The following is a 235,859-nucleotide window of genomic DNA, read 5'->3' on the forward strand; positions in this document are numbered from 1 at the left end:
AATATACAACCCATGTCCCTCGACTCCAAAGCACATGTTCCTACCCCTTGTGCTACAGGGCTTAACTGTTGGATGAGCTAAACCAGGAACTATAAAGATTGAAATCTAATCAGTCATATCATTTTGAGTCTAAGGTTTTTCAAATATTTCTAAACCATACAGCAAAAGGTATGCATAATTTTTACATATGCCTCATAGTTTTGTGAATTTTGAAAGGATGTGGTTATGGGCTTTGACATCAGAAGAGAAGCTCTGCGATGTTGACTGAACGTTGATAGAGAGATAACATTGGAGGCAAGTTGCCTTTGAACAGCTCTCAGAAGATCAACTGCCTCCCCATCGCATTCCTTGCCCTGAAGCTGTTTCCTCTGGTTGTGCTGAGGGGTGATGCGTAAGGTGCATCACTTTTCAAGAATTGGATCATGAACAACTTTATCCTCCTGGAAGAGCAGCTCATCAAGAAATCCCAACAAAAGAGAAGAACTTCTCCTTCAAACTTTAAAGTCCGATTCTTTGTTTTAACCAAAACCAGCTTGGCGTACTTTGAGGACCGTCATGGGGTATGTGATCGCTCTATTTTGTCTATTTTTAAAATAGCATTTTATAGTTAGATTGGGCTGAATCATGAAGATATACATACAATAAAATAAGAACACAGAAAACACAGATGTGCTTATTATAACCACCTAAAATGTATAGTAAGAGTAATTGGGAGAGAACATGGAGAGTAGTCAAGAAAGGGTAATTATATCAGGTGATTTCAGTAAAAGAGTAAGTTTATTGCTTATTAGCTTGTCTTTCCTCTATAAGGTTAAGTTTAACTTTTAAATTTACTTTACTTGGCAAACGAAATGGTTAAGTGATGGGTCCCATTCAACATTTTTATGGATTCAATTTTATTTGTCTCAATGTCATCACTCACCTGACATTTAAAATAATAGTCTCTGGGCATTTAACTGTCTAAAATTTACAAAGCCCAGTGGTAAACCTCTTCATCCCTTGGAGAACTTCCCAGGAGACTAGGGTTATCACATACAAAATACAATGCAGTACAGACCAGCAGTTCTTACCAGAAGACTACAGCTGCTTAGCTAAGTCAGTCTTTATATTTCTAAAGATATTCTTATATACCATAACATCAGTAATAAAAAGAGCAACACAAATAATCATAACAATGCAGTTTGGTACAAAAAGCACTGGAAGAGGCATCAGGGGACCAAACTCCACTTTTCTCTAGGTGAGTTAGCCTCAGCAAATGTCTGCGTCAAGTTCTTTCTTGATAAAATGAAAGGACTGGAAACACCGCCTACAACATTCCTTTCTTCTTTAAAATCCTTTGTTTCTATGAAGTAGCACTTGTACAGCCCACCTCAGCAATTTTTTGAAGCATGTTTGCCTTCTTGCTATATCACTGATTTATTTTTCTGTCATCAGAAAGGTAGCAAAAACAGCATTAGGTGCTTGATGGTCACTTAGAGACAAAGGCACTCTGATTCTTGGCAGGACCAAACTTAGTAGGTGTAGGCATGAGTTTGGGTCTTTTGAGAGCTGGGATTTGAAGTGTTCAATGATATGGGGTCTTGAAAGAGGCCAGGCCAGGTATGGAGCCTACAAATGCCCAAACTTCTAAGCTGCTGGTGAAATAATACTGCCTGTTTTTTACAGGTGAAAAGACATGCTTGTCTTAAGTAGATTCTTACTGATAATAATCCACCAGTCAAGAAGAATATGGAATTACTTACGTGCAAGGCCCCTTTAGTAGGTATTCAATATGTATTCTTTGACTAAATTAACAGAGGGCCAACAGCCAAGTTTTCAACCTGGAGGATTCATCATTTAGAGCTGATTAATCATATGACCTTGGTCAAATTGTTTCCAACTGTGAATGGGACATTAGAAGCTCATGTTTCATGTTTAAAGAGTTTTCATTTACATTTAAATATTTTTTCAAAGTCCATTTTGTGGTTTTTACCAGTTTTTTTCCCTGACTCAACATTCAACATGGTGTCATCTCATGTAGTTAGTATTGATTGTTTCTGAGCACAATTATTGCTTGTGAACTGTTTGGTTGTGAGTTCTGTACAATGGTATTTGCACACAGTCCTACAAAGATAATCTTGATTCAGAATTTTGTTGGTTATAATTTGCATGTAGAAAAGGTTGTAAAAAAACTCAGTTTCTTCATTTGAGCATTATGAAAATTCTAGAACAATTAATTCATCCTTGGGAGCCCTGAGCTACAGTTTTTAACATTTCCATATGGGATACAGCAGATATATGTTTCACAAACGTCAAATTTCTTATTTTGTAATGCCTATGCTTTATATTCATAAATAACATTTTAAAAAGCATTTCTCTAAATATTATAAGAATTTACTGATTGTAAAATTTTTCAGTTACTGAAAAAGACAAGATATATTCGTTATTATTATTTTTTCTCTATGTGACATTCCATTGCTTACAGCCATCAATTTGCACACAGGAGTGCATTGTTCATTGCCCATAAACGATAATAGTATTACACCTGTGGGAAGAAAAGGTTTTAAACATGTGTTTAATTTATTTTTTTAAATGAAAACTCAGTTCTGCCATTTGCAAAATGGGTGTTATAATAGTATTCACTTCATGGGGGAAAAAATGGTAAAAATTAAGAGAGGATGTATTTAAATAGACCTATCTGAAAATTTCCATTTTGGTAGATCCAAAAAAAGGGTCATATATTGGCAATTTCATATAGTTCAACTTAATTTATAAAGAACTGAGCTTAATAAGTCCTGTCACCTAGTAAACACCTAATAAAATTTAGCTACTATTTGTATCATCATTATATCTGTGAAGGAGAATGAAGGGTGGTATAACATAATCATTTCAAATGAAGGGAAGTATTAAGGATTCTTCCAAGTCAGGCTAACATCAGGGTCTTGGGTTCCCTCTCTTCCATGACTAAATACATGTGTGTGGGGCAAGATATACCTGCAGCATGAGATGTATGATTTTGGGTCAACATTTCCCCTCTCTAGGTCTCAGCTTCTTTTTCTTTTTTCTTATTTATAAAATTCTGTTCATTGCAGCTCTAAAATTCTGTGGATTTATGACATATGAAAACAATTCTTCCACATATTCAGGAACGAATACTGTAGTTCTGCAAAATAAATATATTTTTTCCTAACTTCAAATCGCCATGCCCATTGTCATTATATTACATCCTGATTGAGCATTTTGTTTTAACATGGATTTAGATCTTTTATCATATGCCTGTTTGCCATACTGAGATGTGCAAGTGTTTTCAGTGGGGCCAGGAAGCCCCTTCATCATGCTGGAGTAGTGGGCCAAAAAGAAGCAGAGAGTTGGCAGGTGGTGGCTTTCTGGCAGCCGTGATTTCAGACACTCCCCTGTGCCTGCCAATATCTTAGCAAAGTGGTCCCTGTAGTTGGACACTCTTTAACAGAGGACAAGGAAAAATGAGGGTCTATCTGCTAAATGCCAGACAATCATTGTAATGGCAGTTGCAGTAGAGAATATGGGAGAGACTTTGTAGTGTTTGCCAATTTCTGTAGTGTAAATACTCCCATCAAGATCAATTTCAAACTACTAATGTAAGTCTACCAGCTAACAGAATTCCTGAAAATTTAGCTATCGGCTCTCATGGGCCAACACAAGCAGGCTCCAGCACATCACAGGCAGGCTAAAATAAAAATAAACTCCTGGGAGGTAGCTACCTGAACAATGTGCTTAGTTGCACAAGACTGATATCAGACCCTTTTGGGGGGTTAAAGAGAGAAATGGTGGGCTTCAGGCACTCTGAGTAAGCACAGGATAAGAGGGGTAACACACATAGGAGACAAGTGTCACAGAATGGTGAGGCTAGAATAGTCAGCTAGTGGTGGGTTCAAATGGTGCTTCTTTCACTTTCTAGATGTGGGATCTCAGGCAACACATTTAACCTCTTTAAGTCTCTGTTTCCTATTTATAAAGTAATGACCCCAGCACTACCTACTTCAACCAGTGTTGAGTATTTCATTAGAAAAGTATGCTGTAAGCTTGGTACTAATAGGATCATCTTGATATTCTGAAATGCCCTTGGGAGAAAAGGAAAGGTTTCCCTATTTTAATGACTCGCTGTACCTTAGGAATCAAGTTTGCTGTGGTTACTGTGGCACAGGCGCCATTACCATTTATATTAGACAGGAAAAATAGTCAAAATCCCCATTCTAGTCAGTGTGTGGATAGGCTGACTACTCCTCAAGGATACTTCCCTTTAGCCTACTGATCTAGTGGCAGAAACATCTTTGTAACATGCATCCTTCCTAAACTAAAGATGGCAGGTAGGGAGAGTGTCCACTTTCCTTGCTTCTGGCAGCAGTATTGCACAGTGGTCAAAAACACAGCTCCTGGTGTCAGATTTGGGTCAAAGAGCAGCTTTACCACTTAAGAGCCGTGTGGCTTTGCAAAGGTTGCTTAATGCTGTGTGACCCTCTTTAACGTTATTTACCTGTTATAAAATGATCACTCCTCAATTTTTTTAAATGAGATGAATGTCATCATTATTTTAATAATAACAGCAACTAATACTTACTATTTACTATTGTCAGTCACTATGCTAAATGAATTATTTCACCTAATTCTTATACCTACCTTGTAAGTTAGGAACTACCATTACCCCAATTAACAGAGCATATAACTGAGGCAAAGAGAATTTAAATAACTCACTTATGTCTCCAGAGGCAACACAGCCTCCTGATGAACAGTTCTTATCACTATGAACAGTTGTTGCTGTTAAGCAGTTGGGGTCACCACTGGGTTATTACAAAATATGTAATGCCTTCTTGCTCTAGAGTCCTCCCTGTAAAGGCAGTCTTGAAAATCAGCAACCACACTACACAGGTCTTCTGCAATGAAATATGTGATGAGCTCTATCATTTCCACATACAGTCCAGGAGAAATCTTTGTCTTCTTCCACTTCTGGGAGCTTCTACCATGTCTCCAAACTTTGGTGCTAAAAGTTCCTCGAGGATCTGTCCGTTTCTCTCCATTTCCTAGGAAGCTGCCAGCATCTCTCAGCTGGGATTGTTGCCGCCTCCTAATGGTCTCCATGCACCCGCTACACCTTCTCCCTGCACCCTAGTTCCCTATCCCCACACCCATTGTACCCTCCCCACCGCCACTCCATTCCCCACAAGGAAGCCAGGGTAAGCTTTTCACGTGGTGACTGTGGACTGTGATCATGTCCTGATGACCCTCATCAGAAGATGGCATGTCCCTTCAGTGGTTGTCCCTTTACCCTGAGAGTGGACACAAGAATCTATCACACTTTCTCCTCCATCCCAGTTCATGCTCCTCGGATCCTCTCTCACTGAGTGCCAACCATGTGAAATTTTCTTCAACTTTAAGACCTCCATTTTCAATGTCGATTGCTTGAAGAAGCCTTCCTTCATTTCCCTAGCCTAGGTCATCTATCTTATGCTTTGCCCCAGCAGCAAACATCTTTCTTTCAGCATGCATGCCAAAGTTACAATTATCTATTTATTACTGTGATTATTGTGTTAACGTCATTCCCCTACCCTACCCTCCATTAGACTATAAGCTTTACAAGGGCTGGTGCCCAATTTGCCAAAGATGGCATCACCAGTGTCTACCACAGTGCCTAATACCTAGTATTCACTCCTTCAAAATTTGTGAAAGAAAGAAAGAAAGGTGGGAACCAAGGAGGAAGGAAGGGTACGAGGTATAGACACAGTTGCAGAGGTTAAAGTTATACACATGGTCCCTTAACAGAACAAGGCTCAGCACCAAAAGAGTTGAGAACAAAACTAGCGATACAAGATTTCAAACAGGCAATTCCTGGGTGCAGGGGTAAATAAACAGAACTCCCTGGAGGTAGCAGTTCATGACTAGCCTTGAAAGATAAAGAGGAGGATTCAGGAGGTTGGAGTTTTAAGATCTGGGTCAGAGACACAAGTAAAAACCAACAGGTGGCCAGTCACCCCTCCCACCTCCTTTTAGAAAGAAACACTGCTTTCTTTCTCCCTCTACCCTGTCTTACCCTTCCATTCTTCCCTTTTACAGCTAAATTCTTTGTAGACAAGATTCTCAGAGCTACCCCAGGATTTTTGCTTGAGACGTTCACCACTCATGGTCTCTCTTCACTTCATTCCTATGTGACTGAATTATCTTCTGGCTCGGCTCCCACTGACACTCAAGACTCTGTACAATCTACTCTCCACACACCTAGAATAGACTTTTGAAATGAGAAATCAGATACAGTGCCCTGCTTTAAATCCTGCTGTGACTGTTTAGACGACTGTTAAAATTAATTCTCAACCATGGCCTACAAGACTCTTCATCCATGGCCCCTACCAGCCTCTTAGATTCATTTCTTCTGGTCCCTTCATCCATCATGCTTCTATCATATCTGCCATCTTTCTACACCTTGAGCACCCTAAGCTGTGCCTCCTGATAGGGCCTTTGTGCTGAGGCAGGACTATGGTGAGATACACTCAAGGGGGCGCTCACTTTTAGGTCCTGCAAGGGCAAGGTCATTGCACTAGCTACTCTCACTGGAACACTCAAGATTTTTGTAGGATTGGTTCTTTATTATTTTTCATCTCTTCCAGTATTTTCCCAGAATCTTGTTTCTTTTTTTCTTTTCTTTTACAATCCATGGATACTTCAATACCTCAGTATCTGTACTTTTGATTGGATTTATTGATGTGCTGCTCTGTTTATTTTCTGTCTCTACATCCACTAGAAGGTCACTTTCATGACAGACTGCCTCACTCATCCCTGTATCACCAGCATCTAGTAATGTGCTGAGCACGTAGTAGGTGCTCAATAAATATCCAGGGAATCAATGAAGGTCACATAACTCACACTGATTTCAGAAGAGCATCTTGGAGCTAGAAATGTGGGTCTGGCCAAGTCAGGCAAAGAAAAGTTAAATTCCAAAGCAAAATACTTTGTAATTCAGGCCACTCAAAGTGAGGGATGTGTGGTTTTGATGTCTGCATTAGCAGAGTTTCTTTGAGAATTGATTTTTGTGTGTGATGGGATGTTGATGTCTTATGAGATAGCCATTGGATAGAGAATTCTTGTTTTACAGGAAGATACTCACAGGTTAAAATAAGATTCTATTCTGACTGCGCAGAGACTGGTGCATCCATTAATCAGTTTCTGCAGTAAAAATAGAGCACAGGGCAAGACTGTACATGTGAGGGCTTTGTTCCTGACTCAGTCTGGAAAAAAGGTTTAGAAGGAACGCCCAAGGGTTCAATTTCTTGAACCATGAGATCTGTATAATGATGTGATGTCTTTATCTCAAACTCAGAAATGAACCCTACAGAAAACAATTTTAAAGCTTTTCTCAAATTTTAAGGGTCAAATAAAATAGTAATCTTCAGCTAGCAATAAATTCTTCCACTCTTCAATGAGTTTTAGGCCTACTGAAAAAAGTAGGTCTTCCAGAACCTAATTTTCATCCAAAGATTAGTTTGAATTTGCCTTCAAATATTTGTGGGTCTCACTTCAAGTGATCCGGAGGAAGAAACAGAAGCTCTGACATGGTTTCCCATACATATAAAATTCAGCTCCTTGAAAGTCAATAAAGTTGTAGGTATTTTAATAAAATAAGAATCTGATCCAAACTCTTATTTTGCCATATAATTCCCATTAACCTAAAGTCATTTGTAAGTAGATTTATCAATATAGTTTCCTTTTTGTATATTTAAAAGTCACAGAAATTATACCTGCTTATTACAAAATACTCAAATATGAGACTTTCCTCTCTAAAATGACATATATTTGTGCCAAAGTTTTATTATTATTATTAACTTAACACTGGATCAAGGAAATGTTTCTATTTTGATATATGTAGATTTATTCATTTGTTCAGCACACACTTCCTGTGTACCTGCTCTGTGCTGGGTGCCTTGCTAGAGACTAGGAATACAGTGGTAAGTAAAAGAGACAAGGTGCTTGACCTCATGTTTAAACTCTAGTGGAGGAAACAGACAACAAGCAAGTATACAAATACGGAGAGCAGATATAGACCGTTTTAGATTCTATGGAAAGATTAAGTGGTTTCTGGGACCAGGTGGGAAGAGTGGTCAAAGAAGAAACTTCTGTCTAGGCTGAAGCTTGAAGAATGAGAAAGAGTCAGCCAAGTGAAGAAATGGAAAAGGTCATTCCAGACAGCATGAAGTCTCATGATAGGAAAAGACCTGGTCTGTTGAACACATAGAGTTACAGCACCCTTCTTCCAGGGATACTTGGTCTAGAATCATCCTACTCCATATTTTGGTGGAAAAGTGCCTGATGTACCAACACTGAGAACCTCAGACTAACACTGAGCTTGGGTGGTGTTTAACAGCAAAGACTGAAAACAAGTTAGAATCAGGTTAAATCCACTTCAGTTAATCTCCTGAGACAGAGCAGCAAATCTTCACATCTCCATACTGTTAAAAACACAAAAAGATGAAACAATTATACTCAATCATTCTCCAAAGCTCTTTTGTCTAAAGACATGAATTTACTGCCTCTGTGAGGATGATCTTTATTCTCAAGCAGATATAAATTTCATGTAGTTATAATGCATGAAAATATTTATTCTTCATTTTTTCTTTTTCTATTATCCTTTTTAGATACATTTCCGTTTGTGGACTCCAAAGTAATAATTTTTCTCAAATATATGTTTTTTTTAAAATAATCAAGTTGTTCATGTCAGAGATATACTTATCTATTTTCTGTACCAAACACATTGACAAACTTATCTATCATCTGCTATGGGACTGTCAGGTTGTTTTCAGATGCAGTGAAAATGCTTAAAAATAATAATATACCTAATATAGAATAGCCTGCTTTTTAAAATGCCTCCTTACAATAGAGTTATGTGGGATGCATCAGGGGATAGCATTTTCTGATCTCTACCATTCATTGTTACATAATCTTCCAAAGAGACTGAAGCAATGCTTGGGACCACCAATATTTACCAGTACCACTGGAGAAGATTACGTTTCTAGGAAGAAACTAATAAAAACAAAAGAATCCCACTGTTGTGGTGATCTTCAAATACACTATTTTTATAGGTTTTGAATGTTATAGTGAGAGAGAGGGAAAAATATAATATTCTATGCATGAGTAAGTTTATTTGATTTAAAGTAAGTCCATGTGTATGTAGATGAACCCACTCCCTACATAGTAGGAATGAAGGAGTGGCCAAAACCTCCTACTCTGCAAGATATTAGTCTCCCTAATTGATGATCTTAGGGCATCTGAAAGGTTTACATGAATGAGCTCTTTGGGTTAGATCATCAAACGTCTGTATCAAGAAGTAAAAGAAATACAGGGGCGTATAACATAAGCCATTTTTGACTGCTCTGTAGAGGTCAACTCTAATTTTAGATAGGGCCTCAGGAACTGAAACTCTCAAGCAGACCATAATTCTGGAATTCTAGAAAAGTGGAATGAGGAGAGAAAGCAACAACACAGCAACTTAATGGGGATCTGGTTCTGATTAACCTGGGTTACTTTGTTCAAGTGCTTCTTCTATCTGGGATTTGGTTATCTTGCCCATAGTGCCAAGGGACTGGACTAGATCAAAGTTTTAAAATGTTTCTAAGCATGAAGCCCCTTTTTAGTACAGAATTATCTGTTCTATTCCCATTCGTATACATGAAGCAGAAGAGAAAGTATTCTAGTTGAAGCAAGAACAAGGTAGGCTGTCCCTACCCTCTTGGCCTTACCCTTGACCAGCAAATATCACCTAGGTGCTTCCAATTCTATGATTTCAGTCTCCCAAGGCTATAAATTGAATAGTAGAAATGAAAAGATAAAAGCTAGTTGAGAAAGTCATTTCACCTTGAAGCCTCATCTCTAACATAAAAAGTCGGACTGAATGATCTCTAAAGACCCTTCCAGCTCAAAAGAAGTAGAAACTATGTGATTGTATCTCACTGCCAGTGATATTAGGAATTCACAAATAGACATGGAGATTAGGTAAATATGGAAATCTTTCCAGGAAGTAATACATCTAAGAGATGATTAATAACTGTCAGTTAGTTCAGTCGCTCAGTCGTGTCCGACTCTTTGCGACCCCATGAATCGCAGCACGCCAGGCCTCCCTGTCCATCACCATCTCCCAGAGTTCACTCAGACCTGCGTCCATCGAGTCCGTGATGCCATCCAGCCATCTCATCCTCTGTCATCCCCTTCTCCTCCTGTCTCCAATCCCTCCCAGCATCAGAGTCTTTTCCAATGAGTCAACTCTTCGCATGAGGTGGCCAAAGTACTGGAGTTTCAGCTTTAGCATCATTCCTTCCAAAGAAATCCCAGGGTTGATCTCCTTCAGAATGGACTGGTTGGATCTCCTTGCAGTCCAAGGGACTCTCAAGAGTCTTCTCCAACACCACAGTTCAAAAGCATCAATTCTTCAGTGCTCAGCCTTCTTCACAGTCCAACTCTCACATCCATACATGACCGCAGGAAAAACCATAGCCTTGACTAGACGGACCTTAGTTGGCAAAGTAATGTCTCTGCTTTTGAATATGCTGTCTAGGTTGGTCATAACTTTTCTTCCAAGGAGTAAGCATCTTTTAATTTCATGGCTGCAGTCACCATCTGCGGTGATTTTGGAGCCCAAAAAAATAAAGTCTCTCACTGTTTCCTCATCTATTTCCCATGAAGTGATGGGACCCGATGCCATGAACTTCATTTTCTGAATGTTGAGCTTTAAGCCAACTTTTTCGCTCTCCTCTTTCACTTTCATCAAGAGGCGTTTTAGCTCCTCTTCACTTTCTGCCATAAGGGTGGTGTCATCTGCATATCTGAGGTTATTGATATTTCTCCCGGCAATCTTGATTCCAGCTTGTGTTTCTTCCAGTCCAGTATTTCTTATGAATAACTGTATGACTGATAAAAAGGCATGTTATCAAAATCCAAGCATGAATCCAAGAATGCATCCTAAAAAAGAAGGCCATCATTTCAAAATGTAACCAATGTAAAATTCAGAACAATATGAGCCAATATCTAATGAGTCCTTGCTGAGTGCCAGGGCACCAAATTGAGTGCTTTAAATGTATCATATCAGAAATATTCACAATAACCATATGCAGTAGACCCAATTTTTATCCCCATTGTATTAAAGAGGAAACAAAGGCTTGAAGAAGCTAAGTATCTATTCTTAGGTCAGACATCTGGGACAAATATTAAAATTGGATTAAGAGTTCTACAATGGGTATTCTCAGATGTAGACTTGTTTGGGTCTGAGAAGTCGTGTAATAGAAGCTATGGTGGCTGAGAAGGGAAACTTGGGACAAGGACTCACTGGTGAGTTTCCAGCACTGTTTAATGGAGTTCCTGAGCAGGGACCAGTAGGACCGCTCCTGTTACCCTAGCAGGAATGTTGTGTGAATGACACACAAGAGCAGCCAAACAACCACAAGGAGAGGACTGAACTTGCTCCTCTGGATTTTTCTAGTTTATCTTCACAATTCTTTAAAGGAGATAAAAGCCAAGTTCTGTTTTAGAGAGGAAGCAGTCAAGACACAGGGAAGTGAAACCATTTGCCCAAGGTCACAATAGTGGCCATGAGAACAAAAGCAACAACTTCCCTTGGGATCAGTGATTCCTAGTAGTTGATCCCACACTGCTTTCTTGCCTGAAAACAACCATCAGAAGAATTTATCAGTTCTTCCAATGATACTTTACTTTTAATTTAATTTAATTAATTTATTTTTGGCTGCCCTGGGTCTTTGTTGCTTTGTATGGGCTTTCTCTAGTTGTGGTGAGCAGTAGTTACTCTCTAGATGCAGTGCACAGATTTCTCATTGAGGTGGCTTCTTGTGGGAGTGTCCAGGCTCTGGAGCACAGGCTCCAGTAGGGTGGCGTGTGGTCTCCAGGAGTGTGGTGTGTGGGATTAGGTGCTCCACGGCATATGGAATCTTCCTGGACCAAGGGTGGAACCCATGTCCCCTATGCTGGGAGGCAGATTCTTATCCACTGTGCCATCAGGGAAGTCCTACAATGATACTTTATGTATACATATGTAAATACAAGTAAGCTTTCTTTCCTCCCCCCCACTTCTTATACAATGGTAGCACATTCTACCTGGGCTTCCCTGGTGGCTCAGATGGTAAAGAATCTACCTGTAATACAGGAGACCCAGGTTCGATCCCTGGGTCGGGAAGATTCTCTGGAGAAGGGAACGGCTACCCGATTCAGTATTCTTGCCTGGAGAATTCCATGGACAGAGGAGCCTACATATGCCTCCTAGGTTTTCTTTTGGTTGGTTAGCAATACCTCTTAGAGATCAATCTATACTGTATGCAAGGGGCTTCTTTGTTCTTTTTTTTTTTCCTTTGATTGCATAATTTTTTTTTTGTACAGATAAAAAAATCATCTTGATGGACTTTTAGTCCATTTCCATTTGTTTTGTCATTACAAACAGTGAGAAATGAATAACCTCATAGGTATCTCACTCTCAACATGTATAAGTATGTCTACATAGGGGTTCTTAACCAGGGGTGATTTTGCCCATCATTGGCAATGTCTGGAGGAAGTTTTGGTTGTCATACCTGGGGAAGGAAGTGCCACTGGCTTTGGTGAGTGGAGCTAGGGATGCTAAGTATCCTACAAGACACAGAACAAACTCACAGCAAAGAATAATCCAGCCCAAAATGTGATTAAATGATAATGCCAAGATTGAGTAGCCCCTGGTCTACAGAAAACATTTCTAAAAATGGGATTGCTGTGTCAAAAGATATTTGCATCTCTTTTTTTGCTGAACATAACCAAATTAATCTCCAAGGAAGTTGTACTAGTCAACATTCTTCAGGGTCATGTGTGAAATGCTTGTTTTCTCAAAAACCTCACCAACAGTGTTATCATATGTGTTGATCTTTGCAAGTCTAATAGTCTTAAAAATGGTATCTCAGTAAAATTTATTTGTACTTCCATTACTATAGTGAATGAGCATCTTTTCATATATTTAAGAGTAATTTATATCCCTTTTACCCATCTTTCTATAATTTGTTAGTGTCTTCCATAATAATTTGGAGGAGCTCTTTATTAGCTAAAACCTTTGGGCAGACTAGTTTTCACTTTCCTTTTCATTGTCAAGAAATTGTTATCCACTTGCCAATCATTCTAGATAACTTATTCAAATCATTTCTGTTAAGAGTTTGTCATAGGGTCCACAAATTTTACTTTCTGCTGCACATTTAGTCTTACCTGCTGTTCCCTCCATCAACCAAGTAACAAATGTTAATTGAACATCACCTATATAGATTTCCTAAAATCTAATGACATTGTTATCCATCTATATACTTTTGCTACTAACTCTCCAGTGCTTGAAAAAGATACAGAAATATATTCTTTAAAGCTCTTTAAAAAGCTGACATACCCTATTCTGAAAAGAAAGAAGGCTTTGAAAGAGCAAAGACCAGAGGTGCTGAGAAACAAAATATGCAGGACATCATCAGGATCTACTCTGTACCACTTAGTTCTTGCTCTTAATTTCTACGTTAAGTCCTTTTCTCTCTACCCACTTGTTTCAGGAAATTTAAACAAACCTGCTTTTTTTAAGGCTAACATCACTGCTTTCATTGCTAAAAAGAATGAGGTTTAGGATCATTCTTGAATTATTCTAGAATTCTCAAAGACAGATATACCATATAAAAGCACACAGAGCTGCTTTATAAATCTATGAAGAAAGTGGCTATTACTCAAGAACAACATGAGAGGAAATATCATGAACTTGAACCTCTATGGATACAAGTGGCAGGTGCTGCCTGGATGCCGCTGACTGTTAATGGGGGCATGAAGAGCTTCATCATTTTGCACACCCAGCATGTGATGTGTACCTCTTGGCCTTCTCCTACAGTCATCTGTCAAAATTGTGTTACAGGGTAGTGTTTGTAAAATCTGTGACTGCTTTAAAATAGTACTTTTATTTTCCTGCTTAATAAATTTATATGCTCACTGCAAAAACTTGAAATATAGTAATATATAACTTATACTGCAAAAATCTGCCATGATGTCACCCACAAAGGAGAACCAGGATAGCAGCATTCCTACCTGTGCTATTTCTTTGATTATTGAACATATTATTATATATTTTATTATCTCTTTTCCTAAACATGAGATGCTGCTCCATCTATTGCTCTAAACCAGCTTTTTACATTTTAATATATGTATTTTCCCTTCTGTATAGACTAACTTTATTCTTTGTTGATGGCTACAGAATGGTCACATTGAGAAGGGAATGACATCCCACTCTAGTATTCTTGCCTGGAGAATTCCATGGACAGATGAGCCTGGCGGGCTACAGTCCTTGGGGTCGCAAAGAGTCAGATACGACTGAGCGACTAACATACACACACACACACACACACACACACACACAAAATGGTCACAAGATAGATGAACTATGACTAACGTGACCATTTGTCTATTGGTAGATATTTAGGTTTCTCTAACTTTTTAGTGTAATAAATAATGCCACAGGGAACATCCTTTTTACTGTGTCTTTATGTATCTTGAATAAATGTTTCCTTAGGATAGATCTTATAAGGCAAATATATTCATTTATTTTAGATAACTGCTTTTAAACACAATAAAAGAAATACATGTTTATGGTAAAACAGTGAAACTGTATAGAAGGACAGGAGGTGAAAAGAAAGGCTCTCTTTCTACTTTCTACTCTCAAACCCCAGAACCCCTCCCAGGAGTATCTGCTTTTAATAGTTTCTTGTGAGAAAATGCATTCATAATTTTAATAGAGGGTCTCAAAGTGCATCTGGAAACTAGAAGAGAGTATAGTCCTGTTTCCTTCTTTTTTCTTTTTCTTCTTTTTTTTTTTTTAAACGGGGGGAGCGGGTAGGTAAAATCCTTTTATTTTCAGGTAGTCAGGGTGCTACTGCTAACAAGATGGAAGACTTTAAGGGAAGCTTGAGAATTTTCCCCACAGCACAACCAGCCTCATCATAAACCACAGTGTGAAAAGCCGAGTTGAGGAAAGCCACAACTAAAAGGTCTTGTGGAAAAAAGGAAAGACAAGAGGGCAGGTGTGGGGTGGATCATAGTTTCCTGGCTTTAAGTCAGTCCAGAAGCCTCAAAATCTGCTACCTTAGCTCCAGACGCTCCCAGAACTTTGAAGGTTAGTGGGAGTAAAGAGGTAGGTCCAAGGGAAGATAGGCTGGGAGAGGAGAAGAACCAGCAGCAGCTAGTTATAAATTACACTGGTATTCTAGAAGATGCTGCTGTATACCTGAGTTGCAACTGTCAGCATCTCCATGACTCCCCAAGAACTAAATGATTTTTTTTTTTTTTTTGGTTTTATTTTATTTTATTTTTTATTTTTTTAATTTTAGTTTTTTATTTTTTAAATTTTAAAATCTTTAATTCTTACATGCATTCCCAAACATGAACCCCCCTCCCACCTCCCTCCCCATAACAACTTTCTGGGTCATCCCCATGCACCAGCCCCAAGCATGCTGCATCCTGCGTCAGACATAGACTGGCGATTCAATTCACATGATAGTATACATGTTAGAATGTCATTCTCCCAAATCATCCCACCCTCTCCCTCTCCCTCTGAGTCCAAAAGTCCGTTATACACATCTGTGTCTCTTTCCCTGTCTTGCATACAGGGTCGTCATTGCCATCTTCCTAAATTCCATATATATGTGTTAGTATACTGTATTGGTGTTTTTAAGAACTAAATGATTAACAAGACCTAAGAGAACTAAGACCAGAGAACTGAGACAACTTACTCGTTCTTACAGGGATTCAAACCATGACTTTTCCAAGTTCCAAATCTCTTCTTTTCTTTCCTGCAATGTGAGGGTTCCCCCTGTTGTAAAAGACCAAAAGCTGCATTGGGAGACTGGGAATGAACGCATGGGTTACCTCCAGCATGCTTTGCAGAGATGAAACTAGAATCCAGGAAAGCCCCTAAAACCAATCTTAGAACTGATAGCCTGCATTCTGATTGGGGTAGGGGAGAGCAAGCTCCAAGTTTCACCTCACATGACATCAGTTTCCATTTCAATTGCATCATTGTGCCATTTCAGATAGGGGCAATGGTTGTACTACACCCCAGAAGAAGCAGTGAGTGAAATATTCAAAGTGCCTGGTTAACATCATCATCAGAAAGACTTCCTCATTTCAAAGTGTGTTAGTTGCTCAGTCACGTCCGACTTTTTGTGACCCCATGGACTCTAGCCTGCCAGGCTCTTCTGTCCATAGAATTCTCCAGGCAAGAATACTGGAGCGGATTGCTACTTCCTTCTCCAAGGTCATTTCAAGGAAACTCTGATAAAGGTAGCACGTGGCTTCTTTTACAGTGTGATCCAAGAAAGTCTTAAAACCATCCCTCCCCTTTGAAAAACAGTTGGTTCCCTTTGAACAACACTTTCTCAGATGATGCCTGAAATTTGATTGTCAAATCTCCCTCTGGGCTTAAGTCTCTAATATTTGTCCTAACCCAAACTTTTGTGAAACAAGCCATGTCTTAAACTATCATGAAGTTAAACATTAGGTGAATGACTATCTGGGGAAGGTTTTGACAGCCCAGGGAAAGGGTAAGAAGAGAACTAAAGTCATCACATTTGCTAACATGTGAGCAAATGTGACGTAGCGGGGAAAACCAAGCAACTGGCCCCTTTTAAAGTTTTGTCCTGATTTTACAAATAATTGGCAAACAAATAACTCCAGAATGTCAAAATCACCAGGATCATCAGTTAAATATTAATGTTGCTCTCCCAAATGGTGGTTCCCATTACATATTTGCCTGAAAGAAAATCCCCAAAGGAAAGGTGAACACATAACGACAAGAGGGTGAAATCTTGTTCTGTGGGCACCATTTGGAGAAGGAAAGGAGAGAAAGTAACACTTTGGTGGTTGATTTATGTTTTGAATGTAGGCTTACATAGTTCTTTCAAATCCTGTAATTTAACCCAATGATTCAAGGACTGTTATTATTTCCGCTTAAAAACAAACAAACCAACAAAAAGTAAGGCAACCAAAAAATTGAGACACTTGCCTGAGGTTGCACAGATAATTTGGCAGAAAGGGTCGGCCTGATGTGAAAATTCTGTTTCTGTCCCACTCGGCCTCATCAGAGGAGAAAGTTGAAGTTCTGCTGTTTTCCGAAGGGTAGAGATGTCCTTTCATGGATAAAAGAAACGTAGCTTCTTACTGATGTATCTGCTGGACTAGCTGAGCAGCTAAGGAGCCAATATTACACCAGCAAAGAGGGAGTTCTGTGCTCCCACTTTGAAATCCAGCATAAGCACTGCACAACCAAACAGGGCAGAAACAAATCTCTGCTGGGTCATGGCTTGGAGGAATCAACCACACAACTGATTGTTCAGCATTAGGTTCATGGAATAAAAGTCTCCTACATTAAATCAGGGCAGGTACAAAGCCATGAAGCAGTCATTAAGCACTCAGGTTCTTCAGTCATAGAATTGAGTTTGTACGCTCACTTATAAAGAGACTTGGCCCCTCTGAACCTCAACGTCCTCACCTAAAAAATGGGGGAATCATAGAATTGAATTTGTATGCCCACTTATAAAGAGACTTGGCCCCTCTGAACCTCAATGTCCTCACCTAAAAAATGGGGGGAATCATAAGATCATGGCCAAATAAGATGCCCTTTGAATGCCTGAAGTATAGGAAATGCTCCCAAAATCTTTTGTTTTTCCTGCCTCTCTTTGAAAGAAAGTCACAATCCAAAATTCCATTTCATATATTAATATAAAAAGAAAGAAGATATCAAAGACATTTGCACCAGCTCGACTTTGTACAACTACACGGGCATCAAGCATCTTCTTGGATAGTGTTTGATACATGTCAGATGTCTGGGATGAAACTCTGGAATAGGAGGACAGCTTTGAATGTGGCCAAGAAAAGAGACAAGGTCAAGTGAAGTTCTGTGATCTTTCACCCAGAGGGGTGCCTGTTTTACTTGGTGTCTCTCTTTCTCTGGTGGCTTTTGTGTGGTTTCCTTGGAAGGTTTTAGGCTGGCATTTTTCAGAAATAGCACAGCTGTTTGGGATGATTACAGGCCATCACCATTTCCCAGAGATGAAGTGGTGTTTAGCTTGCTGACTGGCTGTCCCCTGTGCCTGGCTCAGGGAAGGCACAGATTACCCTGCTGTTTACCACTTAGCAGATCTGAGGAGACCTCAGGAATTGGAGAGACTGACCAAGCAGGAGAGACTGTGACGGGGGAGCCTGATCATTCCTTTGGGAATGAGACTGAGCTTTGATGACAGAACATGACATCCATTTCAACAGAAGGCTCACCTGACAGTCTCTAAATATCTATGTTGGAACTCAGCAAACGTTAAGAAGTCAAAGAGATCATCTGAGTTTGGAGAAATCTTCCTTGGAAATCTCGAAGACACACTGCCCAATAAGGTAGCTTCCAGGCATGTGTGGCAACTGATCACTTGTTGTGTGGAGAATCCAAATTGAGATGTCTTGTGAAATATATGATTTCAAAGACTTAGTCCTTAAATGTAATAGGTTTCAATTTTTTATGTCAGTGATGTGTAGAAATGATAATACTGAGAAACACGGGGTTAAACAAAGTACTGTGTTCTTAAAATTAATTATACGTTTTCTTTTTGCTAGTTTTTAGTGTGGCTAATAGAAAATTTTAAATTCCCTATGTAGCTCTCACTATGTTTCTGAGGGTTAACGCTGCTTTAGAACTTCACATAGAATTTGGATCCCAATTTATCACTCCAGTTATTATTTATGTCTACTTGATGCCTTGACTATGACGATCCCAGGCTATTAACAACTCAAACTTATCCAGAAGGTTTCTACCCCAGGGCTTTTTGCTCTTGCTGTTTATTCTACTTTGTGCTCAGTCTCCTATATCTTCTCACATCCGGCCCCCTTTTCGATTTTCTGGTCTCTTTTCAAATGCCCTCTCTCCGGTAAGGCCTGTGTAACTACCAAATGATCATATCAGCCTATCCTATTCTCCATAGAACACTTTATATTGTCTACCTTCCTGGCTAGACTAGACCTCCATGAGAAAGTCTTCTCTTTTCATCTCTCTGCTTCCCGCACTAAGAATAGCCCTGGTTCAGAGCTGGCAAGAAATATTCCTGAATAGCTAAACGCATGAGCCTTAAGTCTGATTGAGACTGTTTAAGCTGTGTTCCAACACGGCACCCTTTGTATCATCCTAATTGTGCACCTGTTGTGGACTAGCCACTCTGACAGACTTGAGGGATACTATAACTGATGTCTTGGTCTCTGCCCTCAGAAATCCAGGGCTCAGTAGGTTCCAGGGAGCGAAATGTCTGTAGACAGAGTTGTCATGTTACGGCCATGAGCCTCCTGTTGCATTTCGCTATGTAAACTACTAAGGAAATAACCCCAAAGAGGTTAAAAACCAAGATAACCTCAAAGCTCAGACTCCCTGTTTACCACCTGTAGCTGCAGATGGTTGTTGAAAAGGCAGCTCTCTTGTGCTCTTCTGCTTTTGAAAACAGATTAACCATTCTGAAGACTATAATTATGGGCAGGATCAGGACATGTATTTAGCTGTGGAAGACTCTAAAGTTTGGGAAGTTTGAGAAGATAGCTTGGCTCCAAGGGGCATATGTTTTCAAAAGTTTTTCAGGGAAGACTGATCTCTTAATACATCCTGAGATTACTAAAGCACATTGAAGACCACTATGTAGAGGAGATGTCATTTTTGTTTATTTATATTCCATAAATATGTGTGGGAAAGACATATACATTCCAAATGGTTAACCTTGGCTACCTCAGAGTTGTGGAGAAGGGTAGAATGCTAAGACACTAGAAATAATTTTATCACATGCCTCCATATTGCTTTATTTGTTACAATCTACATGGGTAGATTTTGTACTTTCAAAAATAAAGTTTCCAGAAAGAAAACTTTTTAGAAAGAAACTCCATAAAACTTCCCTGTATTTGATAGGGGGTGCTTCTCACACCTTGACTTTTTTCATCTCAGTTCTGTGCCTCAGCTACTAAAGCAAAGGCTAGTCACCAAGCTTGGTACCAAAAAGTGGTAAGTAAAGTCTGAGCTCATTTCTGGAGAATCTGCTGGTGTCCTAGCTCCCCTAAATACCCAGTAAGTGCCCTCATATATCACCGCTCTTTTGCCATAGTTAGGATTTCTTTAGCCTCTCTCACCGGGAGGGTATCCTTTATTGAGAGCATCCATGATAAGCCAGGTAATTAGCTTACCTGTTCCTATTTCAGTCTGCCATCATTACTTCAAGGGTAGGCATAATTATCTTCACTTCTCAGATGTGGAAACTGAAGTTCAGAAAAGTTTGATGCATGTCCCAAGGTCACAGAGATGGTTGGAGGCAGAGCCTGACTTTGTTCCTAGCCCTTTCCAATCTTGTGCCCAATTCACCACTATTCATGATACCTCTTTCTTAAGGATAAGCTATAATGAAGTGTTTTGCCACTTGTTCCATAACTGAACTAAACTCTATTCTCAACAGAAGCCTAATTCCAGGCACCTGTGAAGGGCTCCTGCTCTCCAGGAGCTTTCCCCTAACTAGCCTTCCATGGAGCCTGCTGGTCTACCAATCTAACATCTCCTGGGATCCAAGGACAAGGGCCTTTAGAAATTGGTAACACGCAAGATTGTTACAAGCCACAAAGACCATTATGTGAATTAGTTATCAAGGAATACATCCAGTAAGCTTCCAAGGAGATGAAACCTGGGGCCAGTATAACTGGATGAGATAGTAACAGAGCAGAGTCAGGAATGTCCTACAGGGGTGCCATTGTGGGACCGTGGATAACCAAGGGGACCCAGAAAAGGCAGATGTAGAAAAGAAAGGTGCCATTAAAAGTATTTGTCACCAAGCAGGAAAGGCCTGAGCTCACTTGCTATGCTAATAAGGCCATGCTGCTGCTGCTGCTAAGTCGCTTCAGTAGTGTCCGACTCTGTGTAACCCCATAGACAGCAGCCCACCAGGCTCCCCCGTCCCTGGGATTCTCCAGGCTAGAACACTGGAGTGGGTTGCCACTTCCTTCTCCAATGCATGAAAGTGAAAAGTGAAAGTGAAGTCACTCAGTCATGTCCGACTCTTCGCGACCCCATGGACTACAGCCCACCAGACTCCTCTGTCCGTGGGATTTTCCAGGCAAGAGTGCTGGAGTAGGGTGCCATTGCCTTCTCCAATAAGGCCATGGATAGGCACAAAACAGAAAAAACTGGCACATGTGGGGTCTGCACTACCTATTCTAGCCAAAAGTTCTGCAAATGCTCCTATTTGTCACAAGTTCACTGAGATATAAGACCCAGCAGCTCAATGAACGGAGGTCCGTCACTTCATCAAGATGATTCAAATAACATGTTCTCCCAGGAGTCTGCTTCAGAGTGTCCTTTTAAGGCACCAAGGGCCAAGAAGGAGCTTCTGGATATTTGCAGGGTTGGTTTACGATGGATCTTATCTAGTAATGGATTTCTAGAAGCCACCTGGACAAAAATATTGTCTTCCTTCTTCCTCAAATGGAATGTGTTTTTCCTCCCCACAGAAAAAGCGCACTTTGAAGGGTTCCATCGAACTCTCCCGAATCAAATGTGTCGAGATTGTGAAAAGTGACATTATCATCCCATGTCACTATAAATATCCATTTCAGGTAAGTCCATCAGGCCAGTGGTCTAGTTCTCCATTCCTTGGATGATAGTTGAAATGCTCAGTCACTGAATGAGAAGGTGGCACAGAGATGACTTAGACCATGCCCAGAAGAAATCTGCTGTGTTCTTTCAATGACACATTCATTCAACAAAGATTAATTACAAAATTTTGAAAAAGATGTCATCCCTTATTTCCCTTTCCCTCATGTCTTCCTTACCTCAAGGAAAGTCCTAATTACTCTATTTCTAGGGGGAAGAAAGAAAAATAATCAAGAGCCCCAAGTCTAACATTCTGCAAGCACAGTTTACTTATAATTTCGGACAATAGATTACATTCCTTGGTTATAAATTGATTGGAAGCTCTAGAATAAAAAGACTCAGATTTTATAATCTGAGAATTATCTGGAGTTGTGCTGTCCAATACAGTAGCCAGTAGCCACAGGTGAATGCTTACATTTAAATGTAAATTAATTCAAATTTCACAACATTAGTAAGCTCTGAGTCATACTAAGCTACAGTGAATGAATAAATATTTCACATCTTCAATAGCCACGGGCTAGTGGCTAATTTATTGGACAGCCAAGATTTTAAATTTCCATCACTGCAGAAAGTTCTATTGCGCAGAGCTGATGGAGAGTATCTTTAGTCTTTAGGTTATGACATTGTCTAAATCTTGTTACCACTCTTGATATTTATGGTTCTGAAAGAGTGGATATCTTCTTGCACATCCTGGGGTACCATTCATGTTTGTCAATCTGAGGAGTTAATATTTCATTTTCAATGTGGCATAGGAAAGAACTTTTTTCCTACTAGAAAAGTGACCTCCGCAAGTTGGAATTTTTAGTACTGAAAGTAAAAGGAGTAACACGTATTTTTCCCATCATTGAAACTCCAATTACTAATGCATGCATGAAAAAACAACCTGGTGAAATCCAAAGATCTGTTGTATAGTTAATGGTACTGGACCAATGTCAATTTCCTGGCTTTAAAGACGTATTCTGTTTCGTTAAGATACTGTCATTGAAGAAATGTGCGTGAAAAGTATGTAGGAACTCTGTACTATCTTTGGAAATTCCTGAATCACTTGTTTCAAAATAAGTTTAAAGAAATCTTAGTTATATATTTATCATCTAATATCTTACTCTTCTTTTTTTAATTTATTTTTTAAATATAAATTTATTTATTTTAATTGGAGGCTAATTACTTCACAATATTGTATTGGTTTTGCCATACATCCACAATGATTCTTTTTTTTTTTTTTTTTACTTTACAATACTGTATTGGTTTTGCCATACATTGACATGAATCTGCCATGGGTGTACATGAGTTCCCAACCCTGAACCCCCCTCCCACCACTCTCCCCATATCATCTCTCTGGGTCATCCCAGTGCACCAATATGCCAGAATTTTTTAATTATTGAAAAATTAATGTGAGAAATATGCTGCCTAGTTAAGTGGGGAACTCTTTTCTCTAGCTGTTTTAATGTAGTGATGGCTTATCTGCACAGCATTCAGACATCTAGCTAAAAAGGGCACTAGTCCCCAGATCACCCAGATGTTTGGTTTTTTGACAACAGCCTGAGACCCCACTCTCAGCGCAGTAACCCAGAGGGGCTGCTGTCAGCCATTCAGCTCCAATTTCACTGCTCACCCTGAACTCTCTGTGCGTCTCCAGGTTGTTCATGACAACTACCTCCTGTATGTGTTTGCTCCAGACCGGGAGAGCCGGCAGCGCTGGGTGCTGGCCCTCAAAGAAGGTAATTAACCTCCTGTGTGACCGAATCTCTGAGATCTCCAGATCCGCAAGAATGCTTGAGTTCGATGATCAAATAAAGAGCGGCTGATGGTCAAATATTTCTTCATTTTGGTGTTGGTGGGGACTCCCAAAGTTTCAGCTTGGGCAATAACCAGTACAGTGCAGGATCAGGCAAATCCTGCTAGGCACCTGTTTTTGTAAGGCTCTTAGATAAGGATGTTTTTAATATTTTTTAATGGTTCTATTTTAAACGGTTATGTAAGTACCTCCACAATGTATCTGTTGTGTCTCCTGGTAAGCAAAACCAAACTATTTACTATTGGACCCATTCAGAAAATGTCTACTGACTCCTTGTATTGAATGAAGAACAAGAGCATGGGCCCTCAAGCTAGAGGACCTGGGCTTGAATCCTGGCTCTGCCACTCACTAGCCATGTGTGTTCAAGCAACTCAACTGCTCTGTGCTTCAGTTTCCCCATCTATTTTTAACAAGGAGAGGAGGAGGGAATAATAAAAATAGTTTCTCCTTCCCTGTGTTATGCAAAGTAAAATAAGTCAGGGAAAGGAAAATCCTATATGTTCTCATTTACATGAGTAATCTAAAACATAAAACAAATGAATATCACAAAACAGAAACAGACTCACAGATACCGAGAGCAAACTAGCAGTTTCCAAAGGAGAGAGAGGTGGCAGGAGGGGCAAAATAGATGAAGGGGATGAAAAGGTACAAAATACCAGTCATAAAAGAAGTAAGTCACAGGAATGTAATGTACAGCACAAGGAATATAGTCACTATTTTATAATAAGTTTGTGTGTATGTAATCTGTACATACATGAGTCTGTACAATTCATAAAAATATTGAATCACTGTGTTGTGTATCTGAAACTAATATTGTAAGTCAGCTACACTTTAATAAATATTTTTTTTTAAAAAAGGACCTGCCTCCAGAGCTGCTAAGAGTAAGTCTCTTGGAACTGACCAGGTCCATAGTCAGCACCCAACAAATGTCAACTAGTCTTAAAGGTTTTCAGATCATTGTAAGGGTACTTCTTAGGGCTCACCTTCTCGACAGCATAATCAGAACCAGCACAGTATTTACATACATAAGAGGTGGAACCAGGCTGCTAAGGAAAAAGCTCTAGCTCTGCCAATAATTAGTGTGTGACCTTGGGCAAATTCCTTGACTTTTCAGTATCTCCATTTCCTTACCTGACTAGCAACAGATAGTCATAAGGTTATTGTGAGAATTAAAAGAGTTTGTTGTTGTCCAGTTGCTAAGTTGTCTCCAACTCTTTGCAACCCCATGGACTGCACCTCGCCAGCTTCCTCTGTCCTCCAGTATCTCCTGGAGTTTGCTAAAATTCATGTCCATTGAGTCAGTGATGCTAGGATGTGGCAGACACTTGGAATCATACCCAAAGAAAGCATTTTGTCTGTATTACTATCATTGCCATTTAGCCTGAAGGCCCAGCTTTTCAGGAAAAAATAGGTTCAAATATTAATCTAAGTAGCTACAGAGACTGACAGTAGGCAAGCCATCTGAAATCATGGGACCCAAGATGCCCTTCTCTGAAAAATGAGAATAAATATACAAGTCTTATCTTCTTCCAAGATTGTTGTGAGTCTCAAATGGAAAGTGCCAGATAAATTGAGAAGGGCTCTCAAGTTTAACATTCACAGGCACAAAACAAACACTAACATACAAAGTAATCAAAAGGGCCCCAACTACTCTCACTGGCCGCTCTCCCTCAGTGAAGGGATTTTACTCACAGGATGTTAGAGCTGAAAGAGGCATTTGAGATAACCTGTCAGTTTTTTATACTTTTTTTTTCCCCCCCCAATCAGGAGAGCCTCTCTTCTCCTGTACCAAAATTTAACTTTAAAGCCCCAAATCTAGAAAGGATAAAAGCAAAGTTGCTATGGGTAGAGATGGGAGAGATAGAGTGGTGAGAATCACACCCACTCAGTCTTCCCTGAGTTCCTAAGGCATTTTTGTGGGGCCCAGAGACCCCATCTATCAATCCCGTGGCACAGTGGGAACTGGGAATCAAATGAGGATTTTGCTCAACCCAAAGACATACAACTAACCAAAGGCACAGCTGGATAAGAATCCAGATCTGCTGATGCCTAAATTCAATATACATGCTTCTGTGTGCCCAGGAAAAAAGACCATTTTTTCTGACTACTCTAGGTAATACTCATGCAAGTTCACACAGCAGGGTCCAGTCTCAAGGAATTGTAAAGTTGGTGGCTCTTGAGTGACTGACCTGGAAATAACTCTTCTGCTGGTGCCAACTCCTTTCAGAAACCAGGAATAACAACAGTTTGGTGCCCAAGTATCACCCTAATTTCTGGATGGATGGGAGATGGCGGTGCTGTGATCAGATGGAGAAGCTTGCAGTGGGCTGTGCCCAGTACGATCCCACCAAAAATGGTGAGCAATTATGAATTCCTTTTCTTCTTTGTATAATGACTGACCGCTCTGCTAGTAGAAAGGAAATGTTCTTTGCTTCCCATCACCAGGGGTGTCCAGGATTGAATGCAAAATTTCACATTTTCAAAATTTTCAGAAGATAGTCATCTGCCTCTAACACCAGTATGTTTGTGGTTTTGTTTTTCATCTCGAGTGTGTGTGTGTGTGCACTCAGACATGTCCAACTCTTCGCAACCCCAAGGACTGTAGCCCACCAGGCTCCTCTGTCCTTGGGATTTTCCAGGCAAGGATACTGGAGGGGGTTGCCATTTCCTTCTCCAGGGGATCTTCCTGACCCAGGGATCAAACCTGTGTCTCCTACTAATCTGCATTGGCAGGCAGATACTTTGTCACTGAGCCACTGGGGAAGCCTACATCTTGAGGCTGATGTCTTTATAACTCCTTGCTACTCAAAGTGTGGTTCTTAGACCAGCAGCATCATCAGGGCCTGGAAGCTGATTAGAATGCAAATTCTAGGGCCCCTCGTAGGTCTGTTGGATCAGAATTTGTATTTTAACACTATCTGGTTGCATGGTTAAGTTTGAGAAGCATTGCTATACCCTCAAGTTAGGAAATTTGAAAGGCACAGTCTACTTAAATCTGAAGTTGTAGAGACAGCCTATAGATATATAGAGATACACAATATTATCTATTAGAGTGGCATCATATCACACATGTGTTTATAACACAAGTTGAATTCTACACACTTGGAGGGGGAAGAAAATAAAACCAAAAATCTGCTTATTTTACAATGTGGTTTCTCCCCACCTCTACTTGCCCTTGAACTCCACAGTCTCAGAGAGAAGGAGGCCTCAGCCTAAATGCAAAGTGGAAACAAAAGATCCTGTTCTTTGGCCTTTGAAGTCAAAGACTTAGGTCCTAGGGATTGGTGTTTGAATCATTTTTAATTTATGTAATGAATTTGGAGGGGGCACGTCCCAGATAGCTCGGTGGTAAAGAATCCGCTTACCAATGCAGGAGATGCGGGTTCAGTCCCTGGGTCGGGAAGACCCCATGAAGACGGGAATAGCAGCCCACTCCAGCATTCCTGCCTGGAAGATCCCGTGGATAGAGGAGCCTGGCGGGTCACAAAGAGCTGGACGTGACTGAGTGACTGAGCATGCATGTACAATGACTTTGGGCCCAGAGGCCCTGGTGAAGGGCAACTCCACTCTGATGCACACTTACATATATAACACTCCCACTTCTCACAACCATCTAGGGTAGATGGTGTGATGCTGAAGAAAGAGGAGGCTCGAGCACTTCAGCACCCTCGAGGTTACACAGTGAGGAAGCGCGCTGCGGAGACACGGTTGACTAGGAACGATGGATCCTATGGATTGTTTTCTTCCATCGCCCTTTCCTCTCAGCCTCTCTTACCCTACTTAACTTTTCTCATCTGTCAGTTTCTTTTTTGCACTAAAACCCAGTACCTCAGATTGACAGCCCAAGGCGGATGTGCTAAATGTAACACGTGGCTGGGTTTTCTGTGGCTTCCTGAGTTGCAGCCCCTTTTAGTGCCACTTTAAAAACCACTACTTCTCACCCTCCACCTTGGGAGAGAAAGTTCAGAGTTACCAGTTCCTTGACCCAGAAAAGTATTTGCCCAGTTTTAGAGGTCAGTGATTCCCTACATTAGCTCTGTGGACCATACAAAAGCCAATATCTCATGAAAAAGAAATAGGTTTTATGTGGGTGGAATCAACCACAAGGACAGGATGGCATGGGCTTGCCAATGACTGAAAGCTCTTTCCAAAGTCAAAGCTGTCTCCAAATTCCTGTCGGAACCTTGCTGTAGGCCCTTGGATGTGTCACTTGGCTAACGAGGACTGTGATGTCCTCATCACTAAAATGGAAGGGGAAATTTTAGGGGTCTTAAGATGAAATGTTCTCTAAACCCCTTTCCAATTCTGAAATCCTTTGAATCTGTTTCCATTGTGCAATTTTCTCCATGCGTGTAGTGGTTATTCCTAGGGACACAGTATTTCCCTCCACTGGGTGGCACACACATGATAGAGGTGTGAGGAACATCTGAATGGCTCACCAGGACAGGGCTGGTCATGCTAAGCTCCTCCCCAAATGAAGCCAGGGTCTAACCACTGCACAGTCACTCTGCTGATGGTCCTGCTTTTGCAGGACCTACTGCCATCTCCTCATCTGAGTCTGTTCTTATTCTCCCTTCTTCTGGTTTGGTTTAACTAATCTCATGCACCATAGCTTTGACACACTTGAGAGCAGTTTTCAAGAAGCAAGGCTTGTAGAATTCCCAGTGTTGGGCACAAATACAATGAGGGCCTAAGAGGACAGGGCTTTGGGATTTAAAAAAAAAACAAAACAAAACCAGCTGGTGTGAGTTCCAGCCCCTTAGTATCCTTGCTCTGTGATTTCTTATTTGTTACTTAACTTTCTGAGTCTTTTAGCCAGTTTTCTCATCTATAAAGTAGGAATGATGATAATTAGTTACTTTCTGGGGTTGTTGGGAGGTTCAGTGGGGTTGGGGAAAGCTCTTAGCACAGCTTCTGGCACTTGGTGGGCTCTCTGTAAATGGTAACCGTGTCTGCTGAGACAGTATGTGTGTGTCTGCCTGGGAATAACAGAGGTCACTGAATTTAAAATGGGCTCTGTTATGTCAACCCTCAGGCTTCCCAGGTGACTCAGTGGATAAAGAATCTGCCTGCAATGAAAGAGATGAAGGAGATGCAGGTTTGATTGCTGGGTCAGGAAAATCCCCTGGAGGAGGGAATGGCTACTCAGTCCAGTATTCTTCTGGAGAATCCCATAGACAGAGGGGTCACAACAGAGTAGGACATGACTGAAGCAACTTAGCAAATACTCAACCAACAGCAGCGTCCACTCATGTAGCCAGAACTAACCCCACGTACAAGTTTTACCACATACAAACTTCACACAGAGAGGGAGGAAGAAAGGTAAGAGCAAGGCCAGAGGAAGAAGAGATCAAGCACCGATATTCAGGGCTGGACAGTGCTCAAGACAGCCCAGCTTGTATGTGGTGGAGCTGGGGTTAATGTAACTGGCTCTTGGCACCAAGTGGAGTGCTGTAATGGAAGCAAGTTTTCTAAGTTAATTGCACACCTAATACCCCAGCCTGCCCTTGATTATGGAGAAGGCAATGGCAACCCACTCCAGTACTCTTGCCTGGTGAATCCTATGGACGGAGGAGCCTGGTAGGCTGCAGTCCATGGGGTCGCTAAGGGTTGGACACGACTGAGCAACTTCACTTTCACTTTTCACTTTCATGCATTGGAGAAGGAAATGGCAACCCACTCCAGTGTTCTTGCCTGGAGAATCCCAGGGACGGGGGAGCCTGGTGGGCTGCCATCTCTGGGGTCGCACAGAGTCGGACACAACTGAAGCGACTTAGTAGCAGCAGCAGCAGCAGCAGCCCTTGATTAAGGTGTCAGCACAGAGTCTGGGCTCCAGTGTCAATGTATGAATCTCTTCTCGCCACATCCCAGACACAGCTGCCCAGTTCCAAGTCAACCCCCTGCAGAGATACCATGCTCACCACCTGTTGATGCCACCCACCCCCCGCTTATCTCTAACTGTTCAAGAAGTCTGAACCACACAGAAGCCTAGGCACTGCGTCCCCGTAACCACACAGACACACAGCTTCAGTCCACTGATTCCACACTGGGCCTTTTTAGTGCCTTAAACCAGGGGTTCCTAACCTCTGAGATCTAATGCCTGATGATCTGGAGCTGATGTAATAATAATAGAAATACAATGCAAAATAAATATAATGAAGTTGAATCATCCGGAAGCCACCCCTTCCGCCACCCCACCCCCTGGATTCATGGAAAAATTGTCATCCACAAAACAAATCTCTAGTGCCAATAAAGGCTGGGGACTTCTGCCTTAAAGAAGAAATCCTGAGAGACACGGATAAAGAGAAAAAGGAGAGAGAGAGGGAAAGGGAGAGAAAGAAGAGAGGGGAAAGGAGGGAGAAGGAAGAGACTGCAGAGAAAGTGAGACATGGAGACACAAAGACATAAACACAGAGAGGTGCTGGGGTGTTGTCTGGAGGAATCGGCAAGAACAAATACTCAGAGCCTTAAGATAACAGCCCTCTCACAAAGCAGCACGAAGACCTCTCACCTCATCCACCCTCTCTCCAAGCCTGCAGGGGCATCAGGAAGGCAGTGAGTCATGGTGTCCCTGAGTCACCAATTCCAAGTCCTGGTTCAGCAGGTGGAGGTGCCTTTGTGGAGGCTCCATGCCTCTGGGGAAGGACATACACTGAGACGTGGGGAACCCCTCTGCACTAGGCTTTTCCTGGGGTACAGGAAGAGGGGCTTCTGGAAGTCTCTGGTGTCTCCTGGAAAACGAGATCAGGAACACACAGGCTGAAAGAGATAAAGCCCAGGCCCCGTGTCTCATCCTTTCCTCCTGCTGTTCTCTTTGGGGCCCCTTTTCTCTGAAAAGCCCCCAGCCGTTCATCTCCAGCTGGGCACATTTGGTTTCAGGCTCATCTTTTTCTGTTTTTCTTGTTTCAGCTTCAAAGAAGCCTCTTCCTCCTACTCCCGAAGACAACAGGGTGAGCAAAAGCACGAGGTCTGGGCGGGGGAGGTGGGGGCCCAGGGCACCTCAAGCTGCTGCTCTGATGTCGTCCTGCTTGGGTTTCCCATCTGCTCAGGTTTCTCAACCATGACCTCGTTGTGATGCAGCTCAATTCAACACTGTGGGTTTCTTGGGCCCAGCTTGTCTCCTGGGTGGGTTCAGGTAAAATGACCACTCAGCTGCCAAAATCTTCACTCCACCGCCTTCACTCAACAAACACTTCTCAGTATCATACTGTGCATCCAAGTACCTTGACTAGGTTGGGGCCTAATAACAGCTCACAGTCACATAAAATGGTGTATTTACTCCACCCTTTGACAGACAAGCATTTTGGAAACATACACCTAAGAACACTTCAAATTCTTCAAAGCAGGTCCACGCTTTTACTAGTTATTTCAAAACTCACTATCTGTTCTGGCCACTTCAGAGGGTTATAGTTTTATTCTCATGTGAAAGCTTGGGAAAGCAAGTCCCACGAGAGGTTATCCCAAGGCCATTCGGTAACTCAGTAGTCAAGTTAGTAGGCTAGAGGGTTCCTGGTGTGGTGGTCTTTAACTCAAGTGGTCGTTCCCAAAATTGTGGTCTCTGGACCAGCAGCATCAGCATCACTGGGGAGCTGGTTAGAAATGCAAATTCTCAGAACTCCTTCCCCACCCCACCCCAAACCTCACCACCCCATCAGACCTTTGACTCACAAAACTTTAGGGAAAGGCACCAGTAATCTGCACCTTAATGAACCTCACAATGATTCTAAGGCATGCTGGAGTTTAAGAAACACTGGTCTAGTATACTGACTTGCAAGACTTAAGTGATATCAAGTCAATCCTCGGGAAGCTATTTAGTCAAAAAGACAAAACAAAACAAACCAAAGAATAGGAGAAAAAGCAATCTTAGCCCTCACTTTATGGTAATACCAATGCCGATATCCACATTTGAGTAGCTGGTCTTTATTCTAGAACATACTGATTCTGCTCCCGCATGCTCTCCTGAAGGATGAGCCTTGCTTTTTTTCCAGCCGATATGGTGACATTTCAAACACTGGCCGCTTCCCCATAAGAGAAGTTCTACGTTGCTCAAAACTGGACTGACCCTTAGATTTGTTGTCAGCCCTCTCTCACACAACAAGAAAGAAATGTATTTAAATTGCAGCAGAAAATGGGCTCTTTTCTATTTTACTTCATTCATCTTCTAAAGACCATTTCACCATCACCCTTGGAAACATGGTTTGGAATCCCACTGCCCTGGCTCGTGGGTGGTTCCAATAGTCCCACCTAAACCCACATCTCTGCACCTTAGGCTGGCTTGCTCCTTCTGGTTTTTCACTATTAGTCAAGGTGAAAGTCAGAAAACAGGGCCTATCCACCGCCCCTTGGACACCACCACTTGGCTTCTCAGACTTCTTGGAGGAGCAGCTTTAGGGCACCAACCACAGGGCTGTTGGAATCACAGTTGCAGTTTCAATCACACATCTAAATCCACAGCAACATTTACCTTGAATTACTTGAAATCACTTCTCCCATCACCTTCATGTTCTGTTCTGGACTAAGTGATGGCATCTTGAGTTGGCATCCATAGAGGCTATACTTTTAATCTGATCTGAGCAACCGGCCTAATGCTTAGTGTGAGAGAGACTATGGACTGGGAACAGTTCTCCAGAGGGTGGAGGGTGGCTATTATTGGTCAGGATAGAAACCATCCATGATCAGAGTCATTGAGAACTCCAGGCCTCTCTAGCCTATGGGTGCAGATGAGGTTATGTTTCACTCTTGGTCCCCCCACGTACACAAGAACTCAGCCCTTCTTCGAGGCCCATCCCCATCAACCCAGAAGGATTTCCTGAGGGGCCACCCAGACACATGTCTGCCTACACCCTGGCTTCCTTGTTAAGGCACACTACCCCTTCCACTCCCAACTGGGAGGGCCCAGTCTCAGCTGGGTTGAGCTCTCCCCAGCCGGGGTCAGGAGCTCTCAGAAGTCAGGGCCGTTCTGAGACCAGCAGTAGAGTGGCCAGGAGACAGGACTAGTCCCCCATTCCATGACTCACCTCATCTCCTGGGCTCCCAAATAGCCCTTCTGGAGCCCAGAGTCTCAGTTTCTCCAAATGCCATCCCTTCATTTTCTCAGAATAATCTCATGGTTCTCAATCCTTTCAGACCCAGTATTCCCTTTTTCAGACAAATATTTTATAAAGCCCCCTTTATTATAACAAAAAGAAAGTAAATAGATAATACCACTTATGTAAACACATACTTTCTAAAAGAACCAATAAATGTTCTAACTGTAATGTTTAAAAAGGAAAATAAAATAACTTATATAAATCCATACATGTTTCTATATATAAATATTGGGCATGACTATACTGGACAACATAATAAAACGCACCTGTATTTGAATCCTGTTAAATTTGGCAGCTCAAATGCAACTGTTCCAGTAACATATTTTCAGTGACTCAAAGACAGTACTACCATCTGTGATACACTTTCCAAAAGAGCAAACAACTCTTGGTCAAGTTCTTAACTAAACAAATTATAATCCACCCTCCACGTAAAGCGTGGCTGCCTCCTAGGAAACCAAGTGCTTCATATAAGGTGGAGGTAGGATCTAGGTCAGAGTGTTATTGTACGTTATTACTGTAAGCGGCCTTCTCTGGAATATCTGACAGGACATTCAAAAGTCATGGGATGCTGCATGTGGGATGCTGCAGGGTGTTTTGCATCCTTGACCCTCTCCCATTCAATGCTAGTAGCCACCTCAACCTTTGTGACATTCAAAACACCGCCACAGATGTCCAAAATACTCCCTATGGAAAGGTTTCACATGGTTTGAGAAACCTGCTTTGATCTTTGTCTCCAGTTCAGTTCAGTTCAGTTCAGTCGCTCAGTCGTGTCCGACTCTGCCATCCCATGAACTTTAATCAACCAGTTGGATCTATAATGAGATGAATACCTTACTATATTTTTCCTTTATCCCCCTGCCCTTGAACACAATTCCTTCCTTCATTAGTTCTTAGGGTAACAGCCTCAAGCCCAACAACTCTCATCTGTAGTACTCAGTATATCATCTCACAAGCTCCACAAATAATCTAGGCTTCAAATCCAAACTGTATCAGTATGACAACATTTTATTTTTTAATCTCCGATATTTTTATGCCACCAAATACTTCACTGCACTCAGAGAACTTCTGATTTCCCATCACTGACGCTCACTCTAGCCAGTGATCTCAGTCTCTTCCCACATTTTCTGTCTCACAAAGCCTGCTAACCTGTAGCAGATGTGCCCACCCTGAACACTGGTGACTCCTTTACATGAGGACCACTTCCGTCTTTAATATCTCATCCTAAGAAAGATACTGAAAAACAGTGATACAAGCAAGAGAGCCCACCAGAGGAACAAGAGATCCCATGGGATATAGTAGAGAAAGCATAAGAATAATTCAATTGCTAAACTTGCCCCATCTGGGTCTCAGTTTCCCTATTCTAAACAAAAGAATGGACTAAATGATCTCTCAGAGGCATTCCAGCTCCAACAGTCCATAATTCTATGGATCTGGATAAGCCCAAAAATAAAAGTAGGAAAGCATGAACTAAATGATATAGTGTTGACTTCATCACCTTTGCAAGGACGTGATGCTTCTAGCAGACAGTCTGTGAATTATGACATGGCTTAAGTAGAGAAACAAGCAGATTTCTGTGATGAGCATGGCTGCCTGGAGTTCACTGGGAGTCAGAGTTTACCACTTGAAATGGGAGAGGCGATGAATTCCAGGTATTGTGTGTCTTTGTGTCCTATTCCATATCACGAGCCTGATAATGAGCAAGCCAACTAGAGGAAGGTGAATGGCCTCAGCGAGTGTACCCACAGTGGATCTGGTGTCTGACTGGCATAGGTCCAAGAGCAAGTTACAGCTCAGGGACTTGCTGACTTTTTCCACAGGCTACCTCCTTTCTCACATCTCTGCTTGATTTTGTCTCCCTCCTCCAGCGGTCATTTCGGGAACTTGAAGAAACCGTGGTCATTGCCCTGTATGACTACCAAACGAATGATCCCCAGGGGTTCACCCTACAGTGCAACGAGGAGTACTACCTGCTCGACAGCTCGGAGATTCACTGGTGGAGGGTTCAGGACAGGAACGGGTAAGGCGCCCGGTGGCTGCTGTCCCAGCTTTCGAGGGGAGGTGGGAACAAAGACTGCCCTGCCTCTCTCAGAGTGACCATGGCATTGAGTTAGGAGAGGAGAGCAGAGGCAGGAGGAGGAAGGAAGACGTTGCTGAAAAGGCTCTTCCCCTTCTCAGAAGAGCCTGGGAGGCAGTCACTCGCCATACTTACTCCCTGGACCTGATCATGCCCTCCCAACCTCCAAACTCATCTAAAAATCTTCTGGGTTTTTCCACTGTTATCCACAGTTTGGGAGAATGGCAACTTGTTCCACAAAGCACCATTGTTTTTGAGTGCTTAAATGAGGCTGAAGGTGTTTATCCCATTGTGAGGGTCTTATTGTTGGTGGAAGCAAAAGGCATGTACAGATGGTGCAGATTGGTGGTTACATTAAGAAGCATCAGGGGAAAAGTACTAAAGATTTAGTTAAGCCAAGAGCAGTGAACTAGCCATCCACATGATTCATGGAGAAAATAAAGTTGTACAAATACAATTTACCCTCAATGGGACTTCTGAATGAAAAAAAAATCTTATGACCCCTTATCTGAACTGAACTACAAGAAAATTACTGTTACTGAACTTTAGAATGCTCTGGGATGTATGTGAGTTTCATACCAGTGGTTAGTTTAAAGTTATCAGATTTATACTGCTTTATAAGGCTGTACATTTTCCTTTAAAGATCAGAGATATTTACCTATGTCCCAGAATATCCTCCAGAATCACCTCCAGAAGATGATTTCAATAACTGCATAAATCCAACATAAAAATGTACCAGAATTTAGCAAATTTCCTTCTTGGGTGCTTAGGCGGTTTCTAATATTTTGAAAATATTAACAATGCTACAATGAACATCTTTAAATATTAAGGTTTAAAAGTTTTCAAAGTATGAGATTATTATTAATTTTAACATAGTTATTAAAAGAAAATGAAAACACTCCATTAGTGCAATATCTGGATAGACAATGTCAATGTTTTATATTACAAAAACTAACAACAGAGAGAAATATACATAAAAATAAGCCACCCTCTATTTGTCTAAACATCAGTTCTAAAGGTATTCATTGTTAAGTTACTTGTGCATCCTAGGCAAAAGAGTTAGACATATAGAAATGCACCCTATTTTTCATTTGCATTAAGGTGATTCATTCTGATCTTCACCTTGCTTTTAACTTTTAATGATATATCTTAAAGATATTTTCATATCAGTGCATATAAATCTACCTTATTTTTTAAGTAAACATATAGTTTTAGAATGTATGCTTGCATTATAAATATTTAAACAATATGTTATAGTGGGACATTTAGTTTCCAGGTTCCTTTCTTTGTTGTTTCAAACAAGGCTGCAATGAAGATCTTGAATTGCCCATGCTCATATAACTTAGAAATCTTTTGAAATACATATACTTTTGAAAAAATATTTTTTTCTTTGGGAAAAAATACATAACTCATATTTCTAACTATGGAACTGGTGAGTCAGATTATGTGACATCTTAATTTTAAAAGATAAATACCTCAAAAAGCTTGCCAAATTTTACATTTCCCCACCAACAGGGTATTGGAGTGCCAACACTGAAGTGAAAGTGTTAGTTGCTCAAGCGTGTCCAACTCTTTGTGACACCATGGACTGCAGCCCACTAGGCCCCTCTGTCCATAGAATTCTCCAAGCAAGAATACTGGAGAGGGTAGCCATTGCCTTCTCTGGGGGATCTTCTGGACCCAGGAGTCAAACCTGGGTCTCCCACATTGCAGGCAGATTCTTTTCTATCTAAACCACCAGCAAAGCCCAACATTGGGTATCATTAAACTTTAAAAAGGGGGGCCAAAAAAATAAAATAAAATAAAAAGGGGGACCAATCTGATGAGTAGAAAAAGAAGTACACAAACATTTTTAGGGTAAAGAGTTTACTTTTTACATATATCATTACTTACATTTTCAAGGCACCTTCTCTTTAAGTAGCCTTATCAATTCCATTGCAAGGGAAGTAAAGGAGGGTTAGATCAAAAACTGTGGTCTCAGAGGTAGTATCACTTGCTTGCTGAGAACAGACCCAAAAGCCCCCTCACCTGGAACCTTCCTCTTTAGTTAACTCAGGGAAACAAACAAGACCAGTCACATCACCTTCTCTTTGCCTATTACGGGGAGCCTCATTTCAGAAATAGGTTCAAGACTGCCTGGCTCCACAAACGCCAGAGGAACTTACTAAGAAATTCATCCCTTCAACCAACTGACATTTCTTTAGTACAACTTATGTGCCAGGAAATTTCTTCTCCTAGGTTTCACTTCCCCCAAATGACAGTTTACCCTTTATTCAATGGCCCATGGAAGGGCTCAGCTCTGTACTTCAAAGGGCATCACAGAAGACACCCAGAGGCCAATCAGGGTGTATGGGAATTTCCCTAGAGTGCTTTGTAACAGTGTGGTACAGCGGAAAGTACACAAGATGCAAACACAGAAGACTCAGACTTGAGTATCAGCTGCTTTTGTTACACAGGGCCTTTGGAAAAGTCACTTACCTTCTGTGAATCCATTTCCTTCCCTGTAAAATGCAGATGATAATATCAGCTTTCCATCTCAGAGTGTTGAGAAAATCATTGAGATAAAGAAAGTGAAAGGACTTTGTAAACTCTGTATCCACACACAAGAGAACTATCATCATTTTGTAGATAATCCAGTTTTGGTTAGGATATTAAAACTGTCATTTTCATGGAAGCAAAAATAGTATTTGACCTAGTAATAGAATTGTAAACATACGGTGTGGCAAAAACAGACATAACTAAAAGGAAATCCAAAAGAAAGCGATAAAAGACAGCATATCTGAGAACAAGTTGACTCCTATCTGTTGTAATTGGCTACCTTGAGTGCTGACTTCAGGAGGATTCTGAGGCTGGATGTTCAGTTCTCCAAAGGAAGCATAATACCATGACTGACTAGCCATGGGTATAAGATACAAGATATCCTGTATTTGACATCACCACTCTTCATTTCTTCACTCCTCCAAACAATTCTGTGAAATAGATTACACATTTCCCATTAAACTAGATTGAAAAAGATTCAAACACTTAATGGAGTAAAGAGCAGGAAGTTATGAGACATCTTTTCACAGAATGCACAGTCTGGTGGGATTTTATGTTTAAACTAGTTTAGGCCCTTCATTTTACAGGTACAGAATCAGAGGCCTAGAAAGTGGAGACACTGCTTTCACCTTGTAGTATTGAATGTGACAGTGAATGAGACAGTGTTGTGAAAAGCACCTACACAAGGGTAAAGGATGTTCTTACCAGTCTCTTGATCCATATGTCTTTGTTTATACACAATTTATTCCTGCTCAAAAGAAACTCCTCACCCCAAATCCAGCATAGTTTTATTTTGTTTTTCTCATGTTTTATCATTTATGTTTGAAGGAGCACAAATAACAAAAAATATTAGGGAGGCCTTGAATTAAAAGTTTACATGGTTGACTGACAGTATCTTTTGGGACCTGTGGTTGGAAAGTAATTCTTTATATTTTAATTATTTTGGTTTCCTAACCATAAAATGCTAGCACTAAAGTGGAAAAATACTGATTATAACACACACACACACATACACACAGATGTTTCCTATTAGAAAATAAAGACTGAACATTGATATTTTTTCCAATAGAGGAAATTTTCACAATGAAGAGATTAGCAAGCAGAGCTAATAAAGTAACTATTTCTTATTTATCATGGCTCAAAGTTTAGTAATAAGATCTATATAGCCTTTAACAGATAGCAGGTTGTTATGTTTAGTAATTTTTTATTTGAATATTTTAAAATGTCTTATCCTGAATGCTAAACAAGACTTCTTCATCTTTAAATGGCATCTAGTTGATTAAATCTATGAAATGGAGATGTAAAAATTAGTTTTATATTAATATAAACACTAATTTCCCTTTAAACAGGCATGAAGGATATGTTCCAAGCAGTTATCTGGTGGAAAAGTCTCCAAATAACCTGGAAATCTATGAGTAAGATTTTTTTTTTTTCAAAAATTGGTGCTAATTGGTCTTCTTAGATTAAGAGTGAATCATTGGTTAATTATTAAAATACCAGGCATTTTCTCTTCTTGACTTGCTTCCATACTCAGAACCCTAAATAAGCAGCTGGGGGTCACTTTAAATAGGAGAAGGGGAAGGAAATGTGTTCTCATCTCCCCTTTTACCAAACTAATGTTTTCAGATGTCTGCACACATTGTAGTCAAAGGAAAAGTTGAATTGCCAGTCTATGTCTGACGCAGGATACAGCATGCTTGGGGCTGGTGCATGGGGATGACCCACAGAGATGTTATGGGGAGGGAGGTGGGAGGGAGGTTCATGTTTGGGAACGCATGTAAGAATTAAAGATTTTAAAATTAAAAAAATAAAAAACTAAAAATTAATTAATTAATTAATTAATTTTTTTAAAAAAGTTTCTCCTGGAAATTCCAGGAATATTGATCTTACACTATGAACATTGGATCTAATACAGACTGATTTAAAACATGGTTTAATTAAATAATTCGAATACCAGCAGACAAACAGATAGGTATTAAATATCTGCTTAGTTTGTGTTGTTTGTTTCAGACTTATTTAAAAGGAGAGTTCACAAACAGTTTTAGTGAAATTATTCAATGTTTAATAAAATCCAAATGTAGAGAACAGCATACTTACCATGTGCATATATTTACCAGCTCCGTTGCTAGAAGGCCCAGAAGCAATAATACTAGAGTCTCAATGTGCACACTCAGGTTCTGGTTTTTAAATAACACTTCCCACTAAAAACAACTAGGACTTCCTGGAGAAATGGCTTGGAGACTCGGAGTTAGGGCAAGGAAAGAACAAAGATGAAATTGGAACATTTTGATGCACCAAAAAATTAAAGAAGTACCCCCTAATTTTTTGTTGTTAAGTAAGGTAAACACATTGAGTGAGCACAGAAGTCTGATTAAAAATGCCTCTTCTGACAAAATCTGGATAATCTGAGTATCAAAATAAATAATGACAGTAATGAACTACAGTCACTGAATAAAACAAGAATCCATCATAAATAAATACTTTGATAACTAAATAAATAAAGGGACAAGAAGACAAAAACTCCTTCTCACTGTAAAATGCCAAATAATGGAGGCAGAAGGAATTTTAATGTGAAAAACCATCTTTTTATAGCTTGAAGTACCAACTGATTTGGGCAAGAATCATCAATGAAAGTTATAAGTAGGTGGTAAAAGTTTGATATTTACATAGTTTCAAAGTATCTTCCTACAAATCACTTACTAAAAAGAGGAAATAGCTGACAGACCCCATCTTAACTAAACAATCCAAGGTCACATCAATAAGGGGGCAGGCAGACATCGTGCATCTCCTGACGTGATACACTGAGAAGGACACAGCATCAGTTCGGTGATATTCCCACCCAAACATGCGTAAACCTGAATTAGCCATGAAGATATAACAGACAAATCCAAACTGAGGCATAGTCTACAAAATAACTGCCCTGGGCTCTTCAAAAATGTTAATATTATCAAAGACATGAAAGACTAAGAAATTAGTTCACATAAAAGGAAACGGAAGAGATGTAGTAACTAAATGCACCAATAATCCTGGGTCAATCTTGAACCATAAAAAGCAAACCAAAAAAATAGTAATACAAAGCATATTATTGGGATAACCGATGAAATCTGAATAAAGTCTAAAATTAGATGACAGCATTGTGTCAGTGTTAAATTTCATGATTTTGGTAATTGTACTATGGTTATATAAGTGTATATTTTATTTCTTAGAAATACATACTGAAGTACCTATTAAAATAATGTTCCAGTTTGGACACACTGCAGTTTGAAGAACTCTATTTTAGAAGATACAGGGGTGAGAGTAGTTAAAGAATATTAATTATTTTGGTCCATTTCATTTCTCCTTCAAACTTATATGTATTTCATTTTTATATTGAAACATAGATAAGGAAAGAAGGAGCCATGTGAGAACATGCACATGACAAATAATGCCGTGATTATGTTCCTTAGGAGTTAACAGATTGTAAGAACGGTATCTGGCAGGTGTAACTCCTGAAAGATGTGAAGTTGGGGGCTATAGCGTAGCAAACTAGGCTTTTCAGGGGGGAGGCAGGGAGCCTTTAATGCTTTTTCCTCAAGTCCTTGGTACATGATAATTACAGGCTCTATATGGTGGTGATAAGAGCATGGGTTCTGGAGCCCCACTGCCCAGGTTCACATGCTGGCTACTCCAGACCAGTTCACTGACCTTAGGCAAGTCTCATAACCTGCTGATAACACTTCCTGACACTGATAGATGAGCTCTACATTAGCTAATTATTCTCTGCAGTCCTGAAGTTCTCATCAGGATATGGCTGGAGCTATCCCCAAGCAAACTTGGATGGAGTCCACTCCGACTCAACTGGACATGAGTTTGAGCAAGCTCTGAGAGTTGGTGATGGACAGGGAGGCCTGGTGTGCTGCTGTCCACGGGGTGGCGAAGAGTCAGACATGACTGAGCAACTGAACTGAACTGAACTAGTCAGAGATGTGATTTCAGCCTAGTTAACAACCAATGCAAAAGAGAGTAATCAGGGCATACCCAGGAGGCCAACGTTCATACTAAGGCTGTTTTAACAGAAACTTTTTTAAAAAAGTCAGTTAGTGTCCTTTCATAAACCTGTATAATACTAGCTTAGAATCATCAGTCATGAAATTCCAAAGATGATACCACATTGCATTTATCTGTTACATGGTATCTGTTGCTGCTTGCTTGAGTACAATGTTTCACACGTCCAAATTACTGGCCAGCCAGGCACAGAGCTGGGCTACTAGTTTCAAATGCTCTGAGATGTTTGAAGAAGCGCTTTTAGCGCTATTTATGTTGATGAACCCAAACTACAAAAATGACATTGAATCCATAATATACTTAGATTTGCTTTCCCCCACTGTCCAAATCATTCCATCACAGTGCATTGGTTCATAAAACTGTCTGACATGAATTATTTCATGGTAAGATCTATTCCTTGGTAGCAATAAATCTAAAAGTTATCTTTCTTTTCTTTTTTGCCCCATTTATATATTTAATCTATTATTCAAATTGCTCATAGAAAATTTGATTTTAAAACATCTTTGGAAAAGAGATGAGCCACTTATCCTGAGAAAATTAGCCTGAAATCTTAAGAAATTAAAACAGTTGTATGATAAAGTCAGAAACACAAAATTAAACAATATTGTGTTATAACATGAACCCTGTGACACATTTTCCTTTTAAACTAAATTTGAAGTTCAATATCAGGTTCATTTTGTAAAAGTAGAAAATATGTTAATATTTACCTTATTTTTAGCAGAATACATCCATTAAAATTTTTTAGTTTATTCAACAAATAAATCTGGCACTCATTTCACAAGGAATGTAGCAATACCTAAGGTTTTTCTACCTTTGCATTTTTTACAAAGATAAACTAGCCTTTTGGGACACTGTCAATGCTATTTGTTCAGGAGCTTTTCTGCAGCTAGGAAAAATATAATTATTTTGCAGAAGATCTTGAAAACCAGTCTTACAGAAGAAAATGCTACAATCATTTTAAAAGGATATTTGCTACACTTTCAAATTTATATTCAACTTTTATAGCTGTCCTAGCATCACTCTACTTATAACCATCCACTGAGTTACAAAACAGAGCAGAAGATAAACGTTTTCAAAAATTTTAATAAGGAGAATTTCCAATATGCACAAAAGTGGAAAGAAAAATATAATGAACCTTCATGTACTCAAAGCCCCCCAGCTTCAACAATTATCAACATTTTACCACTTCTGATTCATTTGTTCCCTTCCAGTTAAACATTGTATTACCTGGAAATGGTTTGTGCTTTTGCCTTTGAGTTTGAAAGTATTGGTAGAAACAAAAAGAACAAAAAATTCTCTAGTATTAATTATCTTTCATAAGTAAATAATAAAATTTTTAAATCTCATTTTTCTATGACTTTTTCCTGCTTTCAGGTGGTACAATAAGAATATCAGTCGAGACAAAGCTGAAAAACTTCTTTTGGATACAGTAAGTCTCTTTAACCTATCTTTTGGCTTCAAATAAAATGAACTGTGCTACTTTTTTTCAGCCAGGCTGTGGTTTGTGCTAACGCAGTGAGTTGATGTGTTGGATTAAGGTGGTATTCATGTCTGGTACAAGTATAAAAGTATTTTGGAGTTTACAGGCTTAGCATACATCAGTCTAAGAAACCTGGAGAGGATCAAAGGTCTTGGTATTAACATGTGAACATGGCCACCGCTTCAGGAGGCGGTCTTTCCCGCCATGATGGCTGGCCCTGGAGAGCTTGGGGCTGGTCTTCCCTGCCTGCCTCTCTGGTTAGGTCAGGGATGGCTGTGATTCAGATTCCTCCTGGCTGAGCTGTGTGTGGAACTAGAAGAAATACAGCACTTGTTTTTAACTCATTTTTCAAACAACTGTTCTTCTCCAGAGCCATACACTGTGAGGACCAGGACTGATCTCACCCAGGGGTGTCAGGATTGAGGGAGAGAGGGAAGTGAAGAAAGAAGGCATGGTGTGGTGGGGAAAGTCCAGCCCCCGCTCTGGCTCCAACTCAGTGTGTGACTTTGGGGACATCTCTTCTTCCTTCTGGACCTCAGTTTCTCAATGACTTCAAGGGAGGCATTGGGCTAAATCAGAGATGACAACTACCTAGGATCATACTGCCACCCTCTAGTCTTGGTCCTGTGGCCAACCCTGTTGATCAGAGCTCATGGCTTTGGGATCCTTCTCAAAACAGCACTCAAGGAAGCTGCCATCAGTTGACTGGCATGCAAGGGAACCCCTCTCTTCCTGGATCAGAAGATCATTTGTTACTCTAAAGCTGTGCCTCTCAAAGTATCTGTGGTAATGGATTACTTTCTGTGGTTGGTTTTTAATTTCCATTTGTCACAGACTTATGTAAATTCAATAAAAAATGAATTCATAGGGGAAAAAAGCAAAAATAAGAAGCAAAGACATACAAAATAATGCAAGTCCAATTTTTTATTAGTATTAGGTCGCTATAAAAAGATTCTAAATGCTTCCTCTCAATTTCTTTTTTTGTCTGGTGGTGGAGCAGTAACAGTTTGCCAACTGGCACCCATCCACAGACCACACTTAGAGTAGCCCTGAAAATTGCACGTTGGGGCTCTTGCAGAGAAACCAAATGCATGGAGGTACTGAGAGAAAGCTTTCTATAGAGAAATCAATGTATCAGCTTATTTGCTTAGAGCAGTGGTTCACAAGCCTGTCTGCACATTAAAATCACCTGGGAAACATTTTAGAAATACCAATGACAAGGTCCTACCTCAGACTCATTAAATCATAATCTCTAGTGGATAGGGTACAGGCATTAGTAGTCCAGAGAAAAATATCTCGGAGTGAGCCTAAATTCAGATGATGTTAATAATCCAGGCTCAACACAGCCTCACCAGTGAGACCAGTAAACAGTAGGCATGGGCTGATGGAGGCATTAGTCTCCCTATGCTGAAATGTCAACCGTGTTCCTGCCATTTCACCAGATATTATTTTCCAGTTATAGTTTGAAGGTATTTCATATCTTTAAGAATCTTAAACTGCAAACCTCTCTTGGATGGAATGAAGCTGGAGTGACCAATGTATCCTGGTTTGCCTGGAACAGTTTGTTTTAAAACTGCGAGTCCGATGGTCCCAGAACCACCCCCACCACCAACCGCAGTCCCGGACAAACCAGGACAGTTGATTACCCCAACAGGCAACCATTACCAGTTTGGAGAGTGACTAGGTGTGAGATTAGGGAAGGGGACCTGGGAAGATTTCAGGTAGAGAATGAAGGGCTGTGATGAGAAGGTGGAAGGATGATGAATACTGTCAAAAAATAATCTAAAGGTATAGAGTTGATTATTAATGTGCTATTTACTTTTGCACAAGGGAAACTTGAAATGATAATAAATTCATTCTGTCAAAGGCAAAAATAAAATTTCTGTATGAGGAAACTGGGAAGGGAGGGGAGCTCACAGTTGTATTTGAAGCAGCGAACTTCTTCTCCCTTGATTCAGTTGCCAGGAGGCAGGCAAAGAGGACAAGTTCAGTTGTTTGTGTGTTTACCAGTGACAGGTGTATAGCAGGCAGTCTGTATGATGCTGGCCGTCTCAATTAGCACCTGTCATGATTATGACATGTCTGTGCCACTTCCTTTATTAGGATTTCTCAGTATAAACTCACAAACCTTACCATTTTGCTGAGCACAGAACTAAGCACATAAAGATACTTGAGACAGGATCTTTGACCTCAATAGGGACTCTCATAGACACTATCGGGAAACAAGAAAAACTCTGAAGAAAAAGAGAAGAATCTAAGATAAACTGAGCATATACAGGAGGCTTTCAGTACTCTCAGAATTTTGAGAAGATTCTAGAAGGAATTAGAAAGATTTCATGGAGTAAGAGGAATTAAGGTGAGTCATTACTAGGCTCTGGTTTCCCCTTGGTTCCACCCCAACTCAGCACTTAATTATTCCCTATGGTTCCCAATAGAGACTACATTAGAATCACTAGGGAATTTTTAAAAATAAAGATTCCCAGGCCCCAGCCCAGACCTACAGAATTAGACTCTCCAGGGTTAGCTTCTGGAAACCTGTATTTTTTCAAGTCACCTTGTGATATATATGCGGCCTACTCAGCACCTATGTTGTTGGATAATATAATAAATTGTTAAATTAACCAATAAGATCCTATAATAAGAGTTATACTGAATTTAAACAAGTACAGTTATGTTATTTTTAATCACATACTGGTTAATGAAGTATGCCCATAGGGCATCTAAAAAAGCTCACAGCAATGATTAGCAAAAGATGATTTCTATTTTACAGCAGTTCTTTGGAGGCACTTAAATACATTCTGCTTGCTAGAGCAGTTGAAACATTCTTCCTTATTAATATTCTAAACTACTTCACCAAATCCTCTTTGCTTCCTTAGGTCATATACAGGCAAACTTCAGTGGATCCCTGTATTGTACGATGTTTAAAATATCAACAGAACTTTTTCAGGGGTATATTTAGTGTCTCCTTTTCTAACAATTATAGAACCCTTAAAAGATGTATTAGTTCACTTTTATTGACCAAAATTTGATTTATTTCATTTTTATTAACTAAATCTCTCAAGGTACTGTCCCAAACATATTTCACCATTAGAATATAAACACTTTATCTTGTTCCTGCTTTACACAGGACCCCAGAACTGTACCTATGACATAGTAGTTGCTTATTGAACATTTGTTGAGTGAATGAATACAGCAAATGCTTAAGAAGTATTTGAAATTAACAACTATATTTTGGGAGAAGCTGGCCAGTCAAGCATTGTTTGGAGCTTTTAAAAAATACAAATTCTAGGATGTCAGCCCTCACCAGTCAGAACCTTGGAAATTGGTACTCAGGTGATTCTGGGACTTAGCCAAATTTCAGAACCACAGAAAACAACTCTTAGTGTGTATTGTCAGTTCTTCAGATAGCACCTCCTCTAAGAACGTCCTCATGCTCTCCCTCTCACAAACTGTGGAATGTGGTTTTTCTCCACCTTTGAACTCTTATGTTGCAATGTCATGACATCTCCAGTAGCTCTCATGGACCTCAGCAGTCTGTCTTCTGTGTAACCCATTTAGGTAGAGGGCGAATTCCTTGCAAGCAGGTACTTGATACCTTACAGTATGGCACATATTGAGTGACCTGAATTTGGGGAAGGAGCGTTTCCTAAGACATTGTTAATGATATTTCCATGATTCTAAGGTGTCACTAGTTAAAAATGCAATATTGAGTCCACAGAAGAATTGTTTTAAGGGAAGAAATTAACCACCTCCAAAACAAAGAGCAGTTATATATCAGAGACACTCAAATTATAATGCAGCATAACAAAGACATGTTATCAGTCTATATTTTTCATAATAACCTACCCTGCATGTCAAGACTATCTTCTGTAAGGTCCCCTTCAAATCATATGGACAGAAGGAAAGAAGGACAGTCACAGTCAACATATCTCAGAAGAAAGCAGACAATGGTATTAATACCTCTAATGGATGGCATACCATGGCATGTGATAACGGCTGATGATAGTCATAGTAGTCCTTGTTCTGGTATTATACTCCAGGAACTGTTCTATGCACTTTAATTCTCCCAACCATCTTGCAAAAGTCATTTTACAACAGAAAACTGAAGCCCATACATTGACTCTGGAAGCATCTGTAATTCACAGAATTATAAATTGTTAGAGCTAGAATTCCTTTTAAAGACTATCTGATCCATCCCCTTTGTGCTACAGGGGAGTAAACTGGGCCAAATTTAGACAGTAAATTAGTGTCTGTCTGGACTAGGGCAGGGACGCTTCTTCATACACACACACACACACACGCACACACACACATATACACACATACACACACATAGTTAATAAGGGAATATATGAGTTAAGGTCTATTTTCCCATCTGCACATTTCCCATCCTTAGCATTTTTTTCCTATTGTTGCATCTTTATTTTTCTAGATAAAATAGTAAAAGATGACCTGAGACCTTGACTATATCCCATAGGAACAAGCCCACTCCCCAACCCACTCTGGCTACACTGCACAGATCAGTGCCCCATGCATAGCAGTGATAGGAGCAAAGACCCTTTAGACTTCCCTGTTCTTGGTGGTTGTAACTTCCTCTGAGCCCCTTACAGGAAGTAGGTGATAATGTACATGCCGGATGCCTCATTTTCCCCACACCCGGGACTGCCTCAGCCCCAAACCAGAGTTTCCTGTTACCAGAGCTGAATGCCACCTAGAGCAACTATGATGGAGGAAGAGCTCTGCCAGTCTCCTGTCCTTGGCAGAGCTGACTGCAAACCTTACTTCTCTTTTGTCTGATGTCTATGGATCAGTTTACTCTTAACAGTTAAACCCCTCTCTCATCACAAATTTATAAAAAATAATAATGGTTTCTTTTAAAGAATAACAATAACAAAAAAATCTTAATTAAATAGAAGAGATATTCCCACTCCTTTCTTCACAGATAGCTGATAAACTTCAGGCCTTTTTGGTCTTTGTTTCTTCCCTTTAAAATACGTTACAGATGCAGATAATGTCTGCTTTGGCTAAAGCTTGATTTCTTCCTGCCCTGAATTTGATCCATCACATTTCAATGAGGCAAGAGCAAAAGCTTCAGTATTTAGCAAAAGGGGAAAACTTTTGAAGACAAGTGATGCTATGTAATATATGGATGAATATCATAAACATGACATTGAGTTGGAGAAGGAAATGGCAACCCACTTCAGTATTCTTGCCTGGAGAATCCTGTGGACAGAGAAGCCTGGTGGGCTGCTGTCCATGGGGTCACAGAGAGTCGGACACGACTGAAATGACTTAGCATCCGTGCATGCATTGGAGAAGGAAATGGCAACCCAATCCAGTGTTCTTGCCTGGAGAATCCCAGGGATTGGGGAGCCTGGTGGGCTGCCGTCTATGGGGTCGCACAGAGTTGGACACGACTGAAGCGACGCAGCAGCAGCAGAAGAAGGAGAAGCCAGACACAGATTCACTATTCATAATATCAAAGGTTAAAACAGCCCAAATGCTCAGCAACTGATGCACAGATAAACAAAATGTGGTGTTATCCATACAAAAGAATATTATGCAACCATAAAAAAGAATGAAGTATTGATATATGTTAAAAGTTGATGAACCTTATAAACAATATGCTAAGAGTAAGAATCCAGTCAAAAGAAACCACATATTATACAATTTCATTTATATGGAATTTCTAAAGTAGGCAAATCTATAAATAAGGCAAATTAATGTGCTGGGGTGCAAATGATACTGAGGTGTCTTTAGGGAAAGATTAAAATATTCTAAAGTTAGATCATGGTGATGGTGGCATAACTCTTTGATTTTGATAAAAATCATTGAATTGTACACTTCAACAAGGATCATTTCATTGTATCTAAATTAGGCTTCAAAAGCTATTTTAAAATCTAATTAATTAATCTGGGATTTTTTTTTTTTTTGGTGTCATATAGCTCAGCTTTACTTCAGAAATTGAATTCACTACTGATCTCAATGTGGGGGAAGTCAAGTTTTTTAAAAGAATGATTTGCAAGCAAGTTAGAAGGGTCTTTCCTATTGCACTGGATAAACAGTTTACATTCATATCTGAGAAAAAGAAACTAAGAATCTGGTTAGTTCTCCTCTGGCCTAACCATGTCCAAGGTCATGCACAGCACATTGTGGGCAATGTGGAAGGCTACAAGGGGTGTATACGGTTACTCTATTGGTCCAGAAAGATTTACAACTCATTTCCTTACATTTTAAAAAAATTCATGAAGTACAGAATCATTAAAGTAAATTCTGTGTGTACAAAGACAGAATACTAGTACTGTCCTCAAATACTATGACATCTCAAGAAAAGAAATGTAGTAGCTTTCTATATTTTCATCAATTCTTCCCCTGCTTTTAGGTAACATAGGGCAGCCCTACCCCACAACCTTGAGAAAGGAAGGTCAAGGGTAAAACTGAGACCTGAAGAGTCAGGTGTCAGCTTCAAATTTCTTTCTTTTTCTAGTTTTAGTGAGATAATAATTGACAAATGACATAAGTTAAAGGTATACAACTTAATGATTTGATTTATGTATATATTGCAAAATGATTAGTACAATAAGTGTAGTTAACATTAATCTCCACACATAGCTACATTTTTTTTCTTGTGATGAGAACGTTTAAGGTCTTAAACAACTTTCAAATATACAATGCAGTATTGTTAACTACAGTCACCATATTGTACATGATGTCCCCCAAATTTCTATTATAACTAGAAGTTTGTACCTTTTGACCACTTTCATCCAACTCCCCTACCTTCCACCACCCTCAAATTTCAAAATAGACTCTTGAAACTCCCAGCAGAGAGAAGAAGAGTTTGGGGAAATTCAGAGAGTTTATGGGGTAAAACTCTAGGTTTGGGGAACGCACAATGATGTAAGGGCCAACTGTCCCCTCCACACGCTCTTCTGCAGGTTCAGGGCCAAGTCAAAGGAAGTAGGTTACATTTCTGTGTGAGGATGAGCTTTCCAACTATGAGTGCTCTTTCAAAAGACAGAGACTACTCATCAGGATGGTTAAAGTAAGAAATGCATATTTGGTTGAGTCAGTAGAGACCAAATCTGAATGTCCATAAACCTTTTAAAAGTTCAAGCCCCAGGGTCCCAGTCCTGGAGATTCTAAGTGTGTAGGTATCAAGGGGAGCATGGTCACCTGCTTGTGGTCATTGTTTTTCTTTGTCTTGTTTTGTGCTTTAGATTCTTCACTTGATTTTGTGATCATCAATAAAGTTTGGGGCACAGGGGGATAGGCCAGATCAGTGATTTTCAACCAAGGGTGACTTTGTCCCCAAGGGAACATGTGACAATGTCTGGCATCCAGTTGATAGAGGCCAGGGATGCTGCTACACATGCATAATGCACAGGATAGGCCCAACAAAGAAATACTAGGCCCCAAATGTCCATAGTACTGAGGCTGGGATAATTTGGGGGTAGAAAACCTTTCTGGGATCTTCTCTAACCCTGAGATTATAGGATTCAAACAATTAGTATAACAACCTATGTGTATTATTTTTATGTGTAGATGACTCACCTTTGGGATTAGGGCCTAATATTGTTCAAACTGTACATACTTTGCTCCATGTATATCAAGCATATGCCTGCCTCACAAGGCTTCTGTCTCTCTCTGGCCTTCACTCACGGCCCTCACTATGTCTAAGTTAAGTGAACCACCCCCAGAAATAAGTTTTGCAAATGTCACAGCACAGATTGACAGCTGGCTAGGAACAGAGCGTCAGACACAAAGTACTCAAAATCAGAGTTAAGATTTTTAAAGGTCCTACCAGGATGGAATAAACTGGTGTCTCCATTTGTTTGTACTTATTTCATCAGCACTGGCAAAACTGTCAGTGGGGCAGAAGGCATATTTTGGAGAATTCCCCCTTCTCTGCACTTCCCTCTTGCAACCACCAGTTTCATGTTCTTTCTCCTTTTGCCCTGCAGCAAAATCAGCACTTGAAAAAGGGTCTACAATATATATTTCCACTAAGGAACAGATGGATCTTCCTAGACAGAAATTTTGTGCCCTCGTGGGGAATGGACAGGTGGCTTCTAACATTTGTTGAATGGAGGCACCATGGACTAGTAGAATGAGCAAGGGTTTTGCTCACCCACCACATTCAAGGTTCAAACTCCAGGTCTGCCCCCTACATTTGTAGGTCATGAGAAAATCACTTCAGCTCTGCAGCACTCAGCATCTTCATCAGGAAATTGAGGATAACAACATCTAATTTGCAATGTTGTGGTCAGGGTTAGATAATATCTGTAATGAGCCCCAGGAAGGCAGAATTTGTATCTGTTTGCCTCTGTTTACTGTTTCTGTCATCACTAGAATAGTCTTGGACCCACAGCAGGAGCTCAAAAAAATGTCTCTTGAATGAATATGTGAAACGGTAGCCATTACTGCTGAGAGGCTGCTTTGTGCCAAGCTGGCCTATGGTATTTCCTCCTTTCAAGGGCAAGAAAGTGGAGCTAGATACACAAGCCTGATTTCCTGGGATCACTGATTTTTCATCCTTGTTAACCATTCCAGGGCAAAGAAGGAGCCTTTATGGTGCGAGATTCCAGGACTCCAGGGACGTACACCGTGTCTGTTTTCACCAAGGCCAACGTAAGGTATGGTACTAACTCAGCAAAGTGGGGAGAGATGGTACTGAGGTGATCACCAAGCCACACACAGCAATGTCAGACAGTGGATGAGGTAGAGGGGTCCTTAGAAATAGTGCATTGTCCCTGATCCCTCTGAGAAAACCAAGGCCAGGGAGATTAACAACATAACTGAACTCACTTAACTGGAAAATGACAGAGCTGGGCCTGAATGCCAGGTTCTTGCCCCAGTTAGCATCCTTGAGTGCAGAGCTCTAATGAAATGAAATAGCTAGTCCTGTATTTAATACAAGTTTATAATTTCACCGAAAGAATAACAAAAAAGATACTTTGCAAGCAAGAGAAAATGAATTCTAGTTCTGGCTCTGCTGATAAAACTGCCCCACATTTATTGAGTCCTTACTATGTGAAAGAACCTTATAGGTCATTTCCAACAATAATAAGCCCCAAAGGCAGGTATTACTATGCTCCTTTCACACACACAGAGCTGAAGGCTCCTTCTGAGGCAACACCAGAGGTCAAGCTGCCCTCATGTTCCAGCTGGCTGACTGCAAGACCCTCACTGCTGGTCTATGTTCCTCAGACCTCAGTCTCCTCTGTAAAACTGTATAGAAGCCTAGCCAGGTCACAAATTCTTTTCTATCTAGAAAGTCAGTAAGAACTAAGCAGTGTGGCAATGACCAAAGTCCAGCAAGAGGAAAGTAATTTTTAAGGTGTCCTCAGGGAACAAACACTTTGGAGAAGGAAATGGCAACCCACTCCAATATTCTTGCCTGGGAAATCCTACAGACAGAGGAGCCTGCAGGCTATAGACCATGGGGTCGCAGAGTCGGACATGGTTGAGCATCACACACAATGCAGGGAATACTTGCTGGAGGATGAAGGACCTCAGCAAGACTTGAAGCAAGAGCAGGGTGTAGCCAGGTGGTGAAGAGGAAGGGTCTGTCCAAGGTTGAGAAAGAAGGCAATGCCCATCTCCAAGGGGCCATGCCTCTGCCATAGCTGGGGGACCGGGGACTCCAAAAGGATGATGGGAGAAGAATGAGAAATGAAGTCTGTGCTGGGAGTCCCTCAGCCCATCCCAGATTCAGCGATTCATTAGGAAGGCTCAGGACTCAGGATAGGGTGGTACTCAAGGCTAAGACTTTTTACAGTGAAAGCATACAAAGCAAAAGCAGCACAAGGGAAAGGCACGTGGGGCAAAACCCAAAGAAAGCCAAATGCACACTTTCAAGAGTCCTCTCCTAGTGGACTACACAGGATGTGCTTAAATCCTCCAGCGACAAGTGCCATAACAGTGTGAAATGGTGTCACCAGGGAAGCTCACGAGAGACTCAGCACTCAAAGTTTTCACTGGTGGCTGGTCATGTAGGTACCCTCTGCCTGGCACGTAGCAAAATTCCAGACTCCCAGAAGAAAAGCAAACGTTGAGCATAAACCTCATTATTTATGTAAACAATTTAGACACATCCTTACCAGTGAGAGAATGGTGGAAGCCCTTTTGAAACCCAAGTTCTCGGAAGCCAACCTGGCAAGCAGATCTTTTATGAATGGCAGTCAAGGCAGCTATGTTAGCTCTGCTATGCAGTCAAATAAGTACAAAGGGGCTGAGATGCTTTCTGAACATATGCTGATGATTAGTTAAATCCACACAGCAGAGAAGGCAAACATGCCATCCCATGGGGGATGGATACAAGACCTTCCTCTATTTTGTGGTTTGAGGAGAAACATCACCAGTCCATCATGGGACCAATCATAACGGTCCAGACACACCCTCAGAATCTTCCTTCATACACCACTCAGGGCCAACCTGTCAAGACTGACATAAAAGTTAAAAGATATCTGCCATGCTTGTGAGAGGGTAAAAGGCTAAGCTACTAGGATGCTGCTACCAACAGATGTTTCTGTGTCCAAACATTGCTTCTTAGTAATCACTGCATGTCTCATTTGTTTAAGTGAGAACAACCCCTGTATAAAGCATTATCACATCAAAGAAACAAATGACAACCCCAAGCGATATTACGTGGCTGAAAAGTATGTGTTTGATTCCATCCCTATCCTCATCAATTATCACCAGCACAACGGAGGAGGTGAGTTCTCAGGACAAGGCCAGAGGGGGGCCCTTGCAGGGGAACATGGAGAAAAGTGACAAACACCCATCATTCCAGACAAACCAACTATAAACAGTAATGATTTATACCAATACCAAAGGATGCCAAATATTTGATTACATATTTTCCATTAGCAAATTTTGCTGCTGGAATCATGAGATTTCACCAACCACCTACCCACCTGCGATATTACAGGTCCTCTCAGGGAAGGTGTAATATCAGTGATTGTGGCCTTGGAATTTTTTTTCCAGAATAAAAATAGCTCTTGCATTGGATTACACTTATTTCTTCCTGATGATTTGACTCAGATGGTTGCTTCAGTAAAGTTCTAACAACTGTCTTTCACTTTTTAATCAACCCAGGCCTGGTCACTAGACTCCGGTATCCAGTTTGCTCCTGGAGGCAGAAAGCCCCAGTCACCGCAGGGCTGAGATATGGTAAGAGTGCATTTGGGAATGATATTCATTTGCACTCACACCCCTAAAGGTCTGGGGCAAATTGTGAGTGGACTTCCCCAGACTTAAAATGATCATTAAACAAGCACATTATATATCTGGAGATGGTATACACAAATGAACATTTACAATGTGTGTAAGATAGATAGATAGACAGATGCACATTTATCTAGGTCATATCAATGAAGTGTTCGCTGACCACCTGCTCTGTACAGAGCATTCCACTCAGTGCTGTGAGAAACCAATGCTACACCACTGTGTTCCTGCCTATCTTCTAGAACTTCTGTATCATCTGGTTTATTGGCTATCAGTCCCTTGCAGGTGCTATAAGCTAGCAGCATCCAGAAGTGTGTGTCCACATAGCACTGTGTTAAAATTTTTTGAATGCTTTTAGACAGGGCATACATCTCCAGGGCCATGGGCCTTACTTTTCCTTCCTTCCCTATGAAACCACTTCACCCCCTTGTACTTTCTGCCTGGAACCTGAAGGCATTTGGGGATGCAAACATACCCTGATCCCAACTGTGCTGGCCGAGGAGAAGGCTGATGTAACTTTCATGTTGTAACTTTTATGTTGGTGGTCCTCAAACTTCGGTGGGCATTCAAGTTATCTAGGATGCTTATGAAAAGTATTGACTCCCGGCCCCAACCCAGCACTTACCAAAACGCAATCCCTGACAGTTGGGTCCTAGAGCTGCATTTTCAGCAAGTGCCCTGGGTGATTCTGACACCAGGGGTTAGAGGGTGATACTTTGAGAAATGTCGCTGTGGGCTCCTCATCTGTAACCAGCGCCATGTCTGCACACTGTGGGTTCTTGGTACTGCTTCCTATTGAGTCTCTGCCTCAGAGAGGTAGAAACTGAACTGTTTATGGTACTAGACCAAGCGCCAGGAGAGGATAGTGCCCCTCAGCCTCCTGACAAAAACAAAGTAACTCCAATACCTGTAGAATCCTAATGTGTTCATGCTGGGTGGAAGCCCAGAGAGTATTTTATGAACCCATTCATTTCTGTCAGTATGGAGGTTGAGACTCAGATCCCTTTTATTCACTTGCTGAGCATTTGTTGAGAGCCTGCCTTGTGCTAGACCGTGTGCTGGCCTGCACCTCTGTACCACTCCACCTGGAATCCACTGCCTTACCTCCGCTAAGGCCTAACAAGTGCTGTCTACAAAATGGATGCTCTTGATGGATAAATGCATGAATGAATGACCAATTCAAATAAAACTTGCTCTACATGAAAAATGGCAAGAACAATTTTCGATTAGGTATAGGAGATGATTGGGACCTTAGAACCCTTTCATTGACTTTAATATCTCAACTAATGCCGTCCTCCGTCCTCTTTCCATGTGATCGTCCCCACACACATTTTTTCATGGTTTTCAGTGCACATTCTATGTTATTATTTGGGAAAAAGATAATTTTACCTATCTATAGTTCTAAGTATGAGGGCTTATACCATTTGCCATCTTTGAGCTACATTAACGATAGTCTAACATTCTATATAGAGCAGTATAGTTTCCTGGTAGTCCTATACCTCATATCTACTGCTTGCCAACTCTGGAAAACCCTCTCTTTCTGTTCCAGGGAAATGGGTGATTGATCCCTCAGAGCTCACTTTTGTGCAGGAGATTGGCAGTGGGCAGTTTGGGTTGGTGCATCTTGGCTACTGGCTCAACAAGGACAAGGTGGCCATCAAAACCATTCAAGAAGGGGCTATGTCAGAAGAGGACTTCATTGAGGAGGCTGAAGTCATGATGTGAGTGGCCACACAGAGAGCACTGTGATCTTTCAATACCATTCTAATGTCGTCTTATGCCACCTCCCTGCCCAAGTCCAGCGATGGCTTCCTATGGCATGGAGAATAACACCAAGCTCCTCACTGTGGTCTAGAAGGCCTGCCATGGTCTGGCCCTGCCCACTCCTTAACTTCATCTCCTACCCATCTCTCCTCTGGTTCCATGCATGCCAGTCACACTGACCTTCGTTGTCCTCACACACACCAGCTGAGTCCGCGCCATTCTTCAGCTCAATGAGACATTTTTGTTTGAGGGAGGGAGTGTATTTTGGGAAACTGAATTTAGACCATCTCAACTCTTGCCATTGTTCTCCAGGAAACTCTCTCACCCCAAACTAGTCCAGCTCTATGGAGTATGCCTGGAACAGGCCCCCATCTGCCTGGTGTTTGAGTTCATGGAACACGGCTGCCTGTCAGATTACCTGCGTAGCCAGAGGGGGCTCTTTGCCGCGGAGACCCTGCTGGGCATGTGTCTGGATGTATGTGAGGGCATGGCCTACCTGGAAGAGAAGTGTGTCATCCACAGAGACTTGGTAAGAGGATGCAGGGCAAAACCCTACAAGTCCAGGGTAAAGGGGCATGTCCCACTGAAATGCAGAACTACCAAGACTGGGAACGGCACGAATCAATAAAAAGGCACAAGCTTTCTTCCTCCCCGTTGCAACTTCTTCCTTCCTCCACCCACGTGGGAGAGCCTCATGGGACTCAGTTCTGGGCTCTATTCCCAGCCCCACCTCTAACTTCCACTCTCTAAGTTGGAGTTTACATTCTTCCAAAATGAAGCTAACAGCGGCTCCTCCTTAACCTCTCTATGTCTCCACATCCTCTTGGTAAAATGAGAGAAGTTGACAAGTACATGCTTTCTTAAAATGTTATCCAAGGATCTATCAGGATCGCATTGGGGTGATCCTAGAACCAACCTCAGAATTTCTGGTGGTTGAGGCGCAGGAATATTCATTTTAACATGTCTACCCCATGGAATTTGCAGGCACAATAGAATTTAAGACTCACTGGATCTTTTATCAGTAAGGGATCTTCAAATCCAAGACTCTGTGATGCGAGTTAGGGACCATGTCATCTCCCCATTGAGGAATAGTTTTAAGAGAATTAGCAACCTCAATACATTCTCACTTTAGTCAAATGGATGACAGCTTCTCCATACCATCCCTAAGATTCACATCAGGTTGCACTGGAGCTTATAATTGGTTACACAACACCATGGATTTCTTTTTTGATTAGGATCCCAGGAATGAAGATGAAAGATGAGATTTACTCACCCTGATAAAAAGACCTTACGCATTCAGTTTCCATCGCGCACTAGTGATGCTTAATTAACATTTGTGAAGCTCCTTATTGCTCCCATATAAGCAAAGCACTGTGATTATAGGAGACTCCTTAATTACTGATTACTCACCAAGTTTTCTTTTCCCTTTTGTTTGCCTGTCTCTGCTCCAGGCTGCCCGGAATTGTTTAGTTGGGGAAAACCAAGTCATCAAGGTGTCCGACTTTGGGATGACAAGGTAACATGGGGATGTGGTACCAGCAAAGTCTCAGGAATGGGACGCAGGCCCCCAGGACACTCGGACCATCTCTCTCCTCTCTCTTCCCAGGTTCGTCCTTGATGACCAATACACCAGTTCCACAGGCACCAAATTCCCAGTGAAGTGGGCATCTCCAGAAGTCTTCTCCTTCAGTCGCTACAGCAGCAAGTCAGATGTGTGGTCATTTGGTAAGTGTCATTCTGGCCCCACACCCACACATCCTGGGACTGTGTGCCAGCTGTTTCATTTGTCCAATTGCTGGGATGGTGAGGGCATCCCAGTGAGGGTCTGCAGACTCATTGTTGTATTTATTCTTGGTTATTTTTGAAATTGGGGTAAAAATAAAAATGAAAACAGGATGCTGATGACAGCTGCTGTGAGATCAAGAGATGGAGGAGTCAGAAGATTAGAATATGAGTCCCTGGAGGGCAGGAACCATGTTTTTTTGCAACATTATGTTTATTCCCACATTTAACCCTCAGTGAGTTTATTTCCCTTTCATTCAACAATGATTTTTTTAGCATCTACTACATGCCAGGGGCTAATTTGGGTGCTCACAAAGCATTGTTACATAGGATAGAAAAGACTCCTGTTTTCTTGGAGCCAAGTTTTAAGGAGAGATAACAGTCACGTAAACAAGCTAGTAAATATGTGTGTAAAGTCAAGTCAGGGAGTAGTAAGCAAGTGCTATGTAAAAAACAAAGCAGTAATGGGGCAAAGAGAGACTATAATGGAGGGAGGATCTGTATTAAATAGCAGGATCCATCCAGGAAGGCCTCTCCAAGATTCTCTGTGACTGTTGAGCAGAGAGCTGAATGATGAGAGGAAGATGTCTCCATTTGAAGATCCAGGAAAGAGTGTCCCTAACAAAGGCAGCAGCAAGTGCCAAAGTTTGGTGTGTCCAAAGAAAAGGGAGTACTGACTTAGCAGGAGAAATGTAGGCCATGAAATTGATTGGCCATGGTAAAGAATTCGATTTCTCATAAGTGCAGATGGGCATGAATGAAAGAATGAATGATGCCCATGTGACAAGAAGCACTAAATGTTCTTGCTGGAAGTGTCATGTCTTTGTAAATCATAGCCTGTGCATATTAAAGTGTGCACAAAACTGTACTGGACAACCTCTTTGATCTGGAGTGTAAGGATTCTACTTTGGACAGGAATGGTTTGGAGTTTGATGTTGTCATTCTGTATGAAGGGAAGATTTGCCAAGTATATTGACTAGTAGTAGAAACCAGGGAGAAGACTAAATCCCTTAGGAAAAGAACTAATTAGTCTTCTTCAGTACTTTAGAATATCCATTACCAGCCAAGTGGTATGTTTATTTTGAGTCCTTCTAAATTGTTCCTTGGACCTCTCAGGTGGCTCAGTGGTAAAGAATACACCTGTCAACGCAGAAGACCAAGGTTTGAGCCCTGGGTCAGTAAGATCTCCTGGAGAAGGGAATGGCAACCCACTGCAGTATTCTTGCCTGGGAAATCCCATGGACAGAGGGATTTAATGTCCCATAGCCTGGCAGGATACAGTCCACAGGGTCACAAAAGAGACAGATACGACTTAGCTACGAAACCACCACAACAACAAAAATTGTTCCTTAAAGTAGTTCCTCTGTTCAACAGGCCTAGTTATGACTTTGATAATCAAACTGAAGGTACAGAATGAACTCAGAAGAAATAAAACTGCACTAGAGCAACCTCAGATCCTCTTTGCCCCAGTGCATACAACTAGGAAAGGTGTGGCCACTCTCCCTGGGTACAGCTGGTTATGTTGCACCAAGCCAGTTGTTCCATAAAGAAACGCTTGCAGCCATGGCCACTTTGTCACACTGACCCACTGACTCGGAATGGTGTTTATTCTGCCACAGGTTGTCAGCCTAGGACTTTGCTGCTGCATTTTATAATTAGAGGATTGAGCTTAGAGTCTGTCCCTTCCTAGGATGCGTCATCTGAAGTGTCCAAAGATGAGGCTGACTGATGGAAGCAGAGTAGGAAGGGTGAGAAAACTGGGGTGACAACCCTGAGAAACAGAAATGTGGAGGGAGGAGAGCTCGCTGCCTGCCTCAAGGCCATTGGCCTTTGTCACGCATTTTAAGGCTTTTGCCCTAATGAACTACGCTATTTTAAAGAAGTCAACTATCCTCTTTGGGGCCGTACTTAGTTCCTCAGTGCATTACAAGGTTTGCATAAAAGCAATTGTTTTCCAGCCAGCTTTGAGCAGCAAACCCCCATTTTCCAAAGAAAGCTCACTAGAAATCCTGGCATCTTGGGGTGTTAAATAGCCTTATTTACTGAATCTCCCCAAACTCCCGAGGCACTTTTGAGGCTCCCTCAGAAATTCTCATCCAATTGTCAGGACTGGGCCCCAGGATCTGCCACTGGGACAAATTTCTGACATGATTTTTCAAGACTTCAGACACTTGAGGGATCATATTTTGAATCAAATGGAAGAATCAAAATTCTTCCCTTGAGTTCTCAGGACTCTGTTTTGAAAACTACTGGATTAGGTGACCTGCAAGCTCTGTTCCCACTCTGACATCCAATGAATAGATTTAAGTACATAGTAAAGTTGGGTGTAATTTCTACTGAAGGCAGAAAAGGAAAAGTGATTAAATCAGAGGTCAAAAATAGACAACTTGAAGAGTTTTGCTCAGTTAACACAGTATTTTTTTAATCAAATTGAGTTTGCATTTTAAAACTACCAATTTATGATTTATCTTTTAAAGTAAATCAGACAAATGTGGCAATCCTGAACCCCCATTCCCAACTGCCCTACTCTTGTTGGAGCTAAATCACAGCTGTCCCTTTGGGGACAGAACTTTTAACTTCTGGTTTTCCACAGTCCTCACTAGTCCCTGTTATGCAGACTTTATTTACTCCATCCATCTACATCATGTGTAGACATTTGAGCTTACATCCCCTGCAAACTTTAGTTGTAGCATTTGAGTTAGATATAACTAAGGGCTGAGCTTGAACATTCTTCATTTGGGAAATCTCTGTTCTTCAGAAATAGTACAGGGCTTTGGCAACCCATTCCAGTACTCTTGCCTGGAAAATCCCATGGATTGAGGAGCTGGTAGGCTACAGTCCATGGGGTCGCAAAGAGTCGAACATGACTGAGCGACCTCACTTTCACTTTTCACTTTTTATGCATTGGAGAAGGAAATGGCAACCCACTCCAGTGTTCTTGCCTGGAGAATCCCAGGTAATGGGGAGCCTGGTGGGCTGCCATCTCTGGGGTCGCACAGAGTCGGACACGACTGAAGTGACTTAGCAGCAGCAGCAGCAGTAAGGCTTAGGTGGTTTGACATTGCACTTTCTGGTGGTAGAGACTCAAATTTTAATTTCAAAGGGTCTGTGATTTCTAGATGTGAGTTTGTTGTTATTTATGAACTTTATCACTACCTGTTTTGATTCCCTATTTCTCATAGGTGTGCTGATGTGGGAAGTCTTCAGTGAAGGCAAAATCCCATATGAAAACCGAAGTAACTCAGAGGTGGTAGAAGACATCACCACTGGATTTCGGTTATACAAGCCCCGACTGGCCTCCCAGCATGTCTACCAGATCATGAATCATTGCTGGAAAGAGGTCAGTAAAGGAAGTGGTTCCCCCTTCTCCGTCCCTCACATTATAATCTGTAACTTCAGGGTCTGCCTCCATCCCCCAAAGAAGGAGCCCTCTCAGAGGATGAGGCAGTAGGGGTGACAAAACAGATTAGCAAGAAAATGACGTTGAGCACCTATTACCTGAAGAAGGAGTTCCCTATCTCTAGAAGAGCTGGCAGAGATCTTATATATTATTTGATTTGCAATATAATGGTACAAGCCATCAACACACTGTCAGAGAGGAAGAAGGGGTAGATTTGATTACATTTGTGTAGGCCTATTTCTGGGATCCTAACTCTACTCCATTTATCTGTCTATTCTTTCACCAACATCACAGCCTCTTGATTACTAAAGCTTTATAGTAAGTCTTAAAGTCGAGGAGTATCAGTCTTTTAACCTTGTTCACCTTGCTCAGTGTTGTGTTGGCTATTTTGAGTCTTTTACCTTTCCATATAAACCTTAGGAGTTTCCCTGATGGCTCAGACAGTAAAGAATCCACCTGTAATGTGGGAGACCTGGGTTTGATCCCTGGGTTGGGAAGATCCCCTGGAGGAGGGCCTGGCAACCCACTCCGTATTCTTACCTGGAGAATCCCCATGGACAGAGGAGCCCGGTGGGCTACAGTCCATGGGGTCCCAAAGAATTGGACATGACTGAGTAACTAAGCACAGCACAGTACATAAACCTTAGAGTCATTTTGTCAGTATCTACAAAATAAGTTGCTCGGTTCTTACTGTAATTGTGTTGAATCTATAGATCAAGTTGAAAACAAATGTCATCTTAACAATATAAAGTCTTCCTATACACAAAGATGGAATATTTTCCCATTTACTTAGATCTTCTTTGATATCTTGTTTTAGAATTTCATATTTTTCCTAGTATAGATCCTATACACATTTTATGAGATTTATACCCAAATATTTACTTTTTTTGATGCTATTTAGCGCTTATTTATGTTACATTTTATATATGACTTTATTTCATCCTCTCAACAATCTTATGAGATAGATAATATTATTATCCTCATTTTACAGATAAAAAACTGAGGTTCAGAGACGTTAAATAACCTATTCAAGGTCACACAGCTAAATGGAAAAGCTGAAATTCAAAAGCAGGCCATATTTTGATTCCAAAATGCCTGCTGTTAACAACTAAGACACAATGCTGTCAAATACAACATATACAGAAGCATATTTAAAAATCAGTAAAAAGTATTGCAGTTTAATTCTGGTTTGCTTTGGAATTAGCTATGACACACAAGTACAAGGAAATCACCGAATAACCTTTCTTTCTCTTCCTAGAAACCAGAAGACCGGCCACCTTTCTCCAGACTCTTGAGTCAACTGGCTGAAATTGCAGAACTGGGGCTTTAAAAGAGACTCAGTGCTGGGCCACGGGCTACAGATCCTGAGTAGGGGAAGGAGGTCTTCCCTCCACAGAGCATTAAAAGCTGCCACCAGCCCAGGACTCCCCAGAGGCAACTGGCCTGTCGCGCCAGTCCCTAAGCTGCCACGGAGGCAGCAGCCTGCTAGAGGCTGGCGCCAGGCCACAGGCGGAAGGCTCAGCCACTGCACTGGGGGCGGGGCCAGAGCAGCAGTGATGTCCCTACCCTTCCTCCAGCCTCTTCTGCGTAATGCACAAACCTCAATCAACAGCTTTAAGGCAACACTTCTTGCATTTCTTAGAGAAGGGAGAGATGGTGTAGGACCCTGGATTATTACCTTCATTATTTTTTTAAACATGCACCTAAAGTTCATGGTCAAGGGATTCTTTGTTTGACCCAGCAATACAGAATCCCAGAATATGGGGCGAGATGATCAAGGAGCATGACAATTTCTCAAGGAGAACTAATGAGTTAATTAAAGTCACAAAGAGTAAGCTCTGCCTCTGTGATGCTGTCAGCCACAGTTTCCTGCCTCAGAAGATGATGGAACAATTGCTTACCTCAGAGACCGGATATGCTGAGAAGCAGCTTTGTGAGGTTTTACTCATAGAGTACACTGCTACCCTCTCCTTGAAGAGAGCATGATGGACTGGGGTGAACAATTCTGATCTCACTGCTGGAGCATTGGATATCTGGCGTCTGGGCAGAAAGAGGGCATCAGATGATGGAACTACCTGGTACAAGAAAAGGCCTTAGGCTGTTACCACATGGATGCTCATCTTTAGTACCAAGTCAAGCAGGTGACTCTGCCTCCCCTTTCATGCTGAATGCTTCCGCAGCATCCTGGGTTGGGGGGCAGTGGTGGGGGTGGAACCATGGCTTCTGTAAACAATCAGACCCCTCTCTGCATTCTTCCATCCTCACCAACAGAGTGCAGACTTGTGCCAGGCACTGTGGCCTGGTAGAGAAACTGAAGCTTGTTTCGGCCCTAGAGATTTGCAACTTCAAGGTTGAGACTTCAAGTCTCCCTAAATTCTAAGGGAGGAACAAGAGGTCTGTTCTTGCTCAAACCACCTGGATGGAAACTGAGTCAGGTACTGAGTCGGGGACTTCCAAGATGCACAAAGATGCCTCTTGTTATTGAGCACCTGAATATGCAAAGTGAAAATGTACAGAGCTACAGGCCTTATCTGCAGAATCTCAGTTCACCCTGAGTTCACACCAACACTGTGAGGTATTATTATCATTCCCATTTTACAGATAATGGAACTTTGGCTTTGAAAAGCTTGGACACCTGCCCGAAGTGACAGAGCTAGGAAGTGTTAATATAGAGCCCACCTCTGTCTGACGCCAATGCAGTTTCTCTATTTTTATTCAATACTGCCTCCTACTGAGGGTCAAAGAGATTGCAGAAGAGATAAGCACAGTAGAGGGGAAAAGCCCACACGGCACCATTAGCAAGTAAAGTTGATCCTGTATAGAGCAGTGTGGTTGTCGATGTAGCCCTCCAACTTGGAATAGGATCTTTATTTCCTCATCTATATCCTCACCTTCATTAGAGTTAATGACTTTGGAGTTATTAAAGGAGTAATTAACCCTTTCATTCACCCAACCCACCAGAGTAATACTGCAAGAAGCCCTTTATAGATGGGCTTCAAAGTGGCTTTAAAAGATTCTCCTGCAGAAGTATAAATACTTCCTTTAATTATCACTTCAACTTTGAACTGGCTGCGGTCTTCTTGGACACTTTCTGGGAAAGGGTATTCCCTGATGTGAGAGAGATTTAATTTTCCTACGGTGTTCAGATAAAACTCTCAGAGCGATTGCTGGATGGTGTTGAAGTCAACGCTTTCTGAATCATGTGATATTTTGACTGCCTGGTGATGCAGATGCACAGCTTTTAACTATAACTACTGTGACACTGGTAGCTTCAAAATAAAACTATTGTTCAGAAGATGACATTCCGCAACTTATCCAAAATCATCCCTGTTTACTTTTTTGGCATTTTGTACATTCTTTTTCGGAACCTTTAATTAGAGGTGATTTCTGGAACATCAAGCCTAGAAGGAAAACATCAGAATTGACTGATTTTCTGTGGTATGGTTTAGAATGATTCTCCCTTGCGTGGTATTATCTTGTTCAAGCTCAGATTCATTGAGGCTTTAACTCGACACGTGTCAAAAGTTTACCTCTCAGTGTTCTGAAAAATGGACTTCCTGCCTGTTTGGCTTTCCCCCCCCCCCACCCCCCACTCTCACATTTTGATAATGGTGCCGTGTGTTTACAGGGAATTCCCCTATGCAAAGTTTTGGTTGTAGATGCATTTGATAGATTCTGCATTGTGTCCTTTTGAGACTATGTATTTATATTTTACTAGAGTGAATATTTATTACTGTACAGTCATTCACAATTAAAATGTTACAAATATCTCCTATGCTTTGTAAAGCACACCAAGTTAAAGGCTGGGTCTAGCAAATAAAGTTGTGCATTTTAGTGAATATGGTATGTATAGCCTGGGCCCATATTTAGCCAAATGTCAGACAACCAAAAGTTTTCCTTAAATAATAATGGTTACATAGTTTCACATTACACAGACAAGTAAAGACTATATATCACTTAACATTTTTTTCATCAAGTAAATATCAAATGCTTCCTATGTTCCTTTGTTTGTTCCTTCCTATGTTTTGTCTTTGCAGAAACAAAAATGAAAAAGACACAGTCTTTACATTCCAGGTATGGTTGAGAAGGCAGACATACACACAAGTAAAATTATAATATGGGAATTAGAGCAACAACAGGAATAAGGTCAAAGTAGAGAAGAGCTCAGAAAAAGAGATGGAATCTCTCAGACAAAGGGCAATGTCAGTAGAAACTTTCTAGAATCTTGCTACTCAAATTGTGGTCCCTGGACCAGCAACAGCAGCATTACTAGCCTGTAAGAAACCCAAATTCTCTGCCTCCACCTGAGATCTACTGAATGAGAATTTACATTTTAACATGATCTGATCATATGTACATTAAAATTTTGGAAGCACTACCATAGAAGACATCACATCTAACTCAGTTTCAAAGATGAATTATGGGATTTTTAGGCAAGCCAATGGGCAGAAATAAGACAAATATTTTCCAGGTAGAAGGATAGAGGAAACAAAACATATTGAGAAGCTATTATCTGTTTATCATTGCTGGAGCATAAGGAGTGTGTGTGTGTGTATGTGTGTGTGTGTGTGGTCTCAGTAAAGGTGAGGATAGTAAAAGGAGTAGACAAATTGAAATTAAGGCTATAAATCTATAGACAAGGACCTAGATTTTAAAACACACAAACACCAAAAAAAAAAAATACTGGAATTCTAGTTGTAGAGGAAAAAAATGTCTTTGAACAAGGAGAGAAGGTCAAATTAGCATTTAAAAATATATTCTGGCACCAGTGTGGTGAGTGGATTTGAGAGAGGCAAAGCTGGTGGAAGAAAAACCAATCTGGAAAAGATTTCTGCCTTGTTCCTAGTACCAGATTATGGTTCATACTCATTCACTGTCATCTCCTGTGTGGGTGACATGTGGAAATGTAATTTGGAGTCTATAAGCCACAGTTCAACAGCAAGGCCCATCTATTCTCCTTCTTAAAATCCCAGTGGAATAAAAGCTGGGTTATTATAATTCTGGTATACTGAGCTCTCCCTGTACCTTTCATTTCACCAAATGCCCACGTCTACTGCAGGAACCAGCTTGTGCACCAGAGGACCATTAGAGACCAGTGAGAAAGCCTTTGGCTTCCACACTGTCCTTTGTGGAACTCACCTCTGGGCTTGACTCCTACTGGCAAATGACCCAGAGAGGAAACTTATAGAGCAGGTTGGATGAGCAGATCTGCTTCTCAGAGAACATTTATCCTGCAGACTCTACTCTGCCTGGGATCTCCCAACACACAAGACCACCACACTCGGGAAAAGGCAGAATATATGCCATTCAGCAAGAGGGCCAGGGTGTGTGTGTGTGTGTGTGTTTGTGTGTGTGTGTGTGTGTGTGTGCAGAAGAAGCCATAGATTTTTTTGAGGGGCTCAGAAAGGTGCTCTGATCAGGAAGAGGAGGATAGAGTTGAAGCTGCATTCAGAGAACATATATTTTCACTTAGAGTAGATATTTATTTGCAGTGACTTTGAGGAAAGTGCTAGAAATTTGGTGCACCAAACTCACTCCCCAGAACCACCTCCTTGGTGGCAATACTGTGGGGGTGGTGGTGGTGGTATCTTCTATGACTGTGATTCTTCTCAAGTTACCATGAGCAACTGGCTTCTGGGATAACAGAATCATACAGATACTGTTAGAAGGAGTTTTAGAGATCATTTGTTACCATTCACCTGCTACTTCTTGGCACTGTGTCAGGCATATATGATGAATAAGAAACCTTATCAGTTGAGGACCAAACACACCACAGTCAAATTAAGATAACTCAAGGAGGACCTATTACAAAAGAACTGCTTAACACAATGTGGGTTTAGATGAACCTCAGGAAGTAGCAAGAAGGAAAAGAGCTGCCAAGGAGCAGTTACTATCCCCAGGCCCCAAAAAGATGAGGAACTGGAGCAGTCATTTGACTGTGGAAGCAGAATCACCTGGAGAAAGTGGCCTTGAGAGGACAGGACCTTTAGTGAGGGACAGCAGAAGCCCAAGGCAACATCACAAGGAGGAAACTGCAGAATAGATATGCTGGCCCCACTCTCTTCCTTCCCCCATCATCTGCTGGGGCTGACTGTTGGCCAATCCCTCTGTCCTCTGGAAGTCAGAGGACAAGGAAATTCTAGTGCAGTTGTCTACAGGCCAGTCTTCAGGGAAGAAGGCAGGGTGAGAAGAGTGAGAAATAGGACTGGAGGAGCAAGAGAAGATATCCAGTACAGAGGCCAACCTTCCTGAAAGAAGCCTCAGCTAGTAAAGGAAAAAAAGAGTCCAACGCATAAATAAATGCAGTTGATCCTCCTTATTTGCAGAGTCTATACTTACAAACTGCCTACTCACCAAGATTTATTTGTAACCCCAAATCAATTCTTGCAGCCTTTCCACACATGTCATTCATGACATGCCCATGCTCAGAACCATGAAAAATTTGAGTCACTCTACAAGCACATTCCCAGCTGAGGCTGAACAAGGCAAGGCCTCTGCCTTCTCACTTCAGCTCATACCATAAACTAGTGTCTTTTTTGAGGTCTGTTTGGTGTCACAGTTTTTGCACTTGTGTACACTTTATTGGTCATTTTGCTGTTTAAAATGACCCTTAAGCATGGAACTGAGGTACTACCTTACATAAGTGAAAAAACACTGTGATGTCTGTTACAAGGTAAACATGGGTTAGGTGAATTTCACTCAGCATGACTTATGATGCTGCTGACTGTGGATTCAATGTAAATACATCCACAATACATACTAAACAAGGCGTTTTTGAACAGAAATATGCATAAAACAAGATTATGTGTAAATCAGGTGACTTTATAAAACATAAACACAAAATAATGAAAATCAACTGTGACCCCAAAAGGCTGCTGGAGGTCATATGATGGAACAGAGATCACAGTACAGTGAGTACTGAGAAAGAGTGAAAACACACAAAGGATCAGGGAGGGCTTCACAGAGGAAGTGATATGTGAGCTGTGTCCTAAAGGGTAAATGGGAGTTCCTAAGAGAAGAAGGACCTAGAAGAACATGTCAGACCAGAGAAACTAACATGCATAAAAACACATCTTATTCCACCTTCTTTCCCAGCATTATTTCTATGTTAGCACTGGGAACCTCGGGGCCCAAAGCCAGCAGATGCTGGAGAATCAGTTAAAGGAACTTAGTGGCTTCTGGTTCCTCACCATCCAGATTCACATCTACTCATTCCCCTCTCCACCCATCTAGAGCTACCAAGGAGTTCCTGGTCCCTTTTCATTTTCTCAGGTTCGTTTTGAGTACAAATGTCTATAAGCTGAGACAAGCTACACATTTATTTGCTTTTCTGGTGTGTATATCTCAAAGCACTTTCCCATCTATGATGATGTTTGATCTCTCCAGCAGCGTTGAGATGAAAGAGTGGGTGAAGAGGGGGTCTCACTTGACAGAAAAGGGAAGTGACACACAGCATGCGTGATGTTGTAGAGCTACTCAACACAAGCGAGATTAGAACTCAGATCTTATTCCAAATCCTGCAGTCTTCCTAGAGATCATGTCAGAATTTGAACCATGGTGATAATAAAAACAACAAAAGCTCCCATTTTTGAGCACATATGATGGCTCTGCTGAGTGTGACACTGATTGTTTCATTTAACCTTCCAAGAACCTAAGGGAGAGAAACAATCATGATCATCTCAATTTTATAGATGCGGAGTACGGGGCTCCCTGGTGGTGCAGACAGTAGAGTCCCTGCCGGCAATGTGGGAGACCTGGGTTCCATCCCTGGCTTGGGAAGATGCCCTGGAGGAAGCATGGCAACCCTCTCCATTCTTGCCTGAAGAATCCCCATGGGCAGAGGAGCCCGGCGGGCTTCAGCCCATGGGGTCGCAAAGAGTCAGACACAACCAAGCGACTAAGCACAGCACATGGGGCTCAGTAAACCAGGAAAACCATTCATGGTTTCCATAATTAGCAAGAGGCAGAATGCAGGCCTGAAGCCAGACCTGTCTGTCCCCAAATTCCATGCTCCCAACCATTTGGTGGGGCTGATTATAGGGCCACGATGCCAGCCCCTAAGAATACAGCAGCACCAGACTCACTGTACCTCAGCTACACTGTTGCATTCCAAATCTGGAATACGCTCGAGGTCTCCTTATCAGTTCTTATCCAAAATTATTGTAAATAGTATTTGTTTAAATAATGATGAAAGTTTCTTTGCTGTCAAGTTATACATAAAATGCATGACCTTCAGGGGAGACCAGTTCTCTAGAAGTTGTGAGATGTGAGCAGTGAGAAAAAGAGAGCAAAGAAGAGAGGGGATGCCCCCAATATTTCACCTGTAAAATAACAGGATTCTGAAGGTTTTGTGAGGATAAAATTTGCCCATCCATACACAGTACTTGGCATAGAGACTGATTCTAAATAAACATCCAATAACTGTTTAAAAACTCTGCTTTAACAAATTATTTCAGATTCAAGAAAGGAAATAGGCAACCCAGTTTCCTATGAAAAGCCCTGGTTCTGAGTCCAGCTGACCTTGGGCAACCCTTCCCCTCTCTGGGCCCCTGTTCTTTCAAGTGTAAAATGAGGCAATTTTAACCAAGTGGTCAGGCTTTATCTAATGGACAATGTAAATTGAGCAACTGACCATCAAGTTTCTCTTTTCCTGCTAACTACATGAATCAATCTATAGCAAGCTCATTGCACATGGAGATTTTTTTTTTGTATTTATTCACATTTTTTCTCCATCTCAGATCCTTTTTCCTTTGTTAAAAACATTATTACTGATTTAGAAACATTTTAATACCATATGTCACTAAAACTTGTATTAAATATGTTTTTCGAATAAGATGACACAGTAATGAATACATGGATTCTGTTTGGGAGGAGGGAAATAAGACTATATATAATTTGGTTAAAAGTTAAAAGCATGAGCTTTGGTCTCACTATCTTGAGCAAGTTATCTAGCCTGCCTTAGTTACCTCAATTATAATATGGGACTAATGGTTACAGTTTCCTCATAGGATAATTTTAAATATTAAATGAGATAATGCACTTGATAAATGTTAGTCATTATTAACATTTATGTTTCCTTTCTTTTGTTGTTGTTGTTGCTGGAATGTGTCTTTTTTATTTAAACTTTTTGTTTTATACTGGAGTATAGCCGATCAGCAATGTTGTGATAGTTTCAGGCGCACAAAAGAGCGACTCAGCCACATATATATGCGTATTCATTCTCTCCCAAACTCCCCTCCCACCCAGGCTGCCACATGACATTGGGCACAGTTTCCTGCGCTATACAGTAGGTCTGTGTTGGTTTAGCCACTGTAAATATCACAATGTGTACATGTCTATCCCAAACTCCCTAACTATCCTTTTGTGCCATTCTGTCCCCACCGGTAACCACAAGTTCATTCTCTAGGTCTATGGGTCTGTCCTATTTTCATAACTAATTCTTACGCCCACTCCAGATGCTCCACTATTGGTTTCCATGAAGCAAGGTCTGCCAATGGATTTTAAACGGAGACCTAGGTGTCCTAATTGACTTAGGGCTTTTCTAAAAACAAGGCAATGTTGCCACACACAGAACCACAATACGTGGCCCACAGCTTTGCAAGCAGCGAAGCAATTCTCACCTCATAACTGTGGTCCTCTCACTGTTGATGGTGCAGCCTGGGTTGAATAGGAAGTATATCTATCTGAAGACAATAGACAGAGAGCTACAAGTTTTAAGCAACATGTAAGCTAAGATTTTACTTTCAATTATTTATTCAATCCACTGCTATTATTATTTCTATTATTTTACATAATAGAACACCTGTTATGTACCGGGCCCTGAACATGCAATAGAGAGTAAGATACCATCTCTGCTCTCTTAGATTTTATATTCAAATGGTGGTATACAGGTAAGTATATCAATAATTACAACACAGCATAATAAGTAGTAAGGTAGAGGAAGCCCAAGGAGTATGAATGCTGACCCTAACCCAATTCAAACAGGGAGGGGTCATGGAGGAAGTGACAGCTGAGCAGATATCAGAAGGATGACTGGAAGTTAGCCAGCATTGTGGGGGAAAGTGTAGAAAGCGCAGCAAATAGAGAGATCATGCCAAGCGAAAAAGCCCAGCCTGCGCAAAGCCTAAATGCAAGAGAGACTACATCAAGTTTGGAAAGTGTAAAGATTCCTCTTAGCTGAAGCACAGCAAGCTTTTTCACAGCAGAAGAGACTGGAGAGGTATGGAGACGGATCATGCAGACACTTGTGGGCCCTGGGAAGGAGTTCTGGCTCCATCCTGAGAGCAGTGAGAGCTAGTGTACTTTAAGCCTGGCCTGGGCATGTCCTTTGTTTTAACTTACGCAGAATCCCACATGCAGCGGGACCTTGGAGTACATCTAACCTACTTCATTGAACAGATGAGGAAATAGGCAAAATTACTTATCTCAGGTAAATTAGTTGCAAAATCAGGACCAAAAGGCAAGCTTCTGTATTTCCAAAGCAGCAGTTTCAATAAGACCATGTTGCTTCCCCTTATAAGCAAACAGAATTCAGGGCTCCGGGAATTATTTTTGCCCAAGATCTAACCAAATATAGACATAATCATCTTTTTTTTTTGTTTGTTTTTAAGCAACATGTTCCTGCAAGGTGAAAAGACAGGGAAGGGACCATAGGGAGAAATAAGTTTTCCAGAAATTTACAGCATCTAAAATAATATGCCATTTAGAATGAAAATCCAGTCTCTCACTGTTACATAGTTGTCATCACTGACACCCAAAATCCCAAGGATCACAGTAGAAAATTAAAAATTTTAAAAAAAGAAAAGAAGGAAACTTCACTTCTGGTTTTCAAAGCCATCCTCCACAAACACCCCCACAGCTTTCTCACATGGCACCAGTGAGAATGTATATATATTAATATATATGACATACATATATATATATGTCATCCTTTCTGAAATAGCGATCTAAATTAGAATGAGTGATGTAACATCAAACCACAAAGGATTATGAATGTGTGTGCTAGGGAAATGATGTGAGATCAGTGAGGGCAAAGACGTTCACAAGTTCTTTGCTGAGTGTTGAGTAATGGGGCTCCTCTATAAATAGCCCTGATAGGAATAGCTGAGTGATTAACTACAAATTTGTGAGCCCTTCAGAAATGTTTCAGAAAGGTTCCCCTGTAGCAAAACTTTACCCCTTAACTTTAAAATGTCTCAAGTGTTTCAAATTATTTACCTTGTAAAGTAGGAAAAGCAATGCATCTCCCCACACTGAGATGCCTGAGGGTGGCATCTCAGGCACAGAGTGGTGAAGCAACTTGTTCAGGGATCCCAAGGATGGAATTCGGTGCTGCCTGACTTCCCCTGGCTTGAGGGCCCACCAGGCAGCTTAAAGAGACCTGTTCCTGCGGAGAGCGCTAAATGAGGTAAGTCGTGAAGAGAAAGGTGCCTGTCCTCTCAATTCTTTCCCAGGTGTTGCCAGAAAATACTTCCTGTTACCATGTACCCGCCTTTTTGTCCATTGGGCAATTAATTCTTCCTGAATGAATTAAAGAGCCTCTTGAGGAAAGTGAAAGAGGAGAGTGAAAAAGTTGGCTTAAAACTCAACATTCAGAAAACTAAGATCATGGCATCTGGTCCCATCACTTCATGGCAAATAGATGGGGAAACAATGGGAACAGTGACAGACTTTATCTTGGGGGGCTCCAAATCACTGCAAATTGGTGATTGCAGCTGTGTAATTAAAAGACGCTTGCTCCTCGGAAGAAAAGCTATGACCAACCTGCTGCTGCCGCTGCTGCTGCTAAGTCGCTTCAGTTATGTCCGACTCTGTGCGACCCCAGAGACGGCAGCCCATCAGGGTCCACGCCCCTGGGATTCTCCAGGCAAGAACACTGCAGTGGGTTGCCATTTCCTTCTCCAATGCATGAAAGTGAAATGTGAAAGTGAAGTCGCTCAGTTGTGTCCGACTCTTAGCGACCCCATGGACGGCAGCCCACCAGGCTCCTCCATCCATGGGATTTGCCAGGCAAGAGTACTGGAGTGGGGTGCCATTGCCTTCTCCAACCTAGACAGCATATTACAAAGCAGAGACATTACTTTGTCACCAAAGGTCTGTCTAGTCAAAGCTATGGTTTTTCCAGTAGTCATGTATGGATGTGAGTTGGGCCATAAAGAAAGCTGAGTGCCAAATAATTGATGCTTTTAAACTGTGGTGTTGGAGAAGACTCTTGAGAGTTCCTTGGACTGCAAGGAGATCCAACCAGTCCATCCTAAAGGAAATCAGTCCTGAATATTCATTGGAAGGATTGATGCTGAAGCTGAAACTCCAATACTTTGGCCACCTAATGTGAAGAACTGACTCATTGAAGGTGAGAGGAAAAGGGGACGACAGTGGATGAAATGGTTGGATGGCATCACTGACTTGAAGGACATGAGTTTGCATAAGCTCCAGGAGCTCATGGACAGGGAAACCTCACGTGTTGCAGTCCATGGGGCCACAAAGAGTCGGACATGATTAAGGAACTGAACTGAACTGAATGAAGTTGAGGGAGGTCCCTGCTTAAGAGACGGTAGCTTCGGGGCTTTGCCCCCAAGGAAGTGAAAGGGAGGGTGAGAATGTATTTCTGAACAAGAGGAGCAGTATTGGGGATAAGATTCTGTTGGTGGAAGGCCCTTCTCCCCAACTCTCAGATTTATTTTCTGCCCCTTCACCCTGTTCTTTTTCTTCACAGAATGCCTCTCAGTTGAAACTGGACATTTGCCAGGTAAATTCATCTGGTCTCTCCGATGATAAGCTCCAAAAGGACAGGGAGCCTGTCTTTTGTACCCCAGTGCCTACTCTGCTCCTGGCACGGTACTTGGAGAGAAACAGGTGCTCGATAAATATTAGGCAGATAAATGAGCACTTGGAAATAATGCGAGGTCTATGAGATACCAAAGGAGCCCAAAGCTTCAGTCCTCCCACAGCGGCAGGTGTGGCTCCCAGGCCTGGGAGCTCTTGGGGAACAAGTCCACCCTAAGCGGCGCTGCTGGCTCTCCTTGCGGGTGCAGTCCGAGGTGCAGGCCAGGATGCGCGGGCCGCCCTAACGGGCGCACCGGGAGCCCCGGGCCGCAGCCATTTTCGGCTCTTTGTGTGACAGCCGCGGCGGCGAAGGGGCGGGATCTCGGGGACAGAGGCGGGGCCGCGGCGGGTGGAGGGGCGGGGCCGAGGGCGGGGCCCAGCGCGGCGGCCGCCAAGCGGAGCCGGGCAGAGCATCCTGCGCCCCGGCGCGGGGCCCCGCGGTAGCCCAGCCGCTCGCCTAGACCTGCCGCAGACACAGGTAAGACCCAGGCTCGCAGGCCTCGGAGCCGGCGTGGGGATCGGGATGCTGCTGGGCATGACGACGCGGCCGTAAGGATGCGCGAGGGGTCTGCACTCCTTCTCCGAGCCCCGCGAGGGTGCTTGGCTCGGCGGCTGGACTAGCGCGGCCTGGGAACCCTGAAACCCTCCGAAGGCTGGGCCTCAGGTCTGGAACAGTCCCCTACCCCCTCCTGCCCACCCTGGGCCCCGCGCTGCGTACCCCCTACGGGGAGGCGCCAATGCACAGCGGAGCTGGGGTGCGGCGGTGGTGGCAGCAGCAGCAGGTGCGCGGCCTGGGCCGGAGCCACCGGCCCGGGAGGACGCGGCGCTCATCCCAAGCACCGGTGACACCTGCAGCGGCCGCGAACCTGGCGGCGGCGGTGGTCTCCCCGCACCCAGGTACTGCAGAGCGCCGGCCACCGCCTCGGCGGCCGCGGCCACCATCACCTCCTCCAGGGCCAGCGAGGGCCGCCTGGGCCCGCCTGGCAGCCTCCCTGGGCTCACAGCGCCCTGCAGTGAACGTGAGATGGGTGGGGCGAGGGACGAAGAGGCGATGTTTAGGGGTGTGGGCTTTAATGAGAGAGGAGACACGCCTGACCCGGTTTGAAGCCTTCCGGCCTAGCATCGCTCTCCCTCCCGGCTGTCTGGGGACGGGAGAGGAGGTGGGGGAAGCGGGGAAGTGGGCTGACTCCTGGGGTAAAGGTTGGGTTTTCCTGAGCTCTTAAGACTCGGGAAGATGCCTACCTGTCTGTAGTGGCATCTGCTTCTCAGGACAGCCCTCCCCCTCCAAGGGTACACGGTATGAAAAGGAAGAGAAGGGCGTGCTCTTCGTGTGCAGTGGGGGTGGGGGTGGGAAGCATGGTCCGACAGGAGTATGGTTCTCTGTATGGAGAACCTGGCAGAGCAGGACCCTAGGACTGCCCAGGTGCCCTCCCCAGCCCAGCGAATTTGACTTTGACCTCTGCTTGCCTGGTTTCCGCAGCACATCAGAAAGACTGGCCAAGGGTTGATAGGCCCTTACAGACAGACCAAGAAGAGGCCAAGGATCTTTTCCTGCCCGCTCGCTTGTGCCTTCACGGCTTAACCGGGAGCCTGGGGAGCCTGGGGCAGTCCTAAGGGCTTGTGGAGAAAATCAGGAGAGTGCTGGTTCCCACACTCCCCCTTTCCACCTTCTGCCTGTGTCCCCAGCGCAGAGGGTGTCTTACCTTACTCCTGGGCACAGGCCCTGTTGCAAGCCGTGCTGGCAGCGGTGGAGATCACAAATGCTGGAGAGTGAAACATCTCAGTTTATCTTGCTGGCAAGATGGTAAAGGACCTAAAAGTTGTTTCCTTCACCATCAGACCCCTAAGACTGCCCACCTCCAGTTCCAGATACTGCCCTGAAGATCCACCATCCCCACTGGCTAATTGCCTGTGTCAAAAATTGTTTTCAAGAAAGGAGCCAGTGAACACATTAATCCTCAAGAGCTAAATACACAAGAATCTCCCATTAGACACAGAGCAGGTGCTTCAGAAGTCATTTGACCAGAAAGGAAACAGAGACTTGGAGGTATTTTAATGGAAAATAAAGCTTTAAGTAAATAATATTTGATATCTCTAGTGGTGGAATTTCAGGCAGTAGGCTGGAGGTGGGGTGGGGGACTGGGTAGCAGTTTGGGGGAACAGCTTGCTGAAATTACAACAGCTAGCAGCTGTCAGCTCTGTTTGCTTGCTGCAAGGGCAACTTTGGCCCTGAGGACAAAAATACCATAAGAGTTGTGTGTGTGTGTATTTGTGTATAACTGGTCAGGGATACTGTCAGTGGAGGGTATTATTGAGCCCAGTGACCACTTGGAGGAGGTGAGACTTTCCCATAGAGAGTTACTTGTTGGCATTGGCTGCCATCTGCCAGGGCAGCTCCAAGGCCACAAGGAGAGTGTGTTACTGCTCACAAAGCCAGTTCCTCTGGCTAGTTCTGCAGAATGAGCCTCTGGCTGGGGGCATTAGAGCTCTGCTCACTAAGCTGCTTTATTATATTTTCTGGCCAGTTCTGACTGGTTCCGTAAGCACCCAAGCCTACTTTGTTCAGTCCCTGCTGGAAATGGAAAGGGAAAAAGTCATTTTACACATTAGGCCAGGAGGAAGGTGTAAAATCCACCAGGATCAGAGAGTTTTACTCCAATCAAATCAGAGGCTGGCCCACAGAAGACAGTAGACAAGAAAATTTAAAAAGTGGAAAAAGGTCTTGAGGGGATAGTGCATGTCCCCTCTGATATATTACGCCCTCTTGGGCATTCAGTAGGCCTCGGCAGCTGTCATTGACCAGAAAGCTGAATTAGATGATGAATAAGCAACAAGCTAATTAACATTGGGAACAGCATTCCTGGAAAACAGTACTGAGCTCCTCCAGCCTCCACGTTTGAGGATCAGCCTACCCTCTCAAAGAGGTTTCTTTTGGCTGTTGTTGGCCCCAGGGTTCCACCAAGGGCTGCACAAAATGGCCTTTTATAGCCTCCATGTGGCTACCATAACAATGAGTCTATTTCTTTACTGGCAAGTATTAATTATTCACTTGTAGTTGACGAAACCAGACATCAGTCATCTCATTGGAGCTTTTGTAAAAGGCCTTTGGTCTTATTGTTCTAAGGAGCAAAGCTGAGTCTGGGGTCTAGAGGATGGACCCTGCATTAGTAGTAGAGGTGGGGCAAGAGGGTGGAGGATGCTGCCGCCCCCGGAAGTGACACAGTGTGCCAGCTGTGGTGGGCAAAGAGCTGGTACTTCATTGGATGCTCTCATTAGACAAGGGCTGCATGAAAATGCTATGTAAACTATCTAACACGTAGTAAATACTATTTTATGTGTGCGTCTATTGTTGTATTAATGACATAATCATTAAGAATGTGACTCATGCTACATTATATAGTGTGTCAATTTAAGATGACAAATTTTTTTATTGTTGTCATGGTTGATTCTGCTAAAGAATTCCATGGCCTTAGAGGGCCTCCCACCAGGAAAGTTCCATCCTGGTCACTCAGCTGACACTTCATTGCTGGTAGCCATGTCCAAGAACAGCCCTTCTGTGAGTTGGCCAGTTAAGTCTTCACTGCGGGGAGGATGAGGAGCGACAGGAGTTCCTTGACGTGCTAAGAGGAGTCCCAGTTTGGGAGAAGGAAGTGTCATCCACACAGAGTTCTTATCAACCCTTGTACCTCCAGAACCTTCCTGGATTTTGCTTTTCCCAGGGGAGTTGGTCTCTGTGACCATGAAACCCAGTCCCAGGTTGAGCTGCAAAAGGTAGCCAAAGGAAAGCCTGATAAGCAGGGGTGTCAGTAAGGGCTTCAGCTGGGACATGCTCCTGAGTAGGGCGCTGAAGGTAGATGTAGCTGGAGTAGGCAGAGAGAAGAGGGAAGGAATTTACTGAGAAGACACCCGGAGGTAGTTCTCACATTTCAACACATAGATCAGGAAGGACCTCTTCCTCTGTGTACATTCAGCATTTTGCAACCCCACCAAAACTGTTAAGGGCATGCAGGCAGAGAGAGAGCAGTATACCGTGGTCTTCAGACACAGGATTATCCCTGCCTTGCTGTTTGCCTTTCAATCAGCCACTACCTCTCTGACTTTGAAAACTGGTGAACTGAAAGCAGCCTGCCCAGCTCGTTACCTACCTGTTGCCACAGGAGCCCACGGATGAGATAATGTCTGTAAACCCCAGTCTGAGAAGAAGAAAAGGCCCTTGAAACAGGAGAGAAGGAGGTTCCTGAGTGTGTGGCCCCTTTAGATGGCTGCCCTCCATTCCTAAAGGGACAATTTATTAATTATATATTGTGTATCAATTGAAGAAGACGAATCTGTGGTCTCTCTGTACCCCTGGGCCAACGGAAGGGGAAACTGAAAGGCACTTTGTGATTCACGGATTCTATCAAGGCCCCTGGAAGGCCTTGTCTGTACAAAGACACTTCAGAATGTGGTCAGTGGGTGCGGGATGCCTCCCAGGATACAAAGAGGTTGGGTACCGGCTACCGCGCCCTGGCCACTATGCTGAGGACTGTGTGCGATGTGCCTCAGAGGACCACCAATCAGGTCATACTTCTTGCACCCTGGCAGCAGAGGTGAAAACAATGTGGGTGCCAATTCTTGAAAGAAAGTGTTTTGTAAAGGCAGCTTGGGTTCAGGCAGAATTTCTTGCAGGGATCGTTCTGGCTAAGTGGCATTTTGATAGACTTGCGGCAACTCAGAAACAGTATAAGGAAAGGAGAAAGTAAACATGACCTGGAGAGCTGCCCAAGAAAGACTCAATGATGACTTCATCAATAGGTCTTTTGATTTCATGTTTGCGTCATCCTTAGGCCATTGTAGAGCAGTGGTTATCGGGCATTTATCTCTATGGAATAGGGAGATATTTAGTGTGTCCATGGTGTGTGGTCTCTGCCTTCTAAATAATGCAGGAGATGAGGTCCTCTGCAGCAAGTAAAGGTGGTGGACTGGTAAGGAGAGTGCGGGAGGTGTCTGGAGGTTTGGAACAGCTGCCTTTGTGGGTGGAATAAGAAATCAGATGGGAATGAATGAGAGCATTGTCTAACTTTACCAAAGGCCCAGTTGAGATCAAAGAGACTCTTCAGGGCTGACCCTCATAGCAGACACTCAGTAGCTCAGTGTTAAGTGAAGGGATACCTGAGAATGATATTCTGTTTGTGTTTTTCAGTTGTGATGCTTTAAGACCAATTCATGCAAGGTATGAATGATGAGATAAGAATCCAAAACTCAGGGTCAGCCATCAACCTCCAAGTATGCTATACGTTCATAGGGGAAAGAGAAATGAAGTTCTGCTTTTTATTTTTTTGAGGTGGAAACAATGACAGAAGAAACTTCTAAATATATCCCCTTACATTCTTATTACAATAAGACTGACTTAGATATGGTGCCTTAGGGGACCATGATGTTTAAAATTTTGTGGGTTTCTTTTTTTTTTTTTAAAGAAGACTTGATTGTTGACCATTGGTTCTTGCATTCAGCAAATTGTTCATGAAGTGTTAGTTAAGCAAGTAATACCTAGGATGTGCCCAGCTCTGTGCTAGTTGCTATGGGTCAGCCCCCGCAAAAGATGACAGTTAATCCTTGTCTTGTCATTTTTGGTGATTCAAAGAATTAGTAAAATATAAAGCAGTTTATAATGCAATAGGAAATTATGGACTCCAGACTGTGAGTGCTATGGGAATCCAAGAAGTGAAGCTTGTGGTGGTTCAGTTGATCAGACCTTCATGGAGGAGCCTTTCTTGAATTGGGTCTTGACACTGATCAAGGGTAGGATATGAGGAGAGAAGACAGTTCACTAGGGAGTGGAGAGAGCTTGACAAAGGCACGAGGCAAGAATGTCCACGGGCCGGTTTATGGCACCCTACATACTCAGGCCACAAGAGGATAGGCCGTGTTGGGAAGCATGGTCTTGAAGGAGTCCCTTTGGATGGAGTGTCCTATTTATAGTCACGGTCGTTTGCTTTTGAGTTGGAATGACCCTGAGAGACGTTCAAGTTCAGTGATTCCTATCTAATTGTTTTGGGGTTTGCTTTCATTTTTTCCTCAGTGCATTTGATGAACAGCGTCAACATACAGTACGTCACACCCAGCAGCCCATCCCCCTCCCAGCTCTAGCACGATTTTCTTCCACTCAAGAAAAAAGATGAACATTTAAGCAATGATTCCATGGGAGGACTTTGACCCCTCCCTTACATATCATAAAAAGCACCTTGTTTGCCAGCCTCATTTCTTAAACTGTTATTAGGACAAGTTGCCACAATAACCTTCACAACAGAGGTTTTGCCATCGTGCCATTTTACAGGCAGGGAAATTGCCCTTTCAGAGTGAGGCAAAGGTTCAGGGGTCAATGTCAGTCTTCAGGCTGGGCTGCATTCAAGCTGCAGCTTCACATCCACGAAACTGAGGTTTCTGTGCTCCAAGCTGGTGACTGAACAAAAGTCTCACTCTTTGTTTCCGCAGCAGATGTGGTGGCTTCCCTTTCTGAGTTTTAGCAGGTGCCTCTGAGAGGCAGCTCCCCTCTCCTCAGATACAAGTCACACTGGTGCCCCACCCCCACCCCCACCATGGTGTCCTGTCCCAGCAGGAGCAAATCAGCAAGCTGTTTTTGGTGGCAAGACCGCCCCTCCCAAGAGGGTGAGATCTGCCTGGGTGGGTTGTCAACAAAAAGGCCTTCTCACCCCTGGCAACACAGGAAGAAACTGAGTGAAACGGCAAATACAGTGACAAGCCCTGTAGCCGCACCGGCATGTTTTCCTTTGCTATAAACAGAGAAGGGGGTAGGCCTTCTCCAGAGACCCAAGTCGAGGCTGACCTGGACTTCTCTGCTCTGAGCTCAGGTGCCCTGTGTGAGAGAAGCTGCAGGGGATGGGGCTTCTGAGCCCCGAAGTCCACAGGGAGAGACTTGCTTAGCAGAGGCTGCCTGAGACAGCGCTGTGGACTGGACCAGCTGTCTGACTGCCAGCAAGGAAGCCTTGGGTTGTTGTCTTTTAAATAAATTTTTAAATTTTGATCAAAGCCATACATAGACATGCTTGAAAGAATCAAATAGTATTGAAAGACTCACAGTGAAAAACAAGCATCCTGTGCCCACCTCCCCTAGAGGCTGCTGCCTTTAACTCACCGTTTCTTCCAGTACTTGCCTCCAGATCTCTAGATGATATGCTTGTGCTGCCGTTTCTTGATTTATCTGTGCTATGCACCGTCTCTTCACTTCCTGCTGTGATGGATGAAGAGTTCACTTTCTGACACCATCCTCTTCCCTCTCCTGCCCACATCTTACAATATAGTAACAGCTCTGTATTAACCTAAATTATGTTTAAAGCATCTGCATTATGAAGGCTAGTAAATAATGACCCCTGGAGAGCCAAGGTATGTCCTTTGATTGTATTTCCTTTCTTACATAGAGTTTTCTTTTATTGCAGAATTAGAATTCTTCCTCCCTGGTTCTCTCCCTCCCTTCCTGCCTTCTGTCTAATATTCCTTTTTTTCATTTATAGCACTGTCACATCAGGTTCCCCTCAGTCTCCCAGAAAGTTGCAACGTTAGCCTAGCTCAACCCCTAACACAATGTTAGCCCAGCTCAACCCCTAACACAATGTTAGCCCAGCTCAACCCCTAACACAATGTTAGCCCAGCTCAACCCCTAACACAAGGGACCCTGCCCAAGTCCTCTCATCTCTTGACCTCAGTGTCCTCATAGTAGAAAGAGAGCTCTTTCTAGGAGCTCTGGTAGGAGACTGGAGACCCAGCTTGTCCTCATTCTAAATCTCAAAGCCTGTCACCCCACGCAGAGACTTTTGTGTCTGAGGAGTCTCTCCTTCTGGGCAGGACAGTCCCAGGCCCTGGCCATAGAAACAGGCAGCGGAGGGCCTGGTTTGGGCCCTGCCTCATGGTATTCCGCTCACCCTGCAGTCTAGGGGCTCCCTCTGGGGCGGTGTGGCTGTGTCTCTTGCTGTCCTTTTCTCTCCTGTTCATTTTCATTCATGCTTGTAAGGTCAGCATACTCTCCAGACACCCCAAGCTCCTGCTCCAGCTCTCTTTGTCCCACTCCTGCTTATATTATATATACCCTAAGGTCTCCAAAAGTGGTCATACAAATTCTAACATTTTTTGGTAACAGCTTTATTGAGTTATGGTTCACATACTATACAATTCACTCATTTAGAGCATACAGTTCAGTGGTTTTAGTAAATTCACAAAGTTGTGCAACCATCATCAGGATGAATTTTTATAACATTTTCATCACCCCAGAAAGAAACATCATACCCTTTAGCAATGCCACCTATTTTCCCCAGTATCTACCCCAAATCTAGGCAATTGCTAATCTACCTTATTTCTCTGTAGATTTACCTATTCTGGATATTTCCTTTAAAAAGCATATTGCGCTTCTTTCAGTATAATATTTTCAAAGTTCATCTATGATGTAGCATGTATCCATCATTCATTACTTTTTGTGGCTGAATAATATTCCATAGTATGAATGTTCCATATTTTATTTATTCATTCATCATTTGATGGACATTTGAGTTGTCTCCACTTTTAGGCTATTATGAATAATGCTACTATGAACATTCATGTACAAGTTTTTTTGTGAATATATATTTCCATTTCTCTTAGGAATATACCTAGAAGTGCAGCTGCTGGGTCTTGTGGTAACTCTGAGTTTTAAACTGTGAGGAACTGCCTCGCAGTTTTCCAAAGGGGCTGCACTCTTTTACATTCCTACCAGCAATGATTGGGGGCTCCAATCTCACACCTTCACCAACACTTGTACTTACAGTCTTTTTCATTATAGCTATTCTAATGGATATGAAGTGATATCTCATTGTGATTTTGATTTGCATATCCCTGATGACTAACAATAATAATTATCTTTTTATGTGATTATTGCCCATTTGTATATCTTCTTTGGAGAAAAGATCTTTTTAGATCTTTTGCCCATTTAAAAATTGGATTGTCTTTTTATTTATTGAATTTTAAGAGTTCTTTATATATTCTACATGCCTAGCAGAGATATGATTTCCAAATATTTTCTGCCATTTTGTGGATTGTCTTTTCACTTTCTTGATAATGTGATAATGTCCTCTGAAGTACAAGTTTTAATTTAATTTCAATGATGCATAGTTTTACCTATTTTCTATTTCATTGCTTATGCTTTTGATGTCATTACATATTTCATGGTTCCAAAGGTTTATTTCTTTTTTTCTGTAAAAGTTTTAGCTGTCACGTTCATGTCTTTGATCCATTTTGAGTTAATCTGTTATATGGTGTGAGACAGAGGTTAAACTTCATTCTTTTGAATATGGTGTCCAGCCATACCAGAACCATTTGCTGAAAAGAGAATTTTTTCCCCATTGCATTGCCTTGTCAAAAATCAACTGAATATAAATGTGATACTTTATCTTTGGATTTTCAGTTCTTTCCATTGATCTATATGTCTGTCCTTATTCTACATTGTTTGATTACTGTAGCTTTGTAGTAAGTTTTTAAATCAAGAAGCGTATATCCTCCAATTCTGTTCTCTTTTGAGATTTTTTTGGCTATTCTAAACAGCCCCTTGAATTTCCATGTGAATTTTAGGAACAGCTTGTCAATTTCTGCACAGCAGCCAGCTGGGATTTGGGTAGAGATTGTGTTAGATCTGCACCCATTTGGGAAGTATTGCCATTTTAACAATAAGTCTTGCAGCCTATGAAAATGCATCTCATGTGTGTGTGCACGTGCCTTGTGCTCAGTCGTGTCTGACCCTTCATGACCCCATGGACTGTAGCCCTCCAGGCTCCTCTGTCCATGGAATTCCCCAGGCAACAATACTGGAGTGGGCTGCCATTTTCCTACTCCAGGGATCTTCCCAAACCAGGGATTGAACCGATGTCTCTTGCATCTTCTGCACTGGCAGGCAGATTCTTTACCACTGTGCCACCTGGGAAGCCCCTCATTTATGTGACTTTTCTTTAGTTTTTCCTACAGTGTTTTATAGTTTTCAGAGCATAGATTTTATCATTCTTTTTACTCAATGTATTCCTAAATGTCTTATTACTTTTGATACTATTGTAAATAGAGCTGTTTTCCTAATTTCATTTTTACATTGAGCATTGCTAATATATAGAGATACAATTGATTTCCATATGTTAATCTCAGATCCTGCAATCTTGCTGGACATGTTTATTCATTCTAATAATTTCCTAGTGGGCTTTTAAAGGATTTTCTGCATACACAATCATGTCATAGAGATGGTTTTATGTCTTCCTTTCTAATGTGGGTATCACTTATTTCATTGTCTTTCTTAATGGTTCTAATATCCAGGCTAGAACCTCCAGCACAATGTTGAATAGACATGGAGAAAGCAAATCTCTGCCTTCTTCCTAATCCTAGGGAGAAAGCATTTAGTCTTTCATCATTGAGTCTGATGTTGGCTGTGGGTGTTTCTGTAGCTTCCCTTTCTTAGGCTGAAAAATTTCTCTTCTGTTTGTAGTTGGTTCAGTGTTTTTACCATGAAGCAGTGTGAATTTTGTGAAATGCTTTTTCTGCATGTGTTGAGATGATCCTGTGGGATTTATCCTTTATTCCATTGAGATGGCTTATCACATTCATTGATTTCCGGATGTTAATGGCAAACCAATCTTAGATTCTGCCGTAAATTTCATTTGGTCTTGGTGTATAACCCTTTTTATATGTTGCTAGATTTCGTTTTGTTGAGGGACTAACTTTTATGGTACACTTTCTACCTACTGAGCTGTTCACATGGATTAACTTATTTAGTTTTCAAAGTATATGAAGTAGGAACTACTCATATTATTCGTCATGTCAAAAATGAGGCAAGTGAGGCTCAGAACCATTATGCCATTTTCCTAAGGCCACACAGTCAGGGAGTGGTAGAGTCAGGACTCTGGGTCACCACCACACTAAACCACCTCTAGTGATCATATCAACGGGGGTCCAGTTCAGTTTGTCACTCAGTCTTGTCTGACTCTTTGCTACCCCATGGACTGCAGCACGCCAGGCCTCCCTGTCCATCACCAACTCAAACTCAAACTCAAACTCATGTCCATCGAGTCCGTGATGCCATCCAACCACCTCATCCTCTGTCGTCCCCTTCTCCTCCCACCTTCAATCTTTCCCAGCATCAGGGTCTTTTCCAATGAGTCGGTTCTTAGCATCAGGTGGCCAAAGTATTGAAGTTTCAGCTTCAGCATCAGTCCTTCCAATGAATATTCAGGACTGATTTCCTTTAGGATGGACTAGTTGGATCTCCTTGCAGTCCAAGGGACTCACAAGACTCTTCTCCAACACCACAGTTCAAAAGCATCAATTCTCTGGCACTCAGCTTTCTTTGTAGTCCCACTCTCACATCCATACAGGACTACTGGAAAAACCATAGCTTTCAATACATGGACCTTTGTCGGGAATGTCTCTGCTTTTAAATATGCTGTCTAGGTTGGTCATAACTTTTCTTCCAAGAAGCAAGCGTCTTTTAATTTCATGGCTGCAATAACCATTTGCAGTGATTTTGGAGCCCCCAAAAATAAAGTCTGTCACTGTTTCCATTGTTTCCCCATTTATTTGCCATGAAGTGATGGGACCGGATACCATGACCTTAGTTTTCTGAATGTTGAATTTTAAGCCAACTTTTTCACTGTCCTCTTCCACTTTGATCAAGAGGCTCTTTAGTTCTTCACTTTCTGCCATAAAGGTGGTGTTATCTGCATATCTGAGGTTATTGATATTTCTCCCAACAATTTTGATTCCAGCTTGTGCTTCATCCAGCCCAACATTTCACATTATGTACTCTGCATGTAAGTTAAATAAGCAGGGTGACAATATACAGCCTTGATATACTCCTTTCCCAGTCTGGAACCAGTCTGTTGTTCCATGTCCAGATCTAACTGTTGCTTCTTGACCTACATACAGAGTTTTCAGGATGGAGGTCAGGTGGTCTGGTATTCCCATCTCGTTAAGAATTTTCCAGAGTTTGTTATGATCCACACAGTCAAAGGCTTTGGCATAGTCAGTAAAGCAGAAATAGTTGTTTTTTCTGGAACTCTTTTGCTTTTTCGATGATCCAGCGGATGTTGGCCATCTGATCTCTGGTTCCTCTGCCTTTTCTAAATCCAGCTTGAACATCTGGAAGTTCACAGTTCACATACTGTTGAAGCCTGGCTTGGAGAATTTTGAGCATTACTTTACTAGCGTGTGCTGCTGCTGCTAAGTCACTTCAGTCGTGTCCAACTCTGTGCGACCACATAGACGGCAGCCCACCAGGGTCCCCCGTCCCTGGGATTCTCCAGGCAAGAATACTGGAGTTGGTTGCCATTTCCTTCTCCAATGCATGAAAGTGAAAGGTGAAAGTGAAGTCACTCAACCTTGTCAGACTCTCAGCGACCCCATGGACTGCAGCCTTCCAGGCTCCTCCGTCCATGGGATTTTCCAGGCAAGAGTACTGGAGTGGGGTGCCATTGCCTTCTCCATACTAGCGTGTGCTGCTGCTGCTGCTAAGTCACTTCAGTCGTGTCCGACCCTGTGCGACCCCATAGACGGCAGCCCACCAGGCTCCCCTGTCCCTGGGATTCTCCAGGCAAGAACACTGGAGTGGGTTGCCATTTCCTTCTCCCAGTGCATGAAAGTGAAAAGTGAAAGTGAAGTCACTCAGTTGTGTCCGACTCTTAGCAACCCCATGGACTGCAGTGCACCAGGCTCCTCTGTCCATATGAGTGCAATTGTGCAGTAGTTTGAGCATTCTTTGGCATTGCCTTTCTTTGGGATTGGAATGAAAACTGAAATGAAAACTTTTCCAGTCCTGTGGCCACTGCTGAGTTTTCCAAATTTGCTGGTATGTGGAGTGCAGCACTTTCACAGCATCATCTTTCAGGATTTGAAATAGCTCAACTGAAATTCCATTGCCTCCACTAGCTTTGTTCATAGTGATGCTTCCTAAGGCCCACTTGACTTTGCATTTCAGGATGTCTGGTTCTAAGTGAGTGATCACACCATTATGATTATCTAGGTCATGAAGATCTTTTTTATATAGTTCTTCTGTGTATTCTTGCCACCTCTTCTTAATATCTTCTGCTCTGTTAGGTCCATACCATTTCTGTCCTTTATTGTGCCCATCTTTGCATGAAATATCCCCTTGGTATCTCTAATATTCTTGAAGAGACCTCTAGTCCTTCCCATTCTTTTGTTTTCCTCTATTTCTTTGCACTGATCACTGAGGAAGGTGTGCTTATCTCTCCTAGCTATATTTTGGAACTCTGCATTCAAATGGGTATATCAATGGTGGGGATGAGATGATTTTCACGTGATACTCAGACCTGTGTTTGTTTTCAGTGTTCTTTATTTTCTATTTTATTTTTGTTTGTTTTAAAATTTATTTATTTTTAATTGGAGGATAATTGCTTTACAGTATTGTATTGTTTTATGCAATACATCAACATGAATCAGCCATAGGTATACATATGTCCCCTCCCTCTGTTTATGGCAGGTGATACTAGTTCTCTATCAGTGATCATGATATAATGTTTCCTTCTAAAATATATTTATGAAATTGAAACAAAAAGCCTTTTTAGAAAAAAACTGCTAAGTAAATAGGATATGATTGCATATTCCATGTAGATGTAAATTATGTTATTAATAGCGAAGGAGAAGGGATGGGAAAGCTAGAAATAAAGACATCACATTCCTTCTGTGTTGTTGGGGAATTCATGCGTATTCACGCCTTCTTTCATCCAGTATGTCCTCCATGCCTCCTATCCTGTTGCCATCCTGCTAAGGTCTCTGAGATTTTCAGTGATATGTGAGAAGTCGTCTCTGGCCGCAGGGAGCTTGAACATGTAAGCGTCATTTTGCTCTGGGGTGGAGGGCACACATGTTTTACTTAACAGACAAACTCAGATTGAGCGCTAGTTGTCACTTGGAGGTTTGTCTTTCATGAGAAGTATATGGAGGCTTCCTGTGAACTCACTGAGAAATAAAGCTGTAGTCAATGAGCAACATTTGCCCTGGCATGGGAAGAGGAAGTACTAGTACTCGGAAACCTTCTGAGGCAGAAAGTGTGGGAAGAGAGGTAGGTACTACTAATATACCTAGGACTGGGTCATATGGTCACTCTGTATTTTAAAATTCCAGGAACTGCCAAACTGTATTCCAAGGTGGCTGCACTATTTTATATTCCTACCAGCTTTGCATGAGGGTTCCTTCTGATTTCATATCCTCCCCAACTTTGTGCTGATAAGCTTTGGGAGTCCCAGGGGAAAAGCCATCATGTCATAGAGGCGAGAGATCTTGAAGGATAAATAAAATCAGAACCTGTGGTAATAGAGGAAGTAGATTTCATTTCATAGATAACTGTTCACAGAATATTGCAAATTATCACTTTACTTGCTCAGGTATTAAATATGTGAATAATTTCAATGAAGTTCTTTTTGAAATACAAAGGGCTTTCTTGCTACTTATATTCCTTGTCACCTGCCCCACTTTTAAAAACCTGGTATCTTGGACATCGTAATGCCTCTGTTGATGTTTTGGGACATCCATTCATTGAAAAAAATCTTGATTTCTACCTGCAGTTGTGTGCATGGCACTGTACTAGTTCGTGGGCATGAGACACAGGTCCTGTCCTCAAGGAGTGTATCATTTAGGGCTGGAGAAAACACATGGTAAGTTGTGAAATAGAGCGTTAAAGAAGGAGCACATTGGGACTTCCCTGGTGGTCCAGTGGCTAAGACTGTGTGCTCCCAATACAGAGTGCCCACGTTCGATCCCTGGTCAGGGAACTAGATCCCACATGCCACGACTAAAGAACCTGCATGCCGCAGCAAAGATTGACGACCCTGCATGGCACAACTAAGACCCAGTGCAGGCAAATAAATAGATTTTTAATAATATCTTTTTTAATTTTAAAAAATATAGAAGGAACACGCTGGGTTCTGTAAGGACCACGAGAGAGAGTAGATTCAGGTAGGGTGGCCGGGGAGTCAGAAATTCTTCTTAAGGAGGTAACCATTTCCTTAGGTCTCTTCCAGCTCCACGCTCATTCTGGCAGTGTGTAAGGTATTTGTTGAGTACTCTTGGGTGCCATGATATTGGTGGTACTTTTGCAGGCTGCTGAAATGTGTGGAGTTTTTCCCCTTACACTCCATGGCCAGGACCACTGTGCCTGTGTGGTTCCTCTGTCCCCCCTGTATAGCTCTGTCTGCCCTCTTTCCCCTCCACTGTGTGGCTGGCTCCTTACCTGTGGCTGCATGTTGTGGATTGGACCAAGTCATGCTCTGAAGGTAGCACCGAGTCACATTGTGGGGTTTGGAGCCACAAGATCTGACCAATAAGTGGACTGTTCCTGTAAAACTCTTCATTTCCAGTCCGCTCAGAATCAGCTCCCTGGTCCATCTGGGCACACCCTATGGAAGTCCTGTAAGATGTGCCCAAGTTATGTGTCCCTGCATGGCACCCACACCTGAAAAGAAGCTGCCTTTAATGTGTGAGAGGGTATCAGCTGCTGGGAGAACCCTGTGACCTGTGGAGCCATGTCCTGTCACAGCAAACGTGTGTCCCTCACAATCTCCAGACATACTACCCCATACACATGATGGAAAAGCAGGTCACCTTCAGAATTAACTTCTTTTGATTTTTTTCCCTTGATCAATCAATTGCTACTCAGTCTCAGCCTGACTTTTAGTTATTTTTATATGTTTATTTATGTATTTTTTATTTGCAGAAAAAATAATACATGTGGATTTATTTTTTAACTTTTTTTAAAAAGTTTGTTTATTTTAGTTGCTTTCTAGCTGGGGAGATTTACACATAGAGAAAATGTTTCTTGGCCTGTCATGAAACCCAAAAGTGACAGTTACCTAATCTTTCTAGTTTGGCAGAGCCTTGTTCTTCTTGAAAAAGGAGAAGGCAGTCAGATTAAAAAAATAATAATAAAGTGCTTCAGTTCAGTTCAGTTCAGTTCAGTCACTCAGTCGTGTCTGACTCTTTGCGACCCCATGAACCGCAGCGCACCAGGCCTCCCTGTCCATCACCAACTCCCGAAGTTCACTCAGACTCACATCCATCGAGTCAGTGATGCCATCCAGCCATCTCATCCTCTGTCGTCCCCTTCTCCTCCTGCCCCTAATCCCTCCCAGCATCAGAGTCTTTTCCAATGAGTCAACTCTTCACATGAGGTGGCCAAAGTACTGGAGTTTCAGCTTTAGCATCAGTCCTTCCAAAGAACACCCAGGACTGATCTCCTTCAGAATGGACTGGTTGGATCTCCTTGCAGTCCAACGGACTCTCAAGAGTCTTCTCCAAAACCACACTTCCAAAGCATCAATTCTTCAGCGCTCAGCTTTCTTCACAGTCCAACTCTCACATCCATACATGACCACTGGAAAAACCATAGCCTTGACTAGACGGACATTTCTTGGCAAAGTAATGTCTCTGCTTTTCAATATGCTATCTAGGTTGGTCATAACGTTCCTTCCAAGGAACAAGTGTCTTTTAATTTCATAGCTGCAATCACCATCAGCAGTGATTTTGGAGCCCAAAATAATAAAGTCTGTCACTGTTTCCATTGTTTCCTCATCTATTTCCCATGAAGTGATGGGACCAGATGCCATGATCTTCGTTTTCTGAATGTTGAGCTTTAAGCCAACTTTTTCACTCTCCACTTTCACTTTCATCAAGAGGTTCTTTAGTTCCTCTTCACTTTCTGCCGTAAGGGTGGTGTCATCTGCATATCTGAGGTAATTGATATTTCTCCCAGCAATTTTGATTCCAGCTTGTGCTTCTTCCAGCCCAGTGTTTCTCATTGATGTACTCTGCATATAAGTTAAAGAAGAAGGGTGACAATATACAGCCTTGCCGTATTCCTTTTCCTATTTGGAAGCAGTCTGTTGTTCCATGTCCAGTTCTAACTGTTGCTTCCTGACCTGCATATAGGTTTCTCAAGAGGCAGGTCAGGTGGTCTGGTATTCCCATCTCTTTCAGAATTTTCCACAGTTTATTGTGATCCACACAGTCAAAGGCTTTGGCATAGTCAATAAGGCAGAAATAGATGTTTTTCTGGAACTTTCTTGCTTTTTCGATAAAGTGCTTAGTACGTTTTAAAAAAAATTCAAAAGTAGGAGTGGTCTAGAAGAAAGGGCATGGGCTCAAGATATCCTGTTTCTTCCCTGACTCAGCCACTAGTGACCATGTGACCACGAATGAATGTTTTTACTTCTCAGCAACATTGTGTCCTCCCTAGAAAAACAGCAGAAATAACACCTGTCCCCTGGAACTTGCAGAGGAGTTGTGCCTGACGAAATCAACATGGAAGATCTAAAGAGTTGAGAATTAGTGATAATTATAATGTCTTCTTTTTTTGTAGGAGTGTTTTTGCAATGCTTAATTCATCCATTAGCTCTCTTAAAAAGAGGCCATTCAACTAACTGACATTTCTCCAGTGCTTGCTGTGTGCCTGCTGTTGGGCTGAGCATTCCACGTGCTCTGATGTTATATAATGCTCACAATAAGTCACTGAGGACCAGGAATATTATTAATCATCACCCTTTTTCAGATAAGGAAAGGGAGGTTTGGAGAGGTTATGTAACATACTTAATGGTTATGCAGCTAGGAAGTGACAGATGACAGATTTTGAATCCAGAGCTTGAGCTTACCCACCATACTTAGCCTAGTTTTCCACGTCATTAAAAATTATGACTTTTTTGCTTTTCCTTCTAGAAAGTCAGACAGAAAATGACAATGCAGATCTTTTGTTTAGCATGTATCAACCTGTAGTCCCAAAGCCAGGCTCTCTTGGTGCCCATCCTGCATTTGTGGTGTGCGCCCCTTTTTGCTCAGAATCTATCAGTCATTTTGGCAACACGGGGGTGGAGGGCTGTAACCCTTCTCAGAACCAGATTGCCTGGGAGTCCAATGTAATTACTTCTCAGTGAAACCAGGCTGCTGAGTTTAAGTTTATTATGAAGACACTGAATTTCAATCTGCCATGAATACACCACATTGCAGTTGCTCCCAGAACAGTGTTAATTTTTCAAAATTTTATTAATTTCTTTTCCAAAGTGACAAAATGGCCACGTGGTCATGGACTGAATATTAAGAATTCTTCTCCTTTGGAAGATTGCGTAAAAGGCAGGACACTTGGGCTGGAAAAGAAGTACTTATATGTATACCTCAGTTAAAATTTCCACAATGTTTTTTCTTTCTGATTGATGTAGAGTTGGCAGTGACCTCCAGCACTTGGGTTAGAAATATCTGATTTCCTTCTCCCTTAGGCAGTGAATGATCTACAAACAAACAGAGAAATCCATTAGAGAAGCTGAATTTATGATGGAAATAAAGATTCCTAATTTACTGGCTCAGTAAGGCCGTTCACTTATTGATTCTCTTTCAAGGGAAGGATGGGCGTTTTACTGTGTTAAAGGGGGAAATCTTAAGGGTAATTCTGGTAAATGAGTATTCTGGAATCTCAAAGCCTAGAAGAAACCCAGTTTATAGGAAGAAGGAGAAGGCAGAGTTCATGGCAAGTAGGAGTTAGGGAAGATGCAGTAAGGGAAGATAGATCAGAACTGGGAGTGTATTCACTGAGCTGGGAGTTTTTATGGAAATTTTCTAGTGTATTTAAAATTGAATAGAAAAATTATCATAAATCCCTTTATGTTAGCATCACACAGCATTGACAGTTAACTCATAGCTGTGTTTATCTATTACACTCTTTCCCCATCTAGTATTATTTGGAAGCAAACCCCTGTATCCTTTTATCCATATTTTAGTAGGTACTTGTCAAAGACAAGGACTCTTTTAAAAAATAGCTTCAATATTATTGTCATATCAAATAATTAATAGCACTATTTCCTTAATATTGTCAAATAATCAAGTCAGTGACTACCAGAGAAATTTTCCCATTTTTGAATTTATGTTACAGTTTCATCTTTATGAAGGTTTGTTTGAAATAAGAACCAAATAAGGTAAACACACGTGATAGTCTAAGTCTTTTATCATCTATAACTTCCACCTCCATCTTTTTTTCCCCTTGCACTTTTATTTGTTAAAGGTACTGAGTTATTTGTCCAGCAGACTTTCTCATAGATTGTATTTTACTAATTGCATCACTGTGGTGTTTCAACGTGTTCTGTCCTCCGTAGTTCCTGTCTGATGATATCCAAAGCTGGATTCGATTCAAGTATTTTGGATTCAGCACTCTTCATGAGGCGATAGTGTGTTTCTTCATCAGAAGGCACAGAGCGCCTGGCTGTCCCTCATGTAGTGATGTTAGCAGTGGTTGATGTCAGAGCCTATGTCCATTTGTGTATTCAGTTCACTTCAGTTGCTCAGTCGTGTCCGACTCTTGGCGACCCCATGAACAGCAGCACCCCAGGCCTCCCTGTCCATTTGTTCATTAGGTGTTGAAAACTAGGGATATTTTAATTCTGTGAATCTTTTTGGGGAAAAAAGAAATACCTTTATAAAGAGAAGCAGCCATCTCTTCTACAATTTAGTGATCCAGTGATGCAGTTGGTACAGGAAAGAATGATTCAATGTTTGAAAACTCTTTCCTTTTATTCACTGATTTTCAATATGAAAGTTGATTCACAGGCATCATCCAACAGTAACAGAGGCATAAAACCAAGTTTTTATTAAGTGTCTTTACAGTCTTATGGACTCTTATCTATTTGTATTGTTTCAAGTCCATTGACTTGTGCAAATTGGTCCTCAGATTGCCCCCTCTTTGGCCACTGGAAGCTGCCTCAAGTTGGTCCTTTGACACAGCCTTGTCAGTTATAGATAAATAGCTGCTTCCAGGCCTTTCTTTGGGGTCACAGAGAGTTGGACACAACTGAGCAGCTGAATTGAACTGAACTGAGGCCTCTTTTTTTTTTTTTATTGAGATATAGTTGCTTTACAAATGTTGTGTTAGTTTCTGCTGTACAACGAAGTGAATCAGCCATATATTTACATGTATCATCTCCCTCTTCAACCTCCCTCTCACAACCCCCCATCCCACCCATCTAGGCTTTTCTTGCTGCTACTGTTACTGCTGCTAAGTCGCTTCAGTCGTGTCCAACTCTGTGCGACCCCATAGATGGCAGCCCACCAGGCTCCGCCATCCCTGGGATTCTCCAGACAGGAACACTGGAGTGGGTTTCCATTTCCTTCTCCAATGCATGAAAGTGAAAAGCGAAAGTGAAATCGCTCAGTTGCGACCCCATGGACTGCAGCCCACCAGGCTCCTCCGTCCATGGGATTTTCCAGGCAAGAGTACTGGAGTGGGCTGCCATTGCCTTCTCTGCTACCAAACTGCTAGAGAGAGGAAAGGCTTTTCTTATGTAAGACAAACCTAGGTTCCAAGCCCAGCTCCACCATTTGCTAGCACTTGACCTTTTAATATTATCTAATTCTGAGCTTCTGTTTGCTCATCTGTAAAATAGGAATAATCATAGTATTAATACTTACCTTTATAGTGTTGATGCAAGATTAAAATAGTCAAGTGCTTGGCAGAGTGACACAGAGTAAGGGCTTAAAATGTTAACTTTATTATTATTTGAATTAATGAAGAGAATTGTTGGGGCTTTGGAGCTTATAGATCATTGCATGCTAAGCCACTTCAGTTGTGTCTGACTCTTTGCGACCCTGTGGACTGCAGCCTGCAAGGGATTCTCCAGACAAGAATACTGGAGTGGGTTGCTATGCCCTCCTCCAGGGGATCTTCTCAACCCAGAGATCAAACTCACATCTCATAAATCTCCTGCATTGGGCAGGCAGGTTCTCTACCACTAATGCTACCTGGGAAGATCATATAGATAAGAAAGCATATAGATCATTATGCCCAGAAAAATTGTGCAAAATGAACCTCACATTAATGTAAGAAAGAAGACAGTCTTTTCTGTGGACTGGCAGATGGATGGTTTGGCTGTAGAACTGAAGACCACAGTTAAAATTCAGGGCAGAGAGAGAAAGTGGAGGAAGAAGCATAGGTGTGGAGAGGGCCTGAGACCTCCCACCCCCGTGAGGCCAGGCTCCTGCAGAGGGCAGAGGGGGAAGTCACTTCTGAGCTCCCCGCGCCCTCATTGGATGGGGCCTTCACTGTTGCCGGAGCGCGTGACAGGGAGGTGAGTTAAGAGCTCAGTGAGGCGTGAAGCGGTGCTCAGCAGCTCAACCCCACCTGCCCTCCCGACCAGGCCTTAGGAAGACGCTGGGGCAGCCTGCGTGGGTGCGCTGTGCAGCTGTGTCAGCCGGCCACAGCCTGGCCCAGCTCTGCTGTCGCTGGTTCTTTTCCGCCCTCGTCTCTCATTTCCTAATGAGCAAGGCGGATCCTCTGACACTGAGACTCCAGCCCTGATGCGGGTCTCAGGCTTCTCTGGGCTTAGAGGTGGGGAGGGGAGGGGCGCTCTCAGGAGCACAGTCTGCCTTCCCGGAGTTTCTTTATTCATATGTACTAAGGGATTGAAAATGACCACCCACTCCAGCACTCTTGCCTGGAGAATCCCATGCACAGAGGAGCTTGGTGGGCTACAGTCCATGGGGGGTCACAAAGAGTCAGGACTGAAGTGACTTAGCACACAGAGGATTAGCAGCAGCGGCTTCTTCTTCATCATCTTTTTATAAAATTCAGTTTTTCGATTTTTGTTCACCGAGTCTACTGTTATTTTTGTTTTCTTTGTTTTTTGCTTCATATAGTTCTGCTTTTGTAGTTAGTAATCCCTGCATTCTCATTTCTTTGAGTTGATTTTTATCCATTTTTAGGTTTTTGAGCAGAAAATTCAGTTCATGCAGTTCTGCTTTCTTAGTTTCTGTGAAATGCATTGAGACATTTATTCATGCTCTCTATCTTTCAGTTCTAAATATTTTATAATTTCTATTTGAATTCCTCTTTAGCTATGAATAACCTAAGAGATACGTTTTTACAAATTTTCACAGGCTTGGGTTTTTTTCTTTGCTATAAGTTGTGTTATTGACTTGTAATTTTATGGCACATAGTCAGTGAATATGACTTCTAGAAGGTCATATTTGGGGGAACTTGTCAGAACTTGTTCTATGCCCTAAATCATGATCATGTTTTATTAATGTTTTGCATATGCTTTAAAAAATGAGTTTTCTGTTTGCTGAGTGCTGAGTTCTTAAAATAGCAGTTAGCTCCACCTAGGTAAGTGCTATTTAGAACCTCTTCAACTTCAATGTCTGGCAAAGTTTTCAGCAAAGCCTCTGTACTCTGCCAGGGTTTGAGACACAAAAATATCCATCTCTGGCTTATTTGCTTGGTGTAGCTCACAAAGAATACCATACCTCTAGGCCAAGGAAGACAATGGCTCTAATGTTTTTGCAAATCAGGTTAAATTCTCTAGAGTCTGAATTCTCTGATTCCCAGCTTAATTTCAAACTCTGGTTTCAAGTTGATAATCTTTGGCACTCTTAATAATGGATATTTGTGTTATGCAAGAATTGAAGAGTGGAACTGATAAATATCTCCTCAAATAGCAAAAACTGGAGGTTGACTTTGACCCATGTCTCCGCGTCAGGCATGACTTGAGGTCCTTTGCTTCTGGTCTCTGTGGTTGCACGGGCATCACGTAACTTCCCTGAGCCTTGGTCTTCCATCAATTATGTGGATGTGATACCGCCTGCCATGAGAGAATTGTGGTGTGAGGTTCAGTCGAAGCAACAGACATAAAAAAGTACTTTGTAAATGTCAAGAGGGCTTCCCTGGTGGCTCAGACAGTAAAGAATCTGCCTGCAATGTGAGAGACCCGGGTTCGGTCCCTGGGTCAGGAAGATCCCCTGGAGAAAGGAATGGCCACCCATTCCAGTATTCTTGCCTGGAGAATTCCGTGGAAGTGGAGCTTGATGAGCTTCAGTCCATGGGGTCACAAAGAGTCAGACATGACTGAGCAACTAACACACACATACACCCAAACTGTAAGGATATCCTTAGATTTCCCACACAGGTTGAGTAGCAAGTGGAAGTGGTCTCAGTGCATGTTACTTACCTCCCTGGATGCCCTGGAAGAAGCCTGGACAGGGGTGGCCTGGGAAAAATGTTTGGAGGCCCCTGAAACTCTCCGGTTCCTTCTCTTGCATCCCCTCAGCACGGACAACAGAAACTGCAGCCATGACCACCCACGTCACCCTGGAAGATGCCCTGTCCAACGTGGACCTACTGGAAGAGCTGCCCCTCCCTGACCAGCAGCCATGCATCGAACCCCCACCTTCCTCCATAATGTACCAGGTAAGTCCTCCCAGAGCACCGGGACCAGGATGAGGGACTCAGGAATTCTGGGGACCCCCTGAGAGGGTTTGCCCTGCAGGCAGAGGGGAGGGGGCTGCCTGAATCTAGAAGGTGAAAGGTTGTGAACTGACGAAGTCCCCGCTGCAGTGGTGGAGCTGAGTGTAAGAAATAGATTAGCTAGTAAACGTATACCAGTGCTATTTCTCTTCCCAGAGGAAGGCTTGTTGATTTGTTCTGACCCCAAATACCTTCCCGGCTGTTCTTGCTGTGGCACCAACCAAGGTTTTGGCAGCTCTGACCTCATGAATTAAATATCACCATTAAAAAACCCCTAGAGCCTGCCTGGGTAATTACTTTTTCTTCGTGTATGTGAGAAGAGATCTTCAACTCCCCACAGCCGATAATGGCTCGGGGAAGCTGGTCACAGTTGTTTGCTTTGCCCAAAAGAGGCAAGCTCGTGACAAACTGTGATCAGGTTGCTCAAAACTGTGATCCCACCGGGCATGGTGGGAAGGGTATTGGTGCAGCCAGAGTCAGCCTCGCAAATAGCCCCTTGTCTGAGTGTGCTGGGCAAGTATACCGTGTTAAGGAAGAGTAAGTTAATTGTAAGTTTTTAGCATTCTTGCTGTATTTGACCTTTTGAAAGTTCTGAGACTGCTAAATGAGACTAAGAAAAAATGTGTGGTATATTTCTAATTTCATTCAATGGCTTGATTTATTAAGCACATGCCTGAAGGTTCAACTCATCATGTTGGTTTATTCATATTGTCTAACCCACAGTAAGTTTTTAATTATGTAAATATCTTTTTATTATAAGCAATACAGCTGCTGCTGCAGCAAAGTATAACAAATAAAAATTTCCCTGAAACTATGTCTGTATATATCCACACATCTTTTTACCATTTAGATATATAACTTTTTTTTAATACCAAAACAGGATGGTAAAAGCCTCTACGATTTGACTTTTTTAACTTAAAATTTATCATGGGTATTTTTCCTGATAATACTACAATGCTACCATACTATTTTTAACCAGCACATAGTACCTATAAGCCCATTGTATGGATATGCTATTATTTATTTAGCTTTTTGCTGTTAATGGACATTTGGATGGTTTCCAGCTTTTTTATTACAAAAATTTACTGCAGTTATTATTCTTATACAGAGGTATCTGTACCCTCTGGCAAATATTTTGCAACAACAAGATGAAAACACTATATACCTTTCCTTTTCTTTAGAATCGTCACCTTTAAAAACATCTTTAAATTTTTAATGCAATTTTTAAAGGTTACTTTTCATTTACAGCTATTGCAAAATATTGGCTATATTCCCAGTGTTATACAATACAACCTTGAGCCTATCTTACACCCACTAGTGTGTGCTTCCCACCCCACCATTTTGCTCTTCCCCTTCTAGAAAAAAAACCACTAGTTTTTCTTCTATATCTGTGAGTCTGCTTCTGTTTAAAAAAAAAAAAAATCTCCACTTTTAACAGCTATTTAGGCTTGTATAGTTTAAGTTTTTACTTGTGAGGCTCTCTGGGTGAACCTGATTACCCATGGGAAGCAGATGCAGCCCCTGTGTGTGGCCCGCTTCTGCCCAGTGGAATGCAGGGTGGGATTTCTCGGTGGAAGATGAAAGGGCGGTGTGGAGATAGATTTCCCCAGAGAACTTGGGCCTTGGCTGGCAGCAGTTTATTTCCTGGACACCCAGCCATCTTGAACCTGTTTTCCAGCCACTAAGTGTTCCTGTCCTTTAATCCCTGCAGGCTAACTTTGACACAAACTTCGAGGACAGGAACGCCTTTGTCACGGGCATCGCAAGGTACATCGAGCAGGCTACAGTGCACTCCAGCATGGTAAGTCTCCGTGGCCCTCAGGCGCAGACATAGCCCCTCCTTGTGGGGGCAGGGGCTCAGCTATTCCAAGAACCCACTGCCTCGGAAGGATCTATCTCCTCAAGCTCTTTTTCCCGCCCCACCCATCCCCTCTCCATGCCTGGGGGTACACTGGTCTGTATCCTCCAGCCTTGCAAATCCTGCTCACCTTTGGGGCCCAACTCTCTTCCCACTGTTGGCTTTCCTGAGCTTCTCTCTAGCTTTGGAGTTAACAGTTTATTAGGTCTTGCCTTGTTTTGTACTTTATAGATTACTGGCTGTGTGGATTTTGGCTCTTGACCAAAGCACAAAGTTTCTCAAAGTTTTGGAGTAACACATTCTTGATTGGAGGAAGCTGGTGGCCTAAATCATTCACAGACAGGGGCCAGCGGTTTGATGGGTCTGTGTCTGACCCACCTGAGTGGGTACCTTTCTCCCTTTGGCTTTCATGATTTCACCCTCGTGCATCACTGGCATTTAAAGAATTCAGGGACTTCCCTGGCAGTCCAGTGGTTAAGACTGTGCTCCCAGTGCAGGGGGCACAAGTTCAGTCGCTGGTTGGGGAACCGAGATCTCACATGCTGTGCACATCCTGACCTAAGACTTAAAATAAAAAGTTTAGTTTCTTTAAAAAGAATAAAGAACAAAAGAATTCCATAATTTCTCATTCACAGGCTCTGCCTGCAGCTCAGTGGACCTTTCTCACTATATCATCAATAGCCTAAACCCTTGTCTCACCACACCCTACCGATTCATTCAATAAATATTGTGTCCCTGGTACTTGATCAGACCCTGCTAAATGCTGAAGGGTTGGAGGGCGGGGGGGCACGGCATGTATGCAAGGACAGATGGGGTCTTAGTTCTCAATGAATCAAGTGGGAAGTAGACAGACTTAGCCTTTTTTGAACATTTTCTCTGCAGGTATTTCAAATGCATTGTCAATTAATCATCACCTCAACCCTGGGAAGAATGTTTTATTACAATACCCATTTTATGGATGGGGAAAAGTGAAGTGAAGAAAAGTGAAGTCACTTACTCAGGGTCCTGCCGCTGACAAATGACAGAGCTAAACCCAAATCTATTTGACTATAAAACATGCTGTAGACAAGTCTTTGCAAACAAAACTGTACAAAGTTGAAGATGTACAAAGACATGGTGAAAGTTCAGAGTTTTTAAGTGGCCTTGAGAGGGTCAGAAAAAGCTTGTTGCAGGAAGCAGCTTTTGAGTATAGCTTTGTATACTTTGCACACATACACACATTGTAACTATATGTGTATATATATATATTTACATATATGTATATTGTACTTTAAACTGTGTAAAATTCTCTCATATGCAATATCATTGGAGCCTTATTACAGCCTGTGATTTGCAAAGAGATCATTATACACATTTTAGGGATGAGAAAACTGAGACCTAGAGAGGTTAATAAGCAGGTTGCTCATCATCACACAATTGGTAAATCACAAGGTTGAACCTAGAATCCTGGACTTACGATTCCCAGCTCTGACCTCCGCTGACCCACCCAATTAGAATTTTATCTGTCAGAGAGGAGATGGGGAGGTCAAACCAGCTGGTGGAAACACCATAAGGAGAGGCTCAGAGGCAAAAGTTTTCAGAGATTGCCTGGGTTGGAACTGTGAAGTACATGTAGGAAAATTCTTGGTGATATTCATAATGAATTAGGTGCATAGAAAGTGTCTTAGTTTGCTAGAGCTGCCATAACAAAATACCACAGACTTAAATAGCAAATTTATCTTCTGTTTCTGGAGACAAGAAATCTAGTAACACGGTGTCGGCAGGGTTGGCTTCTTCTGAGGCCTCTCTTCACCTTCTGGCTGTGTCCTCTCGTGGCCTTTTGTCTGTGTAGACACATGTAAGGTGTCTCTCTGTGTGTCCAAATTCAGTCAGGTTGGATAATGGCCTCATGTTAACTTAATCATCTCTCTAAAGGCCCTGTCTCCAAATATAGTCACATTCTGAGGTCCTGGGTCTAGGACTTCAACATATGAATTTGGGGGTGGGGGGATGACACCAGTCAGCCCATAACAGGGCTGTCATTCATTTAATTAAAAAAAAAATCAGTAGCAATAGACAGTTTTCATTAATGAGGAAAATGTGAACAGAACTACACTTGAGAAATAAATTTCGCTTGTTAGTTTTGTGCCGAATGAGTGGTAAGGAGGCATGAGAGAGGCAAATAGATCAGTTGAGATAAGGTTATCTACCCTGGAGGCATCAAGGGCTGGATGAGGGCAGTGGCCTGAGGAGCGGCTAAGGGGTCAGGGATGTAGGAGGCATTGGAGGGCGACTCTGCCTGGCTTCACAGTCTGCTGGGGGCTGGGGCCGAGGGGAGCTGGAACGATGCTGACTGAGGTTTCCTGAAAAAACCAGGTCAGGGGCACCAGTAGTGCAATCAGAGGAGGGGCCAGTTTGGAGAGGGACTGTATTCCTTTTCTGTTGCTGCTGTACTGATTATCACAGATTTGGTGACCTAAAATAACACAGATTCACTTGCTTACAGTTCTTTTGGTCGAAGTCTGACATGGGATCTTAAAAGGTTAAAATCCAGGTGTTGGCAGGGCTGCATTCACTTCTGAAGGCGCTGGAGGAGAATCTGTGGCCTTGTTTTTCCAGGTTGTAGAGGCAGCCTGCTCTTTGGCTCAGCACCCTTCCAGCCAGCAGTCACACCACTTCAGTCTCTGCTTCCATCCTCACGCCTCCTGCTCTGACCCTCTCACCTCCCTTAGGACCCTTGCCACCAACCGGGTCCACCCAATAACCCAGGATAACCTCCCCCTCTCAAGGTTGCTAGCTTCATGCCATCCTTTTGGTATTGTTTCCATAGGTCCTACGGTTTAGGTTGCAGACATCTTTCTGGGGGCCACTATTCTACTGATGCAGGGATAGTGTTGATAAAGTTTTAGGCAAAGTCCAAACTAGGGTGCACTGCTGATGTTCATGGATAATACCCAAACCTCACTTCCTCAACAGTTTCATCCTTGAACCCTGCTCAGACTTTGTCTAGAGTAGCTTATCAGCAGCAAGAGGCTTCATTAGATGTTCATCCTCTTGTATTACTCCTGCCCACACTGGGGCAAGGTGAATCTCTCAAAGGCAGGATAGCCAGAGAAAAGAGGAAGAGGAAAAAGTGCGTAAACCATGTAATTGACCAGCTACAAGGAACAGTCAAGGGTTCTTTGCTGGGAGTGAGATGGGGGCCTAGTGTCCAAAGTTAAGTGCTGAGAGGTACAGTCTGCCAGAATCTGAAACTTGAACTGAATTCACATTGGGTTAAATTATGGAGAAGGCAATGGCACCCCACTCCAGTACTCTTGCCTGGAAACTCCCATGGGTGGAGGAGCCTGGTAGGCTGCAGTCCATGGGGTAGCACAGAGTCGGACACGACTGAGCGACTTCACTTTCACTTTTCACTTTCATGCATTGGAGAAGGAAATAGCAACCCACTCCAGCATTCTTGCCCGGAGAATCCCAGGGATGGTGGACCCTGGTGGGCTGCCGTCTACGGGGTCGCACAGAGTCAGACATGACTGAAGCAACTTAGCAGCAGCAGGATGGACCTACAGGATCTTACAAATGTAAAGGACTTGAGAGATCCTTAGTCTTGCAGCTGTAAACCTGGGCTCCACATTGAAATCACCTAGAAAACATTTAAAAAAAAAAAAAACCACTCATGCTTGGACCCCTCCCCTAGAGATAAAGATTTCATTCCACTGGAATCCATCCTGGGCATCAGGAGTTTTCAGAGTTACCCAGGTGACTAATGGGTAGCCAGGTTGAAAACTAGTGATTTAGGCCAGAGAGCTCCAACTTCTGGGTTCTAATGCCTGGAGATCTGAGGTGGAACTGATGTAATAATAATAGAAATAAAGAAAGAAATAATAGAAATAAAGTACACAATAAATGTAATGCACTTGAATCCTCCTGAAACCACCTTCACCCCCCACCTTGGTCCATGCAAAATTTGTCTTCCCTGAAACCAGTTTCTGGTGCCAAAAATGTTGGGGACTGTGGATTTAGGCCAATTCTCTGCCTCCAGATGATGAAACCATGACATTTTCCAGGTAAAAGGTGGGTCCAAGCAGAGCCAAGAGCAGAAGTCAAATTCCCTGAGGCTCTATCCACCACGCCATCTTGACCTCTATATTCCAGGCATGATTATACAACAAACCTAACTGATGGTCAGCTGAGCTGTCCACAGGGCAGAGTCCACAGCATTCTTGTTCACTGGCCTGTTCCTAGCATGGAGCACTGAAGGGGAATGCGTGAGTGCTCAGTGAAAGGTTCAGTGGGTGAATGAGTGGGATACTAACACCTGTCAGTGGGCAGCTCGATGCTAATAATTAGACACATGTTCCCTACACGTTACTGTCACTTCCCTTTTCTGACACATGTTCTGAAGCAAAGGCAGTAGAAGACCCACAGACTTGATCTTGGTTCTCTCTGGTCTCAAGGACAACATGTTACTGATTTAAAGAGTTCTCTAAATTAAGAATTGAAAGTGTGACTCGTCAGTGACATTTGCCGTTGAAAACAAAACTATAAAAAGGAATAAGCTTCAAATTAAATCTGATCTTGTGCTAGGAAGATATTATGAAATAGATGTGATGTGTGGGATAAAAAATAAATGAGTAAAGGCTCGTTTTTGTATCATTGTGAACATTTACAAAAGAGATGGCCTAGTAATACTATTTTTTAGTATATTTTTTGAGATGTCCTTCATATAACATAAGATTCACCGTTTAAAGTGTATACTTCACTATTTTTATGGTAGATTCACAATGTTATACAATCATTGCCCCTGTCTAATTTCTGTCACCACAAAGAGAAACCCCAAACCCTGTAGCAGTCCCTCCCAATTCTGCTCTCCCACAACCACTAATCTGGTTTCTGTTTCTATGGATTTGGTTATTCTGAACAGTTCATCTAAATGGATCACATAATAGCAGCCTTTTGTGTCTGCTTTCTTTCACTTAGCATAATGTTTTCAAAGTTCGCCCATGTTGTAGCATGGATCAATACTTCATTCCTTTTTACAGATGCATACTGTTCCTCTCGGAGAAGGCAATGGCACCCTACTCCAGTACTCTTGCCTGGAAATCCCATGGACGGAGGAGCCTGGTGGGCTGCAGTCCATGGGGTCGCTAAGAGTCGGACTCGACTGAGTGACTTCACTTTCACTTTTCACTTTCATGCATTGGAGAAGGAAATGGCAACCCACTCCAGTGTTCTCGCCTGGAGAATCCCAGGGACGGGGGAGCCTGGTGGGCTGCCGTCTCTGGGGTCGCACAGAGTCAGACACGACTGAAGTGACTTAGCAGTAGCAGCAACTGTTCCTCTGCATGGCTGTATCACATTTTATTTATCCATTCATCCGCCAATGGACAGTTGGGTTGTTTCTGTTATTTGACTATTAGAATAATGTTGCTGTGAGCAAGTGTGGAGTTTCAGTGTGGACATATGCTTTCATTTCTCTTGGGTATATACCTCAGAGTGAAATTGCTGAATCATATGGTAACTCTGTGAGTTAACTTTTTGAGGAACTGCCAGACTGTCTTTTCCCTAGTAATACTCCAAACTCTCTTTACAGATTGCCTAGTGTGTATGTATGTTTGTGTGCTTCCCTGGTGGTTCAGTGGCAAAGAATCCGCCTGCAATGCAGGAGAGGTGGGTTTGATCCCTAGGTCAGGAAGATCCCTTGGGGAAGGAATTGGCAACCCACTCCTGTATTCTTGCCTAGGAAATCCCATGGACAGAGAGGCCTGGCGGGCTATAGTCCATGGGGTCACAAAGAGTCAGACACGACTAGACCGCAACTGTGTGTTTGTATTCTATTCAGTTCTCACAAAATTCTCTAAGGTTGTTTTCATCATCATTATACAGATAACTAAATGGAGAATTTTAGGTTAAGTGACTTCCTAAAGGCCAAAGGGCTAAGAAGTGACGAAGCTGGGACTTCAGCCCTGATATTTGGACCCTGAGTTTAGGGCTCTTTCCACTGAAGCAGTTACTAGGTGAAGCAGTTACTAGGTGAGGTGAGTAATCAGATTCATTTTTCATGCTGTTGTTAATTTTACCATCTGCTCTGTATTATTTTTAAAAATCTTAATCTTGATCTTAACCATCTTCCTGCATATGAAATAGCAACATGGGCTGTTATTAAAATGCAAACATTATAGCACTATGTGGTACGAAAAGTGAAAGCTCCCATTTATCCAGCCCCACAGAGAGCTTGCTCCTCATAGTCTTGGTACGTATTCCACCAAGATATTTTTCAATCAGTTCAGTTCAGTCGCTCAGTTGTGTCTGACTCTTTGCGACCCCATGAATCGCAGCACGCCAAGCCTCCCTGTCCATCACCAACTCCCGGAGTTCACTCAGACTCACGTCCATTGAGTCAGTGATGCCATCCAACCATCTCATCCTCTGTTGTCCCCTTCTCCTCCTGCCCCCAATCCCTCCCAGCATCAAAGTCTTTTCCAATGAGTCAACTCTTCACATGAGGTGGCCAAAGTACTGGAGTTTCAGCTTCAGCATCAGTCCTTCCAGTGAACACCCAGGACTGATCTCCTTCAGAATGGACTGGTTGGATCTCTTTGCAGTCCAAGGGACTCTCAAGAGTCTTCTCCAACACCACAGTTCAAAAGCATCAATTCTTCGGTGCTCAGCCTTCTTCACAGTCCAACTCTCACATCCATACATGACCACAGGAAAAACCATAGCCTTGACTAGACGGACCTTAGTCGGCAAAGGATGTCTCTGCTTTTCAATATGCTATCTAGGTTGGTCATAACTTTTCTTCCAAGGAGTAAGCGTCTTTTAATTTCATGGCTGCAGTCACCATCTGCAGTGATTTTGGAGCCCCCCAAAATAAAGTCTGACACTGTTTCCACTCTTTCCCTATCTATTTCCCATGAAGTGATGGGACCAGATGCCATGATCTTCGTTTTCTGAATGTTGAGCTTTAAGCCAACTTTTTCACTCTCCACTTTCACTTTCATCAAGAGGCTCTTTACTTCCTCTTCACTTTCTGCCGTAAGGGTGGTGTCATCTGCATAGCTGAGGTTATTGAGATTTCTCCCGCCAATCTTGATTCCAGCTTGTGTTTCTTCCAGTCCAGCGTTTCTCATGATGTACTCTGCATAGAAGTTAAATAAGCAGGGTGACAATATACAGCCTTGACGTACTTCTTTTCCTATTTGGAACCAGTCTGTTGTTCCATGTCCAGCTCTAACTGTTGCTTCCTGACCTGCATATAGGTTTCTCAAGAGGCAGGTCAAGTAGTCTGGTATTCCCATGTCTTTCAGAATTTTCCACAGTTTATTGTGATCCACACAGTCAAAGGCTTTGGCATAGTCAATAAAGCAGAAATAGATGTTTTTCTGGAACTCTCTTGCTTTAATCTTGAAATCAATCATGTCCAACTCTTTGCAACGTCATGGACTGTAGCCCACCAGGTTCCTCTGTCCATGGGATTTCCCAGTCAAGACTACTGGAGTGGGTTGCCATTTCTTTCTCCAGGGGGTCTTCCCAAGCCAGGGATTGAACTCACATTGGCAGGCGTATTCTTTACCACTGGGCTACCAGGCAAGTCCATACAACAATATATTATACTTTCATAATTTTTGCTCTTTTTTTTTAATCTACCTGCTGTGCATTCTGTTTGGCTGCTTGCTTGCTTTCTTGCCATCTGGGACAACTTTTGCTGTTGGAGCTAATGGGTCTGCTCCACCTTTCTGAGGTAGCTATCTGTCTCTGAAAAGTGTGTCCGGCTGATAGAGCCATGGGGTGACTGATGAGGATAATTTAGGCCAGTGCTTCTCAAACTTATTGTGCACCTCAGAATGTGAGTTCCCTGGGGATTTTATTGAAATGCAGATTTAGATTCCAAAGGCCCAGGGAGGAGCCTGAGACTCTGCATTTCTAATAAGCAACCCCCCCCACCCCAGGCGATGCTGATGCTGCTGGTTCAGAGACCACACTGTGAGTCCCAGGATGTGGAGGCAAGGGGAGCTGTTGAGAAGTCTTGTGGCCCTGGAGTGGTTTTTCCCTGTTGAGCGTGTTTTGCTTTTCAGAATGAAATGCTGGAGGAAGGGCACGAGTATGCAGTCATGCTATACACCTGGCGCAGCTGTTCCCGGGCCATCCCCCAGGTGAGTCCTGCCCCAAGAGGGACGGCTACTCCCTCCTCCCACCCCATCCAGGTTACTGACCTTCTCCAGGTGACAGGGGGTGAAGCGGAGTCTCTTATCCAAGGGTGCTCACTGAACACGTGCAGAGAGCATCCCATGAAGCTGACGCCAACTTTAAAAAATTTCTCATTGTCCTTTTATTTTGAAAGCAGTATATGCTAACTGTACAATACCCAAACCACTGCAGAAAGGTGTAAAGTAGAAAGCAAGTCAGCCTCACCCTCTCCCTCCACCACCAAAATCCCCACCTCCCACCAAAGCGTAATCACTGTGGACCCTTTCCGACATGTTCATCTGACTCTCTTTCCTCCAACAACATGAATATTTCTGATTATTATTTTGTAAATTATTGTCATTTACAAAAGTGTGTTGTTTCTTATTTATATGGTTCCACCACTTGCTTTTTTATACTTCATTCTTTGTAGCTGACTTTTTTCATGTTAACACATACAGACAGTATTTTTATCATTATCATATTATATTCATGGGTCCCACCATCACCAAAGCAACAAACCCCAAGTGTGTAAACAGAAACCATTCCTCTCCCTTGCTCCCAGTCCTAACCCCCAGAGGGAACTGCTTACTAGCAGCTTTGTTCACACCCTTTCAGAGTCTCTGTACCTGTATTATATATGGGCACACCAGCACACGCACTGTTTTGTGTTTTATTCAATAAAAACAGGATTAAATTACTCTTACTTTCCTGCAGCTATTTCCACGCAGATTTATGGTAGCAACCTTTCCATGTGAGGTCAGAGATCTGTCCCATCAGCCCTAACAGTTACATTAATGATGGTGCATTGTATTAATACTTTATCCACTTAATCATTGGCTGGTGGATGTTTGGCTCATACTGCCATTTCCACAATTTCTAAACAACAGTGTGAAGAATGTCCTTGTGCTTATTACCCTTTGCTAACACTGGTCGATGACCTCTTAGCAGCCTTGTGTGCACGTGCTGTGAACACACCTGCCACGTGATTCTGATGTGCCGAAAACCCTTGGGCAGAGAAAATGGGCTCCTCACTGGGCTCGGGTGTGGACAGCGGCTTTGCCCCGAGTGCACTCAGAGCCACGGACAGAACATTCTTCCCTGCTTAGACTCTGGCAGAGGCCCCCTGGGGTGGCACTGAGGGAAAGATGGAAGGAGGGAGACCTCGTAGATGAACGTAGACGTGCGTACAGCACATGGTGGGGGCCTAAACAGACTGTGGGGGAGGAGGGCTCTGTTCCAGGGACCAGCTGGTTTCCTTCCCGCAGCCGATGTCTAGGGAGCAGTCCTGCCTAGAAGCACTGACTCTTCATCAGGGCTGCCCCCGCCTCCTCTCGCTGTGTAGCCACCATATCACTTCTCATACTAAATGAAGTGCATTCGAGAGTGAAAACGTGCCCTATTAATAAGACAGCAGGTGTGAACCAGGACTGCCTGGGCAAACCAGGGTGTGCGAAACCCCCTGTCTCCCTGCAGGTGAAATGCAATGAGCAGCCCAACCGAGTGGAAATCTATGAGAAGACGGTAGAAGTGCTGGAGCCTGAGGTCACCAAGCTCATGAAGTTCATGTACTTTCAGGTGAGGGGCCGGGGCGGGTCTGGGCCAGGACAACTGAGAAGGGCCCCACCTTCTAGACACAGGGTCTGGATTTCTGTGCCGTGTTCTTCATTCATTCTACAAAACACTGTCTAGTGCCCCTGACCCACCCCAGGGTGAGCAAGACAGACAAGCACCCTCCCTCCATACAGTTCACATCCTAGTGGGCAAAGGAGAGTATTTTGGGTGGGAAGAGAGACTGACCATAAACCATACACAACAGAACATGTGCTGTGAATAAAGTGCAGTTAGCAAACCTCTGGTGTGGAGGGTGTTTGCGACACGGATGAACCTCAGGGCCAGCCTCCAGGGAGGTGGCGTTTGAACTGTATGATGTGAAAGAGGCAGGCAGGTGATGATCCAGGGGCAGATGATCCAGGCAGAAGGAACTGAGAGGCAAAGGTCCTGCAACCTCAAGAAGCATGACGGGTTTAAGAAATGGAACGAAGCCAAGGAGATTGCGTAGTGAGCTGAGGGAGTGAGAAAAGGTGAGGCTGGAGAGGTGAGCGGGGGCTCACTTATAGAGCATTATAGCTGTGTAAAGAACATGGATTTTCTTCAAGCATTACGGGAAGCTGTTGGAGGTTTCCAGTGACATGATCTGATCAGAGTGTTGGAACAACGTTGTTGCTGCTGTGTGGCTAGTGGATGGGAGGTGAGGGGCAGGTGTCAAGGGCGAGGGAGTGGAAGTGAGGGGGGAAGAGTAACAGCAGGGAGACCAGCTGGGAGGCCAAGAAGAGCAAGTGTTTAAAGGAGGAAAAGAGAAAAGATGGCCAAAGATTCCTGTGAGTGACAGGTAAGAGGGCAAGCTGGTTATCATGGTTTTGTTGGAAGCCATTCAGGAGTGCAGGCTGAGCAGTTTAAGCCCACCCTGTGCCTGGGTGGGAGTCCTGCCGTGCACCCTGTGCCCTCCATGTGTTCTGCATGTATTTATGAGCCTCATAAGTAGGCGTGCAAGCACTGGCCCAGGCTCAGCCCTGCGCCCAGCTCTGTGCTGGCCTCCTGGAAGTGGTGGGGAAGATGCAGATAGAGCCTTGAAGGCAGAGCAGGCCAGGGTTCTGCCACCTTCTGGCTGTGACCTTCAAGTCATTTCAGACCTCTGACACCTTCAGTATTCTCACCCCCTGGAAAGAATGCCCATTTCACAGGTTTTCTCTAAGGATAAATAAGGTCCATTAGTAAAGAGCCCTATTTGTAGAGCTCTCGCTACAGAGCAGGTTTACTAATTCACAGATGCTGTTATTAGCATCATGGACCTGCCTTCAGGGGGCCTAAAAGCTCTTTGGGAAGACAGGTCCAAGAGAGCAAAACAACCCCAAAATGAAGTAAGTACTAAACTGAGGGCCTCCTGACAAGATGTATTTAGAGAAGGGAGGCTATGGAGTAATTGAAAACCCCTCTGTCCAGTACAGTCACCAGTAGCCATGTATGGCCGTCTACTTGAATTCAAATTAAATAAAATGTAAAATGTGTATCCTCCTTGGCACTTGCATTTCCAGTGCTCAGTACTCACATGTGATGAGTGGCCATTGTGTTGGACAGTGCAGATACAGAACATTTCCATCACCCTGGAAAGTTTTGTTGGACTTACACTCTGGAGGGAGAAAGTGGCTTGATCTGGCCTTTGAAGGTCTCCCTACCTCCTTTCCTTGCTTTATTTTTGTCCACAGCTCATACCACCTTCTGATATAGAGAATTTATTTGATATTTTGTTTTCTGTAACCATCACTAGAATGTAAGTTCCTTTGGGTAGAGACTTTTTTTTTCTGTTTTGTTCCCCACTTTACCCCAGGGCCAAGAATGATGCCTGGCACATAGGAGATCCTCAATAAACAGCATCTATTGGATGAACGGAGCTTTCTCTGAGTGTCCCTCTCACTGTCCATTGCTACCCCCTCATTGTCTGATGCCTGCACTGTCCTAAGTGCTAGGAATCACACATGAACAAGATAGCAGCTTTCTCAGCATGGAGGGGGTGAATAAATTCATTGGTTTGGCTCACTTGGGGATAGGTTCTGGGCTTCCCTCTAGAAATCAGCTTAGGATTTCAGGACTCCTCTGAGGAAGACCTCTAGGCAGTTTTGCCTTTCTCTAAAAGTCCAGGCTCTGAGTAGAGCCCCCAGGGAGCCTTGACCAGCTCCCAACCAGGGAGCTCAGCGAGCCGCCCCACCAGGCTGCCCAGTCCTGACCCGCCGCCCCTCTGCCCACAGCGCAAAGCCATCGAGCGGTTCTGCAGTGAGGTGAAGCGACTGTGCCATGCCGAGCGGAGGAAGGACTTTGTCTCCGAGGCCTACCTCCTGACCCTGGGCAAGTTCATCAACATGTTTGCAGTCTTGGACGAGCTGAAGAATATGAAGTGCAGTGTCAAGAACGACCACTCTGCCTACAAGAGGTCAGGGCTCCTCTCCCTCCTCCGCCCCACCTTCCTGGGCAGCCAGCTTGTGGGAGAGAGAAGAGACCTCCTAACAGGCTCAGAACCAAGCTAGCCACTCCACAGACACAGCAGGGTTGGGTCTGCCTCTGTTTTTGCAGCTTAAGGAATAAGATACAGAGCTGAGCTTTGGAGAACTGGGTCTTGGCAGGGTTTTCAATCTCGACGTGGAATCAAATCCTCATTTACCCCACCAGTGGAGCAGCATTTTCTGTGTCCCATGCAGTCTGAGATTATGATTAATATAATCCTAAAATGGCCACAGGAGTCATTCTCTGCAAGAATCAGAAAGCCAGTTCAAACTGCTCATGTGAAAGAAGAAACTGGGTTGGCTCCCAGAACAGAAAAGTCCTGGTCTACCTGATCCAGGTACTCAGGTGATGCTGTTGGTCTGGTTCCCTCTGCCTCTCAGCTCAGCTTTCCCCAGTGACCACTTCGTTCTCAGGCTTGTGCCCTGTGTGGCCTCTAGCAGCGTCCCTCCAGTCAGTGTAGCAACCCCAGTTCCTAAGAAAGGAAAGGATGCAGCTCCTTGCAAATATTTTGCAAAAGCCCCAAGAAGGATTGTCCTTGGTCCAGCTTGTTCCTGTGCTGATCCCTCCATCAGATACTGTGTATGAATGTGTTGGGGTGGTGCTGATGGGAGGGGTGCTCACCCTTGGGGTCAGTTGAGGGTCAATGTCAGCTCACAAGAAAGAAGGACTGAGAGTTGGGGACGGGTCATTCCTCTCCAGAAATGTGTATACAGCCACCCCAAAGTGGGGGAGTGCAGGTGAAAGTAGCAAATCCACCTGTGTTGCTTGAGGCTCAGATAAGCTCCAAGGTGTCCATACATATCTCTTGAGAAGAGTTTGCTGTGTCACGATGAAGAGGGCCCCTGTCCTTGAACAACCTCCTCTTGGGGCTCCGAGGTAACCAGAGAAAGCAGACAACAGACTGATCCTCACTGTTTTATCCTCCTGAGTGAACTGAAACCTGTCAGTATCCAGAAGACAGAGCCCCATTCAGAAATGGCAATTTCAGAGATTCCATAGGCAGCTCGTGGTACAGTGTCTTCCCCCAACCTCTCCCCATATCTGGCCAACTCCTGCTATCCCGGTCACAGCTGACATGCTCTGGGGACTGGCTGGGACCTTGCTGTGTCTTGTCCGTGTTCCACGGTCCCTGGTGACACGGGCTGCACCAACTCCACCTCCTGGTCAGGCTGGAGAAGTCCCAGGGCAGTGGTTTCCTCCCTTCAAGGTCTGCTGTGTTCCCCACACCCATCATCGCCTCAGTCCCATCAGGTTAAGTAGACTCTTGCTTTCCCTACAATGTTTAGAAACATTGAGGTTCTCCTATAAACAACATAATACCCAACAAAAACAGAACATTCTGCTGCCTGTGATTCTTCCCCATGACCTACCGTGTAGTTTTGCTGGAGGTCACTGCGAGGCTCAGGATGCCCATTTCGCTAGGTCCTACCGCCTTGGGCTGGTTGATGGGATGCTAGCTACCCTTAAACTTGCCTAGTCTTTGAACTTCAATGCATTCTTGCTTCTTAATTTCAGGTACTCTTATTACAGGGATGCAAACAGCTCCAAGTGAGATGACTTCAGAACAGGCTCTCCTTCGATGTTAGAGTCACTTGTGCCATTCAGAGCTCTGCAACTTTGGGGACAGTGTACCTGGGTTAGCTGGGAGTGGGGCCTGGCTGGGTTAGGTGGGAGCTGAGGCCCGGCTTAGGCCAGCTATTCATGAGCATCCCTCTCTACACCACCCTGTCCAGGGCAGCGCAGTTCCTGAGGAAGATGGCTGACCCCCAGTCCATCCAGGAGTCGCAGAACCTGTCCATGTTCCTGGCCAACCACAACAGGATCACCCAGGTGATGGCAAACCTATGTCAGTCCTGACCTGGTGTCCTGGGACGCAAGCTGGGGCCTGGAGGTTGGGGGACCCACAGGCAGAGGAGCTCCGTCCAGATCATTCATCCCCTCTGCTCTACTCATGCTTTAAGCTGCAGATTTAAGTGTCCCTTCCCAGCCACAGACGGCCCCTTCACCCTCTGCAGTTTGTCCTTAGAAAATCTTCTAGCCAGTGTTCTGCCCTGGTATAGGTTGGTATAGGTTGAGAGCTTGGGTTCTGGAGTTAGACTGCCTTGTTTTCTCATCTTGGACCCTCCATTGCCCTACTGTGAGGCCTTGGGCAAGGTCTCAGCCTGAGTTTCCTCATCTGTAAAATGGGGCTGTTTAGGATTGCAGTGAGAAATAAATGAGATACTATAGCATGTAGAGCTTAACAGACAAGGACATAAGAAGATGTGGTTTTAGTTACTGCCATGGCTTTCCCAGGATATTCCCACTCAGCGGTGTGTCCCTTTGGAGAGAAGGGGCCTGGGATGGAGACCTCAGGTCTTCTTGTACAGGAAATGTCTTTGTACTGCCGAGTCCTATACTGGGAGATGCCTGCTGGCCCATTTCTCCTCCACTGAGCTGGGTCTTCCCACTATCATCCTTGGAGACATTTGGGGCTCAGTCCACACACACCCTCAAAACTAAGCTGAGATGATCACAGGCCGATTGCTATAAAGCTGAACTGCTTTTAGTTCAGCCAGAGAACTGCCAGGAAGTACAGTGGAGGCCCCTAAGGGGCAAGCCCCTGCCCTCGGTGATGTGTGGCAATTCTGACCAACCGCTGTAGACACTGAGGAGAGGTTGCAGGCTGCCTGCCACCTGGTGTGGTCAGCAAGGCCATGCACTGCCCCAGGGCCCAGCAGTGAGCCATCCTGGGTGCTGTAGGTGAGGAGGATGCAGGACAGCGGCTAACCAGAGGGGGTGCTGCTGTTTAGTGTCTCCACCAGCAACTGGAAGTGATCCCAGGCTATGAGGAGCTGCTGGCTGACATTGTCAACATCTGCGTGGATTACTACGAGAACAAGATGTATCTGACCCCCAGTGAGAAGCACATGCTCCTCAAGGTACAGCTCCCTCAGTTATACCCTCTCACCTCCTTCTTATTTAAAATCATTTTAAAAAGTTATTTCTTTCTTCTTTCTTAAGCATGAGGGCAGATCTTACTATACAGAATGTTTTGTAACCAATTTTTTCCCTATGATATGTTGTGTACCTTTCTAGAGAGCATTAAGGCTATGTCTACAATGTGACTTTTAATGGTTACCTAGTATTTCATTATATGGGGACATTGTCATTTAACAAATCCCCTATCATTTGGTATTTGTTTGCTAAAGTGCATTGAAACTCTGTGGCACTTTGTGGCCATACTCTTGTTAAGTCAGACATCCTAGAGGAAAATTGCCAACCGAAGGGGAAGGCAAAATCTTATAGCTTTTACTATATTTTGCCAAAACGGTCATGTTTGTTTCATCAGTTTACATGTTTCATTTTTAAATTATCAAGTGATGTTTATCATTGTAGAAATTCTGAAAAGAAAAGCATTAAAAAATCGAATGTCTTATAATCTTTCCACACAGAGATAACACTTTTACCATTTTGATGTATATCTTTCTCTTTTTTCTGTGCTGATGTATTTTCAACATATGCAGTTTACATAAATTATGTATGTGCATTATTTAATCCCATTTCATTAAGTACATTTGGAATAACATGCAGCCCTTAAATAATGTTGTATGGATGAGGTTCCATTTCTTTAGCCATTATTCTATCCTTAGCTGCTTAGATTACTCCTAACTTCTCTCTGAAAACAAAGGCACTGGAATGAATAATGTTCTCCATATTCTTTATACACACTGCATCACCTCTTTTGTTTCTTTCATCCCTTTCAGAGTTCCTCTGGTGATTTGACTTTTTCTTCCTCTCCATGTCGCCTCTTATTTCAAGAATACCAACCCTGTTGGTGTTCCCTTCTTTACATTTCCGTAGCATCTCGAGGAAGGTTGCAAGAGAGTGTGGCTTTCTGACTCATTCACTCTGGTTTCCTCTGCACAGTCAGAAATTCAGAGAAGTCACCCAGAGTTCAGCAGCCTCTCTCACACCAGTGCTATGTCCAGGCAATTACCACAGCTCTGCCCAGAATTGTTGCTTCCACAAACTAGGTTACTAAACCCCACTTCACCAAGCATCCTTCCATGCTGCTATCAGATTCTCAGGCTCTTCATTTCTCTTGCCTGCTTTTATTCCTCCCACTTCTCGGCTTCTCAGCCTTCTCCCTCTCAATTCTCAACCTGGCCTCTTGGAGTTTTGCAGTTTCCAAGCTCTCTACAGTGTGTTAGTAAACTCAGATGCCAGCAGGGGGCGCCTTTCACCTTAAATGGAAAAGTCTGGCACACCCCTTGCAGAACCATGAGTACCCATCCTCTAGCCCAGTCCCTTAGGTGTCAGGCATGACTAATCCCCCGTCACATAGCAACTGCGAGCTGAGGAAGCTGCTTTCAGCCTAGTTGTTCAGGCTCCCTCGGGCTTGCTGTACATTTGACAAAAGGAGCAAAGTAAGCCAGCATGCAGGAAACTATTGGGTTGGCCAAAGTGTTCATGCTAGTTTTTCCGTTACATTGTAAGGAAAAACCCAAATGAACTTTTTGGCCAACCCAATATTATATGGACTGGAATGTTTAGAATCAGCCTGTCAACCTGCCTATAGGGCACTGTCAGCAAAAATGTGTACTTTTCGTTAATGAAGTCAGCAGTGAGATTCGTTGGGAATCTTTGTTGTAGTTTCCTTGGGGAAAGGGGTGAATAGTTTCACATTCATTTACCATCTAGTGAGTATGCATCAAGTGGCCGCTGTGTTTGCCAGGGCCTGGGGATGCAACAGCAGCACCACTCAAGTCTTTCTCGAGGATCTAAGTACATACACGTTGCTAGACCCCGCTTCAGATCCTATCTCTGCAGCTGTGTCTAACCTCTCTGTGTCTCCAGCTCCTCATCTGTAGAATAAAGTTATCATATAGAACTTGACTCATAAGATGGTGAGAATTAAGGATAATGTCTTCTAAATCCCTAAGCACAGACTCTGGCCCATGGGGAGGACTCAAGAAGTGGCCACCACAATAATAAACGAGAGTCCTCTGCATGTCTTCACAGAAATCAAATTTCTTATTGAGATTAGTTCTACGTGTCCTTCTTTGTGACCACACATGGGTTTTTTTAATAGAGTATGTCACTACAGGGGATGTGGGTGTGCACATGCCTACATCTGCTTTTACTTTGGTTTTTTGAAACATTTCCAATAGATGTGACTGGCTTATGTCTCTGCCTCTTCTCATGCTAGGTAATGGGTTTTGGTCTGTACCTGATGGATGGGAATGTCAGTAACATTTACAAATTGGATGCCAAGAAGAGAATCAACCTCAGCAAAATTGATAAGTTCTTTAAGGTCAGCAACTGGGGCTGGGGCTGGGCAGTGGGCCAGGGGGCGGTCTCTCTGGGGAGAGGAATGAAATTAGGCAGCAAAGAGTGGTGCTTATTGATTGAACGGTGACTCTAAGGATCCCAAGAGGAGGAGGAGGATAGAGACAGGGGCCCTAGCTGCCTTGGGTACCGGAATCCACGCTATTGAAGGTGTGTGCCTCAGTCTCAGGACACAGCCAGAAGGCCTTGCAATGCTTTCCACACACTGCTTTTACCCTTTCCTGAAACCCCTTGCCATCTAAAGAAAGAGGTGTGTCCCAGAAGACAGAGCCTGCTTTAATTTTCAGTATAAATCAGAGCTCGCAGTTGCAGGAGGATTAGAGAGTGGACGTTACATTGATTCACATTCACAGGCTCACAGACTCTCCTGGCCCACCAGAGGCCTACTCCGCTCCCTGCCTCCAGAATGCCTCATAGGGTCCAGCCTGCTCTCAGTCCATTCAAGTGCCTCAGAGATTTCATCTTGTGGCCCCAAATCTTTTAACAACAAACCTTGAGGTTTGCCTTTGAGGTTTTTGCAAAGGGATTTTCTACTTTGGAAGTCAGTTCCATATTGTCAGTGTGTCCTAGCATCAGGCACTTCAGGTGTGGAGTAGAGCCTCTGAGATCAGACATGGGAAAACCAAGCTTAAATTAAAAGTGTATCCCTTTGAAGATGTGTCTGGGCCTGGGTCTCACTGACTCTTGGAGGTTAGTAGGGAAGTAAGTCACCCAAGGGGCTTCCCAGATGGTGTTAGTGGTAAAGAACTTGCCTGCCAATGCAGGAGACATAAAAGACGCTGGTTTGATCCCTGGACAGGGAAGATCCCCTGAAGGAGGGCATAGCAACCCACTCCAGTATTGCTGCCTGGAGAATCCCATGGACAGAGGAGCCTGGTGAGCTACAGTCCATGGGGTCACAAAGAGTCAGACATGACTAAGTGACTTAGCATACATGCACAAGTCACCAAAAGCATCCTAAGGTTTGGCTTGGCTTCTTTTTGAAGCTAAAACTTTCACTTTTCTCTAGGACTGCCCAAAATGAAAACTGGGCTTATCTGGGGGGAACTGGCAAAGTCCACCCCTGCCTTAAATCCACATAAATGAGTTGGGGGTGGAATTGAAGACCATAGTCTCACCTCACACAGACCTGGGTTTTAGTCTCTCTCTTCCATGACATAACTGGGTGATGTTGGGAAAGTCACAGAGCTTCTCTGAAACTGAGTTCTCTAACCTGGAAAATAGGAATGCTAAAGGTGTCTACTTTATGGGGTTCCCTTGAGGATTCAATGAGCAACATAGGTGTCAGACCCCTGGGTTATAATCCTGGCCCCTTGGCTTCTAGGTGGTCTGACTTTGTGAAAAAAAAAAAAAAAAAACACTCTAGCTGAGTTGTCAAAGCTTCAATTTGTCCATCTTGTTAAATGGGAATAATAGTAGTACTGATCTCACTCAGCTATTCTATGGAGTGAGATAACTGCTTTCTGTTTTGCTTAATAGACTATTTTTTAGAGCAGTTTTAGGCTCATAGCAAAATTGAGTAGAATGAACAGATATTTCCCATGTAACTCCTATTCCTACTCATACCCAACCTCCCCCATTATCACAACTCACCAGCAGAGAGGGACATCTGTTTTAGTCCATAAATCTGCACTGTTAACACATCATTATCACCCAGATCCCATGGTGTGCAGTAGGGATAACTCATGGCAGTGTGCATTCTGTAAGTTTTAACAAATGTATAATGACTATATCTACCATTGTTGTTGTACTTTGTTGCTAAGGTGTGTGACTCAGTGGACTATAGCCCACCAGGCTCCACTATCCCTGGGATTCTCCAGGCAGGAGTACTGGAGTGGGTTGCCATGCCCTCCTCCAGGGGATCTTCCCCACCCAGGGATGGAACCCAGGTCTCCTGTGTCTCCTGCATTGGCAGGCGCTTTCTTTACTGCTGAGCCACCAGGGAAGCCCCTGTATCTACCATTGTGGTATCATACAGAATAGTTTCACTGCCCTAAAAGTCTCTGCTTTTGAAGGACTGAGCACTGCAGTGCCTCATGAATCAGAAGCAGACAGTGAATACCAGCCTCCCCACCATTAGTCCTCCTCTTCGGATGGGAGTTGTCTGCCCTCTAGTGTTGGGTGTTCAAGGTTTCAATTCACCTTGTGGAGTTTCTCAAGAAGGTCACTCCCAGCCAGTGGAATCCAGGCACTCACATCTAGTCCAGAGTTTGAAACAGCGAGGCGCCTTTAATCCAAGGGAAATTAGAGCAGAGAAGACCCTGCCCTGGGAGGCAGGCCATCTGATTCTCGTTCTTCATCTGTTCTGCCTGCTGGGTAACCTTGGACAAGTCTCTTTGCCTCTCTGGGCTCAGATGCTGGAACATAGAAATGGTTGGAGGCAGAGGAGGACTAGGCTGGTTAAGGCTCTTTGTGGTTCCCGAGTCACATGGTAACAACATCGGAGTCAGAACTAGGGGTCAGCCCGGAGGCACACAGGGAGGCCTGGCTCTCCCAGTGGAAGGCAATGCCGGTCCCTCCCTCCGTGTCTCACAAGCTGTGTTTGCTTCCTTTGCAGCAGCTGCAGGTGGTGCCCCTTTTCGGCGACATGCAGATAGAGCTGGCCAGATACATTAAGACCAGTGCTCACTATGAAGAGAACAAGTCCAAGTGAGTGCCTGCCGTAATGTCTCTCGGCTCCCGCAAGGACGCCCAGCCCGGGCAGGGGGCCGAGGGGCCATTTCAGCCCCTCCCCTCTCCCCAGACCCTGGGCAGGTGGAGTCTGTCCATCACTGGCTCCTGACAGAGGGGAGCAGCGGATGGTGATCTGAGCCCTTTTGCACTCGCCCTTTGCTGCCAGGGTTCAGAAGCGCTCAGAGCACAGCCCCGCCCCTTCTCTGTCCCTGTGGTGGCCCATGCCACCTGCAGGGGGACAGCAGGAGTCCTCCTGCCCCCAGGCAGGGGGAGGAGTGCTGGCCCTCAGTGGTCAGATGGAGCGAGGTGGCCTTGTTCTTCATCCCGCTGGTTCTCTCCTCAGGTCTTGTGTCCGTGCAGTAAGTATGCCGTGCAGGGTATGGTACCAACGGTTCCAGGTGTGAAGTGGGTCAATGGCCTCCTCCAAGGTTGTTTTAGAAACCACCCTCTAGGTCATCTGTGCTAAGATCCGGGGTGTCAGCACCTCATGGAAGTTTGGGGAACAATGGGCTACAGGCTTGGCTACCCCTTTGATCTCTGGTCTTGTTAAGGAGGTTTCTTCTGCCTACATTTCCAACAGAAAGGGACAAACCATGTTTTCATCAGGGATGAGGGTATTAAAGCCTTAAAAATACATAAATGCAGAGTCCTTGAACTCCACCAGCTTTGAGCCACTGCAGATGACTCTCACCAGGGAGAGCTTCGTAACCCAGTGGCTGCTGGTATGTGAGGAGGTCTTCCAGGAAAAGCATGGAGTCCTGAATGCTGGACTTATTTCCTTGTGAATTCTTAGCCACCTGAAGGTGGTTGGAGTGGTGATGTGCTCAGGGTGGGGGGCAGGGGCTTGAGTGATGTGTCCCCAACCCGCACAGGGAACTCAGGGTAAAGGTTGTGTCGAAGTATAGGCATGAGGAAGTGTCAGCATTCTCAGTATTCTCTGGAGCGCCCCTTCAGAGCTCCTTCTGAAATAGTGAATTCTCCCTAAACGTGTATCTGCCTTGCTTGGTGCGCATGCTTAGTCTGTCCACTGGGTCACCCGGCGCCGGATGGCAGAAGACAGTGACGGGGGTTGTCTTTTGTTCTATTGGCAAAGGAGAATGCAGACTCTCATTCATTCATTTCTTCCCCAATTTAAGATGTTTTCTCAAAGATCTCTTTTTCAAAAATTGAGGGAAGTGTTGAGGAGAAAGAAGAGAGAAAGAGGGAGAAGATGAGGGCAAGAGAGAGCAGTGCCTCTCAGGATGGCTGTGGCTTTCTCTCGGTGAAGAGCTTCCCTGTTCCCGGCTCACTGTTGCAAAACAGACATAACCCCGTTAGGTTTTTCTGGTCCCGCCCAAAGGCCTTTGTCAATGGCAGCTTCAGCCACAGGACAAAGTGCTGCCAGGGTCAGCTGACAGATCTGGGAGGTCACCCACCTTGCTTTTTCTTAGCTTGGATTCCAGCCCTTTGTAGCCCTAGAGAGGCTGCAAGTCCCTCCCTGCTCATGTGACTGGTAAGTACTGTGGACACCCGTTACCTGGGAAAGTGTGGGACTGGGCCTTAGAAGAGGCCAGCCCCAGGGAGGAGAAGGAAAGGCTTTTCCATGCAGCCTGCAGTGCCTACGGTGGAATTTAGCAGGCACTGTTGCTAGTGGGTAGGACACCTCTTGGGTGTTCCCAGTGGAGCCAGTCACGTTAGCTGAGCAACAAGACTAACTAGTGGATGGAAGGATCCTGCCCCTCCCAGGGCCAGGACCCACTTTGACACCCTGATTTTCTGCCCAGGTGGACGTGCACCCAGAGCAGCATCAGCCCCCAGTACAATATCTGCGAGCAGATGGTTCAGATCCGCGATGACCATATCCGCTTCATCTCGGAACTCGCTCGCTACAGCAACAGTGAGGTGAGCTTGCTCTGGCTGGTGGGATGGAGGCCCATGTGGGACTAGGGTGAGAAGAGGCGAGGACCTCCAGAAAAGAAGTGATCCTAGGGATCCTGAGGAGTGGATGAGTGAGGGAATACATTTGGATGCAGGAGGGCAGAATGGCCAAGAGCCAGACAGAGCTGGGATTGATTCTGGTTGTGCTTCTGACCTTCACAAGTTATTCAGCATCCCTTAGCCTCAGTTTCCTCATCTGCAAAATGGAGCTAATAGTAACCAGAAAAGGTTCATTGAGAGGATTAAACACTATGATGTATGGAAAATGCATTGCACCTAGCAGGTAGCAACAGCCCAGTAATTGTTAGTCGATACATGATCTAAACATCTCCACCCTGGGTGGCAAGAGAAACAAAGTTCTGTACAATCATGCTCATAGCACCATCTAAATATTTTTAAACAATTATAAAAATCATTTTAATAAACCAGAAAATACAATTAGGAACAGAAGAAGGTCATAAAAATCTCCTGTGGTTGCTCTAATTACATTTTTATTGGCACTGGATTTTCCTTTTCTTCTTTTTTTAAATAGGGAAACACAATTAGTGTAAAACCTCAGATAAAATACAGATAGACAAAAGAAGGGAAAATCAGTCATGTAAAATTCTACCATCCAGAGCCCACTATTATTAATATTTGGAGGTATGTATATATATATTATCGTTTGTGGCTTCCCTGATAGCTCAGTTGGTAAAGAATCCTCCCACAATGCAGAAGACCACTGTTCGATTCCTAGGTCAGGAAGATCCTCTGGAGAAGGGATAGGCTACACACTGCAGTATTCTTGGGCTTCCCTTGTGGCTCAGCTGGTAAAGAATCCACCTGCAATGTGAGAGACCTGGCTTCAATCCTTGGATTGGGCAGATCCCCTGGAGAAGGGAAAGGCTACCCACTCCAGCATTCTGGCCTGGAGAATTCCACGGACTGTATAGCCCATGGGGTCGCAAAGAGGTGGACATGACTGAGCAACTTTCACTTTCACTTTCATATAGCCTTCTAGAGCTCTTTCTATGCAGACCTTGTAATGAATATATATGTTGGTTTAATAAGCACGGGTCTCCTGATTTTAATCCCTGTTTTACCTTTTGAAGCTCCAAGATGACTTTGCACTGCTCCATTTATGCTCACTGCCTCCACCATGTGGCTAGTAGCTGTAATTACTCTTTCCAAAACCCAAAGTAGGGAAATGTCTGATCACATCTGAAATGAGAGCAAATTCAAGCAGTACGGTCATTAGATGAGCGGCCCACATTCTTAGCAGGGCCCCTGGTGGACATGGATCAGGGTCAAGCCCAAACCTTTGGCTTTCTTAACTATATATGCCAATGAATTGAGCATAAGCTAAGCTATGGGAATAATTTAAGTGCCAGGAAAGTGAAAGTGAAGTCTCTCAGTCGTGCCGACTCTTTGCAACCCCATGGACTGTAGCCTACCAGGCTCCTCTGTCCATGGGATTTTCCAGGCAATAGTACTGGAGTGGATTGCCATTTCCTTCCTCAGGGGATCTTCCCAACCCAGGGATTGAACCTGGGTCTCCCGCATTGCAGACACTTTATCATCTGAGCCACCAGGGAAGTAGGTTCCAGGGACCCCATTCAATTCTTATCCAGTTTTGGTATGACCTAAGAATGAGTCTGGCTCAGAGGTATTTTTAAAATTATACACATTATCCATGTATATATACAGATCATTCTTGGTATTCACAACAGTTACATTCTATAAAGTGGCCATCAATACTGAATTAGCAAGTAATCTCTCCTCCAGAAAATACAGGGTTAGGTTTCTGTGAGCCTCTGGGCACAGTGTTTCTATCAGCTGATTTTTCATATATAGCCTTGTTTTACATGCGTTTCTGTTTAAAGTCACCTTGCTGCTACTGCTAAGTCACTTCAGTCGTGTCCGACTCTGTGTGACCCCATAGACGGCAGCCCAGCAGGCTCCATCGTACCTGGGATTCTCCAGGCAAGAACACTGGAGTGGGTTGCCATTTCCTTCTCAAAGTCACCTTACGTAATATATATTGTTGATTTGTTAACATTAAATCATCCAACAGCACTATAATTCATGCCTGAACAAAGTTTATCTAAAACACCTTTTTCAGGACTTCCCTGGTGGTACAGTGGCTAAGACTCTGCACTCTCAATGCACGGGGCCTGAGTTCAATCCCTGATCAGGGAACTAGATCCCACATACCACAACTAAGAGTGTGCATGCCACAACCAAGACCCGGTGAAGCCAAACAAATAAATAAATATTTAAAAAATAAAATACATGTTTTCTCCATAAAGCACATCATAGCCTCCTTTTTTATAGAGGCACAGACAGAGAGTCAGCACTGTGTTTAGGGGCCATTTTATTTTATTTTATTTTATTTTATTTTTTAGGGGCCATTTTAAATAGTGAAATCACCAGTAAAAAGTATAAGAAAGTGGAAAATGGGGCATTAAGTAGATCAGGAAGAAGACACTTGTTTACGGTGAGAGCTGAAACAAGAGGGCAGAGAGTTGTGTTGCTCAGCCTCAGCTGGGAACGTGATTCAGATGCTTTTGCGACTCTGCACACATCTGCAGATGATTGTGAAAGCACTGCAAGGACTGATCTTGAGGCTGTAAATAAATTTTAGTAAACAGGGAAATTCACAAATGCAGAACCCACAGATAATGAGGGCTGGCTCAATATGTATATGTGTACACACACGTGTATACACGTCTGTGCATACGCACATGCACACGTGCATATTCTATTTCACTGTGGGATGTATTACCTGTTCAAATAGACGTTTGTCTTCACCAGTGCTTTTCAGTCAATGAGCCATTTGCAATTGGTTGTGAAGTCAACTAAGTGATCTCTAATTAGGATTTTGGTATGAAACACTGGGCAATCAGAGGAGGTCTCAAGTATTCAGCACAGAGTTTCTTTGTGGAAAATGTTATTTCATGGCTGTATTGAATACCTCAGTCAGTATATAGTATACACTTCCTGCTGTAAATCACAGACCCAAAAGTCTGAAAAGCCACTGCTCCGCAATTGACCGGGGTCATTGTGAGTGGGGCTCTGGCATCATACCACCTGAGTTTGAACCCTCCGTCATTTGCATGCCATGTGACCAACCAGGGACTTGTCTGAGCTTCAGTTTTTCAGTCAAGAGGTATAATAAGAGCACCTCCCTCACAGTGTTCTTGGGGGGATCAGTGAAATACAGTGGAAAAGTGCCAGGTTCGTTGGCAATGAAGGTGATGGTCGATGTTCCTCAGGTGGTGACGGGCTCCGGGCTGGACAGCCAGAAGTCAGATGAGGAGTACCGCGAGCTCTTTGACCTGGCCCTGCGGGGCCTGCAGCTCTTATCCAAGTGGAGCGCCCATGTCATGGAGGTGGTAGGTGTCCCAGGGAAGAGGGTCTGCCCCTCCCCAGCCCTCTCCACTCTGACCTCTGGTCTCTTGGAATCTGTCTGCCCCTGCCTCTCTCTAACACTTTTAAACAAGTTTATTGAGAGAGAATTCACACACCACACCATTCACCAATTTAAAATATAAATCCATTAATTTTTAGTGTATTTCCAGTGCTATGCAGCTGCAGTCAAATTTAGAACAACCTAACCCACACGTGGTACAATCACGCCCTGTTCCCTGTCTCTACAGCCTTAAGCCGTCTCCTGTCTCTGTAGATTTCCCTATTTTTGTATGTTTCCTATAAATAGAATGATATCATACATGGTTATTTGTGTCAACTGCATGTTATCAAGGTCCATCCGTTGTAGCACAGATAAATACTTCATTTCCTTTCTTGACTGAGCGCTGCTCTGTTGTGTGGACTCTCCCGGTTTAGCTGATCCACTCACCCACTGATGGACATGGGGTCTCTCCTCTCTCCCCCCAGTACTCCTGGAAGCTGGTTCACCCCACGGACAAGTTCTGCAACAAGGACTGCCCGGGCACGGCCGAGGAGTACGAGCGAGCCACGCGCTACAACTACACCAGTGAAGAGAAGTTCGCCTTCGTTGAGGTGGGTGCTGACTCCCTGTGTCTCCTTGTCCCCCACTCGCTAGGTTGCTGCTCAGTGTCGGCCTGGGGCTTCCAGGAGGGGTGCCAGGCTGGGTGGCAGCCCTGGTCCCCACGTGCATGCACCTGCTCACCCCCTCCTCCCACCCGGATTCATCTCTGTCCCCGGTTGTTATTCAGAAATGGTGAGAAACTCATTCTGGTCTTAAAAAATCCCAAAGAAAGTGTCACTCCATTGGAAACAAAAGAAGAGACAGACATATGGCCAAATGGGGTAGGAGAAATGCCCAGACTGATGAGAGGCCAGAGAGCTGCAGATTAAAACTAAGATACAGAGTGCTGATCAGTCAGGATGGTACAGATCTAGGAGACTGGCGATGTCCGTTGCTGCTTAAAGTGGGATATAGATCTCCTCAGATACTTTGAGGGACCAGTATGCATTTTACAGGCTTTCTCTGAGGACAATCTGATCATCTCTATTCAGATTTTTAACGTGCGTGTCATTTGCCCAGAAGTTCTTCTGGGGAGTATATCTCAGAAATAAGCCAACTGTGCCAATCAATACATATGCACATATTTATCACCGTATTGTTTATAATGCCGTAATATGTGAAACAACTGAAATGTCCTACAATGTGGATCAGATAAAGTAAATGAAGGTGCAGGTGTATTACTAAATATGATGCAGCGGCTAAAATGGATGTACTGATATGACAAGATATACACAGAATATTGTTAAGTTTAAAAAAAAAACGGTTAAAGAGCAGCAGGTAAAATGATGCCATTTCTGCTCAAATTAATATACTTTTGCACATTTGCTCAAAATGGAAGGACGTAAGTGTGTGTATTTATATATACCAAACCATCAACAGTAATTTCTGGAGACAGGATTCTTACTTCCTACCTTAGACTATATGATTTGGTTTTTTGTTTGATTACTGAAAGATAGTCTATGGGAGTGAAAGGACACAGTCATACTGGGTTGTGAGTGCCAGCTAGTGTTTTTGTTGTTTCAACTTTTTGACTCTTATGAATAACGCTGATGCATACATTCATGTACAAGTACTTGTGTTGAAACATGTTTCATTTTCTTGGATCTATACCTAGCAGCAGAATTACTGGATCATGCGGTAACTCTCTGTTTAAAATTTTGAGAAAATGCCAAACTGTTTTCCAAAGCAGCTAGATCATTTTACATTTTCACCAGCAGTATGTAGGAGTTGTAATTTATATTGGGTTTGATCCCTGGATATGTAAGTCATATCCTTGTCATCACTTACTGTCTTTTTTAAAAAATAAATTTGTACTTTGAACCAAAGAACCTGAACTTTTAAAGAATTTTTTATAATTTTATTTATATACTTATTTTTGGCTGTGCTGAGTCTTCATCAGGGCTTCCCTAGTAGCTCAGGTGGTTAAGAATCACCTGCAATGCAGAAGATCCCAGTTTGATTCCTGGGTCAGGAAGATCCCTGGAGAAGGGACAGGCTAAGTACTCCAGAACTGCTGGGCTTCCCTGGTGGCTTCATCACTGCAGTTGCAGCAGTGATGCAGTTTCCCTAGTTGCAGCAAGTGAGGGCTGCGCTAGTGGCGGTGCACAGACTTCTCCTTGCATTGGCTTCTCTTGCTGTGGCGCGCAGGCCCTGGGGCAGGAGGGCTTCAGTAGTTGCGGCTCATAGGCTCAGTGGTTGCACCTCTTAGGCTCTCAAACACAGGCTCAATAGTTTGGGGGCACAGGCTTAGTTGCTCCTCGGTATATGGGATCTTCCCAGACCAGGGATCAAACCTGTGTCTCCTACTCTGGCAGGCAGATTCTTTACAACTGAGTTACCAGGGGAGCCCCACTTACTGTCTTTTTTATTTTAGCTATCCTAATTGGTGTGAAGTCATGTCTCATTGTGGTTGTGATTTGCATATCCCTAATAACTAATGATATTGAGCATCTTTCCATGTGCTTATTGGCCATCTATATAGCTTCTTGGAGAACTATTTGTTCAGATTTTTGCCCATTTTCGTTTGGGTTATTTGTCTTTTTATTTTTGAGACATAGGAGTGTTTATATTTTCTGTATCAGAAAAGCTTATTAATCCACCATGATTTCCGGGAAAACAGAGCCTGTTTTCCAAATTGCAACCAAATATCTGAGCCAAAATGAAAAAGAGGAAAAAAATGTATGTTGCATCTTGTTTTCCAGAAATGATATATTTAAAATTGTATCAATATTCAAGCATCCAAAAAAAAGAATTTTTATATATTCTGGATACAAGCCCCTTGTCAGACATATAATTTATATAAAATGCAAATATTTTTTCTAATTGGTGACTTTGCATTTTCATTTTCTTAGGATTGCCTTTTAAAGAGCAACTATCTTTAATTTTGGCAAATCCCAACTTACCTATCATTCCATGGTTTGTAATTTTTTTGTGTTCCAGCTAAGAAATCTCTGCCTAGCCCATAGTTGCAAAGATTTTCCCTTGGGTCTAACATATCTGCATACTCTTCTGTGTTTGGAATTATTCTGAAACATCTTCATTATCTTGTCCTTCCTCTGTCTCTATTCTCTAGTTTCATTGCCAGTCAGAAGCCTAGATTCTTTCATGACCTCACAGTGCTGTAGAGCTTCTCTCTCATTATTTCTGCACTATAAGGTTCTCTTCAGCAAAACCATTGCTGTTGGTTCTAGCGTAACTCCTTCCCTTCTGAGCTCTGTTCTTACCATTTCTCCTGCCGCAAATATTCTGTTTCTTCCTTTACACTTTAAAGGACGATAAAGTCTTAGCATCAAAGCTCATTCATTCATGTATTCATTACGTTTTCAACAGAACTCTCTTGAGGGCCACTAGGGACCCAAGCCCTGGGATGGGGCTTACACAGTCTGCGGAGCCTCACCTCTGCAGTGCTTACAGTCTGGTGCAGAGGGAGGGAATCAAATACGTCAGGATGGGTGTGGCGAGTGTGGCAGTTGTCAGGAGGCTCATTTGGCACGGCTTTCCCCTTCTGAATTCGGAGCCAATCGAGAAGTTCGCACTTGAGGCTGGTGGGGGCCGAAGGCTCAGGTTTGGTAAAGCTGGTCTAGAGAACGTGGTTTTACTCAAGGCCACGCCAAGCTTCCTGTTCCTCCCCCATCCTATGAAACTTCCCACTGAGAAACAGGTAGAGCAGCTACATAAATATCCACATCTCTTCCTTGGGCTGGGACAGGGATGATTATTGCAAGGACAGGACAGGCACCCAGAGGGGAGGACATGCCCCACAGGCAGACAGATCTCAAGTGAGCAGCAAGGTCACAGTGATGATACACGTGTTACAGTCACCTGACTCTCCACCTCTGCAGACAGATCAGTGAGTTAAGGGGCTAGTGAGGAGGCATCTGGAAGGGTAGAGTACTTTGCCCACAAGATTTCTACAGGAATTCTACTTTATGGATTCAAGCAACAATTGGCCAAATTATTTCAAAAGCAAAGGTTGTGGAAATTCCATGAGGAATGTTATGGTTAAAAAAGAAAGAGTTCTATTTGATATTGTCTGTGGATACATGGTATGTGGAGAGGCCTCCAAAAGTCAGGGTGCTGCTCAAAACATGGTCCACAGGCTGGCTGCCGATTGTCAGTAGTCAGCGGCGAGACTGGGAGCCGGTGCCAGGATAAAAATTCGCTGATGGTGAAGCACACACCGCGTGGCTGACGTCTTCGCTCTGTAGCAGGACTTCCTTGAGAGGGGAGCAGAGTGCTGACTTCTGTTCTGGTACACTTTTCCTCCCAGCCGTGAGCTGGTACTCTCAGCATTGCTGGCTGGCCTCGTGCTTCTGGAAGTCTCCGCCAGCACCCTCCCTGAGACGTGCCGAGGGTACCGGGTGGACGGGTGTGCTGAGGCCAATGAGCTCACCTTGATCTGTGCCTGGCCAGGTGATCGCCATGATCAAAGGCCTGCAGGTGCTCATGGGCAGGATGGAGAGCGTCTTCAACCAGGCCATCAGGAACACCATCTACGCGGCCCTGCAGGACTTTGCCCAGGTGACCCTTCGCGAGCCCCTAAGGCAGGCAGTACGGAAGAAGAAGAACGTCCTCATCAGGTGGGTCTTCAGATGGCCTTTTTTAGGGCCATGTCCAAAATCAGGGGTGCTGGGTCCAGGCCACAGAGGATGTTCCCGGCTCAGTCAGCTTCCAGGGACATGTCTGAACACGTGGACCCTTCCAATGAGTTCCAGCAAGTTCTAGGAGGCTCTTTTAGGAGATTGGACATTTGGGATAATTTATGTCCCCATCTCTAAGTTTGAAGCCCATATCCACACTGGATAGCTGTGTGAATTTAGTTACTTACCTTCTCTGAACCTCCGTTTCCTTCATTTGTAAAACATGGGTAAGAACGATACCTACTTGATAGGCTTTCGAGATAATGCAGTGAGAGAATTCATGTATAAACCTAAGCACACCACAGCTTGGAGCGAGTATGCAACACGTATAAGCTATTATTAAAGTTTTACATATGCAGAGAATGAAATGGGACTAATGAAACTGTTCTATAAGCAAAAAGAAGAATAGCCATCCTGCTTCACTCAGCTTCTCTCCCACTGTATGGGCTCTGAGCCGAGTTCTCAGATAGCCAGTGGGCATCAGGATTGCTGGGGCGCTTGTGAAATACAGACTTCCAGACTGCACCTCCGAGTCTGTGAAGCCAGAATCCCTGGGGGAGGGGCCCTGGGGGAGGGGCCCTGGGATGAGCATGGTTCACAGCCACGTCAGGAGCTCTAAGGCACGTGATCCTGGGTGCTGTGGACTCTAGATCCAAGCTTGCAGCACCTCCTTCTGATGGTCTGAATCCTGGTTATTCCTTCCCTAGTGTTCTACAGGCGATTCGGAAAACCATCTGTGACTGGGAGGGGGGCCGTGAGCCCCCCAATGACCCGTGCTTGAAAGGGGAGAAGGACCCCAAGGGTGGATTTGACATCAAGGTGCCGCGGCGAGCCGTGGGTCCCTCCAGCACACAGGTAAGCGGCTCCAGGCACAGGCCAGTCTGCTGACTCAAAGGCCAGCCAGGCTACGGTAGGTCATCCTGGCTGGACTGTGGGGCAGTGGGCTCGGGAGTCCTCAGGCAGAAGGGGCAGGGCCAAGCAGCTGTTCTCGTCTTTTTCTGTGTTGTTTTGATGTAAGAGGGAGGACCACTAGCATAAGATTCAGGAGACCTGGATTCTAGTCCTACAAACCTGTGTGACCTCGGGCACGTTATCCTGTCTCTTTGTGCCTCAGTTGTCTAATCTGGCAAAAGGGGGTAATACCAAAACTGGCTCTCCTAGCCCAGTGAAGTACAGGTTCCAAAGTATAGAGGTGTTTCACGTGGAACCTGTATGCATCTCTCTTGTCCCTTTTTAATGAACCCTGACCTCCGCTCTTCCTTCCCCTGTAGTGACGTCCTAGCTTAGAAATTTCGAAGTTTCTGCCTCTGACTTGCTGTGTGTTCTTGGGCAAGTGCCTTGACCTTTCTGAGCTCTGGTTATCTTCTCTGTTAAATAAAAACTTTGGATAAGATCATGTTACTGACTAAACATCCCTTTTGTTATTCTCTGAACACACCCAAAATCACAAATTAAAAGTCTTTGACCCCTTAGAGAAAGTCTAATGATCAGAGATACTCAGAGTTGCTAACCAGAGCTTTTTGAACAAGAGGTTGTCTGTGGCTTATCCAAAGTAGTTGTAATCTAGGGGGGGAAAAAGTAAAGAACCTCGGCACCTCAGTTAAATCCTTGCCACCTACTTAAGGATAAGTAATTTCTGGTAGGCTTTTTGAGGTACTGCAAAAGGCTAATGGACCCATTACAGCTTTTAAAAGTTTTACAGGGCCCACAAGCCCCAGGCTGGGAGCTCTTGCTTCACACAACCCTTATGTCTTATCCCTAAAGTCCCGAGTCCTTGAATCACCTGATATGAGCCATCTAAGGCCCACCCCGACCCTTTTCGCTGTGTGTGTCTGTGTCTGCGTACGGGGATGGGGCAGGGAGGTGGGACCAGGGTGAGCTGGGATCGCAGCACCATCGTTGCAGCTTCCTTCAGCCAGCAGGCCCCTTGCACTTATCTTGCCTGCTTGAGAGATGTGAAACTTCTCAAGGAAGCTTCTACAAACTGCTCTGTGTAAATGTCCAGAATGGCCTGGAGGGGCTGAGCAGGGCTTCTGGGTGTTTCTTCTGGGCAAGGCAAAAGAGAGAATGGAAAAGGAGGAGAGAGGGGGCCAAGAGACAGAGAATGAGAGAGCAATGGGGGACAGGGAGGGAGAAAGGAATGCTTGTGTAATGTGAGATGGAGTGTCACCAACAGGCCCTTACCAATGCTCCCAGGTTCTGGTAGGGTGGCGAGAACACACCTGAGGGACTCCTGGATGCTCAGCTTGGAATAGCCTTTAGAAACACGCTAGTCCCAAACTAGTTCCTCTCCCCATTTTGCAGATGGGGAAACTGAGGTCCAGAGAGGGAACGTGACTTGTCCAAGTCACAAGGTGAGTCTAGGTGGAGGTGGGACGAGAACCAGGTCTCCTGACTCCCACCCTGGGGCTCTGTCAGCGCCCTGGGAGCACAGTAGATGTGGCATCTAGCAGAGCTGGGAGGTGACTGTTCCAGTGAATTAAATGGTCTGCTTAATAAAAGTAGGCGGGGAAAGCGTTTCCCCCTCTTGGATTTCAGATAGTTAGAATCCGGTACCAATCGGTCAGCATCTGCACAGATGGGATTAAAGAATCTTTTCTTGGAGGACTCCAAAGGCCATCATTAGAACAGGGCCTCTCGAGTCTTAGGGATGGTCAGCCGTGCCCACCAACAGGGTTGCAGAGGGTGGACTATCTGATGACCCGCAGCTCCGTAGTTCCTTTACCACAAAGGAGGGTGCTGTGCCAGGGGTGGCGTGCCACTCCTCTCTGTGGCCATGCTGCCCAGCCCAGCCCAGGCCAGGTGCTCGGTGGGTGAGGTGCTAGAGAAGACCAGAGGATGGACGTGGTGGCAGAGGGAGGTTGGAGTGTCTCAGAGGTGGTCGGCAGGTGGCCTCTAGCAGTCGTGGCGGCTTTCCCACCGTATACAATACCTCTTGCTTTTCTCTCTCTCTCTCTCTCTCCTCTCTCCCTCTTCCCTGTCTCTCCTGCCCTCCCATTCCCTCCTCTTCTCTCCCATCTATGTCTTAGGCCTGCCAGTGGTCCCCGCGGGCTTTGTTTCACCCCACTGGTGGCACACAGGGCCGAAGAGGCTGCCGATCCTTGGTATAACACCGCCTGGCTGGGTTGGTTGGGTGCACTTCTCCAGGAGGCGGCAGGAATGGACTAGCCTGGCTCCTCACGGCCCCTTCCAGCCCTAAGAGTCAAAGACACATGGTGTGGAAAGATCTAGATTAGCCCTTGCGCCCTTTGCACTTAAGGCCCTCTGTAAGCAGGAGTTAATTGTCTAGTAGGCCTCCTGTAAGTACTGACCTTCACCTGCTTTCCGCCCAGCACTTCGGCCGTGCCATGCTGCTGGCGCCCCCAGAGGGCACAGCGCCGCTGTCCCTCGGTAATGAAGATTGGAAACTTGAGGTGGTGGGGGGCTTGCTCTGACCTACCTCGTTTCACAGTTCCTCCGAATGTTAGAACTGAAAGGGACTGGTTGGAGGAAGCATCTGGTACAACCTCCTCATGTTGGCAGATAAGAAAACTGAGGCCCAGAGTGGGACTTTGTGCCCAAGGTCACACAGCAAGTCAGTGGCACTGCGTGGCCCTGAACCTCCGGCTTTTGACTGTGAGTCCAGTGCTCTACCCCTGGTGCCACCATGGCGGTCCAGCAGAGCAGGGAGTGACTCCAGGGTGACGTGGAATGAGGTTCTCCTCTGATGCCCACGCCCTGGTCAAGCAGAGCAGGCAAGAACCTGGGCCTTGAAAGACCTGGAAACCACGGGAGGCCCCCGGCCCCAGACAGAGCCTCCTTCAGGGCTGGCCCGTCTCCTTCTTGAAGGTTATACATGCTAAGTTTACTTCTCCAACCCTAAACTGGTGCTTCCTTAAGACAGTGCTTATTAAGGGCAGATATCCACAGGAAAAAAAAAAAAGACTAGAAATACAACACAGAGCAACCTTTTCCCCTGGATGGAGGGCCAGCCCCTGACCTTCCCATCTTCCTTTCTTTTTCAAGCTGTACATGGTGCGGACCATGCTTGAATCGCTCATCGCGGACAAAAGCGGTTCCAAGAAGACCCTGCGGAGCAGCCTGGATGGACCCATCGTCCTGGCCATCGAAGATTTCCACAAGCAGTCCTTCTTCTTCACGCACCTGCTCAACATCAGCGGTGAGCGGCCTGTGGGGTGGGGAGGGGAGGGCTCCCAGGAACTGGAGCAGCACAGCGGTGAGCGGCCTGTGGGGTGGGGAGGGGAGGGCTCCCAGGAACCGGAGCAGCTCAGGCTGTCGGGCCAGAAGTTGCAGACATGCGATCATCAACCCAAAGGGGCACGTTTTGCCACCAAAGATAAAAGGCATACTTTCCAGTGGACTCTGAGAAAGGCCAGGCTCAGTCCAGCTCTTGTGAGTCAGTTGAATTTAGGAGACATTTGTGGCCAATTTTTTTGTGAAGTCTTTGGTAAAGGGGGACCACAAACAGGTGACACACAGATGCACCTAAGGACCAGGTCAGCTTTTTGCTTTTAAGTAGCACCTCTGAGCTGATTAGTGCCCACTGCTCCTAGCAAAGGGGGCTCCCAAGCTGCACCCCATCCCGTGTTCCCCCCTCCAGCGCTCCAGTGGGTGGGATGCATGTGCAGGTGGGATGAGGGGAAGGGAGAGTAGCATCTGAGGGTCCTGAAAGGGTGACATGTCTGTTGGTATTGAAAAGGATGATCTAGGTAGAGAGCAGTCTTTGCTGTTGTTTAGTCACTCAGTCATGTCCAACTCATTACGACCCCATGAACTGCAGCACACCAGCCTTCCCTGTCCTTCACTATCTCCTGCAGTTTGTTCAAATCATGTCCATTGAGTCGGTGGTGCCATCCAATCATCTTGTCCTCCGTCACCCCTTTCTCCTCCTGCCTTCAATCTTTCCCTGCATCAGGATCTTTTCCAGTGAGTCACTTTTTTGCATCAAGTGGACAAAGTATTGGAGCTTCAGCTTCAGCATCAGTCCTTCCAGTGAATATTCAAGGTTGATTTCCTTTTGGATTGACTGGTTTGATCTCCTTGTAGTCCAAGGGACTCTCAAGAGAGTAGTCTAGGAAGGGACTTTGAGGCCTCTGAGCAGTAGGGAATCCAGAATTATCACTAGCAGGGATCATGGGGCTGCAGTCCAGCCGGAAGCAGACACCTGTAGATCTGCCTTGACACAGCAAAGACACTCAGACACTTAGATGTCGTGTTTTCAGGATGGCTTTGTAAAGACATGATGGAGATTGTAGGGGCATCTAAATCTCAACCATCCTGCCCACCCCCCAGCCTCCACACTGCTGGGTGAACAAACACTGCCTTCTTTTTTTTTCTTGGCCACACCTCACAGTTTATGGGATTCTAGTTCCCCAGCCAGGGATTGAACCCATGCCCTCAACAGTGAAAGTACAAAATCCTCACCACTGGACCACCAAGGAATTCCCCAAACACTTTCTTCTCAATAGATGTTAGGCTGGCCTTCAGGTCCAGGAGAGCAAGGTCTACTAATGGAGTCGTATTCTTGAGTACCTGCTCTGTACCTAGTACAATGAAAGAAGAATAAAAGATATATATATTTTTTTTAAGTCAGAACTAAGATCTTCTGGTGCTTCCGACATATAACCCAAGCTCTTTCCCTCATGCTTCTAGAAGCCCTGCAGCAGTGTTGTGACCTCTCCCAGCTCTGGTTCAGAGAATTCTTCCTGGAGTTGACCATGGGCCGGCGAATCCAGTTCCCCATCGAGATGTCCATGCCCTGGATTCTAACAGACCATATCTTGGAAACCAAAGAACCTTCCATGATGGAGTAAGAGGCAGGGTTGGGCCAGCAAGGAGGTTCCCAAGGTGCTGGTGGAGGGCAGTTTGCTAGCCGTAGAGCCCTGTTCTTTCCAGAACTTTCCAGATGAGGCGTGTGTCCCACCCAGTGTCAGGTCACCACCACATGTGACTCAGCCTTGCAGAAAGGCCCAGAAGTCTACCAGCCTGACTGCCTTTCCCTGGCTTTGTCAGCCTCATCCCAACCGCGTTGGTAAAATGATCATCTCTAAAAATCGGGACGCTGATGTCCTTAATGGATGCCCAATTGCTTTCAGTCCCAGACCGATTTTTTCAGGCCTCGTATCATGAACTTTGATCTCTGTGAGCAGACTGTAAAATAAGTCATTTCCTAAGTAGAGCCTGGAAACATCATAGCATGCTGAAAGCACCTCTTTCTCCTACCGCTGAATCTGTTCACCCAACCATGCATGTTTCCTGAGCAAGTTTAAGTCTGCCTGCCTTTAGAGAAATCATTAGTAAGCTACTGGCCGTTGTTTTTCCTTCCTCAGGTATGTCCTCTACCCTTTGGATCTGTACAACGACAGCGCCTACTACGCTCTGACCAAGTTTAAAAAGCAGTTCCTGTACGATGAGATCGAAGCCGAGGCAAGTGACTGCTTTTCCTTTTGTTCCCACAGTCATGCTCCGAGAGTCTGGACTTCTCAGATCTCTAACCACGGGCCCAACGTGGAGTATCTGTCTGTTTGAGCTGTGATAACAAAATACCACTGACTGTGGGGCTTAAAAATTACAGAAATGTATTTCTCACAGTTCAGGAGGCTAGAAGTCTTGGGTCAGGGTAGCAGCAGAGTCAGGGAGGGCCCGCTTCTGGGTCCCAGACTTCTCACTGTATCCTCATCGGGTGGCCAGGACCAGGGACCTCTCTGGGGTCTCTTTTGTAAGAGCACTAATGCCATTCATGAAGGTTCCATCCTCATGACCTCACCACTCCTAATTCCATCACATTTGGGGGTTAAGATTTCAGCACATGAATTTAGGGGGACACAAACATTCAGACCATAGTATCAATGACTTGCTTTGGAGACTGATCTTTATGAACATTGTGATAATCAAAAAGGACCTAGTGGAAGCGGAGGATGGTCTTTCTTTTTCAGATGTTTAATAATAGCAAATGATAGATAGAACTACTTGGGTAAAGTTAATTTTCTAATAGGTCCTTTACAGTTGGATTAATTGGTTATAACAACAACAGTAATACTACCAAGAATTCCCTGGTAGTCTAGTAGTTAAGACTATGTTCTTTCGCTGCAGGGGGTGTGGGTTTGATTCCTGGTCACAAAACTAATATCCTACATGCCATGTGGCACAGCCAAAAAAAAGAAAGAAAAACAGTAATTCTACCTGTCAATTGTTGTATTTATACCATTTGCCAGGTACAAAGTACTTTATGGACATTTTAGGTAATCTTTACAATGATTTAAAGAAGTATGTTCTATTATCTAGTTTAGAGTATTCGAGTATCATTGCCCCAATATCACACAGTTTACAGAGTTTCATTCTAGTACTGGTGGGACTGAAATAGCCATCTTCTCACGTGTGAAGCTGTTGAATTGTCGTTTAATGGCTTTATTTTTGTAATGGTCAGCAAAGGCTAGGATACACTGCAGTAACAAATGAACACAAATTCTTAGTAGTTTGAGACCAAAGTTTCGTTTCTCTTTTATGTGTTGACTAGGAGCTCTGTTCCACAGAGTCTTTAATCTGGAACCCATCTGGGATATTCAGTAGTTGCCATGGCAGGGAGATGTGTCAGGGTGAATTTATCCTCTGATACCTAAAGCTTCCAGCTGGAAGTGACGCATGTCATTGGTCAAAGCAAGTCACTTGGTTATGCTTGCTTCCAAAGAGGAGTGAGAAGGTGCAGTCCCACCACAGGCCAGCAAGGAGCAGAAACAAGGGATCAGCAGCACTAAGGACTACCAAATATCTCAGTTTTGTCAACTGGAAATTGGAATGAGAGTCTCCACTCCAGTTGAGTATGTGGACTTATATAAACATAGAATTAGACCTATTGTCATTATAAGATTTTCAACAATCAGGTACAAATAAAAGATATTCTTATTTATAAAGGACAGATGTGAATATTTTAAGATAAGCATTACTACCAAATTAGTTTGAAAGTTTACATATTTCAAAGAAAAGCTAGTAGAGATGCTGCTTTCTTTCTGAATCTTTCATTTGCTGTGGGAGTTGAGAACCTTGGTGAAGCCCAATGCAAATTGTCCTCTTTGTCTTCTGAGCAGTACGCAAACTTGGGAAGAAAGGTCCCAGCAGACAAGTTAATTGGTTGCATCTCAGCTTTGACAAGTCCATTTTCTGATAAGATTTTAGTTAATAATGTTCTCTAACAGGTTGAAAACAAAAAAAAAAATCTAGAGTGTCCTATATACAAGTGATGTTTAAAAACTAAATGGAAAGAAAGCATACAGACCAGCCCTGGATAACACAGGTGGCCACGAAGCAGAAGTGTAAATTGTCCACCCTTCTTTTCCCGTCCTCAGACTCTGTTTTGAACCTGGAAAGGCTTATGCATGGATACCCAAGCTCTGTCTCCCACCCCTGCCCTCAAACAATGGCCATTTGGTCAACCCTGGGCCCTAGGGGTGTATACGTCTGCAGTGCAGTCCACCCCCAGGGATGGACCCAGGGAAAAGAGCACACAGACCCTAGAAGGGGCTTGGGCTATTTGGGCAAGAATATTCAAAGCTGGTTCTAGAAGGGGAGCAGGAGTTGGACACCCCCACCTGGACCCTATGGATTCTTTGCCTGTAGGAGGCCCCCCGGGCACCCTTGAAACTCAAAGTCCGGGGCAGAGGGCTTGGTTACTCGCATATGTTGTTTTTATGTTCAAAATAGTATTTATGGTGTAAAATAAAAGATATGAGAGCTCTTCGGATAAAGAGCCTCATGGAGCTGGGAGTTTGGTGCTAAAAGGAAGGAAGATTAATCACCTAAATACATCCTGTTGCTACAAAGTTATCCCATTATCACCCTGCAACTACCACAGCCCATCTCTTTAACATCCCACCTTTGGCCATTCCCTGCTCTTGCCATCACTGGAGAATTTGGTTTCAATCCTCTGTGTCTGGTGTGAACTTTCTTCTCACCTGAGCATCACATTCTGCCACTGATGTGCTAAAACACTGAAAAGGCAAGATGGTCTCTTGCTCACCAAAGATATTTATGCAAACTTTTTAAAAAGGAAGTTTAAAAATTTTTAATGACCATCAATTTCTTTCTTTGCAAAACAAGGTAAAATTAAAATGAAGGGAAAAGAAAAGAAAGTCTATTAGGAAATGGGGAGACTGATATGTGTAATTACAGGTTGTGGGCAGGTACCTTGTAACAGCCACAAGGTGGCCAGTGGGGAGGGCAATTTCTCAGCAGCTTTTTGAATCTTGCCTTCTCTGTGCCTGGTTGAGGACCTTGAGAGCAAGGGACCAGACTTCCCAAATGCACTTGGCCACCGAATCTTCTTTTCTTTTTTCTTTCCTTGCAAAGCATCTTGTTCCTTCTCACACTTTCAGGCAGTCCTACACCACTGCCTTCTTCTGTTACTGAAGTTTCTCTAATAAAGTGGGACAGACACCAGTGACATTTCCTGCTTCCTTTTCACCAGGTGAACCTGTGTTTTGATCAGTTTGTCTACAAGCTGGCGGACCAGATCTTTGCCTACTACAAAGCCATGGCCGGCAGGTATGAGAGCTCAGCACTGTGGCCCCAAACCTTCCTAAGATTGCCACCTGGAAGGCAAGATCCTCTGTTGCAAAACCTCCCTTCTTCTTTAGCACCTAAGGAAATCTGAATGATAGCCTGGATTGGGTGCTAGCAAGTAGAAGAAAGAGAAATAGGCAGATATGAGGCTAGACCTCACAGAGCTTACACTGTAGTGAGAAAAAATAGACATTAATAAAAACTATGGAATGCACAGTGACAAGGGAAATTCCTGTGAAAGAAAATTTATTGGGAATATATAACAGTTAAACCTGAACCAGTCTTTAGGGTGGGTAACTGGAAGGGCTATCCTGAGAAGGTAACATTTGAGTTCACATCTGAAGTGAACAGGAGTTAGTTGAGTTAAACTAGATAAAGAGTAGATTGGAAAACTGCAGGCAAAGCAAACCATTGTACAAAGTCCCTTTGGCGAAAGCATAATATTAATAGCATGCATACCTCGTAGGGGTGTTAAAAGGTTTAATTAAAATTATTTCCTGTAAATATCTCATTCACAGACCACAGAGGGGTGGGCTGTGTGGTAAAGCTGGGCAGGTAGGCAGGGCCCAGGCCCTGTGGACTTATAGGCATTTATCCTAGGAGAAGTGGAGCACCATGGGATGATTTCCAAAGTATGACAGTGACCTGATTTGATTTTTATTTTTAGAAGTTTGATGTTTTAAAACATTAAAATGTAGGGAATGGATTGGAGGTGAGCAAATATGGGAGCGTGAAGGTCAAACAGGAGACCAGGGAAGAAGTCTAGGTTGTGTCAGTTCTCACAGGCTCATTGGTTTTGTCGGTATGGGCTGATTTAGACCCCTGAGATTTCTTGGGTTCGAGGAACCCATAATAGTACTGCCAGCAAAAACCTCTCTCTCTATATATATAGTTACATACATATATGTATCTATATATAGGGTTGTTCTCTTTTTTATTGGAAATCCAAATGTACAAACCAGACATTTCAAGGATTGTTACATTTTTCAACAGTCAAAGACTTGCTTCGTTTTGCTTTCAACAACTTGAGTTTTTCTCTGATGTATTTCAGTCAAGAGTTGGTTTGGTGATGGTTTAGTCACTAAGTCAAGTCTGACTCTTATGACCCCATCAACTGTAGCCCGCCAGGCTCCTCTGTCCATGGGATTTCCCAGGCAAGAAATCCCAAGATTTCCCAGTGGGTTGCTATTTCCTTCTCCAGGGGATCTTCCCAATCCAGGAATCAAACCCACATTTCCTGCACTGGCAGGCGGATTCTTTACTGCTGAGCCACCAGGGCTCCCCAAGAGTTGGTGTACAGGTACACAAGTGTCTGTTAACACAGAGTGTGCATTACAGAAATAAATGACGCTTAATGATGGAAACTATAGAAAGCATATACTTAGGGTTTCAGAGAAGCATAGAGAATGCAGCCTTTCACAAAGGAATGACTTCACAAAGATCTGGATTGGATTGAATTGTATGTGGTCCTTCCAGAGAGCTGGGCTTCCAGTTTCTCCAAGATAATTCCAGTTATCTTCAAAATATGCTTGTCTGCATAAACAAACTCAGACTTGTCAAACCCTGAGTCCTCTATATATCCTTATTTAAAAGAGGAATCTTGGTCTATATCCCTTCTTATAAGACCTGTGGTTTGTCAAAAATACAGAAAGTTGGGAGAGATTGTGAGAAGTTGGAAGAGTCAGAGAGAGCACCAGAAGGACAGAATGATCTAGATCACTGCTGTCCATCAGAAATGTAATGCAGGCACAAGTGTAATTTTAATAGTCATATTTTTAAAATTAACAATACTACATTATGTAATCTATGATATCTAAACTATTACAATTTCAACATGTAATAAGTGAAAATATTAAAGAGAGTTTTTGTTGTTTTGTTCTTAAGTCTTCAACAGCTCGTGTGTATTTTATACTAATAGCGCATCTCAGCTTGGACCCACCATGTTTTAGATTCTTGGGGGCTCACCCGGTGGGTGGCTGCTGTGTTGGACAGTGTAGATTTAGATGATGTCACTTTCCTGCTAAAACCTTTCAGTGGCTTCAATTACACTGAGAAAACATTTACCCTCTTTACTGTGGCTTGTATCATCCCACAAGGATCTGGCCCCTAGACTAACATTGTAAATTCATTTTTGCACTATGCTCTCCAACACACCCCACCCCTTATCTACACCTTCCTTTTTTCTCAACGTACCAAGCTAATCATGCCTGAAAGATTCTTCCCCCAAATCTTTCCATTTTTAGCATTTGGGTCGCTGTCCAACAGGACCTCTTTAGAGAGACTTTCCATGATAACACCACATGATCCTGTTTTGTCATTTTCAGAGCACTTATTGCTCTGCAATCCATGACTCAGTGTGAAAGATAATAATAGAACATCTAATTCATAGGGTTGTTGTGAGATTAAAAACGACTATGCACATGTCTATATGCATGCCTGGTGAATAGTAAATACTACGCAGGTATTTACTATTATCTAACACTATTGTATTCCTCAGTTTATTTATTTATTATCAGTCTCTTTTCACTAGAACCCAAGCTCCACAAGGATGGGAACTTTGAATGCTTGGTCCCTAGACTGTTTCCTGGGCGATACTAAGCAGGCACTCAATTGCTTTTATGGTAAAAAAAATAAAAGGAAAATGCAGCTCAACTTCTGTGTTGCCTGTCTTTAACATAGAAATTTCATTTCACCTATTGAGCTTTTCCAGCTGAAAAAATTTAAAGAACTTTGCTCTACAGCAGAAAAAAATAATATTTAAAATATGTAACATAGTGCTTTATGGGTAGAACCTAGGGTTCGAAATACATATGGCTGAGTGATTGAACTCCATTCACTGTCATGTTTACTGGTTTACTGGCCTTATTTCACTTTTATCCCTTCCAGCGTCCTGTTGGATAAACGTTTTAGGGCCGAATGTAAGAATTATGGAGTCATCATTCCATACCCACCATCCAACCGCTATGAAACCCTGTTGAAACAGAGACACGTTCAGGTATGGAGACAGGTGGAATGGGCGGGAGAGAGGGGCTGTGATGTTAGCCTAGAGATCAGAAATCAGGACCGCGTATCATCTGCCCTGAGTATTGCCCTGTGTGGTCTACTGAGCACAGGGATAATCCAGCCTCAGAATCTTACCAAGAAGCATTGGCCTTCCTTTGGTTCAAGTTCTAGGCTTCTCAGCCCATCTGCTGCTCACCTCAGTTGAATAGGGGCCACCAGAGCCTTTGAACACCCATTGTGAGCTGCATATCAACTCTGAATATTCCCTGGAAGGACAGATGCTGAAGCTGAAGCTCCAATACTTTGGCCACCTGGTGTGAAGAGCTGACTTATTGGAAAAGACCCTGATGCTGGGAAAGATTTAAGGCAGAAGGAGAAGGGGTTGGCAGAGGCTGAGATGGTTAGATGGCATCACCAATTCAATGGACATGAATTTGAGCAAACCCCAGGAGATTGTGGAGGACAGAGAAGCCTGACATGCTATGTAGTCCATGGGGGTCATAAGAGTCGAACACGACTTAGTGACTGAACAACAGTCTCCTGTTGAACTTCAGCCCACCTCCTATCCCTGACTTTCCCATTATGGTATAGAGTTAGTCTCTGTTACAGTTTGACCCATGATATAGACGAAGTGCTGCCAGGAGCTCAGAAACATACCCCTGCTTAACAGTGTTCATGGGAGCCAGGCAGACAAAACAAGAGATGCTTTAGCAGATCTTAAATTCTACTACTAAGTAAGCCCTGTCAGTCACAGGCAGTGAAATGACCTTCACGCTGTGATTTCTGTGTGCTTATCCTGTGGTTCACATGTTCCTGGAGAAGACTTGGGTAAAGGGGAGCAAGGCTGAGGCTGAGAAAATGCCCTGGATAGAGAGGAGAGGAATTACCCTGAAAAACCTGGAAAGTCCCACTGCTCTGAGAAACCCATGCTCGAGGAATCGTAAGAGGAAAAAGCATTTGCCCATCTGTCAACATCGAAGGCTCTGTGAGAGCATCTCCTTTAGCCTCTCGGAAGATTCCATTACCAGTGCAGCTAGAATTAGCCACAGGATATTAATCCTGAGGGCTTTGTGTGTGCAGAAGATGGCTATAAGGAGCCTTAGTCAATTAGTAGAAAGTCTCTCCCAAAAGGGAAGCAGAAAAAAAAAAAATAGTTGAGAAGAATCCTTAGGCACATAGCAAAGTGCAGTGCACGCAGCAGGTACTCAATAAATGCTTATTGCTGTCTACATAGAATCTGTAGTCATGCCCACATGAACCCCGGTGGAAATTAGCCTGAGCTATATTTTCCATCCTGTAATCAGCCCTTCTCCTCGTGCTTTTAAATTTATCCTCATAAAGGTATGCAGTAGGCCCTTGCTGGGGTGGGGGAGGCGGGGGCACCCTGGTGACTCTGAACTGCACAATAGGATGGATGCAGGAAGAACCTCAGGGTGAGATTCAAGGATGTCAGCATTGCATGACTGCCAGAGCTTACCGCAAGCCTCTTCCTACAGTCTGAATGCACCATATTTTCCCTCAACTTTTTATTTATTTTTTTTCAACTTTTTATATTTTAAACCTACAGGATAGTTGAAACAATAAGACACAGAACACACATATATACTTTATAGCCAGATTCATGATTATTCATGTTTAGTCATGTTTGCTTCACTTTTTCTCATGTATATATTATTTCTCATAAATACAGTAAATATACTTTATGTATTTATAGAATATATAATGTATAAAAACATATTTATATGTAAGTAATATATTAAAATATTTTTTTTAATATACATACTTTTTTCTTAGCCATTTGAGAGGAAGTTGCAGACATCATAACACTTTATCCCTGATACCTCAGCTCATATCTCCTAAGAACAAGGATATCCTCTTATCATCCGAATAGTACTATCATACTCAGGAAATTTAACAATACTGTTTTCTGCATAGAGTCCCTATTTGTCTTGGTTATGTTCTTTATATTTTGAGGACAATTTACTAAATCAGTGCATTGCATTTAGTTGTCATGTGCCTGTGTAAAATTTAAGTAACTTTCTCTCTCTTCCATGCAGCTTTTGGGTAGATCCATTGACTTAAACAGACTCATTACCCAGCGCATCTCTGCTGCCATGTATAAATCCTTGGACCAGGCCATCAGCCGCTTTGAGAGTGAGGACCTGACCTCAATTGTGGTAAGAGATGGAAGCCCTTGGGAATTCTGCCATGGGACTCCTCAAACTAGAAGCCTTGTTGGGGAGCTGTTGGTAGCCTGGTACTGAGCTGGTTAAAGAGACACGATGAGTCTCTTTCTCATCTGAATGAGCAGGGAAAAAAGAAAGACTTAAAAGGAATGAGAAAAATTTTACCTTCCTGATTGCCTGGAGAGAGGGAGTGGAGGGAGGTCTTGAAATCTCTAGAGATGGTCTATCCCGGGACACAGCTTCTCATCCTTTAGGATTCTACAGATACAGCAAGTAGCTAGATGGTCCTGAGAAAGGAGGGAAGATTTTACAATGGGGTTGGCTTCATTGGTGTGCAGTAGGTTAGAGCCCAGAGAGGCTGTTGACTGGTTTAATGCTCTATTGTCACCACCTTGGAATTAACAATCATTTTTTCTAATGAAAGCCCCCACCTTTTCATTTTGTGCTGGGACTTGGAAATTGTATAGTTGTTCCTGATGCACAAGTATGGAACCGGCATGCCCTCTTCTTTTATTAATCAGCTATTTGAACTACTCTCTGCTAATTCTCTTCAAGAATTAGAATAAACTTGGTTGATCAGTCTTTAGGTGATGAAAGGAAGATTTTAAAGCTTCAAGAGCAGATACAGAGAAGGAATGAGAGAAATAGAAAATCACCATTAGAACACCAGAGTAATAATGGTTGCAGGCAAGATCCCGTAATAGACACTGAAATTAGTGGGCAGAGCTTTGAGAAGAGTATTTTATGATTCCCTTTATTTGGAAGTGTCCAGAGTATTCAAATTTATAGAGACAGAAAATGGAATGGTAGTTGCCAGGAAATAGGGAGTAAGTATTTAATGGGTACAGAGCTTCAGTTGAGGAAGTCTAAAAAGTTCTGGAGGTGGACGTCGGTGATGGTTGCAAAACTATATGAATGTACTTAGTGCCACAGAACTATACATTTAAAAGTGGTTAAAATGGTAAATTTTATGTTATGTATATTTTACCAGAATTTTTTAATTAGTCACAAATTAAAAAAAAAAACTTTGAAAAGAAACAGGATAGTTGCCTAGTTTCAAACTATCTCTTTCAAGATACTTACTAATTCCAAAGGGAAGAATAATAACTTTACAGTGAGGAAACCTGGGAGGCATCCTCTTAACCAAGCATGAAGGTTAGTATCACCAGTAAGAAAATATATTCATGCATCCCCTGAATTGGCTTCCCTGGTGGCTCAGACGATAAAGAATTTGCCTGCAATGCGGGAGACCTGGGTTCAATACCTGGGTTGGGAACATCCCCTGGAGGAGGGCATGGCAACCCACTCCACTATTCTTGCCAGGAGAATCCCCACGGACAGAGGAGCCTGGCAGGCTACAGTCCATGGGGTCATAAAGAGTCAGATACAACTGAGTGACTAAGCATAGCACAGCACATATCCCCTGAATATGTATGCATAATGAAAAATGCATAATCTCAATCTAATTGGATTATATATCTAAATTGAATGGCATTCAAAAATGAACAATGCTTTTCAAAAGCACCCAGAACATAAAAGACAAAGAGAAAACTGAAAACTATTAGAGATTTGAAAAGACAAGGAGACGTGACCACTCAGAGAAATGTGGGATAAGACCTTCATGGAAAAACGAGTGAAATTTGAATAAGGTCTGTCATTTAGTTCATAGAATTATATCAATGATAGTTTCCAACTTGAGGCAATTATACTATGATTATGTAGGAGGTTAACATTGGAGAAACTAGGTCAGGAATGTGCAGGAGGTCTACAGTTAACAGCTTTTCTGTAAGTCTAAAGTTATTTCAAAATAAAAGGTTTTTTTTTTTTTTAATGGACAAAGCAGTTTTTAAAAAAAGGATCAAGAACTATGATTCTAGCATTAGAAAGACCTTGGGGTCCCAGTTCTGGCCTCGCCACTTCCTAGCTGGGTGATCTTGGGTGAATCACTTATCTTGTATAAAAACCTGTAGTACATGGAGGAAATATTAGAATCCACCTCATAGCCATGTTCAAGGATGAAATGAGATATTGCTTGGAAAGAGCTTTGCAAAGTCCCTTCCACTTGATGAAAATAGCTTATGAAGAAAGAGAGGAATATAGAAATTTTGAGCTGCCACAACTAAGACCTGGTGCAGCCAAATAAATAAAATGAATATTTAAAAAAAAAAAAGAAAAGAAATTTTGAGCTGCAAATGAGGCACTCTCAGGGTAGATTCTCAGCAGCATTTCCTAAGAGGATTTGACCCAGCTGCCCCAGCTCTGTCCTGGGTCACGGACTTTGAGAGACTGTGATACAGCACAAGTTCTTCTAGGAGATCTACTTTAAGACATGGTTTGGTTTTTTGGGGTTGTTTTTTTTTTTTTTTTTTGCCAAATGTCAGCAGTGATTATGTCCAAGAGGTGGGATTTTTGCTTTTCTCTTCATTGTTTATCTTGTAGTTTTCCAATAATGAATGAGCATACCCTATGGAAAAACTGGTTTTAGTGTGTGGCAGGGGTGTCCCCGGCCTCTTCCCAGTCCTTGAAAGGCACTGAATGTTCTTTTAGCCGGGAACAAAATCAAAACAAGCAGTGAGTTTATCAGGTGAGGGCCACAGCTACCAAGAGAGTAGCCCCAGTCCCTGAAGCCGTGAAGAGGAGAGCCACGGATGCTGTCTCCTGGGACGGCAGGAGGCCCCCACTGCCTTGGCTGAGAAGCTTCTGCCTCTTCTGAGAAACCAAGAAAGGAATGTGTTCCCCTCAGCCCTTCCCTCCACCTTGATGCCCAGCTGGGAGGATTGTAGCGATTTCATCAGTCTCCCTCCTCCTATGCAGCTGAGCAAATAGATTCTTGAAGGATCTGATGCCAGAGTTGAGAGCTGGCAGCCTGCAGTCTGTGTTTTGTTTGGGCTGCAGAGCATATTTGAAAATTTGAGCCAACATTTAACATTTGGGAGAATTCGAATAAAACTGCAGAAACCCCGGCAACGTCAGACTTGCCTTCACAGATGGCAACAATTGCCTAGACGTCCCCATCAGCTGAGCTGTGCTCTCTTGGGCTTTGCCACAGGCCTGCTGCACTTCATTCATAGGGTGACCTAGTGCCTGAGTTTGAGATCCCTTCTCTCTTGGCCCAGACCACAGAGAAGGTTGAAGGTCAAGTGTGCTGACACCCGGGATTTCTGGTTCTCACGGAAAAGCTCTTTCCTCTACCTCACATAAGTAGCCTATTGGGTGTTCTGTTTCCCCAGTGCTGCTTCTCTGTGTTGCCCCCCAGTAAACCGGCTTTACTCTGCGGAGCTCGCCTCCTCTCTGAAGGCACATAGACCGCCCTTGGGGCCTTCTAAACCTCTGTGCCTTGATGCACTGAGCCCTGCACTCCCCGCAGGCAAGTGCCCTCTTCGGACTGAAAGGCTGGAAGAAACGGCTCATGCAAAACACCATTTGTGTTGGTTAATAAAAACTCCCGTGGCATGGCGGGAGAAGTAGACCTGCATTTCGGGCATCCCAAGGTCAGCAGTTGAGAGCTCTCTTCTTCAGTCTCTGACGCACATTTGTGAGGCCGTTGAAATCACAGAATGGAAACTGTTTCCCAGTTTCTCACCTGCAGCTGTCTTCATGGTAACAGGGCACCCCCATGTGCTACGGATACTTAGTGATCTTAGAAATAAACTCATCCACATTCATCGCGTTTATTTATTTACTTACTTACTTACCCATCCTAAGTGACTAGGAACAAAGATGCCATCTGGCTAGCCAGGCCCCGAAAGATGGAAGCAGACAGCTGATTCTGTATTTCTGCCCTTCGTATGTTTCACAGTGCGCAATCACTGGAAACTTATTCTTCCAACTACCATTCCAGAACTGAAATCCAGACTTTGGCCTTTTCCAAGAGATCAGAGGCTCTGCCATCACTTACCCCATTCCAATGCAGTAACAAACAATCGGATGGCATGACATAGCCAATCCACCTTTATCCAGCAATGGCTCTCCAATTTGCCATGGACAGCCCAGCCCAGGCTCCCTCCTGCCCCAGCTTGTCTCACTGCAGCCAGTTAAGTCTGCAAACTTTGATCCGGTATTTTGCCCCCAATTTAGAGCCACCAAATCTGAATTTCAGAGAGATGAAGCTCCAAGATTAGAAGTGTGGTCTGGTTCCACCACACTGTGGAAATCAACCAGAGTCAGAGGGGTCCTGTGTCTGATGAGAATAAAACTGAATCCCTGATGCAAGGCTTCCTCCTGTGACTGTGAACAGTTCCTCCATGTCCCAGGTCTTACAGCTGGCCCTCTGACCTCCCCACCTCCTGGCTACACTCTGGGGAACAGCCATTGCCTATGTCCTTTTAGCTTTTAGGTTGTAAAGCCATCTTTACTGTTCAAAGGACTTTCTCAGTAATTGCTTATTTATTCCAGGCAGCTGCATCCAAGGGCCAAATACACATGGTTTGATTAGAAGACCTAGGAGCACATCCTAAACCCTGTTTTATATTCCCCTATGACCTTTATTGAGCGAGTTATTTCTCCCTCTCAGCCTCAGCCTACCCCTCCATGAAACAGGCAGTCATACCGATCACAAAAGATGGCTTAACCACTGCAATATGAGAGTGTTCCAGAGCATTATAGGGAGAAGGCAATGGCAACTCACTCCAGTACTCTTGCCTGGAAAATCCCATGGGTGGAGGAGCCTGGTAGGCTGCAGTCCATGGTGTCTCGAAGAGTCGGACACGACTGAGCGACCTCACTTTCACTTTTCACTTTCATGCATTGGAGAAGGAAATGGCAACCCACTCCAGTGTTCTTACCTGGAGAATCCCACAGACAGGGGAGCCTGGTGGGCTGCCGTCTATGGGGTCACACAGAGTCGGACACGACTGAAGCAACTTAGCAGCAGCAGCAGCAGCAGAGCCTTATAGAGGGAGTACTTCCTTTCTCTGCACAGGTTGTGCTTTGATTCTCTTTGATAGCAATTCAGTGAAGAACTAAACCCAGCCCAAAGAATTTTACCTTCTTTTTACTTCCAGGCAAATGCAGTGACCTGCTATGTCTGGATATTATTCACTCTGGTCCCATTCTCTGCCTGAAGGTGGCATTCCAGATGACTAGGGCCTATAGCTCATGCAAGTCCTTGGTCCATGGCTTGCAGCCAAACTTTTGCCAACATGTTTAACCAACCCCTGTGTGATTAGGGGACACAAGAAGAGTCAAGAGGAGGAAACATTGTGCCCCCAGCTGTTTTTTAAATTTCTATAGTATATAAGAGTTAAGAATGTGAATGTCAGAGCCCAACTTCCTGGATTTGAAGCCGAGTTACTGCACTCCTTAAAGCCTATTTTCTATATATATGTATAAAATAAGAACAGCCATCATGCTGACTTTATAAGGGGGTTTTGAGCATTAAGTGAGTCGACACATATTAAGTGCTTAGAATACTCCTTGGCATGTATTAGGTTGAACCATATGAAATTACTAACATTGGATGATGTTTGACATAAGAAACTAGTAGTGTCACATGGACCAACCCAGTGTTAAGTACTTACCAGGTGGTAGCTCTTTTGCTTGCTTTCTGCAGGATGGAGCTAGACCCTCAGTCATAGATGTACAGTCACAGTTTTCTTTTACTTTACTTGCATCACTGAGGGACAGGCATTTTCCTTACCAGCATAGAAACTGGAAAGCAAGTCGTTGTGCTTTTCTCCCCAAGGGAGTGCAGATGAGGGATCTGCACATGATCTGTGGCCCCCTCTGGGTACAGGCATGCATTCTCCCTTGGTATGGTCTGGCACTTCCTTCACTCAAAAGAAGGGAATGTTGCCACATACTACTGCAGGGGTCCTAGTCCCCATACCAGCAGTTACCAGGTTGTCTGAGGGGCTCTTGTCTGCATGAAAGGCATCTGGCAGGTGGCAGTGCTGGTGTGCAAGGCGCATATGCAAGTCCTCAGCAGCCTCGGGCTCTCTCTCCGGGCAGGAGCTGGAGTGGCTGCTGGAGATCAACCGGCTCACGCACCGGCTGCTGTGTAAACACATGACCCTGGACAGCTTCGACGCCATGTTTCGGGAGGCCAACCACAATGTGTCCGCCCCCTACGGCCGAATCACGCTGCACGTCTTCTGGGAGCTCAACTTCGACTTCCTCCCCAACTACTGCTATAACGGCTCCACCAACCGGTAAGGGAGTCTCAGTGCAAAGTGGCCGGGGGTGGGGCGTGCGTGTGCGCTGAGTCACTTCCGTCTTTGCGACCCTATGGACTGTAGGCCTCCGGGCTCCTCTGTCCATGGGTTTCTCAGGCAAGGATACTGGAGTGGGTTGCCATGCCCTCCTCCAGGGCTCTTCCCCACCCAGGGATCGAACCCTCATCTCTTATGTCTCCTTAATTGGTAGGTGGCTTCTTTACCACTAGCGCCACCTGGGGGCAGGGACAGAAGCAGCCAACTCTCTCCTTCAGAGGAAGTTCTCTCAGTATCGTCAGGGCCTGGCTCATGACTAGCTTTGAATAAGTATGTGCCAGATGCAGGAAAGGGCCTGGGAAGAGTCCACACACTTAGCAAGATGGACTTCCGGTTCTCTAAAGATCTGGGGCTTTCAATCCTCTTGAGCAGAGATCTGCCAACTCCAGCCCACAAGCCACCTCTAGTTGTCAACTGTTTTTGTTCAACCCATGAGCTAAAAATGGTATTGATATTTTTAAATGGCTGGGGGAAAAAAATCCAAAGAAGAATTATAATTTGGTGACAAGTGGAAATTATTTGACATTCACAAAGTTTATTGGAATTCTGCCATCCGTGCTCATTCATTTACAGTTGTTTATGGGCGCTCTCATGCTACAGCAGAGCTGAGTAGTTGCAACAGAGACCATCTGGCTTGCAAAGCTGAACACATTTGCTGTCTGGGGCTTTATAGAAAGAGTTTGCAGCACCCTGCTCTTGAGGAAACCAAACTGGGTGAAGGATCCTGGAAAAGGTTGTGCTCAGGCTCAACTCGTTCTCAGCTTTCTTGACCACTGTTCTCATCAGCCATAACCCCAGAGTTGAGCCTGTGAACCTGGACTACTGTGTTCCCTTTTGTTCTTTGTGACCCCGTGGACTGTAGCCCGCCAGGCTCCTCTGTCCTTGGGGATTCTCTAGGCAAGAATGCTGGAGTGGGTAGCCATACCCTTCTCCAGGGGTCTTCCCAACCCAGGGATTGAACCCAGGTCTCCCTCATTGCAGGCAGATTCTTTACCATCTGAGCCACCAGGGATGCCCTTATGAAAAGGAGACAGGGATTAAATGGGAGTTTGTCACAAGAACTGTATAGGCAACTGCCTAAGAAACAGTGTGGTTGCCCCTGGTCAGGAAGGGCTCCCGCTCCATAACCTGTGAAGAATATTAGGACCCAGTTAACTCCTGCCCCATCTCTCTCCTCCTCCTAGTTTTGTCCGAACTGCCATTCCTTTCACACAAGAACCGCAGAGAGATAAACCCGCCAACGTCCAGCCTTATTACCTCTATGGGTCTAAGGTGAGTGGTCTTGCCTGTGTCCTACTTCTGAGAGGACTAGTGAGCAAAAGCAAATAGAAAAGTGTTGTCCGAAGCAGAAAGGCAAGAAGCGTGGAGATAAAGAGGCAGCAGTGAGATCCAGGCAGAAACAACTATGAATATATCCATCTTTATTTGTTCACAACTAGCAAGACTGGGGGTGAGCGCAGACCTGGCGGGGCTGGGTTCTGGGTGGGAATGGGGAAACAGGTGAGAAGGTCTCCTTGTCTTGGCATCACATCTCCTCCTGTTCCCGGTTGATTCATTGTCATATTGTCCTGCAATTCTGGGATTTTGTGCTCCATAACTATGAGGGATTTGCAGCCAGGAAGCAGTTGGGAAGGTGGAACTTTGAAGGAAATCCCAGATGGCCAAAACTACCTCTGAGAGGTCTCGTCCTGTCTCTTTGCTGCTTGGTTCACAATGCCGATCCCAACACTAATGAAGCCTTCCAGGTGGTGTCTGTTCTGGACCTTAAGTCCTTTGCCAATCATTAAACAGACATTCCTTAAGCCCTAGAACATGCTGGGCAGGGTCTCCATGCTGGAGATTTAGCAGAGATTGAAGCAGACGCATCTCCACCTTCCTCCAGTTCTGTTTCCACCCTGGGGGGTGAGCACAGGGGATCACCCTTCACACAGATTCACCAACACCTTGACGTATATAGGAGATTTTCTCTTAGCCTGCAGGTTTGTGTGGGAGAACACCATGTAAAGAGTGTAGAAACAGCTAAAAAGCCTAGGTTCTTTTTTGTGACAGATGAAAAATGGCCACCTCTGACCCCATTTTTCACAACATAAGCACAGATGGACTTAGAAGAAGTGACTGGATAAGTGTAACCTGGTTAGACAAGGCACTCCTCTAGGTATGGGAGCCCTAGTTTGGGAAGGTAAGGAACCAAGATGATTGCCCATCACTCAGGCCTGAAGGTGGGAAGGTGGGGCTTAGAAGGTCTTAGGCTGATGCTGAGAGAGAGCAGGTGTCTCCTCCAGAGCAGCCAGTCTGGTCAAGGCTGCTCTCTCAAGACACCCTTCCAGACAGCCTTGTGGACAGTTCACAGGCATGGCATGAATCAACAGTGGCTCACAAAGGGACTCCCTTTTCTATTCTCTTTTAAACCTTGATGATGATATCAAGGAGCAAGTCTTGAGTTGGTGTCAAAATGTCTTTAGTAGCTCTCCAACAATTGCTAATCTCCCTTTTTATCAAAGAGAGCAGGCCCTAAGCTTAGAGTCCTTAGACGGTAATAGTATCCAAGTCAAATTTAATATGATTTTGTTTTCATTCTGCTTATTATGTCTCTTTTCTTCTATTTATTATAGCAGAAGGGTGCTGGTTTTTCATTTGGGGAAAAACATGGGCTTTCTTTTAAAATAAGTTTTTTAAATGACTCAGTATAAAGAAAATGCATTGTTAATAATAATACAGATAGTCTGTGGGTTAAAAAAAAGTGAAGATGGGGTACAAGTGCTGTGCGATTTGCTGAATTAGAGTATTTTGGTGTGCAAAATACTCTAGAGCACAGTTTCTCACATCTTTCCAAAATAATCCCCCCATCCCTGGGGATAATAGCAAAGGAGCCTGGACATTTGCCTCAGCTGACTGAAAGTGTAACTAAAGAGTCTATCTTCAATTAACTCAACAGTTTCCTTGAAGTGTGTTTTATTTCAGTCATGTCAGTTTCCATTTCTGACCCATAATATACTAATGGTGGTTTTAATTTTAAAATAATGCTTTATTTTCTAACTGAGCCCTGCTGCTCTAGATCGACCCTCCTAAGAGATAGCATCTTCCTCCCCTTGCCCACCATGGGGGTATGTGTTTTCCAGCTTGAAAAGCTTTGTCAAAGGGCACTCATCCAACCAAGTAGTTCACAAGAGCTCAGTCACTTGAGGGAAGATGAGTGGGTAGTCTACAGATGCATTTTTACAGGAGACCTATTGCATGGAGGCCTTTAAGCTACATGATGTGGGCTGCCTCCTCCCCGCCTCTCACTACCCAAAACGAGGCAATGCAGCCTGACCACCTCCCTCCCTCTGCAAGGCACCCGCATCAGGGGCATGCTGTCGAACTTCCACTGCTGCAGCTTCAGCTTCTGGTTCCGCATCTTCTCCAGAGTTTTTGTGTGGCAGCTCCACCAGGGGGAGCCCCTGCAGGCCTTCGTCCCCCTGACCTAGCCCTGGGGCCTCCTCTGGCCATCTCACCAGCCCATTGGCTCCCTCCATGTGGCCGGCTCTGTAAGACCGTCGAGGTTCGTGGCACCGGATGCACCAGAACTGGAGGCAGATGAAGGCTAAGACTGCCGTGAAGCAAGCCAGCAGAATGGCCATCAGCACCCAGAGCGAGATCTGGGGGTCCACCAGGGAGCTTCCAGCGGCCAGTGGAGTCTTATCCAGGGTGTGGAACATGGTGCAGTAGTGCCTGTAGGGGAAGAGAATCTTCTTGCAGCTGATGCACAGGAAGTAGAGGGTAGAAGGGGTGAGGTGTTCCAGCACCACGGAGCTGATTGTTTGAGGCACCTTCTCCTCGTGATGGAAGCTGTAGCGAAGATAGCCAGAGAAGATGCTGTTCCAATTGGGCCTATACATAATATGGTAATAGTCCTCCAGGCAGGGCTCCGAGGACGACCAGGAAATGATGGCTCCCGTATAAGAAACGTTCCCAACCTTGATGTTCATCTCGATTCTGAAACCAGAATCAAAGTGAAGAGTGACATGTCCTCATTTAAGTGTTGATTTATGATAATCACAGCCACCGTGTGTTGAGTATTCAATGTGGAGACTAATATTGCCCCCGTTTTACAGACTGAGAGATGGAGGCCAAGAGGTGACAATACTCAGCTGGGCATAGCCAAGGAATGGCAGAACCACAGTTCAGACCAGGGCCATCTCATGCCAAAGCCAGGGGCTTGCAGGCCTAGGAAAGATGCACCCAGATCTCCCAGCCCCATGCTGCCCTGTCTCAGAATCCTTAAATACAACATGGTTCCCAAACCTTAAAAAAAAAAAAAAAAAAGGAAGAGGGAGAAGAAAAAGGAATGAAGGAGAAGCAAGCACAGCCTCAGGGTCCCCGTGTTAGTCACCATGGGCCTGTGACCTCCACGCCAGATGATTGTTTCACCTAAAATTTCCCTCTAGGCCTCCTGTTTCTGCCCCAAGTGCTGTGAGTTCATTCACCTAGAATGTTCTGGCCACTGTGTTTTTAGCCTTGCAGTTCTGTTGCCCGTGATGAGAAGTGCTTTGCGTCAGTCACTCAGGGGCAGCTCATTTCTCCCCAAAGCCTCTGATCGTGTTTTGTCCGTTTGTTTGCTTTTTTCAAAGCTGAATTACCCAGGAAATTAGTTTCACAGGTCAAGATAATCAGCTCCAAATACCAGCAGAGCTGCTCCTATTTGATACTGCTGGTTCTGTGACTGTTAACGGTGGTAATCACCAGCCACAGTTAGCGAGCAGTTGCTATGTCACAGGTCATGCTAGAAGGTCAACATACCATAACGAATATGCTTTATTCATCACAACGTCTGAACTAGATTCCCATTTTACAGACAAGCAATCTAAGAAAAGCCATTATCTAACAAGACCCAAAGCCACGTAACCTCTGGATTTCCAGGTTTAGTAGTAGAATGTTATCACAAAGTGAGGTGCTGGTACTAAGACTGGGTTGCTGCTTTTTCCGACACATCAAATGATCCCTCTTCTGTCTGCCACCCTCTCTCTTTGGTAAGAGTGTGCCATCTTCAAGCTTTTTCGTTTCTTTTTAATTCTGTGTATTTGGGATAATTCAGTTCTTCTCCGCTGAATTGCCCTTGAGCTAAAATTCTAGAGACAGCCATAGTCAACCTGTGTATGTTCATAGATAGGTAGCACCCAGCCTAGTCCTCTGCCCCTACTCTCTCTTATGAAAGACAGAGGTTTCATTTCTGATTGCAGCAGCACAGTAAAAAAAAAACAAACAAACAAACGAAAAAACAGTTGATCAGATTTTAACCTGAATTGGATACTAAGCCAGACTGGTTCCTCATGAGCTGCTTTCTCTCTTCCCTGCCTCCCTCCAACCTCCTATTCTCACGCCCTTGCTCCTAGAGGAAGTAAGCTGCGGAAAGGTGCCCAGCAGTGAGTGATCTTCAGTGCTTGATTTTCTTTTCTAAAGATGACAGCAAACTACAATGCTCAGGAACAGGAATGAGTTCCTTGCCATTTGGCTGGAAATGTTTTCCCAGAAAAATGGGGAATTAAAGGGACGAGGCAGGGGTGCTCAGATCCCTCCAGGAAGAGGGTCTTTTGCAGAGGAGACTGAGTACCTGGGCTCCCTCCGTGGGTCTCCTTCTCAAACATACCCGTCCACCCCATCCCAATTCCTGCCACGTCTCTACAAATATACTTCCAACCACAGTGAAAAGAGCTTAATTCATTACTTGTGCTACAGAGGCAATAGCCCTCGTAAACGCTTCCATCAGGAGTGACTGGGAATCCTGTTTCTTGGCATGAATCTCTCACATCTGCACTGGCTGTCTTTGCAGACTGAGTTTTCTCCAGCAGACATTTTAAAAAGCTTTCTGTCAAGATGTGGCATTCACAGCTTTTAGGATTAGATGTCTCCCTGTATTTGTTCTTCTGTCTCTCAATCCCTCCCCCCGCCCATTTTTAGCTACTCTTATTACCATTGCCTGGCTCTCCTCCAAGCAGAGTATGAAAAGAAAAGCCATTTCCATTCCCAAGAAGAGCCATGTATGTCCCTTACCTGAGGCTTGCAGTGACCCGGTTGTTAGGCACCCCTCAGAGGCAGAGTGGATCAGAGCCCAAGGATGCTGCCTCTCCCCTCCTCTGCTCTGGGCTCTCTGGGCTCTCCTCGATGTCTCTCTCACCACTGTCTGAGTAATTGCACTGTCGCCCCCAATGCTCACATTATTCATTTCTTCAGATCAGCATCATTCACCATGGCAACCAGCAGGCATCTGTACGCACGATGTTTCAATCTAGAAAGGCTTCTACTCATTGAGAGGAGCTCTGATTCCTTCAGCCGAAAAAAAGGCAAACAGTCGTCTCCATGTTGATCCTCAGAATGAAACTAATTCCTCAAAGGCCCCTAAATTGTCTCTCTAATGAGCTAGTTATCATTTTTATCCCTCATCCAGACCTTCTTTGGACAGTGGTTTCAAAGGCGAAGATGCCATTCTCTGTTTTCCCACAAGTAAAGATATATAATTACCTCCTCATCCCCTCCCAACCCAACCCACCACCACTCCACCTCTGTGTCCTCTTATTTCTTTATTCTTGTCTCCTGAGGCATTACCTAGTTACATGACATTGGTCAAGATGCTTTTATTCTCTGGGCCTCAGTTCATCATCTGTAAGGCTGATGGCTTGGGCTGGATCCAGATGTCAGATAGAAAACATGAGTACCATCCCTGCCCGAGTCCTGAGCGCATGTGAGGCATGCTTCGTAACCATCAGGGCAATTGTCCTGAGTTGGTTTGAGTGTTCCCCACCCCGACCCCACCAAATTCAGGTCCAGCCAGAACCTCAGAATGTGACCTTTGTTGGAAGTTGAGACTGTGGATTTAATTAGTTAAGGACCTAGATGTGTTATCACCCTGGATTTAGGGTGATTCCAGTGATTGGTGTCTTTATAAGAGAAAGGAAAGGGGGAGTTATGCACAGAGAGAGGCAAAGGGCAGAAGCCCATTGAAGCGATGCTGCCGGAAGCCAGGAGGAACTGGAAGATGCAAGGAAGCGTTCTCCCCTGGAGCTTTCAGAGGGAGCACGGCCCTGTCAGCACTTTGATTTCAGGCCTCTGGAACTGTGAGCAATTAAATTCCTAATGTTTGAAGCCATCATGTTTGTGGTAATTTGCTACAGCAGCCCTTGCTCAGATGGATCTAGGCCTGAATCATATAACAATAATAAAACACAAGCTAGGTGTTTTTAAAAAGTCATCTTTTTTCTTCTTGGTTTTTGGCCAAAGTATCCAAGTGAACCCACCAAGGTCTCCTTTTGATTCACATCAGTGATAATCAAAAAGTTATAAAAGCTACCCAGTGAGTCACAGACCCTGCCCAGGCCAAGGGACTCTGTGAGACGTGGGGTGTCGGGATGCTGGGTGTCCATCAATTAGACACTTGCTCTGTGCTTCCTGTGACATTCAGTCTTCCCAGGTATCTGGCTGGAATCTGCTGTGATGCGTGCTAACGATGAGTCCCTGCAGAGTATCACAGCGTCCTCCTCAGACAGGCCAGTGAACTAGTTTGCAGATGCCTTTTGAAAAGGTTATTTTGAGGAGAATAAAAATACCAGAGTTAGGGAACCTGTGGAGTGACAAGATGAAGCTCAAGCCTTTGCCACCAAAAATGAGAATTTATTTTTAATGCTCCTGGGTGGCGTTTTTCACACTGAGCTTTTTATTTGAGAAGCTGAGGCACTGGGAGAATGTGAGGTCTAGATGTCCTCTTGGTTCACAGATCCCAAGAGAAGGAAAGGTTTCCCCAGGCCGGGGGGCTGATGAGTGGCAGAGCCAAGAGGGGAATCCGGGTCCAAGGAACCCTGACTCCAAGGCCAGGACTCATCCTGCTCCCTCGGGTCATCACCATTCACCAGCAGCACCCAGAGCACCCAGTGAGCCCTTATGGGTGAGACACGCCACATGGGCACACTTGACTCAGAAGATCGCACCCAGCCAAGCTCCTCACTGTCTCCACCTTCAGGGTGCAGTCACCCTTCTGCAGTCACCTGAATGGTGTCCTCTTCAGCTGTCAGGCCTGGGGGCCTCTGGCTGTTTTACACCAGCAGTTAAGTCACTGCAGAGGAAACCAGCCAAAAGCAGCGTCCCTGCTCCCTCCCTGAAGGTGGCAGTGAAGGGATAGTTGCGAGGGGGCATGCTCTGGCCCCAAAACTGATTGCCACCCAGTGGCTGAAGACCCCAGTCTGGGTTCAGATCCTGCCTCTATGGCCTTGGACAAATTTTCTGACTGTCCTAGGCCTTGGTTAATTTTTCTGTAAAAGACAAATATTAATACGACCTGCTTGATGATGTTGGAGCAGTGAGATGAACCCATCTCTGGAGTGCTGGGCTTAGGAATAGTGAGTGAGTGAGTGAAGTCGCTCAGTTGTGTCCGACCCTTTGCGACCCCATGGCTCTTGTTATTTAGAAGACAAGGTCCGTGGACATGAGCCATTGCCTAAGTTGGCTGTAGCTTCATCCAGAGGCTGTGATGGACAAGGTGTGCCATCTGCATGATGCTTCCTTCCCTCTCTCTCTCTCCTTAAAACAGCTGTATTTTTAAAATGTGTCTCCTCATTGTACATAAAAAGTATTAAAAAGTTCAAAGACAGTAGTCAAACACAAACTACTCAGAAATAACCACTGAGAACATTTTGGTGTGTTTTACATGTTTTTTTTTTTTTTTTTCGTTTTACCCATGGGGAACTCTTTGAGGTATGCCCTCTTACCATCATTGTATAAAGGGAGAAACTGAGGCTCAGAGGGATTAACTGACTTGACAAGTATCACAAAGCTAGGCAGCGTCAGAGCAGGTCCCTGCACTGAGGTCTGTTGGTCCAGACCCCAAGCTCCCAGCCGGCCTCTTTGGTGCCAATCTCCTCTTTGGGCCGATCTTTAGTCAGGAGTGGTCAACAGTAGCTCTTTGCCTTGTGGTTGACTCCTCTGAGAGCTGGAGACAGGACTTTGCAATTTGGTGGATTCCAGGGTGATGGGAACAGGCAAGGAACTAAAAGATCTCAGAGGGAATATCCAGTCACCTGAAAGTAGCAGGTAGAAGCTGGGAGAAAATCAGCTACATTTGAGAAATACAGTCCACAAGTGTTTTCTCTTATGGAGTCTGGAGTCTAGGTTCCGCTGCCTAAGAGCTGTGTCACTTAGGGTTCAGTTCAGTTCAGTCGCTCAGTCATGTTCGACTCTTTGCAACCCCATGAATTGCAGCACGCCAGGCCTCCCTGTCCATCACCAACTCCCGGAGTTCACTCAAACTCATGTCCGTCGAGTCAGTGATGCCATCCAGCCATCTCATCCTCTGTCGTCCCCTTCTCCTCCTGCCCCCAATCTCTCCCAGCATCAGAGTCTTTTCCAATGAGTCAACCCTTCACATGAGGTGGCCAAAGTACTGAAGTTTCAGCTTCAGCATCAGTCCTTCCAATGAATATTCAGGACTGATTTCTTTTAGGAGGGATTGGTTGGATCTCCTTGCAGTCCAAGGACTCTCAAGAGTCTTCTCCAACACCACAGTTCAAAAGCATCAATTCTTCGGCACTCAGCTTTCTTCACAGTCCAACTCTCACATCCATACATGACTACTGGAAAAACCATAGCCTTGACTAGACGGCCCTTTGTTGGCAAAGTAATGTCTCTGCTTTTAAATATGCTATCTAGGTTGGTCTTGAGGAAAGTAGAGAAAACCACTAGGCCATTCAGGTATGACCTAAATCAAATCCCTTATGATTATACAGTGGAAGTGATAAATAGACTTAAGGGACTAGATCTGATAGATAGAGTGCCTGATGAACTATGGATAGAGGTTCATGACACTTAGGGTTAAGGATAATATTAAAGGTCAAAAACCTTTAGCAACTGGTCACCAAAATTAGCATATGGGTCAAAACATTAAAAAAAATGTTATTTTGTAAGTGAATTGTAGAGTTATATCATAAAACAGCCTCCCAAGTGATATAGATTGTGGCACAAATCATTTCTTAAATTATACCAATAACGTCTCAATTGTGTTTTGGTCTTTGGAGATTGGTGATGTGATGTTTTGTTTGATTTGGTTGTTGGTGTCTAAACAGTGCCCCACTGTGAGCCTTGATGTGACCTCAGGGAAATTCATTCTACGCTTGCTGTGCCTCTCCATGAAGCCATAGTCTTTGGGGTCTAGAAACCAGGGCTTTGCTGCAGCAAGCTGGGTGCATCTCAGCCTGCTCCATACCTGGGCGCCAGCACTTCACATGGGGCCCAAGCAGGGGAATCTGCCTTGGCCCCACACCACCATCTGCGGCGCCACCCGGCTTTCTGCCCCTACCCTACTATCTTATCTGTGTAGCACCTCTCCCAGGCTATACAACATTATTTATCCCCCAGTCCAGAAGAATTTTGTTATTTTGGCAGTTGGTAGATATGGCAGAATATCATCTTGTATTTCACTGCAGGAGAGTCACTTCACTTCACTTGGGCTTTCTGACTTTGCTTAAGTTTCCTAAGTTTTTTTTTTGGTTGCACTGAGTCTTCATTGCCGTGCACGGGCTTTCTCTAGTTGCGGCGGGTAGGCACCGCTCTTCATTGCCGCGCGTGGGCTTCTAGTTGCGGCGGGCGGGCACCGCTCTTCATTGCCGCGCGTGGGCTTTCTCTAGTTGCGGCGGGTGGGCACCGCTCTTCATTGCCGCGCGTGGGCTTTCTCTAGTTGCGGCGGGCGGGCACCGCTCTTCATTGCAGTGCGTGGGCTTCTCACTGCAGTGGCTTCTCTTGTTGCAGAGCGTGGGCTCTAGGGCGTGCCCGCTTCAGTAGTTGTGGCTCATGAGCTCAGTTGACCTGAGGCATGAGGAATCTTCCCAGACCCGGAATTGAACTCGTGTCCCCTGCACTGGCAGGTGAATGCTTTTTTTTTCTTTTTTTTTCAAATGACACACACATATTATTTATTGCAACATTATTGGACAGTGTTTCTCAGAGAAAATCAAGTGATGATAACATAGATAATCAAGATAAATATCATTTGATAGATAATAAGCAAACACAGGTGATCATGTATATATACTCTAGAAAAAGGAAATTAGGGGAAATACTCTTAAAAGTAAATATGAAGTGTAAGATTTTATATATTTTAATATTTATCAAGCATAGGAAGAAGATGAAATCTCTTTTTACTATTGTCTACTTTTTAATTTATATTTATTTTTAATTGATGATTGCTTTGCAATATTGGTTTGATTTCTGCCATACCTTAATATGAATTAGCCATAGGTGTACATATGTCTCTTCCCTTTTGTAGCTCCCTCACACCTGCCACCCACTCCCACCCCTTTAGGTTGTTACTGAGCCCCGGTCGATTTCCGAGTCATACAGCAAATTCCCGTTGGCTCTCCATTTCCATACGTTCGTGTATATGCTTCCTTGCTACTCTCTCCATTCATCTCACCCTCTCCTTCCTCTCCCCGGCCCTTGTCTGTAAGTCTGTTCTCTATGTCTGCATCTCCACTGCTGCCCTGCAAATAGGTTGATCAGAAGCATCTTTCTATATTCCATAGATATGCATTAATATACAATATTTGTTTTTCTCTTTCTGACTTACTTCACTCTGTATAATAGGCTCTAGGTTCATCTACCTCATTAGAACTGACTCAAATGTGTTCCTTTTATGGCTGAGTAATATTCCGTTGTGTATATGTACCACAGCTTCTTTATCCATTCATCTGTTGATGGACATCTAGGTTGCTTCCGTGTCCTAGCTATTGTAAATAGTGCTGGCAGGCGGATTCTTAACCACTGGACCACCAGGGGAAGTCCTTCACTTGGGCTTTAAATTCATCCTCTGCTAAGTGGGGATAATTGTACCTGCGTTACCTGGTCTCAAAGGCTGCTTATGGCCCCCAAAGATATCAGATCCTAATCCTAGACCTGGATGTGTTGCTTTATTTGGGAAAATGGCTTTGCATATATGATCAAGTAAAGGATCTTGAGATGGGAATATTATCCTGGTTTATCAGGACGAGTCCTAAAGGCCATCACTAGTGTCCCCATAATAGAGAGGCAGAGGAAGGCTACACACACAGAAGAGAAAGCCAGATCTCAGCAGAAGGATCTGAAGATCGCCATTAATGATGCAGCCACCACCCAGGGAATGCTGGCAGCCACCAGAGCTGGAAGAGGCAAGGAACGGATTCTTGCCTCAAGCTTCTAAAGGGAGTGTGGCCATGCTGACTTTGACATTGGCCCAGTGATACTGATTTTGGGTTATGACTTCCAGATCTATGAGAATAAACTTCTGTTGTTTTAAGCCATAAGATTTATGGTAATTTGTTACAGCAGCCGTGGAGAAACAAATACAACTGGACAATTACAAGGGAATGGTGTAAAAAGATTCATGAACAGGGAACTATGATACACTTGTGTATCATCATATGAGTACATAATTTTTTAAAAGCAGCATCATTGGTTTCCTCCAAAAAACTTTTGGCAACTCTAGATATTGTTGTGTTGATAGGGTACCTCAGAATAGGAGGGTTTGGTTCCTGTTCTCCCTCTTGCCTTCTCCAAAAGACTTTATTCATGGGACAGAAAACAGGAGGAGAGTTATTTCTTAAGGTCTCTACTTGGATCTTTCAAACTCTGAGCCAAGAAGACCAAAAAGACACCCCGATGTTGGAGAACCAGCCCTATGGCTCACCAGATGTCAAAAAGGGACAGACAGAACATCAGCACTTTTACCCACTCCCTCCAATGGATTTGAACCTGTAACTTAGGATTTATCAGTTCTTTCAATCATCTCATTCTGTGGTCTTCCCAACAAGAATGACATTACTGTTTTATGCATTTACCTGCATCCTCATTTACCTGCAGGTTTTAGAGTGAAGCTCCAGCTCTCTCCCTCTCTGAATTAGAGCTATGTTTGTGTTGGTGGGCTGATGGCATGCAAATTGCTTAAGGGACATTAGAGAAATTGTAACTAAAACAGGAAATTAGAAACAGTTTTAATTCCTCTTGGGATTTCTGAAATCAGCAATTGTGATTCCAGAAAGCAGAGATGCAAATTGCTTGCAAATTTGATTTGCCAAATAAACAGGCTTCCCTGTTTGGAGTGGTTGGTCTTGTTTATCATCTGGTGAAAGATAGACACTTGATGACTAAAAGTCCATCTACAACTCTTCTGAATGGTTAAAAGGGTAGCTTTCATGTCATGAATATTTTACCACAATTTTTTAAAAAGTCCACTTATAGAGAATATTACAGTGCCCGGAATCAGATCAACTCAGCTTTTTTTTTTCTCTCCTTAAAATGCTATTTCACTTTTAAATAAATACTCATCTTTGTCACACATTGATATTACGGCTCCAATTCCTGAATCAGGATTATTTCTTGAGATCTCATAAAGGTATCTATTGTGAGCAAGACGGTTTTAACAAAGCTTAATTTTAAGCAAGACATCCTAAACAAGGTACATAATTAGTTCTAAATGCAGGCATTGATTGTAGCCCAAGTCAGTTAACAGGATTGGTTCTATATAGAGACCTGTAGCAAGTTTCCAGTGTCTCAAGTCATGTTGCATTCCTGTTTTTCCTTGCCAAACCTCAGAAAATGCCCCGGCTCCCATATTCCCACATTTTCTCAATAGGGCCCAGCCTCCTACTGAACCAGCAGGTCAGATGGGTGTCCTGTGGGTGTGTGTGCATGTACTTCCCAGCATGTGTGTGTGTGTTTCCACTTGCATGGGTGTGGTGTGTTGGGTCGGGAGGATGGGGTGGGGGGTGGCGGTTGGGGAATGAGGGGACCTTGTTCACTTAGAAGGAGGATTTGAATTCTGCTCATTTCATGCTGGTCCTTCCTGAGTTTGGGCCATCAACTGAGGCCTGAATGGTCCAGACCAGAATCCAAGAGTAATAGAGGAATGTCAGCAAGAGGCCTCCTGTGTGTGGGTTTGTAAGGGGGACTTTTTTCAGCCCTGTGTGTGATTAAACAATTCCAAAATTCTTCTTCTCTGCTTGAAACTCTGACGAGAGCTGCTGAAGAGTTTCCATCTACCCAACTCCATTTTTATTTGTGCTTGCCAGGAAGTGCCAAGGGAACCTTGTGTTAGAAGCTCCTTGGGTGGGAGTGGTGGCTAAGGAGGCTGCTAAGAAGGATGAGCACAGGGGAGACCGCAGTGGAACTTGCACCTTTGGGGCGGGGGGTGGGGGTAGTTAATAGCACATCTATTCCCACCCTCTGTCCCAGGCAGAGCAACCTCCTAACATCCCCCTGTCTCAGTCTCCACTCAGTGCAGTCTGTTGTTGGACAGCTCCTATTTTTATAATGTTCCAAATATTGAGCAAAATCTGCATGGGGGGGGGGGCGGGTATCTTCCGTCAGCTGGTATCAACTCTGCCCTCTGTCACATCTGTCCCCCTGTAGGATATGCACTGTGTTATACGAAATTTTACCCCATAGATGTGCTCTCCAGATTCAGAGAATCATGACTGTAGCCAAAGCATCTGGGAGAAATTTGATCAGGAAGCTGTATTTTCTTAGTCTTTACTTTCCAGTTATCAAAGGAAAGGAATATGAAGGGCTCTTATTTCAGCCAGTGGTTCCAGCGTGCCTGGTACCATGCTAAGAGCTGTGTGTATGTCACCTCATTTAAATCTTGTACAATCCTCCCAGAGCTGGTATTATCTTTACTTAGGGAGTGAAAAAACAGTGAACGTGTTAGTCACTCAGTCATGTCCGACTCTTTGCAACCCCATGGACTGTAGCGCAGCAGGCTCTTCTGTCCATGGGATTTTCCAGGCAAATACTGGAGTGGGTTGCCACATCCTCCTCCAGGAATCTTCCCGACCCTGGGATCGAACTCGGGTCTTCAGCACTGCAGGCAGGTTCTATACTGTCTGAGCTACCAAGGCTAAGGGAGTTTAAATAATTTGCTCAGGACCATCTAGCTAGTAAAATTATGGAACTGGAATTTGAACTCAGGTGTGCTCACCCCAGTAAATAACTCTGGACTCAGACAAAGCAAGAAAAGAAGTCAGAGAATCATACAGGGGAAGAAAGTAGCTGATTGCTTTCTGTCCCCTCTAGGAATAACCACTTGAAAGTTCCGTGCTGTTCAAAAATTCCCTTCACAGGATATTTGAAAAAGACACTGAATATGCTCAGAGCTTCACTGGGTTCAGAAGACAGGCCCAGCTCCAGGTGGGGAGGGTGAGGAGGAAGCTCCCCTAGGGACGAGTCCATGTGGTACCCCTCGGACTGTGAGTGCAACCCAGCCATCCCTCTCCTGTGCCCGTGAGGGCTCAAGCTGCAGTCTCTTTGGGAGGAAACTCAAATCAGGTTTTTGTTTTTTAATCTTTGAAAGCAAATGTTGGGAAGTGAATTAGACTATGATATACCCCAGTGGGCTTTTTAATTTCCTTTTGTTATTAAAGTATAATCATAAGCAATAAAATGCACTGTCTTTGTTTAGGCTGCTGTAACAAGAAATACAGTAACTGGGTGGCTTAGACAGCAAAGATTTCTCACAGTTCTAGAGGCTGGGGTGTCCGGGATCAAGGTGCCAGCAGATTCCATGTCTGATGAAAGCCCACTTGCTGGTTTGTAGGTAGCCTTCTTCTAGTACATGTGGAGAAGAGAGGGGAGGTACAGGCGGGGAGGGAAAAAGAGAGAGAGGAAGGGGAGAGGGAGAGAGCATTTTCATGTGTCTTCCTCCCAGGGCACTAATCTCATTGATGAGGATACCACCCTCATGACTTAATTACCTCCCCAAAGTCCCACCTCCTAATATCATCACAATAGGGATGTAAGATTTCAACAAAAGAATTAGGGGCTGAGGGCACAACCTTTTGGTCAGTAACATGCACAGATCATGTGTGCATATAGTTTCATGAGTTTTGACACGTGTATGTATGTGTGTAGTCAAGAACCCAGTCAACGTGTGGGACATTTCCATCATCTAGCCACCACCAGGGGGAAGCGATGGTGTGTCTGCTGTTTGTTTTTCCCCCCTCTCATCCCTGGAGAGGGGGCAGGAGACTATGGAGTGGGCTTTGATTACAGAGCCAGAGCTGAGATGCACTCACTTGGGAGGGGGAGCCCCTTCTGCCACGTGTGCCCTGGTGCCTCACTCCCCTCTCTCTGGTCCCTGTCTGTTTGGCAGGGTGGCCAGTTACAGAGACACTAAAATGGTTTGCTCCGCACACAGAAAGTTACATGGCCTGGCTCCATGGTTGACTATATCAAAATCAACAATATATTTACTCCAGGATTTGCTGATCATCAGCCTCTGTGAACATCATGCTTTTTAATCAGTTATATTTTCCCTCCCCACAGAAACTGCTCCTGCCCCACCCCATTTAGAAATCTATAGTAACTACCTACAAAGTGTCCCTCCTCCAGGCTCAGGCAGAGTTTTACTGTGAAAACACACCAGTGTTGAGTGCAGAGTGCTGTTTTTTCACACTGTGTGTGCATGCTCAGTCACTAAGTCATGTCTGACTCCACCAGACTCCTCTGTCCATGGGGTTTTCCAGGCAAGAGTACTGGAGTGGGTTGCCATTTCCTTCTCCACTCTCAAACTCCAAGCCTCTCCATATATAGGCATTAACTTAGCAAGAGAACTGTTATTCAGCCTGTTGGATGACTGGGCTTGTGATTCCTCACAATTTCTTGCTATTAGCGGACACTCTAATTGTGTTCCTCGTGTATCCTTCTTATTAGAGGGTACCATGATTGTGATGCTTGTTTGTGAAGTTTAGAATATAGTAAAACATACTTGATGCAAAACCTAGGCTGAACATAATCGAATCTTCCCTGATGGCTCCAGATGGAGCTGAGAATCTTGCAGAACTCCAGAAGCACCACCACAGTTCCTTTTTAATTCATGTAGGGTTTCTAATTAGCCAGCTAATAGATTACAGATGTGGTCTTTACATATTTGCATGCTCTGTATACAAGATTTTTATAATTCCAGATAGGAGAACTGTACTCAAATCTAAAGGTTAGAAGTGAAGTTTTTTCTTAAAAAAAAAAAAAATGTTTAGGGTTTATGTAATAATTCTACTTCCAAAGTTCACCTTTGTAGGTAGAGGTTAAAAACTTGGGCTTTGGGATCATAACCACCTGGGTTCAGACAGGGCTCAGTTACCTATGAACTGTGTGACCTTGAGCAAGCTACTTACCACCCTGAGCCTCAGTTCCCTCATCTGTGAAATGGGGCCTAGAATTGTACAGATCACAGATCACATACATGGGTTGTATGAATTAATTGAAACTGCACTTGGAGGGCTTCATGAAGCCTGGCATGAGGTGGTCCATAAGTGGGAACATTTCAAAACAAAGTCACTGATAACTTCAGTGTCTCACCTAGCTGCTGCTGCTGCTAAGTCACTTCAGTCGTGTCCGACTCTGTGCGACCCCATAGACGGTCGCCTACCAGGCTCCACCATCCCTGGGATTTTCCAGGCAAGAGTACTGGAGTGGGGTGCCATTGCCTTCTCCGTCTCACCTAGCTAAGTGAGACCAACTCAGAGCCCTTTATTTTGATCCTGTATTCTCAGACAGAAAGACCTTATAGAGGTTCCACTAATTCAGCAACAGCGTCTCATGGGGTCCAGAGGACAGTGGAGGTGGCCCTTCAGTGGTCAGGGCTCTGGGCCCTCAACCAGCACCCAATCAGAACATCTCAGCTTTGGTCTGTTTCCTGTATTTATTTCTGTGACATCTTTTTTTTTTTAATTTTTTATTGCTACTCAAAAAGCTTCAAAACCAATGTTCTAATCCAACCCACTCATTTCACAGATGAAGAAGCTGAGGCTCAAAATTCCTGTATGGTTTTCCCACGTGGTTGGCAGAGGTCTCCTGCCCCTCAGGCCTCTTGGTTCTCAAGACCTCACCCTGTGATAGATGAAGACACCTCGAAGTAGAAAGAAGGCAATGATGAATCAGCTATTGAGGTTTCACCAAGGTTCTTCCAGCCAGTTCCTAGCATTGAAAATGCCCCTAGAGAAAGAAAAGCATTTGTTTTACTCTTGCCTTGTGGCTCAAGAGTGAAAGTCCTGGTTTGTGTGTGGACAGTCAAGTGTAGCATGAGTCCTATTTTATAAAAAGATATTGGCTTGGAGGCCCTTTCTCCTGTTCTGTTAGGGAACTGGTGACCAATCGGATGCTCCATCCTGTGGTCACTGACCACCACTCTCTAGTAGCATCTTGCAAAATGTATTCATAGGGGTTCCCCAGTGAGAGAACAAGGATGTCAAGCTTCTATCCTTCTATGATTGAAACACCTCCTGCCAGGACTCATGTAGTGTGCATTCAGTTCTCTGCCGCTAACTTGGCCACATCCTCTGTTTTCCAGCCTCTCAACATCGCCTATAGCCACATCTACAGCTCCTACAGGAACTTTGTGGGGCCCCCGCATTTCAAGACCATCTGCAGACTCCTTGGTTACCAGGGCATTGCTGTGGTCATGGAGGAACTGCTGAAGATCGTCAAAAGCTTGGTGAGAAAGGGGCCCTGGGAGGGGCCCAGTGGAGAGCAATGAGGCCTGCTTTTACTTTTTAACCTGGCCTGAAAAATCCAGTAACAGGCTCTTCAGCTCTGTCTGTAGGAATCAGCCAGGGAGTGCTTTCCCTTATTCCTCTCACCTCCTGTAACATTTCATGCATTTTCTGACCTGCGGTTTTTTGCCTCTTCTTTTCTGATGCCGAGCTCCTCCTAGAACTTGCTAACTGAATTCAGTGATCTTGACTTTGACTTTAAGGCCTACTGGCACTAGTGGCAAAGAATCTGCCTGCCAATGCAGGAGACATAAGAGATGCAGGTTCGATCCCTGGGTGGGGAAGATCCCCTGGAGGAGGGCATGGCAACCCACTCCAGTATTCTTGCCTAGAGAATTCCATGGACAGAGCAGCCTGGTGGGCTACAGTCCATGGGATCACAAAGAAGACTGAAGTGACTTAGCATGCACGCACGCAATGACCACTCATACCCGCCTCCTGTGCTGCAACATCTAATTTGAGCATGACAAATCCACGACACATGTGCTGCCCTGTTTTCCACCCACACCCTTGGCAGATATCACTAATCAGTCACCATGCATCTTCCCCTTGGGATTTCTTGCTGAACACTGATACTGGCCTAGAATTGTGTATCCCTTTGCCATCATTCTATATCCACACCAAGTATGGTCATGTGAGCATTCATTTAACCAGGACACCGCTGCAGCAAGGCTTAAACATTTAAATAAGATTTTCTTGAAAGTTTGAGATGATGAAAGAGAAATACTTTAAAGCATATCTATGTCAGGAATAGCAAGCAGAATTCGGCTGCTAACTTTAGTCCTCTGGTAGCAACTGTATATAATGAGGGGTTATTCTAGGTTGTGAAGCTAAATTTAAAGAAGAAAATGTGGTAATTGATTAAAGGTGTCTACGACAGACACGGGAGGGATGAATGAACCATGCATTTTCTGCACATAAATTAGATGATGTGTCAATCTTCATAGCTCCCTGGTCCCATTTCATCTTAGATCTTCGTTTAGCTCTCATGTAAGTGCCCCAACCCCAGGAAGGACCCCATGCCTGGAAACTGCCCCTCCTTGAAGTCTGTGAGCCCAAGGGGATAACGAGAGCGTCCTCTCTTCTGTCTTATGAAGGCCCTCGTTCCCTTGCAAAGAGCGATGGGGCCGGCCCACTCCCTTAGGAGAGATCCTGCTGGGACACATACGTTGACTTATACAGCATAGACTGGGTGCTTTAGTGACAGATGTTCATTGCTCATGGTTCTGGAGATTGCAAGTCCAGAGCACAGAGCTGGCGTGTGAGCAGCGTCCTCCTTCACAGACAGCTGTCTTCTCCTTGTGTCCTCACGTGGCAGAGAGTGTCTTTCTCTTGCTCCCTCTCCTCTCTCTTTTAAAGGCATGAATCCCTTCCTGAGGGCTCCTCCCTCATGACCTAATTCCTTCCCAAGGCCCCATCTCCAAATACAACCATACTGGGGATCAGGGTTTCAACATATGTATTCGGGGGGAGAACAGATATTCAATCCATAGCACTTATCCACAGGTCTCAGCTGAACCCCTGTACACCCACACTGGCCCAGCATTCAGCCCTGAGACACTCATATGCAGCAGCCGTGGATTACTCACTCATCTTGTACTCTTCCTTTGTCAGCTCCAAGGGACTATCCTCCAGTACGTGAAAACACTGATCGAGGTCATGCCCAAGATATGCCGTCTGCCCCGGCATGAGTATGGCTCCCCAGGTGGGTGATGGGGAACCAGGAGCGGGGGTGGTGATAGGAAAATAATCCAGACCCATCCCACGGTGGAAGGGGGCTCTGGCAATCTGCCTTGAAGTATTTGCTTCACTGACATGGCAGCAGGCTATCACAGCCCTAGGTTTGCACCCTCTCTCTGCCACTAAATTGCCCTGGACCATTTTTAATCCCCCTGATTTGTCTGACAAGAGTATCGTCTTCCATCAGTGAACATAAGTGGTGCCCGCTGGGCCTGCTTCACAGCACTGCCCGGAGGCTGGAAGAGGTCCACAAATGTGAGAACCGTTAGGTTGTGAGCAGCGAGGTTTAGTTGTAAAGGTCTTCCTTAGCTCAGCACATCCACGTTCCTTCCTTCATGTGTCTATTTGGAGGAGACTGATGCCCCAGGCATGGCATAACATGGCATTTCTAAGGTAAGTCAGGTAATAGGAGTTTTCACCACTCAATCTCTGGGCAGAGAAGTCAGCCAGTCTTCCCTTCCCTGATAGTGACGGCACCTGGAATGAGTTTGGAGCCTGGGGGATGGGGAAGGGTGGAGACTATGAGTTTAGTACCAGGTGTCTTTCCTAAATATCAAGATGCCGGGTGCTGGGTCAGTGTGAAGTCAGAGCAAGAAAGGGCTGGGGCCGATAGCTCTAGCTTTCATTGCCAGCTGCCCTACTTACTGGCTGTGTGACTGTGGAGATGCCACTTACCCTCTCTGAGCCTCATCTGAAAAGAGGGGTCATAGTGCCTGGTCCAGGGTGTTTTTATGAGTGTTACATGAGCTATTGCAGATACAGTGCTTAGCATGACCCTCCCACTAACCCTCCCCCTGCACCTCCCAGGGATCCTAGAGTTCTTTCACCACCAGCTGAAGGACATCATCGAATACGCAGAGCTCAAGACTGACGTGTTCCAGAGCCTGAGGGAGGTGGGCAATGCCATCCTGTTCTGCTTGCTTATCGAGCAAGCTCTGGTGAGTCCTAAGCCCCAGGAATTGGCGTGTCTCCAGGCTAGAAGGGTCCCCCCACTGCAACAGATGCCCGAGGACCCTCCAGCACATCCCACCTGGGAACCCTGGGAACCCTGCCGCTCAGCTGTGCGCTCTTCCAGGGCGGGCACGCGCTCCTCTCCATTCCATTCAGACCTCTCTGACACCCAGATACTGGGAGAAGCAAGTCCTGGAGTCAGAGGGGCCTGGCCTTCCCCACCACTGCCCCTGTTCCGCTAGCAGCAGGGCCCCGGCAGTCTGTCAGAGTCTGGGTTTCCATTCACTTGTCAGATACAAGATAACTCCTCGCGACCACAGGCCAGGCATTGCGCTGGGGGATGCAGTGCAACGTTCTGAGTGGTGGAGAGGAGACCTGCCCTGAAAAGTGTCTACACGGAAACGATGTGTTTACTGGCAGAACAAGCGCTGTGAGAGACGATTGCCACATCTGGAGGGTACACCTGTAGTGTGGTCTTGAGGGCAGGGGAGGACCTCCCTGAGGAGGGGGCCTGAAAACTGATCAGGAACTGGCCTCATGGAGAATCAGGGACAGCTGTTCCGGGCTGAGGGGAGAGCACATAGTGCTTTCTTCGTTTGTTGTCATGGAAGACAGGGATTCTCACCCTGCAAGGCAGTTTAGAGGCTGAAAGGAGGTAAGACATGAAAGTGAAAGTTGCTCAGTCATGTCTGACTCTTTGCAACCCCATGGACTATACAGTCCATGGAATTCTCCAGGCCAGAACACTAGACTGGGTAGCCTTTCCCTTCTCCGGGGGATCTTCCCAACCCAGGGATCAAACCCAGGTCTCCTGCATTGCAGGCAGATTCTTTACCAGCTGAGCCACAAGGGAAGCCCCAAGACATGTAAGAGCTAAATAACTGGTTTGAATTATGCTAATGGCCAAAAACACGAGTCCCTGTTCTTCTGCATCTTGGGACCACACAGAGCTTGTTCGTGGCTTGCTCATGGAGGCTGCGTTCTCCACACCCTCCCAGCGTTCTCCACTCAGCTCTGGTCCCATAAGGCGTCCACAGGTGGGCCTGGCCCTCTAAGCACAGGGGAATGGGCAGAGCCAGTGCTGTGGAAGGAAAGGCATGGTTCTCAGGACGCAGCAGGAACATCTTTCAGCATCCATTCCTGCCATCCTCTGTCCACACACACCTTCAGCAGAAGGGTGTTGAGAACCCTCTCATTGCTGGGTGCATCCCTAAGTGGAGTGGCCATGAATAAGACAGACAAATAATCACCATTTTTATTCTGGAGAGGGTGATGATAGAAGCGGTAAACAACCAGAGACATGAGTGCAGAGGGTAGGTGCTGTGAAAGAATAAACAGGGAAACAGAATAGCTTGAGAGTCGCAGGGGCTGGGAAGCATGTGCTGGTTTTGGAGATGATGAGGTCTCTGAGAAATGCTGAGAACCCTGGAGTGAGCTGGTGTGAAGAAGCAGAGTGGATCAGGTTGGGGCTGAGGTGGGAGAGGCCGGGGCCTCAGTCCTGGGCCAAGGGGGCGCCTCGGGAAGCCTCTGGATGCTGTAAGCGGTTGGAGGGGGCAAGATTCTGATTTATTGTTTTAAAGGCCCTTTCGCTGTTTGGAGAAGAAGCAGCCAAAAGGTGAGTGAAGGGCCAGGCTCTTTGCAGTTGTCCAGTTTGGCAGGGTCGTCTTGGAGGCACAGGAAGAGGGGCAGAAGGAGGAGGAATTTGGAAGGAGGTGAAGTGGAGGTAGAGGCAGCAAGGAAGCAGTGAGAGCACAGACTCAGAACGAGAGCCCGAGAGGGTTCGTCCTCTGGACGTGTGAGCTGCGGCGAGCCGGCCCCGTCCACATCGGTGCCTCGTGTCTGCAGCCGGGGATCTGGATCAGCTCTTCTCTTGGACCCTTCCCTCCTGACAGTCTCTGAAACAGTCTATTTTGTGGGGAGTAATAGCCTCTCTGTTCCCCTCAAAATGGACTAAGTGTTCCTCTTCATGGTAACAGGTTTTTAAACATGGTTCAGCGGGCCTGGTTGCTATGGCAACATAGCCATCAGAAGTCACAAGGATAAGACACACAGGAGAAACCACTCAAGGCCTCAGGAAGATGAGGAGACGTGCAGGTGGGGGAGGACAGGTCCCCGAGGGCCCAGTTCCCAGTGTCTCTCATGAGTTGTTCTGCACAAGGAGCAGCAGTTAACTTCCCACGAACAGACCCCCAAGAGGCAGACTGTGGACGGGGCTACGAGGAAAGGAAATCCTGTCTCAGGCATCCCTGCCTGCATGGTCAGTTGCAAATACCACTGCAGTCAACAGAACACTCACATCAAAGGCCTTCAGAGCTAAGAGAGACCCCAACAGTTTATATGGCCCAACTTCCTCTATGCGTGTTAGGAAAGGAGGATCAGAGAGGGTGTAACTCACCTGAAGTCACACAGCACATCAGTAGCAGAAGTGAAAGAACAAAAGCGTGGGTTTCCGGTACTGATCGTCGTCCTTAGGGGAATCTGAGTGGGGAGGAGACAGAGCAAACAATCAGGGCTTGGGACTTCCCTGGTGGTCCAGTGGTTAGGACCCTTCACGCTTCCACTTCGAGGACACAGATTCAACCCCTCGTGGGAATTAAGATCCCATGAGCCACATGGGAGGCTGTGAGCTCTGCTTTCTACTTAGACAGCTGGAGAAATCCCCAAGATAAGACAGTGCTTTCTGAGACTAGAATGAGGCAGGAGCTTTAGGGAACTTTTTAATTTATGAAGCAGGAATAAATATTTAAATGACTTTGATTATTCTTATTAAATAGGAGGACTAATAACAGAAAAGAAAGGAAGGAGGAGGAAGGGAGGAAGGAGATGATATATATCCATAGAGGAAAGGCGTTTAAACTGGAATGAAGCATGAAGGTGTCTTGCACATACAACATAGAAAATGGTGAAAGACATAACAATGAGTAGAAAGAAAGTGAGTTCCATGATAAGACACACATTATGCCATACAAGCAAAACAAACAAAGCCCACAAAATAACCCTCCATTAGGGGGAAAAATCTGGGAAAATCATCCTGAATAGTTCAGTCATTTTTTTCTAGGTATTAGAGAGGGAGCTAGGATTAGAGGGCAACAGGGATGTTTGCTGTATCTGGATTGTTGAATTTTTTATAAGGGATATATATTCATGTATTATCATTGACTAAAAGTTAATTAAAATGATACAAGTAGTATATCATAGTTTCAGGAAAACTGGAAGGATACAGGAAAATATAAGATGAGAAGCCTTTTGCCCACTGGTCTCTTGTATTCTTCTAATAGCTTTACAGAGTTTTGTCCTGTGGTTTGGGTCTATATCTGTATATATGTAAAAAAACCTTCTCTTGCTCTGTGGCTTGCCTTTTTAAAACAGATTATTAATATGTCATTGATTTGTAAATGGATGGACTATAAATTGAAAAGGTTGATCTCCTGGACAAAAATATGTGTTCTATAAGTTCGGTGCTTATGAAAAATCAAGGATGCGGTAGCAGAACAGAAATGCGTACACCCACGGGGTGGGTTCTCGTTTGCTCAGTGTTTTTAATGAAGGGCTAGTAAGCATGCTGGCTCAAACGGTAAATAATCTGCCTGCAATGCAGGAGACCTGAGTTCGATCCCTGGGTTAGGAAGATCCTCTGGAAGAGGGCATGGCACCCCACTCCAGTATTCTTGCCTGGAGAATTCCATGGACAGAGGAGCCTGGCGTGCTACAGTCCATGGGGTCACAAGGAGTCGGACGTGACTGAGCGATCCTCACAAGGCACAACAAGCATAGAGTAGTTCAGCTGACCCTAGAACAGCACTGGGGCTAGAGGCGCCTACCGTCTCTGCAGCCAAAAAGTCGTGTGTAGCTTTGCAGTCGGCCCTTTGTATCTGCTATTCCATATCCACGGTTCCAATCTGTAGATTCAACCAACCATGAGTTATAATACTGTAGTATTTACAATTGAAAAGTATCTGAGTAAGTGGACCCATGCTCTTCAAACCCATGTGTTCAAAGGTCATTTGTATATGGAGTATGCAGTATTCTCACTGCATAGACTAGTTGGATCACCCATTTTACTGTGGATGGATGTTTTGATTGCTTACTGTTTGATAACACTATGAATAAAGATACCATAATGTTCTTATATATTTCTTTTGGCAGAAATGCTCTCATTTTTTAATTATTAATTTTAAATAATTATTAGTCTTATTAAATCGTTACTCTAGCATATACCTCTTTTTTTTCTTTTTATTTTTTTGGGCATGCAGTGCAGTATGCTGGATCTCAGTTACCCAACCAGGGATTAAGCCTGTGTCCCCTACATTGAAAGTGCAGTCTTAACCACTGGACTGCCAGGGAAGTCCCCTGTGTGGTCTCTTTTTTATTGGGTAAATACCTAGTAATGGAATAGCTGGATCGATGTGGAGACATTATGTTTAGCTTCAGTAGATACTGCCAAAAAGCTATACAAGGTCGTTGTACCAGTATATACTCCTTTCAGCAATGCGTGAGAGTTTTCATTTCTTCACATCCTCGTGAACGGTTGGATCGTCTGTCTTTTCAGTTACAGCCGGTGGATATGTTGTGATATCTCACTATGGTTTTGATTTCCCTGATGACTAAGGATGCTGAACTCTTTCCATATGGTATTCCCATTTGGACAGTCTCTCTTGTGAAATGTTGTTCAGTATTTTTGCCTATTTTATTACTGAGTTATCTTTTCCTGTTGATTTGTAGCCATGATTTATATACTGTCTGTGAGTGTGTTAGTTACTCAACTGTGTCCAACTTTTTGCAACCCCGTGGACTGTAGCCTGCCAGGCTCCTTTGTCCATGGGATTCTCCAAGCAAGAATACTGGAGTGGATTGCCATTTCCTTCTCCAATATACTGTAGTTACATGTATTACAAATATATTTCTATGGCATGTCTTCCAATGAACAGAAGTTCTTAAGGTTTATTGTATTTCTTGTTTACATTTTCCTGCATGGTTGATGCTCCTGTGACTTGTTTAAAGAGATCTCCCCTATTCTTAAATCATGAAAAAAAGTTATCTTCTGAGAGTTTCAGAGTTTAGCCTCTCCAGGCCCAATAGACCTTTAAGTCTATTACTCACCTGGAATGGATATTTGTGTTGAGTGGGAAGTAGAAAGCCAACTTCATTTCTTTCCTAAGTTGCCTCAGCACCACTAATTGAAAAGCCCTCTTTCTCCCTGGACTGCAGACGTAGTTCTGTGTCTGTCATTTATCAAGTGTCCACAAAGGGCTGGTCATGGGAGGCTTTTAACGAATGCTGCTGCTGCTGCTAAGTCGCTTCAGTTGTGTCCGACTCTGCGGCCCCATAGATGGCAGCCCACCAGGCTCCGCTGTCCCTGGGATCCTCCAGGCAAGAACACTGGAGTGGGTTGCCATTTCCTTCTCCAATGCATGAAAGTGAAAAGTGAAAGTGAAGTCGCTCAGTCGTGTCCGACTCTTCGCGACCCCGTGGACTGCGGCCTACCAGGCTCCTGCGTCCATGGGAGTTTCCAGGCAAGAGTACTGGAGTGGGATGCCATTGCCTTCTCCACTTTTAATGAATACTTGAATCAAATCTGAAATGAACCATATTTGTTAGGTATCTGTTTATAAACCTATTGTGTTTTTAAAGGAAATTCTATTACTAGTGACTAGTATCGCCTCTATTATCTTTTACTGTGAGAAATCATAAGGGAAGTATTCCACAATGCAAAGTTTTGGTTCAAATGTTGTGTGGTTTTCAAGCCATCAGCGCATTATTTGCTATGCCGGTGCACACCAGGAGAGGGCCCTGTTCGTTCACGGGAACAAGGGAGGTCGGCATCCCTGCCGAGGAGGTAGCCCTTCTGCCTGCCTTTTGCTGCCGGACCTCCTGTCCAGGACTTGAGAGTGTTTGCTGCCTTAGGCCCTGTTGTTTATTTATTTTCTCATCCTAATAACTAAGTGAGCCATAGTCATACTGGTCAGTCATGAGTGGTTCTTACCTTTACAGGAATTGAGGACAGTTCAGCCCCAAACTCATAGATCTGAAGGCTGGTCAGAGGTGCGAGAGTCGTCAGGGGCCATCCAGGGCAGGTGTCTGGCGCTGACATCAGGCGCCAGATAGTCCATAGTTGGCGGTACCTCCCGTGTGTGACAAGTTGCTGAGCTGCATCTCTGGGCTGTGCCTGCTAGATGCCAGGAGCACTTCCCCAGTTGTGACAACCAAAAATGTCTTCATCTACTGCTTAATATTCCTTTGGAGGACAAACCCTCTCCCTTGCTGAGAACTACTGATCTGATGCAATCCTAGTTCCACAGTTCGCAGATAGGAAACGAAGGCCCTGAGAAGGAGACAACCTTCTCTGAGCTGCAGCTACTCAGCTAGTGCAGGAGTTAAGACAAGAACCCAAGACCCTCACAGTTCAAGTACTCAAGGCCAGACAGCTGCTCTGCTGAGCTTTGCAAATTGCTGTTGGCTTTTGTTTTTATTTTTGTTTTAGTTCCAGCTCCATGTCTGACCCCTCTATTTCCTGCTTCCACTATGTAGTCTATTTTCTTTAATTTTGCTTTTCTCATGGCATAACTGAAATCAATTCATTGCTAGAAAACAGAGAGGTTCAGAAAGAATAAAACAGAAACCATAGTGCCACACCAAGATAACCATTGTTCACATTTCAGTGTGTTCACGTTCCAGCATATTACTTTTCCATATATATATATATATTTCTTTTTTTTTTTACTTTGTTTAGTTATAAAAGTAATAGTCATCAAGCTGAAAAGAGAGGTTACCTCTGTGGGGTGTGATGCAGGCAGGAACAGGTGATAGGAGTCCTCTATACTGTACATTTATTGTTTGAATTCAGTGCAGTAAGATTTATTGTTTTTCTTCCTTTAAAGGAAATACACCCACGCTTAAAAAATACACATGGTCCCGATGCATGGGAAATCAGAAGCAACCCCCCCCCACCCCACCGCCCAACTCAGACTCTCGCTCCATATTCCCACCTCTACTTGATCCACTTATTTTGCCCCTCACCCTGAAAAAAGACACCCCCAGCTACACAGGACATGGATTATGTCCCTACATCCAGGCACCATCAAGTGGCTCCCCTCGGCCTGAGTGTATGAGAGTTTCTTCCAGCCCAGACCCTGAACCCAGTGGCTTTCTTGATTGGAAATGAGCCAGGATTTGTGGGAAGAAAAGCAGAATCTTTGCAAGTAGGCCCCTAGCTGAAAGCTTCACACGTGACTGTAATGTGCAGCCAGGGAGGAGAGCCCTGTTCTGGAGGTTGTCTTCTCAACTAGCGTTGCCACAGTAGTCATTGACATGTTGTCACGATTCTTGCCCTATCTACAGACCCCTGCTCCTGTCATTTATGTAATAATTGTATCTAAAATAACTTTTAACCTTAAACTTCTTTTAAAAGGAAACTTCATATGATTTTCCATTTTAAAAAAGCCATTCTCTCTCGCTGCCATTAGAAAGCAACCAAAATAATAAATCCAGTCAAAACAAAAGATGATGACATAATTCCAGTTGCTGCCTGCCTGGGCCCCGAGTGAGGCCTGCACATTTTCTCTGTTAAAAAGAGACATTAGCAAACGTTACAGAAGTGGGAAGACCTACTGCTTCCAGATGGAGACCTCATCGTTGAAGTTGTCAGAAAGATTAACAGGAAACTGAAAAGGAAAAAGACATTCTCACTGTGACTGTTAGGAAATTCCACTGCCCTGGACCCCCTCATTTCCCCCCCTTTGGAAAATGCCAACCTTGGGAGACGCTGACATGCATTTGTGGGAAAGGAAAAGCTGCTTTCTGGGTCAGTTTCTTGGCCATAGATCTTTCCTAGTTGAACAGACATGATTCTCATCTAGAATAATAATAATTAATTTTCCCCTTGATGATTCAGCAGCTAGGGGAAGGGGTGGAGGGTGAGACATAGTAATACAGAGTATTTTCATTATTCAAGTAAGGCATAGTCTGGTAGGGAAAGACCACTCCCACGCACATGGATAATCAGATAAACCTAAACCTAAGTTGCTGATTTATTCAGCCAGGGCTACAGAGAGCTCCTGGAAATGATGGAGCGGGAGCAGATGTAACAAACCTCAACAGAGCTCTCCACTGCATCTGGAGTCCCCAGTGAGGGGCTGGAAGCTGCAGCTCATACTTTGCGTACAAAGGAGGGCTGTGGTGGATGTGGGAAGCCTCATTTCTTGACTGTTCCACAGGCCCTGTGTCCTTGGGGCTTAACATCAGCTCGCAGGAAGTACTGACCCTGACATCTATATGCATCCTTATAAGGGAATGTTTAGATGGCTGGGCCTGTCCTGCCACCCACAGCCTGCGGGGGAGCCAGAGCTGGGATTCCTGTGGGGTGCTCCACCTCAAGTTTTCCAATACATTTCTCCACACTCACTTGACAAAGACAAAACAAGAATGTATCCGTGTTATTGTCTTTGTTGTCTCGAGACTCAGAATGTTGTTTAAGAAAATACTGTTTTGAGAATGGTTTGATGCTTCCCCTTAGGAAATCAGCTAAAATGGGTACATAGTTTTCTACCCAGAAGCAGAGCCTAAAGGTAGAATCTAATGCTGTTCTACATAAATCTGACACACATAAGATCACACTGTTTTAAAAAAAATATGTATCCTGAATCTTTATGATGTCCATTAACCAAGAGATATCAAGTTCCCAGTTAGCCTCCTAGAGTGAGTGAGATGGGAACATGAAGTTTTGTGGTATTTCATGGAAATCCCTCATAGTTCATCAGTTTTGAATTAAATAAATAGAAAAGGAAAATATTAAGACTGAAAGCAAAGTAAAATACTTATCCCTTGAATTTTTATGTGAGTTTCTTTTACTAAAGTATTTTTGCATCCTGACTGCAGAAACCTCTTAATTTTATTTGCTCTATTAACAGAGAGCATTTTTACAGTAGCCCTTGATTGTTATGATCATCTAGAACTGTGATACGTTAGTGGCTGTCCTAAGCAATAGGAATAATAAGCATTGGTGTGGCACTTGGCAAGTGTAGCAGTTGTCACTCATTAGCCCCTCCCAGGGAGGACCCTGTGCAGAAGCTGGAGCACACATCAGTTCCCAAATGAGAGAATCATTAGAGAACTTTCTGATAGAGCAAGGCTTTCCCTGGTGGCTCAGATAGTAAAGAATCTGCCAGCAATGCAAGAGGCTTGAGTTCAGTCCCTGGGTTGGGAAGATCCCCTGGAGAAGAGAATACCCACTCCAGTATTCTTGCCTGGAGAATTCCATGGACAGAGGAGCCTGCCAGGCTACAGTCCATGAGGTCAGAAAGAGACAGACACAACTGAGCGACTTTCACTTTTCACTTGGTAGAGCAACTGCCACTTTAGAAAACTCATCATGATTGGATCCTGGATCCCCAAAAAAATGCTATAAAAAAACTCCTTAAGAACAGTCAGGAAATGTTAGTATGTTATATGATATCAAGAATTTTTGATGTAGGTGATCACAATACTGAGGTTACAGGGGAGGATGTCCTTTTTAGGAATTGCGTGCTGAAGTATTTAAGAATGATTGATGCAGTGGCTTCAGCTCGCTTTCAGATAATTCAGTAAATCAGAGAGTTAAAGCAGATATGGTAAAATGTTCACTAGGACTCTACATCAAGAGCCTAGGGATGTTCGTAGTTCTTTCAGATGTCTTGTGTTTAATATGTCTGACATTTTTCATAGTACAAACTTGAGGGCTGTGTGAAGGAAACTGCATCATAGAATCTGGAAAGTTAAGAAAAAGGGTCATTGAGCAGACAAGGTCATGAGGTAGAAGAAGGAAGAAAATTTATAAGGGGGTTTTTGTTGTTGTTGTTTTTTAGCTACTTCTGCTAGTTGGTGAGATTTATTCTTGGTAACATAAGCCCCAGAGCTACTTCTGACCTCATTTCTGAAATTTATTGAGGCATCTGCTAGTGCCAAACTCAGCCATGACTCTCATGCTGCCCATCTGTTTGATTCGTGAGCAGGAAATAGCAGTTCAGGACCATAGAAAGCCAAAGCTGGCCAGTGTGAATTAGAAGGAGGCCTCTCAAGCCTGTGAGCGCCACTGGGAGCACACCCGGAACACCACAGTCAGCTGCCCTCTTCCCGGGATCCATGGGGGTGAGACCCTCTCTCTGCTTCTGGGTCTTTGAGAGAAAAGAAAACAGTAGTTCCTTTCCCCTATGCTCGACTTAAGGCTTCCCTGGTGTCTCAGAGGTTAAAGCGTCTGCCTCCAATGTGGGAGACCCGGGTTCGATCCCTGGGTCAGGATGACCCCCTGGAGAAGGAAATGGCAATCCACTCCAGTATTCTTGCCTGGAGAATCCCATGGACGGAGGAGCCAACTTAAGAGACATGTTTCCATGCAGCTTCTCTGATGGTCTCTCTGCCTTTCCATTCTTGCTCTGTGGGCAGTTTGCTAGTAGGTAAAGCATTAAGGAGATAAAAAAAAAACAGAGCTCATTTGCCCATGGGGCAGCAAAAAGATTTTCATACCATTGTAAATCAGATCATGCTACTCTCCAGCTTCAAACTGACAGGTAGCTTCTCATTACTGAAAAATCTTTACTTTCAATTTATCAAGTATAGTGGTTTTATAATGTTTTGTTGATCTCTGCTGTCATTGGTACTAAATATTCAAAGTCCTGACTTTGGCCTTCGAAGTCCCAATAATGGCCCAGATTATTCAGCTATACCTTTCCTTCAAGGTGTATTGTGTCATACACCTTAAACTTACATTGCCACCCTCTCCTGGCTACCAACCTGACCCTTGAAGGTCAGCTTGCTACTGCTGCTGCTAAGTCACTTCAGTCATGTCCGACTCTTCATGACCCCATAGATGGCAGCCTACCAGCTCCTCCATCCGTGGGATTTTCCAGGCAGGAGTACTGGAGTGGGTTGCCATTGCCTTCTCCAGAAGGTCAGGCTAGAGATGAGAAGTCTGAGGTTCCCCCAAAGACCTGCATCAGGACCAAGGCTGACTCTTACTGTCCTTGGCTTCTACCCTAATGCTTGGTGATATTTACCCCCTTGGCATTTATAATTCAGGGGCAGCCAGAGCACCCCCAAAACAAAGCATCTCTTCTACTTTCTGTCACAGTGTTTGAAATTCTCCTATTAGGGACTTACTTTGTTGATTTGAAATGTTCTTTGATCTTTAGAAGCCAGCTAAAATACCAAGTCCACTGAGACTGTTTGGGAGATAGATAATGCTATGAAAGTCAGTTCTTCAACGGGTATTCATTTGCCAGGTAATTATGAGGAGTAGGAAGATCACTCAAGAAAGGGTATAGTGGAACAAAAAGACCTCCTCCAGGCATAAACAAAAACAAACCAAAGAAAAACACTGAAGTAGAAACTCATAGAAACTCTGTACTGTGCTTGGTGAGATGTTGAGAGTATACACTAAGTGATGAAAAGAGTTTACAGAAAAGTGCTATTTTATATTCCATTCTTATTTTAAGATATATGCTTAAATGTTTTATGCACAGTAAAAACTGGCTGGACAGACCCTAGAAGGTTATCAATGATGACCCCCTGCATGATGAGGTTATAAATGTTCCTTTTGTGTAAAAAAAAAAAAAAAAGTGTATCTGCAATTTCTATTTTTTAAAAAATAGCCCAAAATAAAGGAAGGGGTAGAGTGACAATTTTAAAAAATATACCTAATGTTCCGCGCAGTGACTGTATCTGACTACAGTGCTGTATTGTATACTTGAAAGCTGCTGAGAGAGTACATCTTAAATGTTCACAACAATAAGAACAAAAGTGGTAACTGTGTGAGGTGAAGAAAGCGTCAACTAACCTTATTGTGGCAATCATTTTGCAATATATATGTGTATCAATCTTTGTGTCGTACACCTTAAACTTACACAATGTAGTATGTCAATTATATCTCAGTGTATCTGGGGAAAAAAGCTGTGTATGCTAAATTAATAGTTTTTCAAAGGATAACCTTTTCCTCGAGGCTGAATTAAATATTGGGTGCATTTCCAGAAGAAAATGACAGATGTCCAATCAAATAGCACGTGGAAAGTGGTTAAAATGTCGTTGTTGTTGATGGCTCTTGGAAATCAAGGATAACAAATCTGTAACCTAAGTGCCGGTGCCCTTGTTCTAACCTAAGGCAGATATTCATGGGCCATCCTGCTGAGTCTGGTGTCAGAATCCTCTCCAGGAACACCCACTGCCTCTCAGCCATGGTCGGTACTTGAGATGACCCCGGGGCCATCACTAACACATTTGTGTTAGTGGCAAATCATGGAAAGGTATCTTTTCTCGAGATCTTATGCCTTCTTCTTTTGCAATATTAATATATTGATTTTTTCGGAGACCAAAATACATCTGTTGGAAAATCATTATAAACAGCCCATATCTGATGTCTACCATATATTTGAAACCCCCTAGGATGGGATATTCCTGGGTAGTATACTATCTTCATAAACCATTCCCAGCAACCCTGGGTGATACTTTTTTTTTGTCATCTCTACTGGAGATCCACCCCCTCCCCTAAAATAAATCCTTCTCACTCTCCCCCAGAAAGAGTGGTCTGAGACCCCTGGAAATGGCCCAGTTGTCCTGACATGCTAGCATTGGAGTTTGTCCTACTTTGGTATTTAGGAGGCAACTGAACTGCCCCCTTCCTCTTGGTCAGCTGTACAGCCCGTAGAAGAAGGCAGTATGGCAAAACATAGGATGCTAACTAGATGTTATTAACCAGTCAGTTGTTTCCATTTCTAGGCAACATGACGGAAGGCTGATAGAAGGCAAACTATGGGTCTTTGTTCCAATTAAAACTCAGACTTCATTCCATTTTTTCCCAGTCCCTGAATTTGCTAATTTCACACTTCAGTGATTTGCAATGAACGCAGTTCCCTGGGGCCTTTGCCTGTTGCATTGCAGACTGTATTGCAGCCCAAGCCTCTCCCTCCCAACACCTAGCAGTTTGGGTGTGCAACCCAGTGGTTCTGAAGATGTATCCTAGGTGGCACAGTCCACTGGGCTTCATGATGAGTTCGGGAAACTCAGAAGGCGAGGGCATTTTCCGCCCAGCAGATTCTAACTGGTCAGTTAGAGTTTTGAAATCAGTGTTTCCTACTTGAGACGTGCTGTAGTCACATGGGAATCCTCATGCCTTGATGCCTCTCAGGAAAGACCTTTTTCCACTCTTTCCATCCAAGGCTGTAAAACTCATTGAGTGGAGTGCAATGAAAGAGCAGGGTGAGGTTGGTTTTAGAGAAGATGATTGTCCTATAGGCCCAGTGACCATATTAAATAAGAAGTATTACCATATGTATTTATACTTTGCCGATATCCAAAAGAATATGCAATACCTTTTAATTAAGAAATTGTTTCACTGAGTCTGGAGACCGTTACACAGAACAAGACCAAAAAGCATTAAGAGGCAGAGGAGATAACCAGGGCATGTTATATAAGGCTCTCTCAGCCCAATTTCAGGTTGATTTCCCTGGTACTCTCCTGGACAGGGTGCATCTTTGGACTTAGAAATCTGGGATTCAGGTCTTATCTCTGTTTGACAGCTGTGAGCCACTGGTTGCTTTTTGTTGTTGTAGTTCAGTCACTAAGTCATATCCAAGTCTTTGTAACCCCCTGGACTGTAGCATGCCAGGCTTCACTATCCTTCACTATCTCCTGGAGTTTGCTCAGATTCATGTCCATTGAATCACTGATGCTGTCTAACTGTCTCATCCTCTGTCCCCCTCTTCTCCTTTTGCCTTCAGTCTTTACCAGCATCAGGGTTTTTTCCAATGAGTCACCTCTTTGCATAAGATGTCCAGAGTATTAGAGCTTCAGTGTTAGTCCTTCCAATGAATATTCAGGCTTGATTTCCTTTAAGATTGACTGGTTTGATCTCCTTGCAAGTCTCTCTCCCTCTCAAAGAGTGTTCTCCAGCACCACAATTCGAAAGCATCAATTCTTTAATACTCAGCTTTCTTTTGGTCCAACTCTTGCATCCATACATGACTCCTGGAAAAGCTATAGCTTTGACTATACAGACAAAGTGATGTCTCTGTTTATCATAGCTTTCCTTCCAAGGGCAAATGTCTTTTAGTTTCGTGGCTCCGGTCACCATCTGCAGTGATTTGGAGCACAAGAAAATAAAGTCTGTCACTGCTTCCAGTTTTTCTCCTTCTTTTTGCCATGAAGTGATAAAACTGGGCACCATGATCTTAGTTCTTTGAATGCCAAGTTTTAAGCCAGCTTTGTCTATCTTGGGTGGCCGTGCATGGCATGGCTCATAGCTTCATTGAATTACACAAGCCCCTTCACCATGACAAGGCTATAATCCATGAAGGGGATGAACCACTGGGGAAATAGGTTAAATCCCCCAAGGTGCTGGGGCTAGGTCCATATTTCTCCAGAGCCTTTGTATGAAATGAGGTTACTAGAACCCCTTCCCTCCCCTTCCCACAGCCCAGCAAGGAGCTTTGACTTGCCTTCCCTGGAAGTTCCCTAATACAGAGGGGTCTGACTGCCTGCAGCTCACCAACCCACCCCTCCCTCACTCAGCCACCAAACGAATGATCTCCTGCTCTGTACGCACCAGCCATCTCATCTCTGACCTCATCTTCCCTCTGTCTGTGATTGCGTCTTTCCCAGCCCATCCTGCCAGGCCCATCATTACCTCATTCCCCCCAGGTCTTGTGTTTATCAAACGCCTGTTCTCTGCAAGACACTTGGTGTTATTTCTCCCTCCTTTGAGTCTCCAGAGCCCTTGGTTGCCAATTTCCTTTGTACCTAGTGATTCTGTTTATTTCCCAGTCACAAGTGTCCTTAACCCTCTTCCTCCATTAAATTACAATTTTATTAAAATCTAGTTTTTCCAGTCTTAGCTGCCATCATGTCTCCTGCAGCATCCAGGCCCCACTCTGGTCAGAAAACAGTAAGCACTCTGTGAATGTTTTATGAACTGAAGGGAGGAAGGAAAGAGGTAACACTCAGTGCATTCTGCCCCACACCTGGCTGGAAAGGTGGCCTGCCATCCTTGTTCGGGTTATGTGCTGGTAGATGTGGACGTGCCCAAAATTTATCAGTCTCCCCTTCATCACAAGTGCCACTGTGCACTTTCTCTTTCTCTGGTCTCATAGAGTCAGAGAAATTGAAATACCTGGAAAAATCCAGTTCCCTGGAGAAGTGCCCACTCCGACCTTGCACTTGTGTATTCCTTTCCCCTGGAGTCCATCCCATCCTCATGTTGTTGATTCCCAAGTTTGGGTCCACTGTGTGGACTCCACGGGGCCCTAGGCCTTGTGTCTGCTTGCCTTTTAGACATCTTCTCTTGGATGGCCACAGAAAATCACCTTGCCCAGATATGTTCTCAGCTTCCTTCTGCCTGCAGTCTTGCTGTGTCTTCTGACCCTGTGAGTGGCCAGGTACACATGTCCTTTCTCTCTCTCTGCTGACACGTCCAGTCTGCACTTGGCTCTCTGGCATCTGCTTCCCACTGTCTCCTTGGCCACTACTCCAGGCCTTGCTATCTCTTGCTTGACTTATTCCAGCACCCCTTTTGCTCCCCAACCACACAACCTCACACCATTGCTGCCTTTCTTGCAGCCAAAAAGTGTAAATGCACATGGGATCATGCCACTTCCCTGATTAACACCATCAGGATAGCATCCAAACATCTAAGCAAAGTTTACAAGATCCTGCTCAGCCCTCTTTCCTTATCTCATGCAACCTTCCCCCAGCACCGAAAGCTTCAGTCTTATTCAACTGTCAGCCTCTGTCCCACTGCAGTCCCTCTTGCTTTGGGGTCTTTGGCAGGTGCTGTTCACTCTTACCTGTCCAACACTTAGCCTTGGTTCACGTCTCAGCATTTCCTTCTCCAGAAAGTCTTCCCCATCATCCTCCCCAGAAGTCTGGATCAGTGGCCCCTGTTATATATTCCCACAGCTCCCACATACCCCAGTACAGCACTTACTAGAACTGCACATGTTACTCACGTCCCTCCTCGTCTTGGTAAGGACCGTGCATTGGGTCTGCCTCACTTCCTATTGTAGCTTCACCTCACAGAGTGACTTGGTATAGCAGATGCCTACTATTTGCTGAGTGAATGACTTATTTTCTGCTCAGGCTGCATCCTAGTCAGAATGAAAGTGTTGAGAGTTTGGCACCTCCTTGTTTGGTCTCTAGATGATATTATACCCGTGTTCTCTATAGTCCTGTGATGGCCTTTCAGAGCAAGTGAAATGCAGGTCCTACGTATGGTTGGGCCCTCTAAGAAGACTCTTGATAGCTGTTTGCATGGGATATGAGATGCTCCTCGGATTCTCCCTCAGAAGTACCCTGGGCTGTGGCTGGATTACAGAGCCCAGCCTACAAACAGCTTGGTCGGGACCTGGATGAATAAGCATGCTAATCAGTTTTAAAGAGAAAACTACTGGAGACTGAAGGGGCTTGGAAGACTCCTAGATGCTGAATCTTTGAATGGGACTTTGCAGGATGGGCAAGAATAAGTAGAGTGTGGTTTGGGAGAGGGGCGGGCAAAAGGAATTTATAGGGATAGGTTAAGCACATGAGCAGTCCGGTTATTTACCTTGGAATCACACCAGCAGAACTTCAAAAACTTAGTTGCCTGCAAAGAAATCATTTACACAGATTCAGGATAGAAGTCACCTCTGGATTTTAGGAAGCAGAACTGTCAGTTATCGCCTGTTTTTTCAGCTAGAGGATGGCATGAGACTCTCCATTCCTCTTCAAGCTGCAGATCTATGTCAAAGGTTTTCTTTTCTCTTTTTTTTTTTTTAGTTGAAAGAATGTTAGTTGGTAGGACCAAAATCCCAGTAAATAAAGCAAAGAATGATGTGATCTTATCAGATATGAACATGTTAGTTGCTCAGTTGTGTCCAGCTCTGCAACCCCATGAACTGTAGTTCACCAGGCTCCTCTGCCCATAGGATTCTCCAGGCAAGAATACTGGAGTGGGTTGCCATTCCCTTCTCCAGAGGATCAAACCTAGGTCCCTTGCACTGTTGGTGGGTTCTTTACCATCAAATATGAGTGAGGCTAAAAAGCTTCTCAAGAGTGAGATTTTATAGTAATTTCCTTCTGTCTCTATTTGGAATAATTGAATGTGGTTTTCATAAAGTGTATGTATAATGCTGGGGGCAGTATTTCAAGCTTCCCAAAGCTTTGGCTGCATGAGTGGCTATGGAAAAGCAATGGATATGCAAGTGAGGTGGCCCTGGGTCCCAGTATCAGCCTTGCTGCTTCCTTATCACTGTGCGGACATGGTTGGGACACTCCATCTCCCAAAAGTCTCAGCATCCTTGCGCATGGGATAGGGATTATTAGGCCTGCATCACAGGATGTTTGGAGGGGTAAAGCAGAAAATGGATTCAAAGCACCTGGTACCAAGCCTAGGAAAGGACCCTTACAGACCGTTTACTCCAGCCTCTTCATTTTGTTTCCTTTAAACTATTCTTAATTGCACATGAAAAATAGTATAAATGAGCTTATAATGAAAGGCTTCATTGGCTCCACTGCACCTCCCCCCACCTGCATCTCCATCCCCAAGGCAACCTGCTTTAATCATTTCTCTTTCTAGTTCTTCTAGTTGTTATCTCCATAATGCATGGTAATATGAGGTTAACCTCTATTTCTTCATGAGCAACTTTAAACAATGTTTACTGACTCCCTAATTGTAAAGATGAAATTTAAGGTCATTTACATCTGTTCCCTCTCTTCCTCTCAATATTTGATTATGTCACATTTTTAAATTTATATCATGCTATCTTGTAATCAGAAATAGTATACTTACACGTCTTTCAGTAACATTATTTAGTATCTTGACTCTTTCCATGAAAGATGAGGAAATCAACAGACCTCACTTCTACTTCTAGACTTCTATCTCCTACTTCCTGTTGGCTGCCCTTTTACTTTTATGTTTTCACAGCTGTATTTTCTGTAACATTTGTAGTTTGCCCTTCATCTGTGATTTTTTTCTTTAACCATAGTCTAACAAAAGGAGAAAAAGCCAAAAGCAAATATTTTTTACATTATTAATCCGATGCAAGTATTGTTCTATGCTGGACCAAGTGCCATGCTAAGATTTTATTACCTTCTGTCTGATTCTAGCATCTAGACCCCAAAAGCTCCTTGTTGTAAAATTCAAAAGTACTTTTAGAGTTTCTTCCAGTTTTATTTTTTGAAGTAATATATGCATAGTAATAATTTAGTAAATACATCAGTTCAGTTCAGTTCAGTCGCTCAGCTGTGTCTGACTCTTTGCGACCCCATGAATCGCAGCACGCCAGGCCTCCCTGTCCATCACCAACTCCCAGAGTTCACTCAGACTTGCGTCCATCGAGTCAGTGATGCCATCCAGTCATCTCATCCTCTGTCGTCCCCTTCTCCTCTTGCCCCCAATCCCTCCCAGCATCAGAGTCTTTTCCAGTGAGTCAACTCTTCGCATGAGGTGGCCAAAGTACTGGAGCTTCAGCTTCAGCATCATTCCCTCCAAAGAAATCCCAGGGCTGATCTCCTTCAGAATGGACTGGTTGGATCTCCTTGCAGTCCAAGGGACTCTCAAGAGTCTTCTCCAACACCACAGTTCAAAAGCATCCATTCTTTGGCGCTCAGCTTTCTTCACAATCCAACTCTCACATCCATACATGACCACAGGAAAAACCATAGCCTTGACTAGATGGACCTTTGTTGGCAAAGTAATGTCTCTGCTTTTGAATATGCTATCTCGGTTGGTCATAACTTTTCTTCCAAGGAGTAAGCGTCTTTTAATTTCATGGCTGCAGTCACCATCTGTAGTGATACAAGCAGGAAAATACAGGGAGGAACAGAGAGAGGAATAGAAAATAAACACCTGAAAATCCTGCCCTGTGGCGCATTTCTTAGAAGTGTTCACACAGAGTAGTCAGTAACATTGAAGAAAAAATTCTTCCAATGGTGATAAGGGAAAACATCTAGACCCGTTCAGAAAACCCAGAATAGGAGAGATTCTGTCCTAAGTCTAAATTCCCTTATGTGCCACAGACTTTCAACTTTTATTCCACTTACTTATTAAGCATTTGCTATCTGCTAGTCACTGTGCTTATTCCTGGTAATAAAATATAGTCAAAAATAATCATTTTCCCTACCTTCATGAATGTTACATTCCAGTAGAAGGAGGTAGATATTAATCGAATAGTCACATACAGATACGTACAATACAGACTGAGTTCAAATGCTAGAAAGGAAAAGAGCTTGGTTCTTTGAGGACATATAACAAAGGAACGCCGTGGGCAGAGAGGTATTGGAGGGATCCAGGAAGTCTCCCTGGAAGGGACGATGCTTAAATTAAGATCTGAAAGAAGAGTGGGGATTTACTAAGCAAAGGGCAGGAAGATAGGTTAGTGGGCATTCCAGAGAGAAGGTAGAAATTCAGTGATGAGTATGCAGATGGTGGATTCAAATAACAGAAAGCTGCTGTCACTGGTGCAGAAAGAGCTGGTGGGGAGAGGAGTTGAGAAGAAACCCATTCTGAATGGCCTTCATAGGCCAGGGGCCAGATGGTTTCCTAGTAAAGTGGAAAGCCGAGTGTGATCCTTCAGAATAGAGATTGGACGAGAGTTGGTCAGTATTAGCATAGGTACCTGCTGTGAAGCCTGTTCAGATCCCTGACACAGGCCCAGTGTGCTCTGAACTGGACATTTTTATCAACTGTGATGACCTCAGCTCATGAATGCCAAACAAATACCTTCCACCTTTCAGAGTATGTAGCCACCTCATCATGCAAATAACCACATAGTTCATCCCTGGGAACCTTCCAGACAATGCTTTCCTACCTCTGTGAGGAAACCACATCCTTCTCTTTCCTCACCTTGATTAACAGAGAACACACAAGGAGCATGCTAACAGGAAGCACTCCCAAACAACCTCTGCTCCTGCAGGTTGCAAACCTGAGGGAGAGGCAGGGTGCAGAGAAGGGTATCTGGAACACTCCTGTCTCCCCTAAGGAAACTGAAATGGAAGCTCGTTATGTGAAACTAGAGCAACAGCATTTGTCTTGTTGTAGAGGTCCCAGAGCCTTCTTCCCCTTTCTCTAACCCCTAAGGTGGCTCCTAAGGTCAATTTATTGACATTAACAAAACAGAAAATTAACAGTTCATGCAAGGGGTAACTTTTCTAGTAAGAAGGCATTTCAAGGAGCACAGACATTTTTAGGAAGAAAATACAGTAAGAAAGATAAAACTTAGCAGAGAAAAAGAGAAAAAAAAGCTTAGCAGGAGGGGTATGTATACCAGCCCTCTGCTTGAAATACTTGAGTAATCTCTCATTGCACCTGAAATAAAATCCAGGCTTCATCCCATGCTATGAGACCTCACATGATCTGATCGTTCCCTACCATTAGGAACTCAGACTGTACTGATTCCTTGTGTCTCTATGCTCTAGTTTACTTTCTGCCCCAGGGCCTTTGCACCTCATATCTACATGGCTGGCTCCCTCTTTTTTCATTCTTTACTTAGATAACTCCCCCTCAAAAAGATTTTCCCTAGCCTCCTCTCTGAAGTAGTCCCTTTCCCACTCCCAGTCACTCTAGCCTAGTACCCTATTGTGTCTTACCACTATCTGAAACTTTTTGGTTTGTTTACTTGTTTTTATCTCTCTCAACTACAGTGGGATTTACATGAGTGCACAGATCTGCTCTAACTTGTTCAGCATCGCATCTGCAAAGCCTAGAACAATGTCTGGTACTCAATAAATATTTGTTGGATAAATGAATGTAATAGGTTTCTCATATTTGGAAGATAGTCACGTGGGTAAATAAATTCATTTATCCATCTAAGAAACATAATATAACAAATATGCATTCATTTAATAATTTTTGCAAGACTGTCATGTACTGGGCACTGGAGATAAAAAGTAGAAATAGAGGCACTCAACATTCCTCCCTTTAAGGAGCTCATAGTATTGTGGTCAATGTGAAGAGAATTCAAGACATATGGACTTACTAGTCATAGCAGGTGAGGGAGAGCAAGAAAATGATCCCCAGGTCTTAGACATGGCAGATGAGGTTAATTGTGCCATTCCAGGAGCAAAGAAACCTGAGATAAGAAAGGGAGGAGGTCAGCTTTAGAAATGTGAAGCTTTGGAAATATCTAACAAGGAGGTAGATATCCAAATCTGGAGCTTGAAAGAGGCATCTGGCAGGAAATAGAGTTGACGGATCAAAGGCAGTGCTTATAGACTTGGGAATAGGTGAGAAAAACTGGGTAGAATAAAGCAAGAAGAAAAGAGGGACCTTAGAGAAAACCAACATTTAAAGAATGGTTAGAAGTCAGACCTGCAAGAGAATCTACAAAAGAGAAAATGAAATAATGGACCCCAGCAGAACTCATTGTCATAGTGCCTAACACATCCGGAGGACTAAAAGTTGTCCACTGCACTCGGTGACAGAGCGGTAATCTCTGCCGAGCCGTTGCCATGACATGATACAGCAGGCCATGATAGTTCTGTTTGCTGTGAAGGGAAGGGAAGACTAGGAAATGGAGAGAGAGGTAAAAGGCTCCTATAAGCTGCTTGGCTCTGAAAGGAGGAAAGAAATGGAAGGGTGACTGAAGATACAGGCTAGAAAAACATTCAGTAACACTCTAAAGAGCAGAACAAGGATATTGAAAGGAAACGACTGGGAAGTTGGTTTGGTTTAAAAGTCTAACCATTAGAGTTTTAAAATGGATTGGGCTACCTCCAGAAGGACTGAGATCTTGATTATCGGAGCTATCAGAGAAGACCCTGAATGTTAAGAAAGAGTAAGCTGTTCAATCAGTAATCTAGGCTTCTACTGTAAGAAACTGGAGAAAGAAAAATAAACCCAAAACAAGCAGAAGGATGGGCATAATAAAGATATGAACAGACATCAGTAACATTGAATGCAGAAGAACTATAGGGAAATATACATGAAACTAAAAGCTGTCCCGGTTTCATTTCTGATACTGGTAATTTGTGTCCTCTGTCTCTTTTTTTTTTTTTTTTCTGGTCTGGTCTGGCCAGAGGTTTAACAATTTTATTGTTTTTGTTTTTTTTTTCTTTTCCCATTGAATCAGCCTGAATAATCAATAGCCAGGTTTTCAGATTATATAATGAATCAAAGGATCTAAGCTTAGACATAGCAAGGAAGACCAAGTTGCTTAATTTACTGGTTTGAGGAGGAACAGATTAGTTAAGAAAGGAAGGAAATTTCCCTCTCTGGCTAAGAAGCTGAGAATTACACCTAGATCAGGCAGATCCCTCTCAGTTCAATTGTCCTCCATCTGTTACCCTCACTTCAAAAGCTGAAGGGAGTTCAGGAGTTTCTTTCTTGAGCAGCTAGTTGGCCTGCTAAATTTCCAGGATGGCCATGTTCCACCCAGGCCTAGTGAAGAGTCAAGGGTACTCACAATTCTGATTTTCTCAGGTGCTTAGAATCCAAGAGTATCAGAGTTGAATGAAGGCTGGATTTTACCTAATTCAAATCCCCACAGTTTAAAGAAGAGAAACCAAGGCCCATGGAGGATGGCTTGTCTAGGTCCCCTCCATACCCTGTGATTTTTCTTTTTTTTTTTTTCATACCCTGTGATTTGAAATCCAGTAATCATGAACTGGTCCTGGGACAGACAGTAAGTAGACCATATCTTCCAGGCCCCCAGAGAAGGAAATGGCAACCCACTCCTGTATCCTTGCCTGGAAAATCCCATGGACAGAGGAGCCTGGCAGGCTTACACTCCATGGGGTCGCAAAGAGTCAGACACGACTGAGCAACTTCACTTCACTTTCCAGGCCTGCCTGCCCCTAATTGTCATAGTATATGTTTGCTTTTAAGCTTACTTTTATGCATAAAGAACCCCCATGAGAACCTGTCTGTCTGGGCCCTAGTCCCTGTTCTCTCACCCACTGGAGTCAAGATGGAGAAAACCCACCAGACCCAGGCCTTCACACTGAGGCATCCTGCCCAGTGGGACTGGCTACCTGCCTTGAGCCCATGAGCCTGAGCTCACCACCAACCAGTTGAACATAATCTGGGTCCATCATCCCTATCTGATCCCACTGCTTTGAATTCTTCACCAAATTCAGTCTTCACCAAACTTTCAATTCTTCACCAAATTCTTTGTAAGGCTGCAATGAAAATGTACTACACACTCAGTATGTCCAGGGTCTGTGCTATGAGGCTATACATCCTCTCAATCCTGCTCATTAAAATAGCTACTGTTCTCATCCTCATTTTTCAGATAAATAAATAGGCTCAGAGAGGTTAAGCAATGTGCTTAAGATCCCACAGCTAGTTAAGTATAGGAGTCAGGGTTTGAACTCAGGTCTAACTGACTCCAGTGTTCAAATCTTTAGTGATGAAAATTCTTCCTGGTTTAAAATAAAAGTTCTCTTTCTGTTTGCAGTCTCAGGAGGAAGTCTGTGATTTGCTTCATGCTGCACCCTTCCAAAACATCTTACCTAGAGTCTACATCAAAGGTAAGAAACCTCTGAAAGCAGCTAAATACTTATATTACCATATGTAAAATAGATTGCCAATGGGAATTTGCTGTGTGACTCAGGAAACTCAAACAGGGGCTCTGTAACAACCTAGAAGGGTGGGTTTGGGAAGGAGATGGGGGAGAGGTTCAAGAGGGAGGGGACATATGTATGCCTGTGGCTAGTTCATGTTGGTGTCTGGCAGAAAACAACAAAATTCCCTAAAGCAATTATCCTTAAATTAAAGAATAAATTAATTTTAAAAACTAGCGATTTGAATTTGAATCTTAAGCTCTTTTAATCTCAGTAAACTCAGATCTGCAGTCAGAAAAGAATAAGGTTAAAGCCTTGGGCAGCTGTTAATGCTGGAATTGTAAATAATGTTCCCAGCCTGTTTCTTGGTCCTTCTAGAACATCCCTAGTATGCTGCTGTCTAGGTTAGTCTACATCCTTCAAGTGATGAGTAACTCACCACCCCGTGAGGTAGATGATTCCACTGGACAAAGATAATAGAACATGTTTCCTTGTAGTGAGTCCTGATCACACTTGCCAGAACTAAGGAACACAGCTCTACACACTCCTTCTAAGTGCTGGAATACAGTACATCACCAAGTCCTCTGAGAGCTCTTCCTCTTCCATTTCCCCCAATGTGCCCTGAATCTCATGTTCTGCCTACCATTCCTTTTGCAGAGGGCGAGCGTCTGGAGGTCCGGATGAAACGCCTGGAAGCCAAGTATGCCCCACTTCACCTGGTCCCTCTGATAGAGCGGCTGGGGACCCCTCAGGTACGATCCTCCTGTCATGGACTCATAGAACTGAAAGCAACTTTAGAGGGAGAGAGAGAGCATTTGGTCCAACCTCCTCTTTACGGATGGGGAAACTGAGGCCCAGAGAGAGAAACAGAAGGTCACAGCCCACAGCCTGGTAGTGGCAGGGGCAGGTCTGGAATGAGACTTGTTGACTCTCAGGCCTACAGCCTCTATCATCTGTCCTGCCAAGAAAGAAGGAAGTCAGACAAGTATCTGTTACTCCCCGTTAAGTATTAAGAATTCTGTTATATCTCAGAATTAAACCACCCATCCTGCAAGCCAGCAGTTCACCGTTGGGTGCTGTGCTGTGCTTAGTCTCTCAGTTACGTCTGACTCTTTGCAACCCCTCGGACTGTAGCCCACCAGGCTCCTCTGTCCATGGGGATTCTCTAGGCAAGAATACTGGAATGGGTTGCCATGCCCTCCTCCAGGGATCTTCCCAACCCAGAGATCGAGCCCAGGTCTCCCACATTGCAGGCAGACTCTTTACCATCTGATCCACCAGGGAAGCCCTATCTTTGCTAAAAAAAAAAAAAAAATACAGGAACATAAGATGTTTACCACAGCATTGTTTGTTAAAGCAAAAACTGGAAGCAATCTAAATGTCACTCAGTAGCATGTTGAGTAAATAAAATGGGGTAAAATCATTTAAATGATGAATACCTGCCAAATCATAATGAAAAGGGAAAATCAGATCTAGATACATCAGTGTGGACAGATCATAAACACACGGTTAGGTGAATAAAGGAAGTTGCACGCAGGTCATGGAGTTTGAGGCTATGTGGATTTTTTCAAACACATACCAAAAAACCATGTAAAGTGAAACTTTTCCTAGGACATGAAAGTGCCCAGTTCATAATGGTGGCAACTTGTGAAGAGAGATGAAAGAGACAGAGATGGATAGGGAGATCAAACACAGCTTTATCTGTAATGTTCTCATATTTTCAAAGGTGAGTGAGCTCAGGTGTTAATTCTGTAGTTAAAACTCATTTTTATAAGCCTGTATCTGTATATGGAGATGAGTGAAAGAGGACCCCTGCCTTCAGAGAACTCACAGATCGTGTGGTTAGTTGGGAAAAAGACACCGGGAGAAAGAGAGGTAACAGGAAGCATATATTGTCTCCTTTCAAGTTGACTCAAGTTGAATCAGGCATTTAGGGGTGGGGGCAGGGGGCAGGGGTATTCAGGAAGAAGAGAAAATAGGGCACTGTAGTGAGGCATACTCTGATGGCTTGTTTTATTCAACAAAACCGGCTATTTCAAAGGTTTAGGATTCAGATCCACTCTTGGACTTACATCCCTAAGGTCCTCTCTCCTGTCACTAAAGCTCATGAGTCAGAAAGCTTTCGTCCTCCTCAGAGAGCAAAAGGCAGTCTCTTCTCTCAAAAACCATGGCAAGTGTTAGAGCCCAGGGCGGAGCCCCATCTGCCCAGGTGTCAAGCTGATGAGCTTGACAGAGCCAGACCCCCGTGGGCCACCCTCCTCCTACAAAAACAGTGACGAAACATTTAGTGGCATTTGTGTTCTTTAGTCACTACCGAAAGAATTTAGATACTGTGAAATATGAACATTTTCTTTTTTGGCTTTCTGGAGCTGAACACAGAAGATCCTCTAAAGATTGCCTTTTAGGGAGAAATCCCCCAAGCCAGCGACATATAAGTGTGTCTGCTCCAGGGATGGTGTCATCCTACAAGAATCTGGCCTCTCGCACCCGGGCTTTGGCATGTGTTTCCACTTAGAAGTATGTGAATTCCTTCCCTGTTCTGGTGAACGCTATTTCCCTGGGACTAGTGGAAATCTCAATTTGTCAAATGCTGATATTTAACAAACAAAAGCCTAGACATTCTGCCGGAGAGGAAATGCCAGTTGTATAAGTCTCCCAGCCCTTAAGGAATAGTCTAAAACTTAGTCCTCCTGTAGACAAAAGAAAAAATTTTAAAATATTAACTTCCACGCTTGCTAGGGTTCAGGGGACTCACAAAACTTCTAGGTCAGTGATAGGGAAATTCTGCTACATATTTAATGTTGGAAGGGTTCGACCATGCTACATTGCTTGTATTTGTTTTTGGGAAAAACTGAGGTGACCTGGTTTGTTGCCTAGTGCTATCAGGAAAAGAATGTTCTGTCAGGGAGTTAGGACTCTTCTTCCCAGCTTTATCCCTGAACTGTTGTATAATCTAGTGCTAGAATTTAATATCTTTGATCTTTGTTTTTCCATCTGTAAAATGGGCAAATAGCTGAGCTGCTTTTCACAATCATTGCGACAAACAAATAAGTAAAAAGCTTCCAAAAAACAGAAAGGAAAGAGTGGGCATGGGATGTTAATCTTCTCCAAAGTATCCTAAATGTAATCAAAGTACTCCATCAGTTCAGTGTTCAGCTCAGTCGCTCAGTTGTGTCCAACTCTTTGCGACCCCATGAATCGCAGCACGTCAGGCCCCCCTGTCCACCACCATCTCCTGGAGTTCACTCAGACTCACGTCCATCGAGTCCGTGATGCCATACAGAAATCTATTTCCACATGATTTCACAAATGCTTTCTCTATACCCTTATTAACAGAAAAGAATGGCAGAGGGAGAGGAAAAAAAAAGTTTCCCACTGAGTGGGACTGAAAAGAAATGGCTTAAATTTATGTTAAACACACACATACACACACAGTATACATTAAAAACACAGTCACAAATTAGGGGTATATGTGATAATAATCTATAATGCACTTTTTCAGAGCAGAAAGAAAACTCATATCAAAAGAAACAAGGGCATGAAAGAAAACTCAAAACAAAAACATAAAGGAAGCAGCAAACATAAGAAGGAAGCCTAAGGAGAAGCATTCTGCCTTACCAGCGACCAATGAGCGCGAAGGAGCGGGGTGCAGCTGCTCTTCTCCCAAGTCTGTTAAGCCTTTTCTTCATGATAATGAAGCATCAGACTTGGCACAGATAGACGCACAGCGGTTCAGCTTTTCTTGGGACTAGTTTGTCACCAGGTAGCAAAAGCCTTTTAAAACTGCTTGTATTCTTTGAATAGTTCTAGGATTTTAGCCTAAGAAAATAACCAGAGATAAGCTCAAAAAGTGCATATAAGTGTGTGTATATATATATGTGTGTGTGTATACATATATATATAAGGAAAACGGGCCTTCCCAGGTGGCACAGTGGTAAAGAATCTCCCTGCCAATGCAGGAGATGCAAAAGACACAGATTTGATCCCTGGGTCAGGAAGATCCCCTGGGGAAGGAAATGGCAACCCCTCCAGTATCCTTGCCTGGAGAATTCCATGGACAGAGGAGCTTGGTGAGCTACAGTCCATGGGGTCACAAAGAGCTGGACACAATTGAGCAACTGAGCAAGCACGCACATAAGAATAATTACTTATGATCTGTCTATGTTGTTGAAAACTTGTGAGCAATTTAAAATAACCAACAAGAGTAGGACTAGAAGGAAGCTCAAGAGGGAGGAGACATATGTATGCCTGTGGCTGACTCATGCTGATGTGTGCTGATTATCCTCCAATTAAAAATAAATAAATTTAAATTTAAAAATTTTAAAGAGTAGGACTAAATAAATGGGGTATATCAATGGCTATTTTATTTAGCCATTAAAAAACCATGTTACTGAAAATATTGAAGGAAATGGTTTTTTATAGTACTAACATCTTGAGAAAAAGACAATGTAGATAGTATGATACAAATTTTGTTAAAATAGATACCTATACATAATCATATACATACACACAAATCATACGTAAGTATCTTAAGAAAGCTTGTCTCTGGGTGATGGGATTTATGGGAGTTTTTTTTTTTTTTAATTTTTAATAACATTTTTACAGTTTTTTTCCCAGACTTTACTTTTATAGATCATAGGAGGACTCGTAAAGGTAAACTCTTTTACAGGAAAGGGACAAAGCCGCTGACCATTTCAGTCAAGGCCCTTTAATTGACTGTAGTTCGGGGTCACAAGAGTTCAAAGCCTGTCTGCAGATTTATTGGATTGGCCAAAAAAGCATTCATTTGTAAGTAAAAATAAAACACATTTTTCATTTTCACCAAGAACTGTATTGAATGACATAGTCATTAACCAAAAGAACTTTTTGGCCAACCCAATATAAGCCCTGTTGCTAATTCTTTAGATCCTCCCACAATTGTCAGGCCCTGAGGACTGATTCAGATTAACTAAATGCACAGGAGATTACCTGGTAAACCAGAGCTCTCTATGTTGGTTTCTGAAGGAGAATATCCATGACTCAAGAACGAGTGTGGGTTCTTTGCTTGCAGAGCATCTTCGCTGTACCAGGCGCTCTCTTTCTGAAGCAGGGAGCCTGCCAGAGTCTAGGCACCACCAGAGAGCGTTTCCTGGTGAGAACAGAGTCAAGCACGGGGGTCAGGGTTTTTAAAAGAGGTACTTCTGGTGAGCTGTGGCAGCTCTCTGCTCTGGAGTGTCCTTTCTCTGCCCCTGGAACCAAGATGCATATTTGTGAATCAGGGTTCCCTCTCCCTCCTGTTTGAAACATAGGTTGTCAAATTCTTCCCCAGTTCATAGTTTTGTCTGAGACTTTTCCGTTTGTAGTTGTCATGACAGCTACACTGCTGACCCACATTCCTAACAGGCTCCAGCATTGGTGTTTCCTGACTTATTTCCCTTCATGGATTAGTTTAATTGAGGCTGCCCTCTTTCTCTGGGCTAGAGGGTGGGAGCTGTACTGGGGGTAATCGGGCGGGCTTCCCCCACCAGCCACCCTGAACTCGCTGGGGAGCTGATCCCAGGAGTGCCCTGGGGACGTGTCAGTCTCAGAAGCCAGTGCCCTGGGGACCTCTCAGTCTCAGAAGCCAGCCCTCTTTAGCTTTGTCTCTAGATCTGGAGATCTTACTTTGACCTTAGATATTAAAATATATCATCTTTGCATTTGGTTTTGTGATCTCTACTCCCAGATATTTTTTTCCTCCTACAGATGGTAATGTATTTTGATGTGCTAGTCTAGCCTGATGATTATTAGAGATGCAATAACTAGAAGCCAGATGATCAGCCAGTTTAAATTCTTAATAGAGATTGTTGACAGTGGTGAGAGAACTTCTAACTGGAGGAAATAATTCAGTAAAATCAGTGGTAAGTTTTTAAGAGTAACATATGCTCATTGTAGCACATTCAACTGTACAGAGTCTTTGTGGTAAAAAGTGAATACCCCACCTACTTCTCCAAGCCCATCTGTTCTCACAACTGACGGTAATCCTTCTAGAATGTTTTACACTTTCACACAACCCCCACACACAGAGTTCTGTGTGTCTGTCTGTGGGATTGTGTTATTGATGTCTTTTAATAGGATTCTAGTGTATGCCCTTTTCTGCAACTTGCTCTATTCACTTAACAATTTAATCCACATATAGAAACTACTGGTATTCAAATCCCAGCTTTTCCACTCACTGACTGCCTCTCTGAACCTCAGATTCTTCTTCAATAAAATGGGGATAATAATGACATCTACTGCATGGGGTTTATGTGAAGAGTAAACAAAGTCAGTACTTAGCAAATGCATAGAACAGGGCTTGGTGTATTACACACACAGTGAGTGTTCACTAGTGGAAGTAATAGTTCAGTAGTAATAATAATACTAGTAGTTGTATCATCCAAGTCTTTTCAAAGGCTCCCTAGCATTTAGGTAGGTTGCTGTTGTTCAGTCACTCGGTCATGTCTGACTCTTTGTTCAGTTCAGTTCAGTCGCTCAGTCATGTCCAACTCTTTGTGACCCATGGACTGCAGCATGCCAGGCTTCCCTGACCATCTCCAACTCCCAGAGCTTGCTCAAACTCATGTCCATCAAGTCGGTGATACCATCCAACCATCTCATCCTCTGTCGTCCCCTTCTCCTCCTGCCTTCGATCTTTCCCAGCATCAGGGTCTTTCCTAAGGATTGAGTTTTTCTCATCAGGCAGCCAAAGTATTGGAGTTCAGCTTCAGCACCAGTCCTTCCAATGAATATTCAAGATTGATTTCCTTTAGGATTGACCTTTGATCTCCTTGCAGTACGAGGGACTCGCAAGAGTCTTCTCCAACACCACAGACCACCTTACCTGACTCTTTGTAGATCCACGTGTATCACATAGGTAGATGTAAAATTTTTTAAACTATTCCTCTATCGATGGCTCCTAGATTTTACTTATCCAAAGACTTCCCTGCAGTTGAACTAAGTTTATAAACTATCTTGCCTGCTCTGGGCAAGACATCAGTTCTGGTGAACAAATTACAGATGCAGCCAGCTTCAGAGTTTGGGAATCTTGGGTTAGGGGTGGAAAATGGGGTCTGAGATGTGACGGGAAGGTTCGTGTACTCTTCTCTTCCCAGCAAATCGCCATTGCTCGGGAGGGCGACCTGCTGACCAAGGAGCGACTGTGCTGTGGACTGTCCATGTTCGAGGTCATCCTGACCCGCATCCGGAGCTACCTGCAGGACCCTGTCTGGCGGGGCCCGCCACCCACCAACGGCGTCATGCACGTGGACGAGTGCGTGGAATTCCACCGGCTCTGGAGTGCCATGCAATTCGTCTATTGCATCCCCGTGGGGACCAACGAGTTCACAGCTGAGTAAGTAGCCCCAGAGAGGTGGGGTCACCCCCAAACCTGTTCGTCCTCCTAAGAGCCATCGTACAGCCAGAGCTCAGTCAGAAAGGAGGGCAGGGGTAGGATGGCCCAACAGCAGTCTACTGAGCACCTGCTTTATGTTGGTCAGAGTGCTAGGTGCTGGACGTAATCCCGTGCCCAGCAAAAGTAGAGATGGTTCCTGGTGTGTGGGATTCACAGAGCCTAGAGGAGATGAGAGGGTAAACACAAGGTGGATTGAACGAGACCACCTGGCAGCAAGGACAGGAAGGACAACAGATTCCCACAAGGAGAGAGACAAGAGGATTCAGTTCAGTCCGACGCTGTGACCCCACGGACCGCAGCACCCAGGCCTCCCTGTCCTTTACCAGCTCCCGAGGCTACTCAAACTCATGTCTATCGAGTCGGTGATGTCATCCAACCATCTCATCCTCTGTCGTCCCCTTCTCCTCCTGCCTTCAGTCTTTCCCAGCATCAGGGTCTTTTCCAATGAGTCAATTCTTTGCATCAGGTGGACAAAGTATTGGACAAGAGGATTATTGGAATTTAACTCATAGACTACAACTGAGCTGGAACATTGCTTAGGATGCAGCTCTTAGAGGAGACCTCCCAGGAAAAGCTCCAGGTAGTTGGAGGCAGAGATGGACTGTGTGCACTTCAAGGCCTCAGACCTCTAAAGTTCTGTCTTCCTGAGACTGGAAGGTGGGCCGACAGAAGGGGCAGGAGGGAGCCCAGACGAGGCTCAGCATCAAGACCTCACTGCACATTGCCATCTCCCACACAGATCCCCAGGGCTCATAGAACAGAGAAAGGATCCACCGGCAGCAGCTGGGCCCCACGTTGCTCATGAGGCCTCTGCTCTTGAAAAATGGGGAGGGGAGCCTTTGAGAGGGGCCCAGTCCTGTCCTCAGAAAAGACAGAAGCAGAGCCCCATCCTCCCATCGCTTGCCCAGCTACACAGCAGAGCAGAGTGTGAGGGGAACAGACCAGGCCTGCCTCCGAAAGGCGTGTGGGGCCCACAGAGATCCCCCTGGGGAAGTGGGATGGGAAGGCTGCTTTCCAGAGTGGCTGCACTTTCAGCGACAGCAGTGGGGAAGCTGGGAACCTTTCCAGTGAGATTCCGCTGCTGATGAAGGACGAGAGATTCAGCCGAGAGATGCCCCATGGCCTCCCAGATCGCCTGCATTGCTGTTGAGACTTGAGGTTGTGCAGGCTTAGTTTTACCAGACCCGAGAGGACTGGCAGCCCCCCACACCAGCAGCATCTGCTCATGGCCCTACCATGCCCCCCGATCCCTGCCCTCTCAGCCTACACTGGAGCATCTGCTCATGGCCCTACTGTGCCCCCCCCCACCCCCGATCCCTGCCCTCTCAGCCTACACTGGAGCATCTGCTCCTGGCCCTACCATGCCCCCTGATCCCTGCCCTCTCAGCCTACACTGGCCAGTTGGGCTGGTTCAAAACGGCCCTTCACCTCACAGGTTTCCTCTGATTTTTGTCCAGAACCAAGACAGCATCTCATCAGAATTCTGATTGGTTGAATAAATCTCAAAAGCTGGTTGGATTTTTTTTTCTTGCAAACTTGTCTTCTTCAAAGCGGATTTTTCTTACAGCAGTGGGATGACAGACTGACACCTCTTTGTGGTTAGAAGGGCTTCTATTGAAACCTCAGTCCTGGGAACAAATGAATCCATACTTACAACTTCCCTTGCACCCACTGTACAGATTAAGAGAATTGGTCCAGAGATGGTGCAAGATGAGGGCCCCTCCCCACCTCTCACCCCAGCTGCTTCCTCTCCTGCTCCCAGGCAGTGTTTCGGAGACGGCTTGAACTGGGCTGGCTGCTCCATCATCGTCCTGCTGGGCCAGCAGCGTCGCTTTGACCTGTTCGACTTCTGTTACCACCTGCTCAAAGTACAGAGGCAAGACGGGAAAGATGAAATCATTAAGAATGTGGTAAGCAGCTCGTGGCTGGGGCCTGGGAGAGGGTGCCAGGCCTGACAAGCAGGCTTTCATCTGCCAAGGAGGGTGAGCTCCTTGTGGAGGCCAACTCCCCACCCCACAGGTAGGTGCGGAGACACTCAGCAGCTGGCGACCTTCTCGTAGAAGCCATGAGTCACTGACTTGTAAGCCACTGGGATGAATCAGGTCACCCCACAGGGCAGGGCCAGCCTCCAGAGCTGAAACACACCTTTCCTAGGCCAGTCAGAGTCTGCTCATGCCGCTTCGTCATCTGCATAGACACTGTTGTGCAGGCATGGGGATGGGATGAGCGCTGTGGTGGGATGAGCAGGGCTGCCGTGGGAGCATGAGGAAGGGCCAGCTAAACCAGGCTGAGGGGCTGGGGAGGGGCCTCAGAAGGCTCCCCATAGAGGCGATGCTGGGGCAAAGTCCTGAATGATCGACTGCAAATAGACAGGCAGAAAATGGGGTGCAGAATGGGGGAGATGTTCTAGACGAAGGGACTGGCTAAAGTAAAGGCACAGAGGCGTGAAGCTGGATGGCTGGAAGATGGTCCCGGTGGGTCTCCAGGACCAGCCGAGAGGGAAAAAAGGCAGGTGCCATATCATAAAGGTGACAATTTTCATGAAGTAGAATATACGTAACATAAATTTTTTCTATTTTTAAGTGTTCAGTTCAGTAGAGTTTAATCATTTTGAACTGTTTACTGCATTAAATTCACTCACCCGTGTTTGGGTGCAACCATCCCATTTTTTTTTTTCTTGCTGTTATTTAATTGCAGGAGTTCTTTCTGTGTTCTGGATATTATTCCCTGATCAGATACATGATTCAAATTGTTTTCTTTCATTCTTTGAGTCACCTTTTCACTCTGTTGATAGTGTCCTTTGATGCAAATGCATTTTTAATTTTGATGGATTCCAATTTATTATTTATTACACTCCATCTCCAGAACTTTTTTTTTTCCCCAAATGAAACTCTGTGCTTGGTTAACACTAACTCTGCCTCCCTCCAGCCTCTGGTAACCCTTCACTTACTCTCTGTGTGAATTTGACTGCTCTAGGTACTCCATATAAGTTGAATTCTTGGACTCAGCATGTGTTCAGGGTGTACAGTGTTGTATTAATAGCATGTGTCAGAATCATCTTCCTTTAAAGGCTAAATAGTATTCCATTATATGTGTATGTGACATTTTGTTTATCCATTGGTCAGTTGATGGACACTTGAGTTGCTCTCACATTTTGGCTGTTGTGAGTAATGCTGCTGTGTCGTGAGTGTACAGATAACTGTTCCAGACCCTGCTTTCATTGCTTTGTGGTATATACCTAAAATTGGAATTGCTGGATCATGTGGTAATTCTATTGTCAATTTTTGAGGACCACCATAATGTTTTCCACAGGGACAACATCATTTTACTTTCTCACCAGCAATATATAAGAGTTCCAGTTTCTTTATATCCTCCCAGCACTTGTTATTTTCTGTATATTTTTGGAACTAGCCACCTTAATGTGTATGAAGTGGTATCTCATTGTGGTTTTGATTCACGTTTCCTTAATGATTAGTGATATTACCATCTTTTTGTGTGCTTATTGGCTATTTGTTTATCCTTCTTTGAAGAAATGTCTGCCCAAGTGTTTTGCTCACTTTTTAATTGGGCTGGTTGGTTTTTTTTGTTTGTTTGTTTGGTTGTTTTTTTGCTGTTATTTAATTGCACAAGTCCTTTCTGTATTCTGGGTATTAATTTCTAATCAGATACAAGATTTGAAAATGTTTTCTTTTATTCTTTGAGTTACCTTTTCACTCTGCTGATAGTGTCCTTTGATGCAAATACTTTTTTAGTTTTGATGAATTCCAATTTATTATTTATTGCCTATGCTTTGGTGCCATATTCCAAGAAGTCATTGCCAGGCTCAGTGTTACAAAGCTTTTTGTCTATGTTTTCTTCTAAAGGTTTTATAGTTTTTGCTCTTATGTTTAGGTCTTTAATCCATTTTCAGCTTATGTTTTGTGTATGGTGTAAAATAAGAATCCAACTTCTTTCTTCTGTATGCCAGTCTTCCCAGCACCATTTGTTGAAAAGACCATTCTTTCTCCATTGAATGTTGCAGGCACCCTTGTCAAAAATCATTTGACTGTATATGAAAGTCTTTATTTCTGGGCTGTCTAATCCATTGGTCCATATGTCTGTCACACTATTTTGATTACTGCAGCTTTGTGGTAAGTTTTGAAACTCATGTAAAGGGTTTTATGGTCAAGTTCACATTTGATTGTCAAGCTCTGGGCTCCCATAGGAGGCCTTTAAGCAAGAGAGTGGCATTACCGTGGAAGCATCAGGACTCTGGAACCCACCCTCAACTGTATCCTTCCCTTGCTGTTGATCTCTCTATCCCCTCCTCCCACTCCTAACCAACGTGCCCCTGTCCTTCTCCAGCCCCTGAAGAAGATGGCAGACAGGATCAGGAAATACCAGATCTTGAACAATGAGGTTTTTGCCATCCTGAACAAGTACATGAAGTCCGTGGAGACGGACAGTTCCACCGTGGAGCATGTGCGCTGCTTCCAGCCGCCCATCCACCAGTCCCTGGCTACCACCTGCTAGGCGGAAGGTCCTGCAAACCCTCAAGCTGGAGGAGGAGAAGCAGGAGAGAGAAAGCCACGGCCAGCCTGCAACAGGGTCCGACTGGACAATGTGTGAGATGAACCTGGAAGCAAACAAGAACCTCCCCAAACACATCTGCACCTTCCGAGGGCTGGGCCTCTGCATGCTCTCCCATGACATCTCCATGGTGGTTTTTCCATAGTGTAAATTAAAAAAAAAAAAAAAAAAGAACAGAAACAGGGCAGTACTGGCTTTTTTCTCTTTTTCCCCTCAGCTATGTTAAGAGCCCTAGTTTCACCCTTTCTCCATCTCATGGTCCCCACATCCATGGTTGCTACACAAAACCTCCTCCCCTGATTGTGACCTCCTGCCCAGTGCCCACATGCAACCCCAGGACTGAAGTCTTAGAGATGGAGGAAAGAGTGTGGCCATGCCTCCAAGATGTCAGCCTGGCTTGACAGGCATGCGTCCACTTCCTAGCATCTTCACCTCCTCTGGCTCCCTCCCCCCACTTCCCACGGTCTTATCTTGTCCTGCTCCAGATGCCAGGGATTCAACCGCCAAGTGTACTCCTGGACCAAGCACTGAGAGCCATGGTGAATGGGCGACGAGCTTCCTGGTATCAGTACCATGGTAGATGGTGTTGAGATGTTGCCTTTGGCCTTCCATGGACTCTTAAAACCACATCCTGACTCCCCTCTCAGGGCACTCCTAGGGATAACTCAGAAATGCATTCACAGCTGAAATGGGTGAGCGGAATTTGGGTAGGAAGATGGTCAGGCCTGCTGTGTAGAAGCAGTATTTATGAACACAGCCAGGAATTCCATAGTCCAAAACAGAAAGCTGTTAGAACCCTTCATCAGCTTGATGGTGAGAGGGTCTTTTATTTATTGAACAAATAGTTAGCACCAAGTTGCACAGAGAGTGAACACTGGACTACTGGCCAGATATGCACTGCCCACAGCATTAGCCAGCAACCAAATTAGGAACCACTTCTTGGCACAGAATCTCTCATCCAGAAAAACCCTCACAAGAAAGAAACTATTAAAGGGTTATTTTAACAGAATCCAAAAAACACCTTGGGGTCAAAGAGATAAGGAGTGTAAATAATACTTGTCAATGAGCTTTTAATACCAACCAACCCAGGGATCAAACCCACCTCTCTTGCATGTCCTGCATTGGCAGGCAGATTCTTTACCACTAGCACCACCTGGGAAGCCCCTTTTAATACTAAAATACACCCAAAGAGGAACGCTGTTCTAATGAATCAGGACTTTTATTGTCCTAGAAGCTGAAAAATTGTGGAGACATTTGACCTTTGGCTTCTATTCTTTGATGTTCCTTAACTTAGATTTTGAGATGTAGGTCATATCTCACAGGGACATTGTTATTGTTCAGTTGCTCAGTCATGTCCAACTATTTGCAACCCCATGGACTGCAGCACGCTGGGCTTCCCTGTTCTTCATCATCTCCCAGAGTTTGCTCAAACTCATGTCCATTGAGTCAGCGATGCCATCCAACCATGCCTACTTCCATTTCCCAGAGTGAATCAAAATTCCTTGCAGAATCTTACTGCGCATGGGGAAGCTGTTTAGAAGGACAGAAGCCTTTGGGAAACGAATGTCTCCTTACAGAGCACCTTATCATCAAAGGGAATCTGTGAGCCTGAGCTTGTACGAACATATAAAATGAGACAATTTGGTATTTCTTCCCTGGCCCAGGAAGGAAAAGAGAGAAAATAAACCGATAATGATCGCCTCATTCAGGGCAGATGAATAGAAATTGTTTCCATTAACCAGATGGCCCATTTCATCCCCAGGAAAGAGCAAAGAAGTGTCCATAGCAGGAGGTTTGTGTTATCCACTCATGTTCACCAAGGAGGACAGAGGTGGGGCTCGCCAAGTGTGATCCAAAGGCCACCTCCATCAGGACTTCTGAGATTAGCACGTTTGATGCAGATTCCTGGGCCTACCTCAAACCCACCAATCCTGCATCTCTGGGAGCAGAATTGAGAAATCTGCACTTGCCACAAGCTGGATTGTTCTGTTACACATCAGAGTCTGAGGACCACTGCTGTAGAGGCCCCCTGCACTGCTAACCTTGGGCTTTGAGCTCCCTCTGAGCCATGAAAGAAAATAATTGTAGGGAAGGAAAGTGAGTCAGGGTACAAGCTGTCAGATCCTCCTGTTTGGAGCTGCCACTTCCTCTTCTCATAGAAATAGTATTTCTCTCTCTCTCTCTCTCTCTCTCTCTCTTTTATTTTTTCCTTCTTGAAGATCATACATGTGTCCCAAAGGCAAAAGTGAGGGGTTACACCACATGGGAGAACTATATGGTAAAACTCACCTTCAAAACCCGCATAAAATTTCTAAGCTCCAGAGACTTGAGTCTTCAGGCCTGTCTGGGTACAGTAGGTGGCTCACTTTCTCAGCTACTTGACTGTCTGTTAAGTCCTGGAGATCATTCTAAGTCCTTGACTATTGCTTTGTAGAGATTTGGATCACCCATTTGATGAGACTGCTATTTCAATAACCTGCCCCTCCCATCCTATCATAGCCCTGACTTTGACCCTCTGGGTAGAATCCCATTGCCCTCAAGAGATTTTATCTCAGTAAATTGAGGTCTTCACCTTTAGGAGAGATGTTTCATTTCCCTGGCTCACCAGCAGCATTGATTCACAAATACAGAACGGGTTTAATATTCTTTCCTTCCTGGTGTTACTGCCCCTCTTTTGATTTTTTGTGTATCTAAGAATCAAGAAAAATAAAATCTTAGGTTTTAAAAGGTTTAAAAAAATTCTGTTTCAGAAACTGTCAAATGTACCATATTTGTATTAAGAGTTGTCGGGGATTTTTGTACAATGAATTTACATTTATTTATGGTGACTTATATTTACGCTTGTGATCAAATAATGATGTTAAATTCTTAAATCATATTTGCTATGCAGCTGAAGATGATATTTTGCTTTGTATTTTGGGGTACCTGTGTTGAGTTGATAAACATTTCCATCTCCATTAAAACTGCTTCCAAACTCGTGAAATGAGTGTCTTGTCTTGATTCTGGTTCATATTCTAGTCCTAGTTAATCTGTGGAAGACCACGGGAAAGCTGGTAACTAAGGAAACAACCTAAAAGAGAAGGGAGGAACATAAAGAATATAAAGACGCTGCACCCTAAACTAATGGCTTGTTTTCTTTCTTTCTGGGGGAATTATATCTTTATAAATTGACTTACTCTTGGCGTGATATTGGAGATGTTTCCTGAGCCTCGGGCTTTCATAGTCTGATGGTATAATTCTATAGCCTAGACTCCTAGTGCTGTTTTTTGTTTGTTTGTTGTTTTTGTTTGTTTGGGGTTTTGGGTGGATTTTATTTTTTTAATTGGAGTGTGGTTGGTTTACAATGTTGTGTTAGTTTCAGGTGTACAGCAAAGTGGTTCAGTTATATATATCTACTCTTTTTCAGAAGCTTTTCCATTATAGATTATTTTAAGATATTAAATATAGTTGCCTGTGCTATACAGTAGGTCTTTGTTATTTTTGTTTTATATATATATTAGTAGTAGTGTATATCTGTTAATCCCAAACTCCTAATTTATCCCTCCCTACCTTTCCTCTTTGATAACCATAAGTTTGCTTTCTGTGTCTGTAAGTCTATTTCTGTTTTGTAAATAAGTTCATTTGTATCATTTTTTAGATTTCACTTATAAGTGATATCATATGATAATTTATCTTTGTCTGACTTCACTTAGTATGATAATAACTTGGTCCATCCTTGTTGCTGCATATTGCATTATTTTGTTCTTTTAATGGTTGAGTAATATTCCATTGTGGAATATTATGTATATATACATACACACACACACACACACACACACACACACACACCTTTCATCTGTTAATGGACATTTACATTGCTTTCATGTCTTGCTATTATAAGTAATGCTGTAATGAACCTTGGGGTGCCTATATCTTTTCAAATTAGAATTTTTGTCTTTTCTGGATATATGCCCAGGAGTGGATTGGTGGATCATATGGTAAGCATATTTTCAGTTTAAGTAACCTGCATATTGTTTTTCATAATGGCTGCACCAATTTATGTTCCTACCAAAAGTGTAAGAGGATTCCTTTCTTTTCACATCCTTGCTGACATGTTGTTTGTGTTCCTTTTGTTGATAACCATCCTGGCAAGTGCGAGGTGATATCCCATTTTAGGTCTGATTTGCATTTCCCTGATTATTGTCAATACTGAGCATCCTTTTATGTGCCTCTTGGCCATCTGCATGTCCTCTTTGAGAAAATGTCTATATAGTTCTGCCCATTTTTTCAATCAGGTAATTTATTTTGTTGGTGTAGAATCATAAGAACTGTTTATATACATTGAATGTTAACCCCTTGTTAGTTATATCATTTGCAAATATCTTCTCCCATGCAGTAGGTTGTCTTGTCATTTTGTCAACAGTTTTCTTTGCTGTGCAAAAACTTTTAAATTTAACTAGGTCTCATTTGTTTACTTTTGCTTTAGGAAAGGAAAGGAATCCAAATATATGTATATATATATATAGATAGCTCTGATTTATGTCAGAGTGTTCTGCCTATGTTTTCCTCTAGCAGTTTTATCAATCTTACGTTTAGGGCTTTAGTCCATTTTGAGTTTGTTTGTATATGTTGTTAGAGAATGTTCTAAGTTTACTGTTTTACCCGTAGCTGTCCAGTTTTTCCAGCACTACTTATTGAAGAGATTGTCTTTTTCTCCATTATATATTCTTGCCTCCTTTATTATAAAAGAATTTACCATGAGTACATGGGTTTATGTCTGCGCTTTCTATCCTATCTCATATATATCATTTATCAATATATCCTTGGTTCTAAGAGGAAGCATGAAACTAATATGTAATAAGGCCTGATGTGTGTGGGCATCATGCTAAACTCCACTCGTCCATTCCTCTGAATCAGCCACAGTCACTGTGCTAACTTCCACCTTTGACAGAGAGACTGTGCAGTGTGTTTATTTTCACATGGCTATAAAGTGACAGCTAGAATCTGAACCCTGCTCTAAGGCTCTGCTTTTGCTGTTACACTACAGCAAATCAATCATTCAGGCTGGACTTCAAAACTGGACTTAGGAGTTTGATTACTGGACTTTGGGGGGCTTTGGATAAGTTCAGTTCAGTTCAGTCGCTCAGTTGTATCCAACTCTGCGACCCCATGAATCACAGCACGCCAGGCCTCCCTGTCCATCACCAGCTCCTGGAGTTTACCCAAACTCATGTCCATCAAGTCAGTGATGCCATCCAGCCATCTCATCCTCTTCCGTCCCTTTCTCCTCCTGCCCCCAATCCCTCCCAGCATCAGGGTCTTTTCCAATGAGTCAACTCTTCACATGAGGTGACCAAAGTACTGGAGCTTCAGCTTCAGCATCATTCCTTCCAAAGAAATCCCAGGTCTGATCTCCTTCAGAATGGACTGGTTGGATCTCCTTGCAGTCCAAGGGACTCTCAAGAGTCTTCTCCAACACCACAGTTCACAAGCATCAATTCTTCGGCACTCAGAGCTTTCTTCACCGTCCAACTCTCACATCCATACATTACCACAGGAAAAACCATAGCCTTGACTAGATGGGCCTTTGTTGGCAAAGTAATGTCTCTGCTTTTCAATATGCTATCTAGGTTTTTCATAACTTTTCTTCCAAGGAGTAAGCGTCTTTTAATTTCATGGCTGCAATCACCATCTGCAGTGATTTTGGAGCCCAGAAAAAGTCTGACACTGTTTCCACTGTTTCCCTATCTATTTCCCATGAAGAGATGGGACCAGATGCCATGTAAAATGGAGCAAAACTAGCTATAAGGAGGGGCCCAGCATAGTGGCAAGAAAGTTCTCAGGCTGAAAGCACCTGGGGACTTCTTGCACTCATCAGAAAGTTTGGTTACTAGAAGGTCACTAGAAAGATGTGTTTAAGACCAATACTGGTGCTGGGAGCATTACAGCTCCCAGATTTACACAGTGTTACACAGCACCAGATTTCCTAAAGACCAACCACTGAGATGAGTCTAGAGAATTCATTAGTGACCCTCCCCCTTGTTGCTGCAGTCTGGGCTACCCTTGAATTTCTCAGGTCCTCAGTTTCCTTATCTTCAAGGTTGACAAAATAACCCGAGGTTCCTTCCAGCTCTTCTATCCCCATACTAGGTCATTTCCTACTGGTGTACTTTGAGGAGTCTGACAACTTCACAGACTCAAAATCTTTTTCAGCCATGTGATATCACCTCCAAGGGTTCACATCATTAGGGCCGGTATATTTGATCTAGTGTCATTGGAGCACTATTAGTCTGGAGAAACGTGCAGTGAAAAGAAGATTGCATGGTCAAATAAATTGGGGGAATGTGTCATGCTCTCCCCTCTTGAAGATAGGCAGTAATCGGAGGAGTCCGGTAGAACATACTTAGCCTGGATTAACACCAAGTCTCCCAGATGGCTGTAACCTTAGACACTCCTTTCTCTGCAACACTAATGATTCTCTCATGGAAGATTATTTTAAAAACCACTGGGCTCAGGATGTGGAAACCCATGTCAAGATCAGTTCAGTTCAGTCGCTCAGTCATGTTTGACTCTTTGCGACCCCATGAATTGCAGCACACCATGCCTCCCTGTCCATCACCATCTCCCGGAGTTCACTCAGACTCACGTCCATCGAGTCACTGATGCCATCCAGCCATCTCATCCTCGGTCGTCCCCTTCTCCTCCTGCCCCCAATCCCTCCCAGCATCACAGTCTTTTCCAATGAGTCAACTCTTCTCATGAGGTGGCCAAAGTACTGGAGCTTCAGCTTCAGCATCATTCCTTCCAAAGAAATCCCAGGGCTGATCTCCTTCAGAATGGACTGGTTGGATCTCCTTGCAGTCCAAGGGACTCTCAAGAGTCTTCTCCAACACCACAGTTCAAAAGCATCAATTCTTCGGCACTCAGCCTTCTTCACAGTCCAACTCTCACATCCATACATGAATACTGGAAAAACCATAGCCTTGACTAGGCGGACCTTAGTCAGCAAAGTAATGTCTCTGCTTTTGAATATGCTATCTAGGTTGGTCATAACTTTTCTTCCAAGAAGTAAGCGTCTTTTAATTTCATGGCTGCAGTCACCATCTGCAGTGATTTTGGAGCCCCAAAAATAAAGTCTGACACTGTTTCCAATGTTTCCCCATCTATTTCCCATGAAGTGATGGGACCAGATGCCATGATCTTCGTTTTCTGAATGTTGAGCTTTAAGCCAACTTTTTCACTCTCCTCTTTCACTTTCATCAAGAGGCTTTTTAGCTCCTCTTCACTTTCTGCCCTAAGGGTGGTGTCATCTGCATATCTGAGGTTATTGATATTTCTCCCGCCAATCTTGATTCCAGCTTGTGATTCTTCCAGTCCAGCATTTCTCATGATGTACTCTGCATAGAAGTTCAATAAGCAGGGTGACAATATACAGCCTTGACATACTACTTTTCCTATTTGGAACCAGTCTGTTGTTCCATGTCCAGTTCTAACTGTTGCCTCCTGGCCTGCATACAAATTTCTCAAGAGGCAGGTCAGGTGGTCTCGTATTCCCATCTCTTCCAGACTTTTCCACAGTTTATTGTGATCCACACAGTCAAAGGCTTTGGCATAGTCAATAAAGCAGAAATAGATGTTTTTCTGGAACTCTCTTGCTTTTTCCATGATCCAGCGGATGTTGGCAATTTGATCTCTGGTTCCTCTGCCTTTCTAAAACTAGCTTGAACATCAGAGAGTTCACGGTTCACATATTGCTGAAGCCTGGCTTGGAGAATTTTGAGCATTACTTTACTAGCATGTGAGATGAGTGCAATTGTGCGGTAGTTTGAGCATTCTTTGGCATTGTCTTTCTTTGGGATTGGAATGAAAACTGACCTTTTCCAGTCCTGTGGCCACTGCTGAGTTTTCTAAATTTGCTGGCATACTGAGTGCAGCACTTTCACAGCATCATCTTTCAGGATTTGAAACAGCTCAACTGGAATTCCATCACCTCCACTAGCTTTGTTCATAGTGATGCTTCCTAAGGCCCACTTGATTTCACATTCCAAAATGTCTGGCTCTAGATTAGTTATCACATCATCATGATTATCTGGGTCGTGAAGATCTTTTTTGTACAGTTCTTCCGTGTATTCTTGCCACCTCTTCTTAATATCTTCTGCTTCTGTTAGGTCCATACCATTTCTGTCCTTTATCGAGCCCATCTTTGCATGAAATGTTCCCTTGGTATCTCTAATTTTCTTGAAGAGATCTCTAGTCTTTCCCATTCTGTTGTTTTCCTCTATTTCTTTGCATTGATCACTGAAGAAGGCTTTCTTATCTCTTCTTGCTATTCTTTGGAACTCTGCATTCAGATGCTTATATCTTTCCTTTTCTCCTTTGCTTTTCACCTCTCTTCTTTTCACAGCTATTTGTAAGGCCTCCCCAGACAGCCATTTTGCTTTTTTGCATTTCTTTTCCATGGGGATGGTCTTGATCCATGTCTCCTGTACAATGTCATGAACCTCAGTCCATAGTTCATCAGGCACTCTATCAGATCTAGGCCCTTAAATCTATTTCTCACTTCCACTGTATAATCATAAGGGATTTGATTTAGGTCATACTTGAATGATCTAGTGGTTTTCCCTACTTTCTTCAATTTAAGTCTGAATTTGGTAATAAGGAGTTCATGGTCTGAGCCACAGTCAGCTCCTGGTCTTGTTTTTGTTGACTGTATAGAGCTTCTCCATCTTTGGCTGCAAAGAATATAATCAGTCTGATTTCGGTGTTGACCATCTGGTGATGTCTATGTGTAGAGTCTTCTCTTGTGTTGTTGGAAGAGGGTGTTTGCTATGACCAGTGCAAAACTCCATAAGTCTTTGCCCTGCTTCATTCCGCATTCCAAGGCCAAATTTGCCTGTTACTCCAGGTGTTTCTTGACTTCCTACTTTTGCATTCCAGTCCCCTAGAATGAAAAGGACATCTTTTTTGGGTGTTAAAGGTCTTGTAGGTCTTCATAAAACTGTTCAACTTCAGTTTCTTCAGCATTACTGGTTGGGGCATAGACTTGGATAACTGTGATATTGAATGGTTTGCCTTGGAAATGAACAGAGATCATTCTGTCGTTTTTGAGATTGCATCCAAGTACTGCATTTCGGACTCTTTTGTTGACCATGATGGCTACTCCATTTCTTCTGAGGGATTCCTGCCCGCAGTAGTAGATATAATGGTCATCTGAGTTAAATTCACCCATTCCAGGCCATTTTAGTTTGCTGATTCCTAGAATGTCGACATTCACCCTTTCCATCTCTTGTTTGACTACTTCCAATTTGCCTTGATTCATGGACCTGACATTCCAGGTTCCTATGCAATATTGCTCTTTACAGCATCAGATCTTGCTTCTATCACCAGTCACATCCACAACTGGGTATTTTTGCTTTGGGTCCATCCCTTCATTCTTTCTGGAGTTATTTCTCCACTGATCTCCAGTAGCATATTGGGCACCTAATGACCTGGGGAGTTCCTCTTTCAATATCCTATCATTTTGCCTTTTCATAGTCTTCATGGGGTTCTCAAGGCAAGAATACTGAAGCGGCTTGCCATTCCCTTCTCCAGTGGACCACATTCTGTCAGACCTCTCCACCATGACCCGCCCGTCTTGGGTTGCCATGCAGGCATGGCTTGGTTTCATTGAGTTAGACAAGGCTGTAGTCCTAGTGTGATTAGATTGACTAGTTTTCAGTGAGTATGATTTCAGTGTATCTGCCCTCTGATGCCCTCTTGCAACACCTACCATCTTACTTGGGTTTCTCTTACCTTGGGCGTGGGGTATCTCTTCATGGCTGCTCCAGCAAAGCACAGCCTCTGCTCCTTACCTTGGACAAGGGGTATTTCCTTACCGCCGCCATTCCTGACCTTCAACGTGGGATAGCTCCTCTATGCCCTCCTGTGCCTGCGTAGCCACCGCTCCTCGGGTTGCTCCTCCCAGCCACTGGCCCTGGCCTCGGGCTCGGGGTGGCTCCTCAGGGTCACCACCCCTGGCCTTGGATGTGGGGTGTCTGCTCCCGGCCGCCACTGACCTTGCACATAGGGTAGCTCCTCTCAGCTGCTGCCCCTAACCTCGAACGCGGGGTGTCTCCTCCCGGCCACCGCCCCTGAACTCAGATGCAGGGTAGCTCCTCTCAGCTGATCCTGCGCCATCGCAGCCTGGCACTCTAGGCTGCTGCCCCTGACCTCAGACGTGGGGTAGCTCCTCTCGGCCGCCTGCGCTCAGTGCGCCGGCTTGCAGCCGCTAGAGAAGGACCACTGATACATGGGCAATCATGACACTTGGGCATGGGATCCAAGTGGGAAGGGAAGCAGGGACTTGACAAAATATTGAAGGAATTCAGGTGGAAAAGGGAAGCATTTTCATGTTGGAAGAACATAGGGTTGTTGTTGTTCAGTCACTCAGCCATGTCCAACTCTTTGCAACCTCATGGACTGCAGCACACCAGGCTTCCCTGTCCTTCACTGTCTCCTGGAGCTTGCTCAAACTCATGTCCATTGAGCCAGCGATGCCATCCAACCATCTCATCCTCTGTCATCTCCTTCACCTCCTGCCTTCATTCTTTCCCAGCATCAGGGTCTTTTCTAACAAGTCAGCTCTTTGCATTGGATGACCAAAGTATTGGAGCTTCAGCTTCAGCACCAATCCTTCCAATGAATATTCAGGAGTGATTTCCTTTAGGGTTGACTGGTTGGATTGCCTTGCAGTCCAAGGGACTCAGAGTCTTCTCCAACGCCACGGTTCAAAAGCATCAATTCTTCGGTGCTCAGCCTTCTTCCGAAAGGCAAGGGAGAAAAGGAAAGATACACCCATCTGAATGCAGAGTTCCAAAGAATAGCAAGGAATGATAAGAAAGCCTCCCTAAGTGAACAATGCAAAGAAATAGAGGAAAACAAAAGAATGGATGAGACTAGAGACCTCTTCAAGAAGATTAGAGATACCGAGGGAACATTTTAGGCAAAGATAGGTGCAGTAAAGGACAGAATGTAGCATAGTTGAGTGTATTCACTTGCTGTGTGAATACAGAGTTATGCAGGATTGCCATGACAAATGCCACAGCCCAGATGGCTGAAACAGCAGAAGAATGTGTTTCCTTGAAATTCTGGAGGCTGGAAGTCCAAGATCAAGGTGTCAGCAGGGTGGTTTCTCCTAATATCTCTCCGCTTGATTTACAGATGCCTGTGTTCTCCCCGTGCCTTCACATGGTCTTTCTTCACGTGGACTATGGACATATGCTCAGTGGACATAGTCATATGTCTCTCTGTCATAGTCTCCTAAGGACACCAGTCACGTTGGAGTAGGCCCCATTGGTTATGACCTCGTTTTACCTTAGTTACCTCAGTAGAAGCTCTGTCTCCTCTAGAATCCCATTCTGAAGTACTGGGGGCTAGGGCTTCAACACAGGGATTGAATGAAATTCGTATCAATTGAGGAACTCAGCCCATAACACTGAAGAAGAGAAGCATAAATCTGGGAAAGATGCTGATTCTGGGGCCCTGGACTGTTTGAGGCTGGCATGCACTGCTTTGAGAAATAATTCTTAAACACTATTTTCAAGCCTTCAAACAGAGGTATGTATGTAAGAGAAAAGAGGGCTAGCCTATGATAAATGGCATTTTTAGCTGAAAACCCCTGAGTAATTTTTGGGCCACGGACAACACATAGGTTGAATTTATTACTAGGAAACATGGTTATAAGTGTGTCTTTAATGTATAAAGACTATGTACAATATTTTATGGAGCTGTTAAAAAATAGAACATTTGGTGAAACATATCAGATTTCTTATTAAAACTTATTTCACACACTCAATGAAATTGCTGACAAAATTCTGTTAAAGTAATTATACTTCGTTTAGATAAGGTTAAAGAAACACTGGAAGAGTTTAGTCAAATCACAGAGGATCCTAATAGAATGAGCTATCTTGGAGGGAAGTAAAATTAACTTTGAATTTGTAGTCACTTACACTCACTATGAACTATCGCTTGCTATTCTTATTACAATAAGTCAAAGATATCTAAATTTGTCTAAGAGGATCAAAGCATATCTTTATAAATTTTAAAGAAATGGCCTTCCAGTGAAATACAAAGACATTCAAACAATGAACTAAGTATTTTGCATGACTGAGAAGACTCACATGTGAATAATCCCAAGCTGACTTGTTTACAAACTATTTTTCGGCTATTATAGGTCAAAGTATAGTCTCTTTCTTTAGCTTAAAAAAAATAGTTATGAATTAGCATTTATATTTATTTTTATGAGTTAGAATCACAAAAAAATAAACTTGATGTGAAGCATATCTTCATTATTTTCTGTACCTATTGTCTCTTTCAGTATCATTTACTATTCTAAAACATTCTTCCATTTTATTGAGATATAATTGACATACAGCACTGAATAAATTTAACCTAAACAGCATAATGATTTGATTTACATAGATCATGAAATGTGAACATCATTTGTGAAATGTTAACATCATGAAATATTCACACATTTAGTGAACATCAATCACCTTATATATGTATGTATGTATATATGTAAAATAAGATGAATAGAAAAAATTTTCTTGCTGGTGAGAGTTCTTCGGATTTACTCCCAGTAACTTTTGTATGTAACTTACAACAGTTTTAGCTAAACTTTATGTTGTATATTCCATGCCTAGTACTTACTTAGGAGAAGGCAATGGCAACCCACTCCAGTACTCTTGCCTGGAAAATCCCATAGATGGAGGAGCCTGGTGGACTGCAGTCCATGGGGTTCCTAAGAGACATGACTGAGCAACTTCACTTTCACTTTTCACTTTCATGCATTGGAGAAGGAAATGGCAACCCACTCCAGTGTTCTTGCCTGTAGAATCCCAGGGACGGGGGAGCCTGGTGGGCTGCTGTCTGTGGGGTCGCACAGAGTTGGACACAAGACCAGGAGCTGACTGTGGCTCAGATCACAAACTCCTTATTACCAAATTCAGACTCAAATTGAAGAAAGCACGGAATACTGCTAGACCATACAGTTATGACCTAAATCAAATCCCTTATGATTATACAGTGGAAGTGAGAAATAGATTTAAGGGCCTAGATCTGATAGATAGAGTGCCTGATGAACTATGGACTGAGGTTCGTGACATTGTACAGGAGACAGGGATCAAGACCATCCCGATGAAAAAGAAATGCAAAAAAGCACAATGGCTGTCTGGGGAAGCCTTACAAATAGCTGTGAAAAGAAGAGAAGTGAAAAGCTAAGGAGAAAAGGAAAGATATAAGCATCTGAATGCAGAGTTCCAAAGAATAGCAAGAAGAGATAAGAAAGCCTTCTTCAGTGATCAATGCAAAGAAATAGAAGAAAACAACAGAATGGGAAAGACTAGAGATCTCTTCAAGAAAATTAGAGATACCAAGGGAACATTTCATGCAAAGATGGGCTCGATAAAGGACAGAAATGATATTAAGAAGAGACAGCAAGAATACACGGAAGAACTGTACAAAAAAGATCTTCACAACCCGGATAATCATGATAGTGTGATCACTCATCTAGAGCCAGACATCCTGGAATGTGAAGTCAAGTGGGCCTTAGGAAGCATCACTACAAACAAACCTAATGGAGGTGATGGAATTCCAGTTGAGTTATTTCAAATCCTGAAAGATGATGCTGTGAAAGTGCTGCACTCAGTACGCCAACAAATTTGGAAAACTCAGAAGTGGCCACAGAACTGAAAAAGGTCAGTTTTCATTCCAATCCCAAAGAAAGGCAATGCCAAAGAATGCTCAAACTACCGCACAATTGCACTCATCTCACATGCTAGTAAAGTAATGCTCAAAATTCTCCAAGCCAGGCTTCAGCAATATGTGAACTGTGAACTTCCTGATGTTCAAGCTAGTTTTAGAAAAGGCAGAGGAACCAGAGATCAAATTGCCAATATCTGCTGGGTCATGGAAAAAGCAAGAGAGTTCCAGAAAAACATCTATTTCTGCTGTATTGACTATGCCAAAGCCTTTGACTGTGTGGATCACAATAAACTGTGGAAAAATCTGGAAGAGATGGGAATACGAGACCACCTGACCTGCCTCTTGAGAAATCTGTATGCAGGCCAGGAAGCAACAGTTAGACCTGGACATGGAACAACAGACTGGTTCCAAATAGGAAAAGTAGTATGTCAAGGCTGTATATTGTCACCCTGCTTATTGAACTTCTATGCAGAGTACATCATGAGAAACGCTGGACTGGAAGAATCACAAGCTGGAATCAAGATTGGCGGGAGAAATATCAATAACCTCAGATATGCAGATGACACCACCCTTAGGGCAGAAAGTGAAGAGGAGCTAAAAAGCCTCTTGATGAAAGTGAAAGAGGAGAGTGAAAAAGTTGGCTTAAAGCTCAACATTCAGAAAATGAAGATCATGGCATCTGGTCCCATCACTTCATGGGAAATAGATGGGGAAACATTGGAAACAGTGTCAGACTTTATTTTTGGGGCTCCAAAATCACTGCAGATGGTGACTGCAGCCATGAAATTAAAAGACGCTTACTTCTTGGAAGAAAAGTTATGAGCAACCTAGATAGTATATTCAAAAGCAGAGACATTACTTGCCAACTAAGGTCCGTCTAGTCAAGGCTATGGTTTTTCCAGTATTCATGTATGGATGTGAGAGTTGGATTGTGAAGAAGGCTGAGTGCCGAAGAATTGATGCTTTTGAACTGTGGTGTTGGAGAAGACTCTTGAGAGTCCCTTGGACTGCAAGGAGATCCAGCCAGTCCATTCTGAAGGAGATCAACCCTGTGATTTCTTTGGAAGGAATGATGCTAAAGCTAAAACTCCAATACTTTGGCCACCTCATGCCAAGAGTTGACTCATTGGAAAAGACTTTGATGCTGGGAGGGATTGGGGGCAGGAGAAGAAGGGGACGACAGAGGATGAGATGGCTGGATGACATCACTGACTCTATGGACGCGGGTCTCAGTGAACTGGGCGAGTTGGTGATGGACAGGGAGGCCTGGCATGCTGTGATTCATGGGGTCGCAAAGTCGAACACGACTGAGCAACTGAACTGAACTGAACTGAAGCAGCAGTATTTACTTATCTTGTAACAAAGTTAGACCTTTTGTCCTGCTTGGTTCTGTTCCCTCTCACTGCCAATGTGATCTCTTCTTCCATGAATGTTTGTTTTTGAAGTATGATTGAACTGCAACATTATGTTTGTTCCTGGTATACAACGTGTCCTTTTTGATGTTATTTAGTTGCTAAATTGTGTCTGATTCTTTTGTGACCTCATGGACTGTAGCCTACAGGCTCCTCTGTCTATGAGATTTCCTAGGCAAGAAAACTGGAGTGAGTTGCCATTTCCTCCTCCACACAGTATAGTCTTAATTGAGGGAAATCGCAACAGATTGAGTCACATACTGTGTTTAGGGAGGTTTCCTCATAATATTCCAGGATTGAAAGATTTTAAAGAACAATTCAAAATTACTGTAGGCTCTAGATACTGCTTTATAAGACAGTGAGAACTGTAATGTTAGGGATATTTATGTAATGCTGCTGCTGCTGCTGCTAAGTCACTTAAGTCGTGTGTGCGACCCCATAGACTGCCTCCTACCAGGGTCCTCTGTCCCTGGGATTCTCCAGGCAAGAACACTGGAGTGGGTTGCCATTTCCTTCTCCAATGCATGAAAGTGAAAAGTGAAAGTGAGGTCACTCAGTCGTGTCCGACTCTTAGCGACCCCATGGACTGCAGCTTACCAGGCTCCTCCATCCATGGGATTTTCCAGGCAAGAGTACTGGAGTGGGGTGCCATTGCCTTCTCTGATTTATGTAATAAATTTATATAAAAATTTTGAATATATGATATTTTCTGTAATGACAATATATGTGACCCCAAGAATAGTTGAATGTCATATATAAAATGCGTGATTCTTTTCTGAATCTAAGTATTGCTTTAAAAATCTTATTGACAACTGTATATATTTCTTAATATTGAAATTAATTTTAAAGCTCTCTGATTTACACTGACTCAAGAAAAGTTGTCTCATTTGACGTTATTGACAAGAGAATACAAATTAGATAAAAATCTTGATTATAAAGAGTAGATTTTGTGTTCTCATCACACCAAGATAGTTAAAAAGGTAACTGTGTGAGGTAATGGATATTTAAATAACTTGATTGTAATGGTCATTTCACAATGTATTTGTATATCAAAGCATCATTTAGTATACCTTGAATATGTACCATTTTTATTTTCAGTTTTATCTTGATAAAGGTAGGCGCAGGGGAATCTGTTTTGATTTTTTTTCCACCTGTGCAAATCCTTTACTAAAGCAACAACCAAAGTACAGGATGGCTCACATGCTTTGTTTTGTTTTTGCTGCCATATCAACTTAAATACTAATCACTTGTTTATGCACTTATACTACTTTCAAAAGGTGGACATTTATAGCTCACTAATCAACAGAGTGACAGTTCCACCCAGATACATTTTTGCATCTTATTTCCCTGTTTTAACAACAGACATTCAGAACAAGAGGGACGGCACATCAAATGTGTGCCAGCACCTTCTGTGAGCAGTGCTAGGGTGTCTGAGAGATGTACTGAAGGTTTACATTCCTCAGTAAAGAAAAATAACTTATGCGGGTATATTCTTAGACCTATTTGCTTTCATTTTACACTCTCTATGAGCTTCAGGTTCAGTGGTGGCATTCTAAACATTAGACCCCTTAAAATGACATCTCTGAAAAAGTCTTACTTAAATGTCATTATCACTGACATATGATATTTTCATGTATAACAGACACTCAGTCCTTCAGAAAGCAGAATAAGTAATTCTGTTTTATTTGATTTTTCCCCCCACCACTGATTTGTTTAATCCAAATCTTGTTCATCACTGTAGAAACCCTATAAGTCATTAGGAAGATGAACTTTGTTATCTACTAGAGGATTTTAAAATGAACAGGTGAATGTAAAAATGACTAATACCTTGAAGATGGTGGTGGTTTAGTTGCTAAGTTGTGTCCAACTCTTTGCCATCCCATGGGCATAGCCTGCAAGACTCCTCTGTCCATGGGATTCTCTAGGTGGGAATACTGGAGTGGGTTGCCATTTCCTTCTCCAGGGGGATTTTTTTTTTAATTGAATATAGTTGATTTGGGAGTTTCCCTGGTGGCTCAGTGTTAAAGAATCTACCTGCAATGCAGGAGACAGGGGGACATGGGTTTGATCCCTGGGTTGGATCAAGATCCCCTGGAGAAGGAAATGGCAACTCACTCCAGTATTCTTGCCTGGAAAATCACACAGACAGAGGAGCCTGGTAGTCTGTAGTCTGCTGCTGGGGCTGCTAAGTCGCTTCAGTTGTATCCGACTCTGTGTGACCCCATAGATGGCAGCCCACAAGGCTCCCCCATCCCTGGGATTCTCCAGGCAAGAACACTGGAGTGGATTGCCAGGTCCTTCTCCAATGCATGAAAGTGAAAAGTGAAAGTGAAGACGCTCAGTCGTGTCTGACTCTTAGCGACCCCGTGGACTGCAGCCCACCAGGCTCCTCCGTCCATGGGATTTTCCAGGCAAGAGTACTGGAGTGGGGTGCCACTGGGGTCTGAAGAAGAGTCGGACAGAACTCAGTGACTAAACATCAACAAACATAGTTGATTTACAGTATTAGTTTCAAGTGAATACCATAGTGATTCAGTATCTTTACATTATATTCCATTAAAATTTTGTATAGGTTAATAGCTAAAGTTCACTGTGCTATACCACGTATCCTTATTACATATGTATTTTATACCTAGTAGTTTACCTCTCTTAATTCTATACCCTCTTTTCCCCTTCTTTGCTTCCCTCTTCCATTGGGAACCACCAGTGTTTTTTGGTGTTGTTATTTTTTCTTTTTTCTGTACCTGTGAGTCTATTTTTGTTTGGCTATATACAATTGTTTGAACTTCCCAGGTGGCTCAAGTGGTAAAGAATCCACCTGCCAATGCAGGAGATGAAGGAGAAGTGAGTTCAGTCCCTGGGTGGGGAAGATTCCGTGGAGGAGGAAATGGCAACCCACTCCAGTATTCTTGCCTGGAGAAGCCTATGGACAGAGAAGCCTGGTGGGCTACAGTCCATGGGGTCACAAAGAGTCAGTCACAACTGAACACACACACATACAGTTCTTTGTTTTCAGCTTTAGATTCTACATATGAGTGATATCATACAGCATTTGTCTTTTCTGTCTGACTTACTTCCCTAAGCATAATGTTCTTTGGGTACATCCATGTTGCTGCAAATGTCAGGGTTTCGTCCTTTTATGGCTGAGTAATATTCCATTGTGTATGTGTGTGTGTGTACACACCACATCTGTTTTATCCATCTGTTGATGGACACTTGGGTTGCTTGCATCTTGGCTTTTTAAATAGTGCTGCTGTGAACATTGGGGTGCATGTATCTTTTAAAATTAGCATTTTCATTTTCTTCTGGATATATACTCAGACGTGGAACTGCTGGTAGTTCTATTTTCAGTTTTTTTGAGGAATCTGCATACTGTTTTCTCTGGTGGCTGCACCAATTTACATTTCCACCTACAGTGTACAGGGCTCTCTTTTCTCCACATTCCCACCAACACTTGTTATTTTGTAGACTTTTTAATGATAGCCATTCTGACAGGTGTAAGGTGATATCTCTTTGGTTTGGGTTTTCATTTCTTTAATAATTATTGATGTTGAGCATCTTTTCATGTACCTGTTAAGTCATTGATGTGTCTTCTTTGGAGAAATGTCTATTCAAGTCTTCTGTTCATTTTTTGATTGAGTTGTTTATATTGAGTAGTTTGAGCTATTTATGTATTTTTGAATATTAACCCCTACTGGTCATACTGTTTGCAAATATTTTCTCCCATTCCATAGGTTGTCTTTTCATTATGTCAGTGGTTTCCTTTGCTGTACAAAAGCATTTAAGTTCAATTAGGCCCCATTTGTTTATTTTGCCTTCATTTCCTTTGCTTTTGGAGATGGATCAAAAAAAATATTGCTTCGATTTATGTCAAAGAGTGTTCTGCCTATGTTCTCTTCGAGGAGTTTTATGGTTTCAGGTCTTATATTTAGCTCTTTAACCCATTTTGAGTTTATTTTTGTATGTGATGTGAGGAAATGTTCCAATCTCATGTCCAGTTTTTCCAGCAACCCTTATTGAAGTAATATTGTGTATTCTTACCTCCTTTGTTTAATTAATTGATTATAGGTGCGTGAGTATGGGAATCTTGACTATAAAAATATAACAATGTTAAAATGAAGGCAAGAAAAATAAATTTTATAGAATAAATGCATATTAATTTAAGAATTTCATGTCTTTATTTTCACCAAGCAAACATCACTGTCCAACAACAGAATGCCCAGAAATATGCAGTGATAATTAAATTCAGTCATCTTTGGTGTTTTTACCAACTTGCAGTCATATAAAACCCATGACTTTATATATACCTTATTTTGTGTTATAAAAGTTTGTTTTATCTTCAGGATGACAGAGCATATTTTACAACAGTTTAAGAATTCTTGCTTCTTTAAAGACATCTGGTATGTGGTATTTCTGCCCCTGACCCTCCAGGTCAGATTCTGCCTTCAGTTCCCCTACAGTGAATAAGCCAGAGGTGGGAAAGGGACAAAGACACACTTCCCTCTGGGTGAGGAGGAGAGCCAGTCTCCACCTCCCCATCTGGTTTGATTTACTCTGATTTTCTCAGTCTGCACTCCCCTCTCAGCCTTTTCTCCATATTCCCAGATGTGCTGTCTGGCTCGCCCAGAGCTTCCGGCAGAATGGGGAAAGCAGAGGGTTTCCCTGGGAAAGTATGTTGTGAGATGCTATCAGAGCTAAAAATATATGGCCCCTAAGCTCCACCCTCATTAGTTAGAATAAAGCCCAGGGATTTCTGCCTTCTGGAGTTTTAGACCAACATGAAAGGGGGATATCAAAGAGCCCCTGGTTGGGGCATTTCTGAAACACTTCTGGCAAGGAGCCCAGCCCTGAGCTGGAGGAAGATTGCGGGACTCACTGGGGCTGCAGTGGGGCAGGGGCTGATCGCCTGGATTCAGCCCATCCACAGCTGCCATGTATTCTTTCATTTCCTCCCCCTGTCATCAACATCCCCATCCAATACTCAAAAATCCAGGCTCAGAAAGCGTAGAAGTTAAACAACCAACCACACCAAGGGCTCTTTTCAGTTCATCCTGGAGTCCCAGGCTCCCCCCTTGTCCCTTTTGAGATGCTTACACCTGCCTTTGTCTGTCAAGAATGCACCCCTACCTCACTCCCACCTCCTCCTCTTCACAGTCTCAGACCTTCTATCATCCTTCAAGCCTCACTTAAAATACCCTTCCTCTTGGAAACTTAGGTCCCATGTGCTCTGTTAAATACTCTCTGAGCATTCTGTACTTGACCTTGTTATTTATCAAAATTATGTTTCTGTGTTGTGTGACCATCTCATGAATACAATTCATGAGTATAGAGGTTTTATCTGTCTTGCTCAACACCGTAGAACCTGTGCCTTAAACAGCAGGTAATAGATTTAAAGTGTTTCACCCGTCTGCTGATTGCATCAATTGCCCATCCCCTCAAAAAAGTTTGCCATGTAATTGGTGTCAATAAGCTGGTTAGTTGGTTTAGTCGGCAAGTCATGTCCGACTCTTGCGACCCCATGGACTGCAGCCTGCCAGGCTTCTCCACCCATGGGATTCTCCAGGCAAGAATACTGGAGTGGGTTGCCATTTCTTCTCCAGTCAACAATTAGCCTGCCTTAAAACAGCAGCTGTCGTGAAAGAGAATAAAGGACTAATTATCTGGAATTGATTGTGGGCCTGATATTTGTTTATGACCAACCTAGATAGCATATTCAAAAGCAGAGACATTGCTTTGCCGACTAAGGTCCGTTTAGTCAAGGCTATGGTTTTTCCAGTGGTCATGTATGGATGTGAGAGTTAGACTGTGAAGAAGGCTGAGCGCCAAAGAATTGATGCTTTTGAACTGTGGTGTTGGAGAAGACTCTTGAGAGTCCCTTGGACTGCAAAGAGATCCAACCAGTCCATTCTGAAGGAGATCAGCCCTGGGATTTCTTTGGAGGGAATGATGCTAAAGCTGAAGCTCCAATACTTTGGCCACCTTGTGTGAAGACTTGACTCATTGGAAAAGACTGTGATGCTGGGAAGGATTGGGGGCAGGAGAAGAAGGGGACGACTGAGGATGAGATGGCTGGATGGCATCACTGACTCAATGGATGTGAGTCTGAGTGAACTCCGGGAGTTGGTGATGGACAGGGAGGCCTGGCGTGCTGCAGTTCATGGGATCACAAAGAGTCGGACACGACTGAGTGACTGAACTGAACTGAACTGAACTGATGTTTGTACTATGGGCATGATGGTTGTACTATATAGAGCGATAGGGAGGACTAGAGTTAGGATAGAGGCGGGGGTGGGGGGGCAGACTCTAGAAAGCAACAGAGTAAGGGATGGGCGTGGAGTCTGGGGTCAGGCATAGGGACAGGGTCTGCTGAGAGCAGCTCATGGTGGTGGTAATTTTCTCTTTCTTAGGGTCCTCCTTAGTCAATAAAGCAGGCAAAAAGAAGTAAGTAGTTCAAAAGTTGGGTTCTTGAAAACCCAGCTCTGCTAAGAACTAGAGGATTCTTTTTTTTTTTAATTAATTGTTATTGGCGTATAGGTGCTTTACAGTGTGTTAGTTACTACTGTACAGTAAAATGAATCAGCTATACTTATATATATCCACTCCCTTTTGGATGTCCTTCCCATGTAGGTCTCCACAGGGCATTGAGTAGAGTTCCCTGTGCTAGACAGTATGTCCTCATTAGTTATCTATATTATACACAGCATAAGTAGTGTATCTGTGTCTCCCAATTCCTTCCACACACCCCTTTCACCCTTGGTATCCATAGATTTGTTCTCTGTGTCTCTTTTTCTGCTTTGCAGATAAAATCACCTATACCATTTTTCTAGATTCCACTATATGGGTTAATATACAATATTTGTTTATCTCTTTCTGACTTACTCTCTGAACATCAAGTTCCTTATGGATAAGAATAGTAACAGTTATAATACCTATTTCTGCTGTTACTGCAGTAACCAAATGATAGTATGCGTGCATTATCTTAGCACAATGTTTGGAAAGATTTGGGGAATCAAACACCTGCCTATTCTCTTGGTGTAAACAACAGAGGCTGTAGCTCTGTGTAATTACTGCTTTAAGAAATTATTATGAATTTAATGGCTTACAGCAACACAAACTTATTATCTTACAATCATGGACATCAGAAGGTCAAAGTCTTCCAACTTAATCACTAGGCTAAAATCAAGGTGTCAGTATTTCCTTGGGGCTTTGCAAGGGCTGGAAATGTTCTTTATTCTTATGAGGATGACAGTTACAAGGGTATGTTCATATGTAAAAATACATTGATCTGCACACATTACTTTAATATTTGTGCTCTATTTATGAGGTTTCAGGGCTTCCCTGATAGCTCAGCTGGTAAAGAATCCACCTGCAGTAGAGGATACACCAGTTCAATTCCTGGGTCGGAAAGGTCCGCTGAAGAAGGGATAGGCTACCCACTCCAGTATTCTTGGGCTTCCCTGGTGATTCAGATGATAAAGAATCTGCCTGTAATACAGGGGACCCCGGTTCAGTTCTTGGATTGGGAAGATTCCCCTGAGAAGGGATAGGATACCCACTCCAGTATTCTGGCCTGGGTAATTCTGTGGAATGTAAAGTCCGCGGGGTCGCAAAGAGTCGGACATGACTGAGCAACTTTCACTTATGAGGTGTTGCTGCAAAAATTTAGGATTTTTTTCCTATGGCCAAAAGCCAAGAGTTATTAACCTGACTGCCCCTGAAATTCAGTGCAAAGTGGTGTGTGTAGGTTGGTGTGTGCGTCTTTTGGGGCTAAAATGGCCAGTTTTTTTGTTAGATTCCTAAAGGGATGTGGGGCCTTGAAAGGTGAAAAATTACCAGTGAGGCTCTTCTCTAAGTGAAGATCACTTGCTCCTGTTTCTACTGGGGTTTACTCAAGGTCAGACCAGTCTCTGCAGACCAGGCATTCTGGAAATGCAGGATGGAGTTGAAGAGGCATAAATATATTTATCAGACCTGTCACAAAACAAACAACAACATTCTTCTTTGGGCAGCAAAATGTAGATAATTAACTCTAGTCAATTTTTAGTTCAGTTTTTAAAAGGCATGGCTTTCCATTAGCCCATTGACTTGGCCTGCAGGCAGTCCAGAGTCAAGCAGCTCTGTCCCCCTACCCCACCCAACCGCCCCATCCCCATCAGGGCAGAGGTCCTCCAAGGTAGACAGGTGACTTAAGCCCTGCCCCACCTGACAAGCCATAAGGAAACCTTAACCCACGCTCTGGCTTCTTTAGGAAACTCTCATCTGGGCCCGACTTGCAAACCAGAATTTCCAGTGTGGCTGTGTTGGCAGTAAGTTAATTAGCAGTCTATGAGGACTGAGTGTTCTCGCCACAGTGGCTTTATCCAAGGGCGTAAGGCAAGGCATTTGGTCTTCTTTCTGTCTCCTGGGTGAGAAGCAAATGGGAGGAATGCAGCTCAGAGACTAGAGGCCAGTATGGGAGGAAGAGCCCTTTCGGGTGGGAATCCAGAGTCTGAAACCCCAACCCCAAAATATATTCGTCACTTGCATATATTGAATGGTTAGTCAGTGAATGCCAGCTCTGTGCTAAATAAAAGCTTTACATGACAGAATGGACTCAATCCAGACAGCCTTGGTGTGAATCCCAGCTCCATGGCTTTATAGCTGTGTGGCCCCAGGGCCAGTTGCTTGCTCTCATTGGGTGCTTGGACCCTCCTCTGTAATATGGGTCTAACAGGAGTACCTGCCCTAAAATTCTGAAGTGTCGCTTTGAAGCAGCCTCCTACCTAGTCCTCTGGTTTTTCTTTTTTTTTTAAATTGAGATACAATCCATTTACCAAGGTTTATTCTTTCCAGTGTACAATTCAGTGATTTTCTGTATATTCAAAAAGTTGTGCAACAATCACTTCTAATTTCAAAGCATTTAAATCACCCTAAAAAGAGACCTATATTGTAGTCATTAGCAGTCACGCCCTATTTGACAGGGAATGTCCCCATCCCTGCAGCCCTGGAAGCCATTCATCTTTTGGTCTCTATTTCATTACCTCATTCTGAACCTTTCATAGAAATGGAATCATATAATATCTGGCCTTTAATATGTGACCTCTTTCACTTAGCATAATGTTCTCAAGATTCATGCATGTTTTACCAGGAGGTATCAGGCCCTCATTCCTCTTTATGGCCAAATAATATTCCATTGAATGGATGTACCATGTTTTGTTTACCCATTTATCAGTTGATGAACATTTAGAGTCTTTCTGCTTTGGGGCTGTTGTAAATAAAGTTGATTTTTAATGCTATGAATGTTTGTATACAAGTTTTATGTGCACAATTGTTTTCTCTCCTCTTGGTTATGTACTAGAAGTGATAACATTATCTTGTACCATTCTCCCACCCCTTGGCAAAGGGCCTTCCTTCTGTCACTGTCAAAAACAAATCAAGCTTGCTTATACCTCAAGGCCTTTGCACTGGACATTCCTGGTCTAGAAGGCTCTTTCCCCAGATATTCCCATGATTCACTCCTTGTCAGTCATAAGAGATACTTTCTTATAAGAAAAAGGTAATTTTTCTTAGATCAGACAGAATTCTCTTTCCTTCTTTTCACTTTCTGCAAAGAGAGGGACTTATAGACATGCATGGACCCCTTCAGGTCTGCAGGGGACCTTTGGGGCATTTAGTGTGGAGACAGGAAAGGGAACCCATTTACTGCACTGTGCTTATAACCTGGGTTGTCTTTCATGATTCTCAACACATCCTGTTGAGGAAGGTTTAATTTTAAAAGGTGGTATATTGTAGGTGAAAATACTAGCTTTGGAGTCAGACAAAAATGAGTTTGGTTTGCCTCTTACTTAGTTTTGCCATTTAATAACTGGAGCTTTGCAGACTTGTGCAAGCTACCTCGCTTCTCTGTGTCTCAGTTTCCATGTCTGCAAAATGGAGACATGGAGCGTCAAAATATGACGCTTACTTTAAAGGGGTATTATAAGGGTTTGCTGATATAATACCTAAGAAGCCCTTGGATACAGCAAGCATTCAGTAAGGGGTAACTTTATTGTTATCATTATCATTGTCTCTATTTTACAGAGAAGACACCTGAGGCCTAGGAAAGGCAATAACTTGCTTAAGGCCACACAGCTCTCCAGTGCGGCCAGGTCATTGCAGGGGCAGAGTGGGGGGCTCCTTCCAGGGCCTGGGAGTGGGCTCTTGTCTAACATTCAGAAATAAATTGTCCAAGGAGACACAGGTGCTGACAGAGCAAGAGACTTTGTTGGGTGGGGGCACCCAGGTGGAGAGCAGCAGGGTAAGAGAGCCCAGGAGGACTGCTCTGCCATCTGGCTTGCAGTCTTGGGTGATGGGGTCAGTTTCTGGGTTGTCTCTGTCCAATCAGTCTGACTCAGGGTCCTTCCTGGTGGTGTGAGCATCACCAAGCTAAGAGGGGATTCATAAAGGAGGATTCTAAAGGGAGGTTGGCAGGACATACAGACTGGCGTCTCCTCTCTCCTTCTGACCTTTCTTCAGTTCTTCCAGTTGGTGGTAGCTTGTTAATTCTGCATTCCTTATCAAGACCTCCTGTTGTAAGATAAGTCATGAAAGTGATTACTATCTTGCCTGGCCAGGGTGGATGGTTTTGGCCAGTGGTTCCCCTAATAAGGCCAGATGCTTAATACCACCCCTAACCTGCTCTTCCTCCCCAGGATCCTTGAAGGAGGCTGACCTAGTCCCCAGCTTGAAACCCCTCTCCCACCTCACACCTCCCCTTCCTCACCACTTGGGAGTGCGTAGGAATTTCCCCTGAAGCTCAGGTGGTACTACCCACTTGCAGCATTGTGCCTGTGTCCCCAGGCTCTGACCAGTGTCCCTGACACCTGAGATGACCCACGGGCATCCCTTCAAGAGTCTCACCAGCAGGGAGACAGCATGGAGGCCAAGGGACAAGTTTCCAGGCTCTTGCCATGAATCAATAAGAGAAGCTCCTTTTTACAGAGGTTTATTTGTTGTCCTTTCATGCAACTTTGGAAAAACGGTTTTGATGCCTCCCCCACCGCCACCACCAAAAAAAAAAATTACTAAAGATCTTTTATTTTCATAGCACGTAATGAGGAACCTGAGACCCGCATGGGAAAGACCAGCCTCAGGTCCCAGCATGTTAGGGATAGAATGGGGACCAGGACTCATATGGCCTGACTCTGTAATACCAGTCTCTCAGGCATCAGAGTCCAAGATGGGTGTATTTTTTTTTAATCCAAAAGGGGAAAACAGCTTAAACGTGTCCTTCATTTTTAGTTGACTGTTCCCACTTTAGGATCTGTCTTCCCTCTGGCCACAAAGCTCACTGCTCCGCTACCATCCGTGTTCCCATGTGCCAGGTGCTACAGATCCCAACAGGCCCAGTGGACCAGTGTCACCACAGTCCCCCAGATCCCTCACCCTGAGGCTGCTGACCTGAGCAGTGACTCAGACCACCGAGAGGCAGGAATGAGGATGAGACCACAACCAGTGCTCTGAGGACCCACTTGAATCCCAGCCTGGCCACTTCTTATCTGTACAATCTTGAGCAAGTCCCCAAACCTTTCAGAGTCTCACTGTCATCAGGCATAAACCTAGAAGAACTTCATGTACCTCGTGAGATTGCTGTAAGGATTACAGGTTAACACATGCAAAGAGCCTGCAGCACAGAAGCCGTGCAGCAAGAATTTATATCAGTATTATTTAACTCCAGTTGGTTAAACTTTGATAAGATCTGAAGTTCATTTCCATACACGAAGTACATTAGGCTCTCTGCACACTCATACCAAGGCCAAGCAATGCTGCCCTTCCACATAGCATTCCTTGGAGTGAGCTCTGCCCTCTGTTGTAATGTGGAACTTCTTCCACCTGCAGACAGATACTCTGATGGAGGACCCCATACCCGGTGTGATCAGCTTGAGAAGAGCGATCGAGAAATAGCTCTAGGTTCAGGGTTTCATCCTAGCCCCACTGTTTATCTGCAGGCTAGTTATTTAACCTTTCTGAGCCTCAGTTTTCTCATTTCTAGAATAAGAATCATAGCATTACCTAACTCAGGTTTACTGTGAGGAGTAAATGGGATAATGTGTATGAACATCTCAGTGCACTGGCTCAGCCTTAAAAAGTGGCCAGGAAGTTATACCTCTTATTATTTGCCCTCAGGTCAGCCCTTTCATCCCAGAAAGAAAGCTTAATAGGAGATAAAAGTCACTGGATTGGGATTCCAGTGACTGTGGGTGACGCATTGATTTTCCCACTAATTAACAGAGTGATGCTGGGCATGACCTCACCTCTCTTTGTGCCTTGGTTTTCCCATCTGCCAACTAGAAGGTGGGATTCATTGACCCCTTCCATCTCTAACTCTGAAGGATGGTTGATGAGAAGGTTGTATGGCTGCTCCATATATTTTCTGGATGGTGCCAGTCTTCCCAGCTATCCCGTACAGAGCAGGACCAGGAAGAGGTCTGGGAAGAAGTCTCTGGGCTCCTTAAACCAGTGCCTGGGTTAAGAGCACTACTCTGGGGATGCCCAAGCCCAGCTTGTAATTTGGTCCCTACCTCCATGTATGACCTTGGCAAAGTCCTCCCACCACTTCTCTGGGCCTCAGTTCCTTCATCTATAAAATGGGACTTAAAATGGCACCCAGGACCCAGAGTCAGGAATTATGATGCCCAGTGCCTGCACAGTGCTTACCACAGAGAGGAAGGATTTGATGTACTGTTTTAATAATCATGACTGATGCCAGTTGCCTGTGGACCCCATCTCTGGGCACAGTGCTCATTCTCAGGGCCAGTCTGAGTGCACTTGTGTCTATTCTAAGCATTATTTCTTATGCACTTTATGAGTGTAAGACAGTAAAGCTCTCTTTGAGGCCAGCAACCATCACAGGGAACCACCTAGAGAAGGAGAGTGGGCTGGCCTCTGCATACCGATCATCGAGATTCCTGTGATTCCAGGTCAGCCTGGAGGAGGTGACAGCACTCTGTCCATCCCCTCCCTGCCCTGAAGACCAGCTCTCCAGGACTGGAAAGGACCATAATGTGCATCTTTTCCAGCCCCTTTACCTGGTATAGGATGCCAGGAGGAAAAGTGGCCCACCCAAGTCTCATGGGATGGTACTAGACTTGGGACTGTAAGTAGTGTGTGTGGTATTGAAGAGAGTGTCTGCCTTTAACTCTTGGCTTCTCACATTACAGGCTGTGTCCTCCCTGGACTGGAAAATGGGGAAAATAATGAACCCTTGCTTCCCATGGTTGTTGCAAAGATTAAATGAGCATACATAAAATATATAGCAAGCCCTCTAAAAATAACATTTCTATTACTCATGTCTTTATTCTGTATTCTTCCTCCAGTGCTTTGTAGCCACACCACACTGGAAACATCCTGTATATCGATTCTGGAATATCCTTTCCACTGTGAAACTGTGTGGGACTAGAAGCATTGGTCTGGGGTGCCAGTCTGGAAACCTGATTGGAACTCTGCTTCTGTGTTGCTCTGTAAACTGCCACGGGTCATCTTTCCTCTCTGGCCCTCAGTCTCTTCCTCTGTAAGAGCACTGTCCAATAAGAAAAAGAATGTGAGCCAATTCTATATATATTGGGTTTGCCAAAAATTTGTTTGGGTTTTTCTATAAGATCATATGGCAAAACTCAAATGAGCTTTTTGGCCAACCCAAAAATTGTAAATTGTTCAGTAGCCACTTTATAAAAGGTAAAAAGAAGTAGAGAAAAGTAGTTTTAATAATTGATTGTTGTTCAGTCGCTAAGTTGTGCCCTACTCTTTGCAACTCCATGGACTGCAGCACACCAGGCTTCCCTGTCCTTCACTATCTCCTGTAGTTTGTTCAAACTCATGTCCATCGAGTCAGTGATACTATCTCACCATCTTATCCTCTGTCACCCCCTTCTCTTTCTGCCTTCAATCTTTCCCAACATTAGGATCTTTTCCAATGAGTCAGTTCTTCACATCAGGTA

At 43.8% G+C, this 235,859-nt stretch overlaps 3 protein-coding genes and 1 long non-coding RNA gene across 5 annotated transcripts; 2 read left to right on the plus strand and 2 right to left on the minus strand.

Annotated features, from left to right (window-relative positions):
* Nucleotides 1-237: 237 nt before the first annotated feature.
* Nucleotides 238-64,874, plus strand: ITK (IL2 inducible T cell kinase). Its single transcript, XM_069592493.1, has 17 exons — nucleotides 238-560; nucleotides 21,544-21,648; nucleotides 23,322-23,403; nucleotides 25,708-25,836; nucleotides 30,390-30,430; nucleotides 34,435-34,586; nucleotides 38,531-38,596; nucleotides 42,600-42,654; nucleotides 51,256-51,338; nucleotides 53,286-53,419; nucleotides 53,803-53,877; nucleotides 55,481-55,652; nucleotides 56,008-56,224; nucleotides 57,147-57,211; nucleotides 57,302-57,420; nucleotides 60,660-60,817; nucleotides 62,136-64,874. The coding sequence occupies exons 1-17, from the start codon at nucleotides 423-425 to the stop codon at nucleotides 62,205-62,207; spliced, it is 1,863 nt and encodes a 620-aa protein (XP_069448594.1). The 5' UTR covers nucleotides 238-422; the 3' UTR covers nucleotides 62,208-64,874.
* Nucleotides 64,875-74,015: 9,141 nt separating this feature from the next.
* CYFIP2 (cytoplasmic FMR1 interacting protein 2) lies at nucleotides 74,016-209,753 on the plus strand. 2 transcript variants are annotated; one of them, XM_069592494.1, is made up of 31 exons: nucleotides 74,016-74,180; nucleotides 96,787-96,926; nucleotides 98,695-98,784; nucleotides 106,899-106,976; nucleotides 108,484-108,585; nucleotides 110,814-110,995; nucleotides 112,800-112,896; nucleotides 113,859-113,987; nucleotides 116,258-116,362; nucleotides 118,955-119,046; nucleotides 120,834-120,951; nucleotides 124,242-124,361; nucleotides 124,864-124,989; nucleotides 128,891-129,057; nucleotides 129,825-129,972; nucleotides 133,123-133,276; nucleotides 134,770-134,926; nucleotides 135,447-135,543; nucleotides 138,578-138,654; nucleotides 141,559-141,667; nucleotides 143,733-143,852; nucleotides 149,811-150,010; nucleotides 151,255-151,342; nucleotides 168,405-168,548; nucleotides 170,221-170,311; nucleotides 171,154-171,284; nucleotides 194,685-194,757; nucleotides 195,448-195,542; nucleotides 201,903-202,141; nucleotides 203,964-204,111; nucleotides 206,546-209,753. In XM_069592494.1, the coding sequence occupies exons 2-31, from the start codon at nucleotides 96,810-96,812 to the stop codon at nucleotides 206,711-206,713; spliced, it is 3,762 nt and encodes a 1,253-aa protein (XP_069448595.1). In that variant the 5' UTR covers nucleotides 74,016-74,180; nucleotides 96,787-96,809; the 3' UTR covers nucleotides 206,714-209,753. The 2 variants fall into 2 exon arrangements, with proteins under 2 accessions (XP_069448595.1, XP_069448596.1); XM_069592495.1 differs by having other exon boundaries at nucleotides 74,158-74,366.
* Nucleotides 151,372-155,322, minus strand: FNDC9 (fibronectin type III domain containing 9). Its single transcript, XM_069592496.1, has one exon. The coding sequence runs from the start codon at nucleotides 154,036-154,038 to the stop codon at nucleotides 153,355-153,357; it is 684 nt and encodes a 227-aa protein (XP_069448597.1). The 5' UTR covers nucleotides 154,039-155,322; the 3' UTR covers nucleotides 151,372-153,354.
* LOC138441467 (uncharacterized) lies at nucleotides 189,440-200,074 on the minus strand. Its single transcript, XR_011257351.1, has 3 exons — nucleotides 199,759-200,074; nucleotides 198,409-198,609; nucleotides 189,440-190,077 (listed from the first exon to the last, which is right to left on the minus strand). It is a non-coding gene; the product is annotated as an uncharacterized lncRNA (long non-coding RNA).
* Nucleotides 209,754-235,859: the final 26,106 nt, after the last annotated feature.

This window comes from Ovis canadensis, chromosome 5, assembly GCF_042477335.2.
Source record: "Ovis canadensis isolate MfBH-ARS-UI-01 breed Bighorn chromosome 5, ARS-UI_OviCan_v2, whole genome shotgun sequence".
In the NCBI taxonomy this organism is placed as follows: domain Eukaryota; kingdom Metazoa; phylum Chordata; class Mammalia; order Artiodactyla; family Bovidae; genus Ovis; species Ovis canadensis.

Excerpts from the sequence above, each read along its gene's own strand:
- ITK (XM_069592493.1), top strand. The coding sequence starts at position 423 with ATGAACAACTTTATCCTCCTGGAAGAGCAGCTCATCAAGAAATCCCAA. Across the intron at positions 38,597-42,599 it reads AATAACCTGGAAATCTATGA|GTGGTACAATAAGAATATCA; the intron begins GTAAGATTTTTT and ends TCCTGCTTTCAG. Across the intron at positions 51,339-53,285 it reads TTCACCAAGGCCAACGTAAG|TGAGAACAACCCCTGTATAA; the intron begins GTATGGTACTAA and ends CATTTGTTTAAG.
- CYFIP2 (XM_069592494.1), top strand. The coding sequence starts at position 96,810 with ATGACCACCCACGTCACCCTGGAAGATGCCCTGTCCAACGTGGACCTA. Across the intron at positions 135,544-138,577 it reads ACGATGAGATCGAAGCCGAG|GTGAACCTGTGTTTTGATCA; the intron begins GCAAGTGACTGC and ends CCTTTTCACCAG. Across the intron at positions 204,112-206,545 it reads ATGAAATCATTAAGAATGTG|CCCCTGAAGAAGATGGCAGA; the intron begins GTAAGCAGCTCG and ends GTCCTTCTCCAG.
- FNDC9 (XM_069592496.1), bottom strand. The coding sequence starts at position 154,038 with ATGAACATCAAGGTTGGGAACGTTTCTTATACGGGAGCCATCATTTCC.